This window comes from Equus caballus, chromosome 25 (assembly GCF_041296265.1).
Source record: "Equus caballus isolate H_3958 breed thoroughbred chromosome 25, TB-T2T, whole genome shotgun sequence".
Taxonomy (NCBI): domain Eukaryota; kingdom Metazoa; phylum Chordata; class Mammalia; order Perissodactyla; family Equidae; genus Equus; species Equus caballus.
In genome coordinates, this window is record NC_091708.1 from 20,760,223 (window position 1) to 21,048,580 (window position 288,358).

Below are 288,358 nucleotides of genomic sequence, written 5' to 3' on the forward strand. Positions count from 1 at the left end.
GATCATAGACAGCTGTCTTCTTGCTGTGGCCTCACATGATAGAAGGGGCAAGCGAGCGTTCTGGGGTCTCTTTTTAAGGGCACTAATCCCATTCATGAGGACTCCACCCTCATGACCTCTCAAAGGCTCCACCTCCAAATACCAATACAGCGGGATTAGGTTTCAACATATGAATTTAGGAGGAATGCAAATATTCAGTCTATAGCAGTGGGTATTTTATTTATCTATATTGTCTCCTCTTACTCCAAATACATGTACATGTTGAAAACGGAGAAATCGCTTATTCATCTCACATCTCCAAATTTACCCAAGTACTTGGCCAAAAGTATATTCTCAGAAAATTGTGTGCAATGACAAGTTTGCTAGGTTGTATATTCCCCACAATATCTAGTCGTGTGCTTTACTCATTGTAGGTCTTCAAAAAGTATATTTGGAATTGGATTAAGTGTCTATGAAACATTCAGCTTGATTGAATTTCCTTTTTTGTGACATAACTTTGTCTGCATGGTGGTCTAAAAATGTGTTCAAAGTTAAAAAATGGTGGAGGGAAAACAAAGGATTAAAAACAAACTGGTTTGACCAGTTTCTTTCCCTCTGGATACAAAGCCAAGCTTGGGTCTTTGTCTGAGGAAATCACACTCTCGGGCAGAGCTAATCAGCTGAGTGTGGGTCCTTTTTCCCCAACCTGCAAGGCTGCAAGACCTTTCATTTCTGTATTAGAATATTCTGTTATACTAGGCTCATGTGGCTCCTTTGGTTAACGGTGACAGAAAATGTGACTCCAGGGCCACATAACTGCAAATACTACTGGCCTAGAAGCTGGAACAGATTGATACGATTGGCAAACCCCACGTAGGCTGCTCTTTGTAAGACGGGGAGAAAATACAGTGATTAAACTTAATCACTCTTAGGCATTCTGCAATTAATCTCCAGCACCCCTGGACTGCTCTCCAGGCTCCATAACTTCCACCCAACCCACAGAGATGGGCCCATTGACTGTGCTTCCAGTGCGTAATGGAGCCTACACACAAAAATTCATTGATTCTTTTGCAATTCAGTCCTTCTCCTCTCATGGAGTAGGGGCTTGGAGGAAAGAGGATGTATTTTCTTTGACAAAGCTTTTGAATCAGAAGTTCAGGGTTGAGGCAGCCTGGGGAAAGCAGATATTGTTGGTTGCCTATGCGCGCCCTTCGCTCCAGCCCCAGGGATGGGTCATGAACCCATTCTCCTTGACAGTAATTGGTTTAGATGGTGGTGTGGATGTAATTCAAGCCAATGAGGTGTGAGAGAAAATCTGCTGGAGGATTTGGGGAAAACTTTCCTTTGTAAGAAAAAAGACACATAGGAAAAGCTGGTCTCTTTTTTCTGGACATTGTCACGCCTAACTGGGATGTCTACAACCGGCACAGCCATCCTGCTGAGTCTAGACCATATTCAGGCAGAGGCAAACTATGTGATCTTTTCCATGTCCGTCTATTCCACTTATTCAGTTCCTCAACACAGCCAGCATTTGGTTAGGCTCTTAGTAAATTAAAGGGGCAAGTTATCTGACCTCCAAGTGACTTCAAGCTCTGAAGAGCCATCCTTCAAATAACTACCTAGATATTCCTATAGAATGCATTGATTTATTTATTTAATTTATTCAGCATTTAGTGAGCAGTTAATATATTCCATTAATTCTGCTAGACATCAAGGATACAAAAATGAATGAGCCTTTTGTTCATTCAACACATGTATAATGAGTGTCTATTTTGTGCCAGCCAAGCACTAAGGATAAGATTGTGATGGAAAAAATATGTGGTGCTTGCCCTCATGGACTGTCTATGATAGAAACAGACATTCATCATATATTCACCCAAACACTAGGTGAAGGGGAGGTGTAGGACAAGAGAGAGAACATTCTAGGCAAAGGGATCTGCAAGTGCAAAGGCACTGAGGCAGAAGGGGGGAGAGTGTAATTCAGAAAGTCAAAGGCCAGAGTGACTGGGGCACAATGAGCAAGGGGGGAACTATTTCAAGATGTAGCTAGAGAGGCAGGAGGTAAGGGCAGTCACAAACAGTCCTTTATACCATATTAAGGAATTTGGGCTTTTTCTTAAAGGTCCTGAGGTGACATTGGAAAATTTCAAGCCAGATAGTAAACTGACCAGATTTTTGTTGGAAGGGCCAAGCCTGGAGTCAGGAAGACCAGCAGAAAAATAAACACGAAATGAGGAATGACTTAACAAAGATTGTAGCAATGGGAATGGAGAAGAGAGGATGGGGGAGAGATGTCACGGAGGTGGGATCAACAGAAGATAACCACCAAGATGTTATTGGAGGAGGAGGCAAGGAAGAAGGACGAGGAGGCAGAGGTGACTCCCAGGTTTCAGGGGGCTGAGTCTGAGGAGGAGCGAAATTAGAGCACATTTAGTTAGTGACATATTGTGTCCAAGGTGGAGCATCCAAGTTAGACACTAAGATATACAAGTCTGAAGCTCAAGAGGAAAATCTGGGCAGGAGAAATAAATTTATGTTCCATAGCAAATAGGTGGTATGAAGCCATGGAAATGCATATCGCCCAGAGAGAAGATACATAGCGCAAAGACAGGAGTCCTAATAGATAGAGCTCCCCGGGGGACAGTCTAATTTGTGAGGCCTTGGGCAAGAATACCAGTGGAAGTCCACAGGTATATGGTTAAATATTCGAAAGTGAAACATCAAACTAGCAGGCTATTAAAATGTTTAATTCTCCTGCTTTTAGAATTATGTCTTCGTAATAATACTTTTCTAAAGGTGTAAAGTGATGGTTTTAAATGACTGAAATTTGGCAAAAAAAAAATCAATAAGATGACTGAATTCAATTATTATTTTGAACGTGTGCATTTTCTGTCGGTGGGCCAGCAAGGAGCAAATGCGGGACCAAAAGAGTCATGCACACTTCGAGAGTTATTATAAATGTATCCCACAAAATTTATTTTCTTGTCTTCCTTTCAACAAAATCACTAATTATGTTGTTATAATCAAGATTCTTATATAATTCATGTTCTTTTCACAGTAGTGCCAAAATAGAAAACTGAGGCAGTAGCAATTGGAATGTCAAAAAAATTGCTAAAGTAATACTTCAATTTAGAAATGAAACATTCATTTTACATATCATTTTCAAGCACAGTAATATTCAGAATATATAGAAAACCGTGCAATATATTTCAACTTCATTATCTCTTAGAGTAATATCTGGATCTATAGAGCAATATAAAAATTCAGTATCATACTTCACGTCTATTACATCTAAACCTGTCTATTACGTCTATTACATGTAAACCTGTACATCTAAGAGCAATACGAGTTGTTTAATATTACAAAACGTTTCCTTGCTTCTATGCGACACTGCTATAAATTCCACATTAATTCATGAATATTTCTAGAACTCTGCATCGGAAAGTGAAGATAAGTAAGAAAACGGACACTTGGCACTTTGGAGAAATGATACTTCATTATATAAGAATGCATTGCATTCATGTTATCTGAGAGGAAAGATTTGACACATTAATTAATTTGTCTTATCTAAGCACTTTTGCCACTCAGATCCTCTCTGTACTTCACAATAGTGCCCATCTTCGGCTCCCGCACAGTGTAACCCACACACCTTTATGGAACTTGGACTTTTGTTCAGAAGTCATGGGCAAAAGACGTAGAGAAAGACTTCCCTGGGGCCTCAACAATGTTAGTGGTCAGAGTCATTGTTTCAGATTATGAGAGACACTATGGCAGTGCTGAGCACTGGATCCCAAATGGTAGAGGTGCCCTGTGTTCTTCACTAAGTTTCTTGCGAGGGTGTGCTATGTGGGGCTTTCTGAAGCATGTTGTTCAGGGTAGAGCTCTCAACTGCCGAGTCTAAAGAGTGCCGCTGTCTGAGGAGTGACGACAGCTAAAACGCGATTTAAAAAAGAATCCCATGAAGGAGTTGGAGGTGAAATGGCCAGAGAAAGAAGAGGTAAACCAAAAGTGGTATTGCAGAAACCAGAAGAAGATTTCCAAGGAATTGCCAACAGAGGTGTGTGTTGCAGAGAGGTACAAAAAGTGGGACGTTGAATAAACAAAATGTGGCAAATCCATACCATCGAATATTACTCAGCAATGGAAGCGAATAAAGTATTGATACATGTTACAACAGATGAACCTCAAAAACATTATACTAAGTAAAAGAAACCAATCACAAAAGACCACAGACACCGTTTGATACAATCTATACGTGTTGTCCACTGTAGACAAATTCAGAGACAGGAAGTAGTTTAGTGGTTGAAAAGGCTAGCAGAGTTGGAGGAAATGGAAGTGACTGCTAATGGGCACCGGATTTCTTTTCCAGGTGATGAAAATGTCCTAAATTCAGATTATAGCAATGGCTGCAAAAGTCTGTAAAATACCAAAAGCCATTGAACTGTACACTTTCAACAGCTGAACTCTGTGGTATGTAAATTATATCTCAATAAAACAGTTTTGAAAAAAGGGAAACAAATAGGAAGAGACGTCCACTACATTTAAGATCACATCACCCTTTGTCTGATCCACCAAACACTGGCCACCTGACCATGGAAAAATCAGATCTTGGGAGCTGTCAGATATTTCTGGTTAAACAATCTTCCACAGTGATTTGTCCATTGACTCCAACAAAAAAAATCGATCTTCTATTCTTTAACAAACAAGAGATGGGACAGAGGGACCTCTTCATCATAAAGGTCTTTCACACAAAGGTAAACTTGAAAACAGAGAACATTTATGCAAAAATCCATTTACTGTGTCAGTAATTTTCAGCATTTCTCCTGCTGTTATTGTAGATAATTGAGTAAAAGCTTTTCCTTCCCTTCATCAAGCATCAGTTTCCAACTGCTCCTCTTAGAAATTCAGTTTTGAGATTTCACTTCAAGATCATGACTGCAGAGCTTATGGGAAATGTGGATGTGCTTGGGTAAATGGAACCATTTCCTTTTCTTGAGGCAAACACTTAGAACAACTGGAAGAAAACAGAAGAGGGGGGAAAAATAAAACCTAGTATCAAATTAACCAATTTTTTTGTAATCCTCCAGTTTCCCATATGTTTAGGTTATGAATCTACATCTTTTGCACCCAACCAAATATGCAGCATTTATGTGAATTCCAGGCACCAAATGCTGATGTATTTCCACTTATGTTTTAAGGCACACATTACTTAGAAAGCCCATAAGCTGGCTAATGTCCACATTCTGGCTAATGTGTAGCGTTGAATTGATACCTTCTAAGAATTTATTTCTTAAAACTACAAATTAGGGGTATAATACCTTCAGACAAGTAATATGTAATGGGGAGATTAACAACTCACAGGGGATCTTATCAATCTCACAATAACCATTTCAGATAATAGGATAATTAACATTTACGTTTTTTACAGGTCACACGGTACAGTCATAATACAACACTTTGTTTGCTTTTTATGAAATGGGGAGAGCAGACATTACCATCATCTCCATTCTTTCGATAGGTAAACTACGCTTGGTCAAACCATTAAGTGACCAGGGTAGATCTCCTCGCTGGGTGTTTCCAGAACAGCCTGTCTTAACACTCACTCATGTCTAATTGCTTAATGCCTGTCTTCCCTCTAAGCTTCATGGAAGCAGGGACCTATCAAAGCCTCTGGCACACAGTCCATGCTCTATAACCATTAGCTGAATTGAACCGATCAAGTTCCCACAGCTGGTAAGGCACAGAGATGAGACAGCAGGCTCCATATCACATGTTTTCTTAAATCTCTAATAGTGTTTTATTGACCTAAAGTTACTATCAGCTCATCAAACAGAAGAAGAAAAAAAAAAGATGCTCATTGTGACAGCTAGACACAGGAATGTGTTTACTTTTACACCGAAAGCCATCTGTGTGGGGCAGCATTTTGGCACATAGCTCAGTGGTCATATATCTGTATGGTCATACAACTCAGTGGTTACTTAGCCCAGGGGTCATAGAGCTCAGTGATTAAGAGCCAGAGGGCTGTGGAGTCAAATCTTATTGAAAACTTCGCTCTATCCTCTCCTAGCCGTGTGTCCTCCAGTATATCACGGAACCTTCCCACGCCTCAGTTTCCTCATTTGCAAAATGGAGATAAAAATAAAAATCTCTCAGGATTATTGCGATGATTAAATAAAATCAAATCTATAAGTCATGCACCACGATGCCTGACACTTAGAGAGTATTCAGTATCCATCATGATTGTCGTCATCATTATCATTTCTATTACTATTATTCTGTGCCCCTAATGAGAAAAGCAAAAGCCTTTTGAGTTGAACACAGAATTGTCTACAGCAGAAAAGGCAATTTGCTGATAACTGATACTTGATTTGGAGATGGAAAAGCTTTTACTCAATTTTCTACAGTAATAGATGAGTAAATGTTAGCCCGTCATGTCTTTCATAGGACCCTGAAGCCACAGAGGCAAGAATGGCATCTCCAGCTTCCTGGGGAGAAGTTCATTGACTTGCAAGTTGAAGAATCTGGGGAGGCCTAAAATATTCTCCTCTAGTTCTCTTTTACCAGCCTCCACTGCCGTGTGCAATATTTTTTCTAGGCAACTACAACCTCATTGATCATTTTCAGAAAGGAAAGTCTTAAATCTCAGCGAATTCCTAAAGCTAAGAAAAGTGTGTTCTTTCATTTGCGTATACATCCTTTGCTTTACTGATAGGTGCTACTATTTTTTATTTCAATTGCTTCTTATGAACACAAAGATTCCTGACTGCTGCGCCCTGAAGGACTGTGTTGCCTTCCTCACTGATCCCCTTCATCAGAGCCTTCTCCTTCTCCCTCTTTCTCTGCTGCTCCTTGTACCTCTCTCAGCCTCCAAGACAGCCAGTAGCTCAGAATATGGTTGAGTTATATTTGGACAGACAATGACACTTTATGCTTGTCTTTGTGGATATTAGAAAGATAGGGCAATAGGAGTCAGAGACTTGGATGTGAATTCTGACTTAGTCATAGATCAGGTGACTGAGTTTTGGACAAGCTATTTCATGTCCTCATATTCTGGTTTACACACTTATAAAATGGGAATAATGATATCTACCTCATTAACTTATGATAAGATTACATTAAAAAATATTTTGCAAAATATAAGACATTCTTGAAAAAGTATTTTAATTACCAGGAATGATAGTAGAGGAAAAGAAAGAAAATGAAAAATTAATATGAATTTAAGGTCCACTGGGTGATGGGTAATTTATAACTCTTAAAATACTACTTTGTTAATTTCTGGATTAATGCTTTATCCTAAGCTGTTCCTCTATTTCTTTTTTTCAGTAATTCTTCGTCTCTTCTGCTAGTGTAGATGTGATAGGCAATGTTCCACCTATATTCCTCTTCTTCCTCCACACTCTTTCTCTTGCCAAGCTCAGCCCTAGCCATTATTTCAACTACCAAGTGTAGACAGATGTCTCACAAATCTACGCTGCAGGCTAGGGAGTCATGAGACCATTAAGATACTTTCACCTTTAGCATATAATGTCGCCTAACCATAGGAGTGACATCCATCATATTAACAGATATGTCACATCCATCATATTAACAGTTCCCGCCCACACTAGAGGGGAGGAGATTATATGGGGCATGTATTCCAGCGGGTGTGATCTTTGGAGACCCTCTTAGAAATCTGTCTACTGCAAGCTTCTATCACCTGCCAAGAAAATGCTTTCCACAAAAGATACAAAAAAGAATTTAACATGTTCTTTGCCTTCAAAGAGTTATAAATTGGATGACTACCATACCTCTCTCTCTCATGGGGCTAGATTATAGTACTGTATGGGAAAAGAAAAATACATGTGAAGTGTTTATTCCAGTGCCTGAAAATTAGTGTTCGGAAAGGTTAGGTGTTATTATCAAATAATTGGAATACAGTCCATTGAGAGATATATGGAAGTTCTGGACAAGGCATATGTTGAGAAGAGGAATGCTTAATTGTTGGGGTAACCAGAAAGAGCTTCAAAGAATAGAAGCCATTTCACCTCAATCTTCTCAAAATCCTCATCAGATTGGTCATATTAAGCCCAATTTTTAAAATATTGGAAAACTGAGACTCAGTTAAGGAATAAGCCCATTCAGCTAGTAGAAGACAGAGGCAAATTTCACAAATCAGAAGCCTGGACCACCTGAGCCATGCTGCATGTGTGTAGGTGTATAAATTAACGTGGAGTTCATTTAGCCACAGAGAAGAATGTGGGGGAACTAGTGGAAAATAAGTTTATGCAGGTAGCATGGGTTTACATCACTGAAACTCAGAGAGGGAGTTTAAAAATTAAGCAAAACAATAAAGCAGGTGACTTTGAGAGGAGAATTACCTAATACTTAATCAGAATGTTATTTTAAGAAGATTGTCCTGGCTTTGGCAGGCAAGATGCATTATAAGGGAACAAGAATGTGCATGATGAAGGATGAGCCAAGGAAGCATCACTGGGACCGCGGATGTGAGGCAATTGAAACTAGAAACTGGAGCAGTGGAGAAGGTAGTTAGGAGAAGTGCTGGAAATGGAAATGAGCAGTAAGTAGGAGTGCAAAGAAAGGCCTGCTAAACCCCTCCTTAGAACTCTGTAACCCTTCATCCTACCGGTTCTCTTCCATCTTCCGTTGCATGCATCAGCCAACCTGGACCACCCGAGCTGTTAGCAGTGCACCCTACACTTACCACACCGGCATGTTTGTTCTCGTTGTTTTCTTCCTTTATGATAGTCTTCTTTGAATCCTCCTCTAGAAAAACACAAATCTTCCTTCAATGCCCATTTTCAGTGCCACCAATTTCAAAGAACTCTCTAGGATCCTTTCCCTTCCCAAACTGATGTGATCTCTAGATCCTCCAAACTCCTAAAAATCTGCTTCTTTCTACTCAGCACTCTAATACCTCCATTTAGTGATGTCTAATTGACTTCAACTCAATTCAAGAAGGACCTTTCCAAAAATTAGAGCTTTCTGACTGTGTATAAAGAGACGAGCTTCCTGTGAAGGCAGGAAACTGGTTGCCACTAGAGTTTGCATGCAATGGCATTAATTGTCAGGGAATTGAAACAAATCCCTAAACTGGCTGTAGAAACTTTAACATCTAATGGGACTGTGGAACTGGAAAATCTTTAGATCCTGTATCACTCAGAAATTCTATAGCGATGTAGAGTTTATTCAATAAACATCTTCTGGGTACCTACTTTGAATGTCAACAGGAAACACAGTTGCCTACAGGTAACATGAGAGGTAGGTGACTTATGTGAGGAAGTGGGCTGAGTATTGGGGTTCACTGGGGAGTGGTGGGGAGCGGGGCACAGTCGAGCAGACATGCTCTGTTTAAAGCTAGTACTCACTCTTCAACCCCCACCCATTGTTGCTGAGTAGGAATGGGGGTTCAGCATTATCAGTCATTCTCATTATTCAAGGCAAATTTGAAAAACAGATTTTGAATAAAATGTCTTCATTTTATTTTAAGTTGACAAATGATTTCTTTTACAAAAAAAAAGCAAAACAAAAAACACTGTGCAGTCTCAACTGAATGCATCCAAGGGTTGGAGTCTGTCTTTGGGCATCATTTTGAGACCCAACACTAAAGACTAGACTAGATCATTGGTATAACAAAAATAAACCTGACCCTGAGAAAACCCACCCTCTTATGGGAAAGACAGGCATTTTAACAGATAGTTACAATAGAATGCACATTTAGCATAATTCAGTTTTCTCTTCAAAAATAAATGACGGTAGCTGGTGGCAAAATGAAGAAAGAGAGAGAAGTAATTAATGTAAAAGTGTGCTCTCAGTGTATATGGGAGTACAAAAGAAGAGATGGAAAACCCAGCAAGGGGTTCAGGAAAGTAAGAAAGCAAGAAAAATAAGAAGTAAAGTGACTCTCCAGTAAGGGTGACTATAGGCTTGAGTCCCTTCCCTTGGGCAACTGGACAGAGGAGCAGTTTTTGTTTAAGGAGAAATATGATGCATTCAGTTTGGGACAAGTGGCACTTGAAGTGGCTGTAAAACATCTAGAAAGCCATGTTTAATTATTCAATTTCGTATAGAGAGTTGGAAGGTTGAGAGAAAAATGAAAATGAGAGATGAGGATTTGGGGGTCATCTACAGAAGTACATTGTTTAAAGTCAGGGATATGAATGAGATGAAGAGTGGAGAATGGGACTCATATCCTAGGAGACAAGAATTTAGAGACAAGTGAGACTATGAAAGTCCAGCAAAGTGCACTAAAAAGAATACTGAGAAAGTGAAGGAAGATCCAAGTCCCTAAGGCCGAGGCAGGGGCCTTTGTCAAGAAGTCATTCTCCTTCCATTCCTCTTAAACTAGGTCATCCCAAGGTACGGCTGCGAGGAAAAGAGTGAAAACTATAAACTCTAAAACCAACAAGGCGAGGATGATTTCCAACCTGAGCAGGCTTTGTTACCCAGTAAAGGGCTGATAGTGAGTGTAGAAGAGAACGTTGTCCAGTGGCCAACTGAGCCGTTCACTTTGGGTTGTCACCAGAAGAATATTCTTTCCACGGCTGAGAGAAAGGTTTCTTTTCACTTGAGAAGAAACAGATTTTTGCCCTGACTTCAGCGGCAATGCAAGTCATGAGGAAGGGACTCATTAGGTTCAAATGCGATCTTCCCACATTCCCGACACAAACGTTATTCCACACCCAGATACATTCACACCAACTTCAGAGCAGTTGAGCGCATGCAAGTTCTTAGGTTGCAACTATTCATCACAGTCAACTTGATTTTTCTCAAGAAAAATAAATTAACGTCTCCTGGGAAAAGAAAGAAAATGAAGCAGGCCAAATGAGGAGTTTAGGGGACTTGAGATGTGAATTTTCAGAAACTCCCTTTTCCCCCATTAATCCTTCTTTTTTTGTCCTTGATCCATTATGTGGGATTAGTTCTTTGTAAATTTGGATTTGTACTGATGAATTAAATTCTTGGCAACCGCTGTTCCTGCTGACTGGGTGCTTCTTTGTGTTCTTTGTAAGATCTATAACTCATTGCACCTGTTGCATTTGAATAGTCCTCTGCAGTCAGGAGAGAGAGAGTGTGTGTGTGTGTGTGTGTGTGTGCACGCGCATGTGTGTGTTCTTTAAAGCAGTCTACAATGTTCAGTGTAAAAGGAAGAAGTCCAGTAGATGGGAAGGATTGCTAAACAGTGGACTGGGCAATGAAGGCAAGTAGTAGAATCTCTTTCTGGGTGATTTTTTAAGAAAAGTGATGGGAAAAGCTCTAAGCAACACAGTGGGCTTTTGGTGCTCATTTTGGGCAAGAGGTTAGAAAAGCTAAATTCTGAAGACTCTTCCAGCCCCTGGGAGCTACTATATATTTTCACCAGAGATCAAGAAAGGAATTTCATGATCTTCTAGTCTAAATAGCAGTTTTCAAATGGGGTAAGTCTATGTCAGAGAGGTTTAATAGTGACTCGCCCAAGGTAACACAGCCAGTTAGTGAAAGAGAGGGAACTACAATCCACACCTCCCAATTCCACCCTCCCCCCAAATACACACAGTCTCACTTTCCATCCTCCTTTGTTCTTTCAGATAAAAATTAACCAGCTGGTTTGCAAGGCCTTTGTAGAGAAGCTCCCTATTTTCATCAAGTTTCACATTTCTGAAAAATTACATCAGAATTTATGTCAGGAGGATGCTGTATTTTTTCAGTGAAATAGATTTTTTAATGGGAAAAAGAGAAAGCGGCCCAGGATACATATCTTAGCGCTGAATAAACAGGTCTACAGAACAAGCATTTTTGGCTTTATATGTTATATATTATTTATAATGCAATCATTCAATTTATTCAAGATTGGACCATTAGTTTCATAATATAATACATTCTCTCCCTTTATTTGCCATCTAGAGCTCTTCCTGAGATGGAGGTCAGCCAAATGGAGTACGAGCACCTTTCTTGGAGGTTCTGGTAGGTTTCCTTCTTTCTTATTTGTCCCTATTCCCCACTGCTACCCACCACCACCACACATGAGCCATTTCCCACGCATATCTGAACCTACTTGTAAGTTATCCATCAGTTATCTGGGCCTCCAGAAATGTGGAATGGGTCTAGTCTTGGGGATGGCTGGTCAAGTTTCACATATACTTGAAATGGGTGGTCATTTATGGGACATGGTGTATTGCTGCAAATGGGCTAATCCCTATGTCATCAGAAATGTCAACATAGGGCTGGACACTGAAATCCCCAGTGGTGACCTTCAGTTGAGAGGCTAGGTATGTAAACATTTCATGACGAGTCTGCTAGGGCATGCTAAAGGAGTCTTTACAGCCGGGAAGACTCTGAAGTGGCAACTGGAACATATTAATCTGAAGAGCCATTTGCCATAAACTATCACACCACTGCGGAAATAAAGCAGGATCTTGAGAGATTGAGAATGCAGACAGTGAGCTTTGATTGAGAAGTAAGGAGGGTTAAGCAACATCTGAAGCTAGAACTCTGAGGTGCGCAAGTAGGCAAAGGGCAAGAGAAAGGGTTTGCCAAAGACAGACTTCAGCCACTTCACTATTAGGCCCAGAGCCATCTCTGTCTAGATGCCACCCGTATGTGTCATCAGAGTGGTCCAGCTTGAGTGCATTCATCGATGGTAACCCCAGGGAAATGGAGCCCATCTCCCCTTCCAAGACTCTGTTTCAGTTTTTCACTCACCTGTCTAGACATCCTTCCTTTTTGCAGACTGAGGGAATGTAGATGTTCACCTTGCTAAAAGCAAAAATTTATTGTAAATTGAACTTCTAACTTCACAGATTGCTCTATCCCAAATCCTATTGTATCTCCAATACTCACAGTAAATCCAAAGCAGGAGAAAATCATTGAACATTCTATGGCTTCCAATGCATAGGCTGCCATCAAGTTACTAACAATATCTAACTTTGATGAGACTTACTATGTACCATGTCCTTTTATTGTCACTCTATACTCTATAACTATATCTACCTATACACACATACATACGTACTATATGTTAGTCACTATCCACTATATGCCTTATATATATATATATCACCATATGATACCACCAAGTAATACCACTAGTAAACATAAATATATACATATATACAATCAATCTCAGAAGGTAGGTACACTTTACAAATGAAGAAACTGAGGCACAGAGAGGTTACGTTAACTGCGCAGCTGGTAAGCATCAGAGCTGGAGTTAGAACTCAGCAGTCTGGCTCCAGAGCCCATTCTGGTTCATTGCGCATTTGCTGTGTCCACACTGTGCTGAGCACGGTGCTGCATGTTAAAGGCTGCGAGATGAATTAAGGCATACCACTATTCTTGAGGAGTTCACAGTCTGATGGGGGAGACAGACACCTAATTACAGTAAAATGGAACAGGGCTGGCTGAGCTGGGTTTTGACAATGATGAGAAGTGGATCCCCTGGAGGACACCAGAATAAAATATTCCACCCCCAGGAGCAGTGTGTACAAAGGCAAGAAACAGCTGTGACAGTCATGGGGTTTTCATCGGGCTGAGCCGCTGCACAGGGGCTGCTGAAGCTGAGGCCGGGAGGAGCAACATGAAACCAGAAGGGTTGGCAGGGCCAATGGGGTGAAGAGCCTTGAATGCCAGGATACAGTTTGTACTTTCATCCCGTGAGAGAAGCAGAGCTGGTGAAGGCTTGTAAGCAGGAGATTGAGTTGGTGGGAGGTGGTGCAGAAGTGTCACTGTGAGGCTGGACTGGAGAGGTACAGAAGGAAGAGTGGGAGACCGATTGGGACACTCTTGTAAGAGCTCATACCAGAAAGACTCTGCTAGAAGATGGAAATATCCCCCATGTTCTTAAATAATCTTCTTTCAACCTGCAGGACTCTCCATTGCCCTTGGGATAAAATGCGAACTCTATGACATCTTGAACTATGTGACATATGCCTACTTTAAGACCCTCAAGTCTCACCACTTCAGCCTCCCCCCCACATTTCAGCCACACAAGGGGGATCCATTGCATTTATTTAGGTTTGCTAGTCTTATTTCCTTCCTCATGCTTTGTGTTTCCTAAATGGCGTTCAGAGCATCCTGAGAGGGAGGAACTAAAATGTCCATTTTACAGAGGAAGAAACTGAAGCTCAGAAAGTAGAGAAACCTACTCCAGATCATACCCCTTTGTAGATATGATGGAGACAGGATGGAAATCCAGGAGCAATAAAGCACCCAAGAGCATTACAAGGGAAGTCGCCAAATCCAGGCTTAAGTCTCATCCGTGCCACTTACTTTAGAAAACTACTAACCACTCTGTACTTTAGACTCCTTATCTGTAAAATGGGTCTGTTACGTCCTCTATCCCAAGTTGTTAGGAAGATACAGGAAAACAGCAAATGTAAGAGCATCCTGTGCTCTGTTACTATAAGGAAGTATTGTTCAACCCAGCCCACTGTCACCTATCCAATGAAAAATCGGATTGAATGGACAGATAAAAATAATGACCCAAATCTTTTTAGCAAAGGATGTCAACCATCAACCTTCAACAATATCATAATTTTTAAAAATTCAATGAATTCATTTCTCATCTCTGTCTTCTAAACCCATTTCCACATATCTATGGGAAAATATAAAATATTGGTGGATGACAAGAGTGAGCATTTGAAAGACTTGATTATCAATTAAATCACCTGAGGCTGATGGTTAAGCTCTAGGAAAATGCTGGTTGAAACTTTCTAGCTTTCATTTCTTCTCTGAATATAGCCTGACTCAAGAACTTGAAGTCCCCCCAAAAGTTAATGTCTTAAATATAAAGGTTCAAAACTCAGGAGGTCAGATCCACCACATGTAAGTCAGAAGATTACATCTAAAGCCATGAGGCATTAAATATTTGGTCCCTGTTTGGTGGCTGTGGTGGAGGGGAGTCTATCTCAAGGCTTATTTCCTTCAAGAAGCTGTCCTTGATAAGGACGGGCTCTCCCGCAGTGACAGCCTAGAGCACATTACTACCACCAGTACTTTGTGGCATTCATCAGACTCACTCAAACGCTGTATTGCATTCTAGTTGGCCTTCCTGGTACTGCATTTGGAAATCATCTCATCTTCATTATCTACTAAACATGTGCCATTACTCGCCCTGAACGTGTGCATGTAGAGTTGCCCACAGGAGAAGCAGTTCCATTTCTATCCCACACCGGCATTTCAAAGCATCTTCCCTTAGGAGTTTTAGTTGAGGCTTACATTTAAAATCACTAGTATTTTCTCTATCCGTGCAAATTTCTCTACCCTACATAGACTACAATTTAATTCAGACCATCCCAAACATACCCTCAACTTTGGTGAACATCTATCTAGATATTTTGTTTAACAGGACAACAGACAATCAATACATGATTTTATTTATGTTAATTCAATAATTTATTCATTAAATCAGAAAACCCTGTCGAACACTTGTTCTGCTTTAGGCGCTATGCTAGAACCCAGCAGTGGATGAGACAGACATAGTCCTGCTGTGAAAATCCTCCCTCACAGCCTCCTCAGTGAGTCAGAAAATAGCTAACTCCCCTCAATATGATCTGAGAGCAGTAGTGAAAGTGTACACATAGCACTGGAGAAACAGAGGGGAGAGGGTGTTTGATTTTGCCTGGAAAGGTGTGAGGGAGGGCTTCATGGAAGAGGTGATATTTGTGCTGTGCTTCAAGAATGAACAAAAGTTTTCTGGGCTGATTCATAAGAGACAGGCCTTCCAGGCAGAGGGAACACTATGGAAAAAAGGCATGGAGCAGCTATTGTGGATTGTCCAGTGTGACAGGAGTGTATCATGCACGGATGGGCAGAACTATGAGTCAGGAGCCTGGCAAGGGAGGATGGCCTTAGATTATAAAAGGCCTTGAATGTATCCTCCAAAGACGTTTGAGTTTGTCCACTAAGCAATGGGACCATGAAAAGATTTCCTTGAAAAATGATTCTGGTGGCAGAGTTGATAAAAGGTCCCAGGAGAGAAGCTGTTATTGAAGATAGGACAACCAGTTAGACAATCACAAAGATCCAGAAAGAGGTCTGAACTAGACGGAGGGAAATGGATTCAAGAGACATTTTTGGATTAGAATTGCCAGCACTCATTGACACGACGGGTACATACTTCTCTGTGTTCACCATACATGTTTTGAGTGTGCAAAAGTCTGTAAGCTCCTTAAATTGAGTAAAGACACAAAATTTAACAAATAGGTCCTCCAAGATTACAAATAAACAGCATTACGGTGTCAGAAGACAACTTTTCTGGACTCTGAGTGAAGAGTGCTTGGGATGGCATTCTGGCATGGTCACTTGGTAGCTGGCTGGACATTCAACAAGTCCCTTCTCCTCTCTGAGCCTCTTTCATGTCCCAAGTGGAGGAGCTGGCCAGGATGATTTGTCTCCAAGGCCTCCTCCAGCTCTCACACTCTGAGTCAACTCCTTGTGATAAGGGGCCACCAGCCCTGGCCTTTCCCCCGCTGAGTCACCTCTGAAGCAGAGATCGTTCTGGGACTGATGAGGAAGTGTGAGTCCAGTCACTGCAGTAGCATCCTAAGGTCCATTCTCAGGAGCTGGGAACCAGCAGTTCTGGTCTGAGGCTGGGGCAGGTGTCAGAGGCAGCTCCCTCTTACACAAGCTTCTCCCCCTCAAATGCACAGCCAGGCTGGGTCCAAGGGACAGAAGAAAGAGCCCACTCTTTCCGGTCTCTGGATTTTTCAGTCTGTCTTTCCTGCTTGTGTAAATTCCCACAGCCAGTCATGCTAGTTACATTGTTCTAAAGCTGCTCACAGGACTTTGCCACAAGAAAGTGGGGTTCTCAGGTGGCTTCCCCTTACTTCCGCATCCCAGAGCGCAGCCAGAAATCCTCTTCCCTGGGACACCAGCAAGCCTTGCTCCGCAGCGCCCCAGCCAGTAGAGGGCTCCACCTCTGCCACCCAGCCGCCTAACTCTTAGTGAGCACCTACTGCTCTCCACCAAGCGCTTCTGTAAGTCCAGGACTCCACACAGCAACCCCAAGGGGTGGATGTGACTTCCTCATTTTCATCTGAGGTTTAGTGAAGGAAAGACGAGTCATCAAAGGCTGAACTAGGGTGTGCCAAACCAGGACTGCAGCTGAGGTCTGTCTGGTTTCCAGCCTGCTGCATTCTCCTTCCCGTGACCAGAGTCAGGTTCTAAACATTATCCTAAGTGTGAACTATCTGCAAAGCCTCTAAGCACATCTACATCTGGTGTCTTTGTTACCCACGGAAGGCGCAGTCAAGGTGACTTTGGGCCAAAATATCACAAGAGGGAAATAGGTCATAATTCACCTACCAAGTGCGCTAATGTTAGACATCCAGCTTCCTTCCAATTTTTCCCAATAAAGTTGTGATTTACTGCTATCAGTCAGTATTGCATAGTCATTAAAATGAAGAAACCCCGTGAATCGGGCTGCCCAGCTTTGAATTCCCTGTACCGCATAGTAGCCAAGTAACGTTGGCCAAATTACTGAGTCTTTCTAAGCCCCAGCTTCATGTATATAAACGGGGAAGAGAATAATACCTCATAGTGTTGTTATGAGGAGTAAATAAGATGATACACGTAATGCACTTAACACAGTGGCTGGCATATGGTGTGAGCTCGATAAATCCCAGCCATTATTATTATCATAATATCTCCACGCATAAATCTATCTGCATCTCTGATTGTTTTCTTAGGACAGATTCCAATGAGTAAAATCACTGTATCAAAGGGTGGCTCTTCATATGTGGTACTTAATTATCTTCCAGAAATTTTAGAGCCATTTATACACCCAACAGAAGTGCCTGTAAGGGTAAATGCAGCACCCTTCAAAGCAGTGGACTCAAAAGATATAGCAAATGCAGATGACTGTGATACAGTAAAAGACGTCTGAATAGCCTACAGTTCTCACATATAAGGGCATAAACTTTGTTTTTTTCATGCCTCCTCAGGAATGGGAATAACCAAGGCCTGGGTTGATCATTCCAAAGGCCTTTGATTAAGAGTAAGAGAAAAATGGGTTCAGTTCCAAGCTCTGCCACTTACGAGCTGTGAGGTTTTGAGCTGGTTTGTTTCCCTTTCTGTACCTCAGTTTCTTCAATAGTTTTTTTTTTTTAACAGGAATTATTTCTGTGCAGTATCTTCCTTTCATGTCTGTTGTAACTATATATGCAGAAAAAATTTGACTATACCTGGTAATAATAGAGATCAACATTTTTTGTACATTTTTTTATAAATGCATTGCATTTACAAACAATTTTTCACTTTATTATTATATAGATATTGCGTATGCTCATCCCAAATGGCATCTAGATCCAGCTCTCCCAAAATTTTGCTGTGTGATCAAGAGTAAGTGGCTTTACGATTCTGGGCCACTTTTTCCTGCTATAAGAGTGAGGGCCTTGGTCCAGATTATCTCTGATAGCTGTGCTTTTATCATCTCACCTTCCCATGCATTAGAGTTTCTGACCTCAGTATTACTGACATTTTAAGCCAGGTGATTTGTTGTCCTGAGGAAAGGGGCTGTCCTGAGCTTTGCAGGATGTTTAGCAGCATCCTGGCCTCTACTACCCAGTGGCACCTCCATCCAAGCTGTGACAACTAAAAATGTCTCCAGACATTGCCTAATGTCCCCTGAGCATCAAAATCATCCGCAGTTGAAAACTACTTGCCATATACTTAAGGGTTTCAGGCACTGGTGTTACTTAAAGAACTGAATTAAATGGCTTCTAATATCCCTTCCAATCATAAAACCCCAAAGGCCAATGATGCTATGACTGATTTGAATTCAAACTCACCCACACACCACATATTTGGCAGAGGCCCTTGTCATCTCGGATATCCCTTCTACAGGCTGAATTCCATGGAGGTGACTGGCTCAGTCATCTACATCTTTGTTAGAGGTGACAGGTGAAACCCCCTAACCACAGGCTTGGGGTCCATCTAGCCCAGTCACCAATTAGGAGTCTTCGGACAAATTCTTGAGCTTTTCTGAGTTTTTTTCATGTGTCAAATGTGCATGACACCTCAGGTCAACTTCAGGTGAAGGCCCCTGGTCCCAAGGAGAAGGAGGAAGAACTCTGAACAGGAAGCTCTTGCTTTCGTTTTTTCCTACAGAAGATGATTAACATTCAATCATTTCCCAGCCGTCCCTCAGGTTTGGATCAGGTTTTCTTTTGATTTAGAAGGAATTTCCAGTCAGAATCAAGGAGCAGCTCCTGAGGAATGGGGTGGACAAATGATCCAGTGAGCAGGCGGAGGAATGCTGTGGACCAAGAGAGGGACTTTGGTTCCAGCTGAAAATGTCAGCAGAGTGCTGAGAGAAAAGAATCTGTTTAGCAGGTGTGTTTAGAATCTGGCAGAGAGCACTGGGCCAGGGCCAGGACCATGGAGCTGGTCTGAATGCCTTCTATGTTGACTCCCTGGGACTGAGACCCAGGAGTTAAGGAGGAGAACATCTAAGGTAAACACACAACGGCCAGACAGTGGCTAGAATTTTTCTTCAGGCCTTCCATGTGTCTTGCAGAATACCAAGAGGCCAGCAACAGGAGTGTGGCCTGAGTCCTCGGCCTTCACCCACCCTCTTCCACATCACCTGATCCTAAAGGAGCTCCGAAAATAGCTCAGAATCTGGGCCTGCCTGGGAGACACATAAAGATCCATTTACATGAGAAGGTGACTGCTCTGAATACCCACCGCAGACCAATCTATGCTAATGGCTCCGTCTCCTTCAAATCTGGGATTTATATAACTGGCTCCTACACTCTGTCGTAGCCAGCAGAAATGCCTGAATTATCTTAATTCCAGAATATAAATTATTCCAATTTTGAGGCCATCATTTTAAAGCTGTCAAAGTCAATATTTTTAACAGCCTAGAAAAAAATTACAACTGGAAAATGTCTAAACAAGTTGTGCTTGAGGTCTTGAGACAACTTCTGGCAAAAATCTGTGCTGAGAAGGAGAAATACCCCACACTGACTCCACAACCAGGAAGAAACATCAGTTCGTCCCATCACCAATATGTCTGCAGGAGAGCCAACGAGTCAGTCTACTCGCGTTGATCAGTTTCAATCTGTTACCTTCCATTGAAGGATTAATCACTTGTCTTTTGGTCCTAAGATTTTTTTCTTAGGAAATTAATTCCTAAAAGAATAACAATCAATACTTGGTCAAGAGAAGGGAAAACGTTCTGCCCTAACTTCCATCTTTTCCAAGTTTTCATTTCATTTCTATTTTAATTCACTTCATCCATTATGCTCTGAGAGCTCTGATGCACCCGGCACAGCCCTGCGGATGTTAGGATGCATGAGAACTTCTCCAAGGCCAGGGAAGAAGCTTTCAAATGAACTTCCTCGCCCTTGGTCAGGAAGGAAAAGGCAGTTCCTTTTTTATTTGCTCATCAGTTTCCATCCAGGTGGATCATCATCTCTATCTTATTAACTCTCCCAGACAGAAGCCTGGGGTTGAAGGAGGTGAGCGTGCAAGGAGGGGACGTGTGAAGCGGAGTCAGTTATGGTTCACTTTTGGAGCAGAGGCAATTCATTAGCACCTGGGGAGCCGGCCAGATTGCAAGAATATGGCACTGCCCCAGTGGGCACCTCCACCCACCACTGCCCCGGACGCTAGGCTCAGGGTGGTCCTTGTGGGAGAGCACTGGAAAATCTCTGCTATGGGCACATCTCCTATTCTGAGGCTAGAAACACCCCATTCCTGTAGCTCTGAAGCAGGATTAATTGATTGGTCTCATATGAACCTAAAAGCCGTTAAGAGCAAGGAGGATGAAAAGCAATTCAAATTGCTTTATTACCATTTTCGAGTAAAGTACCAGTTTAGTCCTCAGCCCTACTGTGAAGCAGCAGGTTTCCAGATATTGACTGTGCTGGCATGTGCTCCTCGAAGAGAGGAAATGCCTGGGTCTGAAAAGCAGAAACATCTGTCAGATCTCTGGCGGGCCTGTTGCTGACGCCATGGGGTGGGGGGGTCCCCTCAGGTGGTGTCACTGCAAGCAGGAGCTGGGGAAAGCACTCCCAATAGGGGAATTTCAGGCTGTGGGTGGGGCTCTTTCTCTCTCTCTTTTTTTTAAAGGCCTCATTCACTTAATATGGGGATGGGGGTGAGGGCGAGAGGAGAGATTATGAATGGTTTTATAAGGCAATCTACAGACTTTCTGACAGAGGGCAGCCGAGATGATTATAGTAGTTATACTGATAATAATAATAGCCATCATGGAGTGCTGGTATATGCCAGGCACTGAGCACTTTAGGTATCTTAACTCATTTAATCCTCAAACCACACGACAAGGTAGGTACTATATAATCTCCTTTTTACAGATTTTTACAGATCTCTTTTCCTACAGAGGAAACTGAGGCACATGGGTTAAGTAACTTGCCCAAATTCACCAACCGTTAAGTGCAAGAGTCAAGGTTTAAACCCCACAAGTCCCGCTGCAGACCCCCTGGTCTTAACGACCACCTGTGGGAGTGATTGCTACACTGTGCTCGTGACTACTGTCACGCACACTTTTTCTTTGATCCTTACAGGAGTACTCTGAGTCAGATATTACCGTTCCCAATTTTCAAATGGGCAAACTACAGCTGAGAGTTGGGAGGGCATTTGTTCAAGGTCAGGAGGATAAGAAATGTCAGAGGCTGGATTAACCCCAGGTCAAGCTCTTTTCCAACAGCCAGGACCTCCCCATGATCAGAAAGTTTGGACTCGGCTGCGCTTTCTCAGTGGGCATCTAGCCCAGAATGTCAATAACAAATCAATCAGTAATCATAATGTTATTATTATTAATAATAGTTACCACTTATTGAGCACCTGCAATTCGACAGACCCTGCCCTAGACGTGAGTTTAATCCTCACAAATGCCTGCAAATCCAAGTTCTCCCTTATTTTCCTCGTAAATTAAAAAGGGAAACTGAGTCTCAGAGATACGAAGTAACTTGCCAAGGTCACACAGCTGGGAAATGATTGTGCTTAAATATGAGCCCAAGTTATTCTGGTCCCTAAGTACGAGTGCTTACTAATTGTTCTTTTTTCTTGAAACAAAGGAAAAGAAAAAGAAATAAATAAGAGAAAAAAGAAGAAAAGGAGGAAATAATATTTGAAATCCATGCAGTGCCCTACAGAAACTCCCATGTAACAAAAATCCTTGCCACTCATCTGTAGAACATAAAGTCCATGTGAACAGAGGCCTTGGGCTTTTTCATTCTCTCCTGTATCCCCAGCACCTATAACAAGACTAGAAGATACGTGTTGAATGAATGACTAAATTTACACTTGGATGCAAAAGAAACATCTTAGGAAGCTTGAGTGATTCACAGGAGGAGAGGTTCATGACACTTCTAAGAAATGATCCAATACTGGGCCACAGCTAACCTAAAATAACAAGGGCTCACTTTTCTGGTGATGATTACCACAAATGTATCCATCCGACCTAAACATTTATTTACAAGAAGAGAATTCAATGTGCCACCATCTCTCCAGTTGCTCAAACCGGAAACCAGAAACCCTATCCTCACATCTTAGACCAAACTACTGTCATCTCTCCCCAGAACTAACACAAGATCCTCCCCTCTTAATTCCCTGCTTTCACTCTGGACCTCTCTAAGCCATCCTCCCTCCAACATCCAGGGTCCACCTCCTGAAATGTAAATCAAATCATGTCACACACCCTTCTGGAAAACCTTCCTGGCTCCCCATTGTGTGAAATCCAAATTTCTTCCACTGGCCACTGCCTTGCACTTCCACTATTTTGAACCTCTTCCCCATAACTTAGAATGCACCATCTGCATTGGCCTTCTCTCAGTGCTGCTAGCAAACTATGTCCTCTCCCGCCTTAGAACTTGTACATACTATCTTCTCTGGCTTGGTTCTCCTCTCCCAACTCCTCCCATCGCTGGCTTCTTCTCTCTTTTCTGGTCTCAGCTTTATGTCACCTCCTGACCAAGCTTTTCTCTAACCATCCAATCAATCCCTCTCTTTCCATTATTTTCTCTCATAGCCCTTCATTTCTTCCAGAGCTCTTACCAAGCACAATTCAAAATTATACGTTCACTTGTTTATTTATTCTTTATTTCCACCACTGGGTTGTAAGCTCATGAAGGCAAAGACCGTGTCTGTTTTGTGCATGTTTGTCAATGGGAGGGTGAAGGGGGTGTCATCACTGGCTATTCAGCACCTAGCTTTGTGCCTAGCTCTGTGGCTGGTCTATAGTAGACATTTCAAAGTATTTACTGAGTAAATTAATGACTGAGAAAAGATTACTGGAACTGGGAAAGATCACAGAGATCCATAAACTTTGAGCATCTTGAGAACAAGTTCTATGTCTTGGTCAGCTCTGTGTTCCCAGCAACTTGCCCAGAGACTACAGAGATAGATGTTAAATGAATGCTTGTGGAATGACAAAATTGAATGGACAAATGAACTAACATTTATTAAACAAATTCCATGTGTTCTAGGCAATCGACAAACATCATTTCATTTAATCTGCCGGATAACTATGTCTAGTAGATACTATTATCTCCATTTTACAAATGAGAAACCAAGACTCAAAGAGTTTAAGTCATATATCAAAGGTCATCTAACAATACACTTCCATGTTCACCATGCTGAATGAGTCACCTCATTCAGCTTCCTATTTTTACAAATAAAAAACTGAGCCCAATAAAAACACTCAAGAAACTAGGCATATAAAGCAACTACCTCAACGTAATAAGGCCGTAGATGAAAAATCCACACCCAACATTATACTGAATGGTGAAAGGCTGAAAGTGTTTCTTCTAAGATCAGGAACAAGGCACCAAAGCCCACTTTTGCCACTTCTATTCAAAATATTATTGGAATTTCTAGCCAGAGTAATTCTGCAAGAAAAAGAAATGAAAAGCATCCAACTGGGAAAGGAAGAAGTAAAACTATCTCTGTTTGCAGACATAATCCAGTTGTAGAAAACCCTAAAGATTACACACACACGCACACACACACACACACACGCACAAACTGTTGGAACTGATAAGCAAGTTCAACAACATTTCGGGATACCAAATCAACACTCAAAAATCAGTTGCATTTCTATACACTAATGAGGAACAATGCAAAAGAGAAATTAAGAAAACATTTTCATTTACAATAGCATACACATAGCATACAATAGCACAAAAAGCATAAAATACCTAAGAAAAAAATGTATTTTGCAGAAATAGAGAAACTCTTTCTAAAATTTATATGGAATCTCAAGGGGCCTCAAATAGGCAAAAGCAATTGTGAAAAAGAACAAAAAGTTGGAGGACTAACACTTGCTGATTTCAAAACTTACTACAAAGATACAGCAATCAAAACAGTGTGGTAGTGGTATAAAAACAGACATATGGGCTAATGGCATAGAAAAGAAAACCCAAAAGTAAACTCTCAAATATGAAGTCAAATGACTTTTGACAAGAGTGCCAAGACCATTCAACGGGGAAAGGACAGTCTTTTCAACTAATGGTACTGGGAAAACTGGATATTCACAAAAGAATGGAATTAGATATTTACTTTATGCCATAAACAAAAACTAACCCCAAATGGATCAAAGACCTAAATGTAATAGCTATAACTATAAAACTCCTAGAAGAAAACATAGTGAAAAAATCTTTATGACATTGAACTTAGCAATGATTTCTTGGATATGACACCAAAAGCATAGGTAACAAAAGAAAAATTGATAAATTATACCTCACCAAAATTTAAAAATTTTGTGCATCAAAGGACACTATCAAGAGAATGAAAAGGCAACTCACAGAACAGGAGAACATATTTGTGAATCATATACCTGATAAGAGATTGATATCCAGTATATATAAAGAACTCTTACAACTCAAGAACAAAAAATAAACAACCTTATTGAAAAATGGGCAAAGAATTTGAATAGACATTTCTCCAAAGAAGATATACAGATGGCCAATAAGCACATGAAAAGACGCTCAACATCACTTATCATTCAGGAAATGCAAATGAAATGAAAATCACAATGAGATACCAATTCACACCCATTAGGATGATAATTATCAAAAAAAAAAATGAAAACCCAGAAAATGGCAAGTGTTTGGCAAGGATATGAAGAAATTAGAACCCTCATTCATTGCTGGTGGGAACGTAGAATGGTGCAGCCGCCACATGGAAAACAATATGGTGGTTACTCAAAAATTCAACGTAGAATTACCATATGACCCAGCAATTCTACTTCTGCATATATACCCAAAATAACTGAAGACAAGCAGGGCCGGCCTGGTGGCCGAGTGGTTAAGTTTGCACGCTCTGCTTCGGTGAGCCAGGGTCTCACCAATTCCAATCCTGGGCACAGACATGGCACCGCTCATCAAGCCATGCTGAGGCGGCATCCCACGTACCACAACTAGAAGGACCCACAACTAAAAATACACAACTATGTACCAGGGGGCTTTGGGAGAAAAAGGAAAAATAAAATCTTTAAAAAAAAATTGAAGACAAGGACTCAAATAGATCTTTGTACACCTACGTTCACAGCGGCATTATTCACAATAGCCAAAAGGTGGAAACAACCCAAGGGTTCATCAATGGATGAATGGATAAACAAAAAATGTGCTCAGTACATACAATGGAAGATTATTCAGCCTTAAAATGGAATGAAATCCTGATACATACTACAACATGGATGAACCTTGAAGATACGCTAAGCGAAATAAGCCAGACATAGAAGGATAAATATTGTATGATTCCCCTTATACGAGGTATCTAGAATAGTCAAATCATAGGGACAAAAGGAGAACGGTGGTTTCTAGGGGCTGAGGGTAGAAAGGCATAGCTTCCTATGTTCAATGGGTACAGAATTTCAGCTCGGGAGGATGAAAAAGTTATGGGGATGGATAATGGTGGTGATGGCTGCCCCACAATGTGAACGTACTTTATGCCTCTGAACTATATACTTAAAAAGGACTAAAATGGTAAGTTTTATGTTTTGTGTATTTTACCACAAAAAAATACCCCTGAAACCAAGATGAGAAGACTTGTCCAAGATCACACAGTGAGTGTGTTATTGGCACAGCCTACACTCGAATTCCCAGCTTCCTGAAGCCCAGTCTAGTGCTATTCTTATCTTGGCTTTCGACTAAAATAGGACCTACAGTTACAGAGCATTTGCAAACACAGTTAAACATCAAGTAGCTTGAACAAAATGAGCCAAACTCCTCACTAAATGTTTTCCCCAGGCTCTCCAAAGAAAAGAAGAAACTCACCACCAAAACGTGTATTTGCTGGTGGTGGTGATGGTGATGGTGGTGGTAATAACAACAAACCCTCCGTGCCCTGAGGCCTGAGTCCACGTGCCTTTAGCTCAGCTCCCTGAACCCCATACTCTAACCGTAAAAAGATCCCAAGCCCATTACTCAACAAACTTAGGCCTTGTGTTCATTTTCACCTGGACGAAATGGGACTAAGTAGAAACTCAGTGAATGAGAAACTCAACTCATCTCCCAATCAACTATGGTTTTGCTCTTCAGGTCTTTTATAATAATGTCTTTCTAAAGCAGGGAAACCAAAAAAAGACCTAAAAACACATAAAGTTGCAGGGCTGAAGTCAAGTGGCCTCCTTTTTTTCTTCTCCTCTCCTTTTATCTGCCCATGGCCAGATGGACACCTGTTAGACAACTGGGGAGACCGTTTAGGTCATGCTAAAACCCACCTTTCAAAGGCAAATGAGACTATTACTTACGTCATTTGTCACAGCTCCCCGACCACTCAGCCAGTGTCTATTTCTGTTAGTCAAGGGTTAGGAAAGAGAAAAGAGCGAGAAAAACACTAAGTTTTGTAGAATAGATTTACAGCAAAAACTGGATCACAAACTCCAATCAGATCATTCTAGATGAACGTCTACTCTTCGGCCCCACGCCCTACAGTAGTGCTTACAACAACACCCTTGCTGCTGTAACAGGTTTGTCTCCTTATTAATGCCCAGAGTTATCAGAATTCTCAGCTATGACATACTTTCAATACACCAAAATATTAAAATCTCAATTACATTTCCCTTTCAGCCTGAAAAAAAGACTACTCAGGATGTAGACTCGTGAGTAAAGTGAATCTTAATTGTTCCATTTTTCTGCAACAACCTGGATATGGTTATTGATTTTTCTTAAACTAGGTTTGAGTGTTCAGAGTGATAGAATTGGTTCTCCCCTCCCCTTTCCATTTAGTCTCTTCATACTTCTTGTCCATTAAGAATATATGTTAGCTGGGGCCGGCCCGGTGACATAGTGGTTAAGTTGGTGCACTCTGCTTCAGTGGCCCAGGGTTCATGAATTTGGACCTCAGGCGTGGACCTATGTACTGCTTATTAAAATATGCTGTGGCAGGCATCCCACACATAAACTAGAGGAAGATGGGCACAGATGTTAGCACAGGACTAATCTTCCTCAGCAAAAAAAAAAAAAAAAAAAAGGATACGTTAACTATGAAGAACATTTAAGTTATCAAAGTTCAAACTTTAAAAAAAAAAACTTGATCTCATTTTTTTAAAGTTCAGGGTGTTTTAATTGGAATTTAAAAGGAAAAAAACCTTTTATATCTCATATAATTTCAACCAGCTGTTGATCACCATCCTAAAGATGTGTAGCTCTCTGCCCTTTTAAAAGTTTGAAGTTCAAGGACTTGAAAATCCCTCCTGACTCTAGAGACATTTCAACCCCCACTCTGTTTATATCCACGAGAAACGTCAGCTCTTACTTTCAGCTTTCCTAATTCAGATCCATATATCGTTGCTTATGTCTATTGCTGATGAACAATTAGATCACTACCTGGATTTGCGCTGCTAACAGATGGGAAAATACCATCTGAACAAGTTACCTTGTTGGTCCTAATTCATCTATTCCTTGCGAGCACGATCCTTTCCTGCTCCAAATATGAAGGGGTTCATGGACATACAACTGATGGCTCTTCTCACAGAGTTTTATATTTTTTCTCCAGCTTCTAGTTTCTCCAAAGAGAAAAATGTGGCAAATTTTTATGTGGGAGCCCAGCTGGTCCTATTGTCGTTCTCAGCCCCTTCTCCCTGACCCAGCCTCTAACTACCCTCCTCTTGCAAAATACCTCTCCTCCAGTCAATTTCCAGTAACGTGTGAGTTGATTTTTTTAAAGTAGTATTTGCAAGCACTTTAGATTTACGGAGGACTTTTTAAAACTAGATTTGCATTTTATGTTTTTCCAAAATGTATTAGTTTTTTTAATAGACAAAATTTTTAAAAAAAATTTACAGTCTCACAAACCACATAACCACTTTTATTGTTTCTTTAACAAAAATAATCCATTTGTAATCTATAGTGATAGAAAGCAGACCAGTGGTTATCTGGGGCCAGGAGTGGGGGGATTGACTGTAAGAGGCAAGAAGGAACTTTCTGGAGTAATAAAAGTAGATATTTTTTCCAGATTTACTGAGACATAATTGACATATAATGTTGGGTAAGTTTAATGTGTACAACATGATGATTTGATCTACGTATATATTGCGAAATTATGACCACAACAAGACTAGTTAATACATCCGTCACTCACATAGCTACCATTTTTTGCATGTGGTGAGAACTATTAAGATCTACCACAGTACAGTATTGTTAACTATACTCACCGTGCTGTACATTAAACCCAGAACTTAGTCATCTTATAACCGCAAATTCGTACCCTTTGACCACCTTCACCCATTTCCCCCACCCCCCAGCCCCTGGAAATCACTAACCTGCTCTTGGTTTCTATGAGTTCAGGCTCTTTTGGATTCCACGAATAAGTGAGATCATACAGTATTTATATTTCTCTGTCTGACTTATTTCACTTAGCATAATGCCCTCAAGGTTCACTCAGGTTTCGCAAATGTTTCCCTCAACAAAAGTATATCTTGATCGTGGTGGATACACAGCTATATTCATTTGTCAAAAGTCATCACCATGCACACTTAAAATGCGAGCATTTCATTGTGTGTAAGTTACACCTCAATAAAGTTTATTAAAATTTTTTAAATAGTGAGATATTCACTAGGAAATTCAATAGGGCTCCCAGTTAAACACGCTGGATCTATTTTACATTTCCACTTCCCAGAGCCTCACTAAACTGGTAGGAAAGGAACGGATAAAAGACATCCAAGGACAAGGAGAACAGGGGAAAAAGTCTTCAGAAGATGAGAGCCTAACAGAGTTCAGAACTTAACAGAGCAGAGTGTGCTACAAACTCAGTGCCCACAGAGGGATGAAAAAATTCAGGAGAGGTTAGTGGGCAATTTCCCCCACAGAAAGCCTGGAGGGAAAGAGAGGGAAACTTTAAACTTGACAGAGGGGTTTGAAAGATAAAAATAGAAGAAGAATTTGCTCAAAGTCTGTATGGAGAGGAATGGGACCCCCCCGCCCCCACGCCTCCTTCACCCTAGCCAGTCAGATACTGATCCCTTTTTCATCTTTCTCAGGGGTAAGACAGAGGTTTATTTCAGAGAGCCCCCAGACTCAGAGGTACCAGGCCTAGTGGAAAGCAAGGGTGACACAGGCCATTTAAAAGGGAGTCGACCTACTGAACTGCAGCCCCCACAGATCAGGAATCTAAAAAGTTCAAAGCAGATGTTTTGAAGATCTAACTCTGGAAAAATTGAATAGCTCTAGAGCAAAGACCATGCACACACATTCCAGGGTTCACCAATGATGAGCTGTCTAGGTTCTTGGATCTTCCTAGATTGAAGACAACCAGTTCATAAACACCCTCTCAACACACACACACACACACACAGAACTTCCAGATAATGACTCAATTTTAAATAACAGAGAGTGGAAGACCATTAGGCATTTCAGAAATACTGTCAATGGGCCGGCCCTGTGGCATGCTGGTTAAGTTTGTGCACTCTGCTTCGGTGGCCTGGGTTCACAGGTTTGTGGGTTGGGATCCTGGGTGCAGACCTACACCACTGTCAGCCATGCTGTGGAGGTGACCCACATACAAAGCAGGGGAACACTGGCACAGATGCTAGCTCAGGGTTAATCTTCCCCAGAAAAAAAAAAAGAAAAGAAAAGAAATACTACCAAGATGATTTTTTTAAAAAGAGTTGAAATAAATATTAAAAAAAGAAACTTGGAGGAAACAGGAACAACATGGGAAGCTTAAGAAAGCTTTAAAAAAAAAGGACCCTATATTTAACATCTTTAAAGTGATAAGAGATGACCTTGCATCCACAAAACAAAAAACGGATTCTGTAAAAAGGAAACAGAGAACAAGAGAGAGCTCTCAGATATTTAAAATATATCAATCCAAGTAAAAATTCATCAGAAGTATTGAAATAAATAGAGAAAATCTCCCATAAAACAGAACAAAAAGATGCAGAGATGAGAAAGAAGATAAACCAGAGGAAAAACATCCCAATAATAAAAGTTAAAGAAAAATAGAACCAAGAAAAAGGAAGAGAAGAAATTATGAAAGAAATGAAGAATATAAATCTGTGAATTAAAGGGGCCTTCATGTACCATGGAGAAAAACTGGAACAGACTCACATAAATGCAATCATCATGAAATATCAGGATAAGAGGTAAAGAGAAAATGCCAAAAGTTTCCAGAAATAAAATACAGGTCATAGACATGGAACAGGTATAAAAAATGCGTTAGACTTCTCAGCATCAACACTGATTTTTAGTCAGTGAAGCGCAGCCTTGGAACTTATGGGAAATTTCTAACAGAGAATTTTATATCATCCAAATTATCATTCAGGTTAAAAGGGAAAACATAGAAATTTTTAATATATGCTGGGCCTCAGAAAATACTTACCTCTAAGGTCTTTCTTCAGAAGCTTCTAAAGGATGTACTTCAGCAAAAGAATGACTGTGTCACGAAAATGGCAGTTAAAAGATTTAGGAATAAAGGAGAGTGACAAATAGAATTCTGTGATGTGTACCAGGCCTGGTGAGAAATCCATCCAGTTAGATGAGGGGTATTCAGAACTGTAAGAAAGAAATCCCCAGAAAGAAAATACAGAATTGCTAGTTTTTATCTTACGCATTTAATCATTTAGAAAAATTGCTGCTGGGCATTTGACATATCTGTTGATGTGTTTAGAAAAATAAATTAGTATATTAAGTAAATAGAAAATTAAATAGATGGAAAAAATTAAAGTAATTATTAACTACAGGAAAAACAACAAATTATTTGATATAGAATCTATACTAGTTGGCTAGGTAGTGAACTATTGAACTAGTTGTGACAGTGTTACCTTATCTATAGATTACGTCAAACATTATTATATAATTATATTGGGAAGCTAGAGGATTGCAAAGGGAAGAAATGAATTTATAAGAGAGATAAGTCCTCAAATAGCATAATAGGAATCCAATACATAATATCAAAAAATAGCACTAAAGGGGCTGGTCCAGTGGCATAGTGGTTAAGTTCACGCACTCCATTTCAGCGGGTTTGGGTTCACGGGTTCAGATCCCAGGCATGGACCTACACATCACTCATCAAGCCATGCTGTGGCAGCATCCCACATACAAAAAATAGAGGAAGATTGGCACAGATGGTAGCTCAGCGACACTCTTCCTCAAGGAAAAAGGGGAAGACTGACAACAGATGTTAGCTCAGGGCCAATCTTACTGACCAAAAAAAAAAAAAAAAGCACTGTCAGCATAGTATTTAGACATCTGAAGAGAAATATCAGGAGAAACAGCTAAAAGAGTTTCAAGTAGCTCCCTCTGAAGAGTAGACTGGGGATAGAAAGGAATGGGACAAGGAACAATCGTACTTTATTTAAATCTTTAATACTACTTTATGATCAAACTATGTGTATCACACATATAATTACTAAAAGAAAAGAGAGGCCATCTCCTGTTTTTATTATTAAAAATTATATTACAAAGCACTTTCACATCCATTGTCTCATTTGGCTTTCACAAGAGTCTGCTGAAATAGAATTTACTGTTAGCCCTATTTTATAGATGAGGAATTGAGAATCAGAGAAATGAGGTGAGTTATGACAAGTCTACTGATTCTAAATCTTTACCTTGTCCTCCATCCACAGGTTAAAGATCAATATTGTAATATGTGTCTAATTACAACTCTGCCTTATTCCCAAAAGGTACTTACCATAACTTACAAAAATAAATACAGCATTGCTAGATAAATTGAATTAAAAATAAATCATTTGAGAAGCACATGGGAGAAGAAATGAGGACATTAGATTCAAGGGTAAGGTTAGTTTATCAAATGCACACTAGCAAATCCTATATAACACAAGAGAAGTGAAACTAAAATTTGGCCCTGAGCTTCTTTGCAACCATGCTAAAAAGGAAACAAGATTGACAAGCTAGAAAATTCACTGTGTCCACAAAGTAAGATCAAATCAGATTTTTTTTCTAAGAAAAGAACCCCATCTATTCTTGGTGGTGAAACCAGGGAGAACATTCACACCAATCCTCAGATGGAAGAAACTACATAATGTAGTGAGCAATATCCTCAACAATGTTCTTAAATCAGCAACAAGTAGAATCTATATCGTTCAATGTAGACCAACTTCAACCGACCACAAATAATTTGATTAAAAATAAATTAACAACATGGGGCTGGCCCCGTGGCCGAGTGGTTAAGTTCGCGCGCTCCGCTGCAGGCGGCCCAGTGTTTCGTTGGTTCGAATCCTGGGCGCGGACATGGCACTGCTCGTCAGACCACGCTGAGGCAGCGTCCCACGTGCCACAACTAGAAGAACCCACAACGAAGAATACACAACTATGTACCGGGGGGCGTTGGGGAGAAAAAGGAAAAAAATAAAATCTTTAAAAAATAAAAAATAAAAAATAAATTAACAGGGGTAGGAGGAGGGCATCAAAATAATGATACTTTATACCTAGGTATAAGGAAAAATTTCAAGGAGGTGTAATATTCCCATTAGCCATGTAACATACACATATATACATACAAGCATATACACACGTATATAGACAGCATCTGTAAAGAGTTTTGAAATAACTTCCTAGTGTACCGTCCAAGAAAAACTAATTACAAAAAAGTTCACAACCTAATGATTTATGCCACTTTTTATACAGGATTATTCACTATAAATGAGTTTAAAATTGATTTATCTATCCAAAATGATGACATTGGTTTTAGAAGGGTTGATTCTTTCAGTTAGAGACAATTGTCTCTTAAATCCACTCCTAATCCATGATAATAAAACCATCTTGTCTCATCCCGAGATAAATGTTGCCTCTAGATGAGGCAGGTTGAAATTACTTCTCCCTCCACTCACCTCAACTCTGTCACAAGGAGGAGAGTTGTCCAAATTCCATATCATTTCATGGAATGTACCAGGGAGTGCTGCTTCAACATGAGCCAAGTTGAAGAGTGTATATGAAAGACGAAAACTCTGGAACTGGTCATCTGTCATGTTCACTGGGCATAAGTTCTCTCCAGTTCTCTTCTGCTCTTCTCTGGGTGAATAATGGGCACTCTAGGGCACTGAAACCCTGAAATGACACCAAAAGTTGTCATCCTCTGAGTGCCAAAAGTTGTCCTTTAGTCTTTCACACATTAAGATCCTGCTGAGTTCTATGCACAAGTGAGAAATCTCTTGTGGAGTCCAGACCTGATCCACATGCATCTATTGACAAGACCCAGCACTGTCTCTCTTATTTCGAACCATCCACTCAAAAATTCCTCCTCATATGTGCTCTTTTCTTCATGACACTCACTCCTGCAAACAAATTCAGGCTTAATGAGATCGTCTGGCTCCTATTATCAACGTAGACTGGGAGTCCTCAGGACAAACCAGGTTAGGGGATAGAAATGGATTCTCATTAAAACAATATTTCAATAGGTCTGACTCCACTTGCTCTTCTAAAACTTGGAGGAGTCTGGGATTATTCTCATCATTTCACCCAATGATTCCCAGGGGTCACCTAAGGGGTGTCTAACATGTTCTCACTTCCTCACTCTGTCTGCTCCCCCCATATATCTTGTCTTCCCTTCCTGGTCCAGAACACCTCCCAATGTCCACCATCTTCAGAGCTGTGTAAAGGCGTCCCAACACTGTTGCTACGGCACACCATTGAAGCACCTCCCACGGACCAGCCAAAAATGTAACGAACGTGCCATAGTTCTGGAGTTGCCAAAGCAGCGCTTTGTCTCTATAAGACTTTAATGTGCTTACACCAACCTACCTCTGTGCAGAAGTGGAGGGGAAGTCCTATAAATCCCATTATAACTGGAAGTATTATTATGACAACTGTCGTGAAGTTGTATTTATGCTTATTTGCAGCTCCATCTGCCTCTTTCCCTGGAATTCAGATATGAGTCTACAGAGGAGTGGTCCAGAGGATAATTCTGACTGGCAGACACCATGGGTGAAGGTGGGTGGACCCAGCCTTACCTATAAATCCCAAGGCTTTGGTATGAGAATAACTATGTCTAGCTTTAGAATGACTTCTTCTCTAGGAGGCCTTCTGCATGTGCACAGAACACAGATGAGCCCATCCCACCAGTCTTACCCAGCCATTTCTGAACCTCAGGGGCAACACCAATTTGGCTCTAGCTGTCATAACAATATCCACGGCTTAACAAGCACCTGCAGGCACTTGTGCTGGTTCCCTCACTTAATACTCACAAGAATCCTGGGAGTGGAATATTCATTTTTCCATTTTGAAGGTGAGAGGTGAAGCCCATCTACTCATGATCTTCTCCAGGGCTCTTCTCTGAGGCTACGGAGGTATGGATCGTGCAGGGTCCACACCAAACCAGTGGTTGTGCCACGTGACAGTCATTCATTCATCCAACAAGTAGAAATTGCATATCTACTCTAGGCTAGGAACTGTACTGGACACCAAAATCACAACCATATGAGGAGACTCATAGTCTAATAGAGAAAGAATTAAATATTCTAACTCTTATTAATTTCCTAGAGCTGCTGTAAACAAATTACTACAAATTGGTTGGCTTAAAACAACATAAACATATTCTCTCATAGTTCTAGGAGCTATAAGTTCAAAAGTAAGGTGTTGGTAGGGTCGTGCTCTCTCCGAAGACTCCAGAGAAATAATGCTTCCTTGCTTTTTCCTAGGTTCTGGTGGCTGCCAGGACTTTTGGCATTCCTTGTGGCTGTGTCACTTCAATCTCTGCCTCTGTCTTCACCTCGCCTTCTTCCCCGTGTGTCTTCACATCATCTTCTTCTCTCTTTGTCTTCATATGGCTTTCTTATAGGGACACCAGTCGCTGGATTTAGGGTCCATCCTAATCCAGTATGACCTTAACTAATTACATCTGCAAGACTCTTCCCAAATAAAGCTATATTCTGAGGATGTGAGTGAACATCAATTTTGAGGTGACATTATTCCATCTAGTACACCTACATTCAATAAAATTCAACAAGTGCCAGATAGGGAAGTACAGGGGCTATGAGAGCACACGGATTGGGACGTAATTCAGACTCAGGACAGTCAAGAAAAGATCAGAATCCAGGAAGACAGAGAGTTGAAAGATGCCCAAACCAAGAATTCACTTGTGTGGGGACAACTTCACCCCTTCTCCCCAAACACACCCACCAATAAGTCCTAAACTTTTTCTATCTCCCTAATTTCTCACATGCCAAAGTCAAGCCCAAAAACTACCTCCTCCATGAAACCTTTTCTGATTTCTCTCTGTCAGGATTAATCACTCCTTTCTCCACATGACTACAGCTTGCCACTCGTTACCTTATTTGGAGGAATGGAAGCTAGCATACTCTGAGTGTCTACTATGAACCAAGAATGTGCTAGTCACTTTCACGTACCCAGCAATTCCTCTAAATCTTGATTTTTGAGATGGAAAAACTGAGACTCAGAGTTAAGTGATTCATCCTTCTCAGTCTGGCCCCAAAGATCGTGCACGGTGTTTCAATGCACACACTTCCTGCATGGAGGGCCTCAGTACAGCCCTAGGCTTCTTCTGCTTCCCCAGGTCTGAGCGAACTAGCTCAAGACGGAGATTGTAGTTTACTCCCGTGACATGCAGGAAATGCCACTAGGACACAGCTGAATGTCCCGTCACATCGAACGCCCATAGAGCTTATGAAGGTCAGTGTGCTCCCTGATTGCTCTCTGCATCCTCAGTGCACCTCTGTCCGCTCCTTCTTTCCTCCCAGGAGAAAATCAGATCAGCTGGAAGTGTTTGCACCAAGAAAAATTCATCTCATAGCAAACATTCTTCCAGTCCCCAAGGATTCTTCATAAGAGCTTTCCACTGCACCCGCTCACAGGGCAGACAATGTGCTAAACCAGCTGTTTAACACGAGAGGCTCCCCGTCCCCAGAGACCTAAGACAAGCTCCTGAGACGTGCAATATGTCTCCATTAGCCGAGCAACCGGCTTTGGGTGTGTTTTCTAATTCCATATTCCTGTGTTCATTAGCTGCAAGTCTGCCAGAAACTCAGGGCTCACCAGCTTTTCCAAACAGAGAAGAGAGAAATGTTTCACATGGATTGCCTTATAGATCTGTTTTTCCTGGGACCCCATGCCAGAGCCTTGTTACCACCGTAACCAGTGCCAACTCAGCCACAGAGCATGCTGGGAGGTCCAGGCTGAGTCAGCCCAGAAAGGTGAGTTAGCAGGAACAGGCAGGGCTGCAAGAGGGGCTGACCAGGCTGCAGCACAGTTTCTGAAAGAGAAGGTAGTCATCAAAGTCCCGATGTCCAAGGGCGCAAGAGAAAAAGGGGTACAGCACAGCAGGTAAGACCTTGAACTCCAGAGTTAGACAGAAGCGGTGCTGAATCCTGACACTGACACTGAGCAACTCTCTGACCTTGGGCAAATTACAGAATCTCGTGCTCCAGAGGTAATAAAAGAACCTCCAGATTGTTCTGAGGGTAGAATGAGCTTATAAAGTTCTTAGCACACGACCTGGCGTAGGGTAAACTGTAATTAATGCTTTTTGAAGGCTGATTTCAGTCTCCAATGGAAGCCAGGAGCTGGGTTGGTAGACAGTGACCTGCCGTCAGACATGTCCTCACAGAAAATGGCCGCTCTCCAACTCTGGGTTCTCCTTCTGGGCTGCAACAATGCCCAAATGAGCTAATGTCAGGTCAGGGTCTGCATCATCCAACATGGTAGCCAGTAACCACATGTGGCTATTGAGCAAGTGAAATGTGGCTGGTCCACATTGAGATGTGCCATAAGTATAACATCCACACTGGATTTGAAAGGCTTAGCGTGACAAAAAATAGTAAAATAGCTCATTAGCACTCTTTCTTATATTGCCTACATATTGACATAATAACATTTTGGTTATACTGAGTTAAATTAAATATACCATTAAAATTAATTTTACCTGTCTCTGTTTACCTTTTTCACTGTGGCTACAAGAAAATTTAAAATTTCACATGTGAATTGTATGCACGACTCACATTATCTTTCTCTTGGACAGCGCTGGTTTAGGCGGCCAAGTATTCCAGCCAATGGGGTGGACTCAGGATCCCAACTCCTGTTTGGGGAAAAGTGGAGTAAAGTCGGGAAACCAAGGCAGGCAGGGTTCTGAGCTAACACACAGGCCTGAAGGTACTCGGGCTGGGCCCAGGCCCCTGGAGACAGAGATGATGATGACAGTAGCAAGCCACATCAGATCCACCTCCTCGTAGAGAAGGAGCCCCTGACAAAGGGCCAAGCCTGCCCTGGCTAGGGCCGAGACCTCCAGGGACAGTTACCATGTTTGAGATTGTTTATAAGCCTGGTAACAGGTTAGTCACATCATAACACCAAGTCACTGGCAGAGATAAAGAATCAAGACACCTCCCTCAAACGAATTCGCACCCAGCTCAGAATCCTGGGCTGGAAGACAAAGTCAGAAAGAGCAGGGAGAGAAGCAGCAGAGGTTTTAGAGAAAAATGTTCAAAGTATTGAGTATGTCCTCAAGCCAAGCATGCCACAGCCAATCTCTAACACGGACACAAGAAGTGTTCTTGGAAAATATCTCAGAGCCCCTTGAAAACACGATTATAGTTAGAACCACATGCAAGGCCTAGCATGTTGAGGGAAACTCCTTCCCTTCGATTGAAACTCCCCTTCAATCTCTTGGTCCCAAACAGTCTGAAACGTGAGTAGGTACAATCTAACCCAGGTCCTCTCAGAGACAGGACATCAAAGCCTGTTTATTAACTCCCAAATTAAAGTTTCCCAAGAATATGTGTTGTCCTTGAATAAATGAGAGTGAGCAGTTTTGTCAAGTAATTTCTCCAGTTTAGAAACTGAGAAATTTAGCCTGTGATCTGGCCTCCGTGAAGTATGAACCAAGGAGCTTAAATGAAGGAGGCAGATGGAAAGCCCTGGAGACTGAAAGAAAACAAGACGGTTTCACAGCCAATGGGACCTCTATGATACACGGTGCTCTGGGCTCGGATTATTTTTAGGTTTTGGCACTAAAATCAGGATTAGTATTTCACTCCCTGGCCTCTAAAGACACTCTGTCTTTAGATGTCCTTCTGGACATCGCCTGTGTTCTGGTACAGAGTGTGTGAAGACCACTACGAGATTCAGCGAGGCAGCACCCCCCTGAATATAATGTGCGAAAGGTGAGTCTGATTCCTGGGTATAATGTGGACTTTCAAGGACCACATGGCAATGACAAAATCAAAACAAGCTTCTGCTGTTTCTATAAGACATGGAGAAACCTTAAGTAACCTCTGGAAACCACTGGAAGCCACCCCAGAGGTATACCTCCAAGATGTCTTATGAAAAATCCATTACACTTGACTGTCTTCAGTGTTTTGCCTGTTTATTTCAGCGGTATGGATGACTCACTTCTGTAACCAGGCGTCGCATGATCGCCTGGTTCTAACAAACAGACTGGGACACAGGTGACATGGGGATGTTTCTTCGCTGCTCCCAGAGACCCCTGAGCCCACCCCCTCCCTGGACTGTGTCACACATCCTGGGCTGAGATACACTAACCTGACTGGCTGCCCCACTGGGGCCGCTCTTGTTTGTGTTTCTCCATGAAACGGATCTTGGCATATACTGAGCACTTCGTAAACGTGTATTAAATAAAAACGAATGAATTACTGCCTAAAACTCTGAGCTTCATCTTTCTCAGGGCCCCCCTGTGCTCCGTTTGCAACAAGCAGTACTAAGTCATCTGGCAATTCCCTGGATGGTAAAGCTGACTCTTAGTAAGTCCTGGAGAAGGCTGGGGGGGGGGGGGGAGGCCATGGTGAAACAGGACCAGGCTGAGGTCTTCTGAGGGTCAGTGTTGGTTAGGGAAACCAGAGATGACCAAGCTCAGGGCGAGCTTAAAAGAGGTAGAAATAATCCAGTCTTGCCAGGAAACACTTTCATTGTCATACCATTTAATGATGCTAAGAAGAAGACGAAGAATATTCTCTTACTCTCTGAATGCTTGTGTCTTACGTCTCCACGATGTTCCAGACACTGTTCTGAGTGTTACGACACAGCAGCAAATAAAATAGGCCAAATCCCCACCTTAATGGTTGCAAGGAGACAATGTGAGGGCGTAAATATCTAATATAGCACATGGAAGGGGCTGTGGCTGAAGAGGAGGGCTGCAATTTTACACAAGCTGGCCAGGGAAGGTCTCCGTGACACGTCAATATTTGAACAGAGACCTGCAAACAGAGATGTTCCAAAGAGAGGCATCAAATATAAGAAGAGTCAGCACGGTCAGGGAGTGGGGAGGCAGCCAGAGGGCTGGAGCTAAAGAAGCCAGGAGTTATAAGAGGGAGAGTCGGAGGTCAGCAAGAGGCATGTGATGTTGTCACTACAAGTCATCCCAGTCCACTGCTTCCAACATAGAAATGGATCATAGAGCATCGCATGGGTGTGTCATAAAATTAAAATTAAAAACAACATCGATCACAATAACAAAACTTCTAACCAAAACCCAGACCTTTAGATGTCTCCTCTACCAAGCCCTAGCCAAGGGGACAGTGACAATATCAGCACAGTTTATTTTTGACTCTTGGTAATAAATGCACTACTGCTGCAAATGTCTTTCTTGGAAACGAGATGCCACCTTCTACCGTCCCGTCCCTGTAGAGCTACATGCAGCCTTACAACAGGGCCTGGGTTTTGTGGGACAGTGCTGAACTGTGGTAGGCTTTTAACTCTATTTGCATTAATTCAAGCTTCACAATAACCCTATCACCCCAACCCAAATTATCCAGCTTATAAGTAACAGCATCAAAATTTCCACCCAAATGTTCCCACCCAATCTGTGCCTAGAGTCCTTTGTGCCCTTCTGTCCTATCTCCCCACAAAGAAAAACAGAATAGCAGTAGGCACCTTGAGTGAGTGTTGGGGGAATTGGGAACAAGATCAGCCCTGTGACCCAGAGATTCAGAAAACTACCAGGATGCATTTGGTCCTCAGGAGGGTAAACAACAGAGAAATGAGACTGCTTACATATTTGGAGTGCCAAGAGCACTGGTGGGAAAAAGGAACCTTGACTGAGCGCCTTTAAAAATTAGAATGAAGTAAAATCTTCCAAGATGACCAGGTATCTGAGAGCTGACCTAGAAAACTAAGGGACTAAGTATTCAGGTCTTCAGGGCTTTTTCATTCATTTTTTCCATTCATTCATTCATTTCATTTAGTCACACTGCTCACTATTTTCCTCCTACAGCCCGAATCTCCTGTTTGTGGCATGGCCTCCAATAAACTCTCACTTTTCTAGGAAAGACAAGATGACATTGAGCCTGCCAGAGTCACAAGGCTTGGGTCTGACTCAGAAAGTTGATGGTTGGTAGCTGCACAAAGTACCGAATCTTTCTATTTCTTCAGATGTTGAAAGAAGAGAACAATAACATGAGTCCTACCTCTTAGGTTTATTGTAAAGATTTCCTAAAGGAAAGTGCATGTCAGCACCCAGTACATAGTTGGAATTCAGGAAATGATGGCTGAATCTCAATTTGTGGGTAAAGCCTCTTTTCTTGGGGTTTTATTGGGGTTTTTTAGAGCAAAATCCAGAATGTGGAAAGAAAAGAACTAAGAGCTGCAGAAAGTTCAGGCAGCCTCCATTTTCCCCACCTTGCTCCTTGTGCGTGTGCTTGGGGGAGCTGCATCTTGATGGTGCTGCCAGGATGATGGAAAGCACCAGGAACCTCGAACGTGGCCCTGGCTGAGACCAGAGGCTAAGGCTGCAAGGCCTTGGCAAGAGTGGTAGACGTTGGAAGAACCAGACGTTTCAACTCGGGGAGCAGTTGTCTTTGTCCTGTGAGAGGTGAATGTTTGAATACACCTTCAGTATTTTCCTTTCTTCTGGAAGAGCAGCCCGCAAAGACTAATTTGGTTATGCAAATGTCATCCAAGAACCTGGGCTCTGTTCTTGGAAATCCACTTTGGAATCGCTTCATTAGCCAGCCTCTAAAAAGGAGATGCTTGAAAGCTGTATGTTTAGAAAGAGAAACTGTTTTCTATGATCCAAGGAATATTCTGTCCTGTTTTGTGCTGTCATGTAAATGTGGGGTCTCTTTAGGCTGAGCTGTGTTTCTGCAGTCTTTCTGCTGTTTCTTTCCAAGCGTTTCTTCTCTGGAACTGGTTACTAAAACGAAAGCTGGGATGGTCCCAGAAGCCAAAATAGGCAGAGTCTATTAAAGCCCTTACTGTGGGGCTTAAGACGGAAGATTTGACACACAAGAGAATTCACAGAATGAATTGAGACCACCAGCTTTCTATGGGAATCCTGAATTTCTGGCACATGTGTACCATGGTGACTGAGGAAGAGTAGAGCCTGCTTCCGTGAGTAAATTATTTTGTATACCTCATCAGAATTGACCAACAAACTACTTGCCCTCATGAGGATGTGTTTGCTTTTGTGGGCCCTATGCTCCTCGCAGGAACAGGGGCCAACCCAGAGAAAAGTCAGAGGATCCACCGGGAGGTCTCTCCCCTAGACTGGAGAAAGAACTCCACAGATGAGCTGGCCTTGGATTGGGCAAAGTCCCCAGTCTGATGCTTTGCTGTCCTATGCATGGTCCTATATAAGGACGGAGAACCCAGCCTTTGGTAAACATTAAAAATGAAAGAGCTTGGTGATGGTTGCAACTATTTTGTGAATACATTGAAAACCATTGAATGGTACATTTTGGATAGATGAATTGTACAATATGTTAATTATATCACAATAAAACTGTTTAAAAAAATGAAACAGCTGTCTTTTCTTTGTGCAGCTTAAAAGGAAAGAAGTAACAAAGCAGATCCCTGCCCCACCCCTATGTTATATATGTATTTCTTCTATGGCTCCTGGTTTATTGTGATGTCTTTGTCCAGTAAGAGCCATAGGGTAGGGTCTTAAAAGTTAGGAGAAGAGCCTGCCATTAAGCAGATGACACCCTCCCTGCCCTGCACCCCCGCCAGTTAGTCATCCCTGAGAAGAACAAGCAGAAAGCTGGAATTTATAACACAGGCCTTCAGAAGAAGACTGTGTCTCACTGTCTTGGTTCTGGAAATCCTTGAGTTGAGACCTGCTTGTGGGCACACCTGAATAGTATGGACAACAGGATCTCAGCACATGGAAACATCCCCTCAGAGGCCCCAAGCGAGAAATGAGCAAACAGTGTCTTGTAGACTAGGCCCCTATTTGTGAGTGACTATGTTCCTTTGGTTATGCCTCAACCTCCGGTAAAGTCTTATTTGTGGATCATCCTCTTCTCTGCTGGTTGAATACTGCCAAACCAAATAATAAGTTACTTTTGTTGAGTCCACACCTTTCCCCACAATAGCTTTATTACACACTGTTCATGTGAGTCTGCTCTGACTGCCATAACAAAATACCACAGACAGGGTGACTTAAACACCAGGTATTTATTTCCTCATAGTGGTGGAGAGTAGAAGGCCGTGGTCAAGGTGGTAGTAAATTTGGTTTCTGGTCAAGTTTCCCTCCTGGCTTGAGGACAGCTGCCTTCTCCTTGGGTCCTCGCATGGCCTTTCCTCTGTGCTTGTGCAGAGAGAGAGAGAGACAGAGAGATCTGCTGTCTCTTCCTCTTCTTTTAAGGACACCAATCCTTTTGGAGTAAGGCCCCATACTTACGATCTCATTTAACCTTAATTACATCCCTAAAGGCCCAATCTTCAAATATAGTTAGGGTTAGGCTCCAATATATGAATGGGGGAGGTAGGGGAGACACAATTCAGTCCATAACACTATTCTTTTCTGCATTTTACACTTGAGAAAAATGAGACTCAGAGAAGTGAAGTAACTTTGTCATGATCGAAAAGCTAAGATTTGAACCCAGGATGTCTGATGGAAGTCACATATCTTTACCCACTTCATTTATACCACTGTGGTGAATTAAAGTGTGTGTGCGCTTTGGCCAACATGTGACTAGGGGAGGAGGCTGGCTGGTGGCAGAGAAATCTAGAGGAGAAGGGAAATCTTCGCAGGGCTAGAGTCATGACAACCAGGGTCTGCCAGCTCTCCCCACCTGGGCTTCAGCCCCATTGCCAAACTTGGAGGTTCTCAGTCTGAGTTTATTAAGAGAGGAGACAGTCTCACTTACATAATTCTGATAAAGAAGAAACATTATAATCCAGATATTGGCGTCCCCAAGAGTTTGGATGATAGCCACATGTCTGGTGGCAAAGCAGGTAGCCTGTGATTCAAAGTCACCCTTTCCTTTTAACATACAGAAGGATCAATTAAGCCATGAGGATCACAGAGTTCTTTATTATTACCACAAACAAACCTGCCCATCTGATGACCTCATGCTCTGAATCTTTCCTCTTTTCCTCTAACATCTCAATGTCTTTGCCCAGTGTCCTATTCCCTCGGCCTGGCATACTGGGAGAAAATAATAATTAAAAAAAATGCCCAGTGGCAATAATGGCTAGAATATCTTCTAACGGTATTTCACCTATTCTTTCAACAAATGTTTGTTGCCTCCCTATATTAGATACATACTGTTCTAGGCAGTAGTAATATAGTAGTGAATAAGTCAGAAAAGATCCTTGTCCTGAAAGCACACGTGTTCTAGTAAGGAACTTACATTATGAGGATCTTAAGCTTTATCTCAAGGAGAACATCTCTACTGCTACACCAATCACGAGCAGTGTGAAAAAATGGAACATGATCTGCAGCCATGATTAGAAGACCCGGTTTCAAGCCCTAGCTTCACGTCTTCCATTTATTCAGGTAACATGTGCTACGTGCCAGGAATTATGCTTGGGGTAGTGATATAGAAATGACTGGGGGATAGGTAGACCATTACAATGCAGTGTGCTAAGTGCTACAAAAGAATCACCATCAAAGTGCTTTGGAATTACAGAGGAGGGAGCACTTTGATCTTTTTGAGAGAATGTGGATAGCTACATAGAAGAAATGAAATTTGACCTAAGTAATTAAGGAGCAGGTATCATCGTGGTAGAGAGAGTGAGGTTGGTCTATGCCTTTATGTGCACTGGGGGGAAAAGGGAAAAAAAATCAGCATGGCTAAGGAGAATCTTAGGAAGATAGTAGAAAGTGTAAGAAACACAGATTGGCCAGAGACCTGCCTCTGTATTTCCATGGTCATTTCATAAACCCAGCTCTGTCAATTCCCACACTTTTGTATTTTAATGGCGCAATCAGAGAACCATAAATAAAATTTGCCTCTATAGATACTTCTCTTCTCAGAGTATATATACATGCATACATGTATACAGATACATATCTTAGCCTGTGAATATATCATAATGAGATACAACAGTACCGAGACGCTTTAAACTTAACATTTTGATGATCTGATTTTACCAATGATTATTCAAATTTGATTTGAAATATAAAGTTTCTTTACTGCCTATTGAGACAGAAGGATTAGCCTCAAATCCCGTAAAATTGAGCACATCAGAATTTGCATCAGGAAATCTTGCACTTGCACTTTCAAAATCTTGGACTCAATTAAATGATGTTTAAAATCTATTGCTTCAAAACCATTACGATAGATTGAAAGCAATCCTCTGCCTTGATCCAGAGGGTAATTGATCATGAGAGGGTACAGTACTTTAAAGAAACTGCCCACCACTCATTCGGAAAGGTGCTGTCCCTCTACCCTATGCCTTAGCCTTCATGAAGAGATTGGAGGAAGAATGAAAAATGAACGCATTGTTTTGTTAGCCTTAGTTTTGTTTGCCTCATAATTCCAGTCTTCTGCCTTCTGGGCACATGGTAATGTTATACTTCTTCCAAGAGTTTATTCTAGACATTCCAAAGCTATTTTCCTGTTTCTCATGATGGCCAAGGGTAACAGCTGCTTCATCAGCCTGGTTCCAGAATGGGGACAAGACAAAGCAGATGTGCAGCCATTTTGCAATGCACATGCATAACAAGTGAGAAATAAACCTCATTCTTACAAACCACTAAAAACTGGGAATTGTTTGTTACTAGGCATAATCTAGCCTTGCTTACTGATAAGTTTTACAGATTCAAGAGTTGAATCAACTCTATTTTAAAGTATGACCAACTATTCATGCATCAGGCACACACTATATGCTCATATGTGCCACACATTTTACCTTCATTTTCATACTTGCTGGGTAGGTAGGTGTATTTTGTAAATCATGGAACAGGCTCCAAAGAGCAAGTTGCGGAGCCAAAATACACACCAGGTACTCTTATTCCAAGTTTGGCCCCCCTTTCACTGTACCTCATGACCTCCTCTATTATTTCTAGGGCAAGAGCTAGTCTTACCAAATGTAACCCAGGTGTCACCGGAGGCCTGGCTCTCAAGATCTAGACACTTGACTTGAAGCCCATTCCAGTGCTTTGTGGAAAGTCAAGTCCTTCTCCAAGTATGTTGCAAATTCCCAGAAGGCTTATGAGCCCAAGCTTTTTCTGCTTCCTGAAATCTTGATTCCTTATTCCACATTTACAAAATGTGAAACCAGAGGTGAAACTGAGCTCCTTGGCCAATTCCTAAAAAAAGAAAACCAACCAGCCAACAATAAAAAAAAAATTCACCACACATACACACAGACAGCCCTGGGTAAAGGGGTCTAACCGTGTATCTTTAGATCAAACAACTAAAATCTCACATTAGACATTTCTAGTCTCTGAAAGTCCTTTCAGGCCACCCCACGTCTAGGAGAGTTCCTTTTGTGATATATGCCTCTCAGGACACCTAAATTCCCACCTCCTGCTGCCTCCTTTTTCCCTTCACTCCTCCTTCCTTCCTCCTGGATTTCCCCTGGAACTCCAGATTCCTCTCTCTACCATTCAGTCAGCTCTACCTAGTTCTTACTCCCCAACTTACATAGTCAAACTCGGCAAGGCTCTCAGAATTCCATTAAACAGAAATTACCCTCTTTAACAGTCAATTGTGGTTCTTTTTAAAAGTACTTTTTCTGTTATACAAGCTTAAAAATGTTTTTTTTCCATCTTCCTTGATGCGATGTGTAGCCTTTTCAGGTATGAAGGTAGAACCAGCTTTAAGGCAACGCCTATTCAATTCTCTCACTCACTACCATCCACCATCAGACACGTCTTGAGACCCGTGCCAAGCACAGTAAGAGATGAGAAAGATCGAGCCCTTGACCTCGAGCTATGTACCTTCAGTTGAAGATCCATGATAATTACACATAAAACATCTTGAAAGCCTCCCAAGTTGTTATCTGCATCGTTGCATTTGTGAAGGCAACACGAGTTCAGTGAGGAGCTGATGTGGTCAAGCAAGGTCTTGTGGAGAAGCTGAGACTTGAGAAAGGACTGAATGGATGTGGAGGTTTGATCGATATACAGGATGGGATGGTTCAATCCAGGCAGGGGAGAGAGTGTAAGTGATAGAAAGTCAATCAAGCCAAGCTGGTGGAAGACATCTTGGTGTGTGCTGTCGACATTTCATCCCATTTTCCAACCTCGTCCTAGTGCACCATGCCCAGAGTCATACAGCAATAAAAAAGCAAAAGATGTATCAAACCCAAGTGTTTTTACCTCAAGCCCAAGACTCCTTTTCATACCCCAATAGTTCTCAGACAGTGATCTCACAAGACAACGGTTCATTATAAGTTGGATGGATGGGTTCTACATCTGAAGTCTGTTCTGCTTCGAATTGTTGTGGGAAAATATACGAATGAATAACTTTTTGTTCACTTTTGAGTTTTTCTTCTGTAAATTTTTATAATCCTTTTACTCCAGTTTCCACTCATTGACAACAAAACAGTAACAAATTGATGATAAATATTAACAGGGTAAACGAGAAACAGTCTGCGCTCTTAGTGTTTCTGTGTTTCTTTGTTTGTTCTTTCATGAACAGGTACTCGTGGAGGTCGGAACTCAGGCTTGGGAGCCATTCTGCCTGGGTTCACATCTCTGCCTTGCCACGTATGAGCCGTGTGGGTTTTTTTCTTGGGCAACTTATTTAACCTCTCAGTACCCCAGGTTCTTTGCCTGCAAAATTGGATAATTATAACACCATTTCACAGGGTTGATGTGAGAATTAATCAAGTGCATATACATACATACATATTATATATTATATACATTAGAAACACCTCTACCATCACAAACACGGATGACAGAAGAATAATAATATAATAACAGTAATGACTAACATTTAACGATAAATTAGTGCCTGACGCATGGTAAGTTCTCAATAAATGTTAGCTATTAATTATTATTTTGTCATCCATGTTCCTGATGACAGAGTTGTTCCTAAAGCGTATAACGGAGAAAAATGAATTATTATTTCGTAGTCTTCTGAAATGAGCTCACCGCTGTCGTGTTCTCTGCCACCTGAAAAACATTTCAGAAGCCCTGTGATGCTCATCAAGGAGGTTGATGTCATTCCTCCTTCACATACACTTTCCTACCAATAACTTTCCATCCAAATTTCAAAATAGAACATTTGCTTCTAGTTGGATGAAAATCCCTGTTCTGAAGCCAACAAGGCATCCAGAATTCATTGACTGTTCTGGTGTGTGCTAGATAAGGGGAAGAAGCCTAGAGGAAAACGCTTAAGGTTTTCAACTATCATTGTTGTTTGGGGGTTTCTTTATGCACGTGTTACAGACAGCGGGGCAATTATGTCGCTATGTAGTTCTCAAATGTAATATATTTCAGTGTTGCAATCATGGTCAGAGCTTCTTTCTATGGCTTCAAATCCTGCCATTTCTAATAACAAGATGAATTCTTATTACAATGGAGAAAACTGAACAGGATGCATTGGAAATCCATTTTAAGATTCTCCTGGTAAGCAAATTATTCCTGACATCATCCTGAAACAGTACTTTCTGTGCTTCAGTGGTTACTCTGGACTATACTGAAGAGCCCTTTTCAATCATCCTTCTTCACAGAACTCATGCGCTAGGATGCTTTCATTCAACCTTCAACCAGAGAAAGAACTTCCAGATGATAAGAACTTTCATAGATTCTGCTTTACCTAAGGCAAGGATATGAAACTAAATGACCAAATTGCTAGAGCAACACTTCCCTTCTAACCATTAGTCATTGTTTAGAGATTGACATTTTACAAATACAGTCAACATCCTGCTGGGCGCATAGCTATTTGCATCACACAGATATCCCTTCTGCCTCGAGACTGCAGATTTTGGAATTTATTAATGCATTTATTTCAAGATTATCCTGTTTTGAAAAGACCACAATGAATCAACTTCTCTAAGGTCTTATTGAATCGAAACAGTATGGTCATGTTTAATGACCCAGGGAAAAAAATCTACATCATCAACAAGGCTGCATGATTAAGTCTCAGAAATCAAGGACATAGCTTCCCCGAGACGTACTTCCTACAAAGCATAGACAAAAATATTTAAATAACTACCTTACCAGATCAAGAAAAGTACCATCCCAGAATCTCTATAGTTAATTTCAGATATAACAAATCCAACCAAGCTGCTGAGACTCACGTTAAAACTATTCTCACAAATTTAGCAATGTGAAGTGCAAGTTCTCCAAAAGAAAGAACAACCTTAGCTGAGCATGCTCTTCAGAATCCATTAGACTGGAATCCAGAAACATTGCTAGCAGTGCCCATAACCTGTCATCAAGAGTACTTGATTATTCAAATATCATAAATGCCAAGGGTTGGAGCATATTCAGGGAATATAGGTCAAGTTGCTTTTGATAAATACTTTAAAACAGTGGTTACTAATTCTAAAAGCTTCATAGGAGGCATTTTTTTAACAAATATTCCAACCCTTATAATATCTTTGCAAGCCGAGTACCATTATCCTCATTTTACAAATGGAACAAGTATGGATCAGGTCATCTTCTGAAAATCTAAAGACATAGTGACTAGCTGAGCCAGGAAGTCAAGTTTGCATAACACCAAGCCAGGTGCATTTCCTTGCATACTGACCTCCTCCCCAATGTTTGCACGGTGCCTTTCTGTTGTGACTGTCTCGTTGACTCTAGTCAACAGCTCTCTGATGTAGGTATTACTATCCTTGTTTTAAACAGAGGGAAACCGAGGTTCAAGAAAGTGACAGCTAAAGACCATACAAGCTGTAAGTGGCAATTCTCTTCCAATGATACCACTGTGCACCTGCCTGAGATTCAGCAACAGAACTCCACCATCCATCAGGAGAGCAAGATTCAAATTGAACTGAGCTGTGGTAGATCCTTAATCAGACACATTCCATTTAACTTTTTTCAAAGTCTGTTGCCATGGTTGTTAAGACCAGCATGCATTCCTTGAGATTACAACAATCTCACAGCTGATGATGCTGGAAATTGCATTGCGAGGTGTCATTACAAGGGGAGTGAAACCAAAAAAAAAAGAAGAAAATTTAGTTTATAGCACTAGGCTTCAATGCCCAAGGCCACCGTTCCATTTGGAATTGTATTTAAATATTTTTACCAACTTATCATCATCATCATCATCATCATCATTGTTATTGTTATTGCTATTATTATAAAAGCAGTACGTGAGTTTTATAGGGAAACAAATACTAAAAAGTAGAAAGAAGATGGGAGAAAATCCTTAGTTCCAAATCCTAAGTCAAGTACAACTAACAGTTTGTTTCACTTTTTGCTCTTTTTAATATATATCGTTTTACATATCTTTAACAAAGTTGTTATCGTACTGGATATATAAATTTAGATCTTATTTTTCAATGTACATCTTACACTGAACATTGTAGCATAGGCATACCAGCACCAGGTTAATAGCTGCTTAATTATCTATTGAGCATGACTATTATGAGTCATACAATAATTTTTCAACACAGTAGTCATTTTAGCTTTTATCAGTTGATTTCTATTATAAAGAACATCGTAATCAGCATCTTTATGAATAAAGTTTTTTTTTCAATATTTAGGTTTATTTCATTAGATAGACACTCAGACATGGAATTAATGATCATTTTTAAAACTCTTGGTAGATACTATCAAAGTATTTTTCTAAATGTATGTATTTCCCACTTGTAATATCATTAATATCATTCGACTATCCCAATTTTAACCAGTTGACAAAAAGTTTCCCAAAGTATTCTCTAAAAAACTATATAAACTTGTGTCATTCATTCTGAATTTTGCCTTTGCATCAGTTTATTCTCATGCCAGAAATAATCTTTGGTTCCAAAGAAAAAAGTTAAAGACTTTTCACCAGATAGTCAGTGTCCTCAAGATGGCACTGCCCTTTCTACCTGGCCCTTCAATTCACTATTGCCTAAGAATTGGGCACTGTGGAGAATGCAGCTCCCACCACAGACTCTTAAGCAGCACCATGTACAGTATCTTTGGACAATCTAGTTGCAAAGTCTAGCCTTGTCCAAGTTGGTCAACAGCAGATCTTTGATGAAGCAACCATCACTTGTGAAAGGCCATTTCAGGTTACATGCTTTCCCTTTGGAAGTTCTTTCCGCCATAAAATTTTCCAGTTTGGGGATAGCTTGGAAGAAATATACGTTAAGAGAGATGAAGTTAGGGCTTCACCAAGTCATCAAAAAGGAGTGCCGATGCAGATACCTGCCAGGAAATAGAGAACGTTGTTCACCAGAATCCTGCTCTGGGCTGAGGAGAAGAAGGAATCTTCCCAGAACAGGAAGAGGAGCATCACGTTGACTGGGAAAAGGAAGATGGCGGGACAAGAGACATGTGGAGAGGATCAGAGATTGAGAGAGAATCGGAGGATCTTTTTGTTTCCATAACTTGCAAAAAAAGAGGGGAAATTTTTTCATCTCTTTGGGCAGACGGATGAGTGAAAAAAAAATTTAATATATTTAAATATATTTTGCTGAATGACATGACGTGTAAACCCCTGCAGCAGCCTTTCAAGAAAAGATAGTAAGGATCCACATTATTTTCTAGTCTTCTGGAGTTAAATTTATCGTGGTTTGGGGTGGTGGCAGTGAGTTGTTCCTTTTGGACTGTTTTATGTGTCACCTGGCAGGAGCATGTCTCAAAGTGACTCACCTATTTTTAAGTTATATAACTATTTTCCATGGAAACCACTATGAACTGACTGGAACTTCACCAAAGCTCATATATTTTATCTGCTGATACGCTTCTATCAGCTTTCACTTCTCCCATCCCATCACCAATTCCCAGACTGTGACGTTCACTTGTGAAATCTGGAACCTCTCTGTTGCTATCCTCATATTGGCTTAAACCCTGACCACTGCTCCCAACTATCCCCCCTATTTTTGCTCTTTTTCCTAGTATGAGCTTTGCTATCCTATCTACTCTACACACACTTCCTTAGCGTTGTCAGCCCTCCCTGATTGCTAGTACTTGGCTCAGTAGTTTTAGCGCGGTGTAGACAGCTAATATCAGTCTATGCAGCAGGGATAGCATCCCAATCACACACACAAGGGAAAATAAATTCATGAAAAGAGTTTTGGTTGACGTATATCATTTTTACAAATTATAAATCAGATGTAAAATTCTAGAAGTCAAGTTGGAACTTCAATATCATCTTCTTAAGCTGTTACATCAACACTCTATCCATCACTCAATAGAAGTAAAGTCGTATCTTGTTTGAAGGTTAGTTTTCAATGTTAGTTTCAAGTAAAAATTCATTATAATAAAAAAAAAAAATTGCTCTCAAAAACCCCTTAAATCGTCTGTAAAGTTTTATATAATATGATCCTTTCACAATTCAACAAGTTCAAACAAACCCTGTTTTTTGTCTAGGATTAAAATGGATCACCAGTACTTCAGCTGGGCCCCAGAGAAAATCATTAGCAGGTGTTTAGAGACCATGTTGCTTAAAAAAATATAAACTGTGTCTTAAACTTTTGACATAGAATCAGCATGGCAAGATGGTCCCACTAGAAGAGGTACATGACAGCTTGGAGAGGCATAGGTGCACCAGAATCGTAGCTTTCAATTCACATTTACTGTGAGGTATAAGCTCATTGAGTGGAAATATGAGCAGAAATATCCATGGATCATAGCAGTTATGACATACCTACTTGGCTAAAGCAAGGATGTTAAGCCTTCTTGGAGTAGTCATTCATTCATTCATTCTTTTATTCCAGAAACCCACACTATATGCCTACTCTGTACCAAATACCATGTTGGGTACCACAGCAGTTAATAGAAGAACAAGACATATTCTTGATTCTCTAGAAGCTCGTTGTCTGGTAAGGGAGAGATAGACACTTGAGCCAATATTGATAATTCAATCCACTGACAGAAGTGTAGACATGCATTTATGGGAACACAGTTGGAGGCCTTATTAACCTTGCCTAGGATGTGCTATGGTTGTAATCACAGAAGCTTCAGAAGGTTCATTGATGATGAATTTACAATTCTCAGTGCAAAAAAAGAGCTAGTAGCTCCCACTCGAAAGGTAAAGAATATGTAATTTATGCCATGATTTCTCTAAAAGCAAATCTCTCCATATTCCCATCCTAGTTATTCATTCTTTCGTGCATTCATTCGCTTACTTTTTCAAGCACTATGCTGTAGAGATTAGAGCATGGGCTCTTCAGTCCCTCAGCCTGGATGCCCTGTGTAGATTTGGCAACTACCTAAGCTCTTGAAATCTCAATTACCTCCTCTTTAAAACGTGAATGATGCCCACATCTTGGGAGATTTTTTTAATTAATTGAAATCGCACATGCAAAGTACTTAGCATAGGGCCTGAAACAGAATAAATGGTCAATAAATACACCTGTTATCAATCACTGTGCTGTTTTTAAGCATGACTAGAAGCTCTCTGGGAAAAAGAAGAGATGAGATTCCAGGCCGAGGGAAAGCTTATGCAAACAAACAGAATTAAGAAAGTACACCATGTGTTAAGGGAACAAGCCAGTTCAGTTTGGTGATTGTGCAAAGTGTGTGGTTGAAAGGAGTAGCAAGTGATGAGATTGGGAAGATAAGTTGGGTCCAGATTGTGAAAAACCTTGTAAATCATATGAACGAGTTTGAACTTTATCCCACTGGCAAGGAGGAGACAATGGAGGTCTTTAAGAAGGTAAGCAACACTATAGCATTTTTTTAGAAACAAAATTCTGGCAGCAGAGTATATGAGAGATTGGAGAAAGGAGAATTGGAGGCAGGGATATCAGTGAGGATTGTTTGTGATAATCCTGGCAAGGAAAAACCAGGGTAGTGGTAAAGAGTGGGAAATGAAGTAAATGAATTGGATTTGAGAGATATTTCTAAGGTAGGACTAACATAGCATAATGACCAATCAAACGTAGGGAACAAGAGGGAAGGAAGAGTCTAGAATGACCCTAGCTAGAATTAGGAAAAACAAGAAAGCACAAGAGGCACAGTAGATTTTGTTGGTCAGATAAGTGGTGTATGTATGCAACACATCCTCGTGGAACTGTTGAGCAGGCAATTGAAAATTGAGGCTGGAGTTCATTGCAAAGCCCTGAGCTAAAGATATAAATTTGGGAGTCATCAGAGAATAATGAGCAGTAAAAGCTCTGGGAATGATTCCAGGAAGAGGAGTCCAACACACTATCTTCTTAGTCTATTGCATTACTTTCCCTGGTATTCAGTCTTCTGAAATGAAGTGAAGTGTAATCCATGTCACATGGTCTCCAAAAATAAGATCTTCAAGCCATTCTAGAGCTATTCAACTTTCACCACATTTTCATTCCACAAAATGCAACCATAGTTAAGTCACCTCACTTTCTAACGCAGAGGGAGTGTGCTATGGCATTGAATTAATCAAAAGAAACATCCTTCTTGGATGTAGGTGGCTTTATTACCTCTTAAAGATGGACAGAAACTATGGTGTCTTACTAGGAACAATTTGCCTCAACTTTGCTCAGCCACAAAATGTTGGTGTTAGTTCTCCATTTAGTTATCGCTGGTTTTTTACAAGCCAAGAAAAAACTCATCTTCATAAAGTAACTGCATACACATTGACCAAGAAGCCCATCTTTTTGTTGCAGAAATCAAGGTTCAAATACTCTTCTACGCCTTTATCATTTGTCTTACTCTAGCGGGATGGGGATTCTTCTCTACAGATAAGCCTGAACTCTTTATGGTGTCCCAGATCCAGAATGACTTTGTATGACTCTTCTAGGACAAGAAATTTTGATAGTTGTAGAGGTCTCTAAAGGGCTTGAAGTGATCCTAGTTCCTCTTTAAACATCAGCCCCATGCCAATTTTTTGAAGCAAATGAATGGCCAAACACTGTCATTTTTTAAAATAGTTCACTATTTTCCTTGGTTGACTGTAAAGAATTTATGGGCAGGAGCACTATTAGAGAACCACTATGCCTCAAAACTCTCACATTAAATGTTGGGCAAAAAAGACGATGCAGACTACCAAGGATGCCCACAAGCTGACTGATGGACAAGATTAACCAGGTGGCTTGGAAGTTCCCTCAGTACTCAATATACCGTGTCTTATTAATAATAGAAGCCAATTATACCAAATCAACAATGAAAGAGCATAGTATTGAAATTTTGAAATCCTGGATTCGCATCCAAGCTCTTACCTTGAGCAAATCAATTAAATTTTCTGGGAAGTCAGCATCTCTATTTGTAAAACACTGAAACTAGTACCACCTTTACAGCTTTTTTCAGCATTAACAGGATAATATATTTGAAAACAGTCACCATGGTGCCAGGTAAATAAAGACCTGCCCCAAATATCGATACTGGATCTGGATAAGAGCTTGACATCTAAATAAGATCATGGTCTGCTTATACCAAGGGTTGAGTCTTTGTTCTAATGACTTAGTGAGGTGGAACTATTGAGGTCACAGATCTCGGGTCACATTAGTTGGAGAGTGTAGATGACCCATCTTCTTATTAAGCATTAGGAAATACATTCCTATTTGGGTGACTAGAAAACTCAAGGCTTTTAAGAAGTAGTTGTTCCTCTGGTCATTATTTTTCAGCTACTCCACAAGAGAACATAACTTTACCACGACATAAAATAGCTGTGACCAGCTGGCCACAAAACTGCTGAAAAAAAAGGATTGGTTTTTCTACACTCGCAGAACTTGAGACAGAAAAGGTAGAGCATTGCCTAGACTTAGCAAAGTTTTGTGTAAACAGCTAAGCTGCCTCTAAGACCCTAAACTAGAATTGCCTTAATATTGTAACCTAATATGTATGACCAATATCTTGCATAATTTGCAAACCTATTTTTATTCCATAGGGAATTTGACTATGCACATTTCTTTCTCCAGTGTAAAATTTTGTCGGGGGAAATTTCCGTCGAATACAAACAATTGAGAAAAGCAAACTTAGCAGATAAGCCAACTTGTAAAAGGTCAAAGGATATTTAAGGGAGCTTGCCAAGATAAACGACATAGGTTCAAAGAAAAAAATACTTATAATGAATTAATATTTTAGAGCTCAATTTCATAGCCCAGAATATGTCACTCTCCTTATACATTATAATGAAATAAGCACATATTTAGCAGATACTCACCAATGGGAAATTGATTTCTAAGACCCACCTGACATTCACTCCATAGCTTACTACTGACACGAGGAAAGATTAATGTACCTGGTCAAACAGACCCAGTGGAAGACGTTTGAGGTTGCATCTTATTCATGACCAAATCCTCTCCAGCCAACCATGCGACTTCCTGGAACCATCTGTGAGAAGCTGTGGACTTTGTCATCCTGGGCCATTTACCCAGGCATGATGTTTAATTAGCGCACACAAAGTTGATGTGAAAGGCTTGGCAGCTCATCCCCTCACCCCTGTTGGGTTCATTGCCTCATTAGAAAAGCCCTGGATGGCTGACCAGCCAGACAAAACTAACAAGCACATTTTTCACCATCCGCAATAGCAGTAACTAACATTTTCATAAAGGTTTAACGTTCACAAAATGCTTTTGTGTATGCAATGCTCTCTGTTGCAGCATAGTAGATAGAGCACCAGACCTTGGATTTGGAAGTCCCAAGTCGAAATCCCAATTCTGCCATTATGTGACAGTGGAAAAAGTGTTCTGTCCTCTTTGTCTCAATTGCCTCCTCTGTGAAATGCCTGCAAGGTAGCTGTTTGGATTAACTGAGATAGTACATGTGAAAATAACTACACCTTTGCAGGTGTTCAGTGATTATTGTTGTGACCCGAGCTACTGCCTTCCAACTTCTACACCCATTGAGATTAATGAGCAAAGCAGTCTGCTATACATCTGAAGCGATGGTGGCCCCAAACAGACGCTCTGAGTAGACTGGACAGCCAATGACTATAGAGGTTAACTGAGTGGGAAAAGTAGAGTGGAAGATAGTGTCAGATAGGTTTACACATCTTCAGATAAGATCCAGACCCCATAGGAATTATTTTCTAGCTAAGCAAGATTCTTGTTGGTTGCTGAACCCACATGGTTGTGCTGTGAGCAAAGGAAACACTTTGGACAAAACACAGAAGACTGTTAAAGTTTGACTCTCGAATAGAGATTTTGCCTCCTGCATCCTTTCTTTCCCCATGTTCTGTTTCGAAACTCCACAACTGAGTCCTGAGCTCCCTCAAGAAAGGGGGGCTGGAGCTCCTAGAGGAACTGTATTTGAAGGAGAGTGGAGATTACCTCTCCTATCTTTCACAGTCAAATAAATATTTACTAAGCAAGGACACACAGCATACATTAAAATTAATGCCTCGCACCGCTTTGGAAACGTCTGTCAAACGTGTCAATGTTTCAATAGCTCCATGACTGTGAATGGCTCTGCTGTGTCTCAGTGAGAGCTGCCATTTTCCTGATGGTGCTCAGCAGGAGATCGGGGCTGATTATACACTCAGCCAGAGGATGGGCAACTAAGCAGAGGCAAGCTCAAGGGAGAGAGGAAGAGCTTATAAAGTTTATGTTCGGTGAGGTCGGCAGCCGTCCTACAGTATTTTTGGAGAGTAATTTAATGGTGATTTCAAATAACGAAAAGGAACTGCCTCTAATAGGGACATCCGTGTTTATAGACTATTAACAAAAGAACGCTGGAGAAAACTGACAATCATCTTCCCTTGGTTAAATAGCCTATGCAGAGTTTCATCTTCTGTATGTCAAGTTGTCACCCGCCCAAGGGTTTAAGAAGGGACGGCTTGCACTTAAAAGATGTTGACGCACATGTTTCCCCAAGTGTCATTCACCCATTGGCTGTGCAGTGTGGAGATATTTGGACTTGGGCAATTTTATTTTAGTGCTTTCTCCTCCTCTAGGAAGAACGTCAACTCCTGACACTAATCTGGCTGCTGAAATGATGCTTTCCAGTTTCATTAATGGTATATTTATGATCCCCTTAAAATGCCAGTGATTTACACTTCTTGGAAAATATACACAATCACTAAGAAAGCCACATTTTTCAGCCGTTGCTTTTTCCATTGGCACCTCAGGTCCTGCTGCAGCTACAGTCACCAGAAGATGGGAGGAAATTTGACCTGCTATTTTGGGACAGTGAGAGAAAAAGATCTGGAGAGCTGTAGAAATGGAGAAAGGAAGAGGTGAAATGGGAAATAGCAGAGAGAGAGGTCTGTGGTTACACAGTTGACTACATTTTCCCAAGTATTCAGAAATGAATTAGTGACATTCCTGAATGTGCTGGAATGTCTTGCTTCATTCCAGCTGTGTTTTCTCTGTGACTCATGCATTAGGGTCCCATCTCTTCAGTTCTAATACGTGAGTGGTCCTATTTAACATCAGTACTGGCTTCCTGGTTTTTTCCTTAGAAACACACACTTCTTTTTGTTAGGAAGAAAGCCAGTCCTCTCTATTGATATATTTATCAATGGATATGCTTCCACATAAAAGATATTTTACATCATTAAAATGGGATTGGAAAATCATTACAAGAGCTCTATCGCCAGCGCTTCCTGAAGTTACCTGGGTGGTTGAAAAACATCTTTATTATTTCAGCATAAATTGCAAGGAAACTTGCATGCATAACTCCAGCATTCAGGATCAACCTAAGTCTTAGTTAAAGCAAAACCTAGATGAGGATTCTTGCCGGGGAGATTTATTGAAGAAGTATTCCCAGGAGAAATCGGTAAGGATGGGGAAATCAGGACAAGAAAGGGGAAGAAGTCAAGCCTGGTGTAAGCTCAGGTAAAGTTCTAGCCTCAATCTCAACCTATGGGGAGCTCTGGAAGATAAATAACACTGCAGTTTGTTCCGCTTTGAGGCAAGGGAGCTGGAATTTCATATTTGTGCACGAGTAAACCACAAGCTCCAGGATGCCCCTGAGGAATATAAACTACCAAGCACTTTTGGTTCTTGGAAGTTCTGGGCAAAGAGTGTCCGATGGCCCAAGGCTAGTCTTTTCAGAAAAGTAGAGGGTATGAGCTGTCGGTAGCAAAACACACAGGAACTGGGGATGGTATCCACAGGGATCTGTGTGGAGCACCAACAGCATCCTCTACGACAAATGGTCATTTATTTACTGAGGAATCACTTAAGACCTACTTTATGCCAGGGACTGGACCAGTGCTGGACTTACAAAAACAAACAAGAAATTATTTCCTGAAAAAGTTCAACAGCTAGAGGACAGGGCGGACATATAAAGAGGTGACTAAACTATAATGTGTTTGGTGCTTTCAAGGATAAAACTGGTATGAAATCACAATGAATACGTGCAGAACAGCCAGGGTTGAATGTCCCGGAAAATGTCAAAGAGAACACTATCTTCAACATCAGACACTTTTGAACAAGTAGAAGAACTCGAAATCGTTGCAAAAGGATGAAGTTCTGCACTCAGCTTAGCTGAGCTCTGCTCACATCCTGCATTATTGTTGTTGTTTCTTCTGAGACATTCATTAAATATTCAGCCAGAAAACACTTACTGAGAACCTGATATGTTCCAGGAACAACACTGGGCACTGGGGAGACAAAGAAAAAGAGCAGCCCTAACCCCCAGAAGAGCTCACACCCTGAGCTCATCATTGCCCGTCGTGGAAATTCAGATTTTCCGTCTGAAACATACAGGTTATAAACCCTTGTTAATTGTCTATACCCAAGAGTGATACATGAAAAATACGAACTCCATGGAAGTGCTTCAAATAATTACGATCTCAGAAGCCCCGAGAAAAAAACAATAATTATTCTTTCTCTCATCTTTGTGAAAGATGTGGGCACAGTCAGCCACAGACTTAAACTCCAGTCAGAATGAGTTACTACTGTCCTCAGTGAGATATCTAAAATGTCTTAATATGCGGCCCAAAATAAAAAGTAAATGAATCTTGAGCTCCCTGTGATAGCCACTGCCATGGGGCAGCCAAGCAAAACCACATAGAAGAAAGCATCAGAATGAAGGATGGTGACATGCAGGCCCGGATGTGGATGCGACTGTCAACTGAAAATGAAGAAGGAAAGCAAATAATGTAGAGGAAAAGCAAATTAGTGATTTTTGTCTCAAGTCATCTGCCTCAGTCCCCTTTCCTGGCCTGTGCAAGCCTTGCCCAAACTCCCCCAGACAGCCAAGTTCTACCAATTTAATGAATAATCTAAAGCTTTCTCTTAATTCTAACAGTTCTTGTGTCTACACCGTTCATTGAGCTCTTTGCAAATCGCCTGGTCTTATTTCTTAATGGCCTCTAATATCCCCAGCAAGAATGTAAACTCCTTGAAGGTAAAAATTCTTATTCTCTTTTTCAGTCTCTCCAAGCTGAGTGCAAGGCAAACGAAAGAAGTCAAAACTCATGCTTGCTAATGGAGGCAGAATGTCCTCAAGCTCCCACTGTGCCTCAAATTCTGAAGGACAAGGCAAAATGTGGGTGCAGGGAGAGATTATATATTGGCAGCAATGCCAATGAATCATCAAAGTTAGCAAGATTGGCATGGAAATGGAACAGAGCGCAGGCTGAGATCGAGCTGACTCCAAAGAAAGAGATCACAAGCTGAAGCAAAGGCTTGAGAAAAAGCAAAGGGCAAGGATCACTCTGAGGAGCAAGTCCAGATCAGAGCTGAAAGGCAAGAAATTAGGGAAATAAAATTTGCATGATATGTCTGGGCCACATTGTATACATAACTCTGCTGAAATTGGCTTCTTTTTAAAGAAAATTTTTTTTGACATACAAAAAGCTCTACATAGTTAATGTTTACCACTTGATGAATTTAGAGATGTTTGATTTCGTGAAACTGTCACCACAATAGATGCCATGAACCGATCCATCGCCTCCAAGAGTCCTCTTGCCCTCTTATTTATGATTATGATTATAATTGTTTTGTGATAAGAACTCTTAACATGAGAGCTACCTTCTTAGCAAATTTTTAAATGTACAATACAGTATTGTTAACGCTATGCTGTACAGTAGATCCCTAGGACTTATTCATCGTCAATAATCAAAACTTCATATCCTTTGACTAACGCCTCCCCAGTTCCCCTTCCTCCAAGCCCCTGGCAACCATATTCCACTCTCTGCTTCTGTGAGTTTGACTATTTTAGATTTGTCGTATAAGTGGTACCATGTAGTATTTGTCTTTCTGTGCCTGGTTTATTTCACTTAGCATAATATCCTACACGTTTATCCATGTTATTGCAAATGGCAGGATTTTCTTCTTCTTTAAGGCTGAATAACATTCTATTGTATATATGTGTGTGTGTGTGTGTATACAATACACTTTCCATTACATATATATATACACAAATATATACATGATATATAGACTATATATATATACCACGTTTTCTTATTCATTCATCCATTGATGGACATTTAGGTTGCTTCCATGTTTTGGCTGTTGAGATATAGATATCACATCCAGATTCTGATTTCAATACCTGTGGATATATACTCAGAAGTGAGAATTCTGGATCATATGGTAGTTCTATTTTTAGCTTTTCGAGGCACTTCCATACTGTTTTCCCACCATCAGTATAAAGTGCTCCCTTTTCTCCACATTCTTGCCAGCATTTGTTACATTTGGGGTTTTTTTGATAAAAGCCATGCTAACAGGTGTGAAGTAAGCAATCGTTCTCTTTTGATGACAAAGTATCCAGTGAGTCATGGCTGCTGAATTGTGTTGATGGCCACCTCAACGGATGAGGAGTTACACGTCTTCAGAGCTTATATGAAATTCTGTTTTTGAGAATAAAAATCTTAAAGAATACAACAACTCTCTGTTCTTCAATTTAATCTGCTGAAAAGATTACAGAAACTATGAAATGTCTATGCCCAAGGAAAAGAACATGGGAGCCAGGTATGTGAACAATTTATCAAGACATTTTTTTGGTTTCAAATGAGTATCTTTGACTTTTTTTATAGGAATAACAGTCAAAATTGGTAGGAATTAGCTGAAAAAAGGGGGAAAGGAAGCATTTAAGGAATTAGAAAAATTGAATACCTAGATCAGTACTGTCTATAGAACTTACTGTGACTACAGAAATATTTTATATCTGCACTGTCCGAACAATATGAAGGCCACTAACCACATGTGGTCATTAAGCACTTGAAATGTGGCTAATGCAACTGAAGAGGAACTGAATTTTTAAATTTCTTCTATTCTAATTAATTTAAGTTAAAATAGGTACATGTAGCTAATGGTTCCCACACTAGACAGTGCTAACCTAGGTCATCATCTCAGATGGATGAAGAGAAAACGATGAAACAATGAGGTTGAAAGAAGAGAATAAAAAAGAAAAATAATGACTAATATTGAGAAAGTGATGAGAATGGGTACCAAAGTTGGTCAATAGAAGGAAAGAGTGAACAAGACCATCTGGAAGATCTGTTTTTATTTAGGAGAAGATGTGTTGCTAGGAGATATATCAGCCTAAGACCAGAGTTAAAATAGCTTAGCTAGGAGAGGTTAGATTGGCAAGAGGCCTTGTCAGGAAATATCAACCAGTTTCTACAATCTGGAAGAATGTTGAGCTAAGAACTCCTTCCATGTTCAACTTCCAGGCTCCTAAATAAAGCCATGTGCAGTGTCTGTTTCAGCTTTAGATTAGGTAAAGGAAGATCCCCAAAAGTCACTTTATTTGATGCTGCTTCCCAAAGAATGTAGGTCTCACTATTTGAAAGACAACTCTGACTGGTTCAGTCCTGAACTCCAGGAAAAAATACTACAGTAAATGACACTCATCCTTGAGTGCATTTCGTTGATTTACTGTATGTGTAGATCTTTGTAGCACTTTGCCCACCAATCCCCAGAAAAGCAGATGACTTTGTTTCTCATTGGTGAAATGGGCAGCTCTCCACCAGACCATATGTCCAAACATGGACCAAACAAACCAATCCACCTTGCTCCTATTCAATCAGGGACATTTTCTGAATACTGGGGAGACTCCATTGAGGTCACTAAAAATTTCAAGGGTGGGGAAGTTCCTGCAGAAGGAGAACCAGAAGAAACATCCTTTCTTTTTTCTTTAAACATAGGAAGCTGCTCCCAGATCGAGTCATTTGCGTTGTTTGTTTTGCACCTTCCCCTTGAGTAGACTATGCCCAACTGACTGTCATGTTTACATATTAAACAAAAAAGCTACCCAGTGGAGGAAAAATAACTAGTATTGTCATAGAGCTCCACTGTTCAGGAAACCTTTCTAAACCCTTATCTCCTTGATCACTAGATCATCCTCATTTTGCAGAAGAGACAACTGAGATTCACAAGAGTGCAGTCTGCACAACGTTACCAAGCTGGTGAGTGGGAGAGAGAGGGTAGCCCAGGTTTCCCTCAGCCAAATTCTGTATGAAAGCACCTCTGCCAGGGTCTGCTTCCTTCCTTCCTCAAGAACATGCACACAACAAAATCCATACTCCTCAGGCCAAAGGAGAATTTCCAGACTACAATAGCTAAAAAACACTAGCAGGTAAGCAAAGAAGTGTCAATGCATTAAGAGTCTCACTGTTAGGTCCACTGTATGCGAGACACAGACTCAGCAAATCTTGACCAGAGGTAAGAGGAAGGATTTAAGCAAAAAACGATCTTTAAGTAAAAGAAAGAAGAAAGGTACAAGAAATGCTGTTACAAGTCAGATATTTGAGCTGGACATTTTAGGTCTGAATTAGTGGCTGATTGATAAGAAGAGCTGCCCTAATACCATGTTCCAAATAACAAGCTAAGAGTGTTACAAATAGTTTCCTTTAAAAAAAATGTTGATTCTGTAGTGGCTGTGGTTGACTTTCCAGTACTTACTCGTCCTCAGATGATTGGTCTGTGCGAGTCATGATAATTCCATCTTCGTTACCAGTCATTACTTTGGGAATAAGCTGCTAACCCAGTGGTCTTCAGATAAAATTTCCCCTCACTCCAAAGCAAGAGACACTGAAATATGTGGCTGCTACTTCCCCTCAGAGACTGGTGAACCCTGAAGATGACAATCCTGAAAGATGGAAGAACATTTCTGAGTCACTGAATCTCACAACCCTGGAATCCACTGTGCCTTTGAACTTCTTGCAACGTGAAATAACCAATTATCTTATTGTCAGAATGTCTGTTACTTGAAGCCAGAATTATCTCAACAATATAGTCTATTAGCCTCATTTAAAGATAAGAAAACTGAGGCTTGGAGTCAATAAGCAACCTAATCTCCCTGGTAATGATAGAGTTGGGACTTGAGCACACATCCATCTGATTTCAAGGCCCAAGATCTCAACCACAAAATGAAGTGGATTCATTTTCTTAAGTTTCCAAAAGTTTTTGGTCACTGACAATCACGTTACCAAAAATTTCTTTCCTTTGCATTAGAAAAGTGTTAGACTTGACCGTTAGCAAAAAATTACTTGACCAATTACCTTTTTAGATCTACCAGCCCTGATTCTTGTGCATTACTCTTTTTTTTTTTTTTTCACTCAAATACAGATGCAAAGCCTCAAGGCACTCAACATTGAGTACAGTGGTTCTCAATTCTTTTTGTATTTGTGATACAATTTTAAACACTGAAAAGTTAGGTGTGCATTTGAAGGTTTCAAGTTTCCTCCATCAATCAAAAAGCACTGTCTCACTGTTCCAGTAGAACTGTGGACTGGCTTGACATGAATTTCTGATCTTTATTCATTCCTGGCCTTCTGTTGACTATTCTTAACTTTCCCTGCAGCAAGTAACACCCTGCTTTATAACCACATTGCACAACTTGCTCAGCTCATTGTCCCTTCTGACAGAAGTACTGCATAAATGTGCATGCTCAACTGTAACAAAAATAAACCTTACACTTGGATCAAATGTTGGTAGCACACTAGGGAAAGGTTCATGATATATGTGTCAACCTTGAAACAATAGTCAGAAAACACCCATCTGGTTAAAGAGACAGATTTGGAAACAACTAATTACAACATAGTCGAGGGGAATTCTAGAAAGGGAGGACAACACAGAGGACGGAACAATTAATTCTTCCTGAGGGGTTACCAAAGAAGGCTTCACAGAGGTGCAGACTTTTGAGCTGCACCTTGAAAGATGAGTAGAGTTATGCCTACCCAAGAAGGCAAGCTGGGAGGATTGTTGGGGAGAGGATTCCAGGGGGAGGGAATAACATGGGCAAAGTCACAGTGGCATGACATTTCCTGTTGTAGTCACAGAAGAGAGGGTTGACTAGTGAAGCTGGGCATTGCTTGTACTGGGAGAGAGTTTCAGTCAGTCCAACAATGACGAGAAGACAGCTTTGCAAGGATATCTATGAACCTTAAGATGGAAATAATAATAATTATTATTCCTAGGCATATAAAACATCCTACACTATAAAGGAAATTTTACATATATTATCTAAGTTGGCATTTACAATGACATTATTATTTATACTACATTGATGAGGAAACTGAATTTAAGGAAGGTTGGATGTCTTACTGATAGTCACACAGCAAATATTCAACTTAAACTTTGAGTAAAATACTCTTTCCAACACAGCACCAGCATCTCCCCTTGAGCAGCTCATAAACTAAAGGTCCTGAGGAAATTAACATGTATATTTACATTGACGCCAACGAATATGGGACAATTATGGAGTAAATCAAGGAATTGGGAAAGATAGTACATTTTTTTTTTCTGGCTATGTTCTCCAAAACTGTGCTCTTCTAATTTAAAAACAAAAGTTAGGAACATTGTGAGTGCTTCTAAAATGTAAACAGTGATATTTCCCTAAATTTTAAAATTGTTCTTTATTTTGCATTTGAGTATTGCTTTCTTGATTATAGAGTAATTTATACTCATTTTATAAAATTTGATGGAGAAAAGCTCCCTTTAATCCAATCACTTGTTAATATTTTGATGCATTTCTTTGTTTCTATGTATGTTTGTTTGTACCTATGGGCCACCAATTTCTTTCTCAGATTGCTCATCCACAGAGGTGGCAGAGAAGATAAGAAGACTGTCTGAATTATGTAAAACACTTCATGCTGAACAAGCCACAAAATAGGGATTGCTAGGATTTCTCTAAGTCTCAGTATTAGAGCAGATAGAGTATAGCAAGGAGAATTTGACCCAGTTCAACTGAACATATCTGAATGTTGAGAGCCTATTTACATTGTTGGTCCTTCTCAAACCCAGAAATCCCAACTGGATATACCCAAGTGAATGGAAAGGATGTCACTTTGAGACATGACCTAAGAGGGAGTCACAGCTTTGTGGTTCCAGTGATGATGGACTCACTTCATAAATCTAAGACCCCAAAGGCATAACTACTACTTGCTGGTCCCCATGACCTAATCTGAATGTTATGTATACACTGCCAAAAACATACAGTCAGAATGTGTTAAGATACATGTGTGAACAATGAAATCTGAGACCATGAAGAGGTCAGCACTAAGATAGTGGTCAGTAGGGAAGTCCGAATCCAGGAGGACATTCTTAGGATCAGAAAAGAAAGAAGGCTAACTTGCCACCCATGCTCCCTGTGAAGGATAAAATCTTAGAAGAGGACCACCAAAGATGATGTTCTGGAAAATACATGATCAGCACTTGAAATAAACAAGGTAATCCATGACTCATCTCATCTACCTCAACCTTAAATACCATACCCCCCATCACACCTAGATGAGAATGACTGCACGTGTGCCCCATCTCTGTGCTTGTGCCACCACTAAGCATCACCTAACTTGTGCAGTTAATGAAGCTTCTAGCCTTGGGATCTGGCCCCCACACAGAATGAGTAAAGGGTCCAATCCCCACACTTCACAGCTGAATTTCCCTCTTACCAGTGGTTACAAAATCAAACTATTTTCATGGAGCTTGTCTGTGTTAGGAATGTTCTTCATCTTTTGCAGATGCCAGCTTTGGAAACCTCTGAGGTTTGTCATTCATCCTTACATGATGTTTTCAGTCACTTAAGGGATATGCAGAAATGTATCGATCACTTATATGACAAGCTTTGTGTGACATGCTGGGATGAACTACAAATTTAAAGAAAGTTTACCCTTTCTGCTCTCAACAAGCTTGAAGCCTGTTAAGAAAAACATGAATATCACAATTGCCAAGCATATAAGTCAGGGGAACACATAATTAAATACTCCATGAGGCCACTCAGATGTCCTAGAGGAGGATAAGACCCTGTGGACTATAGGCACAGCTGTCTAGTGGAAAACGTACTGAAGTCAGAACCTAAGTTCAAGCCCTGGCAGTACTACTTTCTACTTAGTGATTTGAGCAGCCTCTTGGAGCCTTTGAACCAGAAGGCTTTGTCCTCTTCCTGCCATAAAACTCTATAACTCTCTATGACTCATCTTGAGTTACAGCGAAGGTGGAATAAACACTGTGTAAGTAGAGAGGGACAAAAGCCCATTCAAAGTAGGAACAATGTGAAGCAGGAGAGCAATGGATTGTGTGTGGCTGGGAAGACCCTAAGGCTATAACAGTAACGCTTTCTGGATTTAGAGTTAACAAAAATAGACTATGGTCAACGCCAGGGCTCCCATTTGCTCTCTTCTACAAACCCAAGGCCCTCCCTTGATTCTATCAGATCCAGGTATCAGAACCCTGACCCAGACACACCTAGACAGCCATCCAGACAGGCAAACAGTAGAGTTCAGAAGGGCTCTGATCTGAGAACTTTAGCTTTATCTGAAATCATTTGTTGCATGTAACAGAAACCCTTTCAAACTAGTTTAAGTAGAGAAGGATTTATTGAAATAATACAGGAGGAACCTATGAGATCCAACTGTAGAAGACAACCACCAGGCCTCCCATGATCTAGAAGGTCATCAAGCACCTACTCACTCCATCTCAGCCTCTGAGCCAGATGGTTTCTTTCTCCGGTGTGCATCTAGTTCATTCTCCTCTTCCTTCGTACTAGCTTAGTCATTCTTGCCCCATCCATTACACGGCTATAGCGTGGATTCTGTCTCTAACTCTTTATGAGTGTCGTGTCTCGGTGTTCAACATAGTTAGGCTACAGCTTTTGTGACTCATTTCAAATTCTGAGGAGAGCATCTGATTGACCACCAGCCAGCTTATGGATTTATAAGTTCTCTAAAATTCTTCCAATTATCAGAGGCCAACAGAAGTTGTAGTACCCAGTTCTGGCTCTTCCAGGACTTTGAGTGGAATAGGGTAAGCCAGAAGGAGAATTTAGCTATGGCAAGCAAATCAACTACTGCCTTTGCCACCAGCTGCTATTACAGCTTAGACATCTTACAGGTTAAAAAAGATTGTGTGAACCAACCTAAAGACTTTACTATCATTTATATCATTATAACATATAACATAATGTTTAGAAGAAAACATGCTTCAAGTTCCAAATCGCAACAAACTTTTGGGACAAAATCTATTTTTTTGGTGGGGGAGGGGGGGAAGATTAGCCCTGAGCTAACATCTGCCATCAATCCTCCTCTTTTTTTGCTGAGGAAGACTGGCCCTGAGCTAACATCCGTGCCCATCTTTCTCTATTTTATATGTGGGACGCCTACCACAGCATGCCTTGCCAAAGGGTGCCATGTTCACACCCGGAATCCGACCCTGCAACCTCCCAGCCACGGAAGCGGAATGTGCACACTTAACTGCTGCGCCACTGGGCCAGCCTGACAAAATCTATTTTTAAGTTGGGGGCTACCTCCATGCAATGTTTACCAACTAAATGCGACATATGAAATGAAGACATTGGTTAGACTGTGTCTCAACTTGATTCCATAAGGGCATTCCTGCTTACCACAAAATCTCTAACACTCTTGATCACAAAACCTTGCCTTCATGTGGAGAACAAAGGCCAATCACTTAGAAAAGCATTTGCTTTTAGAATGGTAGATGAGTGGCTGAGAAGAAGGTAAGGTGGCCAGCCTTCCTCCATGACATTAGGGAGAGCTTCAAAAGAAGGAAAACTAAACTTTGTTTGATGTCAATCATACATCAGAAACTGTGCCAAGGGCTAGATACGCATTTTCTTCTTTAATCCTCAAAAATTCCTAAGAGGAGGCCATTGCTAATCCCTCTACGTAGACAAAGGAACTGAGACTCAATGAAGACAGCTGATTTGTACAAAGTCACAAAAGTTGTCATAGAGCCAATACTCAAAATGGAGTCCATCTACTCCAAAGTACATGCTTATTCATTTGTGCCACTCACTTTGATCAGCATGGCAGTTACCGACATGGTCTCTGAAACCAGACTACTGGACTCCTACCCAGCTCCATCCCTGACCAGTTGATTCTGTGACACAGGACAAGCGAATCTGTGTCTCAGGTTCCTCAGCAAAATGAGAGTTATTTAGAACCTATTCCAAAAAGCTGTTAGAAGAATTAAGTAAGTTTAAATACATGAAGTGCTTAGAAAAATTCCTGATGGATCTTCAGCTCCTCACCATTCCCTTTAGTATACCCAATGGGGAGTCCTAGCCTTGAGCAGTACCAGCAACTTAGATACGCTCTCAAGGTCCAGAGAGCTTCAGCTGAACTGAATCAAGGTCTTCCTGTGTACTCTATTTGCTCCAACAATGAGATTTGGAGCAATCCTATTTTGTGACTCATTCGGCATGCAAAGTTTTACAGAAGTCAGATGGTCTGCTTGTCTTCTCTTCAGCCTCTGTTGATGAGCAATCTGAGAAAGAAATTGGTGGCCAATGATGTACATACATATATACATATATACGTAGAAGCAAAAATTGCATCAAGGCTGTTGTTATTATTACCCCCACGTTGCTTTGGAGGATATGACCCATGAGCAGACGATTAATACTATGAAGGGGGGGAAAATCATTTGCCCAGATCTGATTACAAGCACACAATAGTATTTACAAATTGTAAAACATGTCTAAATGTTAAAGAAATGTAAGTAAATCCTGGAGAATATACTTATCCAAGGAAACAAGCTAAAAGCCTGTCAGCACAGACGTTTTAGAATGAGGGTGGCCCACACACTGCAGAAGTAGAAGAAGGAATAAAATATGCTATCAGAGTGATCTTCAGTGCTGGCCCTAGGGGGAAAAACTAAGTAACCTAATAGGTGTTTTCCATCTTTGAATTCTATGACTAGAATAGCAATGAAGGTTTTAGCTCAGAATTGGGATGCTACAGGCAACTTAGGAGGTCTGCAGAAGAAGCTTTTCTATTGCCTACCCACATCATGTCTGGCTTAAACCAGTGCTGACGGATTTCTATTTTCATAAGTGCTCACCCACCATAACAACGTTTTTACACACTATGTGCAGTCATCATGCACACATGCATACAATTATGGGTCGAGACACATGAGCATTTGTGTACAGATAGATTTTGAAAGGGGATGTTCGTCCCTGATGCATTCGTTCTCTGATTTATATTCAATACATAGAGAATGAAAGCATATTTCTTTTAGAAGGGAAAGGAAAAAAAACAGTAGCTGATGTAGTTTGAAATTTATGGGTCAAATATTAATTCCCTGAATATTTCAGTAAATGAGTATTATACTTGTAACTTGCAATGTTTATCAAAAATGATAGTGCATGTTGGGAGAAAGAGGCCGGCGGGATGAGAAAGCTATAACTTCCTTCAGACTTCATTATCAACATCCCTTGGCCTACCTATTAAAGTTATTATGATTATGTCTTTCAAGGCAAAAATATGCTCATACTGATCACATTAATTTCCTTATGGTGGTAATGAGTTTGAATTACAATATAAAAATATTGAAACTAAATAACCACTAACGTCTTGCAAAGGTTATTAAGAACAGAAGATTTCTCCAGATGGTCTAGAAATTATACCAGTTAAATCATAGTTCAATAATGTATGGGTCAAATTCCATGATCTTAAATTCAGTAAAAGTATATTTTTTGTCATAGTACTTTTATGATATTACATGAGTAGATGAATGTAACATTCAATGAACAGATCTTATGATATCAAATAAATAGATTATTACCTGGGACTTTTTTATCTTTTGCAAATAGATTTTTGTTGAAATGAAATCTGACCCACATAAACAAATTTATCTTTATGGATGTGAATCTGATATGGCAGAAACCCTTTCAACGTTCTACACCACATGTTCTTTCCATTACTAAACACTTTCAAGGCTATGTTCTAAGTGCATGTAAAAGTTATTTCCATTGAATAAGGCTTTAAATTCTATATGCATCTCAAAACGTAGTAAATTATTATAAAAGACCCACTCAAACTGTTACAGTTTAAGACACTCAATGCAAAATATGTGGGTGCATGGAAAAATACCTGAATAACTATTTCAGCATTTCATTCCCTCAGATTAGAATCGTTCGTTTGCAGGAGATGGTTATTGCACATTCAGCCTTTTCACTTTTCCTTCTCCCCTTGTAGTCTAGTGACATTAAAAATAACTTGCTTGTTTAGAGTATCCCATCTTGGATATTCCCTCAAGGTGCTGGAGTTTGCAAAAAAAAAAAAAAAAAAAAAGTCCTAGGGTGCTTATTACATGGAGACTATCACTGTACAATTTATAACCAGAGAGCATCCTCTTCGGCAGGCACCAGCCAGATGCTGTGTTTAGAGTTTGTGCAACCCTCATTCATTCGTACATTCTTTTTTCAACTAATAGTTATTCATTGTGCCAGACACTGTTCTGAGTGTTTCATGTGGCTAAAGACAGAATAACAGTCAAGTAAGGAGCAGAGAAGGAATCCTACATTCTTGAAGCAAGGCTCTGATTATACAGTACTTCCTTTGTTAACGATAATTGCTTGTTACCTTACGACACTATCCTTTAATTAGAAATGCCAATACAGGAAAATGTGAACTAGATCTTGCACCTATTATCAAATGTAAGATATGTCAAAATTACGAGAAGTTGTAGAAATGCACACTCATGATAATAATGATAATAACAATATAATAATAGTAACATCTACCACTTATTAGTGCTTAGGATGTGCTTGACACTATGACAAACACTGTAGATTTAACCACCAGACTGTCAATTATCCCAGGGCAGGAACCACGCATGTGTCTCGTTCATGGCTGCATCTCCAGTGTCATGCAAATTGTAAATGTTCAAAAAGTACTTTTGTCAAAGGAGTGAATAGAGGAATGAATGAATCTATTATCTCATTAAATGCCTAAGAGATAGGTATTATTACCTATCTCTACAGATGAGTAAACTTAGGGACACACGAGAGAGATGAAGTATATGTGGCAAAACTAGGATTTAAATCCAGTTCTGACTGACTCCGAGATCTGTGGTTATAACAACCCTGCAGAACGTTTCCTGGTATTGCCAGGAAACCCTAAGTCTTACTTCCTCATTAAACATATTCATGATTAAAATAAGCATATGATTCTCTTTCATTTGATAAATAGTTTTGATCACCTACTATGTTTCTCATTTTTTGTACCATCCCTCTATAAACACTGATTCAGACTTTATTTGGAACACTTATAATTTACTTTCCAAACAAATGCATCTTAAAACAACTCTTCTCCCCCTCACCCCCAAATTCAATGTTTGCCTTTCCAAAAGGAAGACAGCCCCTCCGGGATGCACATACGGTTTCAGTAATCCCAGTCACTCTTGTTTGTATTGAAACCTGGTGGCGTAGGGAAAGTAACACGAGCACTGGCTTAAGGCAAACCTGGGCTCGAGTCCTCGCTCCTCTACTTTCCCAGCTGTGTGACATTAATGGTTTTACTATGGTGAGCCTCAATTCTTCAAATGTAAAATGGGCACCATTGGAAGAAACAAGGACAGACTATCTGTAAAGTTCCCAGCACACATGGCATCTAGGAGGCTTAGTAAATATCAGAATCCTTCGGAGAACGTGTTCAAAGGATGCAAACAACTAGAACAACCAGAAGCAGACAGAAAACACTGGTGGGTGGCGGTTATGCCACACCCGGAGAACACCACCAAGGAGGTAGGCAGGGCAGTTGACCTGGCCAACTGCCGAGTGGCACCTGCTGCTGGCCCTGGTTTCCTGATGGGTCAAATGCAGGCTCTTCTCCAGGAAAGGTGCTCAGAGGGATGGGCCCTCAGGATGAAGCGTGGAAAGGGAGAATTACCCCTGATGCGGACCTGAGTTTTACTCTTTCTGAGAGGTCAATGTCATCTCAGGTAGGGAAGTCTCTGGAGCAGAAGCTGGCGGAGGGTCTAAGGTGGGGGACTGGATGATCTCTGTCTGATGTTCAATCCAGCAATGGCGTATTATGATTCTAACTTCTGACCAATTTGCAAAAATAATTTAAATGATCTCAAATGGCCTGTAAGTGCATCAAGGCAGAACACTACAGGGTTGAGGGAAAGAGGGGAAAAAAGAGAAACTTCACATCCCCCAGAGTGTAAAACCTCTAACGGGGTGAAATTATTTTAAATGGAACTAGGAAGCGTAGCCAAGCCGACCTCAGAAAGGACAGTGCTCTCTCCTGATCCCCAGCATCCCAAGAAGAAGGCATTCTGTGCACATTGAATCTTCTTAAATATATGTGAGTGCAGCCTCAGATAGAATATTCTAAAAGCACCCAGGAAAAATAACCTATCAGATTTCACAGAGAGGCCCTGCTCTCTGGCTTGGCAAAGAAGATCAATAACATGCTGAATACCTGAGCTGTGCCTTTTACTGGACAGAGACAAAAACAAATAAAAAAAGGTTTCTACCCCCAAATATCTTGTAATTAAGTGGCAGAAGACAGCAACCAACATGGCAGAGTAAACTGATCACCAAATAGAGGTAAAAATAATATGCTATGGAGAATCAAAGTTTCAAACTTGGAAACTAAAAGAAAATTCCATTGAGAAAGTGTGTTTTAAACTCAGCTTTGAAGAATAAGCAGGATTTAAAATAAAGGGAAAAACACAGGAAGAAAATAACCTCCCTAATGAAAAAATGGACAAAAGGCACGGACAAGCAGTTTCTTCCAAAATGTAAATAAATAGCCAATAAATGCAAAAAAACCCCAAAGAGATTAATCTTACTAATACTCAAAAATGCACATGAAAATAATACAAAATTATTTTTCATCTATCATATTGGCAACATTTGGTAAATTATAATATCCGATACTAGCACAGAGATATTGTCTATAGTTTTTATGAGAGATCAAGCAGTATATATCAAGCCCTTAAAAATGTTAATATAATTTTACCCAATAAACCTAAATCTAATATTTTATTCAAAGAGGAAAAGATCAGAGAGATACATAAAGACATTGTCAAGGCATTATTTATCAAAATAAAACATTAGAAACTATTTAAATGTTCAGCAATGTATAATAAAATATGATACAACCATTACATACGTTTTACAAGAATATTTAATGACGTTGGAAATTTTTCCTTATACGTTAAGTGAAAAAGAAGAGTTTTGAATATATATGTGTGTGTGTGTATATATATATATATGTAAGTAAAATATGTATACATGCTTTGAAGTAAAGACTAGAAAATACAAAGATATGATACCATTTCTGGATTATGAGATTATGTGATTTTATTTTATATTTAGTAACCTCTATAATATTCCAAATTTTTAACCAGAAAAATAACATTATTTAAAAGTAACGTTTTTAATGAGTTGGATTTAGACAAGCAGAAAAGTGAAAATGACATTTTAGGCCAAAGAACAATACAAGTAAAGACAAAAAAGACAAATGTGAAAGGTACTTTTTGAAAAGACAGAGTAGGCCAATTAGGAGGAACATAGCAGCAAATCAGGCTGGAGAAGCAGCTGGAATCAGATTACTGAAGACCTTGACTGTCATGCTCATGAATTAGTCCTAGCAGCAGACGAGATCCCGAAACAAGGTGATTGCATGATCACATTGGTTTGTAGGAAGACTATTTAAATGACAATTTGAGAGCTAGAGGATGCATCAAAGGGGGAAAACTGGAAGCAGAGAGATTGTTGTCTAGATACTCTAACCTAGCAGTAGCTTCCAAACTTGTTAGGCTATGACCCACACAATAAGGAAAACGTGTTATACTGTGACCCCATATACTCACACACACTTATCCCCACATATGACTGAAACAAAGCCTTCCTGAAAAAGGCGCACCTTCGCCTTAGAAAATCTACTCTAACATTTTCTGTTCTGTTGTGTCCCATTTCTTTCCATTTTATAACACTACTTTTTTTTTAAATGCTGGTCACAACCCAGAAAAATGATTTCGTGACTCACAATATGACAATACTACCCTGGGGAAAAATCCCAGACTCCCTCTCCTCTCCCAGCTCCACTACTGAGGAGCAGGCCAAGCTCCAATAATGAATTAAGACCAAGAACCCAGAACAGGGCCATGATACTAGGAGCTGGAACTTTCAAGGGAAAGAGCAAAGAGGGAAATTACTTTTGACCCCATCTTGAGAAATATTTGGGGAGATCTTGCTCCCTTGGCCTCCCTTCCTTCCTTGGAATGCTTCTCCTCCTATAAATCACTTCCCATATAGCCAGTGAGATAAGAAGGCAAGAAGCCCTGGGCCTTGTCCTCACCTCTGTCAACCTACCCCACCCACAGAAAGCCAACAGAAAACCAAGGTTAGCCCAGAAGAAAGGAGCCTGAAGCAGATGAGCATCAGGTCCAGACATAAGAAATCCTTTCAGCCAGCGTGTTATCCAACCTAATTCCTAACACAGGCATTTGGAATGAAAGTCCAAGTCAACAGAGAAATATGGTAAATTGGTAGGCTGCCGTTGGTATAACTTTCCTTTGGATACAAATTTGTAGGCAGTGACTGTGGATGGAAGTTGTGCTTCCATCTCTCCTAATGGAGAAGCATTCCATAGCCCTAGTAAGATCCAGGCCTCACTCAGGAGCAGTGGTTGTGGGGATGGCAAGTGGAAGATAAATCCAATAAACATATCAGTGATAGAATCAGCTGGCTTTGAAGCCCAGTTGGATCGGGGAGGTGAGGAGTGACAGAAAGAGGGAGAGACAGAGAGTGTGGCGTGGGGGAAGGGAGGGGGTTGGGCAGAGAATAGCTCCAAGATTTCCCATTTGGGAGATTGGGGTTAAAACTGGGTGTATTCTGACATCATTAACAAGGATAGAAACAGAAGAAGAGGAACAGGTTTTATGAGGAAAATAATGAGTTGTGTTTTGGTAGAGGTCCATATCAGAGAAAATTCAAAGCAAAGGGACAAAGGTATTATATTCTCCTCCCTTGAGGAGATTCCCATTTCTTAGAGAAGAAGGCAGACTATGCAGGGCAGTTGAATCAAATAATAAATCAATTTATTATGACATATTTCTGAATGTTGAGTGAGCTAAGGTATATCCCACTTTTCACGTCAAATGCAAACAGCAACACTGATACATTACTTTTTTCACTTATCTTCTCATAACAAACCTCACAACAACTTACAGATACAGGGGTCAGTATCTACATACTTCTGGTTTGTAGATGAAAAGCCTAGACAAAAAAGATTTTAAGAGGCTTGCCTGAAATCACATTTCGTTCTGGCACTTTTTACCACTGCTGTCTACACAGCAGTCACCTCTCATTAAACAGTGAGCACGTAAACTTGATCAGGAGAAGATGATAAATTTGGGGAAAGCACCAGCTGAAGAGGTCCAAGTGGAAGAGTCATCTCTAAAAGGAATTTGGAATATTCCAGAAGCCAGGAGGAAAAGACATGCCTTACTCAGATCGTAAAATAGAATAAAATTGTTGAACATAAAATCCAGGCCATTAGAAAACATTTCCATAATTTGATGCTAGTTATGTTATGAAATACAGCCCCAATGAAATCAATCTTACGGCTTTACAATCGCTCAGAAAAATCATTTCAGAAAAAGAAGGATAGTAAGAAACTTAAAATGTTTTCTGGTTTGAACACTATGTTTTCTTAGGCAGAAAAAGGTCTTCAACTATTTTGAAGTGTGTGAATTGACATAAATCACATACATTTTAGGAATTTCAGTAAGGTTAGTATTATGAATTATATTTTTATTGACAGTTAATTTAATCCTTTTGATATAAAACAACAAATTCAGATTTTCCCTGGTAGACCAGTGTGGTAGAGAAAGAACTTTGGACTCAGAGAGGCTTGGATTTTCATTCTGGTTCATCACCTACCAGTTTGGTGGCTGCAATTGGACAAGTTGTAGCAGAACTTACTAAGCTTCAGTTTCATCATCTGGTAGATAAAAATAACAACACCCAACTTACATAATGGATGTAAGGATTGAAAGAGGTAAAAAGATGAGGAAAAAGAATGAAGAAAAAAATAACACTATACGCCAGCTTTGGAAAGCTGTAGTAATTTTTTAGGTCACTTGGGTAAAATTCTTTCTGAAGGTTTCAAGTTTTAACACAATATATATGTGCAAGATATATGTTTGGTTGTAACACTCATATTTTGGATGACCCTGGAAAAGACACCTCGTCTTCGTAAGCTCAGATTTTGCAAAACACCAGGATAAAAAACTTACCTCTGACCTTTCCAGAAATATATGGTGAATATTTGCTCTTCAAAGATTAGTCATAGTTAGAGGTTGCCTAGATCAGAAGTCAGCGCAGCTCTTGTCGTCAGAAAAACACATACACACGCATAATTGTTGCATACAAAACCAAAGCATTTCAGGCAGGTAAAAGGTAAGCCTTTTAGGTCTAGGCTTTCCAAAAAGAAATGTGGCCATCTTCCTAGGGAACCCATCAAGGTATTTAGCAATTTATACTGTTGGGAAAGTCTTTCTTTAAAATAAACAGAATGTCTATGCTTCAAGTGTATTTCCTCATGTTCTAGTCTTAGCAGAGTTCAAGTACAGTTGGTTGCCACCCTCTGAATAATACTTCTTCAAATATTGGAGGATTTACAGCAGCTTCCTCTCACTCTTCTCTTCTCCAGGACAAATCATCTCAGTGCCTTTAACCTCTGCAGAGCATGCTGGAATGCTCTGATTCTATTAAAGTGCTTGGCACCCCACGGACCTTAATAAAATACTCTGGATATACTGGCTAACGGGTTGACTTTTGCCATAGATCTTATTTCCCAAACTTCTAAACATGCCTGTAGCTTTCCTGTCCAAGTTCAAATATAGTATAACACATCACAAGTGCTGAGAAGCAGGAAGTCCATCGCTGAATCTGGCACTACAGTCCTGAGTGGAAAATACCATTTGTTTCCTTGACAATCTCTCCTTGGTAACTGGACAAAGTGGGGAGCCAAGGGTTAATGATACGGTGGAAGAGCCTTGACACCCTACCAGTTCTCAGAGGACAGGGAAGGGTGGCAGTGACTGGAAACTGCTTAAATTCCTAGCGCTGTTCAACAGGAAGTTGGAGAAAAGGTCTAAAGGTCTAATGGCCTCATAATTAAGGGCTTCTTCTACTCCACAAGTTTATAATCAGGAGTTGTCCTGCAGGAAGAAAAGCAAAGGACACAACAAATGAGAAAGTCACTTTTGCGTTGAGAATTGGCTAGCCTAGAGGATGGAAGGCAGAAGACCTTTCCAACACGTTAAGAGCCAAAAGACTACCTTTTAGTGTTTGTTTTGATTATATTTGCCTGTAACCCAGCAACTGGGCCCAGATGCCAGGAGCCCAAAGAGAACACTGCTGATGACTGGTGTATGGAAAGAAAAAGAATTCCTTTTGTTTTCTTACTTTTATGGTTCTTCTCAAGGTGAGCGAAAAGGGCTAGTCAGGACCTTTTGAAACTGTTTAGAACCCTTACTCATTTTTCTAACAGCAGTCAGGATGATTTATAATACCACATGTTCTCATTGGTGGTTTCCTCTTTTTTATTTTTGAAGACAAGACACAAGTGGGAAATGTGAATCTTGAGCCAGAGTTAAGCTGATCCTTTAAAGCAACCGAATGAATTTTCCAGTCACTATCCCCCCATCTTGAGGCTTCCCTACCTGAATCATTGAGTTCTCCCCTTTACAAGGGCCATCATTCACATGCTCAGTGTCACTCCAAACTTTGGGATTTCAAGAACTCCATGTTGCTAGATATTTTAAGTTGCTTTTGCTTAATACATTCTCCTTCTGTTTACTGAAAAATGAAAGTCATATATTCAATGTATGAAATTCAATAGATCTACTACAAAATCACTCCACAATGATCTCAGACAGAATTATATTATTTCAATAGATATACAGAAAAAGGAGAATACAAAGCAGGTCCTTCTTGATCATCTTTGTAACCAGGTAAGTCTTCTTTCTTCAAGCTAAATCCCACCTCTTTTAATGTTTATTTTCTCTTGTTCCTCACTCTATGGAAATAGGGAAGAGTGTGTGTGTGTGTGTGTGTGTGTGTGTGTGTGTCTACGGTGGTGGTGGTAATGGTTTTATTCTAATTTAACCCTCACCACTCAGGTATTTGAAGAGAATTAATACAATCCTTCATCTCTTCTTTTCTAGATGAATTAATCCAAGTTCTTACGATTTCCACACCCCACCCACCACCAAGGGTCTTCGTTGGTATGTTAGGAAATAACTTTAGGGGCCGGCCCAGTGGCATAGTGGTTAAGTTCATGTGCTCTGCTTTGGTGGCCCTGGGTTTGCAGGTTTGAATCCTGGGCACAGACCTACAAAACACTCATCAAGCCATGCTGTGGCGGCATCCCATATACAAAGTAGAGGAAGATTGGCAACAGATGTTAGCTCAGGGACCATCTTCCTCAAACAAAAAGAGGAAGATTGGCAACAGATGTTAGCTCAGGGACCATCTTCCATACAAGGAAAAAGAAAAGAAAGGAATTTTGAATTAAAATATTCCGTTATTGGGGCTGGCCCCATGGCCGAGTGGTTAAGTTCGCGCACTCCGCTGCAGGCGGTTTCGTTGGTTCAAATCCTGGGCGCGGACATAGCACTGCTCATCAAACCACTCTGAGGCAGTGTCCCACATGCCACAACTAGAAGGACCCACAACGAAGAATATACAACTATGTACCGGGGGGCTTTGGGGAGAAAAAGGAAAAAAATAAAATCTTAAAAAAAAAAATTCCATTATTTCCTAGTTAATTCAAAGACTCCTAGAATTTCCCATGATGTGTTGATTTAGATGGAAAAATTACAAGTAAATTTCATTTGATTGACTAATTTGCTGAATGAAGTTTTCTGATTAATAAGCATTCTCGATATATTAATATTCAAAAAACTTGAAATATATCTAACAATAAAACTAGGTGCTACAGAATTTGACCACTCTGATAATTCAGAAGGCATTTTAGAATCCTGCATTGCTTCAATACCAGTTTTTAAGAGTCTGTTACACAACTTCTCATTGGTAGCTTGAAATCAGCCAGATGGGAGTATTTATATGACAGAAAGTAGTAAACAAGGAGACCCAGTTGTTAAACTTTTACCAGCACACCACTGGCTTCTAAGTCATTATTACAAATATAATTATCAAGTACCTATGAAATTCTAATTCTAAAATCTACACCCTCAAATATGCCACAGCATAGTAGAATAAAGAAAGAAAAAATGACTAACCAAGTCTGCAAGTTTCACTCATTCTTAAAGTTGCACAAATGCAACCTGATTTTAATTATCTTTAGTAATGATTTTCTAAATTTTTAGTAAACAAAATTCCTCATTAAGTCAAAAGTGAGCAAAACAGTAATACACGCTGAAATGACAGAATGTTTTAAATCTTAGTAAAAGGTTAAAGGAGCTTTACTATGTAAAGAATCCTTGAAAATCAATAAGTAAAAGCTATGTTCCTCAAAAGAAGTTTTGGCAAAGAAATACAAATGGCTACTAATTTTGAAAAAAAAAATTTACATACTAGGATAGAGAGATGAAAGTCAAAATAATAAGATTCCATTTTATCTACAAGATCAGCAAAGCTTAACTTTTTAATAAAAACATCCAATGTTGGTGTTAGTATGCAGAAACAAGCATTCCTATACTGTTAGTGAGAACATAAAATATCAAAACTTTCTGGAGAAGTTAGCAATGAGTGTCAAAAGCCTTAGAAATATGTATACTCTGTAACTCAGAAATTGTCTCTCCAGGAATTTATCCTAAGAAAATAGCCAGAGTTTGGAAACAACTAAATATTCAACAATATTAGATTGCTGAAGTAAATTAGATTATTAATTTTCCATTAAAGCAGCCATGTTACATTGAGTAGCTCATATAGCATTTCACATTTATATAAACAAAGTAAAGGATCAGGAATAAGTCTGGTGTCAACAATTTTAAGGAAGTGAGTTCAGGACTCATCTGAGACCTACATGATGCCAATTCATCACCCCAGATTCTTTACATAAAAAATTAATATAATTCATCTTAACTGAGAGCCTTCATTATCAAAAACAAAACAAATTAAAATTGTGTTGCTCTACAAATTAAAATTGTGTTGCTCTGTTTACTAAGGCAGGAAGCCATGCCTTGGGTTTTAAGGGTCCTGAATTCTATTCTTCACACTCTATAGTCTTTCCTTCTATAACATTTCCAATATACAGTATGTTCATCACCCTTTTATCATGTTTTTGTTAAACATTTTCATGGGTATCACCGTGACCCTAACTGGGCTAGCATCAGCACTTGCTCATCACTTCAATAGCCTCTAATTTGTCAGTACTGTCCTTGCCCTCCACAATGCAGCAACAGACACTTACCACTCTGAATACTCAATCGTTAATACAGCGTCCATGTTCAAGCGTATGTAATTGGCCCCTGAACACCTCTCTGACTTTCTCCATCTTTCTTGCTCCAGTCCAGCATCTTTCCTTCAGCTTCTCCAGGACACAATGCACAGGCTCTTTGCATAAGTTGCTCTCTGTGCAGCAAATGGGCTTCTCACCACTCTTCCCTCCCAGTATCATCTCCATCTTCCTTAATTCTTTTTTTTAATCTTTTCTTCAGATCTCATTTCATTGTTGTTTTTTCCCCTCCAAGAAACCTTCCTTGACCTCTCCAAATATTATAAGCTCTCCTGAACTTTTCTTCAAGGCCCCTGCTAGCCCACCTTTGTGGGAATTACAGAAATCTGTTGCTCTTCCAGATCTTACAGGAAACAGCAGAAGGAGCTCTGGCTGGTGGTCAGGCATCACTCCCACCTTGGCCTGGTGTTTTCAGGTGAGGCCCGACCTGAACAATCTCGGTGGTCCTGTCTTCCTTGACACATTATCACAGCTGCAAATTAACAATTTTCACATGGAATCATTTTTCCTTCTACTCCTCCAGCCTCTCCTCATCCTACCCTACTAGAAGGTAACTTCTAGAAGGTCAGGATATTGCCTGGATTTGCTTACGGTTGTATTCCCGTTGTCTAGCACATTGCCTGGCATAGAACAAGCACTTAATAGGTATTTACAAATCAATAAATGAATCTAATCTTCCTTTTTGCCACTGTCATTGCTCTTTCCTCCACTTACCCTTTCCACTTCCATTCTTTTGATAATCCACACACAAAGATCATTGAAACCTTCCTGGAAGGCACCACAGGTAACTATTTATACCAAAATTACACCAGGAATGGAGATACATTGAGGTCCTCAAAAGACAAACCGCCATTTTCACAAGCAATCCCACACATGCATTATCATTATTCAATTTATTCATTTTTAACATATATTTAATTTATGTTATTTTCTACATATTAAATGTGAAACTACTAGTGGGATATTTAGAAAATGATAGGGATCAATAAGATCTCAGTTCAGGTTGGCAAATAATTATAAAGCACTTCTGAGCTACCAGAAAAGAGAGGGGGGAGGATTGACCAAAAGAAATTTACTAGGTCAAAATCATGCCAAGAAAAGGAAAGTCCTAACAAAAAAATATGTTTGGCAGTTAATCACCAGTTGTACTTGGGATTGAAGAGGGATCTGTAAAAGGGTGGCATCTGGTCTTCATGCCCATCTTGGCAGATTTCAAAGAAATATCAGTTTCCGTTGTTTTGGTAAATATGAAAAAACCTGGATTTCAGCTTTAAGCAAAGGCAAGAGAACAATGACATGTCTATAACCATTAGAAAAATATTTTATAATTTTCTAAGTAATTTCTCAGATTAGAAATGAAACAATCAGTTAAGATAGGTGGAGAAAATATAAAGCAATGAGCACAAATTGATTTATACAGAGAACAGAGGATAAGACTCCATATCATGGGCTAATTGAGTAGATGCAGAATGGGAATTACTGTCCTTTCCTCTTTTTCTCTTGGTTTCCTACAAGTAGCATATGAGTGGACAGAAATGTTTAGGAGGAAGGGCCTGCTTATGTTTGGAAGGGGAATTCTGTCTCCTTTTTGCTCCTAAATCCAAATTGTTTTGGGAACACAACGTACCTGGGGAAAATTGGCATGCTTATGGAAAACGTAATCTATTAAAGTAGGAAGAAAAGAATGAAAAAAACCCAAAACACTGTGTTGGCTTAAAGTGCTTTTAGATATGTATGTAAACTTATAAAATCAATTTAACTTAAGCATTCTAATAGATATTCCCCAAGGAATGGAGAAATGTGAGTTGACAGACAACTTCTGGAGATTAACACAGATAGTGAAAAGCAAGTCTTTTGTCTGACTAAACGAGTTAGAGCACGTCTTTTACTCCTTCATTGTCAACTAAGATCGTGTAGTACTCGAGTGAAAGGGAGCTTAGAGACCCTGTAGGTAGCCTCCCCTGATTTACAGCTGGCTTACTACATCATTCACAATTCACATGTTAGGTGTCTGATTTGTGTCAGGAAACAAATCAAAGTCCTTGATCTCAAAGAACTCAATTCTAGTTGGGGGAGAAGCATAATATACAAATAAAGAAGTGTGTCATATGTCAGCTAGTGCTAACACGAGTGGACGGTATGTGTATGCATGCTTGAAAATGCACCTACGTCTTTGTGTGTGAGGTGGATGTGACGGAGTAGTGAAGAAAAGCATCTCAGTAAGGTAACGTTTGAGTAGAGAGCTTGGTGAAGAGAGCATGTCCCTGGGGATATACCAATTGCAGAGAACAGCCAGTGCAAAGAATCAAGTTAGAGAAAAGAGACCAGTATGGCTGAAGCAGCCTGAGCACGACAGAGAGTCGGAATCACAGACAAAAAGGTAGTGGAGACAAGGTTCTATCAGGCACTATAGACCGAGATGATCTGATATACTTTGGATTTTATTCTGTATGAGTTGGATGGCATAGCATATCAGTCACTTGATCCGACTTAATGTTTTAAAAGGGCCACTCAGAATAAACTTTAAGGGGTCAAGGGTAGAAGCAGAGAGGTCAGTCAGAGGGCTATCGAAATCATCTAGTCAAGAGATGATAATGCCTTGGTCCAGATTAGCAATAGAGGATGTAAGCAGTGGCTAGACTAAGGATACATTTTGAAGTGGAAGGATAGGATTTGATGATGGACTGAATGTTGACTGTGAGACAGGAATGAGTTAAAAATGACTCTGAGGTTTTTGGAAAAATGGAACTACCGTTTACTGTCAGAGAAGATTTGGGGGAGGGGAAATGAAGGATTCCGTTAAGGATGTGTTAAATTTGTTGCCTATTGGACATCCAAGCAGAGATGTTGAATATGCACTTGGACATAAGGGTTCTGGAGCACAGGGGAGAGGTTCAGGCTGTAGATGTAAATTTTGGAGTCATGGCATATTTTTGGCACTTAAAACACATAGCTGGCTGAAATCACATTGGAAGTGGGTTTGGATAACCCAGGGAGAGAGTTGGGGGACTGAGTTCTCTCCAACAAATAGGGGTAGGAAAATGAGGAGGGTCGAGCAAAGGAGACTGAGAGTGTATGGCTTGTGAAATTGGAAGAGAATCAAGAAAATAGTCTGAGAGTTCAATTGAAGAACATGGTCAGGGAGAAAGCAATCTGCTGAGACAAAGATGGAATCTGATGAGGAGTAAGACTTAACTAGAGGTCATAGATTGGGTTTTCCAATTCTAATTTCCATGCCTTTTCCATAACATCATCTGCCCTCTACTCCATTGTTACCTTGCCTAAGCTATAGATGACTCGCCTTCTCACTCTGGGGAAATGCAAATTTATAATCAAGTTCACTGAAATTTCAAAAGACACGGTGAAGGAGGATGTCTTAGTCTGTGTTTCCCCCAGAAGCAGACCTTGAGACACAGATGTGAGAGAGGCCAATAGAAGGTGTATTAATGAGCCTGTTACTGCTGTGGGCAACCAGTGCAGTTTCATGGGGATCCTCTGGGGAAGCATGCAGAACATGAAGAAACATTGTCAGGGGGGTCAAGCTGGGATAGTTATTCACAGACTCATTGGTTGAGAGTTGCCCACTGGGGGGAATTAAATACTTAGCATTTCCTAGGTTGCCCCATACATGACCTGCAGTGCTAGCAAAAGCCCTTAAGCAGAGAAACAGAAAAGCATGGGTACTTGAGGTAAGAAGCTGTCTGCATGCCCAAGAACTGTCCGTCACAGCTGCAGGCGAACCCAGATGTAGGCTGAGTGAACATGGGCCAGGTTCACATGTTCGGATCTCAGGTGCGGACCTACACCACTTGTCAGCCATGCTGTGGCAGCGACTCACATATAAAGTGGAGGAAGATGGGCACAGATGTTAGCTCAGGGCTAATCTTCTTCAGCAAAAATAAATAAATAAAATAGTTTTTTAAAAAAGAAAATAGGTGGGGGGGGCTGAGTGGTATTAAGTTGGCTTAATATAAGTAAATAACATTATTGCTGTCAAAAGCTACAACCACTACTGCAAATATTAATTGAAGTTGATATTCCAATGAAAATCAGTTAAACTTCCTCTGTACTACCACAGCATTACACTGTTTTGATTCAAACCCCTAACTTTTAAGGACAGTATCAAGTACACATCTGGAGAAAGAAAATTGAGATGGAGAGGCTCTGAAAATCCAGCAACCACTGAAGGAGCTGAGAATATTCAATGTGGAACAACAACAAAAAATTCAGTCAGAGGCAGCGTGGTTTTTATGGGAAAGGGTGGGGGTGGATTTGTTTTCAGAATTCTGGAGGGCTCCCCGGCAGAAGACAGCAGGCATTCCATGATCCTCCAAGCAGAAAAAACAAGATTCGTGTTTGAGGGTAGAAACCATATCTGAAGCATTTTCATATCTCTGGCAAGTGCAATGACACTAGAGGTAAAATGTGATGCTCACTGAGGTGTGGAACTGATGTTATAGAAAGACAGATTCTAGCACCACATAGAGAAAAACCATACAAGAAGTGAAACAACCACCTTTCAATATATTGAGTTTCTTATCGCTGGAAATGTCCTAGCTGTGAAAACAGTAGGGTGTAGTGGTTGAGATTAAGAATATGGGCTCTGGATGAGGCTGACCTGGGTTCAAATTTCAGCTCTGTGAATTAGCTGTGTAACCTCAGACAAATGACTTAACCTCTCTGGGTCTCAGTTTCTGTCTGTAAATTATGTATGATGGTAAAGAGCTTTCTGTTTTGTTGTGATGTTTAAGTTGAGACAATGTTTGTGAAGAGTTAGAACAGTGTCTGGGACAATGATAAACACTCAATATATCATAATCATTATTTTGGCAGAAACTATTTACAGTCTTCCGAGAATGTTGTAGAAGGGGTTCTTGCATTGGATGGGAAGTTGAACAAATGATCTCTTGGTCTGGCTTGATTCAAAGATGCTTTGATTCTGTGATTTCTCAGCACTATTCTTTTCTACAGCCTTAGCATTTTATAAATGTCTCTAGAATTGCGTTTATCTCACTTAACTGAAAGCATTAATTTAAACCACCCTTCAAGCTTCTCCGTAGAAAGTTCCTGTTCATTTTATACCTCCTAGTGCCTAGCACACTGGCTGACCGATAGCAAATAATTCTCTATCCACTGTATAAATGAATGAATGATCAGACAGTTAAATATTTAATTCATCTCAAAATGTAGACCATATCTGCCATTTTCAACGAAAATTTCATGTCCAAATGCTTGATCAAACCTTCTTGATCAAACCGTGCTTTCTTTAAGTCCAAATAAGAAAGGCAAATGATAAAGGTTGCACTGTACTTATCTCTACCCTCAGCCATTTAAAAAAACATTTGTTGATCACCTACTATGGGCCAGGTGTTTTCACACACAATCTCCTTTGATCTGTTACTGCACCTAGGAAGTAAATGTTATTTTACCTTATTTGTAGTTAAATACATTGAGTCTCTGAGAATTTAAATATATTCAAGTCACACAGTTATTAGGTGAGATATACAGGATTTGAACCTCAATCTGTGTGATCCAAGTACCAAGCTGTCCCTTTTAAAATATTTTTAATTACAAAAGCAATATGATATATGCTTAGTTTGAAAAATTTAAATAGTTAGAAATACACAGACTAAAATATTAAAGCCCTCTTATATCTATTTTTTCTTCCCCATCCCCTGCATTAATATCCACCAATCTATAAGAAATCATCTGTAAAAGCATCCTTTTAGATACAGTTCTGTGTTTACATACTTATATGATATAATACATAAACATAACATTTATACAAATATTATATATAATTTATACAAGATGTAGCATTTTAAAAAATATGGTTAAGTTTGCACACTCCGCTTTGGCAGCCCGGGGTTTGTGGGTTCAGATGCCAGGCATGGACCTACATGCTGCTCATCATGCCATGCGGTGGAGGCGTCCCACATGCAAAATAGAGGAAGATTGGCACAGATGTTAGCTCAGAGACAATCTTCCTCACCAAAAATAAACAAATAAATATGACTTTTTAAATTAGACGATCTATCTTAAAGATCTTGACATGTCAATACAAATTGACCTATCTTAATTATAATGAAAACATAAAAATTTGTAATAGTGTACATTTATATGCTAGAATTTATAAAATAATCCCACTACTCTTGGGCACTTAAGTAGCTTCAAATTTTCTCCTATTAGAAACAATATTATAACAAACACCTTTGTGCACATATGCAAATATTTCTATAGGACAGAGTCTTAGAAGTATAGTCTTTGCATCAGAAAGCTGAGTATTTTAAATTGGGATAGATATCACCCCATTGTCCACCAAACCACTGCACTGATTAACATTTTCACAAACTCAATGCTTGTATATCCACATAAACACTGAAGAGTATTAATTTCTGAAAAATATTTGACAATCTGATGAATGAAACTATTTTGTCATTATTATAATTTTCACTTGCATGGCTATTAGAGGTACAATGTCTTTTTAATATGTATTTTGCCCATTTTATATGCCTTCTGTGAATTGCTTGATAATATCCTGTGTCCATTTAAAAAAATCTAAATTGTCTTTTTCTTATTGAATCATTGGAACTCTTTGCAAATAATCGTCATCCTTCGTTATATGTTGAAATATCTTCTTCAGGTCTGCCATTTGTCTTTTAAGTTTCTTCACCTATAGAGTTTGTGATGTAGATTCACCAGTCAATCTACATCATTTTAGAAAATCTTTTCACACCCAAGATTATAAAAATATTGCCCCATGACTCTCAGTATTTTTCAGTTTTGTTTTTCTATGTTTATAATTTTAATCCATCTGGAATTTACTTTTTGTACATGGTGTGAGAAAGGAATATAACAGTTTCTTCCCAAGTGGAGTCATTTTTCCAAAATTAAATCTAAAATAATCAATTATTTCCAACTCATTTGAAATACTATATTTATTATGTACTAATCCTCATGTGTCCAGAGGCTGGCTGGGGGCTTTGTATTCTATATTGTGTTCCATCGTGTATTCTGCTATTTGTACCCTATTCTTGTGCCAATACCACCCTGTTTTTGTCCCTGTATCTGTTTAATAAGTGTTATGCTATATGATGAGGAGTTAGACTGCATACTAGCATTACTTTTATCAATGATCATTTACTCTTAAAGATAAATTTTAGAATCAGTTATCATGGTAAAAAAGAAAAGGCCATTTTGGTTGAGACTACTATGAATTTGCAGATGATTTTATAGGATATCCACATTTTACCATGTTGAGGCTTTTCATACAAGAACATGATATGTCTCTCCCTTTCTTTATGTCTTATAAAGTGTTTCAGTAAAATTTCTAAATATCATATCCTTTTTGCACATTTCATTGTTTATTTATTCTAGAGATGTTATGTATTTTTTAAAATTGTCATCTGAGTGATTGGGGTCTTCTGTCCCTGTTGTATTTTCTAATTGCTATAGTGACACACACTGGGAGTCATCTACCCAGTAGCCCTCTGACCATTTCTCCTTTGCTAATAGAACCCTAATTTTATTTGGGAGCAGCAATGTGCCCCTTCCCAGAGGATGAATCATGATCAGTCAAACCAGTCATGGCAATCCAAATCATTGTGCTTTTGCTACATGCCCACTTTCCATGGCACCATTGCCACCAAGGAAGGCTATGCCACCAAGTATTACACAATGTGTGATAAGGGAAATGCTGATAATTTTTACACCTTGGTACAAGTAACGCCCCTTTGGTCCCGCCCCGATTCTTTCTTTTAACTTTCAATGCTGATGAGCAGGCAGGACATCTGGTTAGGATAGCCATAATGTGGCCATGAGGCCACAAATACAAAGACAAAAAGGTAACAAGTTGAGATGATGGGCCAGAAAGATGGAAAGTGCCTAGTCCTTGCAGATGTTATTGAGCCACTGAACATAAGAATGACCTGTCTTCCTCCAGATTCCCTTTCCAGTAAAGAAGGTTTAAACCTTGATCAATTTCAGCATTCTCTAACTGAAGCTGAATACCTCCAAATATATTTAGATATTACTAGCATATGGAAAAATGATTGATTTTTATATTTTTCCCTTATCTTCAGTTCCCTTGTTGAACTCTAAGTTGTATTAAATTTTAAGAGGATTGTTTGAGAGTTTCTAATTTGCATTTGCAAATAATAACAGTTTGCTCTTAATCTTCCTAATATTTATTCTTAGTATTTCTTGAATTGTCTCAAAGGCTGAGACCTCAGTGAGATGTTGAATTGTATCAGAGGATAGCAGGTATTTCTCCTTTTAATTCCTGACCTTTGTGGGAATGCTTCCAATGTTTCAATAGTAAAATTTTATTATAATTTCCTGGTGGAGACCCTGATAATAAAAAAAAAAAGTATCCTTCTAGTTGTGGATTACTAAAAATTCAATTTTGTTTTGATTTTAATCAGAAATGAGTATTAAATTATAGCAACTACTTGTTTGGCATCTATCAAGATGGTCACATGGTAATTCTACCGTGTTCAGTTAATGTAATGAGCTGCGTCAGTAGATTTCCTGGTTTAGAGCATCCTTGTCTTTCTGGGATAACCTTATTTACTCAGTGTGAATCATTTCTTTCAAACACTGTGGGATTTTTATATAAAATATTTTATACAGGAGCTTTGCATTTATATTTACAAGTAATATTGATGCCAAGTTTTCTCTGTATATTTGGTTTTCTTTGTTGGATTGTGGAATGACAGTGACACAAGACACAGAGAATGAGTATAAAATCTTCAAATAGCACAGGACTTTGAATTTTATGTCTCAAATTTTCTGTATTCTTTAAATTTGTCCATGAACATCTATTGTTTTATAATAAGTGTTTAAAGATAAGTACGTATATTTTACAAACAGAAATTATCAGTTTTTATAAGGTGTACTAGAATTTACCTAGTACTTCTGGTGTGGGTTGGGGATTTACCTATGTTTTCTCTTTTCCTGTGGTAATTGGGGTTTTTTCTTTTCTTCTTCCTCTTGAGTCAATTTCATTATTACATAGATTTTTAGAAAATTACCCTTTTCACCTAAAAATTTCAATTTTACTGATATAATACTCTCACGACTTTTTAATCTCTGTGCCTGTGGTTATGTCTCTTTCCTTATTTTAATGTTATATATTTGTGAGGTTTCCTATCAGACTTATCTAATTTTTCTGTTGATATTTTAATTGATAAAGTTTATTTGTTAATTTTCATAGAATTCTGTTTTTAGCACTCAATACTTTCTACTTAAAAAATGTTTTCTGGATATTTAGCTCCTTTGATAGAAAGTGTTTGTGGTTTTTAAATATGTTTTGTTTTTTAACTAATACCTTTGAGGATATTTTTATTTGACTACAACTGTGTCACATGAAATCAGTAATGGTATGTAGTGTTCTCATTGTTTTTCTAATTTAATAGTCAGTAATTTCAGCTTGGTTTTCTTTTTAGCCAAAGTTATGATGAAAGGTATTTTAAAGTTTTTTGGTATATAGTTCGTGTGTGAGTGTTTCTGTCCTTTGGCAGTTAATTTATAGTTTTATTGCACTCTGATCTGTATTCTGCCTTCGAGATTGATTGAGTTTATTGAGCTTTCATGTTTGTGACTGCATGACTGGCCAATTTGGGGGAATGTCCCATGGGTATTGGAAAAGACTATCACACACTCAGTTCTCTATAGACATCTGTAATCAAGTTTAATGAACGTGTTATTCGATTCTTCTCCATCCTTTTGCATTTGAGGGTTACAATGTGTTATTTTTTGGTGAAGCACGTCAAAAATCTACAGTTATCATTCTAGTTTTGTAAACTTCTCCTTGCAGATACAGCAGATTATACTTCACATATTTAGAAGCTATATTATTAGGTACAAAAATGGTGAATTATTCCTTTTATCAAGTAAAATTTTTTCTTTTTCATTTTAATGGTTTTAATCTTCAATTTTATTTTGTCTGATAATACTATATTTTCTCCTGCTTTCATTTTGATAGTACTTACCTGATTTCTGGTTACTTCCCTTTATTTCCAACAACTTCTGGTCATTTACTTTTATTTGTGATCTATTTAAATAATTGTTTGCATTTTCTGATTCTTAGACTATCGTGTTGTTTAACACCCGTCTTTCTAGAAACTGACAGATTCTGTGGCCCTCAGATTTAAAAAAAAAGATATAGAGGAATTGTACAACCCATTTTATAAACTTGTTTTAAGTTTATGGTTATTTATTTGATTTAACAGTATGAGAGTTTCTATTGCTCAGTAGAGAAATTTCATCCATTAACATTTATTCTGAGAACTGACGTGAACATATTAACCAAATGGATTTATTTGTGACATCTTATTCTTATTTCTGACATTGTGTTTGTTTTCTATTATCATATCCTCTTGTTTGTTTATATCCTTTTTCTTTTCTTTTTCTGAATGAATTGCATTTTCTTGTTCTTCTTTTCGCCATGAATTTTGAAGTCACTGTTCTATTACTGTAGCTGCTTTCTTAGTGAGATAAAGTCAGTGAACAGTAGTATAAGATATTAGACTCAGAATCCTGAATTAACTATATTAAGAAAAAAGTTGATGTAAAGGTTTGAAAGGATTTGTAACCCACTGATGTGTCTGCAATTTTGTGAAATGATAAAGCCGCTGTTTGGGGGCATGTGCTAAACAATGACTTGTGTACTTGTTGAGGAAATCAGGACTGAGTTTATATGTATATATATATGTATATGTATAAATTGTGCTCAAATATTTAATAAAATCTAAACAATATTATGATCTTTTTCAGTTTAAAGGGACAAATCTGATAATAAAAGAGTAAATAAGAACCAAGAATAAAACTGACACGTTTTCTAAATAGACAGATAAACAGAAACAAATGGATAGTCTAGAAACTTATCTTACTACCTACAAAATTGTAGTGTTTAATAAAGCTGGCATTTCAATTAAGTGGGTAAAGGAAGGATGATTTTTTAATAATGCTGTGACAATTACTTAAGGATTTGGAAAACAATTATGTTTGATCCCTACCTCATATCACATGTGAAAATAAATTCCAGATGGATAGTAGAGTTACATGTGAAAATAAAAATCTTGGAACTAGTAAAAACAAAACAAAATGTGTAGATAAATATTTGTCCTACTAGGGGTTCTGAAGGCCTTGCTGACATTATACCCATGGTAGAAAGCATAAAGAAAATCACTGGTAGACATCAGTACAAAAAGTTTTACCTTCTGTATATCAAGAAACATTATTATTAGAGTTAAAAGCAAATAAAAAACTAAAGAAAATATTTTACTATATATTATAAGGGGTTAATAGCCTTCATCTATAAAGTGACCTCACAAATTAAGGTAAAGATACACACACGTTCATACCAATAAAAAATAATCAAAGGACATAAACATAAAAATAAAACATAAAAATCACAGAGGGAGAAATACAGAGAATAATAATAGTTACCTCTGTGTTCTGGAACTAGATGTTCTTTTCTTTTTTTAAACTATTCTGTATTTGCTACAATATTTATTACCTTTATAATCAGGAAATATATCTATGGATGGATAGGGAGACAGAGAGAGAGATGGAAAAAAACACACCACTATGTTATATGGGGAGTTTAACACTTAACAATGAGGAAAGATGGTGCTATCTGGACTCAGAAGTCCTGAGTTCCAGTCCCGGTGCTCGCTGAATGATCTTGGGCAAGTCCCCAAACTACTTTGAGCCTTGATTTCTCCAAATGTAAAACAGAAGAACGAATCTTCATGTCAGAAATTGCTGTGAAGAACAGATTTTAAGAATGCACGTGGGAAATGCTTTGTGACATCAATCACAGATGTCAGAGATTCCTATTGCTGATCCAGTGCGTTTAGGGCTTTTCCCCGCCTCCAGAAGAAACTGTGCATCTCCTCTGACAAACACCCTATGCCTTTGCCTGATGAGGGTTTGTTCCTGAGTTGGCGTTCAGGTGACAGTTAGGTGGAGATGTCTTGGATTTGGCAGTCTCCTCGGTGAATGGGACAGGAGCATCTGCTAGATACTGGCTATAGTCTATTATGAAATGAAACTGTAATAACAACAGCTATTGCTTCTCTTTTTCCATGTTATATGCTTTACCACTCAGTTCTAGTAATTTGAATTTGACTGCCAAATTGATACTATAATTCCCTGTTCATGACACTTAAAAAATCCCTACTAAATTTCAAATTCAGTGTTCTGTCATAAGCCAGATGAGAGCAGGGGCCAGTCTCCTTTTTAAATAATAGAAATATTTCATTTTCGAATGCTGCATGACATAGGGTGAACGCAAAAGGACCAGAACAGGTAACTTCTCTTTCATATGATCCCTGATATGCAGACTACTGCTATGTTTCTCTATTTATATCTCTATGTGAAATAAAATAGAATTGTAATTTTCCAGGTGAAAAATCTTATGCCCCCCCTTTATCTTTTTTCCCCCCTGATGCTAACCCTATAAAAACCCTTTTAGATTGAAAGATGAGAAGAAAAATGTGAAGGAAAACCCTAAACATTCCCAAGGAACAGAAGATGTGGATATTTGGAGAACACAATTAGCTGTTCTGCTAATTCTCTGAGCTTAGAAAAAAAGATGAAATGAACTGAAAGTCAACAAAAGAATTGAGAAAACATAAAAATTATTTATTGGTTCACTAAGCCATTAACTATTGTTGGTCTTGTAAAGTACAGGATCTCATTCTGGGAAACCTTAGGAAGGAAGGGAGAGAGGCAACGAGAGAACAAGGGAGGGAGAAAATAAGGTAACTGAGCTTTTGGTTCAATACCAGCTAAAGGAAATCTCTTTTGCTAGGATAGGCCAGTTGGATGTGGTGGAAATTGCATGAAGAGGAATTGAGTAGGTCTGGATCGTCAATAACTTGGTATGTAATCCTGGGCGAATCCCTTTTCCTTGAGATCACTCTCTCATCTGGAATACATCAGTGGTTTTCAAATTGTGCTCCAGCAGAACACGGCTGATCCAGAAGCTAGACCAAGGAACACTGGTGGTCTCTATACAATTCACAGAAAACTGAAGTGGAATAAAATGTCCCCCCTTTGCTGTCGCTTAGTTATTTCTATTTATTATAACATTTCCTGCACTGAATAGATTTTTCTGAGCATACACAACTGTTTCTTCAATTTGAGATACCAATAAACAGCACTTTCTTGATTTTAAGGTTTTCTCTTCTCCTTTTAAAAACCCTTTGGCCTTCCTGCCACATATCTGGTAGCCGAGTTCAAGCAAATGACACAGGGAACTAACAAGCAGCAAATAAACAGTAATAGAAGAACTTAGATACAATTAATCATGCTTAGGTTTTTTATTTTTAATTATCGTGGTTGATTTTTAAAATTTGTTTAAACAGTAATGGATTGTTTTTTGTCACGGGTACACATTTTGGGTTTAATTTTCTGAACTAGATACCTGTCTCTTAACTCCAGATTTAGAGCTCTTCCATCATCTATGCTGCCTCACCGTAAAGCTTACAGTTATAGACTCCCACATTCTTTACATAAATATGGCTTTGTCTTTATTCTAAAGAGTGAATCAATTAGGACTAACTTAAAACCTGCTCCTTAGATTGAGCAGATTTTCAAGATAAACATCAAAAAAAAATTGAAAAATAAACTTGTGCTGCATTCTAGACGCTTTAAAAAACATCAATGAGTAACTTTTCTGAAACACTGTCCTTAGCAACTTTCTGGGAAATCAAACCTCAACTCAGTAGACAAGAGAAAGTATGTGTAGATTTCACCTTATGATGAAGAGGCAACTAACGTGAAATCTACAAGGGGTCAGTCATGGGCCAGTGGTTAGTGGTCACAAAGTGGAGTAAACTTGGTGCTGGCAGTTACTACCAGACATCTGTGCTGGATGCACTGAACTCTGCCTAAAGCTGCTTGGGAAATCAAATGAACATATGCAAGGATTTCAAGGTGTGTGTGTCTTAAAATAATGATTAATAAAACCTTACAGTTAAAATTTCTTTTATGAATTAGACAAACATTTGGTTTGGTCAATCTTCATAAGAGAAATTTTGTGCTGGCAAAATTTATGTGTAAGTTCTAAAACTTTTACTTTCTAATTGCAGAAGAGATATATTCATTGTAGAAATATATTCAATGAGAAATACAGTGAAAAAATATATAATATACATATAATTATATCACCTAGAAAAAATTACATTATTTGGAAAAATACTGTTAACGCTTTGGTTACCCTTTTCTAATAATTTTTCAGTGTCTAGATACACACACGCATATTTACAAATACAAGCTAATGCTATATATATTGTTTTGAAATCTGTTCTTTTCTTATCAAAAAGTCATGTAAATGTTTCAATATCACAATATTTCCTACAGAATTTGATAGCTATGCAGCTTTCTATTATATAGATAAACATAATGTCTTTAACTAAATCACTTGTTGTTGGGTATTAATGCCACAATGAACCTCCTTGTACATTAATTTTTGATGATAGTCATGAATATTTCCTTAAGTCAATTTCCAAAAGTTAAATTCGTGGGTTAAAGACATTTAATACATCCAGAAAGAATGAAACTTTTCATAGTCCCACCAACAGAGAACTAGCCAATCTATTTTTTCATATCCTCAACAACTGGGAATTATATGTATTCTTAACAGTTGGGAAATATAAACATATATATATGTATATACACACATACAGTTTATATTTCTGCCAACTTTTAGGTGTAAAAGAGTATCATGACTTTCATTCGCATAACTGATGAAGTTGAATTTTTTTCATATTGGCCATTAGTAATTTACTTTTGATAACATTTGGTAATATTTTTGAGCTTGTAGTAGAATTCTAGATTTCAAAATTTAAGAGCAGAATTTAGAAGACCTGGATTTTAGTCTTCTTTACACCATCAGTTTTGGAAGAACTTAGGTTGAATCATCCAATCTCTTTGGTCCTAAATTTCCTTTTGTAGTAAAATGTACTCAAAGTGACCACTCAAATCTTCCTGCTGTCCCTGTGAAAAGCAAATTAAATTATCTTTGTGAAAAAGTTACTGTACCACTTTTATTAGCAGTATTAATAAGCTGTTTGAAACAATTTTTAATTACCAGACACATAAAAGTAGATTCTATCATTTAATTTTAAAATCTTTCTAGATACTTGACAAGTGAATTCAAACAAAGCAGTTGACTCCATAGGATATGTATGTATGTGTATGTATATGTGTATATATGTACATACATATATAGATGCATATATAGTATATCTAAATATATAACAGATTATATATAAGTTCTGCCTTTTCTGAATTTTTATAATGAGAAGTCAACTTACTATTGACTGGTGTATTTCCTTTCAAGGTGATTTGTGTGTGTGTGTGCGCGCATTATGAAAAAATAATCAGTGATCATAATTTTTGTATCTAGGTCTTTTATCCAGGCCATTTTTCTATTTAATTACTAAATCTACATAAACAATTTTAAACTGCCTAATATGTCATAGAGAGGATATATGATTTACTTAGCCATTCTTCTTCTCCTCTTATCACATTATTTTCAATTACTTAACCTGTATCTTTTTCTTTTGCATAAATCTTTTCTACATTTCTGTTTCCTTAGAGCAGATTCTAAGAGGAGGAATTAAGGGGACAAAAAGTGTCAGAATTTTAAGACTTTAAATATATATTGTTAAAGTGCACTAAAAAGGCTGGTGCTAATTTTTAATTCCTACTAAGAATATATAGTCAGACAGCTTAATACAGGGGTATGCAAGCCACCACTAGCCCACATAATTTTTTTCCTATTTTTTCAATTATAAAAGTGATTCATATTTGTATACAAAAATAATTCAAAAACACTTTCTTTTCCATCTCTCTCACTCCGTACAATTAAAAGTTTGGCATGTATGTATATTATCAGATTGCTTTTTAATCCAAAAATGTTTTTATTATTTTAAATTTAATAGTAATATATTTATTTTGATATGTATTGAAAGTGTATTTAAAGATAGCTCATCAGACTTGTGATTTCATGGGTATTATTGCTTCTGATGAAGCTACGACTTTTTTAAAAGTTGATTTAAAACTAATATATATTAAATAAATTACAGTACAAGTAGCAAGAAAAGAAATCTTAACAAAAAAAGAAATCTTGAAGGTGAAAGGAGAATGATAACTTTAGGAAGCTGCAATGGAGGCATAGTTTTTAGAGCTAATTGCCCCTGACAAGCTCTGTGTTCCTGACCAAGTTACATCCCCTCTCTGGGTTTCAGTTTAAGTTCGGGTGGTAGTAGGAATCTGGAAATACTGGTCTTTCAGCTAGAAGGGGTGCCTCAACAAATAGGCAAGCTTTCAGCTGAGTCTTTTTCTTCTGAATTTCGGTGGATCATAGTTGAACAAAAGTTGCTCTCTTTCCTAAAAAGATCCTCTCTCGTAAGAATTTCTTGGTGAATTATGAGTTAAGGCAAGACAGTGACTTTAAAATGAAATCCAAAAATTTTATTTTAACAAAATATTACTTCTCAATAACTCCATAGTACGAAGAGAAATGTTCAAATTCATCACAGTCTCATCGGCCAAATTCCTGTATTGCTTTTGAGTAAGTCAAAAATATAAAGTTCTATAACCAAGAAATGTGATTTTAAAGTTAGTGGTTCATAAAGTAGATCATGCATTAAGATTTTAACTCATCTCTTATTCCTCTATGTTCAGTTCTGAGTATGGCATACTGTAGATGCTAGACAAATATTCAATGGGTAAATGATATTACACATGAATGTTCCATATTACAGTAACTAGTTTGATAGAACTGTAAGTTTAACTTCTACCTATAGGAGAAAGACTTTAATTTTAGAACATTGCTATTGATACATCTTCTTTGGTATCCAAAGGTATGTATATGAAGATTTATACACAGTAAGTTTAATATAAGTTATTGCAATTTCTCTTTGAGAGCTGTCCAGAATCATGAAATCATCCACCTTTGTCTTCTTTCCGTCACTTCTCCTAGGCATGGACGCCAGTCAACTAGTTACATACGTTTAAATATGGGTTTAAGAGAATATATTTATTTTTCCATAACAGATCAAAAAGACGGTGTGCTAGTGACTTTATTTTCATGATATTTGGAGGGTCCATAATTATCCAATTTGGAGTTTTCAGAAGAACATTTTAAAGACTGACTACTTTCCAACAAGAGTAAAAGATCTCAAGAATTCAAAATAAATAACCCATTGAAAATCACGAACAATCTCGAATAGTAAAAAGACTATATTGAGTTGCATGGAAAGCAGTTTCGCAAAGGTAGGAAAACACCAAGTTCAAGGGGTACGTCACAATATGGTCAAATGTTTAAGGATGGAATAATTAAGACTTCTGAAAAAGCCATACTCTCTATTCATCTAGTCTCTGTTTTGCCAAAATCATCAGCTTGAACAGTTTTCCAGCTGGAATTTAGAAAGTGGGGTTATAAACTGGGTTTTTTTTTTTGGTATAGTATTCAGGAAGTAGGAGAACTTTTCCATTTTTATATGATAGAAAATAAATATTGAAACAATGACATTAGAGCATCTATACACTCTTGTTTCAGTTGAAATTCTATCTTTTTAATGTAGCCTCTGGACCAAGTCTTCATTCTTTCCATGATTCCTTCCTGCTGGTGACAGAGACTCCTGTCCCCCCAAAAACTTTTCTCTGAGAGATGTGGGTGGCCTCCTTTCCTAAACCTTTAGAGACCAAAATGATTTATAGACTATCCCTCTCCTGCGGGAGTTGGGCAAGTAGTGGATCATATTTGCATGGGTCACCCTGATAATAGGGCTCCACTGTTTCTTGAACTAAAATCTTAAGATTTATTGTTCTATTAATGCTCATAAAGTCACTCTTTTGATGAGCCATAATTTCCCTTTATGAGGAGTCTGTATGCCAGTCACCCATGATAAGGGAGAAGAAAGTCCAGACTTCCAACATATTCATATTTCCTGGCAGATTAATAAAGTCTTGAAATCCCATATGACTCCAGGGGAAAATGGCATAGGGTACAGTAACAAAAAGCAAATTTCACAGCGTCAACATGTGCCCATGAGACTTCCCTCACAATGTTGGCTGTGTACAAAACCTAAGCTTTTCCATTTTAATTAAACAACTTAGAAATTAACCCTCCTGGTGGAGAAGATAACCCACCAACTAGGCTTGTGTTATCTTTGTGAATATGCTTAGGGAATGAAATAGCAGGAGGTGTGAACTTTCTCCTGCTTATCTTAATGGTCCGCTAATGGCAAAGCATAATTACAGTTACTTAAGTGCCAAGTTCATCAAGATTTTCGCTAAAACCTTCAGCCACAGCGCTTTTCTTGAATGACCCAGCTTTGATTTATCCAATTGCTTTACTATCATTTGAAAGAAAGCTGCCCCCAATAAAAACAAGCGAACAAAAAGCCCACTCCCCCACCATGTGTAAGTTCTTCCAATTCCTTTAGCTGCATAGTTAAGGCACTTGGGACTCCAAAAAGTCGAAAAGATTGTGTAAGGCATCATTAATTGAAATTTTAGCCTTCCCACATTCAAAAAGCACGGCTGTGCAGCAGTTTTGCAGTAATTCGCTTCACGGCTTTGAGAAGTCAATAAGCTTCTAAACCAGAAGATGGTCTTCGAAAGAGTATCCCATATTTGGGATGGAAACTTAGCCATTGTACCTTTCCCCCAGTGCACCCGCATGAGAAGCCCGAAAGCCACCTATCTCCCCATCGGTCTCTGGATCTCCTCGCTGCCTTTGTCCCTTCTAGATGTGGAGGCTTGGAGAGGAGGTTTAGTTTCCAAGGATTGGAGCGTTTGAAGGGCGGGGCCATCTCCAAGTCCATCTCCCCTTTTTGTCCTCTTCTCCTGGGACGGGAGGGAGGAGCCAGGTCCCCCGCAGCCGGTTCGGGAGCTCTCTAGCTCGGTCGCTCGAGGTGAGTGTGAAAGGGCGGCAGCCCGTTTAATTGCAGCGCAGGTTAATTTCTGGAGTTCACCGCAGTCGGTCTGCCAGCCGCTTCCCCGGTCTTTGCCAAGTGGGTTTATGAGGTCTGAGGCGTGTTGGGGCGCGCTCACGTTCTCGCGAAAGGCTCCTCCCCAGGGCTCATTTCCCCACTGCGGGAAGCCCTTTGGTGCCCCAGGAGCCTTGGGTTTCCTCTGACCCCGTCGCTTCTTCCTCCCGCCCCACCGCCTGCTTCCCTGCGCCCCTGCCCCCAGGGAAGGGCGGCCCCCATCTTAGGACTTCCGACCCCAGCCAACCCAGAAGGTACCTTCACGTCGATGAAGATTTTATCACAGCCTCCAAAACCCAGCAGTAATAGGAGCTTTCAATCTTGAAATACGATTGTTATTTTCCCGGTGCAGAGCTTGACAGAAAAAGTCAGCTTTTTATTAAAGACAAAGAGGTAAATTATCAGCCGGGGCACTGAAGGGACGGCGGAGACCTGGCGCGCTTCCTCCCGTTGCCACGAGGAATTTATGGGGGAGCGACGGCCAGCGCTTCAGACACCCCTGGGGTCCCGGGGGGAGGAGCTCGGGGCAGAAGGACTTCCCCAGGTCCCTCCAGGCACCTGGAAAGGGGAGTCCTCCCAGTTCTGCACAAAGCCAGGGTCATTTCAGTCCTGACCAGCCTTACCGTCCTCCTCTCTCCTTTCTTCTTTCTCTTCTTTCTTTGGCTCCCGTTTCCCTTTCGCCTCTGAGCTTTCTCCTCCTTGTTCTCCTCTCCCTACTTTTTCTCTTCTCTCTCCTCGCCTTTCCTCTCCCTCCCCCTCCTTTCTTCTCCACCGCACGCGTAGAGTGTCATTTATTTATTTATTTATCACCCCCGCCATCAACACCCTTTTAGGGCTCCCAAGCTTTTTAGTGCGAGTGGGAGGAGAAAAGGGCAGGAAGTGTTGACTAGAAGGGGGTGAAATCGTGCCTCTGGGTGAGAGATTCTGCCCCGGAATAAACGATGGGGAAAATCTTGGAAAACGAGGATTCAGATCTGTTTATGAAACCCCGCTATCCGATGGGAACCAACTCCGCGCGCGTCTCCTCCTCCCCTTTTATTGTATAGGTTTATGGGTGTATCTTCCCGGATGGTTCTTTGCGGGGGTGGGGAGTGAGTATTAGAGAGGACAATCTTGCCCTGGACCCTCGACACCGCGCCTTCTCACCGGATGCGCGCTCCCCATGCAAAGGAATCCAGCAACATCCCCCAATTCAGACGCGGACAAAAGAAACTTTAATTAAGGTCTCTGCCCCGCGCGCTGCGTGTTTCTCTCTCCCGAGGCTGTTGATGTCCAACTCGAGGATGCGAGAAATAGAAATGGTACACCCTGCCCATGCCCTTGAACTTGAATTGCTCCTGACTTGCTGTATTGATTTTTTTATACTGTAGGCAAACCCGCCCCCCCTCCCCCCCATCAGATTTACGCCTTAGGAGACATTAGACCTGGTAAGAGAGAAGGGTAAAACCTACTCTTTTGCAAAAAAAAAAAAAAAAAAAGTTCAGAACGATTTGGGGAAAATTACACTAAATAAAAATTCAAGGTGTGAAAGCTTCATCTTGGCTCTCTTGTCTTCAACACCATGACACCTTATCATTAGGAGCGCTGATTGTTACTTTCCGAGCCTTTAGATGATCAGCCAGAAAGTGCAAACAACGCGGGGCCGGAGGGTGTAAAGTTATTTAAGTAGTCTTTTTTTTTTTTCTTTTGGTGCGCCGTCAAAACATTTCACAAGTTAGGAAAAGAAAGTGGTGGTTCCGAGGCTCGGAATGACGGGTTCTTAACCTCCCCCATCCCCCCTTGCCATATCAGAAAAGAAATAAAATGCACAATGACCCTTTATTTCGGGGGAGAAGACTTCAAAATACGTGCCAGTAATGGACAATTTGAGCTTTTCACTGGAGATACTCACACCGCAAGCTGGAAAGGGATTAAAAAGCCCCACGTGGTTGATCTGGGTTTAGACTTGCAACCTCTAGTTCCCCATGTATGTTCTTTGCAAAGATTGGCCTCTAGATGGATGCGTGTGAGGGACTCTCTGGGGCCGGGGCTCGGCGCCTCGGGCAGGGCTGATGGTGGGAGCGCTATGAGCGGCGGGGCAGGGTCCTCACGGGGGGCTTCCTCTACCGGCCAGGGCGGCCGGGCGCCTCCGGGACGCGAGCGCGCACGCCTCAGCCCGGCCGCCGCGCTCCTCGTACCGCCTTCTCCGCAGGTCTTTATTCATCTCATCTCCCTCTTCCCCTTCTCCTCCTCCTTTGCCTCCTTCTCCTCCTCTTCCTCCTCCTCCTCCACCACCACCACCTCCTCCTCCGCCGCTGCCACCTCCTCCTCTTGCATCTCACTGGCCTGGCTCTGTGTTGCTCTGAGTGACAAAGACAATGTCCCAGCCTTAACTTTGCAACCACCTTGCCTCCTTCTGGGGTTCGGCGGGGGGGAGGGGGGACAGCAGCCGCAGCCTCAGCATCTCCTCCAGCTTCTCCTTCTGCTCTTCTCCAGCTCTTGGATAATTCTTCCCCCTTTAGCCCCCCAGCCCTCTCCTCATTTCTTTCTGTCTTTCTTTTTTCTTCCTCTCTCCTGCACGTTGTTGTTGTTATTAGAAAGGCTTCGCGCACCCCCTGGTGCTCTGGCGTTTTGTGTGGCAGGAGAAGATTGTCTTCCTTCTCTCTTTCTGTCTTGCTTTCTCTCCCTCTGGTTGCTCATTATTCAGAGAGAGACACAGAGGGAGGGAGAGAGAGAGAGCGCGCGAGGGAGAGGGAGGAGAGGAGAGAGAAGAGGAGAGAGAGAGGGGAGAGAGAGAGTGAGAGGGAGAGGGAGGGAGGGAGAGAGAGGGAGAGAGACGGATATCTCAGGTCATCTGCAGCTGCAGCGAGTCTGAGGAGCCGAGGAAGGCAGGGAAGATGGCGATCCTCCATTGCTGAGACCCGGCAGAAGCACATGAGACTCCCAAACAACTTCCACAACAATAACCCGAGCAGGAAGAGGAGAAAGAGAAAGAGGATAAGGAGGCGGTGGGGCTGGAGAACCCGAAACACCTCCCGGCGCCGGGACGCTTCTTCTGTAAGTTACTGCAATTAACCACCACCTCGGGGTGGTCTGAGTGCTCCGGGGAGGAGAGCGCGGGGTGGTGGAGGCACAAACGCGCTCATTCATTCGGCCAAGGAGGGTTGGCGGAGCGGGGAGGAGAGGAAGTCCCCTGCATGGACTGGCTGTTGGAAGAGGAGAAGAAGCAAGAGAGAAGAGGAGGAGGAGGGGGAGGAGGGAGAACAGGAGGGGGAGGAGGAAGAGGAGGAGGAGAAGCGAGGGAGGAAGAGGAGGAGGAGGAAGAGGAGGAAGAGGGGGAGGAGGAGAAGGAGAAGGTGGTGGTGGTGGCAGTGGAGGTGGCTGTGCTTTTCCTGCTGGCTGCTCCTTCTGCTGGGGGGAGCGGAGCGCTGTGGCTTAATTAATTTCGTGTAGTTCTGTGGAGAGAAGAGAAAATGAAAGATGAGTGAGAAGAGAGCTGGAGGCTTAGGATGGATGCTCCGAGTGTGGGGACAGGAGTAGGGACAGACAGGGGGCGGAGGGCGGGAGGCGAGGAGACCTGAGCCGAGAGCCAGAGGGAGCGAGCGAGGGGCAGAGGAGGGAGCGCTCCGAGCCGCCCCGACCTGAGCGGGTTGACCTCTTTCTTTCTCTGTCCCTCTCCTTCCTTTCCCCCCCTCTGTCTGCCTGTCCCCCGCCCGATGGCAAAGCCTTGCGGACTGGCACCCCCCTCTTCCTCAGGTATTTGGCTCTCTCTCTCTCTCTCTCTCTCTCTCTCTCTCTCTCCCCGAAGTTGGGATGCGGGGTCGGGATGTGTTGGGGGGTGGCTGCTGCTGCTGCTGCTGCTGCTGAGGGAGGCGAGGAGCGAGGGGCACGGCCCGGGTGGGGGTGGCAGGTTCAGGAGCAGCTGAGGAGCTGTCTCCAGGCTGGGGGGTTCAGAAGCGTCTGGTGGAGGAGGACAACGGTTTCTGGAGAGGAGAAGCCATTACACACGCTTGGCTCTCCTCTAAGGAGGGGAGAAAAGAAGGCAGGGGCCTGGGGGTCGCCTCACTCCTGGTGCAGTTCCCAGGGGTCTGCCCTCCTTCCAGGCACGAGGGGAAGCCGCAGCCGCCCCCCATTGGAGCAGCCCCTCTCTTTCCCTTTCTTTATCTCCCTGTCCTCCATTTGCAAGCTGTCTGCCTTGGTTCCAGTCCAGACTCCAAAACACAAAGCTCCTTCTCACGTTCATTCTCCAGGCTTTTCACCATTCCTGAAGGAACCCTCATTTTCTTTTCATTGTAGCTTCTAACCTACAGAGAGGGAGGGAGGCTGCCTGGAGTTCCTTTTATATTCCTCCCCTACCAAAAAAAAAAAAAAAGTTTCATTTTTAAGCACGCGCCTGGGATGGGAAAAGACCAACCAGTTGGGGCTTTCTCCCAGGGCTCCCGGGGCTGTGTCTGAGTGTCTGTGTTGGCTGTTTGGTTTGCTCTGGTTTCGTTTCTGGAGGTGGCTTGGAGGTTTTTTGGAGGAAGTGTCTACCTAGTTTGGTTGAGAGCTGAGAAGTGAGTCAGGTAAGCCGTGTCATGTTGTAACTCCACCAGAAAATGGAGGAGAGCGGGGTTTCCAGGAGACAAAGCTGAGATGAGAAGTGTTTATAAAATTATGGATGTCTCCATTTTGAAGCTCAGTTGGTGATGGCTGGAGGAGGCTTGCCTGCTCACTCCTTCTCCCTTTCCAGGGGGGAATGTGGTGGTGGTTCCTCACTGTCTATTCATTATGCAAGGAAATGAGGGGCTTTGAAAGGCTGCTGAGATTTTTCTCCCATCAAAGGAGTGCTTTCACAAGTTATTGAGGCGTTTGTTTCCATTTTAAAGTCAACTTTGGGAATTTTTTTTCTCTTTTTGAGTGGACCTGAAGGGTTTTGACCTCCTTCAGGAAAGGCAAGGCAAAACCTTAAAACATTTTCCACTGAGGTCTTCACAGAACTTTAAGCTGCTCCAGGGCTCCTGAAACTCACCAGGAAATGTTATTTCCTCATTGTGAAGATGGTGGTGGCCCTAAGCTGAGATTTTGGAGTTCTGGGGCTTGGTTATCATCATGTTTTGATGTATTGTCAGACTTTATTGTCTGGTATGGGTTGGTTTCTGCAAAAAAAAAAAAAAAAAAAAAGGAAAAGAAAAAACCCAACAACAAATCCTGTAAGATCTCAGAGGAACTCTAAGACTGGCTAACACCAGTTTCTCCAGAGTCTATGTTTCTCTTCAGGTTGTTCCATTTGTGTATTAGGCCTTCTGTTGTTTCCTTTGTTTCCCCCTTCCCTTCCAGTCTGCTGTTTTTTTCTGTGTTCTCAAGTACTGTGAGTCTTCAGAGATATCAGATGTCTTCTTAACAATGTCAGTATGGAACCAAATTTTTAAAATATTATGTCACTTGGGAAAACCTTATGTCCAGGTGTCTTCACCTTTTTAATTGGGAGGAATCTGTTAGTCTTAGAGGAAGACATTTTGTGAGGGTGATTTGAAGAAAGGACCCAGTCTTACCCCAGTCCACGCATTGATTGGAGTTCCTCACACGTTAGTTCTCGAGACTGTATGTAATTGATCCAAGGAAAGAGCTAAGTCCTGAAATGCTTGATGAATTTAGAAAAGCCAACCATGAAGATGTTGCTTTTCCATTAGGTAAGGTAGCCATCTTGAGGATGAGGGAAGATGTTGGAAGAATTGTAGATGGACTATTAAGGATAGGAAAGGAGGGCTCCACGGTGGAATGAAAACTTGGAGGAGATTCAGACCAATTAATACATTGTAAGAAGGTTGATTGGACCTTGTTTTCAACTAAGGAAAAATATAGAAAGGTACCAGCTTCAAGAGAAATAAGGAACACATTGGTGAGCGACTTATACCAGCTTTTTTCTTGCTTTGTTTTCTCATTATGTGTCAGATTTTTTGTGTGTAAAGTTCCTTCTGTCTCCAGTATTTTTGTGCATACTGAAATGGTTTTAGATTCCAGATGTAATTATATTCTATTGAGTAGCTGGTAGCAGTGTCATACAGCACAATGCTGTATATGACAACATCACATTTTTCAAACCAAACTGTTGTGTCATTAATTGAGGGTTATTGTTCCTCTGAGGAGTGTGAAAGGAGAGGAGAAACACATGGTTCTTTAGCTGATAATTGTCCCTGGTCAATGAAGTAAAACCCTGTTTTTTGCAGACGAAGATGTATGGTTTTCAAGATTTTCAGTTGATGTGTATGCTCATTTAAAAATACTTCTCTTCAAATCTCTACTGCTTTATTAAAAACCTGGGCCTCTCCAAGAGCTCTCTTAAAAATCTTACTTGGAATCATCCCTTTTATTATTCATTTTTAAATATTATGTTTTGATACCATTACTTTGGCGCATAAGTGGAATGTTATCAGTGTTATATTTAAATTTGCTAATGCGTATGTGGATGCTACGTGTTGAGACTCAGAAGTTCAGATGCAATGGAATAAAAAGAGTTGTTTGGGAAAGTAATTACCATATAATTTTGCATCTAATTAACTATATATGTTTATATAAAAATAAATACATTATACCTTGATCTTGAAGCAAACTTCCATGATGCCTTTTTTGTTGTTATTGATCCCAGGACAACTGGTTAATTACTTATTTCAGTGGGGGGAGAGAAATCGGACAAACTGGTTGCCAGCCCAGTGGTTTGACTCACCACGTTTTTGACTTTGCATCCAAATGTTTTGGTGTCTTTATAGACAGTCTTACAGTTGAGCTTTTCTGCAGGGAAGAAATTAGGTATTTAAGAGGCATTTTAGAGTTTGAAAATATGGTCTAACTGGTTACCTGAGAGACATGTCCATCTCTGATGTCCTTGGTCATCATGCGAAGCACCATAATATTAAAGCCATGGTTTCTGCCTTTTTCTGGACATACACATTCAACATAGGACAAGTATTTTGGATAAACCACTATGAGAGAAGTAAAGTGTCAAATTGAACGTTCTCTTTTGATGTCAAAGCTCAGAGATCCTTTTTGTGTTTGAAGCATCAAGTTGACGAAGCTCGTTATGCAAATTTTTGCCATAGCTCCAATATATCACACAGAGAAATCATTCTGGAGAAATATTTGTGAGCTATGATGCACACTGCCATAAAAAAGATTCTTGTTGGGTCTTCGCATTCCGTAGTATCTCATTAGACTTATGTCCATGTAATTCATTGACCGCATTTCCTGAGGACTTGTTTTTTTCCCCCACTCTTTGGAGTTGGAGACAATTTTTAGACCAAAAAAAAAAAGTGTGTGTGTGTGTGTATATATATATATATATATATGTATATATATATATATATATATATATATGTATAGTGGTCAGTTTTCCTAAAATAAAAGAATGGTAAAGTTGCCTTGGGAAAGATTTCTGTTTTCTGTGTGATGGAGTTTAATAGGTTCTAGTCTATCTTGAATTCTTTCCTGGTGTTGAGATTTCTTAGTGAAGGTAACGTTACTTATCTTCTTTGTGGTATGTGCCTTTATCAGACTTAGAGTTCATGTCTCAGGAGACAGAGCATTGACAAAGCTGCATTGAATGTTTCAAGCTGATGACTGGAGAACAGAGATGCTATTTCACAATGCCACACTCACAAGTTAGGAAATATGTATATAATGAACTCAGCTTGCAAAGGGTCTGACATGAGTATATGATGGGATGATTGGTATATGGAAACGAAGGAAATTCAAAAGAAGTGGGAAAATATTTCTAAGGTATATTGATAAAACCCAGTGAACTGGAAGATAATCAGTCTCTGTAAGTGGGTGGGTGTGTGTATGTGTGTGCAAGCAAGTATCTTGTGAGGCTCACATACTTATGAAGTTGGTGGCTTCGAGAGAAACATTAGCTGGGTGTTGGTGACCTATTAATCGATCATGAGAAAACAGAGGGGAGAGCAGATAATGCTAGAAGAAAATTCCTCTTCTTGTGTGATATGCCAAGACATCTGGCAGATGTTATGTTGGGCCCTAAGGAATGGACAGTTTAATTTTAGCCCTAGCAAGGAAATGGGAAGTTCTAAGCTCTTTTAATAGCACAAGTCTTAGTTTGGGGAAGGTTGCTTAAAAAAATAAGAAAAGAAAAGAAAAGATGCATTTATTGTAATATGAAAGAACTCCAGGGAGCACCAAGATTAAGCTGAGGTTTTGGGGTGATGGACAAAAATACTATTTCCCAAGTAGAAATTAACATAACCATCATTTAAAAGTTGGCTAACGGGGACGTCATAAATGATGAATATTAAGTACTTAATATTCACTAATCAGAACTTCTAATTGAGAAGCTGGTTGTTTCTATGCCTTAGAGACATTGTCTATTTCAAATCTCCCCCTCCCCCTACATTTTACTGAAGAGGAAACTGGCACAGAGACGTGAAGTGACTTGAACAAGGTCAGAAAGTTCAGTTGTAACAAAGCCAGGCCTAGAACTCAGGTCGGCTGACTCCCAACCCAGTGCCCTTTCGACTACCCCACTGCCTAGGATTGTAGCGGTTTGTGAACTGCCAGTTCTCCTCCGCAGGGTGGGAGCTCTCTGTGAAACTCTGTGATCAGACACTAGCGGGACAGGAGTATTGATTTTTGTTAGTTGAATTTGACATATATTGGGGGGCATGATTTCTTTCATAGAAGTGATACGCTCCAGAGGCCAGTTTTATTTGTGTGACTTTCACTCAAGTTTTGGCTGCTGGGTTTGTGGCTGTGCTTTTCTTTTACTTGTCCTGTTCTCCTCAAGTTCTGTCATCCAGGACTTGGGAGTCCTTTTCAAATGCCCTTCTTTGGAAGTTTGTCTGGGTCTATTACAACTTGCAAAAGTACCCACAATTGGACTCTGAGGATCTGTTTTGCAACGTGGTGCAGATTTAAATTGGCTTCTTTCAGAGATGCCATTTTGTAATAGCGATGAATGGCCAAGACAGTGAAATCCAGTCTAAAACAATTACTGGTGATTTTCCAGTTGTTCTGGATTCATCCAAAAATGTGCCCTCCATGTAACTTCTTGGAGGCCAGTTCTCTCTTGCAGACCAATGGCTGGCTATCTCCCATTCCCCAACATACACATGTTATCCTTAAAATGACTTTGACAACACAGGCCACATTTAACCATGAGAGAGAGATGAGACAGTGCATTAGGAAGGGTGAAATGGGTTTCCATTTCTGACTCCTCTTGGACAAGTGAAAGTAATTTTGTAAAGAAGAAGAGTGATGTTTGGAAGTTTCCACATTTTCTAAGCTTCTTCCAAACGAAAGCATAAATTCTAAATCCAGGAGGCTGTCTAGAGAAGGTAGGGCTGGATGTGGACTTCTGGCAGAAATACAGTTAACGCTATAAACAGTTGAACCTCAGTGTGGCACTCCTCCAAATGAGTTGACTGTCGAAAATAAAATGTTCCAGAAGAACTGGGAGAACAGGAAAGAAGTTAAAACAGCATGGTTTGCATGCCAGTACTGAAGGAAGAAAAAAAAAACTTTGGGGGGCGGTGCATCGGAGAGAAGATAATCCTAAATTGAACTGTCTCCTGGATTTCAAAGACCTAGCAGGAGAAGTTTCCGAGTGAGGGAAAAAGGATTTTTATGAATTTAGTTGTATGTGCAGTTTACAAGGAAGCTCTTTTGAATCTTCTGTCCCCTTGAACTTTGTATCTGCAGAGCTGCACTCACTGATAACTAGAGCGTCAATTGGAAGCGCTTCAGATTTACGTTTTCTGCTTGGAAATAGTATCATAAAATTTATCTACTTTCTAAGGGCTCGTGCGCTTATCAGTGGAAGCATACATAAGATTTTTAGTCTTTGGATGGGTGGCCCCAACACAAAGTTGGGTTTTTCAGGGCTTAGAAAGACAAGAGGTAGCGTGGTGTCCGAGAGGGACCAGTACGGTCACCTGTAGATGCGTTGTCTTTTAATTCTGGTGAGCAATTACTTGGTGTCTTCAAAGCATTCTTGCCTAATTCCTAGCTGGAGACATTTTTTCTTGAGTTATTCTTGGAGAGAGGGTTTCTTTGTGTGCCAGGTCATGAGTATTTCGGTATTGATTTCCTTGCTTTCATGTGTTTGCTTGTTCAGTTCACTGCATGTGGCTTCTGGATATTAATAAAATACTTCTGCTGTGCCTGGCCACATCTTGCCCCCAACGTCATTGAAAGAGCACAGCCCGCTCTTGGGGGTGAAGGGAAGGTTGGTAGGTACATATTTGTCCAAAAAATAAATCCTGGAAGACAAAGACTGCTTAATTCAGAAAGTTACTTGCCAGGCTTTCGAGTAGACTTTTTCACAAAGATCAGGCAAGGAAAGATGGGGAAGGGTCTCCTAGGAACCAATGGATCCTGATTCAAATGTTGTAGGATCGCTTAATAGGAAATTAAGCGTTTGTCCAAGATGAGTAAGCAAAGACTTACCTTTGGATTCAGATTGGTTTGAGCACAAAAGGAGCTGGAGGCCCAGGCGAGACAACTGTGTCAGAAGTAATTAAGCCCAGGATTTGTGGAGAGGCTTATCTGCCACAGAGCCCAGCTGGGGAAGGCCAAACTCGCTCCCTAAGCCCTTGTCTGGCCAGTTGAACCAGAACACAAGCTAAGGCCTTCAAATTTCGGAATTCTTCTCTTCCCTGTTCAGATTTAAGAAGGTCAAGTCGTTATTCTTCAGTTTTGCTCATGTCAGCTGAGTGTTTCTTTCTTGAGCTGGGAAATGCCAGAGGCAGGGGGGTTAGGAGCCTGATTTCCTCTGAGGGAACAGTCTCCCTTTTGACACTACAAATATGCCTCTAACATTGTCCTTATTACTCAGAAAATAATTGTGCAGTGGCACAATGTGGGATCCTTGAGAGATGTTTGCTGCACAAAGGTTCCGGTACTCACCTGCAGATTAAGAAATGGGTTTCTAAACCGGCTCATTTCTATTGCTAATGAAAAGTTTTGGAAGGCACCTGTGAATTCGAGCTCCAGCTGCTCTCATGGTAGGAGAAGTTAGGCCTTGAAAGGATGCACGGATTAGCCCGTCAGAAAAGCAAACAGGAGCATCAGCACAAGTAGAAAATAGACAGGGTTGTTAAGCTAACAGAAAAGTAGGCTGAAGCATTGCCATAATTATGTAGTAGAAATTTGCTGGGGAGGAGAGACTGCTGGGATGGGAGAAGGAAAGGAAGGAGAAGTGAGGCAGGGGGATGATTGACAGGTCAAAATAGAAGAGGTCTGTTCATTGGGAAGAGTCTCCAGGAAGAAGAAAGGCATTGCTTTTGAGAAAACAATAAGCAAGTGGAAAAAGACCTTGTAATTTGGTACCTATTGCATGTGAAATATGAAGACCAGTGCTCAGACCCACATTCTTTGGTCAGCCCTTCTTGTGAAAAATGGAACTGGGCTTGGAAGACAATTTCTGTGACTTCAGGGTTACAGACACAGCCCTTCAATAAAGGGCAGGTGGAAACTTGAAGGAACTGGTTAAGTAGGCCTTGGTGGCGATTTTCCTGGAAAATGAAGTAGAGAATAGAGCACAGTAGAGAATAGCTGCATTATTAATGGGCAGAAAATGTGATAGTCCTCTCTAAAGCTCTCCATAGAGCTCCTCTCCCTACGCAGTGGGTGTGAGAAGAAACGAAGAACAAAGGCATGCTGATTTCAGAAGGGAAAGGAGTGGACCATGATAACTACCGGGTGTCCATTCGGGGATGAAGCCATTGCTTGAGCTGGGCATCACAGGCTGATCTTTCAGTCCAATCCTGGCATTTTAAAATCCAAAAGAAGGCCATTGTGGTCCAGAATGTTTAGCCGTTCTAATCCTTAATTCCATCATCCCTCTGTGTTGTGACCAATTAGTCAGCAGTTGAGCATCAGTCACTCAACCCAGATTGGACCTGATCTAGGAGTCTTTCATGTGCGGTGAAATTTGAATGCTGGGTTATAGACCGAAGATGGCCAAAGTAGATCCCAGCTAAAGAATATGTAAAGATTTCGGTAATAAGTGTGTATCACTCAGAAACTTTTCTCTTCAATGGTTTCTAGCTTAAATTGTCTTCTCTGAAGACTGTTAATAATAGTGACCACTGGGCAGGGGATCTGTCTGGAAGAGACCATTTTCATTTGATGGTCAGAGTTCAGCTGCAAGCACTTCTCCCCCTTCTGCTGCCAATACTGTCCTTTCTGATATTGGGTAAGCCTACTGTCTATAAGCAGAATAAATATGATTGCTTCATTCGAAAATCCTGCCAACTCCTCTACAGAGTGGGACTATCACATAGTCCTTCAGCAGAATGCTCTTTCCCCTCCTGGGGTGACTCATAGTTAATATGAATGCGAGGTAACGTTTGTTTAACATTTCATATGAACCAGGGACTGTTCATATGGTAGAGAAAACTGAAGTTTGGGGAGGTAGAGTAGTTTACCCAAAGTTGTGGAGTTACGACGTGGGAGAGCCAGGATTCGCACACAGGGGGACCACCTCCTGGCTCTGGACTGGTGGGAACTGGCCTTGATTATTACTTAATATGTTAATAGCTTATGTTCCCCATGGTTTCTCTCTTTCAGTTGCTTCTGCCAGGATTGTATCCTGGTGTTCTGGAAGGAAATCTGAGCATAATGGAAAATTAATTGTAATCTATTAGTTGATATGAGGGATAGAACTTATTGTAATAGCTTGACTAGTGTGTTTAACTAGAATACCCTCTTTTTGTTCTTCTGAGTTATAGAGGAGATGGTGGGAAAAAAAGACGAGACCATGTGTGAGAGACGTAGAGAATAAATATTTTTAAATTGTACCTGTATCCAGCTCAGTAGTGTAAAGTAGTTGTCCACGTGGATATTTTAAAAGAGCACCTACCTATGTTGGCAGAAAGATAAGCTCTATGACTTTTTTAAATTAGAGATGGTATCTTCCTTTTTTCCTTCTTGGGGCCACTTTTGAAAGTCTCAGTGTCCTATATTGGCTCTGGTTACTGTAAGCACAAGAAATGTTTTCAAAAGCCACACACACATTTTTGAAAATTAGTTCCACCGTCTAATGGCCATTTTTGGAAAATAGTGCAGATATTCTTCAGAACATGGGTGCCAGTGTCCCCACGTCCTTTACTGATCACCGTGTCCTCTGTTTAGATCACGGAGACGTGATGAATGTTGTGGTTTTATTTGCCCCTCCGTGAAACATCACAGTACAGTAAGAAGGCTGCTGTTCATGGATGACCACAAATGTCCTTAATAGAGTAATAAGCTGTACTGAGGGAGATGGAGCAGATCCAAATGTCCCTAAGATCTCCGGGACAGTAGCTTTGCCGTCAGACAGGTGGTCGGACATTAAATGCTGAGCAGACTCTAACTTTGAAGCAACTAGTGGTGGTTTTGTAAAATCTTAACCCTGCTGTGGATCTGTTCAGGTGATCTCCTGTCCCCAGACAGACTCACACCCAAAACCTTTGTAGGAAGCCTGTGTCCTGTTTGCAAAATGTACTAGAAGAGGCCAGCAAGTCACCCATTTTTACCTGTCGTCTGTATGATTGTCTACCAAAATTATTAAGACCGTTGTTTTCTTAGTAAAGGCCTTTGATGGGAAAAAGGCTCAGAGAAAATAACTACGTAGTCGAAGAGAGTAAAATTGAACTATACCAAAGCATGCACTTCTCCAGGGGGAATTTCTGTTTAAGAGTAATAGGGCAGTGCTCAGCCTTAGGTAGCGTAAACTGTGACCCTAATCACTAGTGCTCAGCCATCAAAGATGCTCCCTCAGACCAGCCTGTCTCAAAGACCGGTCCAAAGAAAATCCAGGCTGCTCTCAGGAGATTTGTAGAAAGTGAAGGTGAATCGGGTCAATGTATCTTTGTGGGTGCAGTGACATCCAAGTGGGAACTGGACATTGAATTTGAGAACACACTCAACATGAGAGGCGAGGCAGGAGAGGGAGCCTTGGAGTGTGACCAAGGAGGGGAATGTACAAAGTTTATGTATTTAGGCCTGCTGGAGGGATCCTCCCTTATGCTGGAAAAAAAAAAAAAAAGGAAAATCACCTCCTCAAAGACAATTCCATTGTAATGTGAAAAAGCACATTGTATGGATCCCATAACATAGCAGGCTTTGAAGAAAGCAGAATTGTATCCTTCACTGGCGCGAAGTTCTCGTCATTCATGTCCTCTCCCATGGCTCTGACTCTAATTAGTCATTTTGGGGGGCTGAGCAGGGAAGTGGTGTTGAGGAAGAGATGGATGCCAGCAGTCCCTGAAATTCCTTCCTACCCCTAGTTGACTCCTTGGGAGTCTTTGAGGACCTCACCCATTCTTTTTCTGACCAGTCGCTGTAGCTTGTTAAGAATGAATGAACATCACCCATAGGTCCTGAAATTAGCAAGTGTTAAATGTTATGTGATTATTAGGGGAAAAACAAGATAATCGAGTCAGTGGGCTTAATTAGGTTGTGATTGCCCAGTTGCTGCTTCATGATAATTATATTCAAAAGCCTGTTTCTAGACGTCAACTACAATTATCAAAATTGACCCCAGCACAGGTAAGTGGTGGCGATTTTATTGGACGCAGCTTTTGAACAGTGACTTTCCAAGGTTTCTAGTGTGTTCTTCCCTATTCCTTCGTCCCTTCTTGCCACCTTCCCATCCTCTTTTCCCCATTTCGGTAGAAAGGACAGTAGCAATATTATTTTGTCTATGGCCATGCACGTATTGTGTAGTTTAGGTTGTTGTCTACAGAAAAATAAATCCTTAAATTTTTAAGAGTCAAATATGACTGAAAAGGATTAATAAAGCAGCAAATGGGAATCTTGAGGCATAAAAATCCAAAATTGGCTAGATTGTTTTCCTCAGCACATGAAACCTGTTCAGTAGATTTAATGTGATTCATCTGAATAGATCTTTTACTTTATAAGGCATAGTCTTAAAATGAAAGAGAGAGTCGTCTGTGTTTAGGATATGGCATTATCAACATGATCATGGAGGTGTGAGGAATAGAGAGTGAGAGCTTTTAATTTTATATTACCTCCTCCTTTACCCCAAATTCATGACATTTGGCGCCCGTGTATTCTAGTAGAAAAAGAACATGTCGTTGCTGGGGACATTGTTGACTGTTTATGTCTCAAATGAAGACGATGATTTCTAGGAAATACGAACAACCACCTGTATCAGAAGTGGGTATGTCAGTGTGACGCCGTAAATCACTGGGCCAGGTTGTCGCTTGGCAGCCTTCCCTTTGTGACATGCAGTTGTATGGGGAAATAATGCACTTAAAATTTGTACACCATGGGTAAACTTCAATGCAGTGGAGCTGTCTGAAGAATAACGAGGAACTTGGCTATTGTATAAATGGATGTATGTGTGTATGTGTGTGTGTGTATGTATGTATATATGAATATGTAAATATATATGTACTTATGTATCTATATATAAATATGTATGTGTATATATATTCTCCCTGGGAAAAGCTGCTTATTTTTTGCTGAAACATCAGGAGGGCAAATTTCTCAGAATTTCTGGGTGAACATGCAGTTCTTTGAACAAGTGTCGTCACTGAGGAAAAAAAAGTGGTGTGTAGTGGATAGGGCATACTGTTCGGGATTGCACAAACACAGGATGAAATTTGTCTCCATCCCTTCCTAGCTGTGTGACCTTGAATAAGTCACTTAACCTCTCTGTTCTCACGAATTTCTACCCAACAAAATGGAGACTCTGAAGAACTGACATAAGGACTAAAAAATATTATATGTGTAAGAGTCCTGGTTCATCATGGGCCCTCGAAAAATGGTAGTTTCTTCCTTCCTCACTGATAGAGAAACTGAGGTAGAGATCTTCTCCCAGGGCTTTGCCAGATGGGAATTATTTTGTCCTTGGTCTTGAACTCGGCTTTTTGAATCCTGCCTCATTAATTTTGTGCCGTGTCTGCCTTAAGTGATGGGCGGTCCTCATTGCTGTTGGCCACTCACAGGTGGGCTTTTCCAGATGGTGAGCTGCTGGTCTGCCTGCCTGTGGACCACGCTGCGCCCCATATCTGTGTGTGTCCGATCAGCAGGGATCTGTGAACTGCCCAAGGATGCTGCCTTGTCTTCTTGGAAAAGTGCATCCACCTGCTGACAAAGCCTGTCCCAGCCTTGCAAAGCTGTTCCCTGGAGTGTTGAGGGGGAACAATTTTGAATCGATGTGAAGTTCTACGAGCTTTTGGGAAGAAAGATGCTCTTACTGTTCTGAGTGTTTGGCTTCATTCTGGCAAATATAATTTGTCTAAGAAAATTGTGCTTCTTGCAGTGAAAGTACCGGCTCTGCTGTTTTCTATGAGGATCGGATGCTTCTTTGTGGCTGCGCTCAGGATAGCTCTGAGGACTGTCCTGCGGCCTTGCTTAGAATTGCGTTGGTCTTCTCTGTGCAAATGTTTATTTCAATAGTCCGAGTCTCCTTGGTCTTACTAACGTACTGTAATATCAGATGCTTTGAGATCTGAGGAGTAAGGAGGCTAATTTTAGAGTGCCTTCAGCGTAGATGATATTTCAAAATGTGGACTGGTGATGGGAGGGCCTGACAGAACTCACCTAACCCTGTTTGCTCCAAGTCAGAAGAGCAGCCATCGCCGGCCTCCTTGGGGGCAGCCTGAGGTGGCGGTGGTGGTGACGTTGGTGGCAAAGGTGAGGAGCACGTGAGTGATTCTTTGGGAAAACAGCATAGTGAGTTTTCACCTTTAAGAGGTGAAAGTCTACCCAGGAAGAACCTATTTATTTTGACACTGAAAATTTCCAGAGAGACGGAGGTATCAATGAAATGTATTTTTTTAATTATAAAAAAGTTTTGTCGCCACTTGAAAATTGTGTCCAGAGATATTTGAGGAGAGAAAAAAAGACCATGCATTTATTCACGAATGTTCGGATCTCTAGGAGGATCTCAAGTGAGAGATTTTTTTGGTCTCGAAGGTGGACCCCAGAAGTAGAGGAGTGGAGGTGTACCCATGTGTGGTCGTGGTTATTGTGATGTGGAATGCCCTCAATATAATAAGAAATTCGAGGAGAAACAGCAGGAGCTGAAACTCGGACTTCTGAGGATGCCCGAAAAGCTCTGGGAGTAGAAAGATTTTTCCAATTTCTTTGAGCCTTAGATAAGGGATACTTGTGGGAATGCCCCCTCTACATGCGTTCTGTTCTTTTCAAGTTGGAGGATCCCTGCTTATCTGTGACCACAAAGTAGTATAAAAGTGATTTGTTTCACTGGGGGAGAGTTCCTAATTTGCTCCTAGCCTCCAGTTTATGTTTATAACATGATTCTCTCTCTAGCGAAGGCTGAGAGGCATAATGGACGTAGAGCACCCAGCACCCGGCCAGGGACCCAATAAGTGGCCACCTCTGCAGTTCATTTGCAGTGATCAGTTAGTGGCCCTGCAGTGCCTCTGGTGCACAGGGCGCGCTCCTTATCATTCATCTGCTGCCCGGCTTTGCACACCTAGTTAGCAGTTGTGGCACGGCCACAGAGTTGGAAAGAATTTAGTGTCTTCACTGTCCTAAAACGTGTTTTATAGATGCTGTTGTGTATAAGAAATATGTGCCCATTCATTCACCAAGCATTTATTGAGCGCCTTTTGAGTACCTGGCATGCTCCCCGCCGGGTGCCTAGGTGGTCGAACTCAGGGCGTGTGGGATCTCTCTGTCAGTTGTGTTAGGCTCTTTGTTTTGGTAATTGGAGTGATTATGATGGAGATGGATGTCCTTAGCCACATTTAAATAGCCTGGGGTGGGGGGAGATGGTGAACTGTGGCTTAAGGCATTGAGAATGGATGCCTGTTTAGAGGCAGGCATTTCTGCGTCTTTGTGGGTATATATTTACAATATAATTCACTAACCATGTAGCCAGTGCTGCGGGGGTACGTAATCTGGCAGATCATTTAAATATTTACTCCAAAATATCTTGTTCTCTGTTGGTGTGAAATAGAGTTTCCAGTTATTTTTAGGTCATTTTCATCTTAGCAACCCTGTTGGAGATGAACCAGACACACTGCTGTACACTGTCCCCACATTTTGATAGAATTTAATAAAGTAAAGTTTAATGGTTTGGTCCCAAGAGGCAAACAGACCATCTGGTTAGCAGAAGGTTAGGTCGAGTATTGTGTGGCTGCTGAGAGGGCCACAAACCAGCCCGGACGCTCTGGTAATATGTCCAGTTGCTGAATGCATGAAGCCCTGAAATGGTGCTTTCAGGTCTGCCGAGCCAGCAGTTCTGTTACCACCGCTGTGACGCAGGAGATAATTCAGCTGGGCAAGCGGCAGCGTGGGGGTGGATCTCCAGTACAGGATGTGTAATGTCAACATGAAGGATTGGAGCTGGCAGAAGGAAGGGAAGCACTCATTTCATGCCAGTGCAGGAAGCCTAGAGAGATGCTTCCCGCCCCCCTTGCATCTTGTCCTCTTCTGGAGCTTTCCCATTATGCGTTAAATGATTACCTTGTGCATGGTCCATGGCAAAACTTCAGCTGATTTTCTGCCTCCTTTGGAACCTGTCAGCGTAAACAGTGAGCCACATTCCACACACATGGAGGGCGGGCAGAGGCAAGAGTGAGCCGCACAGACTGGGAGGAGGAGAAAGGGCTTCGTCAGGCAGGAGCATCTTTGTGCTGGAGATGGAATCCCATTGTACGTCCCTTTGTGCTCAGCTTCGAGACCAGCCATCCGTTCAAAGGCTGCAATCATCTCGGAACATTGTGCCGCGGCTGTAGTCAGGAGAAGGCTTGAGGAGGTTCCCGTGATTCTGCAGGGGCTTAGCAATTACATAATTGCCATGTAACTGGAGAGAGCCATCAGGATTGTCTAGTTCGCCTGGAAAGAAAGCTTCTACAATTTGAGGGGTAGATTGTTTTTCCTTGTTAAACTTGAAAGCTGATGAGCAAGTACATCCAGCCACCGGCTGGAACCGGGTCCTCTCACTGGCATGAGAGGGGAGGAAATTCACTAGTACTCTTGGCTGGACATTCAGTGGACTTCACAGCTGTGTTAAAGGGGGAGAGAGAGAGAGCGCGCAACTCACTGACTTGGAAAAGTGGATTCTTATATCAGTTGAACATGATACCTGACATTTCTAATATCTGAGATTACATCCTGTATGCATGCGAGGCATGGAGTATTCCAGAGCTTTCCTAGGAATGGGACCAACGGAGTTGTACTTGATCATCAAGAGCCCTCTTGATTTCTGCTGCCTGCTCAGGAGGATTTTCACAGCCTCTCTCAAATGAATACTCTCAGATGCTGATCGGCGGAAGCACCGCAAGGCCTGACTGTCATCAGATGTTCCTAAATGCTGAAATCCTCAATGTCAGCCGTAGTGGAGTGCCTCAGCAGCCCGGGGGCTAGAGCAGGCTGGACAGGTTATCTGTGAAGACCTCATGGCGCAGGAATGAATTCCTTCTTTCAACCACCTGACCACTTGTTTTCCATCGTTGAGAAAATTTTGAGGTGCAGTTGGTTAGAAGTAGGTGTGAGGGTTGCATTAAACCGGCAAGGAGTCCAGGCTCCGTTTCATGAGATATGAAGCTGTCCTCTAAAATTAGCCACATCTCCTAACCCAAGTGTGGGCTTTATGTTTGTTTATGTGAAGTAGCTCTGAATTTCAGCAATCCTGCCTTTCTGGAGCTGCCCGAGTAGAAAGAGTGGTTGTTGGGTGCGTTTTTATTAATGACATCTGTTTGGCCTTTCATAACTGTGATATTCATCCATATTTCTCTATTTAAATGTGTTTGTAGCCAGAATTTCAGTATAAGGGAAAATAAAACATTGTGCTTCCTTTCTGAATTAAAAAGGAATGGCCAGCAGGCAGTGTCAGGACCTGGACTCCCTAGATGGATTAGGTCCATGGGTTCCTAGACCTTTTACCTTTAGACCTCTGCTGTGCTCTGGACCTCCTGGGCTGATTGCTGAGGTTGACGGATGAACTAGTTATCTTTAAGAAGTTTGATTCCTGTGAAACAATGTTGAGGAGCTTTCAGGGAGCCAGCCCCTGTCAGTGCTGAGCTTTTATTTTGTAGCAATCTGGAGGGATATAGGATCACCCATGGTGACCCTAGCCTGCGTCATTCCAGGCAGGCCTTGGCATGCTCCAGCAGATGAGTAAGGACGAGGGCAATTGGCAGGAGGACTCACTGAGTTCATCTTGCTTTGTATCTTAGAAACTGGCCTGACCTTGTTCCATCATCAGTGTTTGGGCACTCTGAGAAACACTAGACCATCTTTCAAGGGTTCTGGAGATTGTGTCAGGAGCAGCGCGCTCTCATTCTGGGAAGGAACACTTGACTCTAGCACTCATGGAGACCACATCTAAGGGAACCCTTTGCTATCAGTGTTGGGAGGCCCGTGAAGACCTTGGCAGTGAAGGCCATGGTATGTTGTAGAAAGAACATAGACCTCAGAGCCAGTGAGTAGCTGTGTGACCTTGAGTGAATGATTTAATCTGTGATCCTCAATTTCCTTAGCTGAGGGAAAAAATCTACTTTGTATGCTTCTTGTGGGGAATAAATAAGATCATGAATGTAAGTTTCTGGTGCAGAGCCTGACATATAGTGGGCACATAAAAAATATGAATTCCATTTTCTTGCATTGTTACGTTTTCATAAAAACATTTATCCTAGGCAGAGCACTGTTAAAAAATGACTATCTGATTAGGAGTCAGAATATCCTTGAGTCCACAGGAAATCCCTGTTAGGGGCTCCTTGAAGCTTGAACTGGTGGGATTGCTAAACATTGAACTTCTTGGCTTTAGAGGCTGAGCAGTATCTTTTGTTATATGGTGACTTTTAAAAGCCATTGTGCTCCTCTATGAAACATGACTCCAAAATCTGGTAAAGGGGAAGAAGAGTACCTTAACCTCTGTTTTCAGTGTCTTGAACATTCTGTAATAGATTATTTATTAAATTCCTTAGATGAAGTTCTGGGTTTTTTTTTTGTTTTGACTATGGTTACACAACTCACTGCTTTCAAAGAAAAGCCTGACATTCCCCAAGAATAGCACGGCTGGGAGATATTTAGGTGCCCAGAATCCCAAAGCCTGCATGATATGAATGACTCTTACAAGCTTCTTTCCTTTGACCTTTAACCCAGTGTGCCATTCCTTATGTTGGTCCTCAATGAGGCCTTGTTGACTCTTTTCAGGGAAAAAGACCTTAGCTAGTTAAAATTTAGCCAAGTCAACTTTGAAGGCCAACCACTGGTTTGTCTCATGATCAATTACGGAATGGGACTAGACTAGAAGATACAGAAAGGCAGGCTCAGGGTCTCCCTTCTTCATCTCTCTATCATCAGTGCCTTGCACAGAGCCTAGGGCAGAGATCTCTAGTCAGTAGGTGTGTAAACCAAAATCCAGCACTTTTTAGAAGGTCATGTTGCACCTAAATATCTGTTCCCTAAATACACCTCAATTTCTGAAACTGAACGTTATCCTTTAGTTTCTTCTAAGCAATGATTGCTATTCCAGATCTCATTAGCATACAGCATTCAACTTTAGTGGAGATTTGACCCTGACATTTTAATTTAAAAATAAGAGTCAATGTAAGTTCTTAATCAAGAGAAACTCCCAACTCTACAACCCGTAGTAAATATATTTTGGAAGTCAGAATATCTAGATTGCAATCTAGGTTAAAGAAGCCTAGGAGACTTCGGTTCTTGAAGGATAATCTTTGAAGATGACAGTTTACTAGTATGATCCTGAATGAGTCTTCAGGGCATTGTAAAGTCAGATTTCATAGAATAGAGTCTGAAACATTGGAGAGGAAAAAATTCAAACGCAGGAATACTCAACGATTCAAGTCTGGCGGTTCTGGAGGAAACTCATTGGTAGTTTTATAAGAGAAAAGGAAAGACAGATCTTTTTCCAAGACTTTATTGGACCCATTAAGTCTAAATGGATTGTGGCGTGTATTTCATGGGATAAATTGGTGGTACGGAAACTTCAAGGAATATGGGGAAAAAAGTTAGAAAAAGAAAAGATGAGTAAATGTGTTTCCTATCAACTTAACAGAATTGAAGGGATGAAGCAACGGAACCAGGACAATGGTCATGTTCTTTGAAGATGGTCAAGCAGGTTCAGAAAACCTGCTTCTTCACCTTTGACTTTAGTTCTTGAACATTTGAATGGAATGATTTAGACCATTGAAAGTCTAGTATGTGCAGAAGCCTTCTAGGTATGAGGTGACCTTGCAGAACTAAAGAAACCCATGGATACTGTTAGCTCCAACCTCACTGAAGGACACATTCTGAAGAGCCAGCTCATTAAGCCAGCTTTTGAAGGGTGTGCGCTGCAGAGCAGTTTCCTGTTATTTGGTTAATGGTTGACCTAGTTCTGTTGCCATATGCTTCCTGGAACGCATTCTAATATAAAGTATGTGTTAAAGCAAGACTAGGATAATAGCAGGAAAGTCACAGCCTCTCTGAAGCAGAGAGCATATCAAGGCTGGCCCAGTGAGGGTGGAATGGTGTATGGATGGAGAATGAAAAGGCTTTTCTCTTCATGGTCCTGTTTACTGATTCTGATTTTAATGCTCACATTTCATCCCAGCCTATTCTAAAGAATTGCATTTTCCCAAAGTACCTTGTGCCTAAGGCCCGCATCATTAGTTCATGCTAGGCCAAGTTTGATGTTGAAGTACCCTGAGTAAAATGATTACTGCAAGGAAAGATTAGATTAGATTTGCCTAATGGCAGGTGATTTTATTTTTATATTATTATTTTTGTATTGCCAACACGGGATCAGTAAATCTTTTTGTCTAAAGTGTGGATGGAGTCCAGAGTCTAATACCAAGGCTCTTTGACATATTTATCATTTTACCTGGAATCAGCAGCCTTGGCTTGTTCCTTTAGATGGACAGGGGAGCCCACACAACCATGGGAGCTGCTGAGCAAACTTTGCACCAGACACAGTGTTTATTTTTACAGCTTCAGAATTCCAAAGAATCCGTAGGGCTAGTCTGCTAATTGCTGGATATTTGGGTGGTAGTAGCGGAAGCTGTTCTGTTCTCTTCATTGCTCATAAAGAAAATGTTTGAGTAACTACAAGTGTGTGGGGTTGGGTGAGATGGGGTGTGGACAGTTCCTTTTAAATCTGTTTTTTAAAAATCACCATAATTGTGGTATGGGACAGTGATTTCCTAAACCAGGTGATCTTCAGACTCATTCTGAGAATTTGGAAACAAAAGGGAGGTTGTTAAAAATAGAGTTTTAGGTTCTACCACAGGAGAAGGATTCAGTAGGTCTAGGATGGGACACTCGAATGTGTGTTCTTAGAAGCCAGATTTACGAACCACTGGCCTTGGGAATTCAGTGTCATTACGCTGGTAAGGGAGGAAGAAACAGCTACTCTATTTTAATGTCTCACATGCAGGAAGTAGGAAGAGGAAAAGAGATGCTGTCAGAACTTGATATTTGTAGCTGCTAATAATTTGAGCTGGGGAATACGCTTTCGTCTTTTCTTCCCCAGGAATTCAGTACCTCCAGGGCACCTTAAGGGTACAGTATACCAAGTGATTTAGGTTTGGGAAATGTCATCTTAGTGGCAGGCTACTTATTGTGCACTACCAGCACCATCCCCCACTGCCCCATCCCCTCCCTCTCAGCATGGAGGCGATGTTAGCAGAATATCTGTCATTCATCAGTTAAATTGGATGCAGGTTTTTCATAGCAATGTCTTTGGCAGAAACAAAGGGAAGTTACATTATGTTGATTTCTATATCTAAGGAAATTGGTGCTGATCCACCCAATTAGCTTCTGGGTTTTTTGTTTTCCATTAACAATGAAGAGATGCGCTTGTTGACCAAGGACTTGCTCCATCTGACTGCCCACCTGGCCTGTGTTAAAGTTACTGCCTCTGATAACGGGCCACAGCTAACTGACCCATTTGTGAACCAGAATGACCTTAACTCCAGGATCACCCTGATCTGGGGTCTAATAGTGTGCCTGGTAGATAAGTAGTTGATCTTCTATCTGTGGTTAGTGGATGAATGAATGACTGAACCAGCTAAGTAAATATTGCCCCCAAGAGATAAGAAGTGACTTGGAAAGAAGAAGATTCTGCTTCAAAGCAATGTGTGTGGTCAACATAACCTTTTAAGGACGTTTTCTGCATTCATCTCAACAAAAAAGGAAAAGAACCCAGTTGGAAAATTTGACAGATCAGACACTTTGGCTTCCTGAGACAATACAAGGAAATTATTTCTTTTCTTTACGTGTTGTCTGTCTCCCAAACAATTGTCACCACTACTACCACAAAAAATCCTGCACACATTAAAGAGAGTGGCTACAGGACAAATACTGTTAAGGATATTTGATGTTCTTTCTCTATTCTTCCTTCGAACTTTAAAGGTCTCATAGGGAGTCCGTGAGAAGAATGTGGTTTTAGAAGTAGAAGACAAGAAACAGTTGAGTAGAAGGAAGCAAGTCGAGGAAACTTCTCTCATGGACAGTTATTTGTTTGTAACAGAAAACAGTGGTCATGGCTGAAGAACTCATGCTCATGTCCTTGGCATGCTGAGAAGCTCCAAGAATGGAAGACAGTCTCTTCAAAGTTATTTTGAGGACTTGGACACTACCTACTAGGCTTCTAATGCTTACCCAAGTTAAGAGGTTGAAGTACCTCCAAGGCCTTAAGTAGCAGCTGAACATGTGATCTTGTTAACCCCGAGATGTTGCTGAGAAGTGACTCAGATCACTGTGGCAAACGATCCTGTCCTGTGCCAGCTGCCCCAGCAGAAATCAGCATTAGGTCACCCTTTAGGCAGATGGTACAGAGCTCGTGCTAACAAAGGCTTTAGAACAAGGACAACTTGCATTGGCTCTCCTGCCCGTGGGACTCGTGTGAGGACTGTTTGGTGTTTTGGACCCATCTGATTCATAAGCGTTTCCAGTTCCTACCTCCACCCCCACCCCCTACCTTCACATAAACCACTTGGAGAGAAGGGGAGGATGCCAGAGGGAGTCATGAGTTCTCATAATGATTTGCTCCTTGGATGTTTCTTCATCTAGATAGATGGAAGCTTTGTTTTCCCAAGGAAAAGGTAAAGTATGCTCCAAGTAGCCTAAAAAATGTGTGACGCCTATTTTGAATAAAATAACAGACTTGAATAGTTGGCGTTTTACTAAATAATAATCAAGAGGTAACTCATACCCAAGAACCTGGTCTGTTGGCTTTAGCATGAGAGGCGGTAGCTGCCTAATGACTCATTGAGCGTTACTGATTTAGCACAGAAGAAAAATGAGAGATGGGTGGTAGGAAGGTGGTTGAGATGGTTACCTCACCCGACCACTCTTTAAACTTTCTCTGTCTTTCCATAAAAAATTCAAAATTATTTTAAAGCTTGAAATGTCTTTCTGTTCAACTGAGCGAATGTGCCGCCTATTTCGAAAGTTGATAATGACTCAAGGGTATCGAGCTCTGAGGATTCAAGCCACTGCATGTTGGCAATGATACTAAATCTCAGTTTTATAAATAAAATGCTGGGCTGCCGCCTTCAGCATCCAGAGATAGTCTGAGAGTGCATTCTAAGTCATGATCCATGGGTCCACAGCAGCATCAGCCACAAAAACAGGAGAGAGGGTCCAGAAGGGAAGGAATTAGTGTCATCGGCGTTGAATGTAAAGTCGCTAGTTATACTCACAGAAATGAAATCCCAGGCTAGAATGGATCTGTGAAGTCATCCTGCCCAACCTCTTTGCTTTGCAGTTCTGGAAAGGCTAAAGTGATTTGTCCAAAGTCCACCGTGTAAGAAGTTAGTTAGAGAAGGCTGAAATGGAATTTCAGTTTCCTGCCTTGGCCATCTCTGCTGACTCCACTACAGCAGGGTTGGCAAATAGCTTCTATTTCTTGTGCCAATTTTGATTGATTGGTGGAGACTGCCTGGAGCTCCGCTTTGAGGATTCTGCGCCTTGTCTCAGCTTGTTGGAAAGGAGCATGGAGATCAGGCAGAGAAGGCAGAAGTAGGCGGGCGAGGGTAAATGACAGGCGGTGGCACTCACCCACGATTGCTGTCCCTTCAGATTACGTGTTTTACAATCATACGCTTTACTCCCTACCAAAACACTTCTTCAGTTCGTGTTCACGAAGACTTCCTATTTCCAATTGTTTTAAGTCCAAGAAGAGGATATTAGTCAGCATGGGACTCTCATTCAGAACAGCTTATCCAAGTGACTGAGCCAAGGTGACTAGGTTGTTAAGTAGCAATTTGAACCAATGATAGAGTTTTCACCATGATTTTTGTCAACTAGCCTGAGGAGCTCTCTTTCTGCATCGTTCGTATGGTCTAACCTTGACATTGGTGAGGGATAGCTCAACTCCCTGTTTCACTACCACCTCCTTACCTGTTCTTACATGTTGTCCACAGTTTGCCTTTCATTGCCGGCATGCTCTATGGGACCTCCTAGACCATCTACTAAATCCCTTCCCTCTGTAGAAGGCTCAGAGAGGTCATAAACTTGCCCAGGGTCACACAGCGAAGTTCTGGAAGAGAGCCAAGCTAGGAGCCTGGTGTCCTGACCATCACAGCTCCAAGATTTTTTCCTTGGAAGTTTCCTACCTGTTATAACACGTGATTTTGAAACTAGAAGGAACCTTGGAGATTATTTATTTAATCTCATTTTATGGCCAGAGAAATTGACTCCAAGAACATTTAAGGGACTTGTTCAAAGTAACTAAGTTGTTAAGGAGCACAAAAACTCCCCAGGTCTTGAGGAACAAAGCCAAATCCACAGTGTATATTTTTTTCCTTTACTTTCTTTTCTTTCTTTTAATGAGAAAAATGAACTGTGTATCACAAAATTCACAGAGAGCATATTGCTTTGCAACATATCAGAATCTGTAGATTTCATATAGTTAGAATGATGAAACTGATTCAAGAGGACTTTTTGGATTATCCTTTCATAGTTTATGTAGTACATTTAGAAGAAAAAATTTTGGTGGTAAATTGGCTTGTAATATGACCCTCACAAGGTTTTAAGTATAATTTTGGAACCCTTTCCACTTCCAAAGATAAGCTGTTGTGGGGACACCTGGGGTATAAATGTGCCTGGTGATCCAAAGTGTGCCATGAATTTGTGATGGTCTCGCAGAGTGGGCACATGAGGGTTGTTCTGTAGCTGCAGGATGTGGAGCACCCATCGCCAGAGCTCTGCTCTGCTTATCCTATGTACAAACAAAGTATGTGGGATAGTACTTTGCCCTGAATAGGGTCAGTGTTTGGTGGGGAGGGAGCTGTGTTTCACGGGCAGAGCGAGCTGTTGTCCTCTAATTTGAGATGAATGCCACTGATAACCACATAGACAAGCCTGCTGTCGTTCCCCCTGCACTTGCAGCCGTGTGCTTCTCTTGGCTGGCCGGGAAAACAGAATTGAAGCTCTCTTGCTTTTGAGCATCTTCAGCTGCAGAGAGCTCCTTTTAAGGAGTGCCACTGTCATCTGTCCCCACTGGCCACTTCACATGTGTTCTTTTCCCCACCATATTAACCAACGAGGAGGGAAAGTTATCCAGATTTCTAAGAGATCTTGGTGTTCAAAAGAGTGTTGACTGTGGACCACTTAGCAAGTTGGCGAGGTAGCTCACCTTGGCGCTTTTGCTCTCTGCTGGAACATTTCCTTTTGAAGTGCTACTGCTTATAGAATCATCAATAAAACCATTTCCCTTGCTCCTTCTAGAGGCTCCACCTCACCTTGAGCCTTTGTTTTGGAAGCTAATGGTGTAATGTCTGCACAACACTGGGAACAAACCATTCTTAATTCCTTTTCCTCCCAGTCAATTGTTTCAGCAAAATGATCCCCTTTCACTTTAACAAAAAGATTCTCTTTCTACCTTAAAATATTCCAGATATGCTTTAACTTGCCTTGGGGTCATAGCGCATGTCTTCCAGGACTGATGAGTCTTGTCAGTTGCCCCAGGGTGAGAACTTTAATAAGCAAATTGCACACACCTGGTTTTGCGAAGTATGGGCCTAATGGGGCACCTAGGTGGAAGTCGGTATTTCCACTCTGCGTACACGCCCTTCCTCCCCACCCTTTTAAAAGAGAGCCCTCAGAAATTGCTGCCTCTCCATTTCTCTTGTAAAACTTTCCTGGTCTCTTTGCTCCCCTGTAGGGATCGTTATGGAGCTCAGGTTGTTGCTGTCGCTGCTGTTGTAGTTCAGATTTGAAAGTCATGCCACTGATGGGATGTGCTGTGTGTACAGGGGAGGCTGGTTAAAAGGAGACAGGGCTGGTGAACTCTCTTTGTTAGACAGTGCGTCCTCTTCCCTTTTCTTTGATTTGTGGCTGCCGTTGGTGTTAGCACAGCCTTCTTCTGCTCACTCTTTTTGGCCAGTTGAAAAGAGACAACCTTTTCCCCTGTTTTTGAATGCTGGACACCAGGCTTACTTGTCTTACACTCATTCATTCATTGATCACTTATTCAAACATTTATTGAGCATCTGACTACTTGCCAGGCTTTGTGCTAAATGTTGGAGTTTACAGAAATGAAAGACCCAGACCCTGCCTTCTAGAAGCTCATAATCTAGTGTTTACTTCTTCACGTTGGCATGTCTCACTTGGTGCATTGTAATGCATTTTCTTTGGCTTCTGTGCTCTCTCTAATTGCTGAAGATCAGCTCCCCCAAATAAAGCTATTTGGATGTCTTTCTTGTCATCCATTCTTTCAGACTTATTGGGGTACCCAGGTGATCAGGATGCAGGATCACTTCCTTAAGAAGCTGCAAGTGGCATTGACATATTTGTATACGCAGACCAACTAATGAGCATATCCATTTCTTTGAATGCTTTTGTGCTCTCAACTAGATTCCATGTTGATCTCATATTCCATCTGCCATCCTTCCAATATGCCTACAGGATTCTTAGGTTAGGCTTCTTCTGCCCTAGTTGACCTATGCATCATTGAATGACATTCTGCTAAAAGGCGGTAAAATCTGGTGATAACATTGAGCTCTTCAGGCAGCAAAAACTATATATGAGGCTTTCTGGGCTTTGATGAGGCCATGGATGACCTTACTCTTCAAATCTGTTGGCAGCCTATGTTCCACCACCATTTGCATGTAAGTACCTCAGAAATTCCAGTCATCAACCCAGCAACACGTGAAGAATGTCTTCTAAGGACAAGGGTGATCTTCTAGTCCCTTGGTTTGGAAGAGTTTCCCAAACCGCTTTAGGAAAATTCTTTCATCCACTTCTAGCTGCCCTTTTTGGGCATATAAAAAGCTAGCGTGCTACATAGCACGTGAAACCACTCAATCAAATATCATATCTACCTTCTCCAGTTCTTTCCCTATGTCCACAACCATGGTTATCCATTTGTTTTATTGTGCAGTTAGGCTAAACATCATTTGTGCTGAGAAATATTTGAGGCTTGTCCCCATTCACACTGACACACTTAGGCTTTCCTCCATATATTGGTGACTGTCTCAGGTTAGCCACATGTGTCTAGGTCAGAGGGCGTATGCTTTGATATGGAATTCCAGAGGTCATTCCCTGCCTTTGTCCTCCACACCAAAGCTCATGTCACTTGCATCATGCTGTGACATGAAACAATATTGCATCGTAGGGAGTGCCTAATGGACTGTGTTGTCCAATTATCATGAGATTACCAAATACTTTTGCCTGGAAACTTGCCAGCCTAGTGAACAAAGAGATGCCCCAAGCCACTTTCTCACGTTTATTCTGGAAGACTAAATGGCATTCTTAATATCTGATGGTTTCCTCTGTACCTTTCTGCTTGAGTAAAGAATAAGGCAGGCATTTTTTTTTTTTTTTTTTTTGGACCAAGAATGTAGCTAGTACAGGAAATCAAGATTTCTAGCTAATTTCATGAGAATTAGTAAAAAGTCAAAGGTGGAACAGAGAATACACCAGCTTGAAAAGGAGATGATCAATTTGTAGGAAATGAGAGATTGATATGTTTACAGTAATGAAGAAAAGTTCTTCCTGGAACAGAAGTGCTAAAGCAATACGAAAAAGAGACAAAAAAAAAAAAAAAAGCACTTTAGCACACAAACTATGAAGCCCAGGCTTTTTGTTGTTGGAAGTTCTGATATTTCTTGAATTCTTCGACTTTCTCGATTTTTAAAATCTACCGTATAATTCCAAAATAATCTTTATTCATCTCTGTGTTTTCCTTCTCCCTGAGTTATCTGTGTCCTCTGAAAGTTTAAAAACAAGTGATATTTTTTTTCTCATCTCTGTTGGCGGAGACACACAATGGGCTGCCTTTCCCCTTCTCTGTGGAAAGAATGGAAACATAGTAAGCAGCCAGCGGAGCTCCATACGGATTGACATGCCTTGCTTCTGCTTTTGAAGTTGAGATGGTCACGAGAGAGAAAAATATTTTCGCTTCCAAGCCTAAGAAAAGGACATTCCTTCTCGTCTTGGCATCTTGTTTTCTTGGTGTTGATTTCTCGTAGAATCATCTTCAGTCCCCTTAATAAGTCACATCTGAAAATGAAATCACTTTTGTAAGCTTCTTTTCCTTTCCACACCCTTGATTATAGAGAAGGTGACGTTTTCTTAGGTTTATCTGAAGTAACTTAGGATGTATTTTCCTGGCATTTTCTTGCTCTGGATGAGTGCCCGTTGTTGTTGAAGCACGTTCAAGAGTTTTCCAGAGCCCTATGCATTCTGTTCTGTTAAACAAGGAAAAAAATGTTTTAAAAAAGTTTAGTTTTCACCTTGCTTTAGACAAGCAGCTCTCAGAGGCATCATTTTCCTTTCAGGAAGATTGGGGTTTGTAGGTTAAATTCCACATCATACAGATTCCCTAATGACAATGAAGTTATGTGATCAACAATCTTTTCCTCAAAATGTGTTTTTCTATTGAAAGGGGAAGGGATTCCATTTGAGGCTGTTGATTAAGACGTGAAGATGAGGTCTGAAATTGGTGGTGGCCCAAGGTCGTTGGTAGAACTAATGGACCATTTGAAAATTATTAGCAGCTGGTTTAATAGAGTTGTAATAACTACAGCTGTGTGAGAAAATCCAAGCACACGGTATTTGGAATGTCCCCTTTGAGGTCCTTTCCTATTGTTCTAGAATAATCCTGGCATTCATTTAACAAAAGTGCAACTTGGACAAAAGATTAGGTAGCTCTTTACGTGAGTATGAAATACAGGCTTTATTTGCTTTGGGTTTTGACTATCTTTTTATCTTTTTTAAAATTCTGGCATCATTGAGCTTCTCATACAACCTGCGCATCCCCATGTCTCACCTGATAATGTCACAACTTCAGAGTCTGACCGTGTTTGAGAATTTTAATGGCTTTTCTAAGGAGTTCTTTTTCTTTTCGCTTACATTTTTTATTAAAAATTTTAATCGTATCAAAGGATTTATGGGGTTTAATTTGCCAAACTCCGAGGCAGTGGAGGAAAAGACAACTGGAAGAGATTCTGTACTTTCTAAAACACACCTTTTCTTAAAACATAACACTGGTTTCTGGTTTTATACAAATGAATAGAGGAATAATTTCTTTAATAAGATCTTTGCGTTTGTAGCTGGAGGCATACACACACACATTTATGTTTGTATGTATGTGTATATAAATAATATGTGGTCTGCAAAGAAATATGCCTATTTCCTCCATCTGTCATCTGTACCTTGCTAACTCGGAGACTTGACATGGAAGAGAAATGCAGAGAGCATTCCACCCGGTAATGAATTCCACAGGCATGAGTCAGTCCGGCCCCAGGCTTCTCGTCTTTACCTCATCCTATTCCTGCTCTCAAAGTCAGAGGTCTGGATCTCCAATTCCTGACTTTGGACTGGGGAAGAAAGGAGGAGATGACACAGCTAACAAAGCAAGAGTCCTATTCTATATCTGAGAGCAAATTCCCAGAATCTACTACCAAGGCACGAAAGTGTGGAAGTCAGGTTTAGAGAAATTCCCTGCTTGACATTGATTTGCAAACCTCTTTATAAATTAGACCAAGAGCTTTCGGTATACGTGATGTAAGTTTGTTCTCCACAACAACTCCATGAAGCAGATGTGCTCTCTATGACCCACAAGGGTTGCACTTCCCCAAAGTCACAGCTGGTTGAAAGCCAGAACAAAGTCCCAAACCTTGTCTTCTGACCAGCCCTTTCCAGTACACCGTGGATGACTCACCCATGAATGACAAATGTTTTGTAGGCTTTTAAAGGAAGTTGGGATATTCAGGAGACATCCTCTAACCTTGTGAGGATGTATCATCATGGAAGGAAATCACCACGCTCTTCATACAATAGTCCTTCTCGGAGCCGGTGGCCAAGATGCCTTGCTATGGCTTATGTAGGATGGATTTTAGTGATGATGAAGGATCTGGTAAGATAACAAATGCCCACAGAAATAGTAAGCAGTCCTGTCATAATAGTTTCCCTTTGCCTTTACTTCACTCGGAAGGTATGTACCCCAAGTCATCTCCAAAGTAATATGTTAAAAGCAACAGGCTCTGATGGAGAGGGGAAAGGAGAAATGGTAAAGGTACTCAGGAGAGGGCAGGCACTGTATTTTCTAAGGACCAGATTATTCCTACTCTATTGTCTAATTTAATCTTCACTGGGTTAGTGTTCAGTGGGTCCAGTTTTGTTGTGATTCCTATTTGGCATATGAGAAAGCAGACGCTCAGACAGGTTAGCACGTGGTCACCTCAGTGTTAGGTATCAATGTGGGGATGTGAACCCAGGTCAGCTGTGCTCTTTCCATTGTGCAATGCTGCCTACAGACCTCTCCAGATTGTTTAGAAACATGATGCTGGCGTTTCTGGAGGACTAGAGAGGTCCATGAAAATAATGGCCAAGAGTTATTGGTGACAGACTGTGTGCCCAAATAATTTTTACATGTGACCTCATTTAATCCTTACTATAATCCTAAGAAATAGCACTACCACTTTTTTTGGGTAGATTCTCCCTGAGCTAACATCTGTGCTGATCTTCCTCTATTTTTTGTATGTGGGATGCCACCACAGCGTGGCTTGATGAGCTGTGTGTAGGTCTGCCCCTGGGATCCAAACCTACAAACCCTGGGCCACTGAAGCAGAGTGTGCAAACTTAACCACTATGCCACCAAGCCAGCCCCTAACGTTTTTTTTTTATCACTTTTTACAGGTGAGGAAACGGAGGAAAAAGAGAGGTTATACAATTTCCCCAAGATCAGATAATTAGTATGTGGTAAAACCTGGATTCAAACTCAGGCAAGTGGGCTCTGCGCCAGTGCTCTTAACTCCCATGCTGTGTGCTGCAAGGCAGGCCAAAGGCCAGGTTCAAAATAGCCCTTGTTGGCCGAAGGTGGTTTTCAGCTGCATCAGCTCTGGGGTTGGGTGCATTATGAAAATGACCAGCTTGACAGTGTAGGCAGAGAGACTGTGCTTTGAGGAAGGCCTTCGTATCTCTGTCATTACAGGGATAAGATATCAAGATATTATTTCAGCAATCCATAAAACTTAAGTGACAGACTCTCCTTTTTGAACGGGGGAGATCCTTAACTGGTTAGTCTTTATCTTGAGGAAAATGTAAAGATATGTCAGGGCTGGAAGCCAGAGAACAGATGGGATTAGATTAGCATTTTAAGTCTCTCGCTCCAGATGCTCACCTGCAGTAGGTGACCACCTCAAGGTGAGTTCCACTGAAAACTCTGTTGAATAAGTATCTGTTCAAAGCGGTCCTTGAAGCTTGTCCAAGTCTACACTGTCCGATACATGGGTGGCTTTTGAGCATTTGAAATGTGCCTGGTCCAAATGGAGATATTGCTGTAAGTCTAAAATATACTGATTTTGAGATTTCGTCGAAAAAAAAAAACGTAAAGTATCTCCTTAATGTGTTTTTATATTGATTACATGTTGAAATAATATTTGGGGATATATTAGGCTGAATAGACTCTATTATTGAAATTAATTATACCTGTTTGTAACTGCTAGAAAATCTGAAATTACATGCATGGCTTGCATTATATTTCTTTCTGACAGTGCTGGTCTAGGTCATTTCCTTGCTCTCTAGTTACGTAGAAAATATATAAGAATGCCGTTATCATGAGTTGATGCACTGTCTCTGAGTACCATCTGGGTGTTCCAACCTAAGGACTGGTGCTTCTTAAAGTTCTTGGGCGATATTCTACACCTTCGCTGACATTGTTCTTTTTTAGATGCAGTTAAAAGTATAATTTTTCATCTATCACCGAAGAACTAACTGTTCTTGGCATATATTAAAAAAAAAATCGAGCTCAGACCGCATCTCATTAGTTACCCTAGACGGGTCACAAAGTGGTGACCTGGTGATGAGATGAAGTTGACAGGAGGAGGGTTAGCTTCTGTGCTTTCTCGTTTGTAAATGCCGTTTGGGTTTGACCACCTCCTCCTCACCCCCAGTGCATCTTCCTGGCCCAGCCCTACTTTATCTCATCCCTAGACCATCTCAGCAGCTGCTTTAGCAGCTTATGTCTCACCACCCGCCTTTCCCTCCCTCCCGCCCTCAGAAAGCCTTCGTAGTGCTGCTAGAATAATCTTGAGAGGACACAGCTTTCATTATATCCCATTCTCCTGATTAGGGATGATAAGAGTTCCCTGGTGCTCTCCCAGTGGAGGGAGGGAGGGAAGGATCTGACATTGGAGAGTCCACAGATGTTATCTTATTTAATCCCTATGAGATGGATATTTTTAGTCCCATTATACATACAGGTGAGGAAGCAGTTGTGTGTCTTGCCTGAGGTCAGGTGGTAGGCGATAAAGTTAGATCCTTACTGCTAGGGTGAGATCCTATTATCTTTCTTTGCTAAAAACCTGTGCTAGTCCTACTGACCCACGCTGGTTGCCTAGCTTTCAAGAACGTTCATTATCAAACCCACGGACCCACCATGTCCTTTCCCAGCTGTTCTAATCATCTTTGTACTTGGAAACTGTACCATAACAATCCACACTTCATTAGAGAGTGTTTAGAATTCTTCATTCTCTAATTTTTTTTATATTAGTCTTGTCCCATATTTTAATTTCCATGAGAAAGAGCATGCATCCTATCTGCCTTTTGTCATCCTGTGTTTCTTTTTTTTTCTCCCATGTCTAGAACCATACCAGTTACCTAGTAGGCATTCAAATGTTCAATAAGTGGATGGTGTTGGCGCATGGTAGCTGATCAATAAATATGTGTTTTGGGCTCAATTGAAAATGATTTTTCTTTTAAATGAGGGCAGAGAGCTCCAGGTCAATGGCTCCCTCTTCACCAGTCTAGATGTGTGATGAAATGGACCTTGGCAATGACAAGACGCTTCTAAGCCAGACTTTACCTCATTGAGTCTCAAATTTCCCACCTTATCTCAGTCGTGGGAGGAGGTGGTTATGACTGATGTCCCATATATTGCCAGGGGGAAATGGATTTTACTGCTAATATTTCCTGGAGGGACATTTAAGATGTAGCTATCTGTTTGGGGGTATAAGGTAAAGTATGCGATCCCTGGAGGACAGAGTCTTTGTCCTCCATGGGACCTCGTGGAACAAAACTGAACATTCAATGGAATGGTCAGTCATTGGGGTCAACTGACCCATTAACGTTTGTGTTCAAATATCTGTTCCTGCTAAACCTTGCTTTCTCAGATCGTATGGGACACACCTGTTCGGGTCTGAAGTTTATGGAAAAAGCCAGCAAAGCATTGACATTTGGTCCCTTTGCTAATAGGCAGTTCATGTTCTGTGGTCAGTCTTGGCTGTGCGGCTCTTGTTCACGTGCCCACGTTATTGGGTGTTCACATATTAAGTATTTAAACACCAAAGTGATCACACACCCACACATCCCCTAAAATGTAGGCTGACTTGTTGGACCTGGGGATTTTTTTTGAAGGGAGACTGTTTAGCTTGTTTACTTATTTCTCTGAAAACACTTAAACTTTAAAAATAATTTCCAGCTTGTAAAAACCCACACGCTGATAAAAAAAAAAAAATATATACAAACGTTATAGTAGTTGGAATTCAGAGAAAGTGAAAGAACTTCACTGTTAATGGTTTAGGGAATATATCTTCTGATGATTTTCTTGTATTTATATACTAACATATATTATTATTATTACTATTATTATTTAAATAGCAACAGACTATGTGTTTTATTCTGCGACTTATTTTTCCACTTATTCATAAATGTTAAGGAACGCGTCCCCTAGGAACTCCTGGAGGGAAAGCACAGGTTTTGTAATGTAGGCGAAGGAGTTGCGTGCTGGGGTTCTCAGCTTTGGTGACAAGAGAGCTTTGCCTAGACTGTTCTGAACCTTAGCCATCAGTGACCTCATTCTGCTTTAATATGTGGGTCTTTAATGACTTATTATTATTATTTTTTGAGTAATTCCATAGAAATAATAAAACTATTTGGACACCAGTTCGTTCTTTTCAATCCTGACATTTCTTACCCCCCCCAGACACACCAGCCTTCTGGAATGCAGCAGTGTTTTGTGAGTGAAAATGGTATTTTGTAAGGACACTCTTCTTTGTCTGAAATTTCATTGCCAGAGGCAGGAACAGTATAAGGAACGTAGTAATGTGCACAAGGATATGAGAAAAGCAGGATGAAGGTAGAAACATACCATTAAGTTCCGAAATTCCAAATCAGCTCAGAAGTCTCAGGATGAGGGCAGCATTGAGATTAGGAAGGAGGTGATCTGTACAGGAGAATGCAGAGGGAAAGAGGCCAGCAGAAGGGTCCTGCTGATCTACCTTCGAATAGTCTCCAGCCACAAGCCAGGCCCCTAACTCATGGCCATATGGGGCTGAAGCTAAAGCCTGTCTCTAATTCTGATCCTCAGCTCCTCCACCAACATCCCCCCCCCCCCACCGCCCCCATACACAGACACAGAAAGCCCATCAGTTCAGCCTGATTCCTTATTTCCTGGGTGGACACATGTTATAATCAAAGCTTATATTTAGTGTGAATTGGATTTTTTCCCCTTGAAAATCTGCATTAAAGTATGTCTTATAATAAATTTGTTTCCAGATGGAGGAAGAAGAGTATGTAAGTTCCAGACACTGGCCAGGGCTGGGGTTGAAACGCACACCGTCTTTGCCTGCAAGGAACTCACACTGCAGTGTGGGGAGACAGGCAATTAGGCAGATGGTGCTGTGGGAAAGATGCTTGGGAGATGCAGGAACACCTAGGAAGGGTCTCAAGCCAGCCCTGGGGTGCCAGGCAGGGCTTCCCAGAGAAAGTGCTCTCAACTAGAGGTAATTTTCCCTCCAATGTCTCCAGTGAGACCAGTAGGAAACACTGTTGGTTGTTGCTGCTGGGGGCGATGGGGGCAGGGGACAGGCTGCTGACATCCAGTGGGTAGAGACCAGAGATGCTGTGAAATATCCTATGGTGCCCAGGACAGCACTCCCCCCTCCCCCCCCACCACCAACAAACAATTATCTGGCCCCAAATGTCAGTGCTGCCAAGGTTGAGAAACTCTGCTCTCAATTGAGACTGAAGGATGGATGAATGCAAATTGGTGCTGCTGGGGGAGGGGGTTAAAGTGGAGAAAATCCTAGGCATCCAGGGAAAAGAGTTATTCAAAGGAGAATGTGGACTATCCCGGAGAATGGTGCGGAAGTCACGGTTGAGTTAGAAAGGGAGTAAAAGTGTCCTTTCATTGGTCCTAAGGAGGTCATTCCTGACCGTGGTGAGTTTATTTTATCAAAACAGTAGTTGCAAATGCCGGATGTAGGGGACTGAAGGAGAAGTAAGGAGCATGAAAGCAGTTTGTCTGTGAAAAGAGGGAATTAATGGTAATGATGGCAATTATAATTGTCTTCCTATGTGTCAGAAATTATGCCCAATGTTTTATGTTATCCAGATTATTCCGCACAACAAAACCGTGTGAAATGTGGATTTCTTTGTATGAATGAGGAAATAGAGGTTTGGAGAATTTAAATAGTTTGTCAAGGATTCATACAGCTCATAAATCACGGAGGTGGGCCTCAACCCCAGGTGGCTTTGACTGTGTCTATATCGTTTCCCTAGGGAAGAAAGGCCAGAGGGACATGGGGTGAGTGGGTGTACTTGAGTGTGTGTGTTGGGGGAGTTTCCTCCTGGATGCGAGTTTAAGATGGGAATGATTTAGCTAGTAGAGTTGAAAATGCAGATCAGCTGAGCTCCGAGATGAGTCAAGACAGGGGATCGGATCAAGAGCCCAAGTTGAGGAATTGGCCTTAGATGATGGGGAAGGGAGCACGCTTTCCATTGTGGCAGGTGAAGAGGGAAATGGTGGGTACCTATGGGGATGAGGAAGGGAAAGGCAGACAAGATGGAAACTGCTTCCTCTTCTCCATTAGACACAGTGAAGAATGGAAGACAGACTACTGGGTAGAATTGAAACTGAGTTTGCAGGGACACCAGTGTGAGTGCAGGGAAAGAGAACATGGAAGCAAACACTAATTTAGACAGATCCAAGGTTGAGATTTTTCTAGAAGGTTCTGAGGGAAAGACAGTGGGCTTCATAATGTGATTTCAGGGCCCTATTCTCACAATTTTTCCTCCACTTGCTTAAATTCCTTTACGGAGGAAAAAGTGTAGCTTTTCTCTTCACAAAACTAAAAGAGTTTTAAATGCATCGTGGAGCAACTTGTTGCTTGAGAAATGATTATGCTAGATATAATCAATTAAAAATTATCTTTTTATGACCTTAAGGCTGGAGTTCCTCAAATCGCTGGATGCGGATCATCTGAGATTATTGATTTAAGAAATCGTTACAGAGTCCCAAATAGGGTAGGAAAAGGAATGGCAGGGTAGGGAGGAGAGTCAACATTCTTAGTAACCTGAAGTAATAAAGGCATTGATAACCAATATCTTGCCGGATCACCCCAATGCGTTACATTTGATGATTGTTTTAAATGTTAAAAATAAACTCTTACTGAAAAAATTTTAAATCATTAAGTAGAAGGTGAAAGTGTTGTTCCCCTGGGCCCACACCCAGGTAATTTACCTTGTTTGTAAATTTTGGAAACTTTATCTCCTCTTTTCCAGTTGTTATTTCTCTTACTTTATTTTCTTGTATAAATGCATTGGCTAGGATTTCTACAACAATGCTAAGTAATTCTGATAATCCTTGTCTGGTTTTTTAATCTTTCTAGTGTTTTATCATTAAGCATGCTGCTGAATTTTATACATATATACATACATTATCTTACTAACACATGTTTGTTAGAAATGGATCTTGAATTTCACCAGATGCTGTCCAGCCTCTTCTGTATTGATCAAATTATTTTTTTCTCCTTTGACTTCTCAATATAGTGGAGTATAGAGTTTGTCGTATTGAAATGCTGCCTTCCCTCAGTGAATCCCACTTGATCATAGAGTGATATTTCTTGAATGTGTACCTGGATTTTATTTAGAATTTTTGCCTAACTATTTATAGGTGCATTGGTCTGCTTTTATTATTATTATTTATTGTTTTGGGGTAAGCCTTGATATCTATATTACACTACAATGTATTTGCAAATACACTGCTGAAACTCATACTTTAGGCTTTGGACCAATTTTAAAAGCATCTGATTTACTGATTCTTTGAAGATGCTTTGTGGTTGGGTTGGCTCTTTGACTATTTCCTAGTCTTCCGTTGTTATGGTTTCTTCTTGGATTAGTTTTCGTAATGTATGTGTTTCTAGACAATCACCTAATCCATTTAGGTTTACAAATATTACTATGAGTTGTACATACTAATTTTTAACTTATAATTTGTTTTCCTTTACATTTGTGGGTACTTTCTGGGTCTTATCCTTAATTTTCTATATTTGTGTTCCTCCCCTCTTTTTCTCCTTATTAGGCTAGATAGTGGTTCTTATTTAATTTTATACAGTATTATATTTTTAAAAAATAAGTGGTTCCTTGGTCAGTTTTATTGTTTTTTGATTTTTTCATTCCTGATTTTGTATCTTTATCTTAATTAAATCCTTTCTTTCACTTTCTTCCATTTTCTTTTCCTTTTTCTTCTCAGTTGAGTTAGGTGTTTAATTCATTTGTTTCTTGATTTATAAGAAGTAATATTTTTTATTTATAATTGTCATAAAACTATGAAATTTCCTCTAAGTACAGCTTTTGCCAAATTCCACATTTTATGTAAATAGCACTTTTTTTTTTTTAAAGATTTTATTTTTTTCCTTTTTCTCCCCAAAGCCCCCCGGTACATAGTTGTATATTCTTCGTTGTGGGTCCTTCTAGTTGTGGCATGTGGGACGCTGCCTCAGCGTGGTTTGATGAGCAGTGCCATGTTCGAACCAACGAAACACTGGGCCGCCTGCAGCGGAGCGTGCGAACTTAACCACTCGGCCACTGGGCCAGCCCCTATAAATAGCACTTTTAAAGTCCCATTCTGCAGTTGAGTTTTTATCTTCAGTTGTCTCAGAAATTGTTTAGAAGAGTATTTAAAAAAAATTCCAAGTGTTTGGAATTTTTTGTTTCCTTTTCCCCCTAGTTTTGTTGCACTGTAAGTAGAAATGATGGACCGTTTTTTCTATTTGTAATTTATTCTCTCTTAATTCTGGCGTTAGACTCTTGTAAACCTCCATGGACATTTGCAAACCTTTGTAAATGTCCCACAGTTGCTTGAAATGAAAATGTGTTTTCTATTTACAGGATATAGAATTTGAAATGTGTCTCAATTCTATTAATTCTATCCTTAGTTGTCTTTCTCCGTTTAATCTATTAAATACTTAGGTCCATTTCTTCTTGTATCTGTTGCCATTTTTTAAAATCTGCTTGGTGATGTCGGGGAGGCAGAAACATTCGTGATAAATCTTCACGTGATAAATCTTCTGGACTGTCCTTTTTTACATTAAGTGTTCATCTTTAAACTTTTAAAATTATAGTTTATTTTCCTTTACATGTGTGGATATTTTCTGCTTCTTACAGCTTTTTAATCTTGAATTTAACCGTGAATAATATTAATCATGATCCCTACTTGCTTTTTCTTGATATGTCTTCAACCCCATTATTACTTTCAAACTTTTTGTGTCATTTTGCCCTGTGTGTCTCTTGTAGACAAAACGCAATTAGAGTTTGCTTTTTTATCTACTCCAGGGATATTTTCCACAGGAAGTGTTGTCCAATTCACATTTCTTGACAGAACATATATACTCGATTCTAATTAATTTTTTGTACTCACTTGTGTATTTTTGTGCAATTTTCTTTGTCCTCTGTCTTTTACTACATAGTCTGTGTTTCCTTTGATTAAAAAAAACTAAAAGCTATATAGTCTTTTATTTTTATTACTAATTAAAATTTTAACTTTATTTAATGTGCTTTATACCTCCATTTGGGGATTTATTAACTTCAGAAAGAAGCAATATTAAGTATTTATTTATGTCCTGCTCTGAAAGTTGAGAATATTCTCCCATTTATATTTATTCTCCAATGCCCCTTCACCAACACCTCTTTATTTTTATTATTATGCTTAAGGATTTTTTCCCAATTCTATATAATTTTATTATTATATGGAATAATTTATTGTTATTATAATTATTGCATATAGGGATTATAATTTTGTTTTGCAATTATAGTAAATATTCAGTCTTGGTTCTAAATGTAAGTGGATTCAGTGCTCACATCCTCTGTTTATCACTAAATCCCCTATTCTTGAGATCTCGAATTTGAATCTTCTCTTGGTTGGATATATTATATCACTGATTAGATTCTGGAGAAGAGTTGGTAACACTGCATTGTTTGACTATGCTTGTTGGAAAACACATTTTTGTTTTGTTTTGTTTTGTTTTTGAGGAAGATTAGCCCTGAGCAAACATCTGCCACCAATCCTCCTCTTTTTGTTGCTGAGGAAGATTGGCCCTGAGCTGACATCCCTGCCCATCTTTCTCTACTTTATATGTGGGACGCCTGCCACAGCATGGCTTGACAAGTGGCGTGTAGGTCCTCCCCAGGATCCAAACCAGCGAACCCTGGCCACTGAACCAGAACGTGCAAACTTACTGCTGTGCCACTGGGCCGGCCCCGGAAAATATGTTTTTAAGACTTTTATACATGGTTGCTAACTTCCTTGGGAACTGAATACTCAGATCTTGCTCTCTCTTTCTCAGGCCTCTGCAGATATCCATTCACTGCTTTCTAGCTTTCTAGCATTGAATGTTACTGTGAAAAAGTCAGAGGCTACCTGACTTTTTGCCCTGTAATTGACTAATTTTTAAATATCTTGATTTTATAAAATTCAGTATTTATCTTTAAATCCTGTAACTTTACCGAGATATCTCAATTTTTGATGATTCCCTGTTACGTTTTCCCGGAATATCTGGTATTCCTTTATTTCAACGAAGTTACTTTCTATCACAGATTTGAGCATATTTTGTTTTGCTGTCTGCTTCTAGAATACCTTTTATCTGTATGTTGGATCTCTTTTTCAGACTTCTTATCTGTCATCTTCTCCACTTGCTTTCGTCTGCTCGTCCTTTTCCTCTGCATTTTGTATAGTGTTTTGAAGACTGTTTTCCACATCATCCACTTTGTCTTTGGTTTGTGGATTTTACCTCTTATTACTTTAATTTATTTATTGATTCTGCAATGATATTATTTTTGTCATTGGTGTCTGTCTTCAACTGCCAGCTCCTCTTTCATCTCATTCTGATGTCCTATCATCTTATCTTTGATCTCTTCTTTTAGAGTATTTCTGTTAATTGTTGTATATAATTTTTTTCTGTGCCCTGTTCTTTCAAAATAGATTGTTCATTGGTCTTATCCATGCCTTGTTTCTTTCTGTCACTCCCCCCCAGTTCATTTTTTTCTAAGTTATCTTCAATTAGGATGTAACTATCAGAACGTTCTCTTGGCCCCCAAATAATGAGGGTACTATCTCTTTAAATCTCCTCCTTAAATCCTGCTTAATTCTTCTTTAAGAACCTGAGTTTGGGTCTTGATGAATTGTTTGTCTTCTGAAGCCCTTCAGCAATCTACAAGGGTCCTGGTTACTTTCCTGGGCAGGACACAGTTGATGAATTTTGTCTCTGAACTCTGTGATTCTAAGTTTTAAGTCCTACTTTTGATTTGCGGGCCCCATAGGTCTACTGATTTGGTGTGGCCAATTTTTTTTTCCTTTGTTTGTATTTTCCTCTTTCTTTTCCTTCAGCCAAGCGTTTGTTGGCAGTTTGAGACAATTAGCCACCATTTTTTCCTTGAAGTCCCTTGGTTAGCTTAAAACACATGTCCTTCTTTTGAGGGATTTCTAAGCACATCTGTGTTTTCACATGTTGATTCTTCCTGTGGATTTGGCTCTGCACTGTAGCTTTAGTGTGATGATCAAATAACCACTCCAAGTTTGGAGGTGTTTTCTAATGAGATTTTGTTTATCACTAAAGTCTCCTGTCATGGAAGAGTCTAGGATCCTGAGGGTTTACCCAACTCTTAGTATTTTCTGGACAAAACACCCCCATTCTTTCCTTTGTGGATTGCCACATCCCACTTTAGAAATATCGAGGACACCGTGTCATGAACCGTTCTGAAATTTTTAAGGGAGGTGAATATCAGTATCAGCATTGCGTTGGCTGCAATATTCACTCTTTCAAAGACAATAAGTCTGTCTTTGATGTGTGTGCTCTTATTAGCTTGTGATGCTGCATTCTGCATCTTAGTATTTTCCCATTAATTGCTAAATTGGAAGTGAAATATTTGCAAACATTAGTCCTCTCCCAGGCTCTTTAAAGACTGCATAGCTATTATCATATTCATTCAATCAACAGCGCTTATAAGTAGGGTTCCTAGTGTGCTGAAGAAGGGGACTCACCATGCCAGCTGGTGGTCTCGGGGACTGTTAAATACAGGAAGAAAGAGTTGAGCTTGATCTTAAAACTTGAGCGGGCATCAGAATCACCATGAGGGCTTGTTAAAATACAGAGTGCTGGGCCCCATCCCCAGAGTTTGTGATTCATTGAGTCGGGAGTGGAGCACGAGAATTTGCATTTCTAGTGTGTTCTTGGGTGACGCTTATCCTGCTGGTCTAGGGGTCCCTCTTGAAGACCTAATGTCTTAAAGGATGGGAATTACTTGGACCTTCAAAATGTAGGTAAAAGTCTTCTACGGGGAGGAAAAACATGAACCATCATGGAGATCGTAGCATCCTGATTTCTGAGCCATCGTCTTCATTATGATAAGGGACTCTTTCATGAGAGACCTTGATGGAGAATGTTGAAAAAGTGAAAGACGATTCCCAGCCTTTCTGATACATTTAGCTTTTTTTATAGCCAACAAATGGAAATAGCTATCTACTAGGACTATAGGTAAATAAAGGATGAATAAATAAATAAATTGGTGAATGTGGTAAAATATTCCAAGTTGTGGTTGGTTTCAGAACACAGCGTATAATTTGAGGTGAAATGCGGTATCAACAAGATTCTGGAATTACTGGTCTGAGCCATTCACTGGCTGTACCACGACAAGCCCAGCTTCCTTGCCAGGCATTTGTAGGACTGACTGCTCTTCTCCTTTCTGTTTAAATGAACTGACCCTGATATTTCCAGATACCCCTAAGGCTCATCAGCCAGCCTCTTCAGTGACTGTTGGCAGTGCACATTTTCCATAAGAAACAAGACGATGCTTCTCCTGGGGTAGACTTGGCAGGCATCAGGCTGCTCCATAACCTTGTTCTGATTCCATGAGGTTGGATTCTGAAGAAAGATAATTCAGTGTTATAGCTCTTGTTCTTCTGTGTATACCTTTGTCAGCAACTTTCAGTCTTCCAAATGTGTTTCCAAAGTATGAATACACTGCTTGCATGCCTAAGAAGGTCTTTGAGCAGGCAAGCTGCAGACAATGGATTTTGCACTTTTTCAGTTGCTCTCCTGAGTGTAGAATTCAGAGCAGACGAGACACTGGGGGATATTCTGGAATCTGCCTCCCCAGCGAAGAAAGACTCTTGTTACTGAGAATATATGAGACATGGACTTTAAGTGAGGAAAGCTGTTACTGAACTGAATAACATTTATAGTGTCTTTACTGCTGATTTCCTTTATCGAATTATGGAATTCAGAAGATTTTTTTTTTTTTTCTGCCTTCAGAGGGTTTGCATTCCAGAAGCCTCGGGCGGGTTAATTATCTCAAGACCTCGGTTTCACTGTCAGAAAAATGGAGATATAGGACCGGGTTGGACTCCATGGTCTAAGATCTCCTCTCTAGTGGACATTTATGAGCCTGTAGATAATTAACTTTTAGACTGAATTCTTGTCTTTGACTTAAAGAAGGCACAAGTAATACACTGTTGCAGTATTTTTCAAGGAAGCGAAGGAGAAAAATCTCTACTCTTAGCTAATTTCGTTATACTTCCCTCCACTGAAACTGTTTATATAGTTTTGAGCTATAGGGGAGACTTGTTCCTCAGAATCTTTGCAAACAAGAATTAAAAGGTTTTTGGGGAGGGAAGGCCATCAAATAGTCTCAAGTGTCACCTCAGGCGATGATGCCAAGTGCCACATCCGTTCAGGGTAGCTTAGCAGTGTTATGAATCTGTGGGTGGAAAGTTGCAGCCAGAGCACCTTCGCCATGGATGATGAGGCAAAGGAAGATGGTCTCTTACTCAAATAAAAAGGACAAGTGGACTTAGAACTCCTGGTCTCCCAGTAGTCAGCTAATCACTGAGCTGTAGCTTCATGAGCTTTATTAGTGGGAGTGAGGGGAGTGTCACATAGCACTAAGTTTTGGGTTATTTTTCTGGTCTTGGAGCCTCTCTGAAATTGCTTAAGTTCCTAAACATTTAGTTTGAGTTGGTACCACTGGTTAATTTTCTCCTGGAAAGCAGGCGTGCCTACACTCACTCATACCGCAAATCACATCAGGGCCAGACCTGTGCTGGGCCCTGGAGATAAAAGAACCAAAAGGAACACGTTACTTGTCCCCTGAAGAGTGGTTTTGAGTAGCCTGGGGCCCCATCACTTGGAGAGAAGATGATTTTACATGTTGGAGAGGAAAAAATGTGATCATATTTTTTGGAGAAATTTTAGTTGGAGGCCACATGCTAAGTGCAGAACTTGACTATTTTAATGACCCACAAAGCCCACAGGATCGTCAGCAGTGCAAGGGCCTTCTAACTAGAGAAAGATGGACCAGTCACATGTCTTAATCTTGGATTTTTCTTGAAAAGTTTTTAGTAAAATGCCCAAGTCAGAAAAATAAAACTAAAAACTCGTGATATCATATGACCTGAAGGCTCCTAAGATCATTAAGAACCATAGAATCATAAAATCTTTGAGCTGAGAGAGAACTTGCTGATCATCTGGTCCAGAGATTCCCCAGCTGGGACCCCATGAAAGGCTTGCAAAGGCAGATGGCTTATATGCAGGGACTAAAGATACCTAGAGCCCACTTGTGACAGGATTTCCAACCTCCGCACTCGTGGCATTTTGGATCAGATCATTCTGTGTTGTGAGGGCTGCCCTGTGCCGTGTAGAAAGTTTAGCAGGATCCCTGGCCTCTACCCATTAGATGCCAGTAGCATGCCTTCCGGCTGTGATAACCAAAAATGTCTCCAGATAGTGTCAGCTATCCCTGGGCTGGGGTTGGGGTAGGGGTCAGAATGGCCCCTGGTTGGGACCCCTGTGCTATGATAGCACAGGGTTAGTAGAAGAAGCTAACTCTCATGACCTCAATCTTTTTATGTTTGTTTGGAATCCTATCATTTAGAAGCTCTGATTCATTCATTTGTTCATTCATTCAACATGTTTGCTGAGTACTTGTGTGAACTGCCCCCAGTGCTGAAGATACCAATGTAAGTAGACAGGCATGACCTGCTCTCAGGGTGCCTATGTTCTAGCAGAGGGAGACAGACCACAGACAGGTATCATGTCAATAATGAAGGAAATAAAGCAGCGTAGCATGGCAGAGAGAAAATTGAGTGTGGTCAGGGTTGTGGATGGGGGCTCAATTTCATGGCGGTGGAGAGGGTGGGCTAGCAACGTTAGATGGAGTTGTCAGGGCAAGCCCCTTGGAGGAGAGAACCTCTGAGAAACCGTTGAATGATGATGAGTCAGCAAAACTCAAAACTGGGCGTTTATTTGTCTCTCGATAATAATAAAAAGTAAGGGAATGAGTTAAGTTGGAAAAAAATCTTTCAAAATATGAGAAGGAAATCTTGTAAAACATGCCCTTTGTACAAAAGGATTGAACCTCGTAATCTAATCTCTTCATTTAACAAAATGATCCAAGTAAAGGCCTCAAAAGACTTGCTCAAGTTGAAGATGGCAGGTAGAGTCATCACACTTGCTGGGAGCAAATTCTTTCACTTGCTGGATAGGCATTTCTGTATCCTTGTCATTTTTTTTTAGAGCAGCTCAATAGTGAATAAACTGAAAAATCTAAGTTTGTTGGGCAAAAGGGAGATTTCTCATTAAGGATTTATGGAATGTGGGGCTTGGCCAAGTACCTGAGCATTTGAGTGTTTTCACATGGTGATAGATTCTACTGTTGTGATGACAGACAAACGTCTCAGCTTTCTGTTTAGAAGTTCTGGAGGTGCAGAAATTTTTAGGAGTAAACATAGTTGGTGAAAGTAGATTGGAGAGTGCAAGAGAAAAGAAATTCCTTAGCTATCTTTTTTTTTGCTGAGGAAGATTGACCCTGAGCTAACATCTGTTGCCAATCTTCCTCCTTTTGCTTGAGGAAGATTCACCTTGAGCCAACATCTGTGCCAATCTTACTCCATTTTGTGTGTGGTTTGCTGCCACAGCATGGCTGCTGACGAGTGGTATAGGTCTGCACCCAGGAACCAAACCTAGGCTGCTGAAGTGGAGCACACCAAACTTGACCATTAGGCCATGGGGCCAGCCCCAGCTATCATTTTTTTAAAAAAAATTTCTAACTCTTGGGTATCTGTCAGTTCCATACATAAACACATACTGTGTTTTTCCTATTATAATATTCTATTAATTTGCTGGAACAGGGGTGAGAAAACCAGTGGATCTGAATGGGTCATTTGATTAGTTTAATTTGGTGGAAGGGCAGCCTTCTGTTGCTTCTGCTATAGGTGGAGGCCAAGAAGAGGAAAAAAAAATCACAATCTCCTTGGGTAGGAGGACTTGAAAATGTTCATGATCCACAAAAGCCCAGCCATTGTCTACCTTTCCAGAACACTGTCTGCTTAGGGTTTTCATCCTGACAGCGCAATTAGATCAAACTACAGTTTGAAGAGAGACAGATAGACGACAGACAGACAGACTGACCCAGGTGCCTGGCTTGTGTAATCAGTTTCGTCAGGTATAAGAAATCAGATTGGTCATTGCATTGCTTGGCTCAGGGCCTTGTGTGCCATAGGCAGACTTGGGGCAATTCCCATCTAAAGGAGTGACTTTGAATTTTTTGAGCAAAGCATGAGCACAAGGCAATGAGCAAGTCTCAGAGAGATTAGATTGGGATTTTTGTGGGGTTTTCCCAGGTATAAGAAGTTCTTCTAGCAAAACTTTCTTATATTCTCCACAAGTCAACAACCATGCATCGTTGGTTTTGGGTTTTTCTTTTCCCTTTGAATGGTAATAGAGAGCAAGGTAAGTTGTTAAATTGGTTTCTGGAGTCATTCACTGAAACTGTAGAATTTAGACTTCGTGTGGTTGGCCAGACCTTCTCTGCCAAGAACAGTTATGGCCGTGAAGGCATGCCCAAGCCCTGAGGTCAGTCAAGCTCTCAAACCCACAGAGGAGGTTGGTCTTTCATGATGTGGAAGATGGCTTTTACTCCAGCTTCTGCTTACTCTGCGTCTTAATCACTTCTGTAATGAAGACCCAGCAGCATATCTACAACTTCCCTTTAATTTTACAACTTTTATAATGAGAGTTCTTGTAACGTGAAAGTGTCTGTAGAAACCCAGCCGGCGTTCTGAAGAGTCTGTCAGGGAGCGCTGGGATTTTCTGGCTCTGCGGTTTGGGTGCTCTTCGGCTGTAGAGGAGAGACCTCAGTGATCCCTCATTCTAAATGCTCGGGCAAGAATGGCTTCAGTGTTTCCAGGGAACTTCCTGATGGCCCATGACATTTCAGAGAATTCATTCGACACCAAGAATGGCTTTCCGTCATGGGAAAGAACAAGACAAGCTGCGATCTCAGTTGTCATGGTCGCGTTTTGAGAATTTTAGTGTGAGGAGGCGTCTTCGTTTTGTTTTGTTTCTCGAGGAGCATGTTGTCAGGATACTTCTCAGAATTGGAATTATCTAGTGAACTGCAGGTTCCCCTCTGCAGACAATGAAGTCTAAAGCAGCTGAGATACCATCCTGCTTCCTCCCTTTCTTTTCTAGTCCCTTCTCTCCTCTTTTATCTCCTTGTTCAAATCACACGCTTCCTTTTCTAAGGACAGGGGAGCTGGCAGACTGCCTATTGGCCTGTTGGCCTCAATTAGCCTTATATCATTGCAAAGGAATGCATGAATTCTCCAGAAGGTATGTACTATCTCTTTCTGTGTTAGACGGTCGCTACCTGCTTTCATAACAGGTCACTCAGCTAGAATTGCTTCTTATTTACATATCTAACATTTTTTTAGTCACTTGGATTATATCCCTAGGTGCCCTCCTCCTTTTACTGATGATCCCTAAGGTATCTGTTAGGAAATATTACTTCAATATGCTCTGAAAACTTGAAAACTTTATGGAGGGCAACAAAGCCAAAATAAGAGAAAACCTGAAGACTAGCATCCTTGGTCAGAAGGTGGCCGGGTTAGTAATCTGAAGATTGCCTGCTTCAGACTTTGTGCTTACATTCAAGGTCCCACAGATAGACCAGGCCAACCACATAGGACAGAGGCCACACTGGCAGGACTCAAGGTCTCGTGGTACTTCTCTGCTATTGTTTAAATTCAGTCTCATGTTGGGGGTTGCATATGTGATTGCAAATTAATCCTTTCTCTTCTGAAAATTTGGTTTTGAAGAACAGCTGTGTCTCCCTTCTGAATTCCTTAATTATTTATCCTCCCCGATATGTTAAACCTTTCATTAGTGTGGTGAATTGCCAAGAGTACACAGAACTGCTTAGATCATGTAGCAAACAGTATAAACATTTGATAGGACATTTGAAGACACCACATGGTGAGCTGGGATCTATAGCAGTACCCAATGTTGTGGGATCGATTGGAGGTAGCTTGTTGTTGGAAGTTCTTTGTTAGTTAATTTTGCTGGTTTATTTTTTTAAAACTCTAACATGGGAATGGTACATATGTCATTTGTCCTTACTGAGAAGGGGACTGATTCTGCTCTAAGTGCTTGTTCACTGTGGAGTGCACATGCCCGTGTCTGAGTTAAAATTAAAGCAAGAAAATTTTATTTCATATATATGCATTTGTAAGTTTGATTCCATAGCTCCTGTCCTGTTCCTGAAAGATTTGACTTCAATTTCTCAGTCCCGTCCTCTTTGGAAAGATGCTTTAAATGATTTTTAAATTATGAGAATTCCCACTTCAACCATGAGAAGAGTAAAGCGTAAGTAGCAATATAGAACCCCCTTTGTTGCTAAGAGTAGCAACCCCCATTCCGAAGTCGATTAGGTAATGATTTTTTTCCCCTCATTTTTTATTATAAGCATGAAAATTCTTCCTTCCTCCCAAACCATGGTCCTGGGGCTTGCAATTAGAAATGTTCACCTCCCAACACACCCCACAGCTCTTTGACCTCGTTCTATCAACAGTTTCCCATTTGCAGATACATTTACAGAATGACTGTTAGGTTCCTGATTTTTCTAGCTGAACTATTCAAAGTGTAAGCATTCCAATACCTGTCCTTGAATCACTGGTTTTTCCATCATAGGAAAGGACAGGAAGAAAAACATAAACAACAGGTGCTAACTAAAACCTCTTATTAGAATTGTGAGTCAGGAGAACCGGGGAGTTCAGCGTCTTAGAAATGAAACTAGGTTTCTGGAGTGGACAGAGGAAAAGCACCTTATGGTGTTTCTGGTTCTATTTCTCAAAGGCTTTGAAGGTTATAATTAGTTGCTATGAATCCCTGTGGCTGTGGTGCATCACAGCTTTATTGCTGGTCTGCGGTCCTTCAGGCAGAGAACAGGGTAGACCCAGGCAAGGCCCGCACATTTTAATTTGGACACTTTCTGCAGACAGTTGGGACTCTCAAGACCCTGTGTAAGCTCCTGGGCCATGCAAGCTTAAAGAACAATACTTGCTAAGTGGACCCGGGTGGGGGTTGATGGTGGCAGGATTGTGAGAAGGCTGTGCCACCTCAAGGGCGCCTCCCCATCTCCAGTTACACTCTGGGCAGTGTGTTGGAAGGACACACAGTTCACCTTCCCAGGAGGAAAACTGAGGCTTAATGGATCCCTGGAATTCTGAGCACAGGAAGTGGGTGGACAGACGGTATAAATTACAGTGGGTGTTCTTAAGATTGAGAAAGAGCAGCCCGAGTCCAGAATTTCCCTTTCTTCATTCTCATGTGTCTATTTCAAATCTTTAACAAGATCTCTGGATTTTCTTTAAATGTCTTCAAGAGTTTGTCAAATGTGGAAAATTGGATTTGGAGTTTCCCATCAAAACCCCACATTTTGAAATTCTCAATCTATAAATGTAAATTGAACAAACCAACAACCAATAGTAAGTAGTACAGAAGAGTGATGAATAATTAGAATGGTCTAGGGGTTTCACGTTAGGAGGACGGGTCACATTAGGAGCTAGGTTATTTGAGAACGAATCCATATTCACCTAGCCCGCAGCATCATGGCTCATGTTGAGAGTCTAGTCATCCAACGGCTGCTTGACCTTGAGGGGCCTGGAAATATTGCCTTGGAGGTGGGAGGGGGGGTGTGCCCGTTTGGTTTGTAGATTCATCTCATGACCTTTTGAAAGAGTATTTCTTTTTAGTTAGTTCAGAAGCTTCCTCTTCTGCTTTTGGTTTTGCTAATTTGGTCAGTGAGAAAAGAAACATTGCTAATCTCATTATCACAGTATTTTCAAATGAAGTAAGTAGATACAGATCAAGGCTTTTAACTTTAAATCATAATTTTGTAGCAGATCGGTGTCTGGTTAGCCTTTGGGGGTAGCTGCTCTTTCTGGGTTGATGAAGCAGTCAAACAGGCAGAGCTTATTTCTATCTTTTTTCTCCTTGTTGTTGGTTTCTCAGAGGATCACCATCTGCTGCAGAAACATACTCTGGTTGATGGATGGGTCATCCTCAGGTCCCATTTTCTCTGTCTCTCTCCTCCCCTGTTCCCTTCTTCTCCTCCTTTCACTTCTTGCACATGTGTACATCCTCAGTCTCATAAACACATCAAGTTTCTGTTTCTTTGATTGTTTAGGCCATGCTGGCAATTTCTGTTTTCTTCTGTCAGCGTCTTAAGGAGAAATGCATACACAAAGGCAAAATGCCTTTCAAAGGAGGCAAGATCCTCCTTTCAGTACTTGGTGCAGATGTGAAATTGAAGGCCATTCCGCTGTACCTGACGCTGGTTCTCACAGCAGCCTGGAGATTAACCTCTTCTAAGGCTCTGAGCTATTTTTGAGGTAGAGACAGCAACAACATTAAAGCTAGAACCCATTAGGAAATCACTTTCATCATCTCTTCTTTTTCCAAATCAGGGCTTTTTTTTTTTTTTCTGATCTCCTAACCCTTTAATCTCCTTTGTAGCAGAACAAGGAGACTGTTGGTTTGTGTTTGCATCCAGAAAAGAAGTTAGAATCCTTGATAACAGCTTCCGAAATCACCAAGATATTAGAGAACCGCATCAAGAGGTGAATTTCATCTCTGGGTGGATGCCTTAATGCCGAAGGTGCCCTGCTTTCCTGGTGCAGAACCATCCTTTTTGTTGATGTTGTGCAAACCAGGCTCAAACTTTCCAAAAGACACACAGCAGAAAGCCTTTTGTTGCATTATTTCTAAAGGCTTGAAGTTTTGAAGGGAAGAGATTTTGTTTTCCTCTCGGCTACACAATGGAGCTTTCAGAGAACCTCTTTTAAAAGGAATAGCTACAGCCTTTGTGTTGAAGGGTGTGTCTGTTGGCAGGGTCTGCTGATGCAGACAGACTGGCTGGTGATTAACAAAGGTCATTAGACTTTGGAATCTGGCAAGCAGAGTCGGATGGTATGTCTTCTGTGTGTGGAAGGACGACTCCCAAGAAGCCAAGGCATTCTGGAGGTCCCCCCATGCCACCCCCAAATCCTGCTGTAGAACAGGGTCTGGTTCAGGATCGTCCTGCAATAACTAGCGCTCTGCTGGGACTCAGGAACGAGCATATCAATCATGGGATAAAAGAACCTTCGGAGATCTTGGTGAATGACATCGAGGAGGAGAAAGGTGCAGCTTTTCGGAAAGAAATGAAAACAGTTCCTTCTTTGCTGGGAGGAGAAGAGCCTAAGAGGAGCCCAGGCTGCTCTTCTACTGTTCATTTCTGATTGTCAGCCTAGCAGAATCCCAGAGAAGCCATGTTGTGCACGGAGGAGAAGCTCTGAGCTAAAATGGCTGCTCCTAAAGCTCAGAGGACTAGGGCAGCTTAGTGAGTCTTAGAGCTTCAGTGACGCAGAAGCTCATATCTCTTGAAAGTGTGATAAACACATTCAGCAGAGCTGTGGCTTGTTTGGCTGAGATGAAAGGACTAAGCTGGGGGGATGGGGAGTGCACACTGGATGATTTGCTTTTTTCTGTGAAGTGTTCTAAATGCAGGAGTCGTCTGCACCATGGAAAAATTTGTTTTCAGGTCTAATGGACTGTGCGAAAGGAGAAGTGGGGTGGGGCCTCAGTGACTGCTGTAATTTGATCCAGAGCTGATAGCATGCTCTTCCACACAATTTGGGTTGGTGCTTAGACATAAAAGCTTGTGCATCTGGAATATTGAGACTTAGTTAGCTGAAAAGACTCTGGTGCACAGTTCAATGTTTATTGAAAAAGGATAAATTGCCGGGTGAAAGAAGAGGAGGTAAATATCTGCGTCTCACTCTGCAAGCTCAGCCTGTCCAGAGCTGAACTTGCCAGAAGTTATTTTAGCAGGCTATCAGCAGGAGCATTCTTTCATGGAAAATCTTCCTGCAATGGCTCCTTTCACTACGTTGACTTATGCCTAGACTTTGTTCCTCCTGCAGAAACAATTTATCTTTTACAAGAAAAGTATAGAAAGTTGCTTTACAATTAAAGTAGAGAAAGATTCAACTACAGCTTTGGTTCTTGGACATCCAGTTCTAGATTCCAGTGACTCAGCAGAGTTTGTGGTGAGCTCAATGAAGTAACTCACTCATTAAGATAATAACTGGGGATCTCAACTCAGGATAGATATTCAGATAGGAAGAAGTGTGCCTTCTAATACATTTTTAACTGCTTAATGGTGGAACTCTCCATGGAGTTCATGTGAAGATAGCTTTATATTTCAACCACATAGTAACTCGCAGAATGGAGATAGCTGGGTGAGTTTTGCTTTAAAAATACAGGTTCACAGCTTTTCGTGTCCACGTATACACTTCATGTTTGTAAAGGAGAGAAGTGGGAAAAAATTAAGTCATGACTTAGAAGCCCGTCTTCGAATCTGCACATTTCTGTTTACTTAATGTAAGTTTATGTACTTAGGTGCAACTTTAAGCTAGAAACTGGACCGTCATCTAAAGTCAGTTGTTTGAGAATCTCGTGAGAAATATTTTATGACCTAATTAGATTGGAGAAGCTGTTAGGTTATAATTGGTAGGCAGTAAAACGCAAATCACCATTTAGCTCATGAAAAAAAAACCCCTAACTAAACTGTTGGGGGCAAGCAGGAAAGCGGTGTACCCCAGTTAAGATATTGGAATTATAAAAAGTGCAATAAAAGCTCGCTCTCCTGCCACTCTAAGATTTAATATTGTTTCACCATTTGGTGATAAAACATCAACGTTATAATATTAAACGGCTAATGAAGATTGACATTTGTCCTTTCTCCTATAGAGACATCCTCTTTACTTCTGAGAAGTTTCTGGTTCAAAAAGAAAATGGAATCAAAGTCAATATTAACTTAACCAAGAAATTTGAATTCAGCCAAGAAATTCAGAAACTACTAAAACTTTTGAAGTATTAAGGGTTTCCTTGACAAATGGCATTTGAAGATATATTATATCAAGCCAGAAAAAGTTTATCTGGTTTTTTTTTCCCTTCCTTGAAGTTACGAAGTCAAGGGCATCATTCCTATGTCTGACTGCCTCTCTTTGACCAGTGTTACAACTGGCAGGGTTCAGTAAGAGGAATCTGCTGATATTGGAATTTTCTCCATTAATGGACTTGGAGCCCCATCAGCTTGGGGTAGGCAATGAGCGCATTCCTCAAGATGTTTTGTTCTGACTTCTGCCACAGGTCCCTAATGTGAGAGGGTAGACCCAGATCATGGAGGTGCTTCAGTGTGATGGCTGTGACTTCAGAGCCCCATCTTATGAAGATCTCAAGGCGCACATTCAGGATGTCCACACGGCATTTCTGCAGCCAACTGATGTTGCTGAAGACAATGCTAATGAGCCACGATCGGGGTCCATGAATGCCAGTAATCAGACAGAGGTGGAATTTTCTTCTATAAAGGATGAATTTGTGATTGCAGAGGATTTATCAGGTAAGTCGGTACTAAATTTGGCATCTCTGATATATTTCACTGCTCTCACATCTATTCTTAGCCTATAGCCATGGTTCTTGAAGTACGTGGCTTCTACAGAATTTCTTGCTCTTTGTGAGCCATTTTTGTGGTTTGGGTGTCGTGTTTGTCTTGTCGAGTATCCGAGGTCATTGCCCTCTCGGCTTCCTTATGTCCCCCAGCTTTCTTTTAATTTGGAGAACAAGACAATGTCTTGGAAAGTTCTAGAATGAATATTGCAGTTTGTGAAACTTGTGTTTTATAGCTACGTGGCGTGTTTGTGGAGATGAGGAGAGTATTATACCTAAAGCTGTACACTTCATCTTCTTCCGTGAGAAGCAATATGTGTGTGTTTGTTGATGCTTCGTTAATACTCTTCAGGGCTTCATCTTGAGCTGCTAGGCCTTTTGAATGTGGTGTTTATTAATGAAGGAATAATTGAAGAGAAAAATTGATTTGCATGATTGAATTCCTTAATTCTCTTCTGCTTTGCTTTTTTCTTCCCACTTACCTTGTGCTTTCCCTTTAGGTCAAAATGCAGCTGCGTTGGGGACTGGAAGTTACTATGGCCACAGTCCAGGATATTACAGTCAGCATATTGCCCCTAATCCCAAACCAACAAACAAGTTTTTTCAATGCAAGTTCTGCGTACGCTACTTCAGGTCGAAAAACCTCCTCATTGAACACACTAGGAAGGTCCACGGAGCTCAAGCTGAAGGGAGTTCGGCAGGATCCCCTGTTCCAGGATCCTTAAATTATAATATCATGATGCACGAGGGTTTTGGAAAGGTCTTCTCTTGCCAGTTTTGCACATACAAGTCACCGAGGAGGGCAAGAATAATTAAGCATCAGAAGATGTATCACAAGAACAATTTGAAGGAGACCACTGCTCCCCCCCCTACCCCTGCTCCGCTGCCCGACCCCGTCATCCCACCCGTGTCCCTGCAGGACCCCTGCAAGGAACTGCCAGCAGAGGTCGTGGAGCGCAGCATCTTAGAATCCATGGTGAAGCCTTTGACCAAGTCTCGAGGCAACTTTTGCTGTGAGTGGTGCAGCTACCAGACCCCCCGCCGAGAACGCTGGTGTGACCACATGATGAAGAAACACCGCAGTATGGTCAAGATCCTTTCCAGTCTCAGACAGCAACAAGAAGGGACTAATCTACCTGATGTGCAGAACAAGAGCGCCCCCAGCCCCACTTCCAACTCCACTTACCTGTCCATGAATGCTGCAAGCCGGGAGATCCCCAACACGAACGTCTCCAACTTCAGGGGCTCCATCAGTAACTCCATCATGAGACCCAATTCTTCTTCAGCTTCCAAGTTTTCGCCCATGTCTTACCCTCCGATGAAGCCGAAGTCACCTCACAATTCTGGCCTCGTTAACTTGGCAGAGAGATCCCGTTATGGAATGGCTGACATGACCAATTCTTCTGCCGACCTGGAAACGAACAGTATGCTGAATGACTCTAGTTCTGATGAAGAGTTAAATGAAATAGACAGTGAGAATGGTTTAAATGCTATGGATCACCAGACAGCAGGCATGTCTGCAGAGCAGCTGATGGGCTCAGATGGCAACAAATTATTGGAGACCAAGGGGATTCCATTTAGAAGATTCATGAATCGGTTCCAGTGCCCCTTTTGTCCTTTCCTCACCATGCATCGGCGTAGCATCTCCCGTCACATAGAAAACATCCACTTATCTGGAAAGACAGCTGTCTACAAATGTGACGAATGTCCGTTTACTTGCAAGAGCTCCTTAAAACTCGGGGCTCACAAACAGTGTCACACGGGTACAACGTCAGATTGGGATGCTGTGAATTCCCAGAGTGAAAGCATTTCTTCCTCACTGAATGAAGGTGTAGTGTCTTACGAGAGCTCAAGCATCAATGGCAGGAAGGCAGGAGTCTTGCTGGATCCCTTGCAGCAGCAACAGCCACCGCCACCACCGCCACCACCACCACCGCCGCCTCCGTCCCAGCCGCAGCCACCGCAGCTACAGCCACCACATCAGGTGCCACCCCAGCCCCAGCCGCCACCAACACAGCAGCCGCAGCCACCCGTGCAAGCCCCGCCCCTGCACCCATACAAATGCACCATGTGTAATTACTCCACCACGACTTTGAAAGGGCTAAGAGTCCATCAGCAGCACAAACACTCATTTTGCGACAACTTGCCAAAATTCGAGGGGCAGCCCTCAAGCCTACCATTGGAAAGTGAGACCGACAGCCACCCCTCTTCCAGCAACACTGTGAAGAAAAGTCAGACCTCAATTCTTGGGTTGTCCTCCAAGAATAATTTTGTAGCTAAGGCCTCTAGGAAGCTCGCGAATGACTTTCCTCTCGACTTATCGCCCGTGAAGAAGAGAACTAGGATCGACGAGATTGCGAGTAACCTGCAAAGCAAAATTAACCAAACCAAACAGCAGGAAGATGCGGTGATCAATGTCGAGGATGACGAAGAGGAAGAGGAAGACAATGAAGTGGAGATAGAGGTGGAGCTGGACAGGGAGGAAGAGCCGACGGAGCCAGTCATGGAGGTGCCCACTTCCTTTGCAGCCCAACAGATTTGGGCACGAGATGCCAGCGAGTCCCAGAAGGAGCCCAACTTCAGAAGTGTCACCCACGATTACAACGCCACCAACGGGGCTGAGATTGAGCTCACCCTTTCTGAAGATGAAGAGGATTATTACGGCTCCACGACCAACATGAAAGATCACCAAGTTTCCAGTACCGCTCTGCTGAACACCCAGACTCCTATTTACGGAACTGAGCACAATAGTGAAAATACAGACTTTAGTGACTCTGGAAGGCTATACTATTGCAAACACTGTGACTTTAACAACAAATCGGCCCGGAGTGTCAGCACCCACTACCAACGAATGCACCCGTACATTAAATTCAGCTTTAGGTACATCTTGGACCCCAACGATCACAGCGCAGTGTATAGGTGTCTGGAATGCTACATCGATTACACCAATTTTGAGGATCTACAGCAGCATTACGGCGAACACCACCCAGAAGCCATGAATGTACTCAACTTTGACCATTCGGACCTGATCTACCGGTGTCGGTTTTGTTCCTACACCAGCCCGAACGTTAGAAGCCTGATGCCACATTACCAAAGAATGCATCCCACCGTTAAGATTAACAACGCGATGATATTTTCAAGCTATGTCGTGGAGCAGCAGGAAGGACTGAATACGGAATCCCAGACACTGAGGGAGATTCTGAATTCGGCTCCCAAGAACATGGCGACTTCCACTCCCGTGGCTCGTGGTGGCGGTATGCCAGCGACGTTTAATAAAAACACTCCTTCCAAGACCTTTACTCCAGAATGTGAAAACCAGAAGGACCCCTCGGTTAACACCGTTGTCGTTTATGACTGTGACGTTTGCTCATTCGCAAGCCCCAATATGCATTCTGTCCTGGTTCATTATCAGAAGAAACACCCAGAAGAAAAGGCTTCCTACTTTAGGATCCAGAAAACCATGCGAATGGTGTCTGTGGACAGGGGCTCTGCCCTTTCTCAGTTATCATTTGAGGTGGGTGCTCCAATGTCTCCCAAAATGTCCAACATGGGTTCCCCACCCCCCCCACAACCCCCGCCACCAGACCTCAGTACTGAGCTTTACTACTGCAAACACTGTTCCTACAGCAATCGGTCAGTTGTGGGAGTGCTTGTCCACTACCAGAAAAGGCACCCAGAAATAAAGGTCACTGCCAAATATATCAGACAGGCTCCTCCCACAGCTGCAATGATGAGAGGGGCCGAGGGGCCCCAAGGCTCCCCCCGGCCACCTGCCCCCATGCCACAGCTGACCCGCAGCAGCTCCGAGAGAGATGGCCCTCCTGTGGAGAATGAGATGTTTTTTTGCCAGCACTGTGATTACGGGAACCGAACGGTCAAAGGTGTCCTCATTCATTATCAGAAGAAGCACCGGGACTTCAAAGCCAACGCAGATGTGATCCGGCAGCACACGGCCACCATCCGAAGCCTCTGTGACCGTAACCAGAAGAAGCCTGCCAGTTGCGTGCTTGTCCCCCCCTCTAACGTGGAGCGGGACAAGACCAAACTCCGAGCGCTCAAGTGTAGGCAGTGTTCGTATACCTCCCCCTACTTCTATGCACTGAGGAAGCATATCAAGAAAGACCACCCTGCCCTGAAGGCCACGGTCACGTCCATCATGCGATGGGCGTTTCTAGATGGCTTGATAGAAGCTGGCTACCACTGCGAGTGGTGCATCTATTCCCACGTGGAGCCCAGTGGTTTGCTCCTACATTACCAAAGGAGGCATCCAGAACATTACGTTGACTACACTTACATGGCCACCAAACTCTGGGCTGGGCCAGACCCCTCCCCTCCCTCTCTCGCCATGCCAGCTGAAGCCAAAACATACAGATGCAGAGACTGTGTTTTTGAAGCCGTCTCCATCTGGGACATCACCAATCACTACCAAGCGTTCCACCCGTGGGCCATGAATGGTGATGAGTCGGTGCTGCTGGATATCATCAAGGAGAAAGATGCTATTGAGAATCCCCTCCCTCTTGCTGAAGAGTTGGTGGGCCCTTTGAATTGTGAGAACAGTATGCCCACGCCACTCCCCGAGCAGGAAGCTGAATGCCCAGAGGATGCAAGACTTTCCCCAGAGAAAAGCATCCAGCTAGCTTCCGCCAACCCCGCCATATCCTCCACCCCGTACCAGTGCACGGTGTGCCAGTCTGAGTATAATAACCTGCATGGCCTTCTCACCCACTATGGGAAGAAGCACCCAGGCATGAAAGTGAAGGCTGCTGACTTCGCCCAGGACATCGACATCAACCCAGGCGCCGTCTACAAGTGTAGGCATTGCCCGTATATCAACACCCGCATCCACGGCGTCCTGACCCACTACCAGAAGCGACACCCGTCCATCAAGGTGACCGCCGAGGACTTTGTGCATGACGTGGAGCAATCTGCCGACATAGCCCAGAATGACGTGGAGGAGACGAGCAGGATCTTCAAGCAAGGGTATGGCGCCTACCGCTGCAAACTGTGTCCGTACACGCATGGCACTTTGGAGAAACTCAAAATCCACTATGAGAAGTATCACAATCAGCCTGAATTTGACGTCTTTTCCCCGTCACCCCCGAAGCTGCCGGTCTCCCTCGAGCCCGAGATAACCACTGAGGTGAGCCCCTCCCAAGTCTCCATCACCGAGGAGGAGGTGGGAGAGGAGCCCCTGTCCACTTCTCACTTCTCTACCTCGCACCTGGTCTCCCACACTGTGTTCCGGTGCCAGCTCTGTAAGTACTTCTGCTCCACGAGGAAGGGGATCGCCAGGCACTACCGCATCAAGCACAACAACGTCCGAGCCCAGCCAGAGGGCAAGAACAACCTCTTCAAGTGTGCCCTGTGTGCCTACACCAACCCCATCCGCAAAGGGCTGGCGGCCCACTACCAGAAGCGCCACGATATTGATGCGTATTACACCCACTGCCTGGCAGCCTCCAGGACCATCAGCGACAAGCCCAACAAGGTGATCATCCCGTCACCCCCCAAGGACGACTCCCCGCAGCTCAGCGAGGAACTCCGGCGGGCAGTGGAGAAGAAAAAGTGCTCCCTGTGCTCCTTCCAGTCCTTCAGCAAGAAGGGCATCGTGTCCCATTACATGAAGCGCCACCCGGGGGTGTTCCCAAAGAAGCAGCACGCCAGCAAGCTGGGGGGCTACTTCACCGCCGTCTACGCCGACGAGCACGAGAAGCCGATGCTGATGGAAGAGGAGGAGAGAGGCAGCTTCGAGAAAGCCGAGGTGGAGGGAAGCGAAGCTCAGGAAATCGAGTGGCTCCCGTTCCGCTGCATCAAATGCTTCAAGCTGTCCTTCAGCACGGCGGAGCTGCTGTGCATGCATTACACTGACCACCACAGTCGGGACCTGAAGAGGGACTTCATCATCCTGGGCAGCGGCCCCCGCTTGCAGAACTCCGCCTACCAGTGTAAGCACTGCGATAGCAAACTGCAGAGCACCGCCGAGCTGACCTCACACTTGAACATTCACAATGAGGAATTCCAGAAGCGTGCCAAACGTCAGGAGAGGAGGAAACAGCTTTTGAGCAAGCAGAAATATGCAGATGGTGCTTTTGCAGATTTCAAACAAGAGAGGGTAAGGATATGTTTTGATTTCCCTTCCCCCAGGAGGCCTCTCATCACTGATGCCCACATGCACTTCTTCGTTGCCAGCCAAACTGCTACGGGCTTCCTAGTGACTTAGCTTGCCAGAGAGCTCAATAAGTCAATTACACATTTCGAGCTTGATTATCCCCCATTCTGTGCTCACCCTTCTCCACGGTCCTGTTCCCCTCCCGCTCGCTCCTCCCAAGGCTCCCCAGGGGAGGGTTGGGGCGGTTTCTCTGTATTTCCTTCTGCCAAGTAGCCTTGTCTGAGACCTAGTTACACGACAACGCTCGCTCTTTCCTAAGGCAGCTGTGGGCCGTCTCTTGGTATCATTAGCGCTTCTCAGCCATGTCTTGGTCTGCAGTGTCTGCTACAGGAACCTTACATCTCAAGGAGTAGATGTTTTTTGGGTCAAGAAGTTCGCTAATGGCGTAGCTATGCAACGTTTCACCTGCGTAGTTGAAATTGGTTTGCAAGCCAGATACCTTGGTGGCAGTGACGATTGAGGCTTCTGCACAGAAATCTTCTCTCCTCACAAGTTGTAACGTATTTGGGTTCCAGAGACTTTGCCTAGTAGGCAGCGTGCCACGACTCTGACGAATTCATTATGTAAAAACACTCACATAGATCTCCCTTGGTTTTTAACCTGCTAATCTGCTTTAAAATAAAATCTGCTAGTAAGCCACAAGAATAAATGCCGGCCATTGAGGGAGGGCTCGGAGTACTGATGGCTACCACTGTATTTTACCAGCCTTTTGGTCACTTAGAAGAGGTGCCAAAGATCAAGGAGAGGAAGGTGGTGGGCTACAAGTGTAAGTTCTGTGTGGAAGTGCACCCGACGCTCCGAGCCATCTGTAATCACCTCCGGAAACACGTCCAGTACGGCAGTGTCCCAGCCGTGTCAGCCGCCGTGAAGGTGAGAACCGGGAGGGTCGGGATGAGCGTTCTTGTGCGTGAGCAATTCGCATCACTTAGTAACCCTGTTGCTCAAAGCAGCTCAGGTAAGGGCATCCAGAAGGTGGGCATTCCTGACTTGTGCTCGGATTGGTCTGGCGTGTTTTGATTTCTTTGCAGGTTGGACCTTCCTCACCTTTCGTGTTTCGACCTGGTCGCGTTTCGATCTGGTTCCCTTCCACGCGGATAGTTTGGTGGAAACGGAAGATCCGGGCCTCTCGGTACAGGAGGCTTTGGGTCGCCCTGCTGTTCTGCGTTTAGTGCCATTAGGTGTTGCCCGTGCCCTTGAGAGGGATCAAGTGGGTTCTGTTCCCATGTCTTCTGCTGCTCCTCCCGCTGCGATCTCTGACTGTTCCCACTTGGCTGTCGGTGCACAGAGCCCAGGAGAATCTCTTTTACTTCTTCTCCTGGGTCCTTTGAGGAGCATAAGAAACATTAAAACTAGAGGCCTTCAAGTCCCAATTGGCCCCGAGAGCCCATTGACCTGATTTGTCTCCTCTATCCGCTCTCCCCATGTGTTGCTGACCAGTGCCTTCCCTGTTGCCCCCACCTTCATTAGACCACCTATTTTGCACATCATAATCCTAATAGCAGCCCCTGTTGCAATAACCCAGCCGCCATCCCTGCCTGCCAGGATATTGCTAAGCACTTGCTTTTGAGCAGAGACGTTAGTTCAGGGCTCTGCTCTTTCTCTCTGGATCCGTGAATATATTTTTGTCATCTGCTCTTCTTGATCTTGCGTCCTGTTTTGCCCGTGTGGCGCAGACGTAAAGCTTCTGCTTTTTGTCCGCAAAGACTGAAAGCTTCCTGCTGTGGGCAGAGTGGTGTCACCCAGGGGCAGTGGTGGTCAGCTTCCTCCACACCTCTGTGCTGGGTCCCAGGCTTGCACCCTGGAATCTCTCGAGGGAAACCAAGCGACTCTTCCTGTTTAGTCAGTAATCCAAGGAGCCACCTCGAAACACGAGTGGCTTAAAACCAGGCTGCTCCTTAGTTGTTTGAATTAATTATAGAGCAACCTCCAGTCAAGGAGGGAAGTCACTGTCTGTGGGATGGGGATGAGCGTGGGTGGCAGAGAGCAGCATCTTTGACCTTCCTTCATTTCCCAAAGATAGCCCAAGGCTCCTAAAGGCCCAAACCACTCTGCCTTTTGCTCTTCCTTCCTTCCTTTCTTTTCTCTGAGCCATAACCGTGATCCTACTTTATGTAAGTTTAGGGGATCACAATGTGAATTTTCTCTTTGACATGGGAGATAACTGAGTGAACTGTTTTCAAAGTGGGAGAGCCCCTCTCGCCCATTTCCCACGCAGTAGCAGCCTATGTTGCGATACGTTGCTCTAAAATCACCACCACTGCGCCAAGAAGGGTTTGCCCTCCCTGTAGGGGGAGCTGGAGAGGCAGGGGAGGAAGCTTTAACAGGAAATGCTGATGAGTTTGGGAGAATGAAGGGAGAGGAGGAAAGCTGGGGGCCATGATGATGGATATTTATTTTGTTGGTGGGGCATGTGTGTGTGTGTGGTTCTCTTAGCAGGAGGCTGAAGACCCTTCCCACTTGTTCCTGGATGGATTGGAATCAGCCAAAGATGCCAGTGGCGCCCTGGTGGACCGGGTGGATGGTGAACACTGCTTGCTTGATGGAATGTTGGAGGATGAAACCCGGCCGGGGGGATACCATTGTAGTCAATGTGACAGAGTCCTGATGTCCATGCAGGGGCTGCGTTCTCATGAGAGGAGCCATCTGGCCCTGGCCATGTTTACCCGCGAGGACAAGTACAGCTGCCAGTATTGCTCCTTTGTTTCTGCTTTCAGGCACAAGTAAGTGCTATTGAGTGGTTGCAAATGGTCATTGGGAGGAGAAGTAATAGTGGAAGGCAGCTACGCTAGAGCAGGAGAAGCTTGGAGGAGTCAGAAGGCCCCGCTTGTGGTTCACACCTGCTGTTGAGTTGACTATGTTACCTTGAGCCTCAGTCACCTCATCTGTCAAATGGGGCTAAGAAGTGGAGGTTCTTTGGTTTACATTACATGTGGCAAATACAGGCATTTTTTAAATGACAATTTTGGAAGTATTGCCATCATTTACACAAGGAAAGACCAGAGAGTAGAGGAGTTTACTGGTGCATCTGTCAGACATTCATCTGGAACCTAATCATCTAATAATCATTTGAGGAAGTCAAGTTCCATTTGGGAAATTGAGTGGCTAAGGAGGTAAAAACAGGACTATTAACCCATGTGACCAAAGACTCTTTGCTTGATATTTTGAAAGACCCGGAAAGGTGAAGAAGTTTGTGGATGCCAGAGAGGTGCTTGAAGTACAGGGTGGTTGAGGAGGGGGAGCTTCCTGTTGCCCATCACAGCTTTGAAATTGTAGATTTGGGGTCTTGTGTAATGTTCTTCGGGGTGATGGGAAGAGAGATGGTTCTGAGAAGAAACAGCCTTTGTTGCCTTTCTCCTCAGCTGAATGCATTCTTCTGTCTTGGATGAAGGTGACTGATTGTAAGACTGACGTGCTGTTTATTTTTATGATAATTGAAAGTAAATGAGGGGCTGTTTGCTTCTTAAAAAAGATAATGTGCTAGTTAGTGGCTGTTGAAAGGCAGGAGGAGGCAGTGCTTCTCCAGAGGTGAGGATGGGTTAGAAACTCTTTATTATTATGCAGGACCTAATGGCGAATCTTTGTCATCAGATCCATGCACTGATCCATGCACATAAAACATATAGTTCTTGTCAATTCGATGAGTATTTATTGGACAGCATCTAAGATACTTTCTGACACAAAGTAGAACCTCATTAAATCATTGTGAATGAATAAATATGCCCCATGCTAGGCACTGTGTTGGAATCCGCTTTAGGGAATATAAAGATGAATAGGATGTGGTCAGTGGTCTAAGGAGGCTTAAGGACTAGTTGGGTTATAAGTAAAGCAAGCACACAAAGGGTTCTGCAATATAAGGCCCATGTCTTTAAAATCTGTAAGGCATAAATCAATACAATCAATGCTATGAAGTTTCAAAGGAAGGAAACATTACATCCACTCTGGAAGAGTCCAGAAGGTTTTATCGAGTAGGGAGCATTTGAATTAAGTATTAAAGGTGGCAGAAAGGACATGAATAGTTTGGGAAGGACATACAATGTGGAGGAAAAGGTGAGAGAGCAGGAGGCTGAGGAAGAGAGTGTGAGACTCATGGGGGCCTAGGTGGTGATCCAGATTGACCAAACTTTAAGTGATTTGCAGAGGAATAGTGGAAGATGAAGTCTGTGTACTTGAGTAGAGACCATATTGGAGTCTCTGAATGTGGAATTAGTGCTCTGTGTTTTCCCTTACTGGTGGAAGGAAGACTCTGAAATGAGTAAAATCATCATAGTTGCCAACATTTATTGAGCCTCATTATGTGGCAGGCACTGTGCCAAGTGCCTTCAAGTATTATCTATTTTATTTTCAAAACAGTGGTATGAGGTAGGGTCCCATTATTATCACCACTATATGGATAAGAAAAGTGAGGCCTAGAGAGGTTATGTAACTGGCCCAAGGCCACACAGCTTCTAGGTAGTAGCTGGGATCTGATCCCAGGCAGTCAGACTCCTTAGGTTGTGCTCTTGAGTTGAAAAAAAGATGGGGGAGACCAATTAGGAGGCAGTGATAGTAGCTGACCCAAGAAGTTGGGATGGAACTTTGGGAATGGTTGAAGGGAACTGAGGTCATCATGACTTGGAAAAATTGACTTAATGTAGGGGATGGGGCACAGAGTATAAATGACCCCTAGATTTGCAATCTAGTTGACTGCAAGACTGGTAGTGCCCTTTACAAAAACAAGGAAATGAAGAAGAGAGTTTATTTTGGGAAAAAAATCCCAATGGGTTTGTTTAGGGCTGGTTGAGTTTAAGAGAGAGAGCTAAAGGACATCCAGAGGGAGAGGTCGGAGGCAATTGAAAGTCCTGCTTTGGAGCTCAGGAGAACATTATATGTTTGACTTGTAAGCAGTACTGGTCCCAGATGAGTCATTTAGAATGGAATCTAGTTCTCTGGGGTAAGGAAACGAATTAGAAATTCTTCCCACACCTTGTTTAGCAGATTTATTATTTTTTAGACTAGTAATTATTATGAAATACTGGTAGTTCATTATAATTAAATGATTTCCTTATAAGTTGCTTCTGGAAGACTGATAGACAACAGACGTGGTTGTGTTTATCAGAAAGGATGACTAGCCTTTGGATCACATGACTTCCTTGAAGCACACCTGCACTGGGCCTTCATATTTACAAAGACGTTGGAAACAGACAGCCCATTGCAAGGAGTTCAGCCACTTTGAAACCCGCCTTCCCCACTCAAGTCTTCACAATGAAAGTGGAGTTGAGATTTAAAAAGAAAGTCAGCCCTTTTTAAACGTAAAATTTCTCTAATTCTCATTCTTTTTTTAAGTTAAATGAGTGTTTGATAGGCACTTCTCACTGAGTTGGCAGAAAGCTTGAATTCATCCATATTTTACCTTTTCTTTTTGGATGCCCTCTTCCAATGCTCAGTGCATCTAGAGAAGGGAAAACAAGTCTACCATGACCTGTTCCCACTGCTGTATCTGTCACTCCAAAAAGACTCTTGATCTCTTCCTTCCTTTAGCTTCCCCTTCTTTTAGAGTAGCTACAACAACTCTTGCCAATTTTAAATTTTTTTTGGTAAGCTCCGTCATTGGAAAGTAACAAAATGACTTTCAGCAGCTTAGAAATGAGATTCCTGGAAAAGGGCAATGAGAAAATGTTGTATGCAGTTTTTAATCGTGTCCCTTTCCGTTTTTTTCCTCTACATCAAGTTTGGATCGCCATATGCAAACCCACCACGGACACCATAAACCGTTCCGATGCAAACTCTGCTCCTTCAAGTCCTCCTATAACAGCCGGCTGAAGACACATATACTCAAAGCTCATGCTGGTGAGTTGGGATTCGTGACGCACAAGTTCTCTGAGTTTGAAATCTAATGGTCTTTATTGAGGGAAATTTTCAAAGTCTCTTGCCCCACACATGAGAATAAGTTTTTCTGGAGATGGTGATGTGTTCAGTTTTATCTTAATCTAATGAAGAAAATTTAAGGAATTGCTCAAAGCCAAAATAATACAAAGCCAATGTCACCCGTGTTGAAGTTGATTCACGCTACTAACAAGTAGCTACTAACAGATTCGTGCTCCTAGCATGTTCTTGCTAGAGAAATTTCAATTTAGAGAAATTTCAACATGTTTAAAAACCATGTTGTTTTTTAGAGAAATTTCTAAATTACCTAGCCTTTCTAATGGAATGCAGAGAATTGTTACATCCACTAAAGATAATTCCCAACTAAATTTATAATCTTGAGGAACTTCAAAGGGATAAAGAGGACTCAAGACATGAAATTTCTCATGAGATGCCCTTGGATATATTTCCATACACCAGATAAGAGATGCCTTTGTGTCATGAGTGTCCAGGAGCTATGCTAGTCTCTATGTCTCTATCATTCCACCGTGTTGTGCCCAGCTCATAAACATCTCCCACCTACCAGACCCTGTACTAAGCATGTTACATTCATCATCTCATTTAATCCTCATGACAATCCTAAAGGGTAGATGTTGTTGTCACCCTCAGTGTCAGATGAGGTTACAAGACTTAGAATTAAGTGACCCCCCTCAAGGCCATATAACCCGTTCACTAAGAATTTGATTCCAGAACAAACACCTACATCTTTGGCGTTGACAGGGTTCTCTCCCTTTTCTGCTCTTTTCTACTTTGCATATGATAGAGGATGCCCACAGGTGACTAATCAGAACACTTCCAAGAGAGGAAAGAGGCATAGTGTAGGAAAGGCAGTGGGGAGGGGTCCAGGAGCCTCTCTGTGATGTTCTCTGTCCCTCTCAGAAGCAGCCTGTGGCCCTCTCAGAGGTTTTGACAACCTTTGAGGAACTTACATCAAACACAAAGAGAAACTGGGGAAACGAAGGCCTCAGAATACCTAGCTATATTATCAGAGATTCTTCTAGAAATCAAATCTCCTCCTTGGATTTCCTCAGCTAAGGTATTTAGAATTCTAGTTGAGTTTTAGTTTTAAAATTTTCAGTCAGCTAGGATTCTTCTGTCTTGTTTATTAGCTTCTCTTGTGTGGTTATAAAAACTGCCCAGAACCTGAGTCCTTCACTTTGCCATCTCTTGCTCCTCTGTGGAAATCTGACCATGCCTCTTTGCTGGTTCCTGGGTGTTGGGTCCTGTTGAACTGGCTTGGAGTTCAAGCCAATGGAGTTCAATGGAGTGAAAATACCACAGTCTTGTAGATGCCCTACGCCCCTCTGGAGGTGGGGGATGGGACTGGAGATTAGCTATATGGTCTTTCCTCTATCTGTTAGTATTTTTATATCTCCCAGAAAATTCTACTAAAGTCCATGGAGGAAGAGCCTCTGGGGTTCAAACCACTCTTTTCTTTTCTTTATAACGTTGTGAAATTTCAGTCGTACAATATTATTTGTCAGTCACCATATAAATGTGCACCTTTACCCCTTTTGTTCATCCCCGAACACCCTTCTCTGGTAACTGCTAAACTGTTCTCTTTTTGCGTGTGTTTGTTTGTCTTCCACATATGAGTGAAATCGTGCGGTGTTTGTCTTTCTCTGTCTGGCTTATTTCACTGAACATAATAGCCTCAAGGTCCATCCATGTTGTTGCAAATGGGACGATTTTGTCTTTTTTTACGGCTGAGTAGTATCCCATTGTATATATATATACCACATCGTCTTTATCCAATCATCAGTTGATGGGCACTGGGATTGCTTCCACTTCTTAGCTGTTGTGAATAATGCTGTAGTGAACATAGGGGTGAGTAAGTCTCTTTGAATTGCTGATTTCAAGTTCTTTGGATAAATTCTCAGTAGTGGGATACCTGGGTCATGTGGTATTTCTATTTTTAATTTTTTGAGAAATCTCTGTACTGTCTTCCATAGTGGCTGTGGCAGTTTGCATTCCCACCAGCGGTGTATGAGGCTTTTCTTTTTCTCCACATCCTCTCCAACATTTGTTATTTTTGTCTTGGTGATTATAGGCATTTTAACAGGTATAAGGTGGTATCTTGGTGTAGTTTTGATTTGCATTTCCCTGATGATTAGTAATGTTGAACATCTTTTCAAGTGCCTGTTGGCCATCTGTATATCTTCTTTGGAAAAATGTCTGTTCATATCCCCTGCCCGTTTTTTGGTCGGTTGTTTGTTTCTTTGTTGTTGAGTTGTGTGAGTTCTTTCTACATTTTGGAGATTGATCCCTTGTCAGATATATGATGTGCAAATATTTTCTCGCAGTTGGTGGGTTGTCTTTTTGTTTTGTTCATAGTTTCCTTTGCCTTGAAGGAGCTCTTTAGTCTGATAAAGTCCCACTTGTTTATTTTTTCTTCCTTTTCCCCTGCCCGAGTAGACATGGCATTCGAAAAGATCCTTCTAAGACCGATGTTAAAGAGTGTATGTACTGCCTCTATTTTCTTCTAGGAGTTTTATGGTTTCAGGTCTTACCTTCAAGTCTTTGATCCATTTTGAGTTAGTTTTTGTGTATAGCAAAAGATAATGGTCTACTTTCATTCTTTAGCATGTGGCTGTCCATTTTGCCAACACCATTTATTGAAGAGACTTTCCTTTCTCCATTGTATGTTCTTAGCTCCTTTTTGAAAGGTTAGTTGTCTGTAGATGTGTGGTTTTATTTCTGGGCTTTCAGTTTTGTTCCATTGATCCGTGTGTCTGTTTTTGTACCAGTACCATGCCGTTTTGATTACTCTAGACTTGTAGTATAGTTTGAAGTCAGGGATTGTGCTCCCTCCAGCTTTGTTCTTGTTTTTCAGGATTGCTTTAGCTATTTGGGATCTTTTGTTGCCTAATATGAATTTTAGGATTCTTCGTTCTATTTCTGTGAAGAATGTTGTTGGGATTCTGATTGGGATTGCATTGAATCTGTAGATTGCTTTAGGTAGTATGGACATTTTAACTATATTTACTCTTCCAATCTATGTGCATGGAATATCTTTCCACTTATTTTTGTCATCATCGATTTCTTTCCATAATGTCTTATAGTTTTCGTTGTATAGGTCTTTCATCTCCTTGGTTAAATTTAGTCCTAGATATTTTATTCTTTTTGTTGCAATTGTAAATGAGATTGCATTCTTGAGTTCTCTTTCCGTTAGTTCATTATTAGAGTATAGAAATGCAACTGATTTTGTAAGTTGATTTTGTACCCTGCAACTTTGCTGAAGTTGTTCATTACTTCTAATAGTTTTCTGATGGATTCTTTAGGGTTTTCTATATATAGAATCGTGTCATCTGCAAACAGTGAGAGTTTCACTTATTCATTGCCTATTTGGATACCTTTTATTTCTTTTTCTTGCCTAATTGCTCTGGCCAAACCCTCCAGTACTATGTTGAGTAATAGTCAAACTACTCTTTTCTAACTTGTGTGCATTGTAAATTATTCAGCTGGAATACCATCCCAGTGAGTTTTTCCCATAGGCCTCAGCCTTGTCGAAAGCATTTCACCAGTGGAAATTGGATAAATGATTTGGCCTGTGGGAAGGACTTTAAAAGAGAGCCAGAGGCTGCTCGATGACTCCAGGGCACTGATCTGAAATGTACGTCCTTGGAGCTGACCAAGCAGAATGGCCTTCTTGTAGTCACTGGTTGGCCAAAAGGAAACATTCTGAAGAAATCATGGGAACACTATAATTCAGTTCTCTACACACCTTGGAACCTTGGTGTCCATGACATCACCCTTAGATGATGAGAGTGGCTTGGCTTGGAGAAGGCCAGTACATTTTCCGAAGGACTCTTGACTCATCTTGTCTGCTCTGGGTAGATTATTTTACTTTATTTTAAAGAATAAAAAGTAGAGTGGACTAACCAAATAATGGGGATTTGAATTCTCTCAGGTTGTCTTACTTACAACCACCCAGCAAAGTTCACAGAGCCAGGCTTGCATTAAAAATTTGAAAAATGAAATAAGGAAAGCAGTAGTATTACATATAATAATAATAATAAATATATGCAATATATAATATGTAATAATACGTCATGTATATTTATATATTTGTTATGTTAGTAAATATCATTGTTCGTGGCCCAGCGTTATCCTGTAACTCCTGAGTAGTGGTTGTGGGGACAAACTGACTGGTGTTCCTATTTGGGTTCTCTGACTTGTTTGAACTTCTCTTCTGCCTTGGGCTATAGCAAGTTGTGTCACTCAAGGCTTTCCCGGAAATGCGAGCTCTGGGACTCTTCAGTGCTGAAAAGGAGACTTAAGGCAGAACTTGGGATGCTGAGTTCACTGATCATGTGAAATCATTTAGTAATTTTCAGGGTGACAGAAAAGTAACTGTCCGAGCTGGGTAAAAGCAAAGGCAGAGGTTTTCCTTCTCATTCCTGCTTCGTTAGTATTAACCTGTAGATGCCAGCTCTGTCGCAGTTCATTTTCACTGGTCCCCAAAATTTTCATTAGTAAGGATCCTTTCTCATTCCTCTACTTCCTTCTCTTTCTTCTTCTCTGGTTTTTAAATTTCACCTTAAAAATAAATTTCAGGGGCTGACCCAGGGCATAGTGGTTAAGTTTGCACACTGCTTTGGCTGCCCAGGGTTCGCTGGTTCAGATCCTGGGCACAGACATACATACCGTTTGTCAGCCCACGCTGTGGCAGCATCCCACTTACAAAATAGAGGAAGATTAGCACAGATGTTAGCTCAGTGTCAATCTTCCTCACCAAAATAAATTAATTAACTAAAAAAAATAACGTTCATTAGAAGAAAAATTGGAAATGAAAGAAGAAACTAGTCATCCATAATCTTATTATCTAAAGACCACTGTTGTTAACATTTGATATTTCCTTTTCAACCATTTCCTCTATAATTATTTCTAACAATGTGATTATAATTTAATCTAAAATATATTATATCTTTCTATTTATTTTTCTGAGTATTGGTATTTTATTTTTCATAGTTTTCTGTATTATTACAGACGTTTCAAGAATTTATTTTAATGAGTGGTAGTTCATTAAGAAGATCTGCCCACATTTCCTTAATCATTTCCCTGTGATTGGAAATTTATGTTCTTTCATACATTTTTCAGGCATAAATAATGTGTATTTCTAAGTAAAGCTTTCAATGTATTAAAGAATATTTCCTTAATATAAACTCTCAGAAGTGGAATTATTGAGTTGCAGACATGAGCATTCTAAGCCTATTGTTATAAAAGGCAAAACTGCCTTCTGAATTGACCATCCTAATGTGTGTCTGTCAACAACATAGCATGCCATTTTATACCCTTGCTTCTTAAAATGCAATTAATTTAAAAGCTGACTTAGGACAAAGGTAAATCGTACTCTAACTTAATTTGGTCATAGTGATCCATGCTGTATTTCAGTGGTATAAAAATAATTAAAAGAAAGATACTTACTTTTGCTTAAATGCCCTGTTTATTGAAGAATATTGGAGATATACACACACACACACACACATTCACACATAAACATATTTATACGTATATAACTCTCTCAGTTAAAGAAATGACTTATTTTTACCCTTTTCTGCACTATTGATTAGTTGGGGAGATGGAATTTTATGCTGAGGTGTCTGAACTGGTCCAGAAAAACCCAAAACATGCAGGATGTGTGGAATCGAGGAGGTGTGTAGTCAGCAAGGAAGCAAAGAATGAGAATAGCACAATAGAGTATGCACCGAGTGCCTTTGTGCTTGAAAAGCCACTAATAGATCCTTGGAATAAGAATTAAGAATATTATTTTCTGTGGATGATAAAAAGGCGACCTTGAATGAAAACCAACATGGTCATTTCCAGTAGAGAGAGGCAGGAAGGGACATTGGGAAACCTTTCCAAAGGGGGTATCGTGCACATTTGGTTTCACTCTCTGTTGGAGAATCAACCCATCGCCTCATCCAAGTAAGTAGAGCATGAAATGAAAAGGGACAAGGTCGGTTGATTATGGAGCTCGGCAGAGAGTTTCAATCCCGAAGGAGCGTGTGGTTGTGGGAATGGGCGGGCAGTTGGCCTGTGAGGATTCTCAGACCATGAAGCTGGAGAAGCACTTCTCTAGAGCGAACTGACCATGTTATTTTGTTTCCCACCACCCCCCCCATCCCTTCTTCCTCCTTTTCTGTCCCATACCGCCATCTCCTTCCAGGTGAACATGCCTACAAGTGTTCTTGGTGCTCCTTTTCCACCATGACAATCAGCCAGTTGAAGGAACACTCCCTCAAGGTCCACGGAAAAGCCCTGACCCTCCCCAGGCCACGAATTGTCAGTCTCCTCTCCTCACACGCCCACCACTCCTCTCAAAAAGCTGCCCCGGCTGAAGAAGTAGAAGACTCCAACGGTAAAAATGGGCGTCCGAGCCAGAATTGACCACTTAAGGTTGAGGTGGGCTGGGATTAATTGCCAGTCATTCTTTCTAGAGGAAGGAAAGTCTTACAGGAAAACAAGACAGTTCAAGTGAAGGAAGAAACGTGAAAAGGTTGAAAGCGTATAGAAATTGGAGTGGGAAGGTGAGGTGAACTCAGTTGAGCATCTGTCTGGTGCCATGGCAAAAATGTCCGTCTATACTGTGTGAGCCTTGCTTGTGGAAAGAGCATATTGTGTGAGATGGATTAGTGGTGGATTCTTCCCCTGTGGTTATGAGCAAGAAAGCGGGTGGAATACCAAGCAGATTTATTTACTTATTTAGATCCTGTCTTGTTCTAAAAAAAAAAAAACCCCAAACGTGTGCCAAAAGTGTTTGGGGTGCCAGATATGTAAGCTAACTACACAAAATGCAGAGTAGGGGTGGGAAGGGTGAATGGGTGGGGCAGTATATCTGATTGGATCACAAGATAATTTAGGGGTAATGCAGTGATTTCTTATAGCTGAAGGATGTTGAGGAAACAAGAGTTGGGAGGAGGGTTTAACAGCCCAGTTTTGGAACTTCAGAAAACATACAGGAAGCTGTGGGGGGTCTCCGCCCTGGCCATGCAACCAAAGCTGTAGAAGAAAGAGAGAGAGAAACAGAAAGCGAAGGAGAGAAAGAGAGAGACTGCAGGTGTGGCGGAGTGAGCAGAGGGATGGTTTCTAGTTTTGATCAGACTAAGGAACAGGAGTGTTTTGGTTACTCAGCTCACGTCAGGTGACTGCAGAATGAAGCGCTTAGGAGAGGAGGAAGTCTACAGATTCTGAGAGATGTAGGAGACCTTAGAGCTGCCCTCTGCCATCCCACTGTAATGCCCACATCCCTTCTGCAGCATCTCTAGCAACCTGCTATCCAGCACCAGCTTGAATACTTCCCAGGTCAGAGAACGGACTCTTCCCAAGGTCTACTATTAAGTTCTTGGGAGGAGCCAAATGGACTGGAAAGAAAGCTCATGGGCCCTTTGGAACAAAGGTGTGGCTTTGAATCTTACTTCTCGCAATGCCAGTTGTGTTTTCCTGGGCAATCTTAGCTTCCTAGACCCACCTGTAAAATTGGAAAACGATGACTACCTCAACCGATTCCCTTGAGAGATTGATGGGAAAAGGTACACATATAAAATGCCTAATACGACATCTGACACATGGTAGGTACTTAATACGTGGTTGTTTTATTCTTGTGATTTTCATTCTTTGATTGCAATTGTAATTTTGGCCTTTAGGACCATTTGTAACAAGTATGAATTTGGGGTCATTTTTAATGCAAGCGTTTAAAAGGACTCTTCAGGAAACCTGAAGATCTGACTGCCTGACCTGTCAACATGGTCTAATTATCAGATTCTCGAGAGAGTAAATGAGTAGTCTTTATTCATGAAGTCTGTAAGAAGACAACTGGGGCAGGAAAAGGAGAGGTAAGTCCTGAAACTAAAAGCCACCTTTATTGAGTTGTAGAATTTGGTGGCTTTTCTTTGCAAATTGGGAAAACACAGTGGCTCCTTACTGGTGTTCCTGTCTTAAAGGACTTCTGTTTAACAAAGGAGGCGTGTTACTGCGACTCTGGCTTGTCATGCGGTGAGCACACTGTCTCCCCAGCTGTTGCGTAGTAGGTTAGAATGCAGGAGGAAGCCTCGTGGCAGTGGTGGTGGTGTTTTCCAGGAAAACTTTGAATCTCAGAGCGAAGGGCAGGGGGAGAGTACACGTGAAAGGATACCAAAAATGTCCCCTTTGCACCTTGAGATTCCATTCTTTGGAAAAGATTGGTGGGGCCACTCTGTGGCCGAGTGGTTGAGTTCACGTGCTCCAGCTTCAGTGGCCCAGGGTTTTCCTGGTTCAGATCCTGGATGCCGACCTAGCACTACTCATCAAGCCATGCTGAGGCAGCGTCCCGTATAGCACAACTAGAAGGAACTACAAATAGCATATATAACTATGTACTGGGGAGCTTTGGGGAGAGGGAAAAACAAAGAAAAAAGATTGGCAATGCATATTAGCTCAGGTGCCAATCTTTTAAAAAAAAAAAGAAAAGAAAAGATTGGTATATTGCAACGAAGGGCAAAGTATAGTTTGACGTAAATTGTAAGGTCTTTATTAACGTGATTTTCAATTAATTGCTTTCATCTGAAATGGAAGCCACACCTGTGGAGCCATTTGGGTGAAGTCGATTCATCCAGACCCCATTTCCAGCAGAGACATTTCCTGGGACATTTCTCTCAATGTGTGACCTTCTTTTTCCTCTGTCTTCCTTCTTTGAAAGGTGGGTCTCAGTCCCAGGACAGGGGAGTCCCGCTGACCACTCACTGCATGGTCATCTTTCTCTGGATAGGCTGAGAAGAGTTCAGTTCAGTCAACTTCCTGAGTCCATGCTCTCTGCCAAGAGCCCTGCTGTGCACGGAAGAATCAGAAGTGAATTCAGTACCATTCTAGCCCTCGATCAGCTTCAAATCAAACGTTTAGAAGATCCTATCAGCATGGTATTGAGCTATCCATGACTCTAAGCCTGAGGCCTGACCTTTCTGGGGGTGATTGCAGATTCTTGGAAGCTGGACTAGGTTAGAACCTTGGGGAAGGTGGTTGCAAAAACGTGAGGTTATGATAGTTGAGTAACTCTGCATAACACAGTTAGTGTGCCTTTACGCAGGCACAGGATGATAATTTGCAATATATTAAAAGTGAGATTTTTTTCCTTCTGAAGAAAGAACATAGTGACTATGAAAGTCCCGGGTGGCAACCATATAGTGAGGCTACACGGAAGTCATTGGACCCGTGCTGTTTGTAATGTATATCAGTAGCCGATAGCAATAGGCCAGCAGTGACTCATTCAATTTGATGAAAAAAACTTAATTAGAAGGTAGGGAAAGCAGAAAGAAGTAATCGAATGAGCTATTCTCATGAATGAATAATTCTGAGGAAAGAATAATTAATAGTTTATTCATGCAATAAGTATTTTCTTGAATCCTTACCTACTATCAAATAACAATGCAGAGTTTTGGATGCCCAAGGATGACTGAGGAGGCCGCCCATGGGAAGACTATTTGCTAGGATGCTGAGCGGTGGATTCCTAGGAACGGCTGAGTCTAGGGGAGGGAAAAACAGCTGTGGGGCTAGACAGTAGCCTGTAAATCACGCCTCAAATGGTGTTTCAAACATGCATGTGAAATCCACTTGCGCGTTTTAATAGGGAGAAGCTGTGCGGCTATTGGCTCTCAGTGGAGGTTTCCCACACTGTAGATGCCAGGACACTGAACACAAGAACCAAAAATGTGTTGCAAGCCTGGGGGGAGTGGAGATCCATAAAACTAGGGAAATCACCAGCGTGTCCTTGGCTTTCTGATCCCCTAGTGAGGGATGTGAGTAAAATGAGTTGACATGCTCACTGCTACTTGCAGTGGTCAGATGCTTGCAATCTTGAGAGCAAGCCAGTCTTCTCTGGCAGAAGGAAAACAGCCTGAAAAAGAAGGTTCTTCCGAAGCTGCTGTCGTTCCCAACCCAGAGGGAAGCCCGGCAAGGAAAGGAAGCTGGGAAGGCAAGAGTGGGAAGGTGAACAGGAGGGTTCAGCCCAGCTGCCTGGCCGCACACCTGTTCTGTTCATAAACAGAGCCAGGGCTCAGGGCTGTCAGTCTTGACATGTTTCTCCAGCGCTTGAATCCTTTATATATTCTTCATGATCGGTTGTTGGAAAGAAAAACAATGGCTGTGTGGTATTGGTTTTGTGTATAGGATAATGGGAAATGACACGTAATTGCTGTTCTAAACAATGCATTAAGGGGAAATCATAAGGTTGTCAACAAAAGGAAGTGCTCTGCTGTGTTTGTGTTTACTGGGTTCCTTCTCCTGCCATATAAAATACAGGACTGAGTTTTATCAAGCTTTTTCCAAGGCTCGGCGTTCAGTACAGAAAAATACACATACACACACATCTGTAAAATAACGGACTAGAACAGCATACTTTACTTATCAGATTTGTTTAGGTCTGAGAAGCTACACAATGCATGGGCAGTCGATATGTAATTTGAAATTCGGCTCTATTTTTTATAAGGCATTCCATCTTTTTCCTCCCTTGACTTTCCCCCAAAGAATAGATTACTTTATTTCTTCTATCTATCCAGCTATGCTGTATGGAATTGTCTGCTTTAGGAAATAGCTACGGTGGTGTGCTTACAACAAAAATCAGACACAAAGACTAGGTGCACAATAGATACGGAGAAGGAGGATAACGTAGTTTCTTAGCCCATGCCCTAATAGAAACCCAAGGAAAATTCCAAGAATGATGCTCTTCCCTTTATAATATAGATCTCGACACCATCCACCCCACAGAGAGGTTTTGGCTATCGTGAATAAGTAGGAAAATGTTGTAAGGCACTTTGTGATTTTTTTTTTTTTAGTGAAGGGTTTTCTGTTACAACTTTTCAGTTGGCTTTTCTGTTCTAAACTCTCGAATAATACTTGATAAGCACTATTTTTATCAAGACACCTCTCACTGAAGAACCACAGGCACTTCTTATTGTCATATAAAAATCAAGGTTCCCTGCCTTGCATTCGAAGTTTGCCAATTACTCACACTTTCCCCCTTCCAGCGTGGCCTCGCTAACAAATAGTAATGTTTCCAACCATCTCTGTACTTGCTACCCCTAGCATCTAACTTCTTCATTTCCACTCCCGTGCCTTTGAATAAGCTCTACTAGGAGCTTAGAAGGATCTCCTCCCTGTCTGCTTCTCTCTACGTGTCCCTGACTGTCACTTCCTCTAAAGACCGACTTTACTGGCCCCAACTCTACTGATGAATCTCTCATCGCTGGTCTTCCCAGTGCTCTATTTGTACTTGTGGATATGCTGTTGGTTCTGTCCCCTAGTTTTCCAATGGGGGCCATTAGGTAGGTACTTAGTAAATACTAACTTCTTGTGTCTGACCAGTGATTTCTTGGAGGCACCATAATTTTCATATCAGTTAGTGGTACTGTGTCCTAACCCTCAGTACCACTAACTGAGCCAAATTGTACGAGGGTAAGTTTATTTCATTTCCATTTGAGAGGCAAGTTGAAAAGACAGACAATCCAAAGATGAAACCTTAGGGACTGCTCTAAGAGAAATTTTCTGATGCATCATTCTGCCAAGAGGAAAAGATCTTCTTTGACAAAGAGCGTTCTAGATGTTGTCATTGTTCCCTGTAGAATGAGACCTTCAGTAGAGGTGGGAAACTGAAAGTTGAGACTGAGTGTAAGGCTTTTCAACCCTCAGAAGGAGACAGAAAGTGCAGTGGAGCTGGAGAGATGGCATTTCGGGTGTGGTCACCTGGTAGCAGAGCCCCTTTTTGGAGCAGGTGCACATAATCATTGATGCTGGAGTTGGCTAGCTTGTTCTCTGTGTGTTGTCACAAAACATACAGTGTTTGGTTACAGTGAAGTCCAGATTCAGAGAAGTTACATAGGAAAACTGACCAACAAAACTCATAGATTAATAAAAATTTTCTATTCTACCTGGAAATTTTACTCACCACGGCTTTAACATAAGAGACTCATTTTGAGACTTGTACTAGGCAGTTCCTACAAACTATAAATCAAGGATTGGCAAACTTTGTCTGGAAAAGGCCAGATAGAAAATATTTTCAGCTTTGTGGGCCATACAGTCTCTGACACAACTACTCAGCTGTGCCGCTGTAATGTGGAAGCAGCCATAACAATATGTCAACAAATGGTCATGGCTGTGTTCCAATAAAACTTTATGTACAAAAACAGGGGAGGCCGGATGTAGCCCATAGGCAGTATGTCACTGACTCCTGCTGGATAATTAGGGGGGAAAAATTACAGCAATACTCATGAAATTAATCCAGTCTTTAACAAATGTCATTATAGACCTTTATATTTAATGGAATATTCCTAGATGTCTCTTAAAATGGAATTTGACCTAAATATGTTCTTTGTTTCATATATGAAATGTAAGGTATTAGAGTTTTAAAAATATTAGTGTGTGAATTACATGTAAGCTTAAAAGAAAATTAAGAATGGTATTGAGTCCAGCACCAAACCCGCAGCTCATTTAACCTTGACTGCCGCAATACTTGACACTTAAAAATTAAGATCTGAGATGTCTGCTCTTCGAAGAGAAGCTTTTCAGATTTCTAAATAGGTCAGACATAAAATTCAACCTTTAAGAGGATCCAATTAGTTGCTAGGGCATCAGACCTTCCACACAGGTTCCAACTGCAATCAGATTTCTCTTGGAGCAAAAGAGTAAAAAGAGAAAAAGAGTAAAAAATTTAAAAATGACAATAATGCTATGGAGACTCTTGAGTGAATAATTGTGAAGTACAAAGATTTATATCACTTATAGCACATGGGCAACAAGGCATAATTTTAATGGCTTGACTATAATTTTTAATAGGTTCTTCTGGTCTTGAAATTATCTGACCAGAGAATACTAACCTTCCGTTTTTGCCATCAGAATTTCTGCGTTAAAATATGAGCTGGGGCTGGCCCAGTGGCGTAGCGGTTAAGTTCATGTGCTCTGCTTTGGCAGCCTACGGTTTGCTGGTTCGGATCCTGGACATGGACCTACACACCGCTCATCAAGCCATGCTGAGGCAGTGTCCCACATAGAAGAACTAGAAGGACCTACAACTGGGATATACAATATGTACTGGGGCTTCGGGGAGAAAAAAAGAAAAGAGGAAGATTGGCAACAGATGTTAGCTCAGGGCCAATCCTCCTCACCAAGAAAGCACACCTTAAAAAAAATATATGATCTGGAGTTTATTGGAATGCTTATTGTGAACAATGGCATTTCTATGATGAAGCTTTACAGGTCTGCAACTCCAGTGGTTCAACATGAAACAGTGACTCTGCGTCCTCTGTTATACACCCGGAAGTCTTCAGAGTTAATATATTAGAACTTGGCCTCAGTGGCCAATAGGAAACCTCCAAAATTGTCACCACTCTGAAGTCAAATATCATGTGATAGGCCCTTCCCAAGAAGCCCACCTGCCTGAGATTTCTGTGACTTTTTGAATTAGTCACGGTTTCATGAGCCAAGGGTTAAAAATCATTTCTACTGAGTGTAAGCGTTCCATGTCCTGGGAACTTAGTCAGCTAACCCATCTCCCTTTCCCCGTGCCAAGAAAAACATTTGTTCATCAGAAATATAAGCATCTACTAGCAAACTCACTCAGAGCTCGTTCCTAGCAGCGCCAGAGTTGGCTTCACAATTCCACATCTGACTTTTGCATCTCTTGGTGAATTGCTGTCTTACCTTACATCCTCTAGAACTTCTGTTGTGGGAAATGTCTAAAAGAAAGAAGAAATCTACTTTATTCATTGGCAGAAAATATATTCAATTGTTAGTCAAATCATCTAAAAAGAAGAATCTCTGTTCTTTTTTGAAAGAAAGAATTTTTCCTTGTCTTCTTCTTGCCCACCTCAAATTTTCTTTCCTTGGAAGTGGAGCTAGATATTTTAGCCCAATTAGGATTGAGAGAAAATCCTTCAGATTCTCTTGAGACTTTTTATGATTCATTGGTCCTTGCTCCTCCTTCAAATACTGTTCTGCATGAGAGGATTTTACACAAGCAGAAGGAAGGGCACTGGATGTAAGAGGGCTACCTGAGTGAGCCATGATTCAGCAGTAGAGATCCTGGGACAGCCTTGCTGGAGCAGAGGGTATGTCCTGGGCAAAAAGGGTATGTGAAAAAGAATTTTTATTTAAAGTGCAGAGATGAGAATATGATGCCATAAATAACCTTTTAGAAACAACTCTTATTTATTTATTTATTTATTTATTTATTTATTTGGTGAGGAAGATTGGCCCTGAGCTAGCATCTGTTGCCAATCTTCCTCTTTTTGCTTGAGGAATATTATCACTGAGCTAACATCTGTGCCAGTCTTCTTCTATTTTGTATGTGGGATGCCACCACAGCATGGCTTGACAAGCAGTGCTAGGTCTGTGCCTGGGATCCAAACCCGTGAACCCCAGACCACCAAAGCAAAGCATGAAAACTTAACCACTATACCACTGGGCCGGCCCCTTTTTTATTTATTTTTAGTAAATTGTATGAGTTTTGACGGTATGGCCCAGGAAGGCATGTCTAAAATATGTATACATTTTCTTGTTAACTCATTCATAATTCTAAGGCTGTGTTTACCAGTGCACTGCTCTCTGAGAAGTCATTCCAGGGGTAGGTTCTTCAGCTTCTTTAGGGACACAAAGTAATCTGAGATGACTCATGCAAGCCACTCTCCTTATGTCATCCTTTATTTTTGTGCACTGCGAGCCCTCCACCAAAGAGACTGTGATAGCCACAGTGAGCAACGCAGAAGCTTCTAAACCCTTAATCTTGTCCTTGCTTTTTTAGCATTGCTGGTTATTTTTTCCCTCTTGACCAGTTTGAAAGCTGTCATCCATTCTGGTTTATTATAAGGGTTCTAGAAGTGTGTCTCTTTGTTTAATTCCTAAGTGATCAAATTAATCATTATTTTTATTTTTAAAATTCTGCTGATTGCCTGAAATGTGTCATCAGAATTAATGTGCCTCATGAATCAGGGGTGCAGTTGTTAGCCTCGTTGTCTAGAGAAGGAAACTCAGACCCCAAGGAGTGAAATGATGAGTCCAAAAGTCACAAAACGAGTTTGTGGTGGAACTTGTCTGAATCCAAAGCCTGGGACCTTAACCTTTGCAGCATCTCATTGAAGACTCAGAGCAGAAATACTATCCATAACTGACCCAGACGCTGAGGTACAACCTCTTATATGATGGGGGGCCCTGGAACCTTCCAAAGGAAACAAAAGACAAGTTTTTATTATTGATTGATATTTAGAGCTTAAGTCAATAGATACACAGAGAGTGTTAAGTTGAAAGAGCAGAATATAATAAAGTGAGAAATAGTGCGTTTGGATCTTGATGGCTGTAGCCATGGAAAGAGAAGGAATTGATGAGTCCCGGAGGGCTTCTTGGAAGAGGTGGGGCTCAGGCTGGGCCTTGAAGAGTGAGTAGGGTTTGTACAGGTAGAGGGAAGTCCATCCCAGGCGGGAGGAGTATGAGAAGTGAGCAAACGTACAGAAGAAGGGATCCTGGGACAGCAAGGGGAGCAGGCTGGCAAGAATGGAAGGTATGAGGGAAGCTAGTGGGAGGACACTTGTTGAGGTGAGGAGAGTAGAGCCAGACTACAGGGGTACTTAATTCCAGGAAGAGGGCTTCAGATTTGTTAAGAAACGGGCCGAACAAAGAAGACCAGCAGCAAGGTCCCTGTCCCCTTTGGAAGTGGGAGGTCCTCTTGAACTGAAGTACATTAAGCTAGCATCTATAGGTCTTCAGGAATGAATGTGCCTTAAAAATACTGATGGCTGGGAGTTACCCCCTTTTAAGATGCCTGCATAGATTTTTCCTTCTGATTACAAAAGTAATACCTACTCATGATTTAAAGAACAGCATTATGGCAATACGTAACATAAATTGTGAGGGTCACTCGTCATGCCAGCCTCTCTGCACCCAGGATAATCTCTATTAATAGTTTGCTGTAGAATCATCTAGATATTTGTTCTATGCAAAACAGGTTCTGTTCTGTTGTTTTAATTTTTTTTTTCAAAACTGGGACCATAATATGCAAACTATTTTTTTTCATGTTTTTGCTTCACTTGAAAGATTCTATAACTATTTGCCTCGCTATAATTTTCAAACATGAGGGTCTGTCTCTTAAAACAAACAAACAAAAACGACTCCCCTTCAAATAACAAATATCGAGTACTTAGAGGCTTCAGGTATTTTTTGTGTGTATGTGATGTATGTGTTTAAGATGGATTCTCAGAATCATGTAAGACCTTTGAGGTTTCACCTGTCAAAAATTCACTAGTTTATTTCATTTTAAGCCTCACTCCTAAAAAACTTACTTGAGTAAAATCTCTTTTCCTACTGCTTAAGACTTAGTACATTTGAAATATTGCCAAATGATCCATAAGTTAAATGACAAAACCAAGATTACAGGCTGTCTAGACTATTCAGAGTAATGAGCTGCAAGTGAGATTTTGCAACGGGACCCATATAAAATATGTTGGGCAGCCTCTGACCCTTGTGTTCGCTTCCATTACTAGACTTGCCGAATAGTCTTATAATTGTCAGTTATCGCGTCTGTCTCCCCAGCTAAACTGTGTGCTCTCTGAGGTCAAGGACTGTTCAGAGCCCTAGCACTTGACAGGCCCTTCAATAAATACTTCTTGACTTGAATTAGGGCAGCAAAATCAACCACACACAAGGAGAACCGACAAAACAGTAGTTGACATGTGAAAAAGTCTGGGCATTTTAGAGACTGTGAGCTCTACTGTGCCACACGATGTTTGGGAAAAGTCAGTGGAATTGGCCTGCGTGTATACCATGGGGTTGTGTCCTACACTGCTGCCCCTTGGTCGCGCCTCCCCACTCCAATTAAGTAACTGTGGCTTTCCCACAATGGCAACACCGTATCCCTTTCAACTTTCCACAACCAAAGTGACTAATCCCTTTCCTCCAAGCAGCCAAGAAGAGTGAGCACATTCTTCACTTTCTGCCTTTTCTTGAGAATACTGCTTCCTTCATTTAACAGTCACTTGTCAAATGCCTGCTGTCTTCTTATTTCCTTCTCCTTAGCTTCTGGAATGTTCTTTCACCTTCTTCAGTGAACTCAGTGCCAGGTTCCCAGCCTTCCTTTTTACTCCAACCATGACCATTATGCTCTGGAATTCCAATGCACTAGATCCAATGATGATGACCCAACAAATACTTGGTCTCTTCAGCTAAGGAGATTTGCCTCCTTCCTGACTGTGCTCCATCTGCCCATCTGTGGCTGGATTCACCGTAACCACTCCACCTCCAGCATCTCAAACTCTTAAATTCTCTCTGAGCCCTACCCAACCCAGACCCTGTGTTGGCCATTTCAGAGGGACTTTCTCCAGCATCTTGTGTTTCTAATTCCCTTGTCCTCTGGTTTCCAACTTGCCAGACCCCAACCCTGAATAACCCTCACTCTGCGCATCCTCTGATTTTAGCCAGTCTTCTCAGCTCTGATCTCAAGCTTTTCCAATCTGTTTTCAAGGTTATCTTTGTTAACCAGAAATGCGATTTAGTTTTAAAAATAAACTTGAGTTTATTCAGATTTATCCCTCTTTAATGTCAATTTCCTTGTAAGTATTCCAAGGTACTTTCTTGAGTGAAAGCAACAGGAATGGAGTCACAACCAATGTGCTAGAAGTTGCAAATAGCTACAGTCCGTCTTGCCTGCCCCAAAGCTAATAGTGAGTAAGTGGAGTGAGCAGATATATAGTTAATAGCTGTGGCAATCACAAATTATTGTACTTGTGAGTTGTGATTTTGCTGTTACTCTGATTTTACAGTATTTTAAAATTTTGCCCATGGGTAAGTTTTTAATTAGGAATACAGAGAAGGCAAGATGAAGAATCCACGTCTACCTTGCACGCAAGCAAGAATAATGCCACCAACATATCTGTTAGAAGAAACAACAATTGTGAAAACTAAATCAAAGGCAGGCGGTAAAGTGGAAGTAAAATTCCCAACTAACACATTAAAATGGAGAAATTCTATATTGTTATATGTCAACAATAAAATAAGATCGTTTTTGCTAATTTATCTATAATATACTTTTGCACCTTGGTTATGTTACCTACATAATGGAAGACTGGAAAAAAAAAAACTCTTTAAAAAATTAAGTTCAATGTTTAAATAAAAGATTAGAAAGATTAATTCTTTTCTAAGTTACTTTTCTCAATGGCTTTATTATTATGTGCCTCTATGAAAAGCTTACAAAGGTTTTGGGTACATTTCCCTGTATTTCTCTTCTTCTAATTTTCTGGGATATTATCTAAATCACTGTATAACTAAGGAGGAATGTTGAGTACAGAGATATCTACCCATTATGTGTTGCCAGAACAGAAAGGATTTTGAGAGCTATCGGGTGAAGGGATGGTGGTTCTGTGCAAGTCAGGTGCAGGTTTAAGATTTTTTTTAATTAATTAATTTACTTTTTTTACCATTTTCTAAGTTGAGAGAAAGCAAAAACAATGTATGAGAAAGAAGCTTTGTAAACTATAACATACAGTCGTGTGCTGCATAACATTTCAGTCGACGACGGACCGCATATATATACACGACAGCGGTCCCATGAGATTAGTACCATATAGCCCAGATGTGTAGTAGGCTGTACCATCTAGGTTTGTGTAAATACACTCTATGATGTTGGCACAACGACAGAATCGCCTAACAGACGCATTTCTCAGAATGCATCCCCGTCGTTAAGCGACATATGACTGTACTGAGCAAATTGGTGCTTGTTTTTATATTAATCATCATAAGCCTAGTAAAAAGAGATGACTCTACTTGAGCTGGCCACGTACAGTTAAGAAGTGCTGAGATCAGCCCCACCCCACAGGGCCAGACTCTCCTTGCAGACCAGGTGGGGCAGCTCTCCTCCTGCCCCTGGGCTTCCGGTTTCTGGAAGGGAAGTGAGGGTTGTTGACAGCAAAAGGTCAGCAACATTTGGTTACACAACAAGCACATCTGAGTTCTGCCCCAGGGATTCTGGTGGCCAAGGCCCCCCTCGGGCACTTCAGCTCCGGGGAAGCATCCAAATGTCCATGGAACCTCTCCCCCAACTCTAACCATTTTTTTTCAGTGGAATTTTGGAGTCTGGATCCAGTTTTGGCCTTGAGTCTGACCCTTCCTGTGTATCACTGGGTGCATTTTGATTGAGCAAATGCCAGGAAGAACCGTTTTCACCCAACTGGAGCTAGTGAAAATTAGGGGCAAATGATCTTTTCAAAACCAGTTCTCTGTATAGATCACGTTTTCATAAGTCTGCTTGGGGATGTTGGACTCCTGACTTTGAGGTTCAGCTTGAGAGCTGCTGTAGGCCCACATCCAGGAGGTCCATCCACATTGAGGCCATGGGACACCCAGCCTGTGCAGCCTCAGGCAGAGGTGACTACCTCCGTGTCGCACATGAGTACACTAAGATAAATCATTTACCTTCTCTGAGCCTCAATTTCTAATATGTAAAATAATAACGATGCCTACTTTATGGGGTTATTTTGGATTAAATAAGATAACATATGCAAGTTCTTTCATATTCTAAATTACCATAGAATTATTAGATATTATTAAAGTGGTATCGTAGAAGCAAATTTCTTTTCCAATTATGACAATTTGTCATCAACCAGAGATTGAAGAGGATTTTTTTTAAATGAAAAAGGAAAACAAATTTCATGTCTTGCCTTGGAAGCTGAGTGAAATCTCTTTACATCATGAACTGTTTCTTGGGAGTCTAAAATAATTCAGTGTTTCGGAAGTGCTTAATCTGGAGCTGTGTTGATCTAAATTTATTTGAACTTTGGGGTTTAATTTAAACTACCCACATAAGAAACTCCTTAGCACTTGATGTCCCAATGGGCTGGTGTCATGCATTGATAAGTCCTGGGGTCAGACATCCTTCGTATTATTATTGGCATTAATCAATATACATTTTTAATTAATGACAACTGTCGTTTCTTGCATGTCTACTGAGTGAGTACTTTACATACATCGTCTCATTTCATCTGTCCCCCACAACAATTCCATGAAACAGGAACTTCCATAACCAGCTCCCTGCTATTTTCGGAAGGAGGGAAATAGGCCTGAAAAAGGTCACGGTCACCACCTGGCAGAGTCCAAGTTAGGGTGCCCGGCAGCCTGACTCCAAACCTCTGTCTGCTCTATCACACTGTTTCCCTAAACCCTAGTTCTCAGATGTGTTATTTTTCCTTGGAAAGTCTAAAAAAAGGGAGCTATATGAACCCACTCTCAGGAAGTGACCTCCTATTGGCTAACTCCAGTGATGTCTTCTCTGGGAAAGAGTCATTCCTCCTTTGTTTACATCCGCGGCTGCAGCCTCCTCCCCCCCCCCACCCCCACCCACCACCCCGGAATCCCCGGCAGTGTGACTTTGGCCCCCACCACTCTAATGAAATGGCTTTCATGAGGGTTGACAGTGACTCCAGACAAACAAGTCCATGGCCTCTGCTCCTGCCTCATCCGTCTTTTTTTGTCCGTGGCATTTAAAACGGCTGACCTTCCTTCCAGGGAGATTCTCCTCCTGTGGTTTTGGTCCTGCTGTATGTTTCAGGCTCTCCTCTGGCCTCTCTGATAATACCTTCTAGAACTTCCCCCCCTGTTTTCACCGCTTTTCCTCCAGCTGCCGTCACATAGACCTCCTTCTGGTCCTCCAACCTCTCCTATGTGCTCTCCCCATTCACAAACACGTGAAATCAACTCTCACCTTTCTAATGATGCCACCCAAATCTCTGCCTCCAGTCTTAACCTCTCAGGTTAAAGCTCAGACTCTCTTTTCCATCTGCTCTTCATTTGCTCCACCTGGAGATCTCGCTCAACCTTCACCTCACAGGTTGTAAAATGGAACTCATTAACTTCCTCCAAAACTTGTCCCACTGCCAGGGCTCGTGGTACCCAGCCAGAATCCTCTGCATCTTCAGGTCTTCTTAGACCCACGTCCCATCAGCCAATCAGTTGCTTACTCAGTCTTGTTTCTTTGGCCTTTCTTCCTCTTGCATCCATCCCTGTCTTTCCCACCCCCATCTCTTACTAAGGCAGTACCGTGTCCACCCCACCTGGAAACTCCTCCCTGCAGTCTACTCTAAGCAAGGTTGAGAGTCATGCCATCCTATTCAAAAATCTTTAACAGATCTTCATGGCCTGTTAAAAACAATTCCCACTCTCAACCTTCTCCATGCCCACCCCCCAGCTGCCCCTCCTCTCTCTGTCTCTGTATGTCCAGACCCTACTTGTCCTTCAGAGCCATGTGCAGCTTCCTTCACTGCCGTGATGTTTCTCATGAGGCCCCCTGATGTGAGTCAGCTCTCCCTCCTCTGAAATCCCACGGAGCTGCGCCCTGCCTCTCTTGGGAACATGTGGTCCACTCTGCCAACTCCATAATAGTACCCGAAAGGAAGCTCGTAAGGGACAGGATTTTTGTCCTGCTCATTTTTGTATTCTAAACATCTGGCAGAGGGCCACTTCCTTCCTAGAGTAGATGCCCTAGAAATATAAAACGAAGGTTAGTTGTGGCCTGTAAATAATCACTATGATAGTTTAAAGCAGTAAATCAAGATTTGAATAGTTTTTCTGACTCCAGAGCCCCGTTGTCTTCTGGCCACTCCACTAGCAACAGATAGACATGCCCATGGGTACTTGCTCGTGTGTTTGAGTGCTCACTCATTTTAGCGTGTGCCATAGTACTCTCCCCTAACAACCTGAGAGCTCTCGAAATACGAGCTCTGATGGTCTTTGTTTCTGTCAAATACCTATCATACAGTAGATCTAATATTTGTTATGATTAAATAAATCATTTATAAAAAGCTAATGAATTCAGAAGAATATTGAATCACTTTACAAAATAATATTTTGACCATTGAGCTGAGTCTAAATGAATCTGAGAAATATGTATTGTGTCCTTCGGTTCACACATGGGTGTTAAAACAAAGGAGTAAAATAGTGATCTGGAAACATTTTGCGTGTTGCTGAGACCCTGTATTTGAAAAACAGACCGCAAGATCTTGGCTGACGCCTACCCATTTTTGGTGTTTGCCCATGTGTGGACATACCACTTCGTTTCCTGTGCTTTTCTCATTATTTTATTTTATTTTTTTGCATGTGAAGTGTTGGTAGGGAGCAGAAAAGGTAGCCCACTGTTTCCATCTTTCCTTCCCATTGGTAGGGCCACCATCTATTCCAGGTGTAAGCATAGCACGTTCAATAGAAACAGTAGGAACTGAATTTCAAATGAACAACTCCAACCTGCCAGTAAAATCCAGAGGAAAAGAGATATTATGTTGGTGTTTTCTACTTGGCAAAATGAAGTATGGAATTGTAGGCTGCTGCTGCTATGCCATCATCAATGGGGAAGGTGCTGCTAGTTGGTTTTTCTCACAGTGGGGATGCATTTATACCAAGCTGCGTTCCCCATCGGAGGGATGGTTGGTCAGGACTATTGGTGCGATTTATATACATAGGTAAGGTGAAAATGTGAAGCCTCTTTCTCACTGGTTCCTGCTTAAAACCCTCCAGTTGGCTGTCTACTTTGCCTTCAGAATCAATTCCAAGCTTGGCATGGAAAGCTGTCATTAGGCCCCGCATTTCTCTCCGGGGTCATTCCTCAGCCCTTCTTTCCTCCTACTCAAGATGCTGCCACCAAGCTGAGTGCCCTGTCTTCACAGACTCCTATCTCACATCCAGGCCTTGCTGTTGCTTCTTCCTGGAATGCCCTTTTCCACTTATTTTCGCCCTTCCTTCTCGTTATTCCATTCACTTGCTAATTCCTAGTCATCCTTGAAAACTTGACTCCTGTCTCCTCCGGAAGCCTGCCTGACTCTTCCTGTCTGGCTTAGCTTGCATGCCATAGGCACTCAAACGAGTCATTTGAGTGAATGAATCTAGTCTTAAGTGTTGATGTTCATGGTGCCACACACTGGCCATGACACTCAAAAGGCTGAGACATGTGGACGTATGATGGCAAGGCTACCTCTTGGCAGAGACCCTTCGGTTTCTTATATTGAGTATGGGCAGACACTCTACAGGGTAGCGCATGCTCAGCTGAGCCAGAAGACCCCACAGAAGCTTAGATGCCCTCATCACTCATGAGATAAAATCCCCAAATCCATGCAAGCTGAGAAGTTTGGGACAAAATCCCTGATAGATAGGAGGGAGAATCAGACAATCGACTAGTAGATATATCTGCTATAGATCAGGTGGCAAGAAGTGCTATCAAGAGACAGTCGACAAAGGAGAGAAAAGGGCAAGGCTGCGGGGTCAGGTAGGGTGGTCTGGAGAGCATCATTGAGGATGGGGTGATTGCCACACCTGTAAACTGGATACCCAAGGAGCTTGCTCAAAGCTGGAGGTGATCTTGAAAAAAATTTAAAAGGAAATAGATCCTAGAATGGACGCCAGGAAAGCCTACAAAGTTTGGGAATTTAAGGCAAGTCTTTCTGTGTGCATTGTTATCCAACAAAATGGGGGGGAATCGTTGAGTCTGGAATTGTGCAGGTCGAGTCCCACGGTCGGTCCCCACCCCATCGCAGCCATCTTCCCCTGCAAAATAAGCTGGCGGGCTGACGCCGAAAGTAGCAGTACAGTTGGCTTTGCCCAGAGTCAATCAGTCAAAAGCTAGCTGCGGAGCACCTCCCACGTGCCTGGAGCTGGGTGAACGTTGCTTACATCTGTTCAGAGCAGTGTGAGGATGCCCATTCCACTCCATCCTGCCATCCAGTTAAGGAGACCAAATTCTTTCATCTATGGAGAACACTCCATAAACACTAGAAGGCAATTTATAGTTCAGTGCAAAAGTATACAATATAGACGTTAATTGCTGTGGAATTGAGGCCCTGAAAGCACTCCCTCTGTGCCAGGCACTGACCTTCACACGCTGGCCCCTGGCACTCTCCACGGCACCCAATGACGTTGCCAGTGTTGTCGTCTCCATTTTACGAAGGAGCAATGAAAGGTCTGCTTACACGAGTCTCCACAGGGTTGCGAGGAGGCTCAGATGCATGCTCTGGAGAAGGGAGAAGTGGCCTGTTTTCCAGTTGCTCCCTTGGTTTCCCCATCTGTAAAATGAGAAGTAATACTTCCCATTTCATAAGGTCATGGTGAAGATCAGCCAGAGACCTTGTAAACAGCACCTGATCAGTTGCTAGACATCGAGCCGACCCAGACAGTGAAAAGCGAACCTGGGTGTCCCTCCCCGATCCCTCCGGCTTCTTGGAGGCTCCCACCCTCCACCGGAGCCCGGCATCACTGAGCAGTATCCCGTGGGTGATTTGGGAGTGGGCGGAAGAGCCAGCTGTCCTAAGGGAAGAACCTATTGCTTTAATGGTGATTAAAAATAGAGCTTAACCCAGAGCCAGGATTTTCTTACACTGCATGGGAATAGGTGAAAAGAAAAGAAAAAAGAGTAAGAAACCCACTGGGTTTGTTGGTTCAGAGACTCCCGGGGCTGGGGGACAATTTTAGAATAACTCTGTGCTTTGAAGTGTGGCTGCTCATTCCTGTTCTCGATCAACCGTCGCCTTTCTCACCTGATTTCCATATCATCACTCAGAGCTCTACAAGGATCTAAATATATATGCTTACACTCAGATGTGTTCTTTTCTCCCGATTCTCTAAGCTTTTGAGACATCTCTACGATTGTTGCCCGTCAGGGCTCTCACCGCGGTGTTCATGGCAAGCTGTACATTGTGACCGGCTCCTTGAAGTCAGTAGGTATCTTCCCTCCAGTCAGGTCTTGAGGAGGAAGCACCGTGGCCTTGCTCATGGCCTGTGAGCTCTAAACACCATGTGAAATTGCTAGCAAGCTCTCTATGGTGGAGGCCAAGGCATTGATATAAAGAGGCTTTTGTGCTCAACGTTTGTCATTGGATTTTTCAGTGTGGTAAAGACATCTATCTATATGATCTAAACGAACAGCAGGAAACAAGACTTCCTCATCACGCAATTCAAAGAGTCACAGGTGAATTATGCATTTGGCATTGTAAGAGCTTCTCAATTAACAATGGCAGATGCCACCCGGAGTTTCCTCTGAAAAACATCAGAAAAAGGCTTCTTTACCACACATTCATTTGTTTCCCTACAAATTCTCAGCCTGTTTTAAGGAGGATTCTTTTTTTACATTCTTTTTTTTTTGGTGAGGAAGGTTGGCCCTGAGCAAACATCTGTTGCCAATCTTCCTCCCATTTTTGTATGTTGAGTGCCACCACAGCATGGCTTAATGAGCAGTGTGTAGGTCTGCACCCAGGGTCCAAACCCGTGGACACCAGGCTGCTGAAGCAGAGTGTGTAAACCCAACCACCATGCCACTGGGCCGGCCCCCAAGGAGGATTTTTAAGAACACACACTTTGAGTTCCAAATACTGCTGGGTGCAGAAGGAAGACCTACAATGTTTGCTAATGGCTGTGGCAGGAAAAGAACATGTTTTTACAACTGGGACATACACGGGTCCCAGGTGATATTCCTATTTCTCCATCGACTGGCTGGGTGACATGAAGCCATCTCTGGTTTTTGGAGCCACCACACGTCTTTATGCAAAGTGAGTAGTCTGTCCACTACGTATCTGGGATGAGACTGCATTCCTGATGGAGGAAAATTGGTAAAACATTTTAAACAGTGAGAATAGTGTTAAATATCTGAAATTAACCCATAAATGCCTTCTCATGCATTGCAGAGAGCTCTATTTTCGTGGCTTGAGTTGACTATAGAAAAGTCATGGTGCATTTAAATACATGGTACCTATTACACCTGTGCGTTTTCACAAACATCTGTGCCTATCAATGGGTGCAAAAAAGGAGAGAGTTGCATGTAGAATCATCTAAAGTGGTTCCCAGATGTCCTGGTATCATCTGTTTGAGAATTTAGATTTATCACTGATTTAGGATCAAAACCAGAAATTAAGCCCCCGGCTTCTTGGGATAGCCATGGATTATGAATTTCATGCTATTCAAATTCTCAAATGTTCCTGAAGCCATTCTCCAGGTAATTAAAAAGACCCAGGCTTGTTTCAGTAAAAGTGGGTCAATTGTTTCAACGTGAAGGTTCTATTAACTTCAGTATCCAAAGAAAGAGTGACATTTGGTTAATTGGATTTTCCTTTTAAATCTGGGTTTTCCAGAGCACTTTTTTGATTTTGAACTCTTTGGTTCCTTGTAACACGTTTATTGAGCACCTGATTTGGGACAAGCCCTGGGCTAAGTTCTTGGAGATATGACCTTTAAAAAAGTTACTGATGGATAGATGGATGGATAGATGGATGAATATTGTACTTTCAAAGAGATCGTAGTCTGATGGAGGTAAAATAAATTAACCTCAGTGCAGCATGATGAGTACTAATGGGAGAGCCCAGAGTGGAAAGTGAATAAGTATATCTAGAAAGATCAAGGAAGATCTTCATAGCGATGGTAAATTAGAACTGAGTTCAGTTTTGAAAGATGGTAAGAGTTTGCCACGCTGAAAAGTAGAAAAGCATTGCAAGAATGTGCAAAGAGGCAGCAACAGGAAGCACACAGAGTCAATGTTGGGAACCTTCCATGTGGCTGGTGATAAGCGCAGTGTGCGAACAGCGTGGGCGTGGAGTGGGGATGGGTCTGGAAGATGAGGAGAGCCGGAGCACCGTGCCTCAGAGTTTGGATTTGTTTCTGTAAGTACCATGATCATATTTGCTTTTACAAAAGAAAGGAATCTTAGGGGGAGGGGAAACTTGAAAAGAGAAAGCCAGGTAGGAACATTTTGCGGTGGAAGTCCACACAGACCACCACCAGGGCCTGAACAGAGCAGTGGCAGTGGATACAGAGTGGCCCACAGATAAGAGCTTTTCAGAAGGTTGAAGCAACAGGGTTTTTTTAACTCATCGAACGTGTAGAATGAAAGGGAGAAATGAATCAAGGATTTGTTCTGATTTTGTTGACGGGATGGATGGTGATGCCACTGGGGAAAAAAAAAATAGAGAGAAACAAATGGGCTTGTTCTCAAATACAGGACCCACCAAATGGAAAGTCCAGGAATCCTCTTTGTCTTGAGTCAGACTTGCCTGGATTCCCCAAAAATAGAGAGAGAGTGAGAACACGAAGCTTCATGCAAAAAAAGGCCTCTGAGAGACCGTTTTGATGAGCTCAAGAATGATGGGACACGAATCTCAAAAAGAGAAGCTTGCCCACTCTTTGCTGTGTTTTTGTCATTTTGAAGATTAAAGTTTTTTGTTTTGTTTTGTTTTTTTCCTCAACTATTCCCTGATCATATTTCAAGGTCTTGTTTTTACTCATCAGAATGACAGGAAGTTTTCAGAGTGTGTTTCCTTCAAGTTTGGCCTCAACCTTATTTTCGGGATTAGGCGTTTGTTTTTCCATTTGCCTCCATGACAACCAAGCCCTGAATTCCTATATATAGTCATCCAGCGTCCATTGTCCCCCTGGCCATTGTGTCATAATCTTGTGCATCCAGGCCAGAGAACTGCACTGATGATAGAAGACAAGGAGCTGCCGGAGTCCTTGGCCTGGAGACTTTCAAGGCGTAGTCAAAAGAAGGAAATAAAATAACGTGGCAGCCTCTAGAGATTTACGCTCCCCTTTAGACACTATCCAGAAGGAGTTGAAATGGCTCCTGTTCCAAAGCTTAGTTTCTCTTACCGTTTTATTTTGGAATGGCCCAGAGAGAACATTTTTGAGAGCCTTCGAAGGAGATACTTGGGAAGTTGGATTGGTGATTTGTCGTTGGTGGTGTTCTTCTAGATGCCAGATTCTGCTCTGTGTTAATAGCACAAAGTGAACAATAGGTATGTTGAGAAAGAAAGAGAGTTAAGTCGAGTTTCAAAGGAGTTCAGATAGAACCTAAGAAATCTTTTCAAATAAGTAGGCTTCTTGAGTCTGAGTCATCTTGACAGCTCTATGCTACATACTGTTTTCATAACCTAAAATGATAGATAGATAGACAGGACTGGAGTTAAGAAAGTTGATAGATAGGTCATGCATGCATACATACATAGACAGACAGACAGGACTGGAGTTAAGAGAGTTGATAGATTGACCATACATACATACATAGACAGACAGACAGGACTGGAGTTCAGAAAGTTGATAGATAGGTCATGCATGCATACATACATAGACAGACAGACGGGACTGGAATTCAGAAAGTGGTCCACAAATTCAATCCAGCAAACATTTTCGTAAGTACCTTTTTTTATGAAAGGACCATGAGTCCCTGTGGCTCTAAAACCACATATATATGGTTCCTGTCAATCGAGAATATAAACTCCACGAGGGCAAGGATCCTTGCTGGTGTTTTCTACTAATATATCCCAAGTGCTTAGCAGTGCCTGGCACAAAGAAGATTCTCAATAGATATTTTCTGAATTAATATAAACTGGAAGGGGCAAACGCATAGAAACAGTAGAAACTCTCAAGACCCAGAGTTTCTCAGTTTTATTTGAAAGCTTCTTAATGCAGGGAATTCTTTTTAAAATGCCTTTAAGCATTTTATTTTCACTTAAAATGTCAATATGTTCACTCACCAGCATGGTAGCGTAGGGTCGAGCTTATGTTTTTGAGTTTGGGTCCTTCGATTGGAGTTCTCCACTTTCTCTCGCATAAACGACAGTCTCCTACACTGCATCATGTGCTGCTTCCACGTCTTTTAACTGGAATGATAATTTAGACATTTGTGCAACAGTCTTAGAGCAGTTTCTCTCGATTTTTATGTTCTCCTCGATCTTTTATAGTTGGTCTTGCTAAAACATAATTTGACAGTAATGTTTTTTTAGCAACTTGACTTTATCAAGTCTTTTCAAAGCATTCAATGTAGCTTTTGTAGAGATGACACTTTTTATACCCATATTTTACTATTTTAGATAATATTAATTAAATTGAATAGGCTCAGTAACAAATATAACTGTTACAAAGAAGTTTGGGGGCAAATAAAACTGGTTCCTGTTAGCATTAACTCAACTGCTGGGAGCAGAAATGGATGGACCTGCTAGAGAGTGACCCCCAGGACAGCTCAGACGCAGTTGCCATGGGTCTTCTTTGGGCAGGGTGTTTTAAGGTCAGAGGCATTGATCTGGCCAAGTTCGTTGGTGGAGGTTGCTTGCGAACGTGTACGTGTCATGTGAGGTATAATGAGATCGGGGCGAGAATCACGATGTGTACGTGTTGGCAAAGCACAGAAGCGAGCAGAGTTCTTTCTGGATGGTTGGGAAAAATCTTCACACAGTAGGTGACATTTCAGCTGAGTTTTGAAGGATTGGTAGGAATTTTCCAGGCCAAAAGGAGAGGAAAGGCACCAGGTAGCCTTGTTCAGTGATGAAATGTGTAGATGTGTAAGGAATCAGGAACTAGCTAGAAGGGGGGCTGGAAACATCACTGGGACCGGACTGAAGAGCTCTATGTGCCGAGCTAAGGAAGGGAGACTTTATCCTTGAGCCCTGAGGCATAATCAAATCATAATCATAGAAGTAATACATCTTATATGTCTATGATTGCATGCTGGCCCAACTAGAGCAGGTCTTAGAGGCAGGGAGACCAGATAGGAGGCTGCAAGAGTTGCCCGTACGGGATATGAGGACCTGAATGAACAATGGGAAGGGAAGGGAGGGGACTGGAGAGGAAAATGATTGGAGGTGAGTCACGACATGTGTCTCTCGGACGGGGTACCTGGTTAAGTGTGCTGCTGCAGGAAACGTCTGACAAGCTGAAGGAAGAATCTCGCAATTTGAGCTTGAGCTAAGTGGTGAGCCATTCACTAACGTTCAGAATGAAAAAGGAGATGTGTGGGCAAGGGTGATGTCAGTTTTCAGCATGTTGAGTCAAAGGAGTCAGAAAAGTTTTTCAGCTGAAGACAAAGACTCAGATCATCTCAGGCCTTGCTAGGTTTCCCATTACGTTAGAATTCTCTATCTTGTCAGTGCCGATACTTGAGTCACTATCACACAGATAAAAATTCCTGGACTATTTGTATCCTATTCGTACTTTTATGAACAGTTATCTAGTCCAAGTTGCATGCCATCCAAAAGTTTCCTGGCTATTGACTAAAGGATGTCTTTAGCTGCTTTCTTGTCGTTTAGTGTGACTTTCTCAACTTTTCTATAATTTCTCAGCTAGCAGTAGTGGGCTGTATTTCCAGTATATTTGGGTCCCACCCCCCTCCATACTTGGATATTTACAGCATTTGTGGTTAAGTTATTCACAGGTAATATTCTATTTCTTATTCCTTATACAATCAACCTTTAGTTGCGAAACGTGCCTGCTTTTCTGAAGAAAATTACAATCCGTGCGTTCTTTTGAACTTTCTGTTATTTTAGAACTTAAAGATTTTAAATTCTCCCTTCTGCAATCGACCACACCCTCTGATGTGCATATTTTTCTATTCAGACTCATCTTCTGATCTTCATTTCTTTTCGTTTTAAGAATCAAGGGAAATTTTCATTGGGATAACGTAGCTGTTTGATTTCTATCTGTGACTGAAGGTGGAGATGTGGTGAATTGAACATTTAGGTATCTTCATGTCTAGTGTTGATTTCATTAATTAACACACTAATACTAGTTACATTTATTAGCGGACACTCGAGCTTCTCTTGACATCCTCCCCCTGTCTCCCTCATTCCCACGTCCTGTGGGTCACCAGCTGCCCCTGATTTTGCCTTCTTCTCCACTAGTTCTTTATCGATGCCTCTATTAAGACTTTTTTTGCATGGTATCACAGTTATTTACTTGTCTGTCTGAGACAGTGAGTTGCTTGAGGGCAGGGACCAAGTCCTACTGTCCTTGAACAGGGTCTCCCATTGACTTAGGAGCTCCGTAAACATGTGCTGAATGAATGGATGTAATTTAATCATTGCCCTGGCCACCTCTAAAATTTGCTTGCCTCGAATTCTTTGTCTTTTATTTTCTCCTGGTACTTGATTCACGCTGACCAAGGAGCCCTGTCTCCCAAGTCTGCACAAAACTCTAGCTCAGATCTAATTCAATGTGGTTGCTGGCACCAAGGCGCTTCCTCTGCTGTTTCACCTTCACTCACACCCTCTCTGCGGAGCTGCAGAAAATTGAGAATTGATCCCCCTGTGTGGCTTCCTTTTGGGAACAGTCAGTGCATGAGGGAATGTCCTCTTGGGTTCCCGCAATTTACCGCCCAATTGATTCTTACTCTTCCTTGTGTCTTCCTTAATCTTGCAATAGTTCAGCTCTCCTGTTACTGTTCATTTGTTCTCTTTGCCTCTTGTATTCCTTAAATCGATGAGTAAGTTTGCTAAGCATGGAGAAGGCCTCTATTTTCCTAACAGCCGACTGCTCTGCTCTCTCCCCTTATAGATCCAAGTTTCTAGAAGGCCCCCCTCGTGGCTTTGACTTGGAATCCCTAGAGCCAGCATATGGTCTGACGCTAAGAGGGTGTTGGCTAAATGTTGGTAGAATCAGAATATTCAAGAAAGCTTCATTCTTCTATGTTTATTCTTCCAGTTTGCCGGTTTCTCGTGTGCCTCTATAAATTCAATTTTCTGTGATTGTTTCTGTGCCGGCTAATTTCTAGAGAAAAAAGAAAAAGAAAAACTCTCAAACTGATACTTACCTGGGTTTGGCTGGTATTCTAGGGAGCTGGAATTAGAGCAAGAAATTTCCTGTGTCTCCAGAACATGACTAGTTAGAGGGGTAGGATGTCTCGTCTCGAACTCAGCCCTTTCCCTGGTTTGAAATCCTGAGCTGTCCAAGGGCCACCACCTGCGAGCACCCATCTCCCATTTGCGTTTGTGTACCTTTCTTCCTCCCCTAGATCCCACTGGAGGAGTCTTAGAGCCTTATTGTTTGAGTGCCATTTATCCAGCATCTCACTAAAGCGTGCCATTTGCAGAGGCAGATTCCCAGTTCTGGGTATTTGCCATGCTAACCTGTGCGGCGTGCTTGTAGCAGCGTCTCCTGTGTGGTCCCCTTCTTTGTTTTTGTAAAGCATTTTGAAATTTTGGATCTTCTTTTTCTTTCCTACAACTCTTACTTTGTGTATTATTTTTTTCCCATGTGCCCTGAAATGCTTATTTTAGTGTTTTCTTGTGTATTCCGTTTAATGTTATTTACCATCTGTTCTATCTGTTACCATTTCTATCTATTCTAATGTTATCTTCTCAACTATTTCAGCCTTTCTCCCACCTTCTCTCTCTCCTCTCTGCTGTGTGTTTGTTGCTGATGGAAAACTCAGATGTTCTTTCTCTTTCTTCTGACTTGCATCACGGGCCTCCAGAGGTTGCCAATGGGTACAGATGCCTAATAGATAAGACTCTGATCTCTGTTCATATCCTCCCTCTGCCTCTTAGTAGCTGGGTGACCAACCATTCTGAGCCTCAGCTCTCTCGTGGGTAAAACTGGGAGGAGACCCTATGCTGCCCACCATCGTTGTGAGAATTCATTGCTGGCTGCTCAGTAAATTCCACACTCACACCTATAGGTACTGTGACTATCCGTGCTAAAATTCCAGTTTAATTCTGATTTTACAAAATTATTTTCTTGTTACAGACAATTTACCAAATGGATGGCTACCTATAATGTAATTAAATTTCTAACTACCATTGTAAATTATAATTTATTTTCTAAAACTGCATATAAATAAAGTCACAAGTCCGAGAAGTCATCTCGTTTCTCAGACCGCCTGGCTCAGGGTTGGGTGAGGAACATCTGGACCAAACTCATCTCTGCTGTTGGTTCCGTTGTAGATATCACCAGCCATGCAGTTGATAAAGAAGTGACTCGTGTGGCCCACAGTTGGGTACGGAATCCCGGTTGGATTCATCCTCTTGTGCTTCTGCGGCTGTATTTCTCTGTGACCACAAGTCGGGCTCTCCAAGCGCAGAGTGTTTTTACTTTCCTTAAGCTTGGAATGAAAGAGAATCGTCTTAATGATGATTTTTAACTTATGTGACATGCCCTTCACTGCTAACAGTCTCTTTGCCTTTCTAACCTGGGCACAGAGCAGCCCTGTTCCTGCTCTTCAGGCTGTGCCTCGTGAACCAGCTAGAATTTTATGTAGCTTAGCAAGTGGGCTTTTTTAAGATCGGTGGAATCATACATGCTCACGTCTTTGTCACTTTAGTGCCCGAAGTGCTAAAATTGTACATTATTCGCAAACTCCCAAGTGAGAGAGAAAGAGAGAGACAGTGTCTTGGCACCAGAGAAGAAAGTACGGCTCTAAGAAGACCCAAAAAGTTGTAACCTGGGTATTATTACAAATGTATCATAAGTGATGGGATTTGCTTATTTTTGTATTCCATCTGATTTAAACCAGGAGAAAAGGAAGGTATGCCGTGGCTCCATACAGCTGTTGCTCTGGCACTGCCATTTAAGAAGGGTGATGAGCTTTCCTTCCTTGGAATCCTTTCCCCACGATTTCTTGTATTTTTATTTCTCTGAGTTTCATATAACACGTAAATACTGGAGTTAAAATTTAGAATTCGTTTTCTGAGATGGATGGAATAATATGCAATCGACCCTAAAGACAAGAAAAATGTGTTAAGTTAAAGGAGACGCTCTTCCTTTAGAGGAGGTGTGTCTAAGAGGTCCGTGCACGTGTTAGGTTAGGTAGGGGGTGGGCGGAAGGTAGGGGGAGACGAATTTACCTGGCTTATCGTCTGATTAGGAGCTGCTTCATAATTTTGCTAGAAATGGGTTGAAGCTGTCAGGTGCCTTGGGTCAGAGATGACTGCCAGCGTCTGTGCTAACCTGTGGGACACACTGAGGTGGGTGCTGTGTCTGGGAGGAAGTCTTGGCTGCTTATTGGGAAATGGACTGTTCCTGGAGACGTTTGTTCTGGTCTCTGGGTAGATTTGTGGATGGTGGACGCTCAGGGGCAGTTGGACCCGACTTTGGTCCCCGAAGGTCACAGAATTTCTCTTCTGCAGAGCTAAGAGCACACGAGGACCACACTGCCCAGAGGACAGGGGCTTGTCGGGGGCACTGCCTTGGCGGCCCAAGTCTCTGTTAACAAGAGAGGCGGAGTGTGTTTTGTTCTTCATGGTGTGTGTGTTTTAAGCAGAAACCAGTCTTGAGAGCTTAAATAGAACACATCTCGAACAATCCATGAAATGGTAAACAAACCTGCTATTGAAAGAAAGAATGAGAAGTTGACAATTGCATTATTGTGATCCTGAGTGGGTTCATCAGCAAGGGTCGAGGAATAAAGAAAAAGGAGATAAAAAGAATCGGGTGAAATGAATTCAGTTGTGTCACTGCTTTCTCTCTTTGTCTTCACTTTCCACCTGGTAACGAACCCATGGAGGCTCCGAGATAATTGTTCAAGTTTCCTTTTGTTTTATTCTGGTGTGTGTGGCAGGTCGGTTTACAATTTCCAAAGGGGTTTTTCTCGATCTTGAGGAATACAAATGGAGGAGGGGGAGGAAGAAAGCAAGAAGGGGAGGTAGTTCAGTATTTTGAAGACAGGAGGTGGCCCCACCAGAAGGGAGGCTGCATCGAAGAGGCCGATGGGATGGATGGTACAAGTGTCATCAAAGATGGGTTTTACAGAATTCCTCCATGTCCTGCCTGGGGGAATCGTGCTTTGGAAAATGAAGTGTCCATCAAATCAGGAGGAGGCTGGTACAGTTTCGCTCCCTTTTCCCCCTGCTTTTTGAAAGGCTTCAGAAAAGAGCCCTTTGTTTTCTTTTCAAGGAAAGTTACACTGAAATTCATCTGTGTGGAACTCCCGGGCTCTATTGTGTCATTCACAGGCAGCTGTAGGTTACACAGGACAATGTTGTTGAATTCTTAACCTCAGCATTCAAAGCCGTGTGTTGGGAAAAGGTTCAAGACCTTTCTTTTACTTTCCCTCTCTCTCTCTGTTACGTTTTTTTAAATTTATTTAAAGAAGAAACTCTGAGATTTCCCCACCTCCCATCTAGATCCGATTTCCCCACCACATGCCACTGAAGCTTCTCAGGGTTGAGATTTGTGCCTGTCATTTCCGACATTTCCCTCCAAATTGCAAACTTGAAAATACCTTCCAGGGAAACTTATTTGGAATTTCATTTTAATGGGATTTATGAATAAATCTCCATTTTAATGCTGACTAAGCTTTAAACATCCATTCCTGGAGAACACTCTGGGATTTTTATATTTTAAAATTTAAATCACTTCACTGTGAAGGCATAAAACATTTTTATATTTGTGAGTGCCATGTGCTTGAGCATTTCTGTTAAAGACTTTTTTTTTTCTTTGCTTGGCTTGAATAATTCTGGCCTGCAGAGGAGGAGCGATTGCATCATTTGCTTCGCTTTCTCGTGTAGACTCCTGTGGACGTTTTGTGGGTTTATCTCCCCTACAAGGACGGGTATTCTGTGGCAGCCTGTTGCCACACTGCAATTTCCTTTAAAAAAAACAGTTTCCTTTCTTCCTTCACTTTGAAACCTTTAACCTCAGAATTTTATTTTTAAATGCTGCAAGCCTTCAAAGTCAGATTAAAAGAAACGACACACCTGTGTTTCCCCAGATAGGTGTTGTGAATGTAAATGAAGATGAAAGATAGGGTCATAGTCGTCCCCTTAACAAAATACTCAAAACTAATGTCGGAGGTTTTCAAGCTTCAAACCCCCACCGTTTTTTCTGTGTCCGGTGTCATTTTCCCCCGTCTGTCCACAGACTCATCCTACTCGGAGCCTCCAGATGTCCAGCAGCAGTTGAACCACTATCAGTCTGCTGCCCTGGCGAGGAACAACAGCCGTGTAAGCCCTGTGCCTCTTTCTGGGGCTGCCGGGAGCGCTGAGCAGAAAACCGAAGCTGTTCTTCACTGCGAATTCTGTGAATTCTCCTCTGGCTACATCCAGAGCATCAGGCGCCATTACAGGGACAAGCACGGTGGGAAGAAGCTCTTCAAGTGCAAAGACTGTTCCTTTTACACAGGCTTTAAGTAAGTGGCGTGAAGAACAGCCTTGAAAAACAAGGTGGCTGCCTCTGCTCCGCCCCTCACCACATTCTTCCCTTGCCCTCTCCTACCTGGAGTTCAGGGGAGGCCTTGCCCATGGGATGATGCAGGGATTGGGTTCAGTCTTCACAAAAGGAGGCGAGTTCCAGAAGACTGCTTTGGGGTTTGTGGAAGGGATGAAGAGCTATATCTGAACAAATGAGTTTAAAAAGCAGAGTGAATGGGTGCGCGAGCAGTGTGAGATCGCAGCAAAGGATTTCCTTGACCCAGTGCAGGAAGCAATGCTTTTTTTTCCCCTCGGAGAACTGTGTCCCCTTCTTTTATTTGTCTTTGAAAAAAAATGTGTTCTTGAAAACAAAGTCAAAGTCAAGACAGAACATCCAGCAGTTGTGACTTTTCTGCTACCCTTGTAGAAAATTCTTCTCTCTTAAGATCATATTGTGGAAAGACACCCCAAGAATCAAGACTCCAGCCTGTGAAGACTAGACTTGAGCAATCCTAGAGAGATTGTTCCAATCTGGAGAAAGAGAATCCAAAGTCCCCTTTGCTCCTGTGTGTGACAGAATCAGTGAACTCAAAAAAATAGAGGGCTTCCTATCATTTAATCTAAACTGTGATTTAATCTCATCCTGGGAGAGACCGTTGAGGTTAGTAGTTACCAGTGTAGAACGTGGAGCCTGGCTGCCTGGGTTTGAGTCCCAGCTTTGCCACTTACTGGCTGTGTGACTTTGGACAAGTCTCCAAGACTCTCTGTGTCTCCGGTTCTTTGTAAAATAAAGATACTAATAGTCCCTCCCTCCTAGGGCTCTTGTGAGGAGTATATGAACCAATGTATCTGAAGTGCTTAGAGCAGTGCCTGGCACAAAGGAAATACTAACAGTGTTACAATTTCTATCAGAGCTAGAAAGCTATTATAATAAGATAACGCTAGATGGTATGTTACGGATCGAGAGCTGTCATCATCGGCTCCTATTGCAGTCAGGACCTGAGCCTTTGGCCACGCCAGTACTTCAGTACAGACTCCGCAGAGGGGCTGGCGACAGTAGGCTTCAGGCCCAAAGGAAAACATGAGTTGGAAGAACAGATCTCTTTTCCACCAACATCTGAGTTGCTGGGATTTGATGGAAAATGTGTTGTATCTCTGTTAGTTCGGTTCGGTTGTTTTTCAGATAAATATGTGTGTGGCCTTAGAACTGAGAGAGAGTTCTAGAAGGACCCAGATCACAAGGCCCACTGACAGGTGTGCGTGTTCCCCCGAGAGAAGCACTAGGTTAATTAACCCATTAAACCCGCCCATTACGCTCTTGGTTTCCTCCGGTTTTTGAAGGCTTTGTAGAATGTGACATTTTGGAAAGGATGGAGGGGCAGCAACTACTGTTGCCCTCCGCCTTCGAGCTGGTACAGCAGCTCTGAGTTTAGTTTGCCTGGTTGTCAACCATGACGTCAATGATGACTCCCTAACCAGCTTGTAGACAGTTGGTAAATCCACCTAGCTTTAAAGTCGTCTCTCTCCTTCGAAACACGATGAGAAACATGTTTTCGTAGGGATTTTATTTTCATATTTTTAACAGACAGTTTCTAATTTTCAAGAATACAGTGTTTAGGGAATCCCATTTCTTTTCAAACTAAGCCCTGAACCCAGCCAAGTGGCAAAATTTCCAAAAAAGAAGTTACCGCCGCGCAACAGTGTTCAGTTACTGGATTGGACAAGTGACCAAGGAGCTTTTGGTCAGCAAACGTGATTAACGACTGTGGTTTGGGCCCATCAGGCGGGGTCTCACACCCGGAAGCCCTGTGGTAGGGTTGGCAGCAGGGGGTGTGTGAGTGAAGTGGTCCCTCGTCCCGCTCACTGCCTCTCTCCCCTGCCTCTCCCCCAGATCTGCGTTCACTATGCACGTGGAAGCCGGGCATTCGGCGGTTCCTGAGGAGGGCCCCAAAGATCTCCGCTGTCCTCTCTGCCTCTATCACACCAAATACAAGCGCAACATGATCGACCACATCGTGCTGCATCGAGGTAACCTTCCTGACGTGGATTTCTTGGTGTGCGGGGGAGGGTGGCCCAGGTGGTATGACAGGGATGCCCTCTCGAGGTGGCAGTGGCACCTCTGCCCTGGTCCCCTGTTCGTCACCTTATCTCCAGGCAGGAAATCACAGTGACAACCCCGGGGACAGTCAACTAGATAAAAACGCCTTCTGGCTGAGAGGATTTCCTCCACCTGGAGTGGGGCAGAGGTGATGGGTTCTGCAGGCCTGCCCACCATGAGGGAGCTTTATATTCTGAATCCCCTGCTCTCGCAGCCTGGCTACGGAAGGAGGGAATGAGAAACAGAGGGCTGGGTGAAGCCTCATTGTAAAACGTGAAGAGCTCTCTGGGTGAGAGCGGTTCTTTGGAGGAAGACCAAATGATGCTTTCCAACACAGAATGTAGAGTTTCCCCTGAAATGGATGGAGAGAGAAAATTCTTAAAAATAAAAGTGGCCTGATGGATATTAGAAAACCCATAAACCTTTGGGTTTAAATTCTGATTTTAAAGCCTTCTGGATTTAACCTGTCTCTCATCTGTAAGAAGAGATGACGATTATGTCTATGCAATAACATGTAAAGTGTCTAGTATGTTCCATAATGATGAATGCTGAGGGTTCCAAATAATTGGGTCCTGTTGATGCACAGGGCCACTTCTTTTAAGTCCTCTTGGGTTTTTCTTTGAGTTGAGTTTACCCTTAGTGAATTAAAACACGGTTAAACAACAGGCTTCCTCTGCATTGGGAGGAAAAATGTGTTTATATAAAAACTTCTTTGCCCTCAAAAGATTCAAGCCGGAGGTGGATGGAACAAGATGACTAGAATACCCAACTGCCAGTCTCTCCTTCTGTTTCCATCTACTGATCTTTCCATCTCTCCTTTGCTCCTTCCCTCCCTCCTTTTCTTCCTCCTTCTTCCTGTCTTCCTTCCATCACTTGTAACCTTGGAAAGCTTTTCGATATTTGCCACATGTGCCTCAAAAGCTGTGAGTGTCTTCTGCTCTCTTGCTGAGATGTCAATCACTCTGAAATGCTGGATATTTGGGAGGCATTCTCAAAGTTTCCAACCTTTCCCCAGAGCCACTGCCTTTGACCAAGTGTTTTGTGACATTTCACCCATATCTGCTGCAAGCTCCCTAAGAGGCTCAACCTTTCACATTCTCAGATCTCCCCCCACCCCCTGGCACTCTAATGAGACATGACATCGTTGCTGGCTAGGATGTCCACCTGCAAGCTGAGAGAAGCAGTGAGGCAACATTTAGGCAGGAATTCTTGGCCCGAGTGGTCCCACCTGGTGTTCCGCCTCAGTCACCTGGCTTCTGGTCCCCCGGCCCATGTGTCGTGGTGGCTCTGTGCCCCCTAACAGCTTGGGGAGAGGCCACGCATAGTGGTGCTGCCGAGCAAACAGAACCGGTGAGACCTCACTTCCTCATTTGACTCCCTCTCCTTTCCCATATTGCTGCCTGGCGGGATCAGACCTTTGATGCCTAATGAGCTCAATGGCTTCCCTTCCCTGGGCTGAGGATTCAGGAAAGAGGGAGGCAAAGAGAGATGCCCTCAGAGCGCTCCACTTGACGAAGCGCTTCTGCCGCACAAAGTCGCTTCATCCTCCGACAACACTGTGGGGGATAATACTGTGACTCATAGTCCTGTTTTACGTCTGGGGAGCTTGAAGCTGAGAAAAACTACTTTTTTTTTTAATTTAGTATAATTGTTTGTGGTCATTTATTTCACATTTATTTATATCATAAAGAGATTTGTGCAGAACTATAGGATTAAGAACAAATGAGGAAAATTGGGGCAAATGCAAAATCTGGAGAAGCCACTTGAAAGTTCCTCTGAAAGGATGGGAGAGCTCACCGAGAGGCTTGGTACTCAGTGTGCACCGGGAGGTGCCGAGCGTTTCGTCACAGTGGGCTGCAGACATGGCCCTGAGATTCCTGCCAACCATGGGAGAGAAGAAAACAGAATCCAACAGAACCAGTTGGATTTAGAGTGTTTGTGAGACTTTTGAAATTTTGTTAAGGAAATTTTCAGGAATCCTAGACATGAAAACCTGCAAGGAATTTCTCCATGAGTTCTCCGGAAGGGGACTGTGTAGGATATAGTGCATGTGGTCCCCACCATCAATACAGTGGTAAGTCCCACAAGGGCCACGGGAGCTGAACTGGTTTAATCACAGTCACCCAAGCAGTGAGCAGCGAAGCTATGAATCAACCGGTCCTCTGATCCCAACACATCCATCATGTTGCCTGTCACTGGTTACCTACGATCTCTTCTGTTTATTGATAGAGATCATTTATGTAAAAAGAGGCATCTGAGTAAGTAACTGTTGTCCTCATAGGGACTTACTGATTGTCAGAAAGTGCACAATCTCGAATGAACACGAGCATTTAGGATTGGTAGTAATAGTGACAACATTAACAACAACAATGGTTACTATTACTCAGTGCTTATTAGGTGGCAAGTGCTGTACTAAGTGTTTCCAATATGTCATTTTATGGAATTCTCAGAAAACCTTAAGTGGTGGATGTTACGGCTATCCCTGATCACAAGGGAAAAAACAGGCTCAGAAAGACTGAACGTCTTACCTAAGGTCACATGGCTAACAGGTGACCCAGCTGGGATCTGACCCACAGTCCATGACTTTAACCACCACTCTCTCACTCTAGGGAAGATGGTTGGTGTCACCCTGTTGAAAGTCCCAGTGGCTGTGACAGCTGGGTCCGAGGATGGAATTTTCTGTGGGCTGGAGGTCAGAGACAAGGACCACTGAACCATAGATAGCAACCTGCTTCAGGACATCTGTGTCTGCTATCTGTGTCCTGGGCTGGCATTGGTGTCCACCTCAACTCAAAATGGCAGCTCAGTGGGAAACTGATCTTGACAAGTCAAGAGACGGAGTTGGGTGTTTGCCTCACAATTTCAAGTTGGGGCTGATCTGAAAGTAACAAGAGGTGGCTCTTTCTGCAACTGTGCTCTCCTTGCTCTGTGGATGAATAAACATCTTTGGTCTCTAGGGTCTGCGGGAAGAGATCTTTCTGTGGCCGTCATTAATTAAAATACTTGGGATAAAAGGCAAGAACAACAACTTCTGAACTGGCCCTGAGACTGACCTACTGCTTGCAAGAATAGAGTTTCCTTCGCTTTTTGTCCAGACAAATAGCTATATTTAAATAGGGAGGGAAGGAAAGAGAATCCACTTTGCTCATGGCAAATCTGAATGCGAAATAATCATGGATTCGTGTTGCTGTGGCAAAAGAGAGCGTACTGTTTGTTCATGTGTTCAGCAAACATTCATTATTTGCCTCTTACATGCCACACTGGGTTCTTTGGGTCAGATGGGGTATGTAAGACCCAGAACGTGCCCTCCTCAAGGAGATGGAGCGTGTGTATAAGTATATATAAGACAGGGATAACTTTCCAGGACAGTCGCAGTGGCAGATATATTTCTGTTTGGGGTAGACAAACGTGGTGAAGGGGGAGTGGCTTTCAAACTGAGCCATGATACCATTTCAACAGGCAGAGAAGACTTAAGGTGGGGTATGTTAGTTTCCTGGGTGTCTTAAAATAACAAAAATGTATTCTGTCACCTTTTTGGAGCCAGGAACTTTGAAATCCAGGTGTCAGCGGGCTGTGCTCCCTCCGAAGGCTCTAGAGAAGAATCTCCCTTCCTCGGCTCTTCCCAGCTTCTGGTGGCTCCCGACATTCCTTGATATTCCTTGCCCTGTAGCTGCACCATACCAATCTCTGCCTCCGTCTGCCCATGGCTTTCATCGCTGCATGTGTCTCTGTGTGCCCTCTCCTCTTCTTATAAGAACACCAGTCATTGGATTTAGGGCCCACCCTAATCCGGTATGGACTCATCTTGACTAATAACATCTGCGAAGAGCTTGTGTCTCAATAAATTCACATTCTGAGGTTCCAGGTAGACATAAATTTCAGGGGGACTATTTGACCCACTACATGGCAGGGGGGTGGGGGCTTAACAAACCACTCAGGTGAGTGGAAGCAAGATGTATTTACAGTGTGGTGTTAGGCCATTCTGAGGAGGGCCTGAAGGGGTAGGAGGCAAGGCCGGAAAAGTGTGTTCTGGCCAAGTTATGGAGAGCTTGGATACCAATGTAGGAGTTTGAACTTGACTCAGCAGACAGAAGAAAAGCCAGGGTACTGCGGAGACACCTGGTGGATACTAATTTAGCAAAGATTGAAGTGAAGGATTGGTAGACCCATCTCTTTGAGGAACTGTGAACTTAGGTCAGATCAACATTTGGTGAGGTTGGCCATGATTGGACCAGTTTAACCAGGGAAAAATTAAGCCCTGAGACTTTAGTTTCAGGAGAAAGATGGTGGTAGGACTTTTGGTGGGTTTTCATTCATGCAACAAAAAAGTTATTGAACACCCACTGTGTGTTGGCATTGTTTTAAGCTCTGGGAATACAACCATGAAGAAGCAAGGTTTGTGTCCTGAAGGAACTTGAACTTCAATGGGAAGAGAGACAGTGAACAAAGGAATAAATAGTCTCATGAGTACATTTCTAGTGAGTTTATCACCCTTGGAAAAACGATGCCTCGTGCATAGCTTTGCCTGTATGTACCTTGCGCCCCCAAAGTAGACCTGAAAAATTGGGCACAGATTGAATTATAGGGATGAAACAGTTTTGCCAAATATTTACATGATGATTATGGAGCTGTGTAATCGCTGATACTGGACTGCAGTCGGCATATTAACTCAAAATTTCTGCTTCCCAGCCTGTAGCCCCAATACTTAGACAAATGCTGAATTTAACTGAACCCCACCATTGGGCATCTTTTTGGAATGGAACTAATCTCCCTTAATTTATCTGATCAATATTGTTTTTCTTGAGAAAAAATTCTACAGTGAGATTGCCAATCTTTCATTTTGTTCAGTGAAATTATATGTTTCCTTCCATCGCCATCAAATACTTTGCCTGTTGTAGTTAGAGGTGCGATTCTCAGCTCTCTCTGGCTTGAAGGTGGTAGCCTGGATAACACCAAAGCTTAATAACTTCTTACTAGGAGCTGTTGTGCCTTGTTTATGTGTGTCTGTTTATGGTTATGTTTGGGGATGATTGTTTTTTGAGAAACCCATCGTTAGTTTCTTAATGGCTTTCTCGTACTCAGCCTTTGTCTCTTGGGTGGCTGAGACAGAGTATGGGTGGGTCTTTGGTTTGGCCCAAAGAGGGGCGCAGTCCTCTCCCATGATAATCTGCCTACAAAGTTTGCAGGAGTGAATGACTTCCAGATCTCTCCCTGCTTCTTCAGACTTGGCACTTTGTGGAAAGGAAACCCATGTGTGTTGTGGTCTGCCTTTCAGGAAGGATTTTTACTTGGTGATTCTGGACTCCACAGTGATGTGGTTTTTCACCATTTGGAGCAAAAATGACCCTACTTTGTAGTTGCAGTTCTGCAGATTTTTCCAGTGAGCACACGGGAGTTGACAGCACACACTTCTCGGCTCTTGTTGCACCCTTGTATCCGTGCGCCTCAGTGTGGCATTCCTCTGGGGTCCAGCTGCAGAACCAGGCATCTTTTGAGTGGGACGACACGAGAGACACAATCTATCTTGCAGTCGAACTGGTGAAGTCATAATATTTTTGCAGCCACTGCTAGAAGCTGAGTCACAATGAGTGTGATTCAGCCCTTGCTTTCTTACCCAAGGTAATTTTGAGAGGTGTGAAGTCAAGAAAGGCCCACAGTTGTCACTGCCCCCATAGAAAAAAGCCCTGAGTGCTGAGCTTCTGTGGCCAAGACAGGGCTCCAGCCTTACCTGGAAACTTTCCCGTCTCTAACTTTATGTCCCTCGCTTGCCTCAATCGTGAATAACCTCATTCAGAAAACGCTGTCAATCATTGGCCCGCCTTTCAAGGTCTGTCTTGTTTTTTTATCTTGGTCATGTTAGCCGTGTTTTTAGAAAGGAGAAAAAGTTAACTTTTTTCTACAATTCATATCTTAGTAAAAATCCACCTAACTAAGAGACTTGGGATGTTAGTAATATCTTAGTTTGGAAATAGGAAATCTTATATTTCAGAGTAAGAAAACAGGGAAATGATCAGATTTGAAGATATTTGGAAGATACTCAGATCGAAATGGTTGCCTTAGATATCTATAGCTTTTGCATTTCTGTGTTTTGGTTTTTTTGGTGAGGAAGATTCCCTCTGAGCTAACATCTCTTGCGAATATTCCTCTTTTTGGCTTGAGGAAGATTAGCCCTGAGCTAACATTCCTAACAGTCTTCCTTTATTTTGGGTGTGGGATGCCACCTCAACATGGCTTGATGAGTGGTGTAGGTCCACACCGGGATCCGAACCCACAAATCCTGGGGTGCTAAAGCGGAGTGTGCAAACTTAACCACTACACCACGGGGCCAGCCCCCAGCTTTTGCGTTGTTAGAATATTAGGAATTATTAGTTAGGCTTATAAGTACGCTGAATACAGATTGAGTGTTGCTGGGAGTTCTTTTCAGGGGTGAAGGAGCAGGGCGCTGGCTAAGGTCAGGAGGCCTGTGCTCCCAGGTCACAACTTTGTACTGAGATAGAGGAGTGACTTTGAGGAAGCAGCTTAACAGGTCAGTTCTCAGTTTCCACATCAATAAACTGAAGATAGGAAAGTGACTCTGCAGGGTCTTATGAGAATGAAAAGTGGCAGTGAGGGCAGAACACCGAACAGTGCCTGAAACATAGCGAGCACGTAATCAATTGTAGCGGTGGTTCACATTGATTATTATTACTGAAACTCCAAGGTTTTTGGGAGTGCTCATGACTGTGTAAAATTCACTTAGACACACATAGTGAAATTGGAAACCGCAAAGAAAACTAACCAAAGTGGTAGAGGAATTGAAAGGGAGACCTATGAAAAACCATTTTGAAAGAACTGATTATTTACGGGGCAGAAGTGAACACAGGAGGATGACTGAGTGACTTCTTCAAGGTGTGGGACACATCGTTGTCTGGAAAGTCATACCCAGCTGTTCTCCATCTCCACTGGGGTCAAGAGAGCCAGGGCAGACGGGACAGGCCAGAGCCAACAAGTGAAAGTGGAAGCAGAAGGAATGACGAAATAGAAATCAGGGACAAACACAGAGAGCAAGGGGGGATGCAGTCTCAAGGAAGGTGCCAGAAAAGTTCATGTCAATACTTCCCATGAATCCCTGAGGTGTGAAAGCATATGCTCAGTGTGGGGGCTGGTCCCCCTGGTTCAGCCTGTACCCCCGTCTCTTCTCGTGGGCACCAGCTCATGGATGGTTCACGTCCACACATCTTACCCAGGGCAGCTGGAGTTAATGCTTGGCACTTGGCTTAGAGCAGTGGTTCTCAACCTGGGTCCACCTTGCTTCCGTGGGGTGCATTTGTCTGGAAGCATTTCTAGCTGTCACAACTAGGGAAGAGGGGGAGCTTCTGGCGTCTAGTGGGTAGAAGCCAGGGATGCTGATAAACATCCTACAGTTCACAGAACAGCCCCCACCACAAAGAATTGCCTGGCCCCCAAATGTCAGTCATGCTACTCTTGAGAAACCCTGGGCGAGGGGAGTAGGACAGCGGCAGGACATCTTAAGGCTCACTGGTTTACGCCAAAGCATTTTGTCCTCCATTGACGCCAAACCATGGAACTGAATGGTTAGAAGACTGTTAAACATTTGCTATTCTAAGAAAATGTGTGGATTACATTATAATCATGTGTTTCTTAGCTGTCTGCTATACATTGGTTTAAAAATATTTATATTTCAATAAGCCACTGACTCTTCGTATAAGGAAAATAACGTGCATTAGAGCTCCAGGGAGTCTTTTGCAGACACCACCTTCCACAGTCCCTCTGCCCAGCTTTCCGCTGGCCAATTAATCGCCACATTCAAGGGCTCCCGAGGCAGCGACTGCCCTGCAGTGAGAATGTGGTGGTTGAGAGGAAGCCATGACGATGGGTGGGGAAAAGTCCCCAGGAGCCCAACACAGGCCGACAACAGGGGGAGGATTCGCCCAGTGCGTCGCATCAGCGCACAAAATACTCATGCTCTGGAAACATCGCTACTCAGTGACTCTGAGAATAAATCACGCTTTCTTGACTTAATAACACATTGCTGTTTCTAAATAATATAAGTATATGTTGTGTGCGTCCATTTGTAAACTTTCAGAGTCTTATGAAATCCAGACACAGCATGAACACACACGCTATATTTGATCCTTGCATAAATAGCACAGATTTTAATTTTATCCCAGTTATGGATATCTGGCGCGTGCGCCAATGCTCTGGGCAGACTGGTGTGAAATTTAATTTGAGCAGTTAAACACAAGGGTGAGAGAGTGCAAAATAAACAAGCACACGCATTTCCAGCCCTACAGCATTTGGTGTGTTAACAGGAAAAGCACCCGAATCCTCTCTCTCTTTTATTTTTCCCTGGTGACAATCAGATTACAGATTGTCTGAAAAGGCCCAGATCCTCCGTATCTCCCACGCCACCCCCACTTCCCCCTGAATGTTGGCTGCGGCCATGTCACTTGTGAGCTCCTCATAGTTAGAGGTGGAGTTTCAGCGAATAAAAGTGTACAGGTTTCATTTTCAGATTTGAAATTAAAGATTCCTTTGGTTTCGGGAAAAGGAAAACAGTCCCCTGAGAGCATGTTGGAAGGGGAAACAGGAATGGAATTGGAAATGATGGGGAAGGATGGAGTGGCAGTTCCACAGGCAGGGATGCAGGTCTCATCTTGCCAGTTACAATGTCTTTGACCTCTGGAGAGTTACTTAAAAGTCGGTTCCTCACTTGACTAAATGGGAATAATTCCAGCCTAAGAGTTCCTAGGAAGGGGCACTGGGGTGGCACACAGGTGCTCGGGGAATGTCAGTTTCCTCCTCCTTAAAGACACCTGTAAGTCCAGCCTAAATGACCCTTGCTGCTGAGGAAGTAGGAAGTGCTAATGGTTGTTGTCAATGGTCGTTCATGTTGATAAAGATGGCAGCCCCTTCATTCTTCTCCCCTCCTTTAATCACCTCCCTTCAGGAATTTGCAAGCACGTTGCAGCCTGCCCACCCCTCATAATAGCTCATTCTGGGTACTCAGTTCACAAGGAGCTTTTCGTCTTAAAAACACCTCCTCGTACCCAAGGAATATGCTTTGGGGTTGGAGATGGGGCAGCATTGTACGTGTGTGTGCGGTTCACGGACCCAAACTGATAAGAAGTAGCAAAGCGGAGTGCATGAGTTTCTTGTTCTATTCCAAAGAGAGGACGTGTGCCTACCGTCAGTAAAACGTGCCGTCTTCCCATCCGGTTTGTTTCCGCAGAGGAGCGCGTTGTCCCCATTGAAGTGTGCCGGTCCAAACTCTCCAAATACTTGCAGGGAGTAGTTTTCCGCTGCGATAAGTGTACCTTCACCTGCTCCAGCGACGAGAGCCTCCAGCAGCACATCGAAAAGCACAACGAACTGAAACCCTACAAATGCCAGCTCTGCTACTACGAGACCAAGCACACGGAGGAGCTGGACAGCCACCTTCGGGACGAGCATAAGGTACTTGCCTGGGACTTCCTGCCTCCCGCCCTCTGCATGCCTGTGGGGAGGGGCCCTCGGGGGGAGGACAGAGGGAAATCGAGTCACACCCACTGTGTGTGAGACAGAGACACGAACAGAAATAATGTTTAAAATGAGGGCCAGTTTTTTTCTGCTCTAAAAGAAGGATAAGGTCATTTTAGGAAATTGGAACACAGAGGTGGGGATAAGGAAAATCACCCGCATCCAACTGCCTAACGTTTTTGGTCTCTTCTATGCCCATTTTCCTTTGTTTTACATAATTGTGACTATTTTTGTTGTTAGTTCCGTAAAGTCAGTCAATTCTGACTCCTAGCGACCTTGTGGACAGCAGAGGGTAACCCTGCCCGCTGTTTTTGCGCCATCCTCTCACCTTCCGGCGCTGTATCAGACAATGCTCTGATGCTATTCACAAGGTTTTCGTGGCCAGTTTTTTCGGAAGTGGAAGGCCAGCTCCTTCTTCCTAGTCTGCCTTAGTCTGGAAGCTCCACTGAAACCTGTCCACCATGGTTCAAATACACCACAGGTGTTTGAATTACCCATGGCATAGCTTTCAGCATCACAGCAGCACATCGCCGCCACCACCTGACAACCGACAGACGGATGCTGTGGGTGGTGTGGTTCCCTCACCAGGAAACAAACCTGGGCCGCAGTGGTGAGAGCACAGAATCTTAACCACTAGACCACCAGAGCCAGCTAATTGTGATTATACTATCCATGAAATAGGGTACCATCTCCCCTCCTTTTGTTTTTTACTTAACATCCTAATAGGAGTATTTTTCCATGTTATTTTAAATGTATTATCACAAGGGTTAACAAACTTTTTCTGTAAAGAGCCAGAGAGTAAATATATTAGGTTTTGCGGGCCAGCTGGTCTCAGTGGAACTACTCAGCTCTGCCCTTATAGCAAGAAGGCAGCAATAGACAAGACATAAACGAATGGGCGTGGTTGTGTTCCAGTAAAACTTTATTTACAAAAATAGGCTACAGGCTGTGGACCCATAGTCGCCGGCCCCTATTCTAGCTGATGGTTCTGCCCCCGTGTCCGTCAATGACGTAGGTTGTTTCCAACATTTTGCTAGCTACAAAGATTTTCCAAGGCATTGCTATTCATGTCTAAACACTGTAAGGACTGGGAAAGAGGTGTTTTATTTGGGGAGGGGGATTGATAAAGAACAGATTAGCAAAGGACGTAAAATAAGGGGTTTGTGAAAAATACCGTCTCCTGGAGGTCTGCTGATCAGAGGGTAAAGTCATCCAGGATGGCTTCCTCACTTCTCATCAGGCTTATTTGGCACATCAGCAATTGATAGGATTGTTTCTAGTTTGCGTATTGCCCGGGGGGGGGGGGGGGGGGCATAATTTCTGTTTGTTTCATGAAAAGAGCCTATTGAAATGCTTTGTAATTAACGAACAAATCCAAACAACTAGTGAGTGTTTACTTAAGGCGCAATGAGAAGCACTTCTGAGAATGTTTCCTTCTTCCTTGCTCTGCATCCTCCTCAGTGGAAATACAGCTCCTGTTGTCTGGCCTTACAAGTCCAAGTTATAAAGATTTTAGTCTGAATTGTCCACACCCGAGGCTTAGATTTTTTTCTACAGGGCCTTGAGAGAGAAGGCTGAGCTTTATCACCCATCCACAACTTAATGGTTTTATGGCACCCTTTCTGCTTTGAAAGGCATTCGTTTTCTAATGTGTCTGCCCAAAAAAATGAAAGCGGGAAGAAAAGCCTAAATTATCTCACTTAAAAACTTTGCTATCCTTTCTTATCCAAACTTCATGGGCATTTCTGCTCCCAAACTCCAAGGGAAATCATTCATCTGTTTCAAACGGAGCTGTCTTATTTATGTAACCACCGCAGAACTTTTTATTATAGCGTTCAAGCCTGCAGGCTGGAATTTGGGGACAGAGCAAACCAGGAAGATAAATTCTTCCCCAGTTGTTGCATATTAGCTGTGAGTCACTGGGGAAATCCAGAGAGGCTAGAAACCCTAAAATGTGGAGCCCGAAGCTTCCCGAGCAGGGGTGGAAGGCTGGGGCTTCGTGATAGGCATCAGGGAAATGTGTTGCTCAGGAAAAGAGGGACCTAGTTTAGAGGTTTTTGGAGCCACACAGATGGGGGTTTGAATCTTGTCTCCATCATTTACTGTACAACTTCAAGTTCCTTAAATTCCTGATTTGTAAATGGGAATCAGTAAACTTGTCTCAGAAGTTTCGTAAGATTGAGCAAGGTCCTGGTCTTTCCCCACTTTGAGACCCACTGTGTTCCTCAGTCTGTTTGTGAGTTGAGCTGTGCTCAAATAGAACAGCTGTACCTATCATAAAGGCACTTATGTTCCCAAAGACCTAAAATACATTATAAAATCACTAATTGCACCTTGCGTTTTAAACACGGTCTTTAGTGTTATACTTTCACTATGCTATGTGATGCTCTTTAATTTTACTCTTGGTCATGGTTGACCAGCTTATGAAGTCCAATGGGCGCCTAATTGAGGCTGAAGAATTGCCACGTTCAGCAGCCTAATGATTTTGCTCTTTGTCTCGATTGTTGTTGAGTTTTTGGGACTCATGCTTATACTGATGGCGGCACTGTCCCCATTTTCTGTTTCTTCTTTTCTGAGTGTTGAGTACAAAATGCAGTTCGAATTTTAAAAATAATTATCCAAACACGGTTTTATAAACAAAGATAGCAGTGCTGCTGAAACTTAAGTTTTGACTGATAGGCAGTGACATTATGCGCTGGTTAAATATGTGCATTTATCGGGGTGAAGGATATGCAAAAGTCTGATTTTGGCATCCATGAAAGGGGTATAGCAGTGTCAGTGTACCATGCGCTAAAGAGAAGTTTGCTGATAATTCCAATACAAAAGTCAAGGACCATAAGACAGAAACAAGAAATTCAAAGCATAAGAATTGGAAAGCAAGAAATAAAAGTGTTTTTGTTCACACACAATGTGATCTTTATACATAGAAAATCCTAAGAAATCTATTTTTAAAAAGCTACTAGAATATTATTGAGTTTAGCAAGGTTGCAGGATATAAGATCAATATACAAAAATCAATTACATTTCTGTATACTAGTAATGGACAATCTGAAAATGAAATTTTCAAAAGATCAATTCTATTTACAATAACATGAAAAAGAATAAAATACTTAATACATTTAACATAAGAACTAGGAGAGCTACAAAATCTTGTTGAGAGAAATGAGAAGTAAATTAATGCAATATATATCATCTTCATGGATTGGAAGCTCAATATTGGTAATTCTTCCTAAATTGATTTAACATAATCTCCATCCAAATCTCAGTAGGCTTTTTTCTTTGGCAGAAATTGATACGCTGATATTGAAATTTCTATGGAAATGCAAAGAACCCTGAACACCCTAAGTAGTATGCAAAAAGAAACAAAATTGGAAGACTTACCCTTCCTGATTTCAAAACTTACTATTAAATTATAGTAGTCAAGAGAGTATGGTATTGGCATAAGGATAGATGTATGGATCAATGGTGCAGAAGAAAGAGTCTAGAGATAAACCCTCATGTATGTGATCAGTTGATTTTTATGAAAGGTGCCAAGGTGATAAGGAAAGGATTTTTTTTTTAACAAACAGTACTAGAACAATTGGATTTCCATATGCAAAATAATGACCCTTTACCCTTGCATCTCTCCCAACACAAAAATGAAATCAAAATGGACCATAAACCTAAACATATGAGCTAAAACTATAACCCTTGTATAAAAATAGCAGAAATTTCCCTTGGGTTGGGGAAAATTTTCTTAGATAATACAAAAGCTATGGACATCAAAAGAAAAAATCAATTAAGTTAGATGTCATCAAAGTTAAATTTTTGCTCTTTAGAAGATACCATTAAGGAAATGAAAAGACAAGCAACAGATTGGAAGTAAACATTTGTAAAGTAATTATCTAACAAAGGACTTTAACCAAAATATATAAAGAACTTTTACAACTCAATAATAATAAGATAAACAATTCCATTAAAAATGAGGAAAAGGTTGGAGTAGACACTTTACTCATGAGAATATTCAAATGGCAAATGATCACATGAAACGATGCTCAGTAAGACTCATCATTAGGGAAATGCAAATTGAAACAACAGTAAGATATCACTACCCACCCACCAGAAAGGCTAAAATTAAGAAGACTGATGGTGCCAAAGTGTTGGCAAGGATGTGGAGATTGGAAATCTCATCAGTGCTGGTTGGAACATAAAATGGCATAGCCACTTTGGAGCATTTTGGCAATTTGTTTAAAAGTTAAACATACACTTCCCATCTGATCCAGCAAGTCTTCTCTCACATAGAGTGAGTGGATAAACAAAATGTTCTGTATCCATAGGTCGGAATACTACTCATCAGTAAAAATAAATGAGCTACTGATACATGTAACAACACGGATAAATCTCAAAAACATCATGTTAAATGGACAGAAGCCAGACACAAAAGACTACATATGGTATGATTCCGTTTATATGAAATTTCTAGAAAAGCCAAAACTGTGGAGACAAGGCAACTCGGTGGTTGCTTGGGGCTGGAAGTTGGGAGCAAGAATTGATTGTGGAGGATATGAAGGAACTTCTTAGAGTAATAGAAGAATCCTTAAACTAGATTGTAGTGAGGGTTGCACAAATGCACAAATTGGCTAAAAGTCATTGAACTGTTCATTTAAAATAGATGAACTTTATGGTAAGGAGAGTATACCTCAATACCTAAAAGATACAAGTTTCACAGGAGCTGACATGTAGTAAGTCCTCAATAAATTTTAATTTTCCACAGTCTTTTATAAGTTGGTCCTGGGAACAGATAACTTTAAAGATGCTCAAGATCCAGATTAATGTGTAAACTGCCAAAAATAAAATGTGGAGTAGACTTTGCAATTGGTTCTAAGCTAGGGTTCACTATTTTTTTTTTCCCTGTAAGACTATGTGTTGAGTGCATTACTCGTTACATTCTTCCACAAATAGCTTTAAGTGATTTTGTGTGGTGGAGAGAATCTGTAGAAGAAACTAGAAGATACTGTAAGATGTATTTTTAGTGAAAGGATTTCATTAAACAGAGATGAACGTTCAAAACTGAACCTCTGAATTCTGCCTGCAAAGCTTATAAAACTCAGGAGTGTCTCTAAAGATGTCAGACTGTATTGTTCATGTACTGGACAGAATACTGGTACAGCAGGAAGAGTCCTTAAAGTCAAAAGTACCATCCCATTTAAGAACCGGATTGTCAAGTGCAGTGGATTTATGCTCCCGTATTTATTCTCAGGACCCAAGTTGAAGTAGAAAAGGGATGACAATCAACCCCATCTTTTTTTTTTTTTTCATGAGGAAGATTGGCCCTGAGTTTATATCCATTGCCAATCTTCCTCTTCTTGTTTGAGGAAGATTGTCCCTGAGCTAACATCTGTGCCAGTTGTCCTCTATTTTATATGTGGGATGCCACCATTGGCTTGATGAGCGGTGTGTAGGTCCACGCCAGGATCTGAACCCATGAACCAAGGGCCTCAGAAGGAGAGCATGTGAACGTAACCATTCTGCCACTGGGCTGGCTCCAACAGTGTCAGTTTTTAGGTGACACTTGTCTTCCTAGACCTTTATCTTTGTGCCAATGAAGAAGGAATCTCTTGGAATCTAAAGTAAACAGTGCAGGCTGTTTGAAATCTTATTTTTTGTCCCTCAACTCCCTCTTTCTGCTTTCACTAGATTTTCCAGAAGGCAAACTACTCTTTCGATCCCTCCCTCCTTCCATTCCTCTCTCTCTCTCTCTTTCTCACACACACCCGCACACACACACACAATGAACTCATGTATCAATAGTGCCATTTATTAGCATCGCTGGTGAAAGATGAAGACTTAAGATTTCGAGGAACCTTGAAGTCATGAGAAAAACCAAACCTTGCGCTTCTCACATTTAAAAAAAAAACACCAGTTTTTTTTTTCAAGAAAGTTTAAGTATGTGCAATACCTTGTTAGTGTTCTTTATGGTTCTGAAGTCTCTTTGCTAGTTAAGGAACATAAAAATATATTATCTCTAACTTGGTTTGCTCGTAAAATTGTCATGTTCGGTGTATTAAATTTAGAAGGATAGACTATTCAGGCAATACACATTCACTAATTGAATTTACTTTGAAATGTTTTTAATTTTTTATACAAATGGTGCCTCAGGCAGCTGAAGTCTAAGGAGCTCGTATCTCTTACTTTCCACCAGTTTAGGGGAAGCAGCGAACGTTAAGCTCAGAAGGAATCATCAACATTTTAGTTAGTCCTATAAAACTGTTCAGCTTTCTGGTCTAGTGACATCCACAGTGGCAAAAAAGTCACATAGAACCATTTGTTTCCAGCAAAGGAAATGCAGAGAAATAAAACAAAAGAACTTTCTCGCCCTCCAAGTCAGGAAACACACCTGGGGCCGTGTTTTTGGATTGCGTTTAATTTCTGAAATAAGTACTAGCAGCTTTAGCTTTATCAGCTCCGAGGATTTCTGCAAGCTGAAGTTTTCTCCAGAAGATCATGTCATTTCATCTCTGCTTTCCTTCATGTTAGTCTTGCTTCTTGATTTGTCAACCGTAGACCCATTTCTTTTATGTGCTTTGGAAGACAGAGAAATCAGAAGCGGATGAGCAAGAGGGGTGACCATTTTTCAGAGGGATGTGCCTGGCAGAACATTAGGCGGTATTTCTCAAGTAGACATTTGAAGATGCTCTTTGCTTGCGACCTTTAAGACTATCCACTCCACTCTCCAGTCACAGTTAACTGCTCCTGCTTTTAAGCTTCCCTAGGACTTTCCTTATTCTTCTGTTAAGGCACTGATTTCATGTTGTCTCAACTTACGCTTAGCTCTTAACAAGTCTTGTCATTGGATGCAACGTTCTTAAAATGGAAACCACCTTATTTACTCCTCTTTTCTTCCAAGGTCTAAACACAGTGCCCTGCTTACAGTAAAGGCTCCAGTAGCTGTTGGCGAAAGAAATCGATAAACGAAATCACTTTTCACATAGGAAATTTTAAGTATCCTGTTTGTTCAAATAAGCAAAATTTGGCAGCACTGTCAGCATCTTTGCCTGTGGATTTCGAGTTCAGGAGATTGGCAACAGCTCAGTTGGCCAACAGTAAAGTTCTCTGACTTTCTTAATGGTGCCTTTCACTTGGCTTTCTTGAGCACTTGTGACTCGAGTTAGGACGAGATTCTCAAAATGAGTTGATTTTGTCTGAGCTTTTGCTAAATTAGGTCTGGCAGATGCCTGTTTTCTGCTTCTGACTCAGTGATTGCAAAAGAAAGTACATATTCTCCTTGACTTCTGTGCTCCATACCCCTCTGGCTACTTTACCCTCCTTTGTTCTTACAATTCTCGGGAAGATTTTTATTTTGAAGAAAAATTCTCAAAAGATTCCATTGCTCTGTCCCATCAAATATTAGAGCAGAGCGTTATTGTCACAATACTTCTGTCTTCTTTCTTCTTGTGTTCAGCCAGCATACCATGGGTCATTTTTACATATTTTTAAAGTAATCATGCATTTCTACAGATGCTTTGCATTATCATAGGGGGAGCTGGAGCTATGTCATCTGAAGATGTGAGTTCTAATCCTGGCTTTATCACTTACCTGTTTTATGTTCTGTTTTCATCATCTACAAATATAGAAGATAATGCGTATCTTACAGAATGGTCATAAGGGTTAAATGATATGTATAAAAACTGTTGGATTAATTTTTAGCACGTAAGAGATATTTGGTAAGAACTGAAACAAAATCTTTTAGAAAACGTCCAGTTTTGTTCTCTTATTAGCAAGCAAATTTGTATCATGGGAAGCAATATTATGAAGTTCTTTGTATGGTATGGTCTCCCATGGGTTTTTATGTTACCGGTAAACTCAAATAACATTTGTTGTCAGCTAGATGACTGGCCTTATACTCTGCACTGAGCATATAAAGCTAAATAAGAAATGGTTGCCACGCTGGAGGAGTTTATAAGGAAGTAGTCGAGACAAGCTTAGACAAAGAATCAGAACCCAGCATGTTAGGTTCTTGGTAAAGGTATTCATAAAATAGGAGGGCAGCAGAGTGCAGGGCAAATATGGTGTCACTGCTCATCTTCCATAGACCTTTAAGACACTTAGCTGAATCTCCTTTCTGGAAGCTTTTACAAGAGCTCTGATGGATATGTTCGATCCAAGAATTCAAGATCTGTACCTGCACCTTTGACCATCCTCCTGCAAGAAATCAGAGGAGATGTGTTCCTGAACCTTTCTCCCACTCATTTCTTTCTCTCGTTCCCATTCTGACTTTCAAAGACAAGTGAAGAAGATTTGCTTTATAAACCACCTGATACCGGAAGTCAGGGGTTGGCAAACTGACCCATGGACCAGATCCAACCCACTGCCTGTTTTTATATGGTCCGCCAGCTAAGAATGGTTTTGACATTCTTTAATGGTTGGAAAAAATCAAGAGAGGACTATTTTGTGACATGTGAAATTACATGAAATTCAAATTTCAGTGTCCGCAAATACAGTTTATTGGAACACAGCCACGCTCATCCATTTCCGTATTGTCTGTAGCTGCTTTCGAGCCAGCCGGGGAGTAGTTATGACAGAGACTATATGGTCCAGAAGGCCTAAAAAAAACCTGGCCCTTTACAGAAAAAAACTGCCAGCCTGTGCCTGTAAGTCCTTTAAAATCTTCGCAACACGACACATTCTCAGTTTGTGACTGAGATGGGCATTTCTGATGTAAGAGGCCGTTTCTCCATGTTCTCCAGTGTCACTTTTTCTAGAAATAAAAAGTTCACTTTGGCCTTTCTTTTTACATGGACATGGGATCTTAGGTGATGTGAACATCCCGATTGGGTGACCCTTTTTGAAGGTACAAATGTTAAGGAAGTAGGAGGGGAAACTCTGGAAATGTTAAGTGGATTTTTCTTCATCACAATCTCCCCCAATTAGTGTCTGCTAAGCAAGAAAGAAAGGTTTATATGCAATGAGGTTTATTACAGAAGACAAGGGTGTCGATTTCATTTTTTCATGATGAGGCAAGTTTCTGTCAGTCTTTCCCCTAGGACTGGGTTTGCCACCCTGGGACGATATGAAAATGCCTGTTCAACTTGATAATATGTGTAAGTGATGTAATACTTCTCCCCTTAGAATAAGCCTCAAGTACAGAAATTCTTTCCCACGCTAGGGACAGGGCTGAACCATTTTGGTGAATGGTTAAAACCAACTGACAAAGGCCAACGTAGGTGTGAAGCTTGAACATGAAGCGTGAGCGTGGAAGGGTTTGCAGTGCTAGCACTTCCGGGTTAAGGGGTAGAGCTCTTCCTGGTTGTTGGCACCACATCTCACATTCTTATTGGACAGCTCACTTTACCAGGGCTCAGGGTTAGTGGCCTTCACAGGGGACTTTGGATTCGGGGACATTCACAGATAACTTTCATGAGATATAAAGATCTGCATGTACAGTTTTATAGTCTGAGTGATTACATATTTGAACAATCCACGCTTCAAAACCACGAATGGCTTCTTTTGCCTTCAAAAGGCTGCAAGGAGCCAGGTTGTAAATCTCAAACTCTTAGCTTTGCTCTTTCTCCCTCTGTTGTGGGCCTTTGGGGAAACAAGGTCATAAACTGCTTCTCATCTCCAGAGAAAAAAGTGAATTTCCCTCAGTATGTCCTCTGCCCCATTAAGAAGTTGGTTAGATACCCACCGGTCACAAGGTCCAGAAAGTAACTTACTGGCGTGATCATTTCAGAAGCCAACATGGAAATATATTGGAACTTTTATAAAGCCCGCACCCTTTAACTTTGAACTTGTAATTTCACCTCTGGAAATTTAGCCTATAAAATTAAAACTAAACGTAAAGAAAGGTTTATATACAATAAGGCCTATTACTGCATTTTTAATAGTGGAAAGCCGGAAATAACAGAAGATAAACTCGTATGGGATGACTCAAGTAAACTATAATATATCCACTTGATGAAATATTATATAGTGATTAAAAATGATACCTATGCCAAGCCAGGCATAAAAAAACAGGATACATGCTCATAGTTTTAATATGATTATAGCAGTGTAAATAGTCTATGCGTAGAAAACAGGAATACAGAAATAGAATAACTCATTAACAGTTATTATGTATAGGTAGTTGGACTTTAAATGAGTTTTTTCTACTTTCCAATTTTTCTTTGTGAACGTTTCTAGGAAAGAAAAATATGTTAAATTAAAATGAAGACAGCCAGTAGCCAGGAGGTGAGACGCACACCCCCTCTGATCTGGACATGGCCCTGGCCAGTGGAGATCCAGCTGTGACTAAGATGCAGTGTCTGTCCTCGCAGAGTTTGCAGTTCGGGGGGAAGGAGGGGAGGCAGGCCATGAACAATGAATCTCTGAGTGCGATGAGTTCTAAAAGGGGAGTGGAGGGTGCTGTGGAAGCATAGAGCCAGAGGACGTAACTGAGACGTTGAGAGAAGGTCCCCCTGTGACATTGAAGTGAGGCTGGAAGACGTGAAGGAGGCAGGCTCAGGGAAATTTCAGACAGAGGAAATGGCACGTTCAGGGAGAGGCACAAGGTCGAGAGCATGGCGTATTCCAGGAATCTCAGTAAGGTCAGGGTGGTGGGAGCAAAGGGGAGCCAGTCTGGAGGAAGTGGGCCAGGATAAGATGATAGTCGGCCGTGTAAACCACACTAAGAAATTGGGGTTTTTATCCTCAGGGCAGGCAGAGATGACATGAACAGATTTAAATTTTTTTAGAAGTCGCTCAGGCTCCACTGGAGAAAAGAAGCAAGAAGGGGCAAGAAAGGAAGGAAGGAGGGAGGGAGGGGGCCTGCAATAATCCAGGTGAGAGTTGGTGTAGCACGGAATCTTCCTTTTGTATTGAGATTAATATTGGATGGCTGATTAGAGGATTTAAAGTATAGTAAGGACCCAACACGATAAAGAGTTTTTATTTTAAATCTTCTAATTACATAGCAAAAATTTTAGTTTTTACTTTTATCTTTTAATTGCATAGCAAAGATTTTGGAAATCTTCAGGACAAGGAAATCCTGGGTCAGCCCCGAATGAGCATCACACCGTGAAAATGTCATGTAGTCTTTTAAAATTGTGCAGAATCCAAAATGTTAACAGATTTCTAGTAAAGGAATGAAGGTGATGGGAAGATGGACAAATACAATCCTTACCCCCCACCCCCCAAAAAAATATCCTGGGAGGAAAAGGAAAAAATAACATTGGTTGGTAACAGATCTCCTTCTGTCACCTTGAGTTCCTTGAGAAACAGAGGCTCCAATACCTAGCACAGGGTCTGCCTGGCACACAGCAGGCCCTCAGGGAGTCCTTGTTGAATGAATGAATGAACGAAGTCCTTCTTGAATGAATGAATGAAGTCCTTGCTGAATGAATGAACGCAAACCACCGGATTAAAGAAGATATTTGAGCGTTCTTTTTTGGCTTTCTTGATTTCATTACTTTTGTTTCCTGGCCACTGCCCACTCGTCATGCCCCATATGCAAACCTACAGTTGCCCTGGCTAAAGGTGGGAAGTGGGAGAAGATGGTCAGAAAAGGCTGCTTTTTTTTTTTTTTAAAGATTTTATTTTTTTCCTTTTTCTCCCCAAAGCCCCCCAGTACACAGTTGTATATTCTTTGTTGTGAGTCCTTCTAGTTGCGGCATGTGGGACGCCACCTCAGCGTGGTTTGATGAGCAGTGCCGTGTCCGCGCCCAGGATTCGAACCAACGAAACACTGGGCCGCCTGCAGCGGAGCGTGGGAACCTAACCACTCGGCCACGGGGCCAGCCCCTGAAAAGGCTGCTTTTTAAGTACTGGTCATTTAAAAATGTTTCTTCACACATATTTCAAAATTAGGCAAATGGGAATCTTGCCCCCTTTTCTGAAAAAACTGGCAACCCAGAAAAATTTATTCAAATATTTGTCATAAGTGCTATTTGGTTAAAATGTAGACTTTGTAGCTAAACATAACTTTATAAATATGCATTTACAAGGCTTGTTATATCCGTTTCCAAAAGCCAAAATTGGAAAAGCCCACATTCCCAGAAAGGGGAAGGAAGCTACATGTTGGGGAACTATGGGTTTCAGGTACTGTCTGACCCCCTTTTACAAATGAGGACGTTGAGGACATTTATGTTGAGTAACTTGCCCAGGGCCTCGTAGTTAATGCAAACCTTGAACCTGAACTCAGGTCTGTCTGACTTCAAAGCTCATGCTCCTGGCACTCTCCATCTTTGCTTTTACGTGATGAAAACAGAAACCAAGGATTCTCTGAGGTCTGTAGGAGTGAGACATGGTAGATGAGTACCCAGTTAGGAAGGTGCTACAAGCAACCGTCTCGGAGATTGACCGTGAACTCTTAGAGGGGCCGAAGGAGAACTAAAGATGCTGAACGTGACTTCCTCCTCCTCCTTTTCACCGTAGTCCACTCATTTTTAAAAATTTTTTTAATGAGCAAAGCAAGAATCTGCCTCCCCTGAGTGTTTGGCACTGAGATTGACAAAGACATCTTTTCCATCGTCATGTTGAGTTTTTAAGGTCAACTGATTTTGTGGATTTTGTTGTTATAGTTACACCAGTGTATCATTTCTCTCCCTCTAAAAGAGCTTTTTTCCTGAGTCTTCTTCCTCCTCTTAAATGCTATGTACCTCCTCCAGGACACTGTTGGGACAATATTAAGCCTTGTCACAGGACCGTCTCTTGGCCCTGATACTGTGTCTCTTTCTCTTGCATTTGTCGCAGTTGATGGTGATGTCCCATCTGCCAGGCATAAGGAATTGGTGGTGCTCAGCAAATCTTTGTTCCAGTCTAGTCCCAGAGAATATTTCAGAATTGTCTTGTAGATTCTCTCTTTCCTCTCCTGTGCCTTCATTACCTTCTATCTCTACTGTAGCAGCTATAGAAATCTGCCTTGGAATCTAATTACTGATGTCTGTCTTCTCTCCTCAACTAAACTGTGAGCCTCTGGAGACCAAAACTGGCTCTCATTCTTCTTTGGGAGCCCCTCCCCTTGCCCCCAACATGGGGAGCACAGCCCTCTCCACAGAGGAGCAGCCCCTGGCTGTTGACTGGCTTGAGTTATTTTGTTGGCTTGAGTCCTGTGCTAAACTGTCATTGTTGATAATTCTATGCATACAGCTGAAGAGGTTCTGAAAATAGCTTAATGAAGAGGGTAAAAATTTTGTGCTCCCACTGATGTGAGAACCCCAAACAGAACATCATTACAGAGTTTTCTTAGCATGGCTTTTTATTTCCCTTGGATATTTTGCAGAGAGTTTGGATTCCCACATTATTCGAACAACATTTTATATAAATAAAAATCAGCCATAGTTAACACTCTTAATGGGTGTTTTAGGGGCTAGTCATCTAGATTTTTCTCAGGTAATCTCAGCCTTGGTAAATAGGCTGTGGTCAGCTTCAAAAATAGTAGTAAGACCAAGGGTAATGACATTGTCTTCTGTTTAAACTGGAGTTAGGAATCGAACACTTGTCATCTGGCCTAAGTTGGGACAGCCTACAGCCCTCCAGGTTGATAGAAAAACGTTGTGACTCTTACTGCTCGTTTTCAGGTCACTTACAGAGCTCTTCTCCTCCAGAGGTCTTTGAAACTTAGGTAGTTTACAGAAATTCCCACTTTCAATTCAACTCAAAAACTGTTTATTGGACACCTACTGTCTACCTAAGGCTTCATGATACTTTTGATTTCCTGTTGACTGTTGCTCATATTTTTTGCTAAGTTTAGTAAGGGAGGTCCAATGTTGACAGTTCCAATGAAAATGGCGGAATGCAGGTGCAAAGGATGGCTCCACCTTGAAAGAGGCATAGTGAAGAAAAAGACCTCTTGGCACCTGTGCTCTTTGGTCCTGGTTCTGAAATCACAGTCAGAGGAGAATGAGGTTGGAAAGGTCTCTCCCCTAGGAAGACCCCCCATTCCGTCTGTGGTTCACTGTTCCATCCTCTGGGCTTTTTTCAGGTAAGCCGTAACTTTGAGCTGGTTGGACGGGTTAACTTGGATCAGCTGGAACAGATGAAGGAGAAGATGGAGAGCTCCAGCAGTGAAGACGAGGACAAGGAAGAAGAAATGAACAGCAAGGCTGATGACAGAGGTTTGTCTCCTCCCTGCCCTCTGAGTCCCAGATGGCATCCAGCACGTCCATGGTGAGACAGAAGGCAGGCAGAAGGTTATTGTAGGGGGAACAGAAGGAACGATCCTTCTTAGTTAAGTAGCAGAACAGACTGGCTTCAGAAACGTGTCAGGGGCCATGTCTCTGTAAACTGTTACCGGCTATAGAAACTCCAAGGAAAACAGACATTTTCTAACTCTAAGCTATCTATTTGTTTAAAAATATATGGTGATGATTTGTTTAAATTAAAGAAAACTGGCGTCTAGGGAATCTGCAGAATAAAGACGGACAGACAGCAAGACAGGTGACATTGTAAAGCTATTGAGGAATGTAAATGAACTTCCCATTGAATGCTTACTTAAAATTGTTGCTGTTGGGACATACACCGCTGAGGTGTCGGGGAGGCCACAAAGAACTTGAGCCTCAGTCCCTCTCATTACGTCCCTCTGCTTGGCTCTCTTCTTAACCCCCCTGCTGCTGTGTTCTTGCTTTGTAAAGAGGGAAAGAGAAACCAACAGCTTTCATTCAACCGTGAGTGTACAGGGACCCTGGGGAAGGCTTCATGGGATTTTTGCACAATTTTTCCAACTTCCCCTGCGTCTATATAATTATTTTCAAAATAAAGTTTTTCAAAAGTGTATTTAGTTATAGACATACATTTACGTGATCTAGAGTTGGTTTCCTATGTTGTTCAACACAGAATGTTGTGGAAATCCCCGGACAGTGCCTTTAAGACTGTTGATTGGGATATGTTACTTTAGTTACCGCAGATTTATCAAAAGCACATGGATAACATAAACATGAGAAATAAACATTATAGATTTCATGACAGTGATGAGAAGGATGATTAGTTGCCATTCTTGAGCATCGTCATGTGCCAGGCCCAGTGCTGGTTGTTTTTATATAACTTTTTCTTTTTTCTTTTTTTTAAGATTGGCACCTGAGCTAACAACTGTTGCCAATCTTCTTTTGTTTTTTCTTTTGCTTCTGCTCCCCCAAATCCCCCCAGTACATAGTTGTATATTTTAGTTGTGGGTCCTTCTGGTTGTGGCATGTGGGACGCCGCCTCAGCATGGCCTGATGAGTGGTACCATGTCTGCACCCAGGATCCAAACCAGTGAAACCCTGGGCCACCACAGCAGAGCGCACGAACTTAACCACTGAGCCACGGGGCCAGCCCCAATGTATAACTTTTTCTTTAATCTTATGCAATGGAGAGGGTTCTACAGTTGGCCTGCCTGATTTGGCTCCCAGTTCGCTACTTACTAGCTACATGACTTTGGGTAAATTCTTTTATCTCCTTGTGCATACATCATCCATAATAATAATAATAATATCACCTGCCTTCTAGGGTTGTGTAAAGCTTAAATGAGATAATGTACAAGACATTAGCCCAGTTCCTAGAACACAGCAATCACTACTAAACGATAACCCTGCAGTGTAGGTGGTATTGTTCTCATTTTACAAATGGAGAAATAAAGGCCGAGGAAATTTAAAAGCTCGTTCAAAGTAAAAAAAACAAAAGGCAGAACAAAACTCTGGAGGTTGAATTTAGGTCTTCTGGCTCCAAAGGCAAGATTTTTTTTACACTGCGTGCCGTTTCCCCAGCCATTTGGGCAGCGGGATGGTCTTCACTGAAGGGAGCCTTGCATCTAAGGGGCCCTTTTGCAGAATAGCTTTCTTTTTCCTGCTTGCTCAGTGGGCAAGCCTAAGAAAACCTAGGTGGTGGCCATTTCCCTCTGAGGTTCTCCCTGTGCTTTTTCCTGACGTGTTCACACTTCTACCCCCATCCCCATCCCCACCATGACGCCATAGCAGGAGACCATGGGTTTGCAAAGTGGGGGTCGAGTGTGACCCCTGAAGTCCCAGCCAAGATGACAGCAGACGCTGCCGGCCAAGGCATACCAGCTCTTCGAAACCCCCATGCCCGTGGTCAGCCTGAAAAATAAATGGACAAAGAAAACATCCTTGCCATATAGGTTGATTAACCGTGTAAAGTTGGAACTTTTCTTAGGAGGGGCCATAATGATCCATTTCTTACAAAGAAAACGCTGTGATCTGAGAAGCACGGTTTTTTATTTTTTATTTTTTTTTAACATTGCACAAGTAGGTGCTTAGTGAATGCTTTAATGGCTGTGTGCTGTTCCCAGCGGTCTCTGGAAGGGGACACTCCTGACAGAGGGGACATAGTCTCCTGCTGCTGCGTGATGCTCCATGGCCTGACATTCCTCTCAGGAAAGAAATGATTCCTCATTGCATATTATGACTTTTTCATCTCGAAAGCTGAGCACACGTGGTTTTAGAGGTTATAAGCATTGCAGAGGCCAGAACACCTTTTTCTCCTTCCCTGCCCTGTGACTCCTCCAAAATAAAAGCGTAGGAAATTAGAAGAAAAAAGATGGCAGTTAGATGTGTGGGACACACCAGGCAAATTTTCTTGCTTGCCCCCTCCCCGTGGGCACGGTGGCGTCAGACCAGCTCGGTTTGGCTGAAAAGAACTTCCTGGTGTCTGATCGCTTCCTCCTGGAAATTGCAGCGTCCACATTCATGAGCCTTAACCGAATGAGAAAAAAAGCCCTGGGGTGGAGAAGCGGGGATTCCTCCCTCAGAGGGGGGGGTGCTGACATGAGCAACTTCTAGTAACGTTAATGGAAATTACAACGCTGACCCTTCCTGGCCCCCTCGCCGATCCTTGAAAGAACAGCCTGCTTTGTCTCATCTCCTTTGAATCAATTTTCCACCATCGAGGTATATTCTTGCCAAGAAGAAGAAACGGCATACAATAGCCTCAGGGTGTTTTTGCCAGACGTTCCGTCTTCGGGGAGTAGAGAGCGGGAGGTGCCACCTAAGGGCTGATGGAGAGCTATTTGATGTGTGACAGGTAATGACTGGTCTCCTCCTTTGAGGATGAAGCAGCAGGAGCCATTGGAAAGAGTAGATGACTGGTTTCATGTTTCCTAAGGGTAAGAGCGGACGTGCCAGGAGCATGCCCCTCGTTGGCAGTGTAGACTTTAATCAGGCCCACCTGGGTCAGGGGGCTCACATCCTTGTAGCCACCCCATTCTCAACATCCTTTCCCAGCATGAGGAGTGGAGAGAGGACTGACTGGTCCCACTGCGGGTCCTGCCTAGGAAGCCCTGGGGGGAATTTGAAAGGGAAGAAATCAGGCATGAAGAAATCCAAATGAACCCGAGCCGAATCCTCCCCACCCCCTCTCATTATGCAGCTGGGAGGAGTCACGAAGGCATTCTGTTGATTTCTTGCCCAAGATAATCCCTGCTAAGGAATTAATGCGCAGAGCAGATGGTGCTGTCTCATTTCCAATGAAAAGAATCAAGGAAGATAGTCTGTGCAATTATTTTTAATGGCTTGTGTGGTGATCTTCTTAATTTGTGAGAAAATGTTTCATCTTTTGTTCAAACTGGCCCCATTCACATAGCTTTTTGTGCTGAAGATGAAGGCAGCGGAGAGACACCTATCCCGTTAGTGTCGTCCTGATTTTATTCGATGGAGTGTTTCAACCAGGAGACATCTTCCTGTAACATCTTGTGTGTACAGGCGCAGAGTGATCAGAAATGTAGAGATGATCGACATTTCCCTGTGTGCTGCCCTCACTTTGCAACGTGGCTGCAGAACCGTCTAGGTCCTGCTGTTTGTTACCCGCATGAAGATTTGGCCCTCTGTGGTGTAATGAAGGACATATGGGCTTGGAACTTGGGACAACACAAAGGCCATACAAGCTCGCGTCTTTCAGTTTGCCAGGAGGAGTGGCCTGTAAACAATGAACCAGCCAATGCACATTGATCAGATCCCTAACATGTGCCCAGCGCCGTGGAGGAAACAAAATGATGACAGTCAATATTTGATGTTTGCAGCCGACTTCTCCCGAAATGCCTGTATATCCTCACATTCATGACTATCACCAATTGAGGAGGAGATGCCGGGCAGCCAGCCAGCATCCCTCCCTAGCTGAGGACACCCTCTCACATACTGGCCTCCCCGTTGTCCAGGTTCACTTTGAAGCTAGGTTCTTTGCTTGTAGATCTCATTCAGTGCTTGTAGCCACTCCGGGAGGTGTTGATTCTGATATCCATGACAGATGACAAGTTGTGAGCCCCTGTCCTTACTCACAGCGAGTCAAAACTCTGAGGTCTCCTACACATAACCTGACCTGGTGTTTTCAGTAGCCTATGTTCTTTTTAGTGAGAAAGATAAACCCGTGTCAAATAAAAAGTGAATAGGTGCTACACTGTGAGGCACTGACAGTGCATCACGGAAGGAAGAGATTGGATACAAAAAAAATGCCAAGACACTGTGGGACTGGACAGAGGGGTTCTTCAGGCAAGAAAGCCCCAGATTATTTGTGATGGAAGCAACTGGGGAGGTGATGAGGAATGGGGATGCTTGAGCCTGGGAACCAGGAAAAATTCTTGAGAGCTATCCAAGAAATACCCTTAGTTGGAAAACCAGGAAGGAGAAAGTAAGGAATCTGGAAATTGCTTTCCCGTTGGCTTTCTAGGTAGAAGGAGGAGAGGAGGTGTCTTAATGAATGTTGACTTCTCTCTTCTGCCTGCTCCCACAGCACACAGGTAACACAGGTCTGCTCTCTCCTCACAGATCTGATGAGATTTTCTGACCGTGGGGCTGCTCTTAACACCGAGAAGCGTTTTCCGTGTGAATTTTGCGGACGGGCGTTTTCACAGGGCTCTGAGTGGGAACGGCACGTGCTGAGACACGGCATGTAAGTCAGTCCATCCCAAGAACGTCGTTGCCCAGAGGGAAAGGTGGCAGGCAGACCAGGTTCTTTTTTTGGTTCCCGTGACAATGCATAGGCCCCTCTGTGTCACATTTCCGGGCATGGGAGGAGAGGCAATTGTCAGGAACTAGGTTTCTCCTTTTCTGTTGGTTTTTAAAATGGTCACCCAGACACGAGTCAAGTGAGGAAAAATCATCTTTATGAATGACAAAGCCCACTCGAGTAGAAGTTTAGAGCTTTCTCCAGCCAGTGTCCCTTCAGCTTTCATTAGCATGACATTCTCCGATAGAGCGTGGACCGGGGTCAAAAGATCGGGCTTCTGTTCCTGCCTCTGTGATGATTCATTCCCTGAGTGGCCTTGAACATTCCCACGCACCTCTTGGTGCCTTCAATGCTCTGCCTCGGGGACAGAGCCAGCTCTGCCTGCCTCCCAGGTAGGTGGGAGCATACCTGCAAAACACTTACAAGATCCTTGAGCATAAGATCATCCCGTACCCACGGCACTCTTAGTCCGCCAGACACAGAGAGAACCTAGGAGCTGGTCCTTTCAGCAGAAAATGTCCGTGAAACCTGAAGCATTAAACTTCAGAGAATATAACTAAGCTTCCCAAGACATGGGTTCCATCTTCCAGTTTCTGCTTTTTGTTTGTTTCCATGATTTGTTTCTGGACCTGTTCATTAAATTACTAATACTTGAGTTGCTCTTTTAGTCTTAATACATATAGCCCATCGCCAGGCTTCCAACTCCTGCTGGTGAGTTTGAGCATAAAATAATTCTTGCTATTACCACTTATGACTTATGACCCCGTAGAGGAGGGACCATAAAACAATTAGGTTATTCTGGAAACAAAGCATGGTATAATCAAAATGTAGTATAATAATGGATATGTTTGTAGGTTCAGATCTTTAATAAGATACCAGAAATACATGACCTAAATATAACACGTTGCAAAGATAAATCACTCAGAATTTAGTCCTACCTCCATGGCATTTGTTCAAAGGAAACCCTAAGGCCTTTTTATGGTCAGGGAAGTAAGGATGTGTGTCTTTTTTGTTTAATTAGGAAAAAATATTTACTCATCTGTCTCTACCATCAATGTTTTTGCAGGGCGTTGAATGACACCAAGCAGGTGAGCAGAGATGAAATCCACCTGAAAGAGAACATGGAGGACAGTATTAAGATGCCCTCCCTAGAGGAGAAAGAAGATGACGAGGCAATCGGAATAGACTTTTCCCTAAAGAATGAAACAGTAGCCATCTGTGTAGTAGCTGCTGACAAATCTCTCCTGGAGAATGCAGAGGCCAAAAACGAATAAGCGTTTGGTGAAATTCTTAATCAAACCTTACTTGAACCGTGATGAAAAAGTGGGAGGGCCAGCTGGGGCTGAGAAGGGGGGGACAGAGAAGAGAAGACAGAACAAAGCTGCTTTTTAGGACTGAACAATCTATTTTCAAAGCACTGGTACCTGTGTGAATGAGTATGTAAATTAAAGTTATTTAAATGGTTGGAATATGTGGCTCCTTTTCCATCACTACGTCTTTTCTTCCGGATCTTCATCATGGAAGTTGTCACTTGTCGCGGAATACGGAAGCACGTGCCATGCACACGTTGTGCTCTGTGCGGTCTTGGACAGTATGTGGAAACGAAGCTCCGTGACGGTAAAGACTTCTCTTAGGGGAACAACTTTTTGACGCACAACTTTCGGTGCGTTTTTCTAGTTTTAATACCTTAAGCTTTTTTCAAGACCTAACTGCAGCCGCTTTGGGAAAAAACAAAAAACAAAAAAAACAAAAACAGAAAACAAAAAACTGCTTTGCATAAAACAGTCACCTGTTTCCTAGTACCTCAAACTTAACCAAGGGAAATTCTCTGCATTTGTCAGTACTACCTGCCGTCCTTGTGGTTAAATGTAGAGAACTGCTGGGCAAGATGGTGAATGGAGAAAAAAAAGAGTTTTAAAGAAAGGAACACAAATTGTGCTTAAAATCCCCATGTGGGTTTTATTTCTTAAAATACTGTGATTTTTTTAATTATTTTAGTAAAAAACAAAACAAAAAAAAGAAACAGACTTTAATTATTAGATAACTGTTTGTGAATTGTCATCCTTTACTCCAGGTAAGCTGTTTATTAGTGTTCAACTATAATTTAGAATTTGATAGATTCATGTGAGCTAATTTTAAGGTGACTGTGGAATTTTGTTTGCCACACGTTTATTTTCTATCAATTTGAGTGTTACAAACACAGCACAATTCAGTTTTTCATATAAATTGTTTTTTTTGTGTGTGTTGTTCTTGTGTTTTAATTTGGGGGCAAGGGAGATTTCGTTTTTTTGTGAATAGGAATGTTTTTATTTTAAACATGGAAATAACAAAGAAGTTAATTTTCTTTTTTTTTTATTTAACTAAAGAACCAAACTTTTCGGCACAGCTATGCAGCTTGTGGGCCAGACAAGGAAGTCCTCTCCACCCTTTTGATGCTTGTCCAATTTACACATTCTCCGTCTCACACAAATAATTTCTGTTAGGATGGGCTGGCTTTTGTGTGTGGTTTTAAAATCTGTGTTCTTTTTTGTTTGCGTTGTGTTTGGGGGGGTCTCATTTATTTTGGGGGACAAGGGGATGTGCTAGAATCCCATCCCTTTGGTGAGAGTGGACAAGAAATACTTATATCCTACAAGGAGCCTGGAGAACTACTTTTTTTTTTTTTTTTTTCAATCTAGCTGCCAGCTGCTCTGTTTCCCCTTATTAGCTTTTTCAGGAGGGAGCAGCTTAGACTAAATCTAAGTCTACATCTATAATATGTTCTGATTGTGAACAAAGGGTTTCGTTCCAAAAAGTAGAAAAGAACTTTCCTTGAAGCCTAGGTTTTAGAAGCCTGTGTGTGCGTGCGCTTGGATGTGTGTGTGTGTGTCTGTGGATTTGCGCGCATGTGAGTCCTTTGGTTTTCATGTTTTGTTTTTTTTTTTACTTGGAAGGGTTGGGGGAGGGGGAGGGAAGAAAGGGAAAGGGGAATTGCTGAGATGACAGTGTCCCACACAGCTTCAAATAAAATCCATGGAAAGATATTGCATTTGTGGAATAAGTGCTTACTTGAAAAGCATGTTCTTCTTTTATTTTCTTGCTGTTAAGACTTTTTATTTGTAGGGAGTTTGTTTTAATTTAATTTTTTTTTTTTTAGGGATGGGGGCCATCATGTGGAAACCAGAAAATGGGGAAAGTGTGAACTATCTAAACAAAGATTCATTTTGTGTCCATATTTGTTTTTAATTGGCCTCATTTCAAATGTATTAAACAGTTCCATACCTGGATTGGGTGTTCATAATGGTTACCAAAAACAAACAAAAAAAAGAGAAAAAAAAAGAAAGAAAAAAGAAAAAAAAAGAAAATAATTGTGACATGCTTTTATCACTACTTTATTTTTCAAATAACATGTAAATATTGTAATCCATTGGATTTTGTTTTGCTAACCTGTTAATAAAAATATGGGACCATTATCCTTTTAACAAGGCTAGAATGTCATTTTTTTCTTTTTTCGAACATATACCTGATATTTTGTGGCCGCACATTTTGAATGCATTATTATAATTCTGTTGACTGTAATGACATAGAATTTACAACTTTTTTTTGTTTAATTTATACAGAGGACTTTTTTTTCAGAGCTTGAGAGAAGAAAATAAATAGCAAAATGATAACCTATTGACTCCAATAATCAGTGTTTCCCAATACTTGATAAAAGATAGGGAGATTCTGAGTTCTTGAAGCCAAGGGTTTAAAAAAACAACAAAAAACACACAAGTAGGTTATTCAAGTTGTTTGCAACATACATTTTGTAATGAAATGTGAGAAATTAATAAAGAATTTTTTTCACATGTGTCTATGTGTATCTGTTGTAGATCATTTACAGATATGGCTACAGATATGAACTGTAGAAATAAAATAGCATTGCCTCTCAATGTGTGTACGTGAGAGAGATTTCAGGCCACTGAATCTATACAGGTGTGGAAAACAAAGGTGAAATTAAGATAAGGTGAGCTGAGATTTTAAAATGTTAATATTTCTGCATCCGATATTTATCACCAACCGGGAGAACTTTATGGAGGGAATATTTTCCATCAAAAATGAGAACCAAAGTGTGCGTGAAGCTTCAGAAAGAGGAAGTGTCAGTGACTAAATGTCATCTGGGGACTCGCAATCTCTGAGCACAGTTATTTAAACTAACTGCAAGTCACAACCACTGCCACAAACTATCTTGCTGTGCATCCTGCACCGGTAATTTTCTTCACTAACTTGTTCTTTGAGCTACCCTGTTATAAATGAAAGGAAAAGTGAATAGTCATGAAATCTAGAAGAAGAGTAAATTAAAATCAACAGCCCTGATTATTACCCTCAGAGCTGGTTTATACTGTCTGCATTCACAGTGTTAGGAGGATGGCTCATGGATCATTTGTCCAAAGCTCATTCTAAAAATTTGGTTCTCGCCCCTCCTCGTCTTTATCCCCTTCACAAAGGCAGGTTTTTAGGAGACTTACAAGACAGTGTAAAACACAATTAGAGAAAACAGAAAGTTAGATAAATGAGGTCCCAAAGGGAAAATGAGGACTGAGTAGCAAAGTGATAATAAGAGAAAACTGGCAAAAATGCATTCCACGAGGCCATACAGAAGCCACATATTTGGCTCTGAGCTTCCTGGTAAGCAAGGCAAAAAAGGATCAATCAAGAATCATAATTGTTAGTAAGTTTTTATTCAACCTTGAATAATGTTCAAGAAATACTCAACCTTTTCTAGAACTGCAGGTTGAGAAGTTTCTTCTGTGTGTTTTCCTGAAGAAGAGAAAATGATGTAATGGACTTATCCATTGCAAAACTAAGCTATTCTCTCATGGCCTCCATCAAATATTTCATGAACAATGTTTTTATTGAAGTCATGTCTAATCCCTACTCCCACTTTGTTTCATGTAGAGGAAGTAGAATTTACTGGTACATTAGTCATGGAAGGGACTGCCACATGGCAACTCCTTAGTACAATAAAGGTTTAATTCTTACACAAATTCCCAAAAGGTGGGTGTGCCCTTTCATCTGGTGACTCAGGAACCCAAACTCCTCCATCTGATGATGCTTCCATCTCAACACAAGAATCCCAGGGTCATGGCTGGGAGCTTGGAGATGGTCTACCCACTCGAACGCCTCATCCAGGAAGTAGCACACGTGACTTCCAGTATCAGTTTATGGGCTAGACCCGGTCACACAGCCCCACCTACCCATAAGCAGTGGGAAGTGTGTGGGCTTGTCTACCAGTGTGCCCAGGAAGGACACAGAAGCTGGCAACCTTCACATCAGGAACTTACAGAAGTGTTCCTTTGGAAGCAGTAGGGGAGATAGAAACCCTCGGTTCTTTGGGAAGCACAGGATGCTGGTCCCATCACTCATGCACTTAACCAATATTTTTGAGCAAATATTTGGTGCTAGTCACTGTGAAACAACAAACCAGACAGACACAGCACCTGCCTTCTGACAGCACATGAATAGTGAGGATAGAGATGCAACGTGAGAGAAATGATGACCACTGAAGATGCTGGGGCTTGCTGGACCATTAGCTTCCTGTTGTGAAGACTTTTACCCCGCTCTGTTGATGCTGGCAACCTGGGGAAATGTGGCCTTGATTGTGTTGTCTCTGTCCATTTAAAGCACACGTTTGGTTAAGAAAGGCATATGAGAAACTGGTTACTCATACACATTTGGTGGGTTTTTAACCCTAAGCTTAATAAAAATTACGATAGGATGTGTTCTTTCCTTGCAGCCATCCATATTTCAGGGCCAGGGAGTGTGAGAGGGGACAGCGCTCAATCATAGAGACCAGAAGACGCTTTGAAGTATCGTGCTCATCATTTCCTGAAAATGTCAGCTCTTTTCCAAACGCCCCGCCCTGCACATGCTGTTCCCTCTGCCTTCAGTGTTGAATTCCTTTTCTCCCCTGGAAATTACCTGCCCTTTAAGACTCAGCCTAAATGTAACTTCTGATGTGAAGCCTTCCCTGACTTCCTACGTGTCCCTGGTACAGACGGTCACCCTACTTATCACCTGGCCCCTGTCTTAATAAACATTTCTTGAAGACTCTTCTCTTCCCCACCCCCGCTCCGACTCCGACTTGAAGGAGCTGAGACACATTGCTGTCAGAAGCAGCTAGCCTTTTTAAATTCAAATATATTCCTGTTGACACCAAGTGTTCGTTCTCATCTGATTTGGCATCAACGTTACATTTTCTTTCGGAGCTTGAGATTGCTTTTTTAAATATCTAAGTAAAAATATGCAGCTTGGTAAATGAAAAATGTCTTTGTCTGAAACGCTAGGCTCTCTCTCAGAAAACGTCAGAGAACTGCACACCAGCACCCCCCTCAAGAGGCCACCTTGGCCATCCTCCTCCTCGTTTGCGCAGTGCGGAATAGGAAATAGAGAGGAGATCCATTGGGTCTTAAGATTGGACATCAGTGGTGACCAGGCACAGAGAGTGGGGAGCAGAAGCCAGAATGGGAGGTGATAGCGGTGGAGACGTGTGATGTGACAAGTGGGGTAGACGATGTGTACTGGAGAAAGGAAGCAGGCAGGAGTTGGGACGGTAGCTAAAGAGACAGGATGAGAAAAGACTTTTTTGGAATAGGAATGATTTGGACAGGTTTATTACAGTGGAGGGAAGGAGCCGTGGCATCTGTAACTGACAAGCAAGCTCACGTTGGGATCCAGGGTGCAGAAGAACAATTAGTTTTGCAGATGAAGAGGGACGCTTTCTCCCACGAGAGGGGAAGTAAGAGGAAAGGGGACGTGCTCGACCTGCGCATGTGGAGGTGGGAGATGCAGAGTGGCTGAGTTCCTGCTCAGGAACCTTGTCTTTGAGATGAGTCAGCAGAGAGGTTGAGATTGGGAGCTGCTGCCGAGGGCCACGTCGAAGAGCACCGAGTGGAGGGCACAGGGAAGCTGAACAGAACCCCAATCAATTCATTATGATTATGTTCTCCATATGACAGACAAAGCTTACTCAGAAGGTCAGGGTAATAGATCTTTTGCTAGGGCTTCTCTCCTAACCCCCAACCCCCACACACACCCTCCCCCACCCCCCACATAAAGAAAGGAAATGGAGAGAGAGAGACTCGGCTCTTGGAATCAGAAGGGACATTTCCTTTCTCCGCCTACTTAATTATCTGGCTTTCTGAATTAGGGGTGGAAAGCAAACTTGCCTTGTTTCTGTTCACAATTTCTCTCTCTCGAGTTTGCTCCCATTAATGAAGCAGCTTCGTTTGGTTTGGCTAACTGCATGCATGACTTCCAAAAACCACATCACAATGCGGGAGGAATGCAGCCTCAAGCAAGGCTACAGCAGCTTAACCACATTGTTTAAAGAGAAGAGCAGGGGCGGCCCAGTGCCTCGGAAATCCATTTAAGATGTGTGAAAACACGAGATTGAAATTCTGACCTTTCCCTGGAGCCGAAAGGACCTGCTCCAGGGGGCTGTTCGGAAGACTGCAGCTGCAGGCCTGGGCCCATCCAGGAGGCCCCAGGACTGGCTCCCAGAGGCCCGTCAAGCTGGGCAGCCCTGCTTCTGTGCATCCTTCTGTCCCTGCCGGGGCATCAGTCTGAAGGCTGCTTGGCATTTCGGAAGGAGAGAGGCTACGTAAGGAATGGGCATGGAGGCCGGGAGAGGAAGGGGGTCATCAAAGGGCAAATCGGGGAAAGCGTTATCTAAATCATGTGAGTCTTGGTCTACAGTCCCCTAAGTGCCCTTTCAGATTCGGGTCAACGAAGAGACTCTACCCAGATGCACTTTCTGATGCCAACCCAGATGCCAAAATGTTTGAGGCACCGCGGGGCAGGAGGAAGGGCATGCAAGTTGGCATTTGGCTAACATGACTGCATTTTCATTCCATTCTGCAACTATATGGATAAATATAGCACAGCTGGTGAAGAGTGGAGTCTGCAGCCAGGCTGCCTCAGATCAAATCCCGACCCCTTCATTACTGTGTAGCCTTGGGTAATTAATCTCCCCACACCTCAGTTTCCCCAGCTGTGTAACTGGGGCTAAAAGTCCCTGGTCATACACATGTTATGAGGATTGCATATGTAAACATGTGAAGTACTTAGCACGGTGTCTCTCCCATTGCATGTGCTCCGTTGATATAATCCATCATCCTCCTCATCACTGGCAGTAACTTCTTAATGACTTGGCACCTTTGTTTGCTGATCTGTAGAGAAGGGACAACGAGGTCTTTCTCTTAAGGTCGCTTAAGATGAAAGTAGATTAGGGAGAAAGTGGTGTGTTTGGTCCACGGTAGGCACTTGACATGTGGCCACTGGATGGACATCAACTGCGTTTTCTCTTGCTAGGCCCTGCCAAAATGTAAAGGGCTTGGCTTCTTCAAACAAAATGTGTGGCCATAGAAGCTATTTAGCTCACAAGATGGGCTCTTGGGTCAAACAGAGCTGGGTTTGAGGGTCAGGTCCTCTTCTGATTCACTTTGAAAGCTTGGACAGTTCATTTAGCCTTTCTCTGCTTTGGTGTCTTCATAAAATGGAGAATAATAGCATCTACTGTGAAAATGCGATGAGATAATCTGGACCATAGGAGGGCCACAGAGTGTGAACGCGAGCTCCTTGAGGGCAGGTAGCCTCTCTTTGGTTTCCTGTTTTATTCCTACAATGAGCACACCTGGCCCCTTGGAACAGTGCTCAAGTATTTGTGGCCTGATCCACCGGGACATGAGGCAGGAGGACATCAGGTCCGATTCTGAAAGGAGGCGTGGCCCAAGAGGACCTCACGATTTCACCAGTAGCTCAACTGGGTCAAGTTGCTACTCCCATTCTCAAAGCCTTTGGTATCAGATGAGCAGGTGCCACTCTTATAGATGAGTCTTTTTATTTTTTTTTATTGCAATTCTCTTTGAGTCTTCTGGAAACAAAAGTATTACTCTGGGAAATGCTTTTCAGCAGGTGTTCAGAGGGCACTTTTAAAGTCCCAGCCAGTTACTCCAGATCCCACCCTCTCCTACTTGCCACAGCCAGGACAGAGGCTTCCCCAGAACCACGTGATGGATGGGCACACTTGGGAGGAAGCAGCGTGAGGAGGCATCTGGTTTCCATTAGTTATTTTGAATCAGTTATCAGTCTGGCTAGAGACAGAATATAGTCACTGTCCTGGTTTAAACGTAAGTCCTGCCGGCCTCTTGCTTATGAACCTGGTGAAGATGCTGGAAGATCCTAATTGGCTTCTATATCACACTTTGAGAGCCCTTGAAACCAAAGATTCCAAGTCACCAAAGAATTAAAAAACAACTACAACCATGATGATGACAGTTAATATCAACTGAACACAGACTGCAGCAGAGCCACTGGGCTAAATGAGTTACGTGTATTATTTTATTTAATCCTCACACACGTATACGACTAGAGAGAGGGCTTCTTTCTCCCCAGGATTTGTTGACCAAGCACACGCTCAGCTCTCTGGACCTCAGTGTTCAGGGAACCAATATGCATGAGCATTTGAGGGGGAAATGTTTTCTCTTCCATAGCCGGCTAAGGGAACGTTCTGAAATTTAAGTCTGAGCCTGTCTCTCTCAGGCTTAAAGCATACCTCCTTTCTCTAGCAAATTCCCAGTCATCCTTAGGTCTGGCTGACATGTCACCTCCTCTGGGAAGCACTCTCTAGACCCCAAGATTAGATGAGGCTTCTCTCACAGGTGCCTCCAAAGCCTTCGGGGCTCGTAGAGATCACTGCACTGAGAACTCAGAATTGGAACATTCTGCTCACTTGTGATCCTCTCTCCCTCCAAGGTGAGCAAGGACTGTGTCTCATTGGCTGGTTGTGTCCCCAGTGCCTGGCACTCACTGCGCCTGGAACGAAGCAGGTCGATTCAGGTAGGCTGCTTTGTACTATAAGTCATAGAAAATCCCAACTCAAACTCCAACTGGCTTAAACAAGGAGGAAATGCATCATTTCACAAAATCCCAAGTCCAGCTATTCGGAGGGAAACAGGAGCAGTAGGATCAGTGACTTAATGATGTCATCAGGGGCTCAGTTCTGATCCTTTGCTCTGGCCACCATCGATGTCTGCTCCACCCTAAAGCTGGTTCCCCTTCTGGTAGCAGCATGGCCGTCAGCACTACATACTTTACTGTTTGCTTCTAGAACACAAGAGAGAGGAACCTCTCCCCCAAGAATAGTCTATAAAACCTTCCTTATAATCTGATTGGGTCAACTTCGGTTGGCCCACCCATATAGCCCTGGACCTTTGCCAGGTGGTCACCATCCTCTGATTGTCTCAGACTAATCATGATTTCCATCTGGAATAGGAATGGAATGGGAAAAAGATCTGGGTTCAATTAGGAAGGAGGGAAGGGGGGCCAGAGGCTGGCTAGGCAACCAGCAAGTACTCCTCACACAGATGCTGAATAATTATTGGGTGAATGATATAACAGAAATGAGAGCATGGCCTGGTGCTCCTAGGAGTTGCTCCAACAGGGAAGTCCACTGACAAAGTAGGAGGGACTGAGGCTCTTGTGGTGGCTCCACCAGCATTGGAATGCCCTCAGCTTAAGGAAACTGTCACTAATCTAGGCACAACTGGGTCCTTTGCGATCTGATGCCCCTACTCCTCAGCCGTCTTCTCGCTCAGGAAAGATAGTGGAAAAAATCAGCCACTTCTCCAGCCACGGGAAAATGTTTTGAGAGTTTTGCAGGTAGTATCCATGTGTCCCCATCTCAAACCACTTCCTTGACTCTAAAGAAGTGCTCAGCAGACCCGCTGCTCGTCTTCCTTATGACCCAACCTCTTCAGCACTCATTGGTTTTCAAGAACCAGAAGTCTCTCTCTGGAGACAATTAAGAATTACAGCCCTTCTTCCCAAGCTTGTGTCTTATAATCTACCCAACCCACGCCTCAAGGAGGTGGTGAAGACAGATGGTAATACAGCCCTTTGGGATCTGATGGGTCTGTCCTAGAACACCAGCTCTGCTATTGACTCGAAATGGGGCCATTGTTAAATCACTTACCCTCTCTGAGGCTTCTTTCCCTTATCTGGGAAATGAGGAGTCCATAAATAAAGCTCTGCCTCCCCTGCCTCAAAGAGCAGGCTTGTGAAAACTGCCAGAGTGGGAGAATTTGGGTTTGGGGAAAGGGAGACCTTGAAGAGAATTGGGGGGAAGGAAGGGGCAACCTCTGCATCAAACCTATGAAAGGTCTCATGAATGCGTATTTTTAATTTTTCCTAAAATAGAGTCAAAAAAAGACACAAAGTGGCAGTGACATTTAACACATATTAAAACACTGATAACAAGTGCTATCCAATTAATTTCTATTTACCATCCCTTGCTTGTAAGAACATTTTCAAGATTCCCTCCTTTAAGTATTTGGGAAAATGCTGATAATTCAGATTGTAGGTTAGAGGCAGATGAAGAGGGGGTTGTTGGCTGGTTGGTTCTCGAGTCCAGGACTCTATCCATATAGTCATTGTCTTCCTGTTGGTTTGCCTGGGCATTGTAATCTCCTGTTCCCCAGAGACCCAGACTCAAGGCACCTCAAAGAACAAGCCCCATGCACCATCTGTCTACACTAGGCCCGCTGCTCCCCTGGGGCCCCCAGTCTCAGGGAAACGTTAGCACTTCCCCAGTCACCCAAGGAGAAACTTGGGCACTGGCCTTGACTCCTCCCTCACACTAACGCCCCACCTTCAGTAGGTCCCCAGGTCCAGTTGTCCATGTCATAAACTCCCCATGAATCCGTCTGTCTCCGTCCATCCTCACTCCAGATGCTGCAGTTTGACTTTCATTAGTTATCAAGACCACTACGACCTGGTTTCCTCCAACCTAACCAGGCTACACAAGGCAGCCAGAATGGAGGCAAAGCTGATTCTGGCATGCTCTTTCTTAGAACCTCTTAGACCTTCTAGGTCCATCCTCCCAGGTCCCTGCTCCAAACCTCCTCCCGCCATACAGCCCAGTCCTAAAGAGCCCTCTGCAGGCCTGCAACTATCCCGCAGGGTCTATCAGTTCTCCATGCTTATCCACATGCAGCTCCAATTGCTTGAAACATTTCCCTTCACCCCCCAACTTGGCTAACTCCTCTTTGCCCTTAAATATTCAGCTCAGATTTAACCACTCTGTGACTTCGTTTCTTTTTTGTTTTGTTTTTTGGTGAGGAAGACTGTCCCTGAGCCAACATCTGTGCCAATCTTCCTCTATTTTGTAGGTGGGATGCCACCACAGCATGGCTTGGTGAGCAGTGTGTAGGTCCACACCTGGGATCCGAACCAGCGAACCCTGGGCCACTGAAGTGGAGCATGCAAACTTAACCACTACGCCACCAGGCCAGCCCCTGTGCCTCAGTTTTTTAATCCCGTAAAATGAGCATAATAATGGTACTTACCTCATAGCTTGTTGGAAGGAATAAATGGGTTAATCCACATAAAGCATGAAGAACTGTTTGTGGTAGTTTGATAAACATTAGCTGGTATTATCCTTTGCAGGTAGCCTTGACCCTGAACCATACTCCCACATTGCCCCACAATTCCCTCATCAAGACTCAACAGCCTGAACTCCAAGGGAATCACTAGACTTTGCATTTCTTGAGAGGCTCCACAGGGTTGTATTTAACTGTGTGTCTGCTCAGAGTAGGGCCAGAAGCACTGAAGGGCCAGAGTGAATATCCATCGAATGAATAAATGTTCAGACCAAGAGGCCTTTTACCACGGCCTGAAAGTCATCTCGGATGACTTACAGGAACTCTCGCTCACTAGGACTTTTGACAAGATACCCTGAGATGTCTGGGCATCTGCCCCAGCGCTCGCTAACCAGAGACCACCCCATCAACTCGCCCTGTTAGCGGAGGGACAGGCAGAGTTACTCTCTCCTTCACTTTCAAAGGGGGAAAAAAACATGAAGAGGAAAATGACTTAGTCATTGCTGCCAACCTTGGCAAATAAACGTTGCTATTACACACTCCAAAACTCAAGGAGCAACACATAATTAGGCACAGGTTCAATCAGCAGCAATAGGCAGGCGGGGTGGGAGCCCGCGCCGATGAGTGGCTCATTTGCACTGCAGAAGAGATGGGAATGTTGATTTTCATGCAAACACCATCTCGAAGATCCCCAATTAAATAAGAGCATTAATATTTTTAAGTCCCAACCTAGGAGAAATGCTTTTTCCGAGAAAAGGAGCAGGGATGTCGTGTTGATGCGTTTCTGAGTGTCAGCAATAGATTTCTTGTGATTTTATGTGTTTTCTGATCATAAAAGTAATATATTATCATTGTGAACCCCTTGGAAGATGTAGAAAACAATAAAGAAGAAAATAAAAATCTATAATAATCTTATTATACACTTGGTCCTATCATCCATTTGATTCAGTCTATCTACATTCAGTAACTCAGTGAATGATCTCACCTAATCCTGTGGCTTTAAATGCTGGCTTTGGGGCTGGCCCGGTGGCACAGTGGTTAAGTGCGCATGTTCTGCTTCGGAGGCCCAGGTTCATCAGTTCCGATACTGGGTGAGGACATGGCACTGCTTGGCATGCCATGCTGTGGCAGGTGTCCCACGTATAAAGTAGAGGAAGATGGGCACAGATGTTAGCTCAGGGCCAGTCTTCCTCAGCAAAAACAGGAGGATTGGCAGCAGATATCAGCTCAGGGCTAATCTTCCTCAAAAAATTTAATTAATTAAAAATTAAAATGCTGTCTTTATACTCATCATTCTCAAATTAATAGCTCCTGCCCCATCGTCTCCACCAAGTTCCAGACTAGAAGTCAAAGGGACAGAGCCCTGTGGATATTTAATAGCAGTGGAAACTCAACATGGCCACAGTAAATCTCTTGCTGTGTACCCTCTCCCCACGAAACTACTTCCTCCTCTAGCTTCCCCATATTCGTAAATGCCACTCTTCCCCTCCCAGATGCTTCAGCCAAAAACTAGAAGTAATACCCTCACCTTCACACACATTTAGCCCATCAGCAAGTCTTAACTCTACCACCAAAAACCCATCCCAGTTTCCTACATGTCTTCCATCTCTACTCCCATCACCTAAGTGCAAGAGGCCAATATTTGCTGCCTGGAATATTGTAAGACCAGTCCCTTAGCCCATGTCCCTGCTTTCTCTATTGTCTGTGCAGCAGTCAGAACGCTATCTTCAGGGTCGGCTCTGTGGCTGAGTGGTTAAGTTCACACGCTCGGCTTCAACGGCCCAGGGTTTCACAGGTTTGGATCCTGGGTGTGGACCTGGCACCGCTCATTAAGCCATACTGAGGCAGCGTCCCACATAACACGACTAGAAGGACCTGCCACTGGAATATACAACTATGTACTAGGGAGCTTTGGGGAGGAGAAGAAGGAGGAAGAGGAGCAGGAGGAAGAAGAGGAGAAGAAGAAAAAGATTGGCAACGGATGTTAGCCCAGGTGCCAATCTTTAAAAAAAAAAAAAAAAAGAATGCTATCTGGTTATTTTCTTAAGCTTGATTGCAAAATCATAAATGATTTAAGGTCTTGATTATATACATATATGCATATATCCAAGTAGATGTACAGACATCATCTCCCAATATTGACGGCACCAGCAGGGTCTGAGTGTCTGGTTTTAAGACAGCATCCTCAGGTGTACCATGCACTTGGCCAAGAGCAAGCTTGGATCTTTTTGTTGCTTTATGTTTCTGTCTCTGCTACTGACTGAAGCAACGGATTACTTCTTTGATCATTTCATATCTATAGAGCAGTATGAATTTTCAATCTATGGCACCAGTGAATCAGAAATATAACTTCTAAAAAATTTTTTCTTACAATTAAATTTGGTACCTATCTGGAACCCCCATGTTGTCTAGTGGCAGAAAACTCAACCTATTTAATTCTAGATAAACTCAATCACTTAGGGGATTTTTCTGTCACCTCAACTTCAAACTCAGTCAATGTGGATTTTCTTCACCCCTTCTTCTGCTCATGACCTGGATTTATCCATATTGATGGAGGTAGTGAGGTGGGAAGGGGCTTTATAACATCCTAGCCTCAGACAGAAAAAGAGGAGGGGGGATGTGGGTTACAGCTGTCCTCTGTCCTCACTGAAATCTATTAAAAAGAACTTTGGTTTTTGTGGTCTTTGGTTAACCTCACTTTTATGAGCTGAGATGTCCCTGCCCCACCATCAATTCCAGGTGTCAATGGGTCCAAGCAGTCCATGTCCAACCTCTATCACCGTTGCTGGACCCTCTTGGGGCCGGGAACTTTCAGACACTCCTCCATGGCAGTCTGGGGCCAGGCAAGACAGAAAGAGCTATCCTAATGCCATTTCATCTCTATTTCCAGGCCACCATGTTGCCTCGCTTGGGAAGTTCCGCACCGGTCCTTTCTGCAGGCTTTCCAAACCTATCCAAGTGTTCCATCATCTCCTGGCCTGGGACTAAGCTCAGGGAAGAAAGGATGAGTGTGGTAGACATGGAGATACGCTGCCACCCAGATCTCTTCTCGTGGGAAGACTTGCCGCCCAGCTGCAGCGAGTGAGTGCCGTCAGCAGACGGTCTCCAGCTCCCAGCTCCCCCCAGACACAGAAAGCCACCTCGCCCAAGGTCATGCCCTTCCCAGAGCAGCTTGGATCTATGACTGAGGAAGGTGGGGGGATAAAGGTGCAGCCATTCCACCCAACACAGGACAACATTGGTGAGTGACATTTGCTCCAGAGTTCCCTGCTGGCCAACTGTTTGTCAGGCTTGCATCCCAGTTCAACTTCTCCCTCTGCCCAATTCTGCTATCTTTCCCTTCCTTTCATAGGTGTGAATTCCTAATCGGCATTTTGCACCCCGAACATCCTCTCATGGTTTACCTGCAGAGAACCCAGCCTGTAACATTTGTGAAGCAGAACCACGTTCAGGGTCCCTTCTCAGGAATACTCATTGCCACTCTCTTGCTTCCCCTAGGGCCCTGCCTCCCTCAGCTCAGCCCCTGTAATTTCTACAGACTGTACAGAACTAGACTATTAACTTTTTTTTTTTGGGTGAGGAAGACTGGCCCTGAGCTAACATCCATTGCCAATATCTCCTTCTTGTTGCTTGAAGAAGATTGTTGCTGAGCTAACACCTGTGGCAATCTTCCTCTATTTTGTATGTGGGATGCTATCACAGCATGGCTTGGTGAGCAGAGTGTAGGTCTGCACCCAGGATCCAAACCTGTGAACCCAAGGCTACAGAAGTGGAGCGCATGAATTTAACTGCTAGACTACAAGGCCGACTCCTTAATGTATTTTTTTATTTTTTAGTATTATAGATTTCTGTATATTTTATATATTTTTTAATATATCATCACACAGTCTCCCCAAGTCTGTTGTAAATAGCATAGCATATGGCTTTCGGCACAAGAAAAGCCAAGCTTTTGAAACTCAAAAGCCTTTTCTATCAACTTGTTTTCTTTGCCAGGACTTTGAAAAGGCTCTTTTGAAACTCAAGATTGAGAATTGACGCCTTTGTTCTCTTTTGTTTGGCTGTGGCCTCCCTTCCTCGAGGCAATGAGCTTAGTGTGCCCTGGCTGCTGTCTGAAGTGATAGAAGGGTCCCATGGTATATTAGAAATGAGGAGGTATGTGGGGTGGAATATGGAAAATACTTAGGTTCACTCGAAATCTTGTCTTAGCTTATTTGCCAAATACCTGTAGCCTTCTTACTGCACTGAAAACAGTTGGAGCTCAAGTCTGTGCTGGTTTGAAACCCAGACATGGAAGGCGAAGCCGTCGCAAGGGCTAGAGCTCTCTAAATCATAATTGTCAGCACTTAAAGTTAAAAGATGTTCTACCAGGAACCTGGAAAAAATTTTCTCCTGAAACAGATACGCAGAGTCACCTGAAAGAGACAGCACAGTACTCCGTAGCGTAGGGTTCTATTATCTCTCCGTAGCTACATGGTTCAGAAGATGGGGTGAGAAACGTTAAGCGGGATCAGGCGAAAGAGTCTCAGAAGCAGATGTGGACAGTCCTACTGGACAGCCCTTCCCCATTGTGTAGGTTGATGGATGCAAACATTTGTAGCATCCTGTTACAGCAGTGGCCCTTAAAGAGCCACACTCTGTTTAGTCCCTTCCTTTGAGTCTGCCTGGTCCTGTCACATGCTTTAACCAACAGACCACAGAGGAAGTGATGCTGTGCCCATTCTGGGCATAAGCCTTAAGAAGACCTATCAGCTTCAACTTCCATGCTCCTAGGAGCCCTGTGCCCCATGGGAGGAGTCTTGCAACAATGCTAGACAGACCTTTTAGAAAAGCCATGTGGAGAGAGAGGTCCTGAGATTGCATGGAAAGGAGGAGGCCCAGTCACCCCAGCATCCCAACTGAGCCCGGCCCCACGGACTCACCAATGAAAACTGTCACACAAGGGACCTCCAGTCAGACCAGTGGAAGAACTGCCCAGTTGAGTCCAGCCCAATTTGAAGAATTACAGGAATCAAATATAATGTTTTCTGTTTTAAGCCACTAAATTTTGCAGTGGTTTGTCACCCAGTTTTAGCTAACTGAAAGGAGGTTGCAATTTACAGACTTCAGGTCTTCAGGTCAGGCCCTCCGAATTATGAAATGAATTTATCAAACATCTTAATTAATGCCATTAAATAGTTAATTCACCGTCCTCCCTCTGTCCTAATTCCAGGCTCACCCAGCAACCTTCCTACCCACTTCCGACCCCCAGCCCATGTCCTCCCAAGCAGTTCCAACTTAAGGGAAAGAAGGCACCAGTAACAGACCTGTGAGAGCTTTCCTCCTGGCCTGCAGACGGCTGACTCCTCACTGTGTCCTCACACGGCCTTTCCTCAGTGGGTGTGGGCAGAGAGAGACCGCTAGCTCCCCTGTGTCTCTTACAAGAACATGAATCCTATCGGATCAGTTCCTCACCCTTGTGAACTCGTTGACCCTTAATCACCTCCTTATAGGCCCTGTCTCCAAATATAACCCCACTGGGGATTAGGGCTTCCACATATGGATTTGGGGAAGACATAAACATTCAGTCCACAACAATGGTGAAGATACAGATCAGCTAGGACGGAGAGGGGAAGGGAGCTGAGGAAGTTCCTGTTTTGTGGCCATTATTTTCTGTGACCCAGGAGGCAAGATCTCCTGTTGATGATGAGTGGGATCTGGAGATGGTGGAGGCCAGAGGAAAAGAACAGAGGTTTGGAACAGAGCAGTGGGGACCACGGGAAGGAGGAGGCAGAACGGTGGAAGCCGTGGCGGGGAGGACAGAGAGCCCGTTGCAGGTGAAGGCATGGATTGGAAATGAAGCTAATCCAGAGCGCAGCCAAGCACTTTAACTTGGGAGCCATCAATAGTTCAGAAATGGCCAAGAGTTCAGGGGCAGGAACAAAGAAAAGAGAGCAGGGAATTTATCCTGGTAGGAGAGGAACATGTGTGTGTGTCTGGGCGGGGGCGGGATGAGGGGGTTGAATTTAATTGAAACACTGTCCATGGGATCCAGGCTAGGTTAGGAAAGGAGCAAAACTTACACGGGATCAGAAATATTGGGATAAAAATAAAGATAGGGCTTAGGAGGACCTGAAAAATAGCCTCTCATTTCACAAGAACTCAGGAAGGTTAATAGTTCCACTTGTGTCGAAACCTGACAAAGCTGGGTTGGGTGGCTGCTTGACCCGCCCTTCATACTTTCTGTCTTTCTCTCCTGGGATGGACTGCTGATTGCCCGTTCCTCTTTTGGATCATTCTTGTTCCAAAGCCACAGAGCTAATCGGAGATTTGTTTTAAATTGTATTTATAAAGGGAGGCTCCTCCACAAAGAACAGTTCTTGAGACTTTCTCCAAGTCAAAGAGCCACATTTCTTTAGCAGAGACAGACGATTAGTTCAGGTGTTTGATACAATAATTATAGGTCAGTGGTGGGAGAATTCTCCCTGAATTGTCTCCAATCACGCCCATGTCCCTGGCATCATTTAGAGGCCACTAGCTCTGCCACTCCTAGATATATGACCTTGGGCAAGTAAATTAACTTCCCTGAGTCTGTTTCCTCATCTTGAAAACAACTTTCCTTCCGGGCTGTAATCTGGGCAGAATGAGATATAGATCTGAAGCAGGGCAAAGGTTAGGCATAATTGCTTTGTGGAAGCGCCCAACCATCACAGGTTTCTTTGAGGCTGATCTTTTTAAGAGTAGACTTACCTAGAGATCGGGGACGGGATGACTGCTTTAAATGAAGTTCCATCAGTTCCCATCCAGATCCACCGAGGAAAACCGAAAGACGGCTGAGCCCAGGAAGGAAAAAGAACTTGGTACCCAAGTCAGAAGCAGCTCCTTGCCCAAAGCAGTGGTTCTCAAGCTTTCGCATGCCTCAGAATCATCCAGAAGGTTTGTTAAAGCATTGATGGCTGCACTCCACCCCCAGAATTTTGGATTGAGTAGTTCTGGGGTGAGACCCAACTATTTCCACGTTTAACAAGTCTCCTTGTGGTGGTGCTGCTGCTGCCATCAAGAAGACCACACTTTGAGAATCAGGATCTAAAAGAACTACAGACCTGACACAATGCATTGCTCCCCGCGAAGCCCCTTTTCATAGCAGAGCCAGCTCCACTCCCTGTCAGCAGAGGAAGACGCTTTTCATGTCACGGATTGGTTAAGGACCCTGTTCCTTCTCTCCCAATCAGTGGTCAGAAGTGAAAGTCACTGGCTCTTAGTGATTAGAGTGGGCTCAGCCAATGGTCCAGGGAAGAGGGTTTAACCACACACCTAAATGAATGGGTTTGATCAATAATTAAGTGAGCCGTTTCTGGAATGATTGTGATGATGAAGTCGTGGTCACGCTGCACGATGTCGGAGGCGGTTGGGGCGGTTTTGTTTGTTCACGCTGGGTTCGAAAGGGCTTCAGGGAGTTAGGAACTGAGCCAAACAGAATAAATACAATTTTTAAATCAGCACTGCTGAGAGGTAATGGTGGAGGGGCTATAAAAAGTGTTGCCACCTGACTTCTAAACCTCCTTCACATACTCGGGAATTACCAAACTTGTAAAGTTGAGTCCAACTTCCACAAGAGAAACGAAAAACGCCAGGCACTTGCCCCGCATCTCCCACCCCCAGCCTTCCCTCCATTTAGGGGACCTGATGGTTTCTGCCCATCAGGGCACTAACTTCAGACTCCACCAGCAGCTAAGGACCCAAGAAACAGGGAGCATGAGAATCCACATGCCAATGGGTGGGGCAACTCCACTGAGTTTCCAGAAGCATCCGGGTCAGCAGTCCAAGAAACATCACAAGCGTGTCGATGGTTTCAGGTATGCCAGCTCTGGTCACTGATGCCCAGGAAAGGCTGCCCTGGTCCTTTCTCCAGGCCAGTGCCAGGCCTGAGTGGGTGGTGGTATTCCTGCCTCAGAGCCTCTGAACCTGGGGCCAGAAGGGTGTTTTGGTTTTCCTGTTTGTTGTTGTTTTGTCAACTTTTGTTTGCAGCCAAGAACCCTGGTCCATTCAGAGTAAGTTCAAAATAAACTCTGAAATCAAGAAACCTAGCTTTGAGTTGTACTTTTCCATTTTTTGGTGATTTTGAGCAAACCTCTTAGCCTATCTGAGCTTTAATTCCTTAAACTGTAAATAGAGCAGAAGAGTAATTTCTACATAAAGGTAGTAGAGGAATAAAGTAAGGTAATTATGTGAAAATGTTTCGAAAACCATATTGGTCTATAAAAATGTGAGTTACTATTTTCACTTAAATGTGGACTCACACATATGCTCTCTCTGTAACTGAGGCTTTATTTCAGCCCTTCCTCAAATTACTGAACCTTTCCTTCTCTCTGCTCGTCAGTACTTCAAGATATCTCTACTGAAAGCACGTTCACAGTGCATTTTGATCAGCTGTTTACTAACCTGTCTATCCCACTAGGCTGTGAGTTCAAAGGGTAGACTCTGACTGACCTTTCTTTTCCCTCTGATGTCTGTAGGCCCACAGTAGGTTCACAGTCATTGTCAGTTGGATGAAAAAAGAAAAGCATTTGCTGGGGCCTCCACGAGTGGACCAGGAAGTTTCCAGCTCAGATGCAACTGTCACTTTCTTCCTTTGTGACGCTGTTGGAACAGTAGCACAATGCCCCCATGGACAAAGGAGGGATCAGATGGAATATGCTCCTGGCGAAGCCACTGGTTGGCCTCCAGGTGCAAGTGATGGACACAGCGGAGGAAACACGTCTTAATTGGTAGCGTGAAAAACATTTCCCGGGTGCCAGGCTGGGTTGTAAGTGCCATCTGTCCTGCCACAGAGGATTAAAGGGAAGAATACCTTTCTCTAGGTTCTGGGGACAGTGTAGGTATCGAGATGAACTGGTGATATTAACTTGCCTGTGCTCCACCTGGATAACTGCAGGAGAGGAAATCCATCTGGGGTTCCATTTTGAAGTCAAATGGATGATGCAGTGGCAGGGTTCTTGTTCCCAGGTGTTTGCTTGCATTTGTTAAGGGGAATTCTGGGGAGAATGAGAATTAAACGTTTTTTGGCCTATCCTGGAAGGTTTTATGTCAATATGCTCCACACTATTTGCTGTTTGATCTCCCAGTGGCAGGAGAAATGAAATTTACTTCTTCATCCTGGCTCTGTCTTGTCTTAAACATCTTCTTTCATTTGTTTATTCACTACACAATTACTGACTTCCCATGAAGGGGCCAAGCCCTGTGTTGGGTCCTGGGGACACCAAGGAAGATGTGACACTGTTTCTGAACCCAGGAAATTCACTGTCTTGGACGAGAGGTGAGGGAGGCAGTCAGACATGGAAACAAAATACAACATAATGTAGTGAACCATATGATAGAGGTGTTTACAAATAATTCTGGAGGACAGAGAGAGAAAGAAGAGAAGCAAAAAAGGAAAGAGAAAGAGGAAGAAAAGGCCCTTAGCTATGTCCAGGGATCGTTGTCCCCTCCCTCTGATTTCTGTGCCTCCTCCCTCCCTCTGTTTGAAAGCTGCCTCTTCCCCATCACTGAGGTTCCCGTAGGAAGACCAGTCATGGTGTTTCTCCGTTGTCCAGAAGGAAGTCTGTTCACACATCTCACTTCTGCTTACAGCTCATTGGCCAGAACTGATCACATGACCCCACCCCGTCACAGCACATTCAGGAAATGTAAGTCTTCCGTGTTCCCAGAAGGGGGATAATCAGAAATATTTGGAGGACAGGAATGCATGTGTGTATATATATAAATGTACATGTATATTTGTGTATGTACATATGCATATCTACATATATATCTCTTTATATAAATAAATGTGTATATATTTATATAGAGAGAGCAAGAGAATGAGAAAGAGATACATATATATATGCATGAATATGAGACAGAGAGAGACCCATGATGGCATTATAAGCTAAAAGCTCCCTGGGACTTTAAGCTATTTTGGCCAACAAATCCCCTTTTGTCTAAACTAGTTTGCTTTTGGTTTAGGTACATACAACTCAATGAGTCCCGACTGATACAGGAATCACGTACAGCTGTTCAGATAAAGCCATATTTGAACTTCGCTTTCTCACCTGAAGGAGGGCTGTGTGCTCCCAACAGAGAGAACGGCACACGCAACACTGTGAAAGAACAAGGCCTGCCCTGGGAATGTTGAGGTGTCTGATACAATTGCATTTTTATCTCACAGTCCAGATGATTCTCAACATGCACAAATTTGAGAACCTCTGCTTTAAAGAACACCTAGCAGGGCCGGCACAGTGATACAGTTGTCAAGTTTGCATGCTCCACTTTGGTGGCCTGGGGTTCGCCGGCCCAGATCCTGGGTGTGGACATGGCACTGCTTGGCAAGCCGTATTGTGATAGGCATCCCGCATATAAAGTGGAGGAAGATGGGCATGGATGTTAGCTTAGGGCCAGTCTTCCTCAGCAAAAAAAAAAAAAAGGAGGATTGGCAGCAGATTTTAGCTCAGGGCTAATCTTCCTAAAAAAAAAAAGAATGAAAGAAAGAAAGAACACCTAGCTATTCACATCTCAAGAGTCTCCCAACTTTGTTCCCTCATTAAAGCAGATAGTCCAAAACCTCACACCTATTACCCATCACAGTGGCCCCATGGAAATGCACTTTTAAAAAAAATTTAACCCTATATCTTTGGCTCTTAGTGATTGTAAGCTTCTTGAAAGAAAAGCTAAACAATTAATACACGTAATTATTCTTCCCAATTTAAGAGAATTCCTTTCCTGAGACAAACGCTGGCACCTTTGATTAGTATAATGTTTTTCCATGACACTGACAAACGAAGAGTCAATAAATAAGGAACACACATACACAAATATTACTGGTGGGGTTTTTTTGTGGGGGGGCATTATATACACTCAAGTGCATGAATATGTTAATGCTCTTGTGCCTAATCCATGCAGGAACCCATGCCTTACACTGAATAAAGTAAATAAAACTCAATGAAGGAACAGCATCCTCATCTTTAGCAATAGCAATAGCAATAAAAATAATAACATCCATTTATTATGTAAGTTCTCTGTGTCCAGCTCTATGCTGGGTGCTTATGTGCTTGATCCGATTCTGTTTCCAGAACATCCCTGTGATTAGTATGCTCATCCGCATTTTAGAGATGAAGAAACTGAGGCCCCAGAGAGTTTAAATAACTTACCTGAAACTAGTGGAAGTCGGGAGAGGAATCCAGGTGTTCCTTCCCGCCACACGTACCACTTGGCCTCTCCAACTCCCTCATTCGCTCGCTCCAAAATCTACTCTCCATGTTCGTTTCTGAGGAAGTGAGTGTCTGGTCCTTCCAGCTTCTACAGTGGGAGGTGAGCTTCTGGCAAGGAAGTCGAGGAGGAGAGGAAGTGGCTGATAGGAAGGTGGCCAGCAGTGGCCGTCCCTCCGTGTCACGTGGGGCAAGGTTGAAGAAACTGAAAGTGTTTACTCCAGAGGCGGAATAATGAAGAGGATGTGTTGCTCTCTTCAAATGTCCTATGTCTCTCAAATGAGTGGCTTGAGAAGGTAACCCCAGGACAATGGTGGAGAGTTTAACAAGAATCTTCTAACACCAGCAATCAAGAGAGTGGGCTGAGCAGAGGGGAGCTCTCTCAGGGTGTGCAGACACAGAGGGAGGTGGCAGGCCACGGGGAAGTGGAAGCGTCTGGCATCAGTTGATCCAGCTCTGCCACAACAGAGCTCTGTGACACAGGACACATTGCTTAAACTTCAAGTCTCTCTTTCCTCATTCAAAATTAAGCTTAATAACCCCTATTCTGCAGGCTTATTAGACATAATACATCTTCAGAACTGCCATAGGGCAATGGAAATAATGATACTATAATCATTTCCATGGAGTGGGCATCTCCCTTAGCACAGCTGTTTGAGATGCAAGAATCAAATGGAAAGTGTATCACCTGTAGAGATCACACCTGGGTAAAAAGCTCTTTATTAACAACAACTTCCCCAACTATGAACGATTTTCTCCATGATTCCAGGACAACGCTTTTGAGGGCAGCACTGATTGGTGGGTGGTGGCCGCCTTTTCACAGGGACTTTTTTCTTTGTGCACGTTGTGAGAGGGGGCAGAAAGGTCCCCATGTTATGTCGACTTCATCTCCAGTAAGGGTTCAAGGTACTCTGACGTAACTGCAGCGAGCTGTTCTCTAACCTTGATCTCAGCAACATTCTCACCACCGAGTTTCTAGTTGATTGATTGTTCATTCCACATCCTATAATTGCTTTATTAGAGGCTTCAGATGGTTCATTGTGTTGGCAACTTCCTGTCAAACTGTCTGCACGATCAGGGCCAGACACATGCCGCTTGAGTCTTCAGGAGTTGAAGTATTTGTTTGTTTGTTTGTGTGTGTGTGTGTGTGTGTTTGCAAAAAGCAGCATATTACACGGGATTTAATCCCAAGGCTTGGGAGATTCTGCCAGATGAGGGGCAGCCCGTGAGCAAACGGATCTCTCCTTCAGTGATTTCAGCCCCTGCAGGGGGTCAGTTCCTATCCATTTGTTTTTTGGTCTTTGTTATTTTGCAGGGAAAGATTCGCCCTGAGCTAACATCTGTTGCCAATCTTCCTCTTTTTTTTTCCCCTCCCCAAAGCCCCAGTGCGTGGTTGTATATCCTAGTTGTAAGTCCTTCCAGTTCTTCTGTGTGAGCCACAACCACAGCACAGCTACTGACAGATGGGTGGTGTGGTTCCATGACTGGGAAGTGAACCCAGGCTGCTGAAGTGGTGAGAGCACTGATCTTTAACCACTAGGCCATCAGGGTTAACCCATTTGTTAATGACTCCCTGATTCCTAGCTCCAGCCCCCAATCTCTCACGAACTTCAGACTGACAGAGCCAAACCTCAAGACAGCCCCTACTGTCGCTTGGGTCATCCCACAGGCATCTCCAACCCAGCGTCTCCAATACTGAATTTATGATCCCCACGGCATCCTCACTCCCCTGAGATCTGTATCCTCTCCCATTCCCCATCTCAGTAAATGGCATCACCATCCACGTATAGCACAAACCACTGCTCATCATCCATGTGTCCTCCCGTTCCCTCATGCTCTACACCCAAACAACAAGCCCAGTAAATGCCTCCTACCCTTTTTTTCTCGTTGGGGCCACTCCCTCATTTCCATGGCCACTTCCTTGGTCTAAGCAACCACTATTTCTTTCAGGGATTATAGCAACAGCCTCTTACATTCAAGCTCCCTCTAGGCCACAGGAGCAGAGCCATCTTTTTAGAACTCAAGGCTGATAACATCACTACCATATTTCAAGCCCTTCAAAAGCGTTCCAATGTCTTAGGGAAAAAATCTTAACTGACGATGTTACATCCAATTATACTTTTTTCTTAGCACATTGTATTCCTTCCTCTTCTTCTTTGAAAAAATTCCTTATTTCTCAGAACCTTCTGTACTCCCTGATCCCAGGGGCTGTGTCTTTCTGATTCACCACCGATTAACTCCATCATTAGCAGGCTGCCAGCCACAGAGAAGGAGCTGAGGAACCCTCCGCTGACCTTTGGCCATGAAAGAACAAGTAGGAGGTATTCCCGTGAGCCAGATTTTCCCTCCCTATTCCAGGATGACTTCAGGGATGGAAAGAGAAATGCTTGAAAAGTCAAACAGGCAAAACCTAACAAATGAGCATGAGAATAGGACACAAGGCTCCTCACAAATGTGCCTCTCCAGCCTCAACTCTACCAAATCCTACCCTCGTCTCCCACCTCATCATCACGTGGTCTGTGCTCCAGTGACAGGAGTATTCTCCCCTCTCCAAACACCCCACACCCATTCAGATCACCACTTCTTCGGCATCTATTGTTCCTCTGCCAAGAAGGCCTTTTCCCTCCTTCCCCACCTGGGCAAATTTGATTCACCCTGGAGAAGTCAACTCAATGACCACTTCTCTGGCTCCCCCAGATAAAGACAGTTGCTCCTCCCTTATCTCAGTCAACTTGGGCTGTCAGAAAATAATACCACAGACTGGGGAGCTGAAACAACAGATATTTACTCTTCACAGTTCCGGAGGCTGGGAAGTCCAAAATCGAGGTGCCCGTACGGTCGGGTTCTGGTGAGGGCCCTCTTCCAGGCTTACCTTTTTGCTGTGTCCTCACATGGCAGAGAGAGATCGAGCTCTCTGGTGTCTCTTCTTATAAGGGCAGTAATCCCATCACGAGGCCCCACTCTCATGACCTCTTCTAACGCTAATCACCTCCCAAAGACCTCCTCTCCAAATACCATCACCTTGGGGGTTAGGGCTTCAGCAGAGGAATGGGGAGGAGGACATAAACATCCAGTCCATAACACCCCTCTATCCCACCTTCACACTAGACTATGTGTAATCGTTATGATGATTATGAATATCAGGTACTTGCTATGGCCTTCATAGTCTTCATTTCACATAATTCTCACAACTGTCTTAAGAGGGTAGTACTTCAGTCTCCATCTTAGAAATGAAGTTTCCAAGGGGATAGACCATTTGCCCAAAGTCACACAGCCACCAGGTGGTGGCCCCAAGCCTGGACTCAGGGGCTCCTGGCTCCACAGCCAGGCTTTATCCACTCTCCGCTGTTGCCTACACCAAAAGTCGGTGACTGTTTTCTGCAAAGGGCCAGGTAGACAATATTTTAGGCTTTATGGGCCACCCATTTTCTGTCACAAATATTCAGCTCTGCTATCAGAGTGCAGGAAAAGCCATAGACAATATATAGAAGAACGGACATGGTTGTGTTCCAATAAAACTTTATTTACGGACTCTGGAATTTGAATTTCATATACCTTTCATGTGTCTCAAAATATTCTTCTTTTGATTTTTTCCCAACCACTTAAAAACATAAAACCCATTCTCAGCTTACAGGCTGTACAACAATACCTAGTTTGCTGATCCTAGATTGTGGGTCTAAACAACTACAATGAACTTTAATAGTAATTACTTTTTCAAATATGTCTGTCTTCTCCAATACCTCCCGACCCTCTCAAACAGGGACCCACCATGAGCCAGCCCTGAGGTCCTAGTGGTTAAAGTTCCCCACGCTCCGCTTCAGTGGCCTGGGTTCGGTTCCCAGGAGTGGAACCACACCACTCATCTGTCAGTAGCCATGCTGTGGTGGCAGTTCACGTAGAAGAACTAGAAGGACTTACAACTGGAATATACAATTATGTACTGGGGCTTCGGGGAGGGCAAAAAGAGAGAGAGAGAGAGAAAGATTGGCAACAGATGTTAGCCCAGGACAAATCTTTCCCAGGAAAAGAAAAAAAATAATTTAAAAGAAAAAAGAAAACAAGGACCCACGATATTCATTCTGTGTCTCCAACAGCCCTCTTAACATTTCCCTCCTCAGGGTCTCCTTGCTGCTTTTCCCTCTGCCTGGAATGTGCATCCCCCATGTAGCATCAGAGCTGCTTCCTCACCTCCTTGGGTCCCTCTTCAAATGCGGCCTTCTCAGCGAGGCTGGCTATCCTATCTAAAACTGTGACAGCTCCTCTGTCACTCCTTATCTTCTTTATCCTGCTTTATCGCTCTCCTTAGCACTTATCGCCATCTACTCAAGCACGTATTTTCCCCCTTTATCTTGTTTATTGTCTTACCCCCATTAGAAAGTGAGCGACACACTGGCAAGGACTCTTGCTTTGTTCACTGCTGTAAACCCAGAACCCAGAAGGGTGTGTAGCACATCGTCAGAGCTAAACAGATATTTAATGAATCCATTCATTCATCTCAGTCATTCACGATCATCCAGCACAGAGTCGATTCTCAAAAACAAAAAGCTTGGATGGTTAGCTGGAGGAGGTACGTTTCAAGTTTCCCCCCAGACCTTATGTTTTCGGGTTCTTTGAAACTCTCTCTCATTTTCCACGGCATTCGCACAGGGTAGAAACAGTCCTTAGCCTTTTCCCCATGGACTCCCTGTGAAGCATTGATCTGCGCTGAGGTTTCTTCGAGGCGTGAACTCCTGACCCTGCTCCTTCTGAAACACCGAGCTTCTCAGGGAGCAGGCAGGACGTGACTGGGGCACGGACGTCCGCCTCAGACGGGAGCAGCAGATGGAGCCGGGGACAGCTTGGGGTGGAAGGCAGGGAATTCTGGCAGAAAAGGGAAAAGGTGCGTGCCAGGGCTCCTGGGGGGCTGGCAGAGGAGGCCGTGCTTCTTGTTATGTTAATGGAGGTAATTTTTGCTGCCACCTTTTGGATAGTAACAAAATTCTCCTTCTACCAGCCACTGCTCATATCTCTAGCTCCTGCCACATTCCATTGTACAAAGACCGTGCTCTAAATTTAGCTACATTTATTTAGCTATTCCTTAAAACTTTGTCACTTAAAAAATAATTATAGGATTTCTCTGACAGACTGTAATATGTGGAGTGCACCAAATTACAGGTATAATTCGGAGATCCAGCTGGGATCACCAAATAAAACTGACAGCAGCGGCCTAATTCCAGAATAATCCAGGTGGCAGCCGGAGAGATTTTGTTCCTTAGGCCTCTCTCCTTAATCTGCATATTGAGCCAACAGGTCAAAGGAACCAAAAGAAATGAAAGGAAGGGGTCTCTAGGCCAAAGGATGGACCTGGGAAAGTCCAGCCTTCCTTCTGCTTGGCAGAGCTGGAGCGACCATCAGGCTGCCAGAAAGTCCGACGCACTCCACCTGAGTTCAGGGTGTTAGCATGAGTGCCCTCTGTCTTGCCACCCAGCCAAGAGCCTGACATAGGTGACCTGCAGGAGAAGAAGGATTTTTTTCTTTTCTTTTTTAAAAAAAATTTCTTCTGAGTTTTCTGTGATTGTAAACTGCAGAAACCAAAGTTAGTCTCCCAAGGAAAAACTGATGCCCAGGAGGAAAAGAGTGAGTCCCTCTGGGAAGTGAAGACCCCACTCAGCCGAGCCCTGGTGGACATAAAGCCGTGGAGAGATGACTAATTGTTTCCAGTTCATTCTACAAACGGTGCTGAGCTCCTGCCTCGCTCCCACTTTGGAACAGTCCCTGGAGACACACAGCAAATCAGAGGGATAAGGGAGCTCTATTAAGCCTAAAACCTTCAGTAGATGCTACAGAAGAGGGGCCCAGGAGGGGCAGAGAAGGCCCAGGGAGAGTCCTCCTGCCTAGAGGCAGGGAACTGATGAGCAGGATGGCGCCGCCCTGCTGGCCATCAGTGGTGGATTTCCTCTTCTCTGAATCAGATTCTTAACAGATGGGTCATCACGGCTTTCTTTCGGGTAAGAGTTAAGGGCTCTCTGGCTAGATATATCTCTCTGGGATTCCGGTGGCATCTAGGATCCAAGGCAGTAACTAACCCTTCCAAAGTTAACCCTGGCACACCTGGTGGCTCAGAGCGTCCCCAGAATTGAGACAGTCAGCTGGACCACTTGGAAAGGATTTTCTTTTCTGTTCCAAGCTGTGTTTGTCAGAGTTGGTGACTCAAACCCAGAGCAGTTAAGTGACTTGTCTCAGGCCACAGAGCCAGGCTGTGGCCAGGTCATGAAAAGGAGCCAGCTCTCTGCATCTCAGTCTAGGGCTGCCATTTTTAAAGCAACTCCTGGGCTAGTGGAAGGAGCTCTGGCTTTGAAGCCAGATGTTCTAAGATTTGAATGTGGGCCCTGCCACACAGGTTTGGGTAGGTCTCTTAAAGCCAATGCTTCCTTGTCTGTGAAGTAGGGACAGTCACCCCTGCCGGGCTTCCTGCACTGTGTGGTTGTAAGGATCAAATGATCCAGCTTGAGGGAAAGTGCTTTGCAAACTGTAAAGCGCTGAGCAAATACTGCTCAGTGTCATATTTCCTCATCCATGGCTCAGATCCCAAAGGGGCCCAACCGTCCAACTTCAGCCTCAAACAGAACAGCACGATACAGCACAGGAACGGTGACCGTGTGCCGCCAGAGCAAGAGAAGGCAGAAAGCAGGCCCCTGCACCGTCCCACCATCCATCCCTCCTTCTGTCCCCTTCGTCTCTCCCAGACTCTGGGTGGACTGAGCTGCAAAGCTGTCCACCTTCTACAGTGGCTCTGAGGCCCTGGCTGGGCAAAAGCCAGAAGGCACATCTTGGGCGTTTGACCAGGTCCTTCCTGCTGGTGTGAACGTCTCAGCTCTCAGCCTTTTCCTCCTTCTGTCCCAAGGGCTTACATTATGCAGAGGACGTGTCCCTGGGCTACTTGCCTCCCATGAAACCAGAGGTTACCCTTAGTCTGGAAGGTGTAACAGCCACCCCAGCCATCTTGGAGGGCCCAGACTGGGATGGCTGATAGTCAGCGACCGGCCCACAGATTCCCCCAGCCCTGACCACTGCTTCCACAGAGCCTGTGACCAGAACCACCAACTCCTCTTAGGGGGAGGGGAGAATTGCAGAAATATCAGGACCCTACATGATCAGAAACCCTGCTAGAGCCTGAGGGAGCAGAGGGGTCTTGGGCTGCCCCTGCCGACAGCCTTCCTAGCCAGTGACCACCGAGTGCACCGTCCCCCACTAATGAAGGCACACAATTGGTAGTCACTGAGCACCTGCCATGCGTCAGGGATGCCCCGCCGGACCACATGGGTCCTCCATACCTGCTGAGCAAGAACGACTCCTCTTGTTTTACAAATGAGGAAAGGAGAGTCCAGAAAGGTCGTGAAATTTGCCCAAGGTCATGCAGCTAACAGCAACACGAATAATAGCAACAATGAATGCTTTTAATAAGGTAAACATTTTATGTGCATTTTCTCACCAGGACCTCACGATGACCCTGAGGTGGTGATTACTCCCGGTCCTACAGATGAGAGGGCTGGAAATGGAAGGAGTTAATGTGTTGCCCAGCCACACAGAGAGTGGGTGGTATAGTCAAATCCAGACCTCACTCGTGGTCTCCTGCTCACATGGGCTGGCACTGGATTTAGACCCACGGTTCCTGACGCTGAGCCCGGTATTCAAGCCACACCATCAGCCAGTTGGAATTCTCGCTGCAGAATCACCGAGGGAGAATTTTTAAACCAGGTTCTCAGGTTCCACCCCTGAAGATTCTGGTAAAGAAGCAGATCTGGGAAGTGCCTGCGTGGCTGTGTTTTTAGCACGTGCCCCAGGTGCTTCCAGCATTTGGCCAAGCTCTTGAAGCACAATGCTCCCATTGCTGCCTCCCTAATTGTCAATGGTCTCTAATGGTGAGATCTTGCCAGTTTCCATCTCCCATCCTCAACTTCTGTCCTCACCACAACTGGCACTGTCCTTGCCTCCGTCACCAAGGGCCTTCCTTCACTGTAAACCCAGGGGCCACTTTTAGGGGCTCACCTTGATCGACGTCTCAGGGGCAGCTGGCACCCGGGAGCACTCCTCCTTCATGAAACTCTCTCCATAACATCCCTTTCCTCACAGATTTCCTCCCACCACTCTGGCTTCTCTTTCCTGGCCTCTGATTGGCTTCCCTGGCTCTTTCTGTCCCTTTAATCTGGCTGTTCCTGGAGCTGTGCTGAACCATCCTCTTTAGCCATCGACCTCACCCTGGGTGACCTCATCCACCCCTTGTGTTGGTGATGCACGTCACCTGCCCAGAGCTCCCGTAGAGCCCCAAGCCAGCGGAGGCCCAGATGCCTCTTGATCATGTCCACATGGCCGTCCCACAGGCACCTCAAACATGGCGGCACGTCCATAGTGGAACACACCATCTTCACCTGCTCCCCCTGGCGCCTCATCTCTGCAAAGGATCATTCATGGGTCACTGAAGGCAGAAAACTGGTGGTGTGTGGGGTGAGGGTACATCCCCAACTCCTCCTGTGTCCTATTATTACCAGGTTCTAGAGATTCCAGCTTCTCAGTCTCTCAGAAGCACCCCCAACTCTCCACCTACATGGCCACTGGCCCCGTTCGTCCGCTCTTCAGTGCCCTGGTGCATCCCTCTGCTGCCTTCCTGGCCAGCCTTTCCTCCACCCAACCCACTCTCCCCCGAGAAGCCAATCAATCAGACCATGCCACTTCCCTACTGAAAACCATTAAGTATTTCCCAATTACCTTCAGCATAGAATCCAAGCTTTTATCTCCCACCAGAGCACTTCCTGAGGGGCCAGCCTTTCCTTTCCAGCCACATCTCCTGCAACAGCCCACCAAATGGCCCTCTCGCTGCTCAGCACTTAGGCCTGCGCACAGTTCTGGGAAGCCTTCGGGAGTTTCCATATCTCTGCATGCTCTTCCCTCTGGCAGGAAGACTATTTCCTTCTCCTCCTTCATCCCTCAAGTCTCGCTAAGGAGGCACCTCCTGCAGAAGCCCCCTCTGACCACTGGCTTTGGGCAGGTGCCCCTCCCTCGCCCGCCGTGGCAGCCTGTGCTGACCTCTTTCCCAGCACTACCACCCATCCTGGACTGTCACCACCTGCTCTGCCTTTCCCATGGGACAACAAGCAACATCCCATCTTGTCCAGCTTCCTCTCTCCAGGGCCTAGGACTGTACCAGTGGCACTTGATAAGTGTCTGTGGACTAATAATGATCGAAGAATAACATGCACCAAACATTTATTGAGGACTTAGACTGCCAGACACCCTGCTGGGCACACGCATCATATCATTTAACCCCTACAACAACCCTAGAAGGTAACTAATTCTTATTCCCAATTTACAGATAAGGAAACTGAGGCATGGGGTTGTTAAATAATTTGCCCAAAGTCACATGCTTAGTCAGTGACAGAGTGACGACCAGCACCTACAGCCCAAGTGAATGAATGAACAACTGACTGAGGAAACTGGGACTCGGGAGGCAGAGTGACAAGAGCTTCTGCTCAGAATTTAGACAGGACCACATTCCAGGAGTGATGCGAACCCTGGGATCCTGAGTAAAAGTCAGTGGAAATGAACTCTGAATTCACCGTGGGAAAGAGAAGACCATTAGCTCTTTAAAACAAACCAGCCCTCCCACAACTCTGAGAGCCTGAAGTAGCCATATTCCCAAGAAAAACAGAGTGAGGAGGGTTTTCTTCTCGGTCTCCCTGTCCCCCGCCCCGCCATCTCTTCATCCTCCTCACGCTGTCGTTGGAACAGCTCTCAGCACCACGTCGCTTGCCTGGCAGCTGGGCTATCAGCAGAAAACCACAAGTCCCATGGCTCCCTCCAATGACCCCAACCCCAAGCTGCGCCGGGAATACATGAGGGCAGAAAACGGCTTGCAATCGGTATGTGGGAGAGGTTGGGGAGGTTGAAGAGAGCAATTTTTGTTTCACACCCTTCCTTTGCATAATGTTGTATCCTTCTGACAAGTCCGCATAATACAGCTTAACTTCACCAATTGCTGCCTTAAGAGAAAACAGTGAAGACCTATCTTTAATGTCAAATGAACAATGGGCGTCCTTCCAGAGGAGGAAAATGACTTGCTTTGAAAGAGTTGGAGAAGAAACGTGCAAAATGTTCCAGCTCAACACGAGGGGGGGAGAAAGTCAGCAGCTGCGTGTTGGCACGTCGGCTCACTGGCTGCAAGACAAGGGCGGCCTCCGCCAGCCCCCGCTATCTGTCGGGCCCACAGGCTGAGGAGGGAGCCTCTCAGCATGGGTGGGGGCAGACAGCGGATGTTTATTCCTGGGGAGTGTCGAGCCAGCTCCCTCAGCGCAGGTGCGTCTGTGGGTCTATATATGTGGATGGAGAGCTTCCCCTTCAGAGACGATGGAGAACCGAGAGCATATGTGGAACCCCTTGGGAGCTCCAGCCACTGCTTCTCCTTCTTCTGCCAGAGTATCCTCTTCACATGTGGCCGCTTGCCACTAGCAATGAGGTGGGGGGTAGATTCTGACCCACCTTGGCACGAAGGCTTGGTGGACTAACCTCTATTTAAACTATCGAAAATCTTGATGCTTTTCCCGTGCAACAGGGAGCATCTTGGGCTACCTTTCCAGATTCAGATTCCATACCTGCCACCTCGTTTCTGATACTTCAGCCACGTCGAGCTTCTTGTCATTTCTTGACTGTGTGATTTCATGTGGTTCTGGTTCTATGCCTCAGTGCCTTTGCACATGCTGTTCCCTTTGTCTGACAAGACCCTGGAAAGCCCTGCTCATCCTTTAAGACTCAGATCAAATATTTCCTCCTTCTGGAGTCCTATCTGACCTCCCTGGTGAGTTTGCCACCCTCCTACTTTGGGCTCCAGGCTACATCTATAATAGCAGACATTATCTTGTAGGAAATGTATCATTGACGTGACTTCTCCTCTATTAGGTGATGACTGTTTCAGGAGCAGAGACTTTGTCTTATTCATGTACGCCTGCACAAATACAGATATACGTACGCACTCACATATACCTTCATGTCCGTGTCCTGGACCTGGCTCAGTGCCTGGTACATAGTTTGCGCTCCCTAAATGCTGGGTAGATTGGTGGGTCTAAAACTCAGGCTCTCAATCCTGGTGCAAATTAGAATTACCCGAGGAATTAAAAACAAAACAATAAGAGCATCCACTGGATCTCAGAACCTGTTAGAAATGTGAAATCCAGGGTCCACCCCAGACCACCTGAATCAGAACTCTGGGGGTGGGGCACAGCCCTTTGGGCTTTTATGAGCCCTGCAGGTGATTCAGAGCTAAGCTGTCTCCTTTGTCTAGAAACTCGCGGCAAAATGACATATTTAATCACCCCCAACGCATACGATACACTTCGGTGAAGAAAGAAAGATAACTACAATTAAAAGCTCCCTCTTGGACAGAGAAGGGGAATGACATAGGGAATTACTAGAGGGGAGCACGTGCTCCTCTAACAGTGTATGGATGGGATACAGTGTGGGGAATAGGGAGAATGAGGGTGCGTCTGCCCTGTGATGGAGGCGGTTCCTTGGCCCCCAGCCTGGCCTCCCCTGCTTCTACTTGCTGGTGGGAGCTCCTTTGTCTCAGAGGGACCCTGGGTGGCTCTCCCTTCTCGGGGCTGCTCACTGCCTCCAGTGAGCTCACAGTCGGGGCTGCCCTGGTGGTTGATCGCTTTGTTGCAGGGCACCACTTGTCAGGCTTTGCGTGTTTCAGGCATTACAACTTTCTAAAACCTTAATAAACTCTTGGTTGATTTGCATCCAGTCAAATCCAAAGTCAGAATTTTAGGGCCTTGAATCTAGCCCATTGTCTGAAGTTTTCTGTCCTTAAATTGGGTCTTCCTGATGGATCCATCATGCTAACGATACACTGCGGGGCTGGGAAGCCAGGCTAAAATTCCTTTTGCTTCCCGCCTGCATGACAGAGGATGGCTTCTTACACTATGGGAAAGTGTGGGCATATCGCCAACTCAAGGTTCCAGTCTTTTCTCCTCTGTGTTTTTAGCCTCCCCTCACTTTGCTTATGCTAAGTTGACTGGGGACAGAGAATTTAGCTTTTCCAGCTCACAGCACTCCCTCAGCGGTCCTGGGCGGCTGGATGACACGGGACAGGTTTCTCTGAGGAGGGCTCTGTTTCCCCCCAACTCAGCCTGCTTCATCCTTATAGGACATGACTGCAGGCCATAAGAAGTAGCCGATCCTCTCCAGTATAATTATCTTTTCCGTATCTAGAACATAGTTTGAATCTCAAAATAGTACGTGTGACAGTTCAACCCAGCTGCCATGTAAGACATGACTGGGATTTCCAACTTCCCAGCCAAGAATAGAGGAATTCTACGATTCAGCCAGTTCTGCATTTCAGGATGCCACTTAGAAAACCCCGCTTCCAGAAGCCAATGTTATTATTATTTAGGACTTATTTTGTTGCAAATGAAAGAAACCCATCTAAGATGACTTAAGCAAAAAGAAAAAAAATAAAATAAAGGGAATATATTGGCTCACCTGAGAGGGAAGTCCAAGGTTTTTGCTGTCTTTAGACGCAGCTGAATCTGAGGCATGAAATTACGCCCTCAATCTACTCTTTCAGTCCCTCAAAATCTCAGCTCTGTCTTCCTTTGTACTGACTTTACTCTCTCTCAGTTGCCCCAGGTTTATATTTAAGCAGCAAAAAGAAAGCACCCCTTTTCTAATAGTTCCCATGGATGTCCCATTACTGACTCTCATGAGCCCAACATGGGTCACACGCCGATCTCTAAACCAATCCCTGTGGCACGAGAGGACGCCATACAATGATTGACCATGTGCCCAAACTTGGAGCCAGGAAGTGGAAATTAGCCAAAGCTAAAACACACAGTCTGAACATGGGGAAGATGTTTTGCCAAGAGAAAAGAGTGGTCCTGTTAGCAGAAGAAGAGATGCTGGGTAGGCAGACAACAGAAGTTCCCTTCAAGGACCATGACTGTGCTGGCCCTTGTGTCCCCAGAGATCACTACAATGCCTGCCACATAGGGCATGCTCTATCAATATCTGTTGGATGAATGAATAAACAAATAAATGAATTCAGAGAGTATCTTTGTATTCCAATTACTCTATGGGGAAGCCCAATGGAAGATGAGGTCTTCAAAAGCTTCCATGATATCTAGTGTCTAGCTTAATTTTAATGATCCCTGGATTTGCCTAGTTGGAGAAATAGTCCTCTTCTCCCTGTAGGGATCCTTCTTCCCAACACTGTCACCAGAAGGGAAATCTAACAATGTTCCACCAAATTTAAAAATACAATAGAAATTTCTCAAAAGTAGTAAAGTTATGTATTCATTCTTTCTTTAATTCATTCATTCTGCAAACATTTACTGAGTACCTTTATATTCCAGACACTATGCTAGGTACTAGGATATAGGCATAAAAGGTCATAATCTCATACTTTAAGAAGCTCAAACTTGATGGAGATGCCACAAGTGATCAAAAAAATAGAGGCAGCTTATGGAGTAAAAGATTACGGACTTTGGTGTCCGACCTGGGTTTGAAATTTGGCTCCTTACTTAATTACTATATAGCATCAGGAAAGTTATTAACTTCTTCAAGCCTCTTTTCGCCTTATCAGTAAAATTAATTATAATAATATCACCAACCTCATGGAGGTGTCATGAAATTGAGGGATAATGTACACGTACAGCCCGTAGCTAGAGCCTGGTGCAGATGGTAGAGCGTCTATTTGAGGCTGTAGAAGATCAGAGGAAAGGGCAGCTAACTCATCCTGCAGAAGTCAAAGGAGGTCTGGTGGAAGAGGTGAGATTTGAGCTGGTTCTTAAGGATGAGCAAGAGATCACAAAGTGGAGGGTCTAAAGGGAGTGCATTCGGACAAAGGGAAGTTTAGGCAAAGGTTTGAAAGCCCAAAGAAAGCTGGTACATTTACAGAGCACTGTCCATTTACAGGGGTAGTGCTGGGAGTGGAAAGGTACGAAATGCCAACTTTCAGGGAAAGAAAGGATTCTGGGACTTCTTTGTCCGATGGGAGTAGAGGGCACCTGGGAGCCCCTGCCCGATAACCATAAATCATTGGCGTCCCAGGTAAGTGGGTGTCAGAACAGACATTATCCCTCTTGTACACACATTAACATGGGGCCTTTCGGATGGATGGAGAAGTTGAGGGTCCATTTACAGTTCCTCCCAAATGACTTGCAATAAATCACAATATTTATTATTCAGAGTCTGGTTCGAATAGAGCAGGGATGGTGAGTTGGCGGAAGCGGGCAGTGAGGGGAGTGGTTGACCCCTGGGGGAAAGGTTGAGGGGTTTAATGAGATAATATCCATAAAGCACTTTGATCTCCCTGAGGCGATATGCTGCGGCTCCCACTCAGGGCCTGGGAGATCTGGGGAGATACTGTTTCTAAGTAGAGATGCCAGACTGCAGAAATGCTGGAAGGAATGAGAGAGGAAAGACTTGCTCCTTAAGTAATTTCCCTCATCAGCATCACCCCGAGCTCCATGCATTACAGCACGCATGGAGAAACGCCAGGTTGCCAGTCAGGGGACGTAGATCCAGACACCCAGGCCCACATGGCACTGCGGGAGGACCGACTCATTCCTGCCCTGAGCTGTATGCCAGGCCCACATCAGACAGACTGCCCGGCTCCGAGCCTTGCTCACCACCTTGGGCCTGAAGCTTTCTATCTGACCCGCTTGCGTCCCACTTCCCAACCTAATTCAGATTGCCACTTGTGATAGAGGGAAAGAGGATCCGGCTCCAGAATTCCAAATTCCTGACTAGCTGCTGCCCGGTGCACCAGGTCCCTCATGGGTACATACCAGAGAAAGAATATACACACTTTGTCGACCACCGGGATGGGGGGGCGGGGGGGCTGGGCTAGATTGTGTTAGACGAGGTCATTATTCGCTCCCTTCCTCCGCTCTGAGCCTCCTGTTCTCTGGATCGCCCCTTCATTCCTCTGTGGCATTAAACATCGACACACGACAGTGAAGGAAGGACACTTCAGTCCCGTGAAGGAAGCATTCTGGAGACAAGTCCAGACAGTGAAACACTAAAGTATTCACCAAGAAGCGAGAACTTCATTCTCTTTATCTCCTCATCCAAAACTTGCCCCTCTTCACGGTGACCCGGCTTTATGTCCCTGAGGATTGCATTTGAACCCGATCCGTTTTAGAATTCCTTTCCCTTACACATTCGCACTAGTTAGGATGAAAAGATCATTAGGACAAACGAATTCCAAAATTCCAGAGGCTTAACTTGGTAAGAAGCTTGTTTTTTCTTCACAGTCAGTGTGTATGTTTCTCTTCAGTCACAGGGAGCCGGACAGCAGGCAGGGAGAGAGAGTGCTACGGCCTCCATATTTGTGCCCCCCTAAATTCATACATGGAAGCTCTAATTCCCAATGTGATGGTCTCAAGAGGTGGTCCTGTGGGAGAGGATTAGGTCCTAAGAGTGGAGCCCTCACAAATGGGGTTAGTGCCCTTATAAAAGAGACAGACAGAGACTATCTCTCTCTCCATCACGCGAGGACACAGCACGCAGGCATCCATTTACACACCAGGAAGTGAGCTCTCGCCTGGGATCAAATCCACTGGCACCTTGAGCTTGGGCTTCCCAGCCCCCAGAAACGTGAGAAATCAATTTCTGTCGTTTAAGCCCCCAGGCCATGGTGTTCTGTTAGAGCCGCCTAAATCAACTAAGACAGAGGGCTTGAGTTTTATACAGAAATTCAGTGTGACAGATTCTGCCATCTTCTTCAGGTGACTTTCAAAGTCATGCTGGGTATCAACATTCAGTCTGTAAAAGGGGAGGAGCATGAAGGGTTAGGTAGCACAGAGGTTTGTGGGCCAGGCCTTGGAGGGGCATACCTCGCCCCCGCTCACATTCCTTGCATTAGAACATGGTCATGTGCCCCCGCCTAACTGTGAGGAAAGCAAGAGATGCAGTCTTGTTACCACAGCAGGAGCCAGAGTCAGTAGGTTTGATGAACAGCTGGCTAGTTGCGTGATATGGATCTGCAGGGTGCAACTTATGAAAGAGCTTGCGAGAATTTGGCGTTAGGAGTACAGAGGTTTGGGAGGAGAGCAGCCGCAATTTCAGATCCCAGTTAAATCAACGGAAGACCACCGGGGACATGGGGAGGAAGGTACGATGCTTTAGCTCCGGAAATGCTGCTTGTTGGAACCTTGCGAGCCAGCAAGCTGGACACAGGGCTGAGGTCTTAGGGCCCATGGCGATGGGGAAAGCCCACATACTGATAGTTCTGGGTAGGAATGCCCATCGAGAAGACCAGCCACACAGACAGATAAGCTTAGGGATGAATAAAGGAATTATTTGAAGAGCTCTCCTTTGCATATTCTAAGTCTTTGAGGAAGATGACAGACATGGGAGGATAGGAGGTCTGTGAATAAGCTAAAAACTCCTCTGTGAGTGAAGTGAAGTGGCACAGAGGTTGGTAAGTAACATCACTGGGGATAGGAGAAGAGCAGTGGGATTGCCTTAAAGAAGGAGAGGATGCGGAGGAAAGAGTCAGACAATCTTCTGGATGGGTGAGTGGGAACGGAGGAGGATCCCAACCCCATCGGCGGCCCTGAGGTGGAAGATGTGGGAGGGCGAGCAGCCTTTGCTTGAGAGGGCAGTGATGGACGCAAGGGGTCTGGGGCAATCAGGTCCCAGTTCAGGTGAAGCGAAGGAGGGCACACACCAGGAAACCCTGGAGAACAGGACGGAGTCTTCTAGAGGCCCAGTGCGGAGGAGGTCCAGGGGGAGAATGGCTGTGACTGGACCACGGCTGCTCCGGGCGGGGCTTTGAGAAAATGCGAGAAGACAGCTGATCAGATGGACCAAGGGTTGAGAGAGACAGGGAACCCTGTTTTACGATCAGTGCATTTCACCCTATGTAAATTACACACTGATTGATAAAAAATGGAATAAAAGCCCAAGAGGGCAATTTTTAAAATGACGTAATTTACATCAGAAAGTATCAACCATTTCCCCCAAATGAAGAGATCTGTGTTATATAAAGGCATAAAGTATGAAGAAGATAAAATTGCTCTTAAAAAAGTGTATATAAATGGCTAATATGTGAGCAATAATGAATATTTAAGACCAAAAACTCAAAGAAACAAATTATTCGGCTGTTGTTTTAGTCACTTGCGTCAGGCTTATCTAAGCTGGCAATTGTTTCAACTCAGGTTGGAAATGCCGACGGGAAGTGGAAAGTTAGTTTCATCGGGAAAGGAAAAGGAAGGATTCAACTTCAAAGGTTAAATTTCGATCTGGGAGCTGTAACAGCACTGTCAAATAATTACTATTGTTATTTCTACAAATCTATTTCACTTTCAAACAAGTTCGGAAATTTCTGACTTCATTTAAATGAGACCTCAATTCTCCCCGGCCTGACAGGCCACCTGAGACAGGGTCTCCCGCTGGAAATGTGCTGTGCTGACTCATTAAAAATGGCGTCTCCCACTGCGAGAAATAGGGGAGCCACATTCTGGGGGCAGAGCTGCTGAACAGTAGGGGGAGGGAGGGAGGGAAACTGTTCCAGGCAGATCTGAACGCTTCTTTTTCATAGGCACTCTCAGTCAATATTTATCTAGCTATTCAAAGAATTATAACTAACCATTTATCTTTTTCCTTTTCGTTATATTTCTCTGCCTCCTTGTGGTACACTGATCCTGGGCAAGAGAAGGAAGTCCTAGCCTCTTCTTTCTAGACCTCAAGATGTCAGAAGTAAAACATCTAAGGGATGGCCCAGTGGCATAATGGTTAAGTCCATACACTCTGCTTTGGCAGCCCAGGGTTCGTGGGTTTGCATCCTGGGTGCAGACCTACACACTGTTCACCAAGCCATGCTGTGGCAGCATCCCACATACAAAATAGAGGAAGATTGGCATAGATGTTAGCTCAGGGCCAATCTTCCTCACCAAAAAAAAAAAAGAAAGAAAAAAGTAAAACTTCTAGCTGAGGTATGAGCAATTTGTGAATCTCAAACAGTTGATACAAGACCTATAAAAAATAAGTCTTATGCCTCTTTCTTCTGGGTGTTGATTTATCAAGCATTAAGCTTCATTAAGTATGATTTATTTTTCTAGAGTCTTTTTTATGTTTTGCCATTTTGGGGTTTACTAACCCAGTCCTTCTCTGACTTACTATCTTCTCTGACTTTGGACATTAGAATAGCTCCCCTGGGAGAAGAAGTCTTTTTGGCCATCTTGAAGTACACTGGGACACCCAGCAGATGTCATCCTCAGAGTGAAAGCCCCAGTTTGCATTTCTGTAATTATTGAGTAAGAGCCATGGAGGAACCAAGGCTTTCCATCAAGCCATCTGATGGGGGACCCTGAAGTGCCCAGTCCAAGCCCCTAGAGGACAAGAAGTCAGGGGATGAGAAGTCAAAGGTCAAGTTCCCCAGAAAACACTCTGAAAAGACGGGTTGTCCGTAGACATTTTCTTGGGAAGAAAGTGAAGGAAGTGGCGGTGGGCAGAGCTGAAGGGGAAGGTGAACTGGGATGAGGTTCCAGGGGAGCCTCTGAAGCTGAGGCGACTCTTCAGAGATGCCCCAAATTGGGATGACAGGGCTGGGCCCTTGTGTCCCACGTTGGCCGGTGATTGGATGGAGGCTGTCCCCAGGGAGGAGCTCCCTAGGGAGAGGCAGCGCCCTCAGCTAAGAACAATTCCCATAGCCAGTCAGCAGGCAACAACCCCAGCAGCTGGGGATGAGTGCCTCAGTCCTCAAGGGGGCATCTGAGTGGCGCATCACAGCATCCACTACGGGGCCATCTTTACGCACATGAAGTTCACTGCTGAAGCCTTTCTTGGACTCTACAAAGTGACTCTTCTCCGTCATTTGCACACGGATTTGTCACTTGCATGACCCTTCCACATCTATTGTCTGGTTTCTTAAAACATAATAGTTTGCTAGATGGGAAAGGAATATGATCTAATCCAACCTCGTTTTATAAATGGAGAAACTGAGGCCAAGAGAGTAGGAATAATTTACTCAAGGTCGTATAGTTGTGGCAGAACCAGGACTGGAACCCTGGTCTTCTGACTTCCAAACTCCCAACCCAAGCTCCTTCCACTATCCATGCATGCTCTTTCCACTGTGTTCCCACAGTGCCTGGAGAAGAGGTAGGAAAGGTATTATTTACATGTATACATGTATATAAATGAGTGGCGGCAAAGCTCACAAAGCTGGAAAGTGGAAAGATTTCAAGCCAAGTCTGTCTGAGGACAAAAATGGTGCTCTGTCAACCACACCACACTGGGCCCTCTCCCAAGAGGCCCCACCTCTATTCAGGTCAGCTCAAGGATCGTTTCCTGAGCATCCGGACACTGTGCTAGACCCTGGTGATGCAAAGATTAATTAGACACTACATCAACTTTCAATGAGTTCACCCCACTTATTAAGTGGAAAAAAGTATAAAAGCACAGATCAGTTCAATCTGACTCGGTAAACGTTCTGATAGAACCGAACAACGCCATTAGGGTACAAAGGAGGACCTCGGCTCAGCCTCAACACAGCTCTCTCTGTGAGACACATAGGAAGGTCTCGACACTTCTGTGGCTTCGGATACTGCTCATCTGCCAGGAAAGACCTTAAGTGAATCTTCTTTTTTTGCCTTGCAAACTTCTGCTCATTCTTCAAAACTCAGCTCAGACACCACCTCCTCCAGGAAGCCTTCCCTGATGTCCCAGTCTGATGTAGAAGGCCCCATTGCACTCTGTTTAACACAACCGAGCCTTTCCCACACGGTTCTGCACTCATTGGTATAGTTGAATGTCTTAGTGAGCTGTGAGCTCCTGGAAGGTAGTGGGTTGGAAGGAAGGAGTTTATTTGCTTTGTATTCCAAACACGTGCTACATGGAAGCTATTTAGTAATTATGGAAAAGAGGCAATTTCAAGTAGTAGGAATAGGTTGAGCAAAGGCATGAAGGAACGCGAGAAGAGTGTATTTGGGGGAACTATGTGGCAAAAAATATCATGATAATGTAAAGCAGGGGACAGCAAACTTTTCCTAGAAAGGGCAAATAGCAAATATTTTAGGTTTTGCAGGCCAAGAGGCAGAATTGAAGACATTGTGTTGGTACTTGTATAACCATTTATTATGTAGCCATTTAGAAACAGAAAAACCATTCTTAGCTGTGGTCTGATCCGTGAGGGCCAGATTTGGGCCATGAGTTGTACTTTGCCAGCCCTCGCCCCAAAGGATGAATAGATGAGGTCCACAGTGAGGGACGAGGCTGGAGAGGTAAGCAGTTGCCTGATCCTAGAGAGCTAAAATGGCAGGAGGAAATCTAGGACTTGATTCTATAATCAATGGTGCGCCACCAAAGGGTTTTACGCAGGGGAGCAAAATGTTCTGATCTGTTTTATGAAGGCTCAGTGAGCTGCAGTGGAGAAGGGACTCCATTCATCTGGGATGGCAAAACTACACCCACCTGGTCACCACTTCCTGACTCCAACACGCAAGTGTCTCAGATCCTGACACAGTCTCTTTTCCCCAGTGAGGAATCCCTGGAAAGAGAGAGCCTCCAAAACCACCGTCTGTCATATCTTCCTGCATGAACTAGGGGCCTTGGGTTTGGGAGAATATTCTAGAGAGCGACTTTCCTTATCCCTTCCAAGGAGAATGAATCAGGTCATTTAGAACCAATAGGACAGGCCTCATGAAGAACATTCCTGTGGGGCCGGCCCGGTGGCACAGCAGTTAAGTTCGCACGTTCGCTGGTCCGGATCCAAGGTGCCAACATGGCACCGCTTGGCACGCCATGCTGTGATAGGCATCCCACATATAAAGTAGAGGAAGATGGGCGTGGATGTTAGCTCAGGGCCAGTCTTTCTCAGCAAAAAGAGGAGGACTGGCCGCATTTAGCTCAGGGCTAATCTTCCTCAAAAAAAAAAAAAAAAAAAAAAAGAGCATTCCCTGTGGATCTGCAGACCCATTTCTGCCTACGTCTCCCCATGACAATGGTTCTTTATCTGACCTTGACTTCCACATCAATCCGAGTTCCACACTTCATTCCAAAACAGGACCTAAACCACGCAGGAGGCAAGCCAAGCCAGACTGAAAGAGGAAGTCACTTTGGCCAGCTCTGTGTTCCAGCACACTCTACGGACATCAAAACAAAGACAGAGTCAAATCTAATGAAATCACCCTCAAACAATGAAAGCAAGATCTTTTCGTCTTCTTCAGGGACTAGCCCAAACTAAGGCTGTACTGTCCATGCATAAGTCAGGCAATTGAGTCAGAAGGTTTTCCAGGGGCACGTCTTCGTAGCTAAATAGGATGACGACAATTGCTGGATATTACAAATTTGCCCATGAGTTAAATGAGCATCTGCTTTCGGATGCCCATGTAGACTGAGTGAGGCCACCTCCAGAATGATTAACTTCACTCAGGCCTCTAGTGCAGCCATACCCACTTTTACTGCCTATATTAACCTTCCTCTACACACTTCCCTCTGCCTGAACTGAGTCTACTGACCAGCTGAGGTCACGGTAAGCACACTTGCCCATTGTCTCTCTGGTTCTACCTTCTTACTCAGGCTTCCTTGGTGAGGAAACCTGTTTGCGTGCCAGTGTGAGATCCAACCTGTTAGCTCTAGGCCACAAGGAGACCAAATTAGTCACGCGAACGCTGAGTCGAGTCTTCGTTGCATCAACTTGGCCCCTCCCATCCACCTACGTTTGATTCAGGTCAAGTGGCTTCCTTAGGGTTCTATAAAAATCCTCTGTAGATTATGCCACCAAGGAAGGACAAAGCTCAAGCTTGACTAAGGTTACTATGAGAGCTTTTGGTTTGATGAACTCTATTTAGAATTGAGTTCTATTTATGGATCGAATAACTTGAGATTGGCCAGTTTCAAAAGTTTTTAAATTCTCACAAGAAAGCCATCATGAGAAGCACTTAAAATTCCCTCGGAATCACCTGCCCAATGTTCTGAAGGCCAAATATTCTAGATGAAATACCACAAGTTGCTAGGTTCCTGAGGATCTTATAGCCCAGATCCTCATATTTGAACCTCTAATATCAGACTTTTAAATGGATATCCTGGGGCGGGGAGTGTGATGGAGGGTTTGAATAAAACGGAATCTGTGTAAAATCCTGTGACTGTAGCAAATTATCCCACCAAACCCCTTGCTACTTTGGGGCTCTGCGGAGAATTCATTTATTTTCTGCTGCAGCAAGAATCTTTCCATCCATCGCTAAGGAGAGAAGCTTGGCCGACAGGACACGATTAGTGGGGAGTCCTTCTGAGAAGCCAGGGCTCTGGTAGTTAGGTACTGTAGGACATTTGTAAAGGATTATTTCTGGATTGCTAAACCACTTAGTGACCTATTTTGAGGTTATCCGGTTAAGACCAGGGCCCTATCTAAGAGAAAGAGGAAGCTCCAGGAGAAACAATAACCCAGATACCCCTACCACCACCACCGCTGGCCTCCCAAACCTTTAGAGAATTGGCGATGGAAGGCCTGTGCCCAGGTGATAGAATCTTGCCTTCACAAAATTCTACTAAGTCTTTGTTTTCTACAGAAAGGTCAGCTTTGAGGGCCTAAGGTTATATTATATTAGGGCAAAAATGAAGAGGAAAGCCTATAACTCTCACAATTGAAGGCCTACATGTAGGAGAGAACAGAGACTCAACTCACAAATCAGAACTCCCAGCCTTAAAATAAGCAATCATTCGCAAGTTTGGGGAATGTGTGTAGAGGGTCACTGGCCCGGAGGTTCAAAGTAGGTACCCATGTTGGCTCACGCATCAAAAGGTGAACCAGGAGCCAGCCTCATGGCCTAGTAGTTAAGTTCGGCATGCTCTGCTTTGGCAGCCCAGGTTCGGTTCTCAGGCACAGACCTATACCACTCGTTAGTGCCTATGCTGTGGCAGCATCCCACATACAAAGTAGAGGAAGATCGGGACAGATGGTGCCTCAGGACGAATCTTCCTCAGCAGAAAAAAAGAAAAAGTTGAACCAACAACCTCCCGCTTGCACAGTCATTGGCCAATAGAAGCAAGGAGCCTATGAATAGGAAATACATGTAGGGTGGTGACAATTGCTTGGCCCCCTGTGCCAGGTTTATCTCACCATCCAAAGTCACCCAGAGTATAGGAGAGAGACTGTTTTTAGTATGTGGGTTCTCCACCAGAATTCACCAGATGAAGGAGAAATTCTGAAAGTAACTTACCGGGGGAAGGCCCTAGACTAACCGGAGTGCAGAAGTCCAGTAAAACTCCAGAGTGGTTGGGGCCAGCCCTGTGGCACAGTGGTTAAGTGCGCACATTGGACTTCGGTGGCCTGGGGTTTGCCAGTTAGAATCCCAGGTGTGGACATGGCACCGCTTGGCAAACCATGCTGTGGTAGGCGTCTCACATATAAAGTAGAGGAAGATGGGCATGGATGTTAGCTCAGGGCCAGTCATCCTCAGCAAAAAAAAAAAAAAAAGGAGGAGGATTGGCAGCAGATGTTAGCTCAGGGCTAATCTTCCTCAGAAAAAAAAAAGAGCAACTCCACTGGACCCTCTCTGGGCTTTATGGACAATTGTTTCCCGCCTAGAGAAGCTGCCTGCCTTGTCTCACCCTTGGTGCGCTTTGATAAAGCCAAAAGGAGGTATCATTGTGCTAGGAACTGGTTAACATCCCGAATCAAGCAGCAGCAAATAAACTAAGCAATAAAACCGAGACTTAAAAAAAAACTCCAGAGTGGAGACCGTGCACGGACGCTTCCTGTCTGAGGTAGGTGGCAAGTACCTCAAGTTCCTTTTGCAGAGTGGCCCTTGGCTTCTGCTTGGCCGCCTCAACTGTATTGGGCTATCTGGGGCCGTTCTCCGAACCGTATATCTGGACAATCGGTTATTTCATGGATCCATGACTTTCTCTGGGCCACTCATTTCCTGCGCTTTGAACACACACAAGGGCCCGAGTCAGGGAGTGGTCCTGAGTGGTCAACTCTTCTGTGCTTTCTGTGTAACGCCAAGCTCTGCAGCAGCACTCGTTCCCCTTTGGATGTCCCTTGGTGCCTTGGCTTGGGGTCATAAGGTAAATGAGGGTCATAACCAATGAGGGTCCAGTGTCTACCATGTGGCGGGCCCTACCTAAGAACCTTGCACGTCTGATGAAGGCTCCCAACAACCAGACAAGGTATGTACTGTTTTTGCTCCTAATTTGTGCATGAGAAGACTGAGGCACAGAGCAGTGAAGGAATCTGATGCCGGGAGGAAGTGATCCATTGGTGAGTCAGCCCTAGGCTGCTGGCTTCTGTGCCCCTGCTCCTGGCCACCATGCCACACAGCCCGTGCCGGGACTATATTTCATGTTCTATCATTGAGTCCTCCCAGGTTCCCTAGAGCTTTACTAGCCCCATTTTATAGATAAGAAGTTGAGTTTCAGAGAGGTTAAGCAATTTTTCCAAAAACCACAGCAGTTAGTCACTAACCAAGCAGAGCTTCCAATCCCGGCCTCCAAGGCCCACACTTCCTCCACGCAACACAGTCCATAGGTTCATTTTCCAGAAGTTTTAAAACCTATAAGGAAGAGAGAGAAAGGGGGGACGTGAAAGAGCAATTCAGAAGGGAGACAAAAAGGAATATTTAGGGAACAATGAAATTAGTGAAATATTTCTTTTTCACACATGGTATGGATCTGAAGTTACATCCTGTAGGGGTCAGAACATAAAAATATATTATGTGTTACTTGGCTGGCAAATAAAATGTCCATGCCTCGTTCATTTAATGACATGAAAGCCTAGAAAAGGACTGAAACAAACTAGGACAATTAAAAAATAAACAAAAAACAAGACCCTTAGGGAATCCAAATAAACCAAAACATGTTTTTCGCTAATTTGAAAAAATCGTCATGGTTTCTCTTCTTTGGTTGTTACAGGGCCCTGCAGCCATCACAGACAATTTGCGGTTGACCATTTGGGAGAAAGCATTTTGGCCTAAACTGTGCAGCCTCCATGCCTCACCCACAAAGGGAGGCACACTCCGGAGAGCCGCTGCCATTCATCACATGGGCTCAGCTTTTAGACTCAGCTTTTAGAGCCACCCCATGGGGAAGGGCAATTGTTCCTCATGGTCCCAAAGGAAGACATCAGTTTGGCTGTGACAGTCCCCGAATCGCATGCATAATTTTTCCAGGGGAAGTATTATAGGACCAACAAAAAGAAATCTGTGCTGTATTATTTTGTAGGTTCCAACTGGTTGGATATAAAACAAAACAAGAAAGAAATTACATACTTGATGCAAAATTAGAGCATTTAACATTTCTATTTCTTTTAGACGTTTTAATCTATTCCTCCACAAGGATAGCTAATGCTTGTCTAAAAAGCTTTTGCCACTTTTCTACCGCATTTTAAGATACCTATTTTCTTTAGCTGGTCTTTCCAACAAAACCGTGTTCATTTTGTTCTTAGGATTTATTTCCAAGGATACAGTTCTTAGAGTAATTTAGGAATTATCCAAAGAATTATTAACGGATTTAAGGGTCTTAATATAGCAGTATTAATTTACTAAGGGATCCTTCAGGAAAATTTTTTGAATGTGTGGTGGCAAGAAAAATCTTAGAAAAAATATCGAAGACATGGGCTTCAAAATGGTTAATAATAAAAGAGATGGAGAAAGGTAATTGTTATAAAAAAAGGTTTTCATATATAAATGTATATAATGCATATTACATTTACATCAGGCAAATTCCCTTGATAGCGTTGTGCTAATATTTTCTCCCCAAATACATGCTATTCTTTCATCATTGTAAATAGATAGATGATGTGTAAGCTGATCTGCAAGGAAGGACAACAGGCTTGTTCATGAATGCCTTTTCCATTTACAGTTCTATTCCTAAAGCTAATTAAGTTCCCCTTTGATCTCAGGCTTAATAATAAGAACTATTTGGGTTTCAAAAGTCATATTTAATATCGGAAAACCAGTCCTTTAAGTATTTCCTTGTGTTCGCTACTGCTAAATGAGCCAGATGGTCTTAATTAAACAATCAACCTTGAGCAAGGAAGAGTACACAAAAGTGCAGTGGCTGCCGATTCCTCCTCCCCCTCATGCACGTTAACGTTATGTTTTTACTCACAAAGGACAGGGTGCATCATCTTTGCTCACACATCACCTCAACAATGAGTAGGAAATAGAAATTCTCCTCCATTGAGCATTTCTATAATTTGTGGGGAAGTGCTGTGAAAGCTGCGTACGTGGGAATAAGAGTGCAAAAGACATGCTCAAGTGCAAAAGGGGCTTCCTAACTTGCCTTCTAAGGGTGTCTGTGAACTAGCCAGCCTGTCCTCCACTGGGTACCAGGGGGTATCCTGGAGACAGCATCTGGGGTGGAGCTGCACTGGGGGAAAGGGAGAGGATGGTGACCTTTCCATCAGTGCAAAGGAGAGAAAAGAAGGACCCCTTGTGGTTGGGCAATAGAAAAGGAACTGAGGGAAAGGGAGATGTCTGAACTTGGGAGTCCAAGCGAGTGCTGTTTAATGTATGGTGCAAACCCTCTTCTCTGCTCCTTACACAATCTTCAGTCCACAGTGCTCACAAATGCTGTTGTACGGGTTAATTCTATAGAGGAGTGCGTAGAAGAGAGCAGGGCAGAACTGATGTGCTGGTTACATCCTCAGTAGAAGTAGCAGTACCAACCCCCAAAATCTTTGTTGTTAGTGCCATCTAGTCTGTTCCGACTCTCAGCAATGCTGTGGACAGCAAAGCTGAACCCCGCCCTGTCTTTTTGCGCCATCCTCTCACCTTCCAGCGCTGTATCAGACAATGTTCCGCTGCTATTCATAGGGTTTTCGTGGCCAATTTTTTCAGAAGTGGGTGGCCAGGTCCTTCTTCCTAGTCTATCTTCGTCTGGAAGCTCAGGTGAAACCTGTCCACCATGGGTGATCCTGTTGGGATTTGAAATACCAGTGGCATAGCTTTTAGCATCACAGCAACACGCAGCCGACACAGTATGACAACCGACAGACGGGGGTGGTGTGGTTCCCAGACCAGGAAACAAACCCAGGCTGTGGTGATGAAAGCACCAAATCTTAACCACTAGAACACCAGCTCCAAAATCTACAGGCTTATAAATGAGCCGAAAAGTTGTGAATGGTGTTCTGCTTTCTAGAAGTGAATGGCTGAGTATTGACCCCGAATTCCTTCGTATGTAACTCAAGAGGAGGATCTATTTTATAGAGAAAATGTTAGAAATAAAAAAATAAGATGTCATTATAAATTTGTCTAAACTCATATAATGTACAACACCAAGAGAGAACCCTAATGTAAACTATAGACTGTGGATGATAACGATGTGTCCACGTGGGTTCATCAAATGTGCCTCTGGTCGGGGATGTTGGTAACAGGGAGGCTACACATGTTTGGGAGCAGGGGGTGTATGGGAAATCTCTGTACCTTCTGCTCAATTTTGCTGTGAACCTAAAACTGCTCTAAAAAATAAAGTCTTTTTTAAAACAGGCACCCTCCCGCTTTACAGTGCTTATGCTGTTTCGTACCATTTATCACTAAATGCATAGCTAATTTTTTTCTTGACACTTACCGTTATCTGATTTATTTCTCTCTCCCTCATTAGGATTTAGGTGAGGGACTTTGTCTTTTTTTACCATTGTATTTCCAGCACTTTGAAGGTGTTTGGTACTTAGTAGGTGCTCAATAAATATTTGTTGAACAATAGTTAGACAATAAATAGGCAGGATCTCCAGCGAATGATCTTTGGTAGGATTCAATCATTTGTAGGCATATGACCACAACCAAATCCGGTCACCTCTCCAGAGCTCACTTTCCCATGTGCCCATTACAGGTTTTACCTAAATCAGAGAGAGCAACCCCTGGCCTGAAGAACGCACGTGGCCCACCTAGTTCCACAGAAGATCTAATTTGTGTGTTAATTTATGATAACTAATATCATCTTTGATCTAATTTAAGCATGAAGTTAGAGAGTAGAAAGCTGCTTCCTTGTTGTAATTTCTCCACTATACAAAGAAATTTACGTTCTAGTGACTAACAGGCAGTGCCACATTTTTTCCTTGGCATTTTTCTACTTAATCAGCAGGTAACTTAAGGTATTAGAATATACATTTCTTCACAGGAATCAACAAAGCTATTTTTTTTTCATTTTGACTGATAGAAAATTTGTGTAGACTTTTTTCCCATCATTGGCCCTGGTGCAAAATTAAAAGGTTGCTGACGTGGGGTAGACTGCCTCTAACTCTTTTGGCTGTAAGTGACTGAGGTTTATCAGAGTGGGCGTGTAGGTGGTAGGTAACCAATAGATCTCAATTAGCCTACAGTAGTTCTGCATTACAGCTCAAACCAGGAGCTCATAACTAAATGCCTTGGAACAACTGTGCTTCCTACATTTTGTTAACTGCAAGGTAACGGTAAAACAAATGAGTCGCCAGCTTCCCTGACATTTATTGATTATTATCTGGGGTGATAAGAAGAGGGGTAATGCAGACAATTGGCAAGGACTTGCTTCCTTGTCCTAACTCCATCTTTGAAGGTTCTCTCTTGCTCTGCGAACTGTCTTTATGGATTCTGAAATTCACTTGTAATTAAATCTCCCAAGAATTGAACGACGATCGGCAAGTTGCCATGCTAGAAAGCATCATTGATTTGATGATCCATTTCCAATTGCTCTCCATGCTTCCACACTTTGCCTCTGCCAAGTCAGACTAAACACAGTCGCCATGAGAGCCTCCCCAAAGTCTAGCTCTGATTGTATTGCTCTCCTGCTCAGAAGCCCAAGAAGATTCCTCAAGACCTGGAAAATCTAACCCGAGGTCTCTGGCAAGGTCTTTCATGGCTGCTGTCATCCGTCACCCAATGAATGCTCTCCTCAAACTTCACGAGGTCCTGCATGGATCCTAGATTTTGCCTCTACCCTGTGTTTCTTATCTTCCTGCGGACTGCATGTCCCTCTCTGCATCCACCCCCATCTCCCAGAAACTCATTGCAGTGTCCTCCTTTTCTGGAAAGCTTCCTATGGACCCACAATATACATGTTCCCCTGGGGTATTTCTCTCAGATTGATGTTGAATCATTCTGCCTTTTAACAGATTTAATTATTTGTATCTCATTAGCCTTTCAAAACGATAAACTTCCTAAAGCATGGAACCAAGTGTCATTCACCTGACTCCGAAACTGCATTCTTTCCGCTGCTCCGAGCTGCTCCCTTCCTCAGGAGGAGCAGCTAGACCGCTTGATGGCAGTGGGTCTGCTTGAAATGGGAGACATTTGATTGGTACTGTGCCTGCTTTTTAGCATACAGGTAGCCCTTAATTCTGTCTCCTGCCACCTATTACAGAAGGACTGTGAGTCACAATACTAAGACCCCTCCTTCTCCTCCTCACCTCTTAATCAGACCAGTGCATCTTAAAGATGCTCAGTTAAGACTAGCTACATCAGCCCATCCTCCTTAGCCAAACAAATGCATTTGCAACCCAGAAAGGACTGGCAGGGCATCCCTTCCTCCTTGGCACCTGTATTAGTTTCCTGGGGCTTCTGTCACAAATTCCCACAAAGTGAGTGGCTTAAAAAAACAGAAATTTGGGGATGGCCCAGTGACGTAGCAGTTAAGTTCGCACACTCTGCTCCAGCAGCCCAGGGTTCACTGGTTCGGATCCCAGGCGCAGACCTACACACTGCTCATCAAGCCATGCTGTGGCAGGCATCCCACATACAAAAAAGAGGAAGATGGGCATGGATGTTAGCTCAGGGCCAATCTTCCTCAGCAAAAAGAGGAGAGTTGGCAGCGATGTTAGCTCAGAGCTAATCTTCCTGAAACAACAAAACAAAACAAAACAAAAAACAGAAATTTATTCTCTCACAGTTCAGGAGGCCAAAAGTACAAAATCAAAGTGTTTCCACACTGTCTCTGAAGGCTGTAGGGGAACGCTTCCTTGCTTCTTCCTAGCTTCTGGTGGGTGCCAGCAATCCTAGCATTCCTTGGCTTGTAGCTACATCACTCCAACCCACCCTCTTCACGGGGCGTTCTCCCTGTCCGTCTCCCGTCTCTGCGTCTCTTCTCTTTTTTAAGGACACTGGTCATGTTGGATTAAAACCAATCATCTTAACTTGATTACATCTGCAAAGACCCTGTTTCCAAATAAGGTCACATTCACAGGTACTGGGGGTTAGGACTTGAACCGATCCATCTTTTGTGGGGACACAATTCAACCCACAACAGCGTCGAGAGCCCTCCCTGTACAGGTTGCTACTCACAGACAGTTACATGATGTCACATCCATGGCACTGCAGATGTGCTGAGGCCTCCGACTCTCCACCCTCCAGCAGAGACAACAGTAACACTGAAACCCTTGAAGAAGAAACAAGGATTCTCTTTTTTTTCCTAAATTGAGCTATAATTTTTCTATTATTATTATTAAGATTTTATTTTTCCTTTTTCTCCCTAAAGCCCCCCGGTACATAGTTGTCTATTTCAGTTGTGGGTCCTTCTAGTTGTGGCATGTGGGACGCCGCCCCAGCATGGCTTGATGAGCAGTGCCAGGTCCGCGCCCAGGATCCGAACTGGTGAAACCCTGGGCCGCCGAAGCTGAGCACACAAACTTAACCACTCGGCCACAGGGCTGGCCTCTCAATTATTATTTTTAATTGTGCTAAAATATATATAACATAAAATTTACCATCTTAACTACTTTTAAGTGTACAACTTAGTGTCATTGAGGAC

General features: G+C 42.5%; 1 protein-coding gene across 14 annotated transcripts; it reads left to right on the forward strand.

Moving 5' to 3' along the window:
- The first annotated feature begins 100,020 nt into the window (after positions 1 to 100,020).
- Positions 100,021 to 237,879, forward strand: ZNF462 (zinc finger protein 462). Of its 14 annotated transcripts, none has more exons than XR_002804115.2 (14): positions 102,130 to 103,197; positions 155,316 to 155,565; positions 156,113 to 161,724; positions 162,487 to 162,651; positions 164,215 to 164,501; positions 167,489 to 167,607; positions 173,852 to 174,043; positions 203,275 to 203,542; positions 205,435 to 205,571; positions 214,874 to 215,097; positions 229,100 to 229,232; positions 233,868 to 233,991; positions 235,115 to 236,122; positions 237,185 to 237,879. XR_002804115.2 is itself a non-coding variant. In XM_023629838.2 (13 exons), the coding sequence occupies exons 2-13, from the start codon at positions 155,346 to 155,348 to the stop codon at positions 235,320 to 235,322; spliced, it is 7,689 nt and encodes a 2,562-aa protein (XP_023485606.1). In that variant the 5' UTR covers positions 100,021 to 100,086; positions 155,316 to 155,345; the 3' UTR covers positions 235,323 to 235,517. The 14 variants fall into 14 exon arrangements, 10 of the variants coding, with proteins under 10 accessions (XP_023485606.1, XP_070107327.1, XP_070107328.1 ...); XR_002804116.2 differs by lacking the exon at positions 237,185 to 237,879 and adding an exon at positions 234,296 to 234,440 and having other exon boundaries at positions 235,115 to 235,517; XR_011432523.1 differs by lacking the exon at positions 237,185 to 237,879 and adding an exon at positions 234,296 to 234,440 and having other exon boundaries at positions 164,398 to 164,501; positions 235,115 to 235,517.
- Positions 237,880 to 288,358: the final 50,479 nt, after the last annotated feature.

Bases quoted from the DNA above. Each gene is read 5' to 3' on its own strand.
- ZNF462 (XM_023629838.2), top strand. From the start codon at position 155,346: ATGGAGGTGCTTCAGTGTGATGGCTGTGACTTCAGAGCCCCATCTTAT. The intron at 161,725-162,486 runs GTAAGGATATGT...GTATTTTACCAG, and splicing joins CAGATTTCAAACAAGAGAGG to CCTTTTGGTCACTTAGAAGA. The intron at 203,543-205,434 runs GTAAGTGGCGTG...CCTCTCCCCCAG, and splicing joins TCCTTTTACACAGGCTTTAA to ATCTGCGTTCACTATGCACG.